General features: G+C 40.0%; 2 protein-coding genes and 1 pseudogene across 7 annotated transcripts; 1 reads left to right on the forward strand and 2 right to left on the reverse strand.

Moving 5' to 3' along the window:
• Positions 1-30,620: 30,620 nt before the first annotated feature.
• On the forward strand, positions 30,621-164,707 carry ANKRD28 (ankyrin repeat domain 28; the record flags this gene model as incomplete). 5 transcript variants are annotated; one of them, XM_084247920.1, is made up of 28 exons in its annotated part: positions 30,621-30,647; positions 85,475-85,558; positions 99,296-99,374; positions 111,202-111,272; positions 116,037-116,237; positions 117,571-117,658; positions 118,836-118,978; positions 121,875-122,087; positions 126,465-126,543; positions 127,409-127,523; positions 130,959-131,041; positions 132,959-133,022; positions 134,524-134,592; positions 136,384-136,524; positions 142,618-142,729; positions 143,701-143,727; positions 144,126-144,200; positions 146,957-147,158; positions 149,744-149,831; positions 150,310-150,427; positions 152,787-153,006; positions 157,101-157,188; positions 157,279-157,362; positions 157,901-158,046; positions 158,551-158,633; positions 158,973-159,055; positions 159,967-160,058; positions 164,421-164,707. In XM_084247920.1, the coding sequence occupies 28 exons, from the start codon at positions 30,621-30,623 to the stop codon at positions 164,705-164,707; spliced, it is 3,162 nt and encodes a 1,053-aa protein (XP_084104046.1). The 5 variants fall into 5 exon arrangements, with proteins under 5 accessions (XP_084104046.1, XP_084104047.1, XP_084104044.1 ...); XM_084247921.1 differs by lacking the exon at positions 30,621-30,647 and adding an exon at positions 69,840-69,908; XM_084247918.1 differs by lacking the exon at positions 30,621-30,647 and adding an exon at positions 84,237-84,374.
• Positions 62,276-62,878, reverse strand: LOC311179904 (U6 snRNA-associated Sm-like protein LSm2; annotated as a pseudogene). The gene has a single exon. The product of its transcript is annotated as a U6 snRNA-associated Sm-like protein LSm2 (transcript).
• A 21,869-nt stretch (positions 164,708-186,576) lies between the features above and the next one.
• Positions 186,577-193,713, reverse strand: BTD (biotinidase; the record flags this gene model as incomplete). Its single annotated transcript, XM_084247609.1, has 3 exons — positions 193,462-193,713; positions 188,990-189,139; positions 186,577-187,746 (listed from the first exon to the last, which is right to left on the reverse strand). The coding sequence occupies exons 1-3, from the start codon at positions 193,708-193,710 to the stop codon at positions 186,577-186,579; spliced, it is 1,569 nt and encodes a 522-aa protein (XP_084103735.1). The 5' UTR covers positions 193,711-193,713.
• Between the last annotated feature and the right edge of the window lie 16,248 nt (positions 193,714-209,961).

Consider the following 209,961-nt stretch of genomic DNA (forward strand, 5'->3'; position numbering starts at 1 on the left):
CCTTAGAGACCAATCTAGTTTTCCCTGAGCAGTCCTAAATGATTTGCAGAGTTTGAAGCCCCGTTCAGTCCATCTCAAAGTCTGCTGGAAACTGAACCAGTGACTTCTTGGAGAATGGATGCCAGAAGCATGAGCAGTATGTGCTCAGGAGGTATTTGAACAATCACCTACACTGTGAAAGGGCCCACACAAGAGCCAACACAGAAACAACAAGGTTTTGGTGGCAGGGGAGGATCCGGGATCAAGTCCAGTGATTCTCACACTTTAATGTGCTATGAACCACCCCCAGAACCTGTTACATGCAGATTGTAAATAGCAGTTCTGGAGCTGTGAGCTGAGAGTCTGCATTTCCAGCAAGATCTCAGGTGATACCGAGGTTGCTGGTCCACATGTCACACTCCAAGTAGCAAGAGTTTGGAGTCAAGTCATTGTAAGGGAATCAGTTCTCAGATCCTCGGTGTCCATGTTTGTCTTTCCTAAAAACTACCTGAGAAAGAGGGAGGTTAAAATTGTAGGTTCCCTTTTGACAATGGACTACTTCCCAGTTGACAGAACAAAGGTCCATCTCCTTTCCATTCAACTCTTACAACGGTGTCTTGCCTTAGGGTGCAAACTACCAGGTTCTCAAGCAAAGCAACAATTTGAAATATTGGTGTTATTGTTGAGAAAGTGACTTAGCTCTATTAACTGGTTACAAATATTTTCACAAGTCAAATGGTATTGAGTCACTGCTCTCAACAAATTGAAGATGTAAATCATCCACTGAGAGCTATTTAAAAATAATTTTGAGAAAAAAATCAGCAAGTGATTTTTAGCATTTAGCTTAAAAAGAATTCAAAGAATTAAATGACATGTCTATGAGAAAACTTCTAGTACCACAGCTCAAATAGGAACAAAATCTCTCAGCACTTATATGTATGAAAAAAAAAAAAAGAAAAATAGGCTGAATGTTGAATACAATTCTATTTTAGCAATAATAGTCAACATGGATATATATTTCTTTTTTTTAAGATTTATTTATTTATGCATGCAAGAACTGGGGTACAGGCCAGAGGTGTGGGGGGATGAGAGGATTCACCAGAGAGAGAGCAGGGAACAGAACAGGCAGACTGATGAAATACACTGCTGAGGAAAGCAGTGGCGAGTCTAGAGAGGTCTCCTGCACCATGCAGGTAGCTCCCCAGGCAGGGATCGAACTCGTGCTGCAGTGGCTGCGGATAGCTTCATAGGTTGTGCCTCAACCCTTTGTGCCACCAGGGAGGCCGATATATATTTCTTAAATGTTTAAAAAAGGAGAGAGCGAAAGAGACAATCCATCTCATAAAAAAAAAAAAAGCCACTCCCAGTAATAAATTTTTGTTTAATAATTATCAAAACATATATTTATGTTGTTTTCATTGATTTATACCAGTAATTATTGTATGACTCAATCCCAGAAGAAATGCTTTAAAAACTAGAGACTTAGAGACTCTGGGTTTAATACATTTTTTTGTTATAAAAAAAATGACACAGTATATTTTATAAGGCTACAGTGCTAAGAGATAAAGGGATGGAAACATGAATCAGAGAGAAGAGTGATATAACATTTAAAAAGAACTTATTCTATTTCTAAAAGGATGATGATATCAAATCGCTATGATCTAGAAATTCCATTGGGAACATTTTTTGAAGTTACATAAAAGTCTTGTTTAAATGACAATATTTTAGAAGAGCTTGTTCTTGTATATTTTTAATGGATGATTACATATCAAATTGCTATGGTATATAGATTCCATTAGAAACATTTTAAAATTATGTAAGAAGCTTGTTTTTAAATGTCAGTGTTTATAAGAGGAAATTGCATTCTTTATAACAACTTATGATAAAAATTGTTAGTTGTAAACATAAAAATGTTAGTTGTACAGAACTTCTCAGACTTTTAGAAATTCAGAGCAAAAAAAAAAAGTTCAGAGCCTACATGTCTAAAAGATTTTTCTCTGTCCTTCAATGCACGTCAAGACAGAGTCATCTCACCTGTGATGAAATACTCTCTGACCTCGCAGGCAGGCAGAGAAAGCCACTTGTGACCTTGTTCTCCAACCCTACAACATCAACCTTCAGTGTGATTAGCTCTACCTACTCCTATCTCTATATTCCTTAGCCTGGTGTAAAGGAGCAACTCAATAAATGCTGAAGGATGGGTGGGTGGTTGGATGGATGGATGGATGGATGGATGGATGGATGGATGGATGGGTGGATGGGTGGATGGAAGGATGGGTGATGAATAGATGATGGATGGATGACTGAAGGATGGATGCATGGATGAATGCATGGAAGGATAGGTGACGGGTGGGTGATGAATGGATAATGGATGGATGATGGCTGAATGAATGATGGATGGATGGATAGATGGATGGTTGGAAGGATGGTTGATGGATGGGTCATAGATGGATGATGGATGGATGGAAAGACAATGCTTCAATTCCATACCTATGAGACAGTCATCTGGATTATTCTGAGCAAAATCATTTGCTCTTAGGGTTAGAAAGAAGCAGCTCTCCAAAACCTGATTCCAAGATAACTCTCTGTACCAGATCATCACTACCTCACACTCCTATCAGACAGCACAGGGTATACCTGGCTGTGAAGAGTCGTTGTTACAGCAGAATATTTCCCTCAGTCTTTAGGAAGGTATCTTTGGTATTTATATATTTTTTAAATATATTTTATTTATTTATGCATACAAGAGCTGGGGTACAAGCCAGAGATGCGGGGGGTGAGAGGACTTGCCAGAGAGAGAGTGGGGAACAGAACAGACAGATTGACCGAAGTACACTGCTGAGGGGAGCAGCGGGGGAGAAGGAGAGGTCTGCTGCGCCATGTGGGTTGCTCCCTGGCTGTCTGGGGATCGAACTCGCACTGCAGTGGCTGCGGATTGCTTCATAGTGTGGTGCTTAGCCCCTTGCACCACCAGGGAGGCCTTGGTGTTTAGATTTTATTAATCAGTTTTTAATTTGGTTTGTTTTTAAAATAGCTGATTCTACTCTAGGGGTTCATTTATTTATCTATTTGGCCTTTGTTTTCTTTTTTGGCAGAGGAAGACGAGAGGGATAGGGAAGGTTGACAAAGAAGATATAAGAGAATATTGGGTTGGTATATCGAAAAGATATTGCTTCCTTGGGTTATTAAATATCTAGCCATCCATTCCAGTTATCTTCTCATCTCTTATCTCCATTTCTACTTTATTTCATACTTACAGAAAGACATAAGGTTTTAAAATAGTAATAAGTACCCTCACGGAGCTACCATTCTGCTCGAGAGAGAACAAGATCAGCTCTGTTGAAGGCCCCTCTGTGCCCCAATTTCACGTTCTTCTCTTGACTTCTCTCCCCCCAAAATAAGCTCTACTCTAAATTCTGTGCATGTCATCGTCACTTCTTATGAAATAGACTTCCTCACATGTCTTCACAATATAAAGCTCAGATTTTTATATAAACGTTATAGTGCATATACTCTTTGGCAAGGTGATGTTTTTCTTTTTTTTTTTTTTTAAATAGAGGCATGTTTTATTTATTTATTTGTTTGTTTGTTTTGTTTATACATGCACTGGGTACAGTCAGAAGCACGGGAGGGTGAGAGAATTCACCAGAGCCAGAGCTGGGAGCAGAGCAGGCAGAAGGACTGAGGTACACTGCTGAGGGGAGCAGCGGGCGGCAGGAGAGGTCTGCGCGCCATGTGGGACCCTCCTCCGGTGGCCGGGGAGCAGCCGGGAATCGAACCGGCGCTGCAGAGGCTGCGGGCAGCTTCGCAACCCAGCGCTCAACCGCTGCGCCACCTGGGAGGCCCGGCAAGGTGATGTTTTTCATTCAACATTTTATTTGAAAAATGCATCCATATTGATAACACAGCTGGAATTTATGCATTTTCACTGCAGCAAGGTATTCATTATGGAAGTATGGGAAAAATTATCCATTCTTTTATTGACAGTCATTTAAATCATTTATTGTTTTTCATACTACAAAAATGCTACTATGAACAGTTTTTTGCACATGCCTCATGTGTTAAAGTGTAAAAGTTGGCTTAAGGTTCACACATTCCTACAAGATTCTGGGTCACAGAACAACTTTACTAGACAATGCCAAATTATTTTCAAAAGTGGTGGCAATAATTTATACTCCCACCACAAGTATACAAGAGTTTACACTATCTTAAGGCTTCACCAACAGGTACCTTAAATATTGTTTTCTCAGTTTTGGGCCTTCCTTATAGCACTTATCACAATTTCACACAGGAATACATCTTATCATTTGTTTTCTGTCTTCCCCTGAAATCTAAACTCCTTGAAGAAAAAAACTCTGTTTATCTGGATCACACTATTTTATGTCTTACCTAACTCTGGGCTTGGATAGAGTGCATTCTGAATAAATTTTTTTTTAAGATTTATTTATTTGTGCATACAAGAGCTGGGGTATAGGCCAGAGATGTGGGGGGTGGTGGGGGGTGGTAGGGGGTGGCGGTAAGAGGACTCACCAGAGTCAGAGCGGGGAACAGAACAGGCAAATTGACAGAAATACACTGCTCAGGGGAGCAGCGGGCAAGACAGGAGAGGTCTGCTGCACCATGTGGGTAGCTCCCTGGCTGGGGATCAAACTCGTGCTGCAGAGGTTGCAGACGGCTTCAAAGATTGCGTTTTAACCCCTTGCGCCACCAGGGAGGCCCCCAACAGTATTTTAGACACTGTAAAGTATCTTATGAAAGGAAGTTCTTTTTAAAAATATAATTATCACAATTAAAGAGCTAGCAGGGACCTCCAAGGTATGTTTCAATAAACCTTTGCACCAATATCTGTAATGAGACCGAAGAGGAAATATAATAAAAGGTCTGTTGAGAAGGTCTTAGATAAGGAACAAACCAATTATGTTTAACAAGGTCAAGAAAACTTCTGAGAAGTGGATTTGGTTTCATTATTAAACGAATAACTTGAAAGTTGCTGCTGAAAAGTAATTTCTGTTATAATAGTGTATTTCCAAATTAACCAATCATTGAGTGTGAACAATGAAAAAAATACACAGGATCAGAAGCATTAGATTAAGCTGCTCCTGGAAAACTCCCAGAGGCCACCCCTCCTTCCCAGAGGGGCCACTCCCCTCTTCAAGGGAGCACACGTCTGCCCACAGCCAGGAGGGCAGGCAGCCATGGTCCAGGGTTCATGGCCATGGTCATGTTTGAGAAACGAGGCTCTCGAGCCAGACTACTTTTATCTTCCGGGCCTGCATTCACTTCCTTCTCTTTCCTGGGAATAAAAGCATTGACTCTGCTCAGGGTTTCATTTCTTAATTCTCAAAATCTGGCTATGGCCCAGCAGTGTCAGTATCCCCTGGAGCTTGTTAGAAATGTAGCCTTTGCCACTCCCTCCCCCAGCCTTTTTGCAGCAGAATCTGCCTTTTAACACCATCCCCAGGTGATTCGCTGGCTCACTGAGGTTCCAGAAGCACTGTTGTAATCTTCTGAAACTCCTGTTTATCTTGCTAGCTTATTGTAAGGAGTAGATGTATTCCCAGTGCCTGATAAGAAATGGGTGCTAAATACATTATCATCATCTTCTTTCGCTGGGCCCCTGCACGGCCCTGCCTCTGTGCCTCATCTCATGTGCCTGAGCCCTCTCTGGCCTGAATGCTGACCTTAACTTGTTGCTCAGACCCTGTCACTCTTCCAGTGCCCCAGACTGACCTCAGCTCTTCTCTCAGTGTCCCTGGCAGGCTGACTGGGGCCTGTTGCTATACTTCTCAGCACTCCCCGCCGACCTAGCCTCTCCCCAAACCCCACCCTTCTTGGCCTGTTTCTTTTTTTTTTTTTTTTAAAGATTTATTTATTGATTGATACAAGCACTGGGTACAGTCAGAAGCGCGGGAGGGTGAGAGAATTCACCAGAGCCAGAGCGGGGAGCAGAGCAGGCAGAAGGACTGAAGCACACTGCTGAGGGGAGCAGCGGGCAGCAGGGGAGGTCTGCGCGCCATGTGGGACCTTCACCCGGAAGCCGGGGATCGAACCGGCTCTGCAAGAGGCTGCGTGCAGCTTTGCAACCCAGCGCTCAACCGCTGCGCCTCCTGGGAGGCCCCCTGTTCCTTCTTGTGGGCACCAAAAGCCCCACAGCAGCACTTAGGGAAGTCATGTTGCTATTGCCCAAAATGGCCTTGGAACATCTCCTTGGAGTTTGTTTCACAGCCTCACACAGTGCCTGGCTGAGGGTAGTCGCTCAACCCAATGATCCACAGGGGAACGAATGGAGATTAAAATTTGTTTCAGACTGGGCCTTGGTGTTCGGATTTAGTAGTTACTGGGGATTCAGTTTCTTTTTTTGTTTTTTCCTCATTCTCATTTATCCTTGCCTCTGAAAAGGGTGATAGAGAAAGCTGAGATTTAATGTGGCCCCAGGAAGCAAGGGCCAAGGCAAATGGCTGACCTGTCAGGATTCTGGACCTCAAGCCTCTCTGCAAAGGAGCCCTGTGTACCGTGATGGCACACTGAGGCTTGAAGCCAAACTGCCAGAAGGTCATACAGTTCCCTGGTGTCCTGCTCAGGTCCTCTCTCCATGGGTCTCTGCAGGAACTGGTGTCCTATCCAAAGCTCCTCCCTGGCCGATAGACGCATTTCCAGCTGCTGCAGAGCTATGGCTGACAGCGTCCATCTGTCACCTTCTTTGAGCAATTGCTGTATGAGTTGTCTTACCAGAAAATCTGAGGATGCACCAACCCACTCTAGCCTCCAAGCAGCTAATGACTAATGAATACAGAGGCACAAACGCCTGATCCTCTTTCCTCAAGGAGAGACAAGTCTGTAGTGCAATTAGCATTCCAGAGTCCCCATGGCCCCCTAGAATTTACCTGAGGTCGCATCCCCATGGGGCTCTTGGGCTGCCTGTCCTCCTCTCACTCCACGCAGTTCCTTTCCAGGGCCTCCAGCATGAACTTGTGCACACCTGAAGCTCTTCCTTGGGGGACATGCCCTGCTCCCGGGGGCATGATCTGAGGCAGCACTTGGGATTTAGCAGATACCCCATAGCACAAGGTTCCTGTGTTCAGTCCCAAGTGCTCCCCAAAGCCCCTCTCAAAAGCAGCTCAACGTGACTCACGCCGGGGCTTCCTTGCCGCCTCTAGCATCCCAGTGTCAAGTCAAAGGGACAGGAATGCTTGAAAACCATGGTGATAGATACATATATTTAAAAATTTAAATTATATATATATAATATGTATTTACTGAACTGCCATTATTTGACATCCTTGTTAATTTTTTCACAATATAGGATTTCTCCCCTCAGGTGTTGTCCCCATAGTAGGTTAGAAGTGCAGGCACAGCCCCTTTATGTCCTTTATTATCTCATAAGGCTTCCCTCCCTGTGTTGGCAGATGCTATGGTCTTATCAGAGGCTCTACTGGGCAAAGGTCTTGTAGTGGCAGGAAGGGCATAGAGCAGGAGCTCTAGGATCGAGCAGACAGGTGAAGGAGGAGTCCTGGAGCTCTCGGTGGCTTTTTCAGGCTTTTATTGGGATTTACCAGTACACGGCAGGCAAGGGTACCAGGGGGCCGGGAGGCTGGCAGGCCTCCCTGTCCCTGGGGAGCCTTCACTCTTCCTGGGCTCTCTGGCCTTCTCTCTTGGCCTCTCCTCCTCTGCTCCGCTGTACTGGTGTCCCATGACACCACCCTTGTAAGCCCAGTCTCTCAGCCCAGGTGTATCCCCCTATGTATGCCCACACCCTACTCCAAGGGCCCGCCATCAGGCATCATTCAGGACCACAGGGATCCAGCATCAATCCTAATGGCAGGAGGGCAGAAAAGCCTGACACTTTACTTACCCCACAGGTCTGCTTCCAAGCTCCTTCAGGTTGTTGGCAGAATTCATCTCCCTGTAGTTGATGGGCTGAGGTTTTCTTGCTGACTGTCAGTGGGGACTCTCAACAAACACGGGCTACCTGCAGTTCTTTGCCACGTGGCCCCCTCCACAGACCCTGTCATGACTTGGCAGCTATTTCTTCAAGGCATTAATGTACAGTCTCTCTAGTTCGTGTCAGCAAGACAGAACTATATAGGTATACAATGGCGTTATAAAGGGAGTGATATCCCTTCACCCTTGTCATATTGGTTAGGAACAAGTCCCTGTTCCCATCCACACTCAAAGATACAGGGCACAAAAATGTGCTCACGCTGCAGACCAAGCCCACCCCATCTTGCACGCTCCCCGGCTGGCTGCCTAACCTTGCCCTATCCCTGCATTCTTAGGACTATTGTCTCTCGTCCTACACTAACCTTTTTTTAGCTAACTTCCTGTGTCAGATTTTACGTATTTGATTTTGACTTTGACATGGGAAAAGGCTAAAGTTCGCTGGGTTAAACATAATACATTTTAATGATCAAAGAAGCAAATCTTGGTTACATTTTTTTTAGATAAACACAAGCTATTTTAAATGAGTTGTGCTTGACTGACTTTATAAACTTGACATCATTTAGTTTTTTTTTTAGCCTTGTGATAATTTTTTTTTAAACCTAGAGGATACCAGCTTTAGGGAATTTGGCTGCATTACTAAAACTCACATTTTGCTGAAAATTGGTTGGATTTAGAACTCAGATTTTATGTAAAATTTGGAGACTTTGATGCTTAATGATTCTAATTTATTTTCTCTAAGGTCTTAAATTATCACTATATATTATTTCACCAACAGAAACAGTAAACAGTAAACACTAGGGAGTGAAACAATAACATATTATTTATCCAGTATTATCAGCAAAGACCTAAAATTTCACCGGAGAAACTAAACGACTCAGGGAGCTGAAGATCACTTGAGGTGACTGATCAGGGATTGCAAATATCTAGCATAGATACCTGAACTCCCTCAATCTGTACCCATGACAGATATAATCAATGAACCACTATGCTCTTCAGTTGAGTCTGAACAGAGCGTCAGAGGTCCTCTCAATTCCCAGAAACTACTACTGATTTATACAGAGTCCTTCATTTACGGGTAATATGAACCAAGTGGAGCCACTATGAGCAAATGAGGAATTTCATACAAATATGCAAGGGTGTCCCAAAAATGTCATGCACAAGAATGCAACGAGGCTTTAGGAACCAGCGAAACCAGAAAACCATTAGGCTCTGTCTCTTATCTCTGCATGTTTCTGCTTGCTCGTTTCTCTCTTCTCCCGGCACTCAGCCTTTCTCAGCATCTCCAATGTTCTTGAGGTCATGAGGCCACACGTAGCACCCATGTTTACTTGCTCGAGTTAGAGCCTCCTATACAGACCGTATCTGAATGTCAGCATCAAATTCCTGAGGGAGAGACTCAGACTCTGCTGGGCCACTCCTGGCCCAATCGGTCGTAATCCAGAAGGACGTGGCAAGGAACGTGCTCAATGTCCATTCCTATGAATAGGAGCAATTCTCAGAGAGGCCAGGGAGGGCTCACAGCTTAAGCATGTGCCCCAGAGACGTTTTCCAGTCCTCTAATCAATCAGTAGGCAGTGGCACAAAAGATGAGACACATTTCCTCTTTAAGATCTAGATTACGGGCCTCCCTGGTGGTGCAGGGTGTTAAGACGCAACCTATGGAGCTCTCCGCAGCCTCAGCAGACCTCTCTAGACTCGCCCGCTGCTCCCCTCAGCAGTGTACTTCAGTCAGTCTGCCTGTTCTGTTCCCTACTCTGTCTCTGGTGAATCCTCTCACCCCCCTCATATCTGGCCTGTACCCCAGCTCTTGTATGCATAAATAAATTAAAAAAAAAAAGATCTGGATTAGTGCCGAGCAACAGAGCTTTGGGTAATGATGGGACTATGCTGTGTCTCTGCTCTCCCCATACAATAGCCACTGACCATATGTGAACTGTTGAGCTTTGGAAACGTCTCTGAGGAACTGAGCTTTTAATCTTAATTATTTTTAATTAATTTAAATGCAAATAGTCACGTGTAGCAAGCGGCTACCAAGTTAGACAGTGTAAATCTAGGCCTTTGCAGTTTAAAAAGATAAGGAAACTGAGCTCCCAGACCACATAGTTAACAACACCCCTGAAACTAAATGCTTGGTTTCCTTTCTCTTTTAAATTTTCCATCCTATTAATTGGAATCAGGGAAGTCTGTGTAAGTGATTTTCCCAGATAGCTCTAATTTGCCTTTTTAAATGTTCTTAGCTAGCCATTCTTTGACAGAAAGCTTTCTAAAATGTATTGCACACTTTGGAAAAAGCCCCGGGGCCAGAATGGCAGACTTGCCTTAATACCACAAAGTTGGAATTACGAAACTCATGTGGCACTCGGGTAGAGTGATAAGGCCCTAAGAAAGGGGCCAAGGGAGCTCCTGGGGGTGCTCCCCCCTCCCACACACACACAGTGATTCAGCTGCTTCTCCCCAACTCGTCACAGTCCTGACGCAGTAGCTTCTGACAAGCAGCCCACCTCTTTCACTCGCTCAGCAAGGAACCAAGTGCAGGAACTTCATCCATCAGTGGGCTTAATTTCACCCACAACTCCAAACCATTAGGGCCGGGGGAGTTTCACCACTAAATCAAGCACACAGCCTTTTATAAGGAATTTTCCACAGTACGCAGGTGGCCTTCCCCCTACCCCTTCCTTTTTTTTCCCTTAAAGGCCTGTCATAATACAAGTCTCCAAAGCTGACTGCAGGGTAAGTGGTATGTGCTCTATTTTACTTTACTGGTGTCATGCTGGCTGTCAGTATTGCGAGGTCGAGGATACCAAGGTGGGATAGGACTGTGCACAAAAACATTTTGAGAAATGAGACTAAAACTAGGTGCGGATGATGCTCCGTGACTTTCCCGAGCTGTTTCTCTGGAGTATATCCTTTAGTCAGGGAACAGGACGAGTTGTATGGGTCCTCTGCAAATATTCAAAAAACCAAAGTGAATTTTCAAAACACTAAAATAAATAAGCAAATTCATTGCAGTGCTCACTCAGTGTTTAGGGGTCAGGCTTGCAGCCATCGTAGCTGCTTTAGGTGAATCTGAGTGCCCGGGCGCGAGAAAGAACTCAGAGCAAGGGGACTCGCTGTCAGGAAGCCGTGTGTGGGAGCTCGTGGTCCGTGGCCAGAGAAACAGGACACTCGTGGCCTTAAGCCCAAGTCTCAGGCTCCCCATCTGAAGTCCAGTTTGAGGAAGAGTGAGAAGTGGGGTTCCGAAGGAAATCTGGGTTCTGCTACCTGGACCTCCAGAAGCCAATGAATGACTCTGTCCTTTCTTCACCACCTCTGGGAAGAATAGAACCCAGTTTAGAAAGATTTCCCTTACACCCTTAAAATGTTGGGCCTTTGGGCATCCAGGAGGGCTGCCTTCAGTCATTTGGAAAAATGGTTTATGTGAAGGCAGGTATTCTGTATTTTCACTTGGCCTTCTGGAACAGCTTGAGAATTGGCCAAAGGAAGCACTCATTTTGCCCATACGCTCCTTAAGAAAATAACTTCATGAACACAAGCATGGTTCCATTAGTTATTTATAGTCAAGTTTTGATTATCCACCAGGCAGGTTCCTGGCACAGTTTTCAGCCCTCTGTTTGCCTTTCTCACTTCCCACTGACACACGCTTGCTGCAGCTTGTAGCAACTTAGACTTTCCCTTGAGTCACAGCTCCCCTGCCCCCAGTGCCACTCACCACCCCCACCCCCCCCCCCCGCCCTCGGCCCCCACAAGATGTCTACAAACCAAAACAAGTTACCTACTTCTTCCCCGACCTTCCCCAAGAATGGCATGAAAACGGCAGAGTGAACTCTGGGGGCAGCACATGGGTGCCCCAGAGCTTGTGTGTGGCCAGGCCAGAAGGCTTGAGGGGCCTCCACTAACCTGGGCGGGATGGGGATATTCAATAGCTCCCCACCTCTTGTGACAGCGTGGCATCGTTGTGTTGTTTGAAATGTTCTGTGTTCCCAAGACATGTGACACACCCTCCCCTCCTCAAATTCCAGATGAGTACAAAAACAAATTCCTAAGCCCCATCAGAAAGATTTCTTTCCTATCTGCACCCTGGGCCTCAGTGAAAGAGGCACTGGCTATTTTGTGCACAGAGGAATACCTTTCAGGTCTCCCAGCTCCCCAGCCAGACCAGTTTCCCACAGTTCTCAACTTGAAGTTCTGATCCTGGACATCAGCTCCATATTCTGACTTTAACTGGTCTAAACAAAGGCCTGACATCAAACTCCTGAACATCCCCCAGGTGATTTCAATGTGCAGCCAAGATTGTGAGCCACTGGCTTAGCTCCTCCCTTGGCTAATAGTGACTCGTGCTAACTCTTCCATTGGTCCACTGTGATTCCACTGATTCAGAATATACGCTTGGCTAGGAAGGGAAAAAGATGCACACACATATAGAACAATCCAGGAACCATTGCAGGTTGCCAGATCAACATTTGATCACTCATTCACTGGACAAACATTTATTGAAGGCTACTACCAGGCTGGGTGGATGCAAAAATGCATGATAAAGTCACTGACCTCTAGGATGTAACAGCCCTCTGGAAGCATTCAGACTTGTTCTCTGGACCCTCAGAGTCCTCACAGGGACAGACAACTCTAGCTCTTCTTTCTTCCTTGTTTATGCCCAGTTAGTGACTCATGACTCCCCTGCACTGGCCCAGGGTTGGACTGAACATATGTAATCCTGATGTCTGTCGTCTCTGGTTGTTCCAGGATGCAGTTGCTTGAATGATGGCAGTTATCTCTGCTAATAAAGTTCACATTTTTTACTGCTGAGTTATAAATACATATGCAGCTTGCAAATTCGAAGAGGCATGTGGGAGGAAATACTGAGCTGTGGGCCCCTTCTAGAACAGAAGCCACTCTCTGGCACTTGCATCTACCTAATTTTCTGATACCCAGCTTCTCCCTCTACTCCCCTCCCCTAAAAGGATCATCTTCAGGACTTTCTTTTAAAAAAGGATTTACTTTAAACATCCCTGGTGAGAAAATCAGAAGTTAGCATCCTTGATATTTGCCTCCTTTCCTGGGGGGCCACCAAAAGATTCACAGCCTTTGGCTTTCCCTTTACCAGAGGGGAACTGGTTCTACAATCTCTGAGGAAACTGGAATGACATTCACTGGGATGGGAAGCAACAGCCAAATGGTGATCAGGAAGATCAGCAGCAGGAAGAGGGGTGGGGGGCATCTTGTATATTTGAGCCATGCAAATAGGTTCATTATATCAGCAATGTGCTCGGGGTGCTGGTAAGGCAGAACAAGAAGCAGCAGACAAATAAATCTAGCTAGTTATCTGGAGCAAAAGAGCTAATGGAAGAATTTTCTAAAAAGAGCTTTAACTTTTACTGAATGCAATAACAATATAAATTACCTATCAGCTGACTATAATTTTACAATTTAGCCTGGAATTTGTAGGAGATTGTACTGTGTGGGTATTAACAGGTATGTACGCTGAATGTTATATTTATATTTCTTTAAAAGCAGATAGTTAGCTATTTTGGCAACAAATATGTTTATTGGCCAAGGAATGAGGGCTTCCTGTGGGATACAGCATGTGGCAGGCGCTGATGGTTGTCCAAACAATAGCTCTTTCCTTAAGGCCTTGCTAGTCAAACACTGATTTTTGAGGGGTTGAGGGGTGGGGAGTGGGTGGGAACTGGGTTTTAATTCTTTTCCACGTGACAGTTGAAAATGACTTGACACTCTCTCTAGAATCAGAGAGAAATCCTAATAGGCCTATGCCAACTCCAGTTGGATTATCTGCTGCAGCCGTGGCATCACCATCATTCCCTTCTAAGTCTAAAAATCATGCTTCCAGAGTCAACATCTCTGTCTTCTTCCAGGTTATTGCTCACAAGAGGAACTTGGGCAAGACTTGGAAAGAGGAAAGTGTTATTTCTCTAGAGATGGTTATAGCTGCAGAGGTGACAGATGACGGATTCTTCCAACTCTCTGGCACAAACTTGAGGAATTACACACTTAGGTGATTCAGGCTAAGATCCTTCAAGGTCAACTCTTCTGACCTTCAAGGATAGAGCTGCTAAATTCTACTCCCTGGCTATTGTAGAAGTTGTGCATACTCCAAATTGCATATTAGGTTCTTTATGTCCATAATATGGAGAGTGGCTTCGGTTGCCCATCCTAGACCCTGCTGGTCACAGTGCCCCTGCTATCCAGTTCTGGTGAAAAACATGAGGGGACATCAGCTGAAGAGCTTCCTTTACTCCCAAGGAGATCCTGGAAGAGACAGCTCCTCTCTGCCTCTGGATGATGTGACATTTGGATGTGATGCCTGGTACAGCTGTCATGATATGCTGCCAGCTTGAAATAGAGCCATTAGGCAAGTCAAAGGCAGAGCCAAGAGATGTGCCCAGCAAGAGGAGCTGAGGTCCTCAGGGACCTGCAGCCAGTGGCCTTCTAAATGGTGCAAAACCATCCATAAGGAAGCAAATATTAAGATAAACTGATATTGGCTGTCATGTGTGCTGAGGATGAGACAGTAGATAGTGACTCACACCCATTCTCCATCATTTTCTCCTGATACTCCCACCCTCCAGGTAAATGAATACCCAAATCATCTGTCTCAAACATGTCCCCATAGAAAGAGCTGTGTGAGTTATTGGTTTGTATTTGTAGGCAGATATGCCTACAATATTATTGCACCTTTTATTACTTTTCAAATTTCAATTATTCCTTAAAATATACTTACATTGCCAAGGCATTAGAAAATTGCATCATTTTCAATTTCTTGTTTCACCCCACACAGCAGGCCTCCCTTTGCAAGGTAAAAATTGCCAAAATATTAAAAACTGTTTTCTTTCATAATTGGGTAGGGGTACTTTAAAAATAGTACAACTCATAGTCATTTAATAGATAGAGATTTAAAACAACACTGATAAAATGTGAAATTTCTGTGGAAAATTTAACCAGTTGTTTGCCTAGGTAAACCATTACAGTCTTTCTAAGTTTAGATCAGTTTCCAACAGTTTATCCTTTGCACTTTCAGTGGCATGAAATAACCTTTAGAGTTCCTTTAATGTGAAACTTTGGTCAGTGTCACTTCCTCTGAGACATCATCCTGCTTGTTTATGTTGGTAAATTTGCCTCTGGTTGCACACCTAAAGTCTCTTTAATGAAACATTTTCTCTATGGGCACACTGATATTAAATTGCAGCCTAATTAACCCTAATGTAGAAACTGTTGTCACTATTATTGCTGTCAATTTAATACGAAACTTCCTGGTGAGTTCTAAGTCAGCTGGAGCAGTGGATTTTGAAGAGAGCTGTATTCAAACTTCTAGAACTTGCCCCGGGGAAAGTAGAGCAATGTCTCATATGAATTCTCCCATCCTGTTGGGTATTGACTTCTTAAAAGATCATCGTTCTTCCCCAGGTTCCCTTTGTGCATCACAAACCTTCTGGATTGTATTAGAACCTATCCACCCTTCTGGAAAAAGGCAAGAGGAAGTGAGGTCCATGCCAGCAGGTCAGGGAGGAAAAGCAATTCCGCTAGGTCACTATCATCCCAGAAAAGCAACAAAATCTCATAGGCTAAGTAGCAGTAGCTTCCTGGAATACCTTGTGAAAAAGGACTTTGAGGCCATGGCTAAACAGAAAACTACAAAAAAAACCCACATGGCAATTGATCAGCAAGGTCTGTCTTAATGAAGGGAGAGGGGAGTAGCACAGGCCATTTCTGGGCTGGAGTCTGGCTCTTATTTGTCGATGTCAGCTATCTGAGTTTCCCAGCACATCAAAATGTTTTTCCCTCTCAGGGATGGACTTATGCCAAACAGATTCATAAGGCACTGACTTATTAATCAGCAGAACAGTTTGTTGATGGAATTAGAAATAAAACTGTAGACATACTCCTGTTATTAAGCGGTAACCTGCATGATGGAGTAAAGAAGCCAGACTGGAGCCAGGCAGGCCCAGTTTTGTGCTTTGGCTGCAGAGCTTTTCAGAGAACACTCCTGAGAATGAGCACATTGGTGCCCTTGTCTGGGATCAGTAGGAGAAAATGCCCTGACTAATGAACAGCGCCTGACACCGTCAGGATGGGATGGTGGGAGTGGCTATTATGGGTATGTACTGGTTCAGTTCCTACCAATCAGTGCATTCTTTCTCCCTAGCAAAGTCTATTTTCTGGAATTAAAAAAAACTTTTTTTTTGGTGAACATGCATATAAAAGATGTTTGCTGCTTGGTTTTAATAGCTAGTACCACTGAGCTATCTTCACAACATGAAAGTGAATGACACATGAATAAAAAATGACAGTTTGTGGTTCTGTACACCCACTTTCCTGCTCAGAGCTGGTGAAAAAAAAAAATGGTCACATTTTGTCTCCTACCCACCTTCCATTTTATATACACCTTATGGGCTGGTGCTGCTTAACAGAAATGTAATGCAAGCCATGAATGTGAGCGTTGTGGGTTATTTTAAATTTTCTAGCAGCCAAATGCAAAACAGAAAAAAAAATAGACATTTTTTACAAAAATTTTATCCTACAGTTTTACTACCCATTGTACTTTGTCCTACATCCTCTCAATCTCAGAGGATAATCTTTACATTTACCTTTTCAGTATCTCTTGCCAAGAACTGGTATCTCAGGAGACTGAGGTCCTGGCTCCCCAAAGCCTCAGATCTCTCTAGTGTGCTCCAGCTACTGGTGGCAGATGGCAGCTTCCAAGCCTGGTGTTTGTGGTTCTCTTTGTGAGACCCTGGGTCTCTACGCCAATCGCTTCGTCAGACCCTAGTTAACCTGAACTATATCTCTACCTTGGATTGTCTCAAAATTTCTCCTGGAGAGAGTGGGTTTGGGTGTGGGTGGGCCATTTCCACTGCTGAAAGTCCCCAGGGGGTGACGATGCAGCTGGTCCAGGCGCCGCACTTGGAGAACCATTGGTGTGTCATTCATTTTGGTGGAGGAAGGAGATGAGAAGATTCAAATATTGTAAAATGAAAAGCATCAGTTTCTATCTTTCCTCAGAATAAGCCAAGCCCCACTCTGCTGTTATTCTTTATCCAGAACCAGCCCCTCAGTATGCCCCCAGCACCTCTTCTTCTAAGATTTCCCCCAATCTCTTGCAAAGGGTAGAACAACCAGACCCCTCCTGTCTTCTGAGAGGCTGCTGTTGCTCCACAGTGTTGTTCCACAGTGTTGTTAGCATCTGGGCATGCAAGCTGACAGTCATGTGGAAACCCCTTTTGGTCAGGGACACCCCCCCACACAAGGACCTTCCATAGCAGTCACTAGACAATGCTGAACGAGCAAGGGAATGAATGATAACACGTTTGGAAGAGAAGGTAGGGACTATTCATTTTGGTTAAAAATTTCCCCAAGTGTGAGAGACAACAATGACACAGGAAATTACTCAAAACAACAGAGATATTTGGACTTCCTGAGAACTCACTGTAATTTTAGTATCACTTACAAGGTGCCAATCATATAGAGTTCTAAGCGTCCACTGTGGTTTTATTTATTTGTATAGAAGATCTGGGGTGTAGGCCAGAGGTGTGGGGGCATAAGAAGATTCACCAGAGACAAAGTGGGGAGCAGAGCAGGCGATTTATGGAAAACGATTTACTGCTAAGGGGAGCAGCGGGCGAGATAGGAAAAGTCGGCTCTTGCCATATGAGGGTTAGCTCCCTTGCCGGAATTGAACTCAGGCCACAACAACGATAGCTTTGAGGCTTAACCCCTTGGCCACCAGGGAGGCCCCCATCATGATTTTAAACTTCCATTTGACATAGTTGCTCTTCCTGGGAGTGATGGACCCACGGTGTGCTTTTGTGAAGAAAATGGATTCAGTACCTTAAAACACTGGGTGTTTACAGGTCCTTTTACATTTTGGAAAATTTCAATATCTTTCAAACAAAATTTCAAACATTCATGAACTAATCACCCAAATTCAATAATTATTCATTAATGGCCCATCTTGTTTAATCTATAACACCACCTATTAATCCATGTAATTCTTTTGAAGCATCTTCCCAGCATCATATAATTTCATCTTAAAAATTTTCAGTGTGTATCTCCACTATATGAAGATTCTTTCAAATCAGTTTTAAAATTTTCCCATTGACTTGTAAACTTTTTCAATTCATCTATTCAAGTCAGAATACAAGTAGGTTATAAACTGTCATTTGTTGATGAGCTTTTTTTTTTTTTAAAGATTTATTTACACAAGCACTGGGTACAGTCAGAAGCACGGGAGGGTGAGAGAATTCACCAGAGCCAGAGCGGGGAGCAGAGCAGGCAGAAGGACCGAAGTACACTGCTGAGGGGAGCAGCGGGCGGCAGGAGAGGTCTGCGCGCCATGTGGGACCCTCACTGGTGGCCCGGGATAGAACCGGTGCTGCAGAGGCTGCAGGCAGCTTCGCAGCCCAGCGCAGCGCTCAACCTCCGCGCCACCAGGGGAGGCCCTGTTGATAAACTTTAAGTCCCTCTTTTCATCCATTATGTTCCCATTCCGTCCCTTTTGTTTTCTTTAAATGTTATTTGCACAAGAAACTGTGTTGGTTGTTCTATAAAGTTTTCCACACTCTGGAGTTTGCATATTATTTCCCTGTGATATCATTTCTCTTATTCCCTCCATACCCCTATAGGTAATAATTTCTTTTGAAATTTGTGTATTTCATCCTTTCATCAAAAATTATGTAAGCTAAACAGTAGCAAAGCATACCATGCATACTTTTCATTGCCTTGCTGCCTTTCAACTTTATATCCTGGTGACTATGGGTGTCTACAGTGGGATTCTTCATGTCTTTTTTTATAGCTGCATATTACTCCATCACATGCATGTTACTTAGCTTATTCAGCCAGCCCCTGACTGATAGACAGTTTAGTTGTTTGAATTTTGTTGCTATTACAAGTAGTGCTGCAATGAAGAGCCAATACATTTCTTTGTGTTTTTGCCAGATTCAGGCAGATTCCTAGAAGGGAAATTGCTGAGACAAGGGATAATTACAACTGTAATTTTGCTAGATATTGCAAAAACTGCTTTTAAATGCAATTGTTTCTAGAAGTTTTGACATAAAAGAATGGATCCTAAAACAGATCCTATTTTAGTTATCTGTTGTTATATAACAAGTCACCCCAAAAGTAATGACTTAAAACAATAGCCAGTTATTATTTCTCACTGTTGTGCAATTTAGGTGACACTGCTCAGAGATGGCTTGCCTCTGCTCCTGTGTTGGCTGGGACAGTGTAAACGGGACTGTCTTTACACATTTCATACCTCGGCTGCAGGGGCTGGAATGAAAGGTGCTGGCTGTGCTCTCTCTGTGTGGTCTCATAGCATGCGGTAATCCAAGCTTCTTAAACATGGTGCCTATATCCCAAGGCAGTAAACCCAGAGTTTGCAAGCTTTCTTAAGTCCCAGATTCCTCCTAAGTCCCAGACTCAAAAGTTGTATGACATCACTTCTACTGCATTTTATTAGCCCAGGCAAATTTCGAGGCCATTCAGGTTCAAGGAGAAGGGAAACTAACTGCATCTCTTGTTGGGAGGAACAACATGCATATACAGAGATTTAAAAAAATTGCAGATGGCCATCTTTTCAGATAATCTACCCCTGATCCCAACTGCATTATACAGATGATAAATGCATGCTCTATCCATATCTTTTTCCTCATCCAAAAATCCGTGGAAAGATTCCATAAAGGTGGTGAGAAGGGAAACACCTCTTTATAATGGCAGTGTTAAGTGTGCATAGTGGTAAAGTTCATCTTTATCAAGGAAAAGGGAGAAAGTCTTGCTTTGAGGTAGAGCACTTGATCACTTATCTGGAGAATAGACGTCTATTAAGAGTTGTGTTCATTCATTCTGTTTGGCTTTATTTACGAACATTGCTCCAGCTCAGAGAATAGTGGTGAACAGAGCAGACAAGGTCCAGCTCTTGTGGTGCTTACATTCTACATAAGTAAATGCAAACCATGATCGGGGATACATGTGTAAGAGAATATCTTGCCCTGAAAGTAGTTAGAACAGAGTTAAAGTAGGGGTGATAATCAATCATGACCTGGCTAGAACCAAACAGAGAAAATGGAAAGACAAACATTACATTGCCTAAGTGGATGGAAACCAGCACCGTTTAGAACCCCTGCTCTTCATAAATGTCTGTACAGGTATCAACGATAATGAGAAACAGAGGCATCCAGAGGCCAAGGGCCCGGGAGAGTGATGGAAGTCTGCCTGATGGGAGAGAAAAGGCATGGGGGTATCAAAGCCTTTCCCTTTGTATCTGATGACATATTGGCAAATCCCAGGGGCTGCTCTGTGTGATGAAAGGTTCTCATCCGAGATGGCTTCCATCCACAAAGCTGAGGGAGAAGAAAGACTAACTGGGGTTTCCAACTGACAGATTGACCTGGTAGGTAACGCAGTTCTATATAAAATAGGATGTCATTCAAAGGTCAGAACTGGAAACTTTGGACAGACATGCAAGGCTCAGTCCTTGGCGCTCTTATCTGCATGGCTTCCTCTTGGTGATCTCACTGCTGTGTGACTTTACGCAGCATCTCAATGCCAGTGACTCACACAAGGATATCTTCCTCCCTGACATATTGCCACACTCATATTTCAACCATTTAATCTACATATCGACTTGGAAGTCTACTAGGCAGCAGAAGCTTCAAGTGGCCAAAACGGAATCTGATTTTATCCGGAAAAATTCTATTCCTCCTCCAGTTTCCTATCAGTCAGTGGTACCACCAGCGCCAAGCTGCTCAAGCCAAAACACTGGAATCTCCCTTGATTCTCTCTTTTTTCTCACACCCCACCTCCAATCAATCAGCTTGTCCTGCTCTTCTACCTTCAGAATAGGTCTCAAATTCAACTGCTTCTCAACACTTCCTCCCAGTGCCAAGCCACTGCCACGCTCACCTCCTACCTGATGTCTGCTTCCTCTCCTCAGTCTATTCCATACAAAACTGCTGAACTTTTAAAGTAAAAATCAGGTCATAAAACAGCCCTGACGATAACCATCCAATGGCTTACCACAGCAATAAATTAAAATTCAAACTTCTAACCTTGGTTTATAAATCCTACACTATTCTGGCCAGGGCTCACTTCAACATAACTTTATGCTATATTTTCCCACCTTGTCTCCAGCCACAATGGTTTCTTTGTGTTTCTTAAACATGCTTGTTGAATCTTGGGAACTTTACAATGCTCTTTCCCCTAGATGTTTGTATGGCTAAAAAATCCTCATTTTTATAACTCAGTTCAGATGGCACCTACTTAGAGATACCTTTTCTAGAAATATCTATCTAAAGAAGCCCACAGTTAAAATTTACTAACCACGACACAGAGGGTACAGGGATGAATATAACAAAGTCCTAGATCTAAATAGAGGTTGCAAGCCATAGTAAAGGATATATTGCTTCCCTTTTATATGGTTCATAGCATTGACCACACTCTGGAAAATATCTTGTTCATTTTTCTTGGTTTTTTTTTTTTTTAAAGATTCATTTATTTATACATGCAAGAGCTGGGGTGCAGGCCAGAGATGCGGGGGTGGGTGGGTGAGAAGATTCACCACAGACAGAGTGGGGAGCAGAACAGGCAGACTGACTGAATACACTGCTGAGGGGAGCAGCAGGTGAGACAGGAGAGGTCTGCTGCACTATGTGGGTAACTCCATGGCTGGCTGGGGATCGAACTCGTGCTGTAGTGGCTGCGGATAGCTCCATAGTGCTGTGTCTTAACCCCTTGCACCACCAGGGAGGCCCTATTTTTCTTGTTCAGGGAGGCGCAACTCCCTCCTTCTGTATCCATAGCGCAGGGAGACAGGACAGAATAGGAACTGTTTTGCTTTCCACAATACTTCAGCTTACAGGTACCCAACATATCTTCACAGTCATTAAATGACTATACATGCTTACATGTAATCCCAGCATTTACATGTGCCTGGAATGTACTTGGATCTTCACAAATATTTGTTAGATGTATGACTGAATGTACTTACGTGTAATAAAAATATAGTTGTAACATTTCAGTTATAAGGAATTAGTTATAGGGGGAAAACTGTCTATAATGCCTTTGCCTGAATTATATCCTTTATCCTTTTAAACCTTGACCTCCCATCCTACCCCAACATTATGCTGATGTCAAGGACTATTGGACCCATTCATTACATTTGTCACCAGGGAAATGCATGTCAGCCTAATTACTCTAGAGTGACATACATTTCCTAGAGGGCAACATACTTCTTTGCCTTCTGTAAAAATGGTTGCTTTGGGGCTTGTTAAACACCGGTGTCCAGTTATGGGTTCTGAGGGGTTTTCTTTTGTTCCATCCACATAGGCAGTCAGCACGCAAACAGAACCAAATAGAGATAATGTAAGGAAAGGACACACAGACTGCACCCTATTGGAGTGAACACAAACAACGAAGCTGACTTAGTCTGCTGCTAGATAAATTATGTAGTCCTTCCTGGTTCAAGTTTCTCTTTCTGTTACATCTGTATAATTGTGCTTATTCTCCCTAACTTCCTTGTGAAATATGTATTATTTTATATTGTAGAATTCTGGAATGGGAGGCTTGGAGGAATCTTGGAATCATCTGATCCACATACAGATATGGAAAGAAAGACGGGGGAAGCGAAGGGATTTACCCAAGCTCATGGATAATCATTGACAGGGGTGGAACTAGAAGTCAGATCTTGTGACCCTAAGCTGGTGTTCTTTCTGCCTCGTCATACTGCAATGCTTGCCCTATTCTTTAGCTCTTCCTGGGTGAATGCATTATTATCTTGCATTTATTGCATGCAATTCTTCAAAATGTGATTGTTGCACAGAGTTTAGCTGGTCATACAGAAATATTTATCAAGTAAAGGAACTGTTATCGCCACACTTCCCTGATGCAATCATCTGTGATTTTTCAGTTCCTTCCCCTTATTTAAAATCCTAGCACATAGCTCTTTGTCTCTCTCTCCACCATGACTCCACTTATTCTTGGTGACATTGACAAGTTCATAAATGACCCACCTGACACTTTGGCCACTGAGAAACCTAATAGATGTTTATGTCTTTTAAGATGGGAGGTATTAGGACCTCCCTGGTGGTGCAAGGGGTTAAGATGCAACCTATGAAGCTATCTGCAGCCATTGCAGCACGAGTTCAATCCCCGGCCAGGGAGTTACCCACATGGTGCGGCAGACCTCTCCTGACTCGCCCGCTGCTCCCCTCAGCAGTGTATTTCAGTCCATCTGCCTGTTCTGTTCCGTTCCCCTGTCTCTGGTGAATTCTCTCACCCCCCACACCTCTGGCCTGTACCCCAGTATGCATAAATAAATCTTTAAAAAAAATAAAAATAAATGATACAAATCATTAAAAAAAAAAAAAGATGGGAGATATTGCTTCAAATGCAGAGGTTGAGGAGTTTCCTGAACAACTCATCTCCAGTGATCTTTTTTCCTCCACCTACCTTAGCTATCCAGTCCCATGCTCACGAAGCTTGATTTTAAAGTTTCTATTATTTGACTATTTCCTCCTGTTTTCTAGTTCACTCCAAGCTATCTTCAACACCCTCAGAAACTACGATCATTTGGCCCCATTATTATTTTACTGTCTTTCTTTCATTGCTCCCTGCACCCAGCCTAGATGCACCGGCCCATCACTGTTATTACTCCTTCCAGTCCACCCATAACTTTCTTGCACTTTATTTCTCCATCATACTTGCCTAGAAAAACTCCAGTCCTGGGTAATGCCAGCTTTCAGCCTACCCTGTTCTGACACCTGAGTAGTGGAGCGAACCTGGTTAGGTCACTCACAACTGTGCTGTTTAAACTTACAGCCATCCATTAGAGGAGGGTCCCTGGCCGTGCCCAATTGTTTTTCATTTGCTTAGTCAACCCTCTCCCACTCTTTTTGGATTTATTCTCTCCAAACCCTACACTTTCAATACCCACTCCTCGCTCAGTATAAGTGATATTGTCTCCTATTCAGTGGGGAAAAAATTAAACAAATGAGAGCGACAGTATCTTTCCCAAAGTGTCCAGGCTCTTAATTGCTACCAGATTGTCTGTTGAGTGACTATTCTCCATGTCTTTCACATTTCTTTGGTTCCAGACTATTTTATCAAGGATATTTGTAAAGTGACCAGACTTTGAGGACAGAGATAGTGTCTCCCTTTGGAACAAAGAGCAGGGACGCTCACTGTTCACTGTAAGAGATATAATGTCTGACTCTGGAACAAAGGACAGGAAATTACTGCCCAATATAAAAGATTCAGGTTCCCTAAGCTCAGATTTTCTCACTTGTAAGGCAACTCACTATATGTGTAGGAGTTACCTGGTCTCTTCACATTGCTGTATGGGAAGTGAGTTTCAGAAAACTGATTTTAAATATTCTGACATTCTGGCTACTGCTATTGCTGGGAGAAATAATATCCTTTATCTCCCACCCAAGAGTCTCCTGTTTTCTGCTGGCATCCATGGAATTAACTTTTAGGTTAACTTTTAGCATGCAGGTAGGATAAAATCAGATACTTCAGTGTTCTCCACACTTTCTCCTTCTGAACTGCAACTTATTTCCTCTTGCCATCTCAAGGATTTTGCCCCCACAGTAAAGTTTCTCTCTTTTGCATCATTGATTTTCCCCTTTCAACTGTGCCACTTTTTGGCCTCTGCATTTGAAGCAATTATCTCCCATCTTAAAAGACAAAAACAAGGTCTGTTAGGTTTCTCAGCCCTTTCCATGTACCACTCCATGTCTCTGCTGCCCAAAACAAGACTCCTTGAAAATGCTATCTATATCCTGTTTCTCCATTTCCTTACTTCTCATTATCCTTTAATTCATTCCAAACATATTTTTAAAAAGATTTATTTTATTTATTTATGCATACAAGAACTGGGGTGTAGGCCAGAGGTGCGGGAGAGGGGGGTGAGAGGATTCACCAGAGACAGAGTGGGGAGCAGAACAGGCGGATCTACTGAAATACACTGCTGAGGGGAGCAGTGGATGAGACAGGAGAGGTCTGCTGCACCATGTGGGTAGCTCCCTGGCTTGGGATTGAACTGGTGCTGCAGTGGCTGCCAATAGCTTCCCAGTGCTGAGATTTAATCCCTTGAACCACCAGGGAGGCCCCCAATCATATTTTAAATTATAGTATTTACCTGAAACCCAGTCTAAGGTTCTCTGCAGCATCCATAGGTTTGTTTTCATTTTTTCCTTTTTTATTGGACATAGTAGCACTGAACTAATTAACCACTCTCTCTTGAAATACATTCTTTTGGTTTTTCTTATCGCACTCAATCTCTTTTGCTGACTCCTCATACCCTACTGAGATTATGTGGTTTTGTGATTTGATCCATTAGTATGGTATATTACATTAACTGATTTTCAAATGTCAAGTTAACCTTGTATTTCTGGAATAAATCCAACTTGGTCATGGTGTAGAATTCTTTTTATGTTGCTGAATTCAATTTGATAATATTTTGTTCTGGATTTTTACGTCTTCATACATGAGGAATATTAGATTAGTTTTCTGTTCTTACGATGTCTTTGCCTGGCTTTGGTACCATGATAATACTAGTATCATAAGTTGGGAATTGTTCTCTTATTTTCTGAAAGAGATGGAAAGAATTGTTATTATATCTCCAAAATACCTGATGGAATTTACCAGTGAAGTCATAGGGGATGAAGCTTTCTTTGTGAGATTTTAAATTATATGCCTTTTCTATACATGGTATAAAGTAGAAAAACAAACAAAAAGTGCAAAATAATCCCATCCCCAAACTCTTTGGCAATGTGTTCTAATCATACAACTAACATACAGCTGGGTATCTTTTTTAAATCCAGCCTGAATGTCTTTGTGGTGTGTGTTTGATAGGCCTAAGCCATTTTTATTTATTATAATTATAGAAATAACTGAACTTGCAAAATCTTATTTGAGGTTTTTTTTTTTTTAATTAGCCATTTATTTCCCCCTCTCATCCACTTTTTTTCTTGCCTGCTAATCAAGTTTTCTCTAGGCCAGTTTGTTTGTTTGTTTTTCCTCTGTAGGTTTCAAAGTCACATATTTCTCTTATTTTGGTGAATATGTTTCAATGTTTAATGGATAGCAGTAGCATACTCTGTCATATTCAGTGCTATCATTATCTTTTAAGCTGTCTTTCTATATTTGGTATAACCTCCCCAAAACAGAATTTAGAACTCAAACTTTCTCACTCCTTGCAGCAAGGATACAAGGCTTTGTTAACCAGAAGGACCGGTGGAAATATGAGTGTGAGGATACAAGTTTCCACTTGTTTCCACTTTCAGTATACAGTTTCCTTTTTCCTGGTGTAGCCCGAGGGAGGCATCCAGTTTGGGGGAGTAGCAATGGTTACAAGGTGAAGTTTCAGACAGAATTACACTCATGCCTATAGAAGGAGCTGATGAAGAAAAGCTGAGCATCTTGCATTTGGTGCTTGAGGAAGCATCAGCAGTTTCTTTATCATGTCAATTCTGTTACATGGTTTTAGGGCACTTTTTAAAGAAAGCTTAGCTCAAAGTTGGTTTTTTTGTTGTTTGTTTGATTTTTGGCTCTCATTTGAGACCCTGGAAGCTGTTGAACACAAAGTTAAATTCTTGCTTGGATTCTGTAGTCTGCAACAAAGAACTTAACCATAAAACGTGTCAAGGTCTAAAGTTAAGGAGTATTTTATTCCTTCTGAATAAAAGGAGTCTAGTCTTTAACTCAGAACTGCCTTCTGCCATTATCCATTACATTTTTAAAGACTGATATTTTAGTTTCATCTGGTCTTTAAATTCCAAAATATTGACACTAAGAAATACTATTTAGATTAACCAAGATATTTGTTAATTTGGTTTTTTTTTATCCTTCTTTTTCCCATCTCACATATTCCTTTTGGGGTCAACTTTTTCTTGTTGGAGTATATTCTTTCAATGAGTTTCTACGAACACTAAATTTTGGAAATGTCATTTTGTGTTCTTGATTTAGCTAGGTATAGAATTCTAGTCTGTCAGTTATATTTTCTAAAGACTGAAGATATTTTCCATTGTCTTTGGTGCCTTATTGTTGCTGATAAATCTCCTGAAAAGATGAGAGTCACTATTTTTGAGAAAATTCGACTTTTCTCAGTGGAAACTTTCAACACTTTCTTATTATGTTTGGTATTTTGAAATCTCACTACTTTATACAGGTCTCAATTTTTAAAATTTATTCTGCTTGAGCCTTAGCATGTGATGATCCCTGTTTTTCTTCAAGTCTGAAAAATTCTTAGACATTATTCTGTGGATCTCCTTTATATTCATTCTTTCCTCCAAAAACTCTTTCAGATGAACATTGGGTCTTCCATCTTCTAGGTCTCTGAACTTATCTCTCTCTCTTGGCAGTTTGTTGTATGCATTTTACATGTATTTCAAGCTCTTGCTAAAAATCAGTTTTATGAGGCAGGAATTATGTAGCTCAAAAGTCATCAACATTGTCTATTTCTTACCACAGAAACTACATTGCTGGCTTTCAAAGTCTTCAAACATCTATGCCCTGGCACTAACTGGCTGGGTCAGTCTGTGCACATAAATTCTGTGGTTCTCAGGTTCCCAACACAAAGAGGTATTGAAAAGCTTAAATGAGATAAAGCATATAAGGCACGGACAAGTGCTGAACACAGTAGGAAATAAAATTTGGTGTGGCTGCCTAGCTCATAGTAATGTCCCCAGTGGTCGCATCTGTGTGGTATCTCTCCTCCCACCACTTTAGACAAGAATTCTGAATAGAAGCTGTTTCTAATTTTAAATTTGCTTCTTTTGTTGTAGTTCTTGGTCTCATTGGTTTTGATGACACCAGGCTTTTCAGTACTATAGACTCCTTTAATATTTGAATATTTTCTAATAGAAAAAAGCTGTTTTCCAAAATGATTGCTATCCTCTCTAGCTGTGGAGATGTAGTTGTAATAACACTAAATTTAGGTGACCAAAAACATTTTCGAATTGTCGGTCACTGTTCCCGCAGCTTTTCGTATCATAAATATCTTATTTGATTGTGTGAGACAATTAAGCCAGGTAACGTTTCATCTTTACAAATGGCGAAATTAAGATGCAAGTTAAATGATATTCACGGTGGAGAAGGGTGAAACAGAACTAGGTATTACGCAACTTGTATTGGAAGAACTCAGAGCCTGCTATTTGTAAGGTTGTCAGAAATGGCTCCCCGTAAAATATTTTCATTAATTATTGTTCATTATAAAATGCGGAAGAGCCCTGAAGTTTCATTAGCTCAATCATGAAACCTATTAAAATGCATATTCAATCCATAATTTAAATTCATACTCTCAGATGCACTTGTGTTTTCCCAAAAGTTAATCTTCATCCTGTTCCTAATCAACCTCCTGTTGTACTTTTGAATTCTAGAACTTTAACCTAGAAGAGAGATTACTGGGGGGTGGGGCGGGGAGAAGATGTTTTAATTCCTGGCAAGATTTCCAGAGTGCTTTAAGGGTTCTTGCATGAATGAGGGTAAACGCTTGCAGCCTTCGACTAAGAGAACTCTAGTGAGTCTACACAGGGCTAATTATTTACAAGGATGGATTGTAATCCCGAAGTACTCTAGTAATATGAACACAACACCTTTGTTTTGGAGAACTCAAACGCTTTCACAGCATTAACTCATTCACCCTCACTGAGTTGATAAGGAGAGGCTGGGTAACAAACAGGCTCCGTCTTCTCTCTGCTGGAGTTGATGAAGGGGGGGGTGAGGGACTGAAGATAATGCAAAGCTACGGCAGCTGGAGGTCCTTTTCAGCTTCATTTTGACTCCCAGTTCTGAAAGCCCGTCCATTTTAAGTAGCAAATACAATTTATGACGAGGAATTTAATTTTAGACAATAAACTGAATCAAGGCAGGGCTCCGTCAAAGAATACTTTAAAGACCCCCCTATTAGTATCAGCAGCGTTTCCCGTTTTGCACGCTGCTATTTTCATTTTTTTTTTCCATGGGGCTAAAAGCAGCTTTTTGTTATAAGGCGCAGCCTTAGAATAAACCGGCAGTCCTGGCATTGGTCCCCTGCTCTCCGGCCATTAGACTCAGATCGATCCTCTAAATAAAGCCTGCCCCAAGGGACACAATCGATGCAGGGAAGGGGGCACTTTTCAAAACCACGCCTGACGTCAGGCGCTTTTGCTCTCACCATCTGCACCTTTGATTACCCAGCGGCGGGAGCCGCCCGGGCGCGCAGACACAGGCGCACAACAGACTTCTCCGGCACCAGCCGGGTGTAGCCGTGCGCGCTGCCACGAGAGAAAAGCCATTTCCGAGAAGCGGGGTGGTGTGGGGGTGTATGTGGCTGGGTAAGGGAGTCAGTCCTCGTCTCTACCCAAGGATGCTATTTATTGGAAACCCTGCACAATTTAAGAAATTGATTTCTCTCGAGTGGGAGGCACAACCCTTCAGATCAGAAAGAAGAAAGGAATTTGCAATTTGCAATATGCAGGATGCAGGATGCAAGCCCGGCAGGGGGGGATTTCCAGCGCAGCACAGCCGGGCTTCGCACCGGGACTGCGGGCAGAGAAAGGCACCGGCGTCCACAACCTGTTTGGCTGCAAAGGTGCCGCCTTTCCGCCTGGGGCGCAGGCAGCGCCCCTCCCCCACGCTGGCTGCCCGGGGCGCGGGGGGGGGCGGTGTGCAGCAACCCCCAAGCGCTGCCTTTCACACCTCTGGGCGCTTCCTTCCACCTCCCCAAATCCGGAGGGGCGTGTGCCGGGGGCGGGGGCGCTCCTCCTCCGAGGCGCAGGACCTGACCGCTCCGTGCGCCGCAGCTGCACCCCGCCGTGCCCAGGGGGGCAGCAGCTGCCGGGCGACCCCTTCTCGCCCCAACTCCCTCGAGCCTCACCCTCTCCAAGGTCCGAGTCTCAGCCTCACTCCCCCTCCACGTGCGCGTCCGCTCGGCCCCTCTGCCTTCGCCACTCCCGGGAAGGCAGCGGCGCCCCAGCGCCCCCCTCTGAGCCCCTTCCGGGCCCGCTCCCCGAGCCTCTCCCCCCACCCCCGGCTTTGGGGAGCTCCGCACGCCGCCTCCACGTGCGCACCCCGGGCAGCTGCCCCGCTGCGGGCTCGCCCCCTCCACCTCCCTCCCCGGCTCCCCCGGCTCCCCCGGCTCCCGGTCCCGGCTCCGCCCCCCGCGCCCGGGGCGCGTGCACCTGGCCGCCCCTCCCCCGGGCCCGGCCCGCGCGCCGCCCCCGCCCCTCCCGGCCCCCCCCCCGCCCCGCGCGCGCCGCCGCCCCGCGCCCACCCTCGCCGCCTCCCCGCCCCTCCCGGGGCCGCGAGCGCGCGCGGCGGCCTGGCCAATGGGCGCGCGGCTTACTCTGGCCTCTCCCCCGCGCGGCCGCCAATCGCGGCGGGCGGTGGTGGGACTAGCGTGGAGTGGAGTTTGATGCCGCGGCGGCCGCGGGCTGGAGCGGCGCGGCCGTGGGGGCTGCCGGGCGGCGCGGGCGGGGGGCGCGAGGCGGCGGCGGCGCGGCGGGGGCGCGCGGGAGCCGGGCCGGCGGGGGGCGGGGAGGCCCCCGAAGAGGAGGCGGGACCGGCCGGGCGGGCGCCTCGCCTCTCGCTCGCGGCGGCCGGCGGCCCGGGAGGCGGTGCCGCCCCCTGCCCGCGGCTCCTCGGCGCGGCCGGCCGCCCACCCGCGGGCCCGGGCGGCGGCCGAGGCGGCGGGGCCGGAGCGCCGGGCCGCCATGGCGTTCCTCAAACTCCGCGACCAGGTAGGCGCGGGCGGCGGGCGCGGGGCGCGGGGCGGGCGGGCGCGGCGGGGGGCGCGGGGCGCGGGGCCGGCCTGTCAGCGCGGGCCCGGGCGGGCGGCGCCCACGTGTCGCGGGGGCTCGTCACCGGCGGCGCCGGCCGCGGCCGCTGGAGGGGCGGGGCCCGCGCGCGCCGCCCGCCCGCGCGCCCGCCAGGTGAGGCTCGGGCCTAACAGGTGGCCTCGCGCGGCGGGCGGGAGCCGGGCCGGCGGCCGTGACCTCGGGTCGCGACCTTGCGCGCCCGCCGGCGGGGCGGGGCGGCCCCGGGCGCGCCCCGCGGGGCGCTGGCGGTTGGGGCCGGTGGCTCAGCGTGCAGACTCCCGGCCTCGGGCGCGTTGGACAAGCTGTGCACCATCTTGGTTACTTTCCTGGGTGGAGGCGGAGCTGGTCAAAACATACCTGCCGTGGGGACGAGAGTCGTGAGGCTCGGGGCTTGACAGTGTACTTTGTGTCTTGGAGTGAAGGCGCCGCTGCAGCAGAGGGATTTGTACACCTAGGGACTTGGGAAGATGGGTGGCGAGGCTGCCGGGCCATGCAGAGGCTTCCAAACGTTTGCATTTCACCCGCAAGGAAAAGGGGAATTAACGTGTGAAGTGACCCCAGTTGCAGACGTACTCGTGCTGAGAACTTAACTTGTAGCATGTGTTTTTCTGAACACAAGATACGGAGCAGCTTGGAAGGGGAAATAACTTTTATGGGTTGGGAAACTAATCTGAAAGTGAGTACCTCTTTTGCAAAAACATGGGGGAAAACTTGAGGTGTAGTTTTTAATGTCTGTTGGTGATTTGGGTACTTTAATTTCTGAATCTAAGTAGTGTCGTGACTTCTTATTCCGTAAGTGAATTTTATGTTTAGGCTGATGACTAAACTTGTGTGTCTCATTTGGTATCGGATAGGTTTTAGCTGCTGTTAACCTCTGCAGGATGTGATACTTTGAAAAACGTTGTGCGGGCAAGTTTATACATTGTATTCAAAATTATAGGACTGTATTGTCCAATATGGTAACCACCAGCCACATGTGGTAACTTAATTAAGATTAAAATAAGAAATGAAGTTCATCAGGCTTTGCTAGTCACATTTCAGGGGCTCCGTGGCCACTTGTGGCTCGTGACTGTAGTGTTGAACAAGAAGAGGTAAAGTTTGAACATTTATGTCATCAAAGTTCTTGGGGAGAGGATTGTTAAAGAATAACAGGTAAAGTGCAGTTAAAAACAAAATGGACAATTCCTGCTACTTCCTATACAGTAAAACTTAGGTTATATCCTTACCGTGTAAAAATTCAAGATCTAGCTTCTGCCCTCATCTCTACCAACCAAATGGCCCTTTGTGCTTCCATTATTTGTAGTGGTAGATTTATTTTTGGTTTGCTTCTAGTCCTGTACTTTTGAACTCTTCTTTTTTTTTGGTTTGTGATTCAGATAATTTTGTGCATTAGGAATTTGGTGAACTTTTGGGAGAACATTCCATTTTATTCACCATAAGATTTAAACGGAAACAGGGTTTTCAGTTGGACATAAAATCCAATTGCGTCTTTGCATTTGTGTGTTGGGAATTAGTTATGAAGCAATTGTGATGCTACTCCCACTTTATATGATATGTAACACTGCTCAGTGGTAGTGATGGTATGTGAAATATCAGCTGTAAACTTGAGGACACTCAAACAAACGAATGAAATGTCATGGTCCAGGGGGGGTGTGGGGAAGAACACTGAGACTTATCTCTGAACTGCTAAGTATAATAACTGGTCTAGCTGGTCTCACTCTTGAAAATTTTGAGCAAGGAGTTTGTTTTTTGTCTAGTTTAAAGGCAAAAACTGCTTTCAGAAGTTTTATGTGTTGACGTTATATAAGTTATTGGAGGTGAGGATGAAAAAGAAACCATTCCCATCTACAGGGAAAGCATTTTGGCTACATGATTTATTTTGTTTGGAGGAAAGAAGAGCTGCATAAGTGTACAGAATTTTAAAGGTGGAAGGTACTTTCTACAAGATTTAACACCTCATTTGCACTTGAGATAGGATGTAGTAGAATCTACTTTTTAACGCTATTTCCATATTCATTTGTGTTTTGTTTTAGTTTTGCAAGTACAGCCTAACATGCAGAAGCTATAAATGGACAGGGTTGTTTTTCTTTGTGTACATAAACATGAGGAGGGTTCTAGGTGGCTTAACCATAAAGTCAGTGAGTAAATCAGTTTGTTTTCACACTCAATAATAGGAATAAGACAATATTCCCTCCTTTTGTGCCAACATTTAATTTTGGGATAAGATGTTATTGCTTTTTTACTTTCTTAGTAGATGAAAATAATTTGTTATCTCTTTGCAGGTATAGAAACAAAGACTTCCTGTGATTATTTTACATTAAAATGTTGATACGAGATGAATCTATAACAATCGCAGGGTTTTATTCAACAGGTGTCACCATCAGGATTTTTCTTTGCTGTTTGTAAAAGATGTAATCATACATGATTGCATTAAACTATAAAAAAAATTCCAGCTTTTAAAAAAGCTATTGACCTATAACATGTCAGTTTAAGGTCTATGATGTAATGATTTGATAAACATATATATTGTAAAAAATGATTACCATGATGTGTCTATTCCCTCACATAATTGCTTGTTTTCTCTAGTGGAGATAACATTTAATATCTTTCTTAACTTCCAAATATGTAAAAACAGTATTGTGTTAATTAAATTCCAAACATTGCACATTACACTCTCAGAACTTACTCTTCTCACAGGTGGAAATTTGTACCCTTTGACCAATTACCATTCAATGTATCAGCAGTAAGTCATAATATACTCTAGAAGAAAGGTAGACAGTCATTGTTTAGATCAGGGTTAACAAACAAAACTGGCAAACTAAATGGCAGAAGACACTTGGCTTCAGTATCTAGAAAGCAATAGGGAGTGATGGCAAATAGCAGGTATGTTAGTTGCTGTGCAGGTGTGCATAGAACCTAGTTTTGTTTTGTTTTAGGAAACTAGAAATTTAAATTCTTATGAAAAAACTCATAAATGTTAGTAAGTTGATAGTTATCACTGATAACTTTTTGTTTAAGATTTATTTATGCATGCAAGAGCTGGGGTACCAGAGGTGTGGGGGGTGAGAGGATTCACCAGAGATAGTGTGGGGAACAGAACAGGTAGATTGACCAAAGTACACTGCTGAGGGGAGCAGCGGGCAAACCAGGAGAGGTCTGCTGCACCATGTGGGTTGCTCCCTGGCTGACCTGGGATCAAACTCATGCCTCAGAGGCTGTGGACAGCTTCATAGGTTGCGTCTTAACCCCTTGCGCCACCAGGGAGCTCTGATGACTGTTTGGCAAAAGGCACTAGTAGGAAACCAATTTGTAATTGACTATTGTAGATTATCTTGAGAAACAAATTGGAAAATAAAATATCTGTTGAACAGTTTTCAGATAAAATAGCCAAATGGTCATAAATTTTAAGAAATTGAGATGTAGACAAACTACCATGCCATTTAATTCATTCTTTAAAAATGTATTCAGTACAATTCAGTAGACTTTAAAATAGTCACAAAGTTGTGCAACTGTTTCCACTCTAATTCCAGAACATTTTTTATTACATTAGCGGTCACTCCCGTATTTTTATCCTCCTGACCCCTGGCAGTCATTAATATTTTCTATCTCTGTAAATTTGCCCTTTCTGGGTATTTTATATAAATGAAATCAACCTGTGTGTGGCCTTGTATGTCTGACTTCTTTCTCTTAACCATACTATTTTTAAGTTTCATCCATGCCATGTTGTAGCAGAAATTAATTGGCCATAAACTTTTATATTATATTTGAGTTCCTTAAAAAAAAAAAAAGGTTCCTGTACTCTTACACCGTTTTACTGCCTCCTGTTAATTGTGTATAAGCTTAAACTGGGATTTATTTCTGTCTTCTAAGTTTGTTTTACTTAAACGTTTTTTGCAGTAGTACTGAAGAATAGTATCTTTTACATTTGGATTATTTTGGTGTAGGAGCCATGTTTATGTTCTTTCTGGGTTATCGGTTGGTAATGTTATGTTAAAACTTTTTGTAGGGGGGAAAAACAGGGTTTAAATTTATCAGTGAAGAGTTACTAGATGGATGAAAATAATCACCCACTATTATGAATAGCTAATAAGTTGACCCTTGATCAGCTATCCACTAAAGGTAGAACACCATTTGATATTTCAGTAGAAAATTAATAAATAAATCACCATTGGAAAATCTTGTAATTGGGGATTCAGGATGTATGGAAAACACTGATGCTGGAAAAACAGTGATGCTTAGATATCCAGGTATTCTTTATCAAGTGTCCCCTTGGTTTGTGGTGTTGACTGTGGGAATCACAAGAGTACAGTAGCGACCAAGTCCTTAACCCTTAAGAATCTTAATGGCTCGAAAAGGAGAAAAGATACAAATAAATGCATGGTGTCTGAGATACTTCACATGAAAAGATTTATAGAGGTGGAACAAACACATGGAGCGTGTTATTCGAAAGTTGACTTTTTGGATACCCTGTATAATAGAGCTTAGAACATGGAGAATTTCATAAGAGATGCAGATGATCTGATTGTAAGCAGAGGAAAACCTTCATGGTGAGAGAAGTGTTTCAGGTTCACAGGAAGGATTTGTCAGAGCAAATAGTTGTGCATGAAAGAGGGAATTATAAAAACAAGCCAGAAAAAAGAGGCTAGTGAGGAGCAAGAAAGATCTGATTGATCTGTGTAGTTGGAAAGGAAGGGAGAAAGATTAGCTCAGTTAATAGTGACTACATTATAATGTATTTTGAATGCATAGCTAAGCAGTTTATACTTGATTGGTAGGTGATGGGAATTCATAGCTGGACTTTTTAAACTTGGGTCTATGAAGGATTTTGGGAGGAATGTGCACATACATACACTTATCTTGAGGGTCCATGACTTTTATTAGATCCGCTGAAGGGCCCTTGGCACCCAAAAGTTAAAGTAACCTTTACATTATAGCTCTCAGAGAGTAGATTGCGAAAGATAAATAGCGACATCCAAGACCAGTTAGGTGGTTTGCTGCTGTAATTCCAGACATAGGTAAAACATTTTAGTACAAAGTGAATATATTAAGAACGAAGCAGGAGTTTGAATGGGAATGGACCCTCATAATTACATTAATGGCTCATTTGTGTGTATAATTGTCTTATGTTAGTATGACAATTGAAAATTTTTTGTTGTGTAGACCCACTAGCATACACTAAATATGAAAATGTAATTAAACATTTCTTATGGTAAGGGAAAAAAGAGCAGATAACCCAAGTAGTAATGTTTGAATTGTATGAGGTTTTTCACAGCATTTTATCTTTTTTTCCTTTCTTTTTCTAGTCTAATGTAAAACTTATGATCAGTGAATGCACTCTGCTTGGACTGGAGTGAGATACCCTTGGAAAATGTCCTATGCCTGGTGAAAATAGTTTCAGACGAAGTCTTTTTGTTAAGGATAGTGTATATATGGAAAGTCATGTCAAACTAGTCACAGTTATACTTCTATTTAAAGCAAAATTTAACAAAATCTCCAGTTATTTTAGTCAGTAATGCTTTAAATTGTTACAGTTCGTTGAAACGAATAACATTCTTAAGTACTTTAGGTTTAACTTCCATTCTGAACCCCAGTAGTTACACTCTAAGGAGATTCATCTACCTCCCTTATGTGATACTGATTGCCATACCCGGCAAGTCTGGAAAGAATTACTACCTCCACAGCTTTAATGAATAATGTTCACTTTTGCCTGTACATTTCAGTTAAAATTTTTTTTTTTTAAGATTTATTTTTATTTATACAAGAACCGGGGCACAGGCCAGATCCGTGGGAGGGTGAGAGAATTCGCCAGAGCGGGGAGCAGAGCAGGCAGAAGGACCGAGGTACACTGCTGAGGGAAGCAGCGGGTGAGACAGGAGAGGTCTGTCGCGCCATGTGGGACCCTCCCCTGCCGGCCTGGGTGGAACTGGTGCTGTAGAGGCTGCGGACAGCTTCACAGCGCTGCGCTCAGCTGCCTGCGCCACCAGGAGGCCCCTAAGTTCAAGTTCTTAATTTTTGATGCTTTACTTATTCACATTTTATTTGTTATGAACTCAAAATTATATTTTATCTATTTGTAAGAGGTTAAGGCCACAGATAATACTGAAACAGGCAACACAGGATAGTTAAAATGTTTGAAAAGGAAAATTAAGTTGCAACAGAAAGCAACTTTTGTTACTTTTGAAACAACTGCTTGTTCTGAAAGTCTAGAAAGAGAGTTGCTACAGTTAACTTTATTTAACTTTATTTAACTTTATTTCCTGTTACCTAAGTACCAAAAAAAAGTCTCACAAACCATATGTCTAATAATAGGAAATATACCTTTGTCTGGAGCACAACCTTTCCTCTTGGATCAATTTCTGTATTAAAACATTTAATAACTTTTTTAAACAGCTTTATTCAAAGATAATTTACCAATTGAAATTGTACCAGTCAGTAATTTTTAGTATATTCACAGAACTGTAAAAATATCAGCAAAATCAATTTTAGAATATTTTATCACTCTGAAAAGAAACCTCATTAACCTCTTGCTAACATCTCTCACTCAAACCCCCATTCTCTCCAGCCCCAGACAGCTGCTATTATGTCTCTATATTTGCCTTTTCCCCTTAAGGTGTTTTCAGGGCAAACCTATCAACATTTTATTGTTGAAATAATGTATTCCATTGTATCATATGCCACATTTTTAAAAATCCACTCACCCATTTATGGACATTTGGTTGTTTCTGTTTTTTGTTACTAGTATGAATAATGCTCATGTGAGCATCTGTTTGCAAGTTTTTGTATGGGCTCAAGTTTTCATTTTTCTTGGATATATCCTTTGACGTGCAAAGTTGGGTCATATGGTAATTCTGTATTTAGCTTTTTAAGGGAACTCACAGTCCATGTTCCAGAGTGACGGTACTATTTTTTTTTTTAAGATTTTATTTATTTCTTTATTTATGCATACAAGAGCTGGGGTGTAGGCCAGCCGTGTGTGTGTGCGGGTATGTGTGAGAGGATTCACCAGAGACAGAGTGGGGAGCAGAACAGGTGGATCTACTGAAATACACTTCTGAGGGGGGCAGCGGGTGACAGGAGAGTTCTGCTGCGCCATGCATGTGGGTAGCTCCCTGGCTAGTGCCAGTGCCTGCTGATAGCTTGATAGTGCTGAGACTTAACACCTCTGCCACCAGGGAGGCCCAGCGACTACCGTTTTACATCCCTGCCAGCAGTGTTTGTACAAAGGTTCTAGTTTTTTCACATCCTCAATAATACTCATTATTGTCTTTTTGTTACCACACAGGTGTGTATGCAGTGGTTCTGATTTTCATGATTGGCCCTGATGGCTGATGATCTTGAGCTTCTTTTTACCAGATCCCTTACCCATTTTTGAAGTAGGCTGTTTTATCTTTTTATTATTGGGTTGTAGGAGTTCTTTATATTATTTTGGATACAAGTCCCTTATCTGATAAATTATCTGCAAAATTATTATGTGGATTGTCTTTCTGCTTTCTTGGTATTCTTTGATGCCCAGAATCTTTTAATTATGAAGTCCAATTTATTTACTCTAGGGTTTTTGACTAGGGGCCTAGGTGTCTAGGACATGCAAAAAGAGAATCTGGCTTGAGGGTGAGATGAATTCAATTATGATTATATTGCGGTCCCAGTGAGACCACAGCATGGAAAAGTGTTATAGTTTGCAGACCCAGAGAAAAGTGTTGTCTGTGGTATGGAATAGACTGTAGTCACTCAAGGAATGAGAAGAACTGGTGGCCAAGGAGAATGTAATGGGGAATATGGAATGAATGGAGAGAAGGACCACTGAGAAGAAACTATCAGTAGGAAGAGAGCTGCTGTCACAGGCCAAAGGAAGGAAGGCTATCCTAAGTTGCATGTGTATTCTTTTAGGAATAGAGGCTTAGTTTTTGTCGTAGCCTTTTGTTGTTTGTTTTTTATCCAGAACATTGTTTAAAACTTTTCAGTGGAAATGTTTGTCTTTTTCTTCCAAACCTTTAATTCCTAAGCCAGCATTACTCCCCACTGCTGAGGGGAGCAGCAGGTGAGGCAGGAGAGGTCTGCTGCGCCATGTGGGTTGCTTCCTGACTGGCCAGGAATTGAACTCTTGCTGCAGTGGCTGGGGCTAGCTTGATAGCGCTGTCTTTAACCCCTGTGCCACTAGGGAGGCCCCTAAAGTTTTCTTATTTTTAAAAGAAATATCTTATTGATTTCATTCCCCCCCCCCTTTTTTTGAAGGCATATTTATTTATGCATACAAGAACTGGTGTACAGGCCAGAGGTGCAGGGGAGGCGAGCTGGGGGGTGAGAGGATTCACCAGAGACAGAGTAGGGAACAGAACAGGCAGACCTACTGAAATACACTGCTGAGGGGAGCAGTGGGTGAGGCAGGAGAGGTCTGCTGCGCCATGTGGGTAGCTCCCTGGCAGGGTGGGGATCAAACTCATGCTGCAGAGGCTGCAGATAGCTTCACAGTGCTGTGCTTAACCCCTTGCACCACAGTCTACTTTTGAAACATTTTTATCATCTCACAAACGGAGTCCTGTACCCATTAGCAGTCACCCCCATTGCTCCTAACCCCACTTCCTTTCTCTTAGCTTTAGGCAGCTGCTAATCTATTTTCTGTGTAAGTGCATTTGCCTGTTCTGTAAGCGTCCTATAGATGTGGTTATATATTATGTGGCCTTTTGTGACTGCCATCTTTCATTTAAAGGTTTTCAAAGTTCATATTGTTGTGTGTATCAGAGCTTTGTTTCTTTTTATTGGAAAATATCCCATTGTATGAATAATACCACCTTTTGTTTGTCCATTCACAACATGATATCAGGGTGTTTGCACTTTCTGAATGTTTTTAATCTGTTAAGTGGGCAGGGCAGTGTCATCTTCGTTGGAGTATGAGAATGTTAAGTGTCAGGTATATAAGTGCTTAGTATTTTTATGTCTGCTTAATACATGCTTGGTATATTTAGGTATATTTACACAAACATTTTATTTTTTTTTTTTTAAGATTCGTTTATTTATGCATACAAGAGCTGGGGTACAGGTCAGAGGTGCAGGAGGGTGAGAGGACTCACCAGAGACAGAGTGGGGAGCAGAACAGGCAGATTGACTGAAGTACACTGCAGAGGAGAGCACTGGGCAAGTCAGGAGAGGTCTGCCGCGCCATGTGGGTTGCTCCCTGGCCAGCCAGTGCGCCACCAGGGAGGCCCTACCCAAACATTTTAAATTCTGACATAACTTTGACTTTCCCAGTCAGCCCATGTGTTACTTTAACTATGTGTATTCCCTTTCAGTTCTGGGACCACTGAAAGTTGGTAAAGAAGGTAATGAAACCAAACTGAATATTTTTAAGTTTTCTGATGTCTGACGTTAGTCACTTCCTCATGGCTATTTAAAAAACCTTTTATATTTTCTGCAGCCCTTAATTTAATTTCTCCCTTTCTCCACTTTTTTTTCCCCCAGTCATCTTTATTTCTTCATATGGAGTCTTGTTACTACCTGGTGTCACTTCCTTTCATCCTGGATCCTTTAGTATTTGACTTTGATCTGTATCTCCTGAAGAATGCATTTTAGAATTAGTGGGTCTCCTTCCATTTTCTCAGTTGAGAATCTCATGCCTTAAAATCTTATATATGGTTTTAATTGAGTGAGGATTGAGAAGGGATGGCAGGAGATGAAACTGGGTGGGGAAACGCGTAGGGACCAGCTCGTTAAAGTGGTTTCTGTTCTAAGTTGTGGGACTTCAGCCATACAGCTGTGTGGTGCAGCCATTGGAAAGTTCTACACAGATTCTGTCATAAGATTTGAGCCTTGAGGAAAGGACTTTCCGAAGATTGGATTCTGAATGTTGAAAGATGACAGGGACAAACTGCAGACTCTAAGAATAGGGGATTCTGCTCTTTTCTCTGAAATTCTTTCTTCATTCTTTTGGGCAGCTGGAAGTTGTTTATATCCCAATAGTAACTTCTTTGTGGGTATAAAATATTGCAGATTTGTGACAGAGTGGCATATAGTTTGTAGAGTGAGATCCATGGAGCTGTCTCAAGTTTGTGACACTACAGTGTTTGCTTGTGTATTGGTAGAGTTGTGCATAGAAACATTGGATGTTTTCTGGTATCTGACCTTATTTTAACTTTTTTCAAAGATTTATTTTATTTATACAAGAACCAGGGTACAGGCCAGATGCGCGGGAGGGTGAGAGGATTCACTAGAGACAGAGTGGGGAACAGAACACGCAAACTGACGAAAGACACTGCTGAGGGGAGCAGCGGGCAAGACAGGAGAGGTCTGCTCGCCATGGGGGTTGCTCCGAGGCGGGGATCGAACCGGCACTGCAGAGGCTGCGGACAGCTTCACAGCCCTGCGCTCAACCGCCTGCGCCACGAGGGAGACCCCTTTATTTTAATTTTTTTAATTGTTAAAAGCTGAGTTTATGTAGTGGTTTATTTTATTCCGTTGTTGATATGACAGACTTTTTTTTTTTTTTTTTAATTTGGTACTCTGGATTTTTTTTTATGGAAAAAGGATGCATATAGATTTTGTTTTTGTTTCTTAGGAAAAACCAAAGAGTAGGAACTTCAGTTTTTCCAGGTTATTGCTACCATTCTTCACAGTAGTATGAAATGAAAGGGGAAAAAAGTAATCTTCCCAGATGATATTTTAAACAATCCTGTGATTCAGCTTGTCAATGGATGTTTTTTCCTTTTTGTAACTTGTGCAGGAAGAAACCTTGTTTCTGGACTATTTTCACTTGTAGCCTACAGATGCCTTTAAGATTGCAGGATCTTTTTATTATTTTTCCTTATAAAATCCTTAAACTAAACCATTCTCAAGAATTAAGCATTGTTTTTATTGAACTAATGGAATTTAGAATTGAAAGTGAGGAAATTTACCTATTTCATTTTGAACTTAATATTTCCTAATGGGTAAAGGCTAGAGTTTAGCTTAGCACCAGACACATAACAAGGAATTTAGGCAAATAATTATGGTGCAAGTTTTCTAAATACCAGAATGCAAAATAACATTTTCACATACAATATTCAGTATTTTGGTAATATCTCTACTAATATTGGTGAGAATGGAGGAAATTAGTTCGATTATACTGTTTGCTTTCCCTTGAGAACGCTGAAGTAATTCTATTTGTCTACATGTTTATGGCTTACCTCCCTTTACTGGAATTAGCTCTGAAAGGGCAGGGTCCATGTCTGTTATTGACTGCTATAGCCCCATTACCTTTAACAGTGTGCATGTAGTGGACTTTCATATAACTGTTGGATGAATAATGACTAATTAGGTGATCCATTCTGGTACCTATATATTTTTATAAAGCATCTCAGATATCTTGATGTGCACTGTCAAGGTTGAGTAACTTCACCTGTTTTTCTTCTCTGACGTGCAGTAATGTGTATAAGTTACAGAAGATATAGAGGTATCCTTACTGAAAGATCAATTTTAGAGGCTTCCTCCACTCTTTTTTTTTTTTTATATTCAAGTTCAGTTATTTATTTATTTATTTTTCTTCTGAATGATTTTTTTTAAATAAATTTTGTTGTTATATTCCCCATACAATTGCAGCCCCCCCATTCTGACCCCAATCCCAACCCTCCCGCCCCTGCCCCCCTAAAAGTGTCTCTGGTTCATAGCTTTTTGTTGATTTTGATTTTCACTTTCTTATAGTTATTCATTTTCCTGGTCCCTTATTTAAGTTTTCTAGATTCCTGCTATGAGTGAGACCATCCGGTATTTTTCTTTTTCTTTTTGGCTTATTTCGCTGAGCATGATCCCTTCCAGCGCCATCCATGTTGCTGCAAATTGCATGTGTTTATCTTTTTTTTTTTTTTAAAGATTTATTTATTTGTTTGTTTGTTTATACAAGCACTGGGTACAGTCAGAAGTGCGGGAGGGCGAGAGAATTCACCAGAGCCAGAGCGGGGAGCAGAGCAGGCAGAAGGACCGAAGTACACTGCTGAGGGGAGCAGCGGGCGGCAGGAGAGGTCTGCGCGCCATGCGGGACCCTCCTCCAGTGACCGGGGAGCAGCCGGGGATCGAACTGGCGCTGCAGAGGCCGCGGGCAGCTTCGCAACCCAGCGCTCAACCGCTGCGCCACCGGGGAGGCCCTGTTTATCTTTTTTGAATGCTGAGTAATATTTCATGGTATATATGGACCACATCTTCTTGATCCAGTCATCTATTTTTGGGCATTTGGGTTGTTTCCAAAGCTTAGCTATTGTAAACAGTGCTGCTATAAACATAGGGGTGCAGGTGTTGTTTGGAATTGATGTTTCTGTGTCCTTTGGGTAAATACCTAGGAGTGGAATTGCTGGATCCTATGGAAGCTCTATGTTTAGTAGGTCCAGAAATCTCCACACAGCTTTCCACAGTGGTTGGACCAGTTTGCACTCCCACCAACAGTGCAGAAGAGTTCCTTTTTCTCCACACCCTCGCCAACATTTGTTGTTGCTAGTTTTTTTAATATGTGCCATTCTCACTGGTGTAAGATGGTATCTCATGGTAGTTTTGATTTGCATTTCCCTGATGACAAGTGATGTTGAACATTTTTTCATATGCCTGTTGGCCATTTGCATTTCCTCTTCAGAGAAGTTTCTTTTTAGCTCTTCTGCCCATTTTTTGACTGGATAATTTTCTTTGTTGTTGTTGAGTCTCATCAACTCTTTGCAGATTTTTGTGATCAGTCCTTTATCATTAGTGTTGGGTGCAAAAATGTTCTCCCAGTTGGTGGGGTTTCTCTTTGATTTGGTTATTGTCTCTTTTGCTGTGCAAAAGCTCTTTAATTTGATGTAGTCCCAGCTGTTTATCTTTGCCTTCACTATCACTGCTTTGGGTGATGTGTCTGTAAAGATGTCTTTGATGTGCAAATCACGTATGGTTTCAGGTCTTATGTCTAGTTCTTTAATCCATTTTGAGTTGATTTTTGTGTATGGTGTGAGGTAGTGGTCAAGCTTCATTCTTTTGCATGTAGCTACCCAGTTTTCCCAGCACCATTTATTGAACAAACTTTCTTTGCTCCAATGCATATTCTTTGCTCCTTTGTCAAAGATTAGTTGACCATAAATCTGTGGGTTTATTTCTGGATTTTCTATTCGATTCCATTGGTCTGTATGTCTGTTCTTGTTCCAATACCATGCAGTTTTGATGATTATGGCTTTGTAGTATAGTTTGAAGTCTGGGAGTCTGATGCCTCCATTCCCTTCTTTTTTTTTCAGGAGAGCTTTGGCTATTCGGGGTTTTTTGTGATTCCATATGAATTTCATCAATAATTGTTCTATTTCTTTGAAGAATGACATTGAAATTTTGATTGGAATAGCATTGAATCTGTATATTGCTTTTGGAAGGATGGCCATTTTAATAATGTTTATTCTTCCAATCCATGAGCAGGGGATGTCTCTCCATTTCTTTGTGTCTTCTTCTATTTCTTTTAACAGTGTTTTATAGTTTTCTTTGTATAGGTCCTTTACCTCTTTTGTTAGATTTATTCCCAAATATTTGATTTTTTTTGTTTCAATAACAAAAGGGATGGTTTTTTTGATTTCTTCTTCTTCAGATTTATTGTTTGTGTATAGGAAGGCTACTGACTTTTGCGTGTTGATTTTGTATCCTGCCACTTTACTGAACTGATTGATGAGTTGAATTAGCTTTTCTGTGGAGTTTTTGGGGTTCTCTATGTATAATATCATATCGTCTGCAAATAGTGATAGTTTGACTTCTTCTTTTCCTATTTGGATTCCTTGGATGTCTTTCTCTTGTCTTATTGCCCTGGCTAGGACTTCCAGTATTATTGAAAAGCAATGGTGAGAGTGGACATCCTTGTCTTGTTCCAGATCTTAATGGAATTGCTTTCAGCTTTTCACCATTGAGAATGATACTGGCTGTTGGCTTGTCATAGATGGCCTTTATGATGTTGAGGTATGTTCCTTGTATCCCAAGAATTTCAAGGGCTTTTATCATGAATGGGTGTTGCACTTTGTCGAAAGCTTTCTCAGCATCTATTGATATTATCATATGGTTTTTATATTTCTTTTTGTTGATGTGTTGGATAACGTTGATTGATTTTCGGATGTTAAACCATCCTTGTGTCCCTGGAATGAATCCTACTTGGTCGTGGTGAATTATCTTATGGATACATTGTTGGATTCTGATAGCTAAAATTTTATTGAGGATTTTTACATCAGTGTTCATTAGGGAGATTGGCCTGTAGTTTTCCTTTTTTTTGTTGTCCTTGTTCGGTTTTGGTATTAGTGTAATGTTGGCTTCATAAAACGTGTTTGGTATTGTCCCTTCCTTCTCAATTTTTTGGAAGAGTTTGTGAAGGATAGGCACTAATTCGTCTCTGAATGTTTGGTAGAATTCATTTGTAAATCCATCAGGACCTGGGCTTTTGTTTTTGGGGAGGTTTTTGATTACCATTTCAATTTCGCTAATTGTAATTCGTCTGTTTAGGTGTTCTATTTCTTCTTTATCTAGCTTTGGGTGATTTTAGAGTTGTAGGAATTTGTCCATCTCCTCTAGATTGTTAAACTTGTTTCCATATAACTGTTCATAGTAGTTACTGATTATTCTTTTGATTTCTGCTGTGTCCGTTGTGATTTCTCCTCTTTCATTGATGATCCTGTTTATTTGTGCTTTCTCCCTTTTTTCCTTTGTGAGCCTGGCTAGGGGTTTGTCTATTTTATTGATTTTTTTCAAAGAACCAGCTCTTGGTTTCATTGATATTTTGGGTTGTTTTTTTAGTTTCAATTTCATTTATTTCTGCTTTGGTTTTTATTATTTCTTTTCTTCTACTGGTTTTGGGGTTTTTTTGTTGTTCTTTTTCTAGATCTTTGAGCTTCGAGATTAGGTTGTTTCTTTGCGTTCTTTCTTGTTTCTTGATGTGAGCTTCTATTGCTATATATTTGCCTCTTATTACTGCTTTTGCTGCATCCCATACATTTAGGATATTGGTGTCCTCCTTGTTCAATTCAAAAAATTTTTTAATTTCTTCTTTGATCTCCTCATTAGTCCAATGGTCTTCCAGTAGTGTGGTTTTTAATCTCCATGAGGTAGGAAAGTTCCTTGCCTTCTTTTTATGGTTTATTTCTAGTTTGATGCCTTCATGGTCAGAAAAGATGGTTGATATGATTTCAATCTTGGTGTATCTGTTGATGTTTGTCTTGTGCCCCAGAATGTGATCGATCCTGGAGAATGATCCGTGTGCACTTGAGAAAAATGTGTACTACGTTTTTTTGGGGTTTAGTGTTCTATAGATGTGTGTTAAGCCCAATTGCTCTAGGTCCTTATTTAGAGCTTTGGTTTCTTTACTTATTTTTTGTCTTGTTGATCTATCCATTGTTGATAGTGGTGTGTTGAAGTCTCCCACTACGTATGTGTTTTCTCTGATGTCTGTTTTCAGAGAGGACAACAGTTGTCTGATATATTTTGGCGCTCCTTCGTTTGGTGAGTATATGTTAATGAGTGTTATTTCTTCTTGAAGTATTGTCCCCTTGATCATAATGTAGTGACCATTGGAGTCTCTTTTTATCTTTTTGAGTTTGAAATCTGTTTTATCTGATATAAGTATAGCTGTTCCTGCTTTCTTTTTTGGTCCATTTGCTTGTAGGATTGTTTTCCATCCTTTAACTTTGAGCCTATTTTTATCTTTTGTAGCTAAATGTGTTTCCTGGAGACAGCAAAAGGTTGGGTTTTGTTTCTTAATCCAGGCTGCAACTCTGTGTCTTTTTATTGAAGAGTTTAGTCCATTTACATTTAGAGTTAATATTGATATGTTAACATCTGTATTTGCCATTGTGTTTGTCTTTCCTTTGATTTTATTTATTTATTCTTTTAATAACTTTTTTTTTTTTGGCCTTCTTTCATTGTTATTCGTCCCTCTGAGGTTCTGGCTTTAGGACTCCTTGTAGTATTTTTTGGAGTGGGGGTTTAGTTGCAATGAAATTCCGGAGTTTCTGTTTGTCTGGGAAGGTCCATATTCTTTCTTCACAGAGGAAGGAGAGCTTTGCGGGATAGAGTATTCTTGGTTGGCATCTGTTTTCTTGGAGTCTGTTGACTATGTCCCTCCACTCTCTCCTTGCCCGTAGTGTTTCTTCGGAGAAGTCTGATGTCAGCCTGATTGGTTTTCCTTTGAATGTTATCTGTTTCTTCCCTCTTGCCAGCTTCATTATTTTTTCCTTGTCCTGGATTCTTGGGAGCTTTACTATTATGTGTCTTGCTGTATTTTTCCTTTCGTCGTGGAAGTTTGGTGTTCTTCTTGCTTCTTGTATATCAATTTTCAGCTCCGTCTTCACATTTGGGAAGTTCTCTTCAATTATCTCTTTGAATATTTTCTCTGTTCCTACATCTCTCTCCTCTCCTTCTGGTATTCCTATAACTCTTATATTTCCTTTCCTCATGGAGTCAGATAGTTCCCGAAGTCTTTCTTCGTTCTTTTTCCTTCGTACTTCTCTTTCCTTTTCTGTTTTGGTTCTTTTTATTTCTGTGTCTTCAAGATTACTTATTCGTTCTTCCATTTCATCTATTCTGCTTTCATTGCTTTTTCCAGAATTCTTTAGTTCTTCCATTAATTCTTTGATCTGCATTTCTTTTACTTCCCTCTTTAGGGACTCAATTTCTTTCTTCTGACCATTGTTTTCCCTCTCTAGGGACTCAATTGCATTCTTCTGATCATTGATTATTTTTCCCTTATCATTGTTTTCCTTTATGACTTCTGTCAGTTTTTTAATCACGGCAATTTTAAATTCTCTTTCTGGAAGGCTCAGAAATTCTTCCAAGTTATTGTCGTTGCAATCTGGGGGCTGGTTTTCTTTTTGTGGTGTGCTTTTTCTCTGGAGAGTTGCTAGGTTGCGTGTGGTTCTTCTCCCTACTGTCTGTTTTCTAATTTGCCGTATGCGTTGGGACACTGTGTTGTTGGGACTGGCCGGCATCTTGGGTGGGCTTCTCTGTTCCCCTCTGGTTCCTCCAGGAGTCATCTGTCAGTTTCAAGCAGTCTTTACTGGAGAAAGGTCCCTGTTCTAAAATGCCGATGTGGGGACACACTCCCCTGTGCGCCTGGTCTGCCCCGGCGGTGGGTTCCTGCTCCCCTCTGGGCTTGGACTGCAGGCCAGAGGGGGTCTGTCGTGGGTGAACTTCCCCCGCTCACCTCTGGCTCCTGAGGAAGCCTTCTGCAGGTAGTCTTTACTGAAGAAATGTCCCTGTTCTAAAATGGTGATGTGGGACACACTCCCTGCGCGTCTGGTCTCAGGCACACTCTTCTGCGCACCTGGTCTGCCCCGGCTGTGGGTGCTCGCTCCCCCTGTGGGCTCAGACTACTGGTCGGAAGGGGCCCGGTGTGGGCTAACTCCCCAGCTGGCCACTAGCTCCTTCAGGAGCCTCTGCTGGTTTCAAGTCGCTAGGTGGCGCCAGAGATCTCTCCTAGAGCCCTTGGGGAGCTGATTTTCCACCCCGTGGGACAGGGAGCAGAGCGGGGATGGTAGGGTACATCTCAACGGCTTTGGGGTGCTCTGTCTGCCTTGTGCCCTACCGTCGTGGGGAACCCACGCCCCTAATTTCGTGCCCCGGGTCTCAGTTCCAAAGCCCTCAGTTCCAGGACGCGGGCTATAGCCCAGATCAGTGGCGCGGGAATGGCGCCTTTTGAATCCCGCTCCCGTGCCTGGGCGCCTGGTTCCTGCTCACTCAGGGAGGGCCTCCGCGCGTCTCCCCGCAAGCCTAGGTCGCAGGCGCGGGGACCTGGGCAGCTGCGATCCGATCCGGATCCGCGTCTGCTTTTCCAGCGCGCTGCTTTCCGCGCAAGCTTACCAGGCGGCCGGGGCTGTGTGCTGGTGCTGGCCTCCTCCTGGGGGGCGGGGTCTCTCTTTAATGGCGCCTGGAGCTCACCTCTGCGGCGGATCCTGCAGGGTTCTCCACAGCTCCCGTTCACGGGGTGTGGTGGCTGCAATAGTTCCTTTCCACTCACAGTCCCACTTGCTGCGTCCTTTGTTCTTGTTGGCCGTTTTGGTTTGTTGTTTCCCTCCTCTCTGCCGGTCGGAGAGTGCCGCCTCTGTGGGCGGGGGAGGGGAGCAGGGTTCTGCGCTTCCCTCCCTTCTGGTCCTCTTTTATGGCCACTTTCTTCTTTGGGCAGTTTGCTGGAGTCACCCGTTTATCTTCCGTGTCCCAGTTCTCACTGGGACCTGCCGCTTTTCCTCCCTATTAACTTTTTTTAATGGGAGATCTTACTCGCAGCGTCTCCTCGCCGCCATGTTGCTCCGCCCCTGCTTCCTCCACTCTTGAAATGGGTAACCTGAGTTCCCTAGGAAGAAGAGTTTAGTTCAGTACTGTTTAAATATTGTTTGTAGAGAAGATTCAGAATGGACAGTTGCTTTCCATCATCAAATAATTAACATTAGGGAAAGATGAGAAGATAGAGCTAAAATACTTTCCTCCTCTTTTTTTTTTTTTTTCCTTTAACAAGAAAGATGTAAGGCTTGACTTTGTAGATGACTTTCCTCCAGAGCAGCAATGCTCAGTGCAGGAATGGGGGGTATTTTTCAGTGACTGGAGACATTTTTTATTGTTGTAGCTGGGGAAGGGGAAAGGTACTACTGTCATCTGTTGGATAGAGGCCAGGGATTCCGTTAAGCATTCACAACAAAAATGACATCTATAATGTCATTATTTCAGAGGTTGAGAAACCCCTCTCTGAAACAAGTAACTTTAAGAAAGTGTTGGTAGTTAGTGTAGCGTTTGTCAATCAGGGCTGCAAAGACCCACGGCTCGTGTGCACATGTGCAGGCATGTTCCTACACCTTGGACAAAAATGAATGTCTTGTGTAGAGAGAAACCTTTGGGTGGGAAATTGTCTTTTATATACTCAGGAGTAATCTGAACTCACTGAAGCTGTTATATTTACGTTCATGGTTCATTACCATTCATCTGTAGCCACTGGAAGGATACAGAACAAAGCCAGCAGGGGGGAAGGCTCTAGAGCTGGCACCAGGATTGTTCCCGGTCTAAGCTTGCAGTTGTCCTCTCCCAGTGGTGCTGCGGAGACAGCCCTTGCTTCTCCCACCCGTGATAGCCTGCATAGCACGCTGTCGGGCAGGGAAGCCCTGCCTGAGCTTTGGTTCCCAGGGATTTTATTGGAGGTCAATTACATGGGTATGGCTTATGAGCCCTGTGCTGATCCTCTTCTCCTGCTTCTCCAGCGGTCAAGCTGATACCGCATGTCCCAAAGCCCTCACCATAAATCACATCATTACACTATCTGGTGTGGCTCGCGGACCCCAGTACACAGTGTCACTTTTGTCTTACAGGACATTCTGAGGAATTAAGAGGGTATTTCCCAGTAGCTGTGGGAGTGTTAATAGGGCAGCCCCGATATTGACCGAGTTGCCTGGCTGTGGGTCCTCACCCGCGCGCTTAAAAGGGACTTATGAATACTCCACTACAGGCACACACAAAAGGTTCATAAAAGGTTTATTTACAAGGGAAAAGGAAATAAGGAAAATGTACAACTCAGGGAGAAAATAGGGAAATAAAGTCTTTAATGCGTCCTACCCGATCCGCCGACCTGGAAACCCAAAGGCACTCTCTGAGCTGGCCAGACGCTGCAAGCTGGCGGGGGAGCCAAATGGGGGACCCCTCCAAAGCCCACGTGTCTGGCTTTATACCAACCCGGCTGCTTAACCCCACCCTCAGGTCCCAGCCACCTTCCCTTTGGTGGTGATGGGATTTGGAGTTCCCAGTGTCTTTGGCTTTGGCCTGGGGTGGGGGTGGAGTCTACAAAGCCTATATGGAATTAGCCTTAGGACATCATTTTCCCCCTAACAGGAGGACCATATTTTCTTTGCCCAGGTTAATCCTTTACTACTTTGGGCCTGTGTTTTTTTTTTTTTTTTTTTTTTGTAAACGAAAGTTGAGTGATTCTTAGAGGCTAGTTTTAGGGTTTTCTCTTACTGAAGATAGGACCAGTAGTTTATGCCAAATCTTGGAGACATTTTGGTCCCTGAGTTCTCAACGTGTGCTCCATGAATCCCTGGGCGTGTCTGAGTTTAAAATTCATAATAGGCCTCCCCTGGTGGCTCAGCGGTTGAGCGCTGGGTTGCGAAGCTGCCCACAGCCTCTGCAGCACTGGTTCGATCCCCAGCCACCGGGGAGGGTCCCACATGGCGCGTCGACCTCTCCTGCCGCCTGCTGCTCCCCTCAGCAGTGTATTTCATCTCTCTGCCTGTTCTGTTCCCAGCTCTGGCTCTGATGAATTCTCTCATCCTCCCACGCTTCTGACTGTACCCAGTGCTTGTATAACTAAATAAATCTTTAAAATAAATAAATAAAATTCATAATAGTAACGAAGTTTATGCCCTTTTACTTTATTTACATTTGGGCAGTGATTCAAAAGCAATGGTGAGTAAAATTGCTGATACCTAATTAGAAAGCATGGCATAGGTACCAACTGTCTGGTAGTCTGTATTCTTTACTGCCATGTGCTCACAATTAAAAAAAAAAGTTAACTTCCCTTAAGACTTTTTAAGTATAGATGAATTTTATTACATTGGACCCTTGAACATCTATAAGATAAAATGCTTCTGTGCTGCATAGGAAAACAATTTGTGTGATGGAGTTGCCTTTTTTAAAAAAATTTTTTTTTGGAATACCATATCACTTGAGAATACAGATTGAGAAAATATGGTTATCTAGGCTTGGATACTTTGCAAACATTTTTTTTGAAAAGGAACAAAGTACATTTGTCACTTTGAGAAAAATAACTTTGAACTTGTTAATAAAACTTAGAAATGTGTTGCCCACCTTCAGTCTGGGAGCTCCACGATGCTTAAAACTCTTTTATGATCGTATTGGTAGTGATATTAATAATTGCAGCTGTTTTGATATTGTATATAATGAAATTGCCAGTAGTTTGAAAGATCTGAATAATTTGACGAACCAGCACTTACAAATGACTGATTTGTGATGTTATAAAATCACATATGATTAAAGATACACTCAAAGTACATAGATTTCAATGTGGAAAAGTATGAAGACTCCATTGATTATAATTTCATATTGCTGCTAACCTTTCTAATGTCAAATTTTGGTACAGTATCAGAGGAGACTATCCAGTTATGTGAACGTCTTGTAAAATATGCTACCATTTTCTTCCTAGTTATGAGTACGAATTTCTTCATGTACTTGACCAGAATAACATCACAGCAGATTGAATGTAGAAGGGGCCATGAAATTCTGACCAGCTACTGTTAAGTCATATAGTAAAGAAATTTATAAATATGTAAGACAATGTACTCCTCTCTAATTAAAAAATTTTCATAAAGTTTATATTGATATTTAACATTAAGTGAATTAAAAATATTTAAACTTTCTCCAGTTTTAATTTTGAGTGTCATAGACCTCAACATAAATGATGCCCATAAAACAAAACTCTTTGGTCCTCAGTAATTTAAATGCATGAAAAGTGTCCTGAAACCAAAAGTTTTTTTGAAGAGATGGATTCTTAAGTTTTGTCCTTCAGGTACTGTTAAGCCTAAGCTGTCTCTTGCTGAATTAATCTACTGTAGGCTACAAGATTTAAATTCCCTAGGCTTTCATGGGAAGTTCTTATTTAGACCTGAGTATTGTTTTTTTTTTTTTAAGATTTATTTTTTTTTATAGAGGCATGTTTTTATTTATTTGTTTTATTTGTTTGTTTTGTTTATACATGGCACTGGGTACAGTCAGAAGCGCTGGAGGGTGAGAGAATTCACCAGAGCCAGAGCGGGGAGCAGAGCAGGCAGAAGGACCAAAGTACACTGCTGAGGGGAGCAGCGGGTGGCAGGAGAGGTCTGTGCGCCATGTGGGACCCTCCTCCCGTGGCTGGGAGCAGCAGGGGATCGAACCAGCACTGCAGAGTCTGCGGGCAGCTTCGCAACCCAGCGCTCAACCGCTGTGCCACCGGGGAGGCCCGACCTGAGTATTGTTTTTAAAGATTTATTTGTGCATACAAGAGCTGGGGTACAGGCCAGAGGTGTGGGGGAGGGGTGAGGATTCACCAGAGACAGAGTGGGGAATAGAACAGGCAGACTGACGAAATACACTGCTGAGGGGGGCAGTGGGTAAGACAGGAGAGATCTGCTGTGCCATGTGGGTAGCTCCCTGGCTAGGGATTGAACTCCTTCTGTAGTGGCTACCGATTGCTTCATAGGTTGTGTCTTAACCCCTTCTGCCACCAGGGAGGCCCCTAGACCTGAGTATTTTTTAATGTTTTAAAATATATAGCAAAATTTATGATGGCTCATTGTTGACTTCATATGGATCAAAAAGCGTTACTTGTAGATCAGCGAAGTGGAGAATTATGTTTGGAAGAATTAGTAAATGAATGATTTTCTAGTGTTTACAATAACAAATGGTTGTGGAAAAACCACTGTCTTAGGAAATTGGTAGAGAAACAAGATGAGGTGTAACAAACACCTCAAGTGTAAGAGATTGCTTACCCATAGAAAAGGGGGTATGATACAAGCATTTTAATTAATGACACTACAATTTAATCTCACCATAAAGAAATAGAAATAATAGATTTTTTGTTTCTGTAAACACTGTGAGCTCTGTGAATTTGAGTGAATTGTTGGTAAGTTACTATGGAAGTAATTTCTAGCAACGTTTAGGAGAATTTTACTGAAAGTGATTTAGAGAAAAAAAGACTTTCTGTAGATATTTTCTTATCTATGTAAAATTAATCAGAATTGCAATTAGAGTTCTTGTCTTGAGTAGTCCTTTGTAAAGGTTAACTTTGACTTTTCCTTTAGGTAAGGCTTTGAGAAATACCTGTGAAGTCAGTGAACAAGGCAGTGCAGTGTGGAAGCTGTGAAGGGTCCAGAAGAAATGAAGGTGTTAAAAATTTGTTGGGGTCGGGTTAAAAATTTAAAGGCAGTGGCTTCCCCAGACCTGCATACTAATATTTTTGTTGTGTTTATTTCATAAATATGACTTTCTATGTGTAATACTTTCATCTGTGGGTCAATTAATAGTGGTATTTAACTGCAAGAACATTTGGAAAAGACCATAATTTTTTCCTCAAGTGCTAGCACAAATAGTAGTACTTTGAGAAATCACAAGTAAATATATTTATCTTTTAAAATTGTTAACTTTTTTCTTGTTACACTCTGCTTTCTTTATTTATATGATTTATACTTATATTCCTATTCTGTCTACACAATGACTTGAGATGTAGGGGCATAGGTCTTCATAAATGTGTGTGTGATAGAACCATCATCATCAGGATAGTGTTTTACCTGAGGTATAAAACAAATTCTCATTCTAAAGTCAAATAGAAATACTATCCCAAACTAAATTGTTTATTGATGTAAAAGTAAAAAAAAATATATTTTCCAGTTAATTTTATTGTAAAATACATGTTCATAGCAGCAGCATACACAACAGCCGAAAGAACTCTTGGGAAGCAGCAACCCAAGTATTCATCAGTGGCTGAATGGATAGACAAAATGTGGTACACACGTACAGGAGAATATTATTCAGCCTTAAAAAGGAAGGATATTTAATTATTAGTTTGCCCATTCATCCATCACTGGATACCTGGGTGGTTTCCCAAGTGTTCTTTTGGCCACTGTGTATGCTGATGCTATGAAAATGGGTGTAGAAATAACTACTTGAGTCCCTGTTTTCATTTTTTACGGGCATATCCCAAGAAGTGGAATTGCTGGATCGGATGGTAATTCTGTTGAGTTTTTTAGGAAGCACCATACTGTAATCTCTGTATTAATGGCTGTAATATTTTACATTATCACCAGCAGTGCACATGACTTTCACTTTCACTGCATCTTTCCTCACCGACATTGATTTTGTTTTCTTGTGTTTTCTAAAATAATACCCATTCTTAAGTTTATGAAACGGTATTTTGTGGTTTTGACTTGTGTTTCCTAGTTAGTGCTATTGAGCATCTTTCTTGTGCCCATTGCCATTTATATTTATTTAGAGAAATATCTATTCAAATCCTTAGCCCATTTTTAAATCAAGTTTTCTTTTGTTACTGTTTTTGGATTGGATATTAGTCCTTATCGTGTATATGATTTGCAAAAATATTTTCTCCCATTCCGTAGATTGCCTTTTCATTTGATTGATAGGATCCTTGCATTCACACAGATTTTAATGGCTAAATCCAGTTTATTTTTCTCTTGTTGGCTGTGCTTTTGGTATCATATCTAAGAAATCATGGCCAGATCTAGTATCACAAAGCTTTACCTGGGCTAAGTAGTTCTAGTGTTAGCCCTTGTGTTTTGTCTTTGATCCGTTTTGAGTTTACTTTTGTATGTGATAGGGTCTAGCTTCATTTTTGCATATGGCTTTCCAATTTCCCAGCACCATTCTAAAGTATATGAAATGGTATTTTGTGGTTTTGGAATTCCTTGTTGGAATTATTTGTTAAATTCCTGACCTCTGTTGCAGCCCATTGGTCTCTATGTCTGTCTTTGAGTTCCACACTGTTTCATTTTACTATAGCTTTATGTTAAGTTTTGAAATCCAGAAGTGTGAACTCTCCAAGTGTTGTTCTTTTTCAAGATTATTTTACCCTTTAAAATTCCATATGAGGGCCTCCCCGGTGGCGCAGCGGTTTAGCGCTGGGCTGTGAAGCTGCCCACAGCCTCTGCAGCGCCGGTTTGATCCCCAGCCCACTAGGTGAGGGTCCCACATGGCGCGCAGACCTCTCCTGCCGCCCGCTTCTCCCCTCAGCAGTGTATTTCGTCAGTCTGTCTGTTCTGCTCCCTTCTGTGGCTCTGGTGAATTCTCTCACCCTGCCGCACTTCTGACTGTACCCAGTGCTTGTATAAATAAATATTTTTTTTTTTAGAAAAGAGAGCGATCCTTAGGAAAGCATTTAAAAAAATAAAATAAAATAAAATTCCATATGACTTTTAGGATGGATTTTTCGGTTCCTGTAAAAACGTTTTTGAGATTAGATTGAATCTTTGATAATAACTCTAAGTAGGGCCTCCCTGGTGGCGCAAGGGGTTAAGACTCAGCACTATGAAGCTGTGGGCAGCCACTGCAGCACGTTTGATCCCTGGCCAGGGACCTGACCCACAGGGCGCAGCAGACCTCTCCTGACTTGCCCGCTGCTCACCTCAGCTGTGTACTTCAGTCAATCCGCCTGTTCTGCTTCCCGCTCTGTCTCTAGTGAATCCTGTTCCCCCTCTTGCCTACCCCCACCCCTCACCTCTGGCCTGCATCCCAGCTCTTTTATGCATAAATAAAATAAATCTTTTAAAAAGTAACTAATATAGACATTTTAACAATATTACTCTTCCAGCCTGTGGACACAGGATATCTTTACATGCATTCTGTCTTTAGTTTCTTTCAGCAGTGTTTTGTAGTTTTCAGTGTACAAGCCTTTGGAGCCTCAATTAACTATATTACCAAGTTTTCTTGTTTTTTGTTTCTTTTTTTGGTGCTGTTAGATTCTTTGTTGTTGGTGTAATTTTTAAAAAACCCAGAGTTAGAGAGTAAAATGTGTTGATTTTCTTGTGTTTGTGTGTGTGTGTGTGTGGGGGGGGTGTCTTTATGGTTTTCTGCTGAAGTCATGTCTATGAACAGAAATAATTTGGGCCTCCCTGGTGGCGCAGCGGGTTGAGCACCACGCTGTGAAGCTGTCTGCAGCCTCTGCAGCCACGGGTTCGATTCCTGGCCGGCCAGGGAGAAACATACATAGCGCGGCAGACCTCTCCTGCCTCACCCGCTGCTCCCCTCACCAGTGTCTTCGGTCCATCTGCCTGTTCTGCTCCCTGCTCTGTCTCTGGTGAATTCTCTCACCCTCCCTCACCTCTGACTGTACCCCAGTTCTTACATGGATGGGCATATCTTTTTTAAAAAAAAATAATTTTACTTCTTCCGAGTTTAGATACTTTTTATTTCTTGTTTATTAGAGGTAACTGATGGAAATGGTGTCAGATGATTTAAAAATTTGTTTATCTGAATATTTACCATCTTCAGATCTTAAATTCTTTGTTATTCTCTGGAAAGCTTTGGGGTTTTTATTTATAAACTGATAGTTTACATTGCAAAAAAACCTTAACTCACAGTTTCTTAGATTTGTAACATTTATAACATTTTCTTTTGCCATCTCAGAAGATGCCCGATTACAGATGCAGTTTTCTTCTTGTTCTTGACACTGTGCACACCTTTTGTGTTTGTTCTTGAAAGTAGTTTTTAGCATTTAATTCTTCTTTAGTTTTTTTTTGTTAAGGATGTCTGTATATGATTTGCCTGTAACTGACATTATAGATAGATGAAATGTGAAGTCATTAAAACAGACAGGTGGTACATAAGTACACTTTAATCGTGTAGGCCACATTGTAGATGAGAGCACTGAGACCTGAGGAGAATAAAATTTGTACAAGATTACAGTTATTAGAGCCAGGACTGAACCTTTGTTGTTTTTTCTCTCTCTCTCTTTTTTTTAAGATTTATTTATTTATTTATACAAGCACTGGGTACAGTCAGAAGTGCTGGAGGGTGAGAGAATTCACCAGAGCCAGGAACAGAACAGGCAGACTGACAAAGTACACTGCTGAGGGGAGCAGCGGGCGTGGCAGGAGAGGTCTGTGCTCCATGTGGGACTCTCGCCCAGCGGCTGGGGATTGAACCGGGGCTGCAGAGCTGCGGGCAGCTTAACTCAGCGCTCAACTGCTGCGCCACCGGGGAGGCCCTTTCCTCTCATTCTTTATCTGCCTGCAGTTGCTTTTTAACTATCTTACTGTGCTTTGCACTCAACTTTTATCTATTTTTTGCTACTGGATGCAAAGCATGCTATTTCTAAAATGCAAATATGACTAATCATCTTTGCATAATTTTTTTCTGGTTAATTAATATCTTCAAGATAATATCTATTAAATCGGTTACGTGTGTCATCTGATTTATTCTTTGAACAGTCCTTTGTGGCTAATTATCCTGGTTTTATAGAGGAGGAAGTTGAGACCAGAAACTAATCCCAGGATTGTCTGGTTTCAAAGTTTATGTGCCTAGCCACTGTATTATACTACTTAAAGTATTCAGGATCCCTGTGCTACAGCTCTTACTTGACATTTCAAACTGTGCATTCCTTGAGAGCAGAGATAATGTCCCAGAGCAAGCAGTTTCCTAATACTCAATGTTGTACTTACTAAAGGTTGAATACATCTTAGCAGTAAGTGAACAGTACAGGATAGTTGGAATAGCCTATTATGGAATAACATGAATATTATGTCTGAAGGGAAGGATCTTCTGATTCACTTTGCTCATAAAAGGTCAGTCTTGGGTTAAAGTAAAACAGTAAATGGAAATAGAGAAATAAAATCAAGAGAAAGGAATAAAGATAGTGATTATTCTTGAACGAATTATATTTGGGGTTGCAAATGCCCAAAAGTAGATGACTGGATCAAGAAGATGTGGCATATATACATGATAGAGTATTATTCAGCAATCCAAAAAGATAAACTCATGCCATTCACAGCAACACGCATGAAACTAGAAGGAATTATGCTCAGTGAAATTAGCTAGAAGGAAAAAGAAAAATATCAGATGGTTTCACTTATAGCAGGAATATAGGGAAACCAAATAAGACTGTAAAAAAAATAATAACAGTACAAAACACAACAAAGCAAAAAAGACAATTATAAATCAGACATATTGCAGGGGAGAAGGAGGGAGAGGGATCAAAGGGAGGGAGGAGCACAGGGGACTGAGGTGATGGTACACGAGTGCATTGGTGATGGAAACTATAGGGACTACGCCTGAGGGGGTGGGAGAAGCAAATATTGTTTAAAAATGAACAGTGATGAAAGGGCCTCCCCGGTGGCGCAGCAGTTGAGCGCTGGGTTGTGAGGCTGTCCGCGGCCTCTGCAGCGCCGGTTCGATCCCCGGCTGCTCCCCGGCCACCGGAGGAGGGACCTCTCCTGCCGCCCGCTGCTCCCCTCAGCAGTATACTTGGGTCCTCCTGCCTGCTCTGCTCCCCGCTCTGGCTCTGGTGAATTCTCTCACCCTCCCGCACTTCTGACTGTACCCAGTGCTTGTATAAATAAAATTTAAAAAATAAAATAAATCAAAAAAAATGTTTAAAAAAAATGAACAGTGATGTAAAAAATAAAATTCATATAAAAAAATAAAGCTACCACCAGGAAAAAAGAATAAATAAAAAGAAAAAATTATATTTGGGGTTGTAAGAACAAATAAATTCTCTAATTTTTGTGTTCAGGCCTTGCGGAGTTTCAAAGAGATGTTGGAAGGTTAGAGACAGGGCAGGTTTACTGCATTTTTTCAGAAGAGAAGAAGTACGATTATAGCTCTTGATGTGGCTTTCAGTGATAGTCTAGAATAAATTATTTAAAGAGTCACTTGTTTGCAGGAGAAGTAAAGCCACTGATCATTAAGAAGTAGCCTGAATTCATTGAGAACACACTAGAATAGCCTAACTTTAATTTTTTTGAATGAAGTCTGCTGTATTCCATGGATTGCATGAGCCATAAGGCTTACTCATCACATTTACAGATGGTACGGAGATGGGAGGGATGGTTTATTAACCAGCGTGGCATAGATTTTGCTGTAGTAATAAATCCCAAATCTCAGTGGCTTAAAAATAGATTTAATTATTGCTTCCGTTACATGTCCATTCTCATGATATGTTTGGCGGTCTCGTCACACCACCAGAGTGGGTGTTAGGTCATTCACATAGTCCACATTATACTTTCTTTCCTAAAAATGAAGGCTTCCCGAAAAACATAATTTTTCCTTTACTTTATTCTTTATTTTTTTAAAGAGTTATTTATTTGCTTATTTGTTTATTTATACAAGCACTGGGTACAGTCAGAAGCGCGGGAGGGTGAGAGAATTCACCAGAGTCAGAGCAGGGAGCAGAGCAGCCAGAAGGACCAAAGTACACACTGCTGAGGGGAGCAGCGGGCGGCAGGAGAGGTCTGCGCACCATGTGGGACCCTCCTCTGGTGGCTGGGGAACAGCTGGGGATTGAACCAGCGCTGCAGAGGCCGTGGGCAGCTTTGCAACCCAGTGCTCAACTGCTGTGCCACCGGGGAGACCCCAATTTTTCTCTACTTCAGAATTAACAGAAAGAAACTTCTTTTCCTTTTTTTTTTTTTTCCCAAGCCTGCGCTTTTTTTTTTTTTTTTTTAAAGATTTGTTTATTTATACAAGCACTGGGTACAGTCAGAAGCGCGGGAGGGTGAGAGAATTCACCAGAGCCAGAGCGGGGAGCAGAGCAGGCAGAAGGACCGAGGTACACTGCTGAGGGGAGCAGTGGGCGGCAGGAGAGGTCTGCGCGCCATGCGGGACCCTCCTCCAGTGGCCAGGGAGCAGCCGGGGATCGAACCGGCGCCGCAGAGGCTGCGGGCAGCTTCTCAACCCAGCGCTCAACCGCTGCGCCACCAGGGAGGCCCTTCTTTTCCTTTTTTTTTACCAAATGTAATTAAAAGTTGAGTGTGGGGGCTCCCTGGTGGTACAAGGGGTTAAGCACCACACTGTGAAGCAATCCACAGCCTCTGCAGCACAAGTTCGATCCCCAGCCTGCTAGGGAGCTACCCACATGGCTCAGCAGACCTCTCTCCTGCCTCCCCCGCTGCTCCCCTCAGCAGTGTATTTCAGTCAGTCTGCCTGTTCTGTTCCCCACTCTGTCTCTGTGAATCCTCTCACTTCTCCACACCTCTGGCCTGTACCCCTGCTCTTGTATAAATAAATAAGTCTTTAAAAAAAAAAATGTTGAGTGTGGAGTAGCTGAAGGGTGATGATGACTTTGGCATTACAAACTGAAAAAAGAAGTTCTGGTAAGTACACCAGAGGGTAAAGCTTGGGTTCCCTCTCTATCTACCCCCCCCTTTTTTTTTTTTTTTTTTTTTGAGTAAAGTATCAGTGTGGTTGATAAGGAGTGACCCATGAAAGAAATTAGTGTTCATTTAAAAAATGGGCATTACCACAATGTTAAACAAAAACTATACATACAAATGGCAGCAGGGGCTTAGCATATTTTTGGGTTTGGTAGAGCAGTACTTTTTGTATGGTTTCTTCGGATTTTAGGTTCTTACTGCAGTGCTTTATGATAAGAAGAGTAGTGATCTGGTAACCTCCTGGGTCTGCATTCCCGCCTTAATCAGCTCTGGGTCTGTTTGTGTTGTCATCTTTCTATGCGTTCTCATAAATATGCACACACACATATAAAAGGATACTCTCAGATTCACAGTAACATGTATCAAGACTTTGTGGTTCAGTAGACTTGATTCATCATCAAAATGTTCTTACGTATTTCATAGGTTGTGTCTTAACCCCTTGCTCCACCAGGGAGACCCATTATGTGTCTCTTTGGAATCCGCATGATTTTGCCTATAATTTCTGTTTGGATTCAATGTTAATGATGATATGAGGCCCACTTTTTTTTTTTTTAAGATTTATTTATTTATACAAGCACTGGGTACAGTCAGAAGCGCAGGAGGGTGAGAGAATTCACCAGAGCAGGGAACAGAACAGGCAGACTGATGAAACACACTGCTGAGGGGAGCAGCAGGTAGCAGGAGAGATCCGCGCGCCATGTGGGACCCTCGCCCAGTAGCTGGGGATCGAACCGGCACTGCAGAGGCTGTGGGCAGCCTCGCAACCCAGCGCTCAACCACTGCACCATTAGGGGAGGCCCAGAGGCCCACTTTTAAAAAATACTAATTTTTTAATTTTTTTACATCGTTCATTTTTGTACAATATTTGATTTTGCCCCCGGAGGTGTAGTTCCCATAATTTTTCCACCACCACGACACCCCTGAACCACCACCACAGCCCTTTGTGCTCTTCCCTTCCCTCTCCTCCCCCCTCCCCTGCTTTAATAACCTCAGATCTGTGGTTTGTGAGGCCCAATTTTGAGCTGCTGTTATGTCTGTAGAATTATTTTCTTGTGACTATTAGAGATAATGAGTTTTACATGTTGTTTATAAGCTGCCAGTTTCCTTGTGATGCACAAATAGTGAAAGTGACAAGTTTTGGTGCTGGTTGACAGGATGTGTCTCTGGTACATTGTGTTAGTCATACCGACATGATAATAGTGCTGTGATTCAGATTTAATAATAGTGCAGAGTTTCTGGATAGAGACTTCTTCTACTTTGATTTATACTAAATAATTTTGTAGAGAGGCAGTCTCAGTTCACTAAAGGATGATGTAACTGAACTTGAATTTCCTAAGGGAACTCCAAAATCAGGCTGATGTTGGGGAACTTTTTCAACAGTATAGGAAACTTACAGATAATGACTAACTTGCATAACTATATGAAGAAATTTTTATCCTAATTCATGTGTATGTAATATAGATCTCTCTCCTTCCTGCTTTATGGTCTTATTGATTAGTTCATGCTGCTGTGGTTACTTGGGTCAATGCAGTAGTTCTCTGACCAGTCTGCCCTTTTCTGTTCTTGCTGCATTTCAGTTCCTCTTCTGCATGGAAGCCGTGTACTAGATGCTTTTTTTTTTTGGGGGGGGGGGGTTATTTATTTATTTATTTTTTTGCATCATAAATTTTATTCCCAGTGCAGGATAGATTCCTTCCATCCCCAAAATGAATCACCAGCTACCCTGGAGAGATCTAGGAGATTCTCTGTCTCCAGGGAAGGAGTGAGAAAGGCAGGTACCAAAGACAGGGAAGTCTTTGCAGTTCCCAAGCCTACTGATCCCCCCTCCTTCTCAACAAAGGATTAGTTGCTCCCTATTATTAACCCTCTAAACCACTCACCCCTTAAAAAAACAAAAAAAACCCTCACTCTTAAAAAAAAAGTAACAAAACACACCACCTCAAGTATGCAGGGGAGGGATTCTGGGCTGGGGCATAGGTTAAAGGTCATCAATGGAAGGGGCTGGCGAAGAGGAATCATCACTGTTTCTGCTGTAGGGCCTCCTTCTTGGCTGCATCCTGGAGCAGCTGTGTGTCACCCTCATCTGCGGGCAGCTGCACACAGCGGACCACTGAGCCCCCCGGATGAAGCATTTCTTCACTGATAACCCGTGAGGGTATTTCTTAGGGTTTGTGACACTGATGTCAGTTTGATATTGAGATACTGATCCACAGAATGGAGTGTTCCACAGATGCTCTGGTCATTCTTGAGTTCCGCCACCACATCCTTGCCCACAAGGGACTTGAAAAAGGAATAGAAGAGCATGGAGTTCGCGCCGTGGGCTGCTGGCCTGATGGGGAAGGCGAGAACCGGGTGCCGGAGGCCGGGTGCCCCGAAGTGCTGCCCCGCGAGTGGAGGGAGGTTGGGGGGGTGTAGGCGCTTGAAAATATTTTTAATTATGTTGAAATTTTCAGACACACAGGATAAGATAAAATACAGCTCAATGGGAACCTTACTACTTACCACCAGGAATAAACCTGTTAATACTTTGCTGTATTCACTTTGTGTCCCCTAAAGAGTAAAATTCTTGTCCTTCCCTAGGGAACCACCTTGAAGTTGGCTTATATTATTCAGGTTTTTACACATATGCAAAGCTTTACATATCATATCCATAACCAGTATGTGCTATGTTTTTTATGATTTCTAAACTTTCAAATGGTATACTAAATTTGTCTTTTGTAGCATTGGTTTTAAAATTTTATCCATGTCAGCACATTTCACTATATCTCATACAAATTAACCAGAGTCTATTCACATGACATACTGAATGCGGTTAGGTAGTTACCAACTTTGAACTATAATAATTAATAATGTATACATCAGCTTTTCTTGTGTATCTCCTTACATATATATCAAAGTTTCTCTGAGGTTGATGTGCCAGAAACAGACTTGCTGAATCAGCATACTCACTTTTACAGTGTCGTTTTTATTTTCTCCAGAGTAGTTGTGCCTCTTTACTCTCAAACTTGTTGATAATTGTTTTAGTATGACTTTAATTTTTACAATCTGATGGCTGTATGGTAGTTTCCTGTTTTATTTATTTTGAAAGATTTATGTATTCATGCATACAAGAACTGGGGTGCAAGTGGCAGGGTGAGGGGGAGGTGAGAGTATTCACCAGTGAGAATGGGGAGTAGAACAGGCAGATATACTGAAAAGCACTGCTGAGGGGAGTAGTGGGCAGAGGCAGGAGAGGTGCTGCACCGTGTGGGTCAGCTCCCTGGCCAGCTGGGGATTGAAGTCAACTTGTGCTGCAGTGGCTGGCGATTGTGCTGCCTTTAACCCCTGCACCACCAGGGAGGCCCCCAGTAGTTTCTTGTTTTAACTTAAATTTCCGAAATTCCTTGTGAGGTTGAATATATGTTCATGTTTTGAACAGTTGGACTTTTTAAATATGAATTTCCCATTTTTGTGTGTTTCCTTTTCTGTGAGTTGTTTCTGGTTTTTGCCTATTTCTGTAGTGGGTTGTTTTTGTTCTCAATGTTTGTCTTTTTTTTTTTAACTTTATTTTTTTTTTTGTTTTGTGGGGTATTTTTTAAGATTTAAAAAAAAAATTATGCACACAAGTACTGGGGGTGTAGGCCAGAGGTGCGGGAGTGGGGGGGGTGAGAGAATTCATCAGATAGTGGGGAGCAGAACAGACAGATTACTCTGCTGAGGGAAGAAGCCAGTGAGACAGGAGAGGTCTGTACCATGCGGGTCACCTCCCTGGTGGTTGGGGAATCGAACTCGTGTTGCAGTGTCTGGCCATAACTTGATAGCGCTGTCTTTAACTCCTTGTACCACCAGGGAGGCCCCTGTTTGTTTGTTTTTTTAGTATAGAATTTTTTCAATACTTAAATGTGAATTTTTGTCTTAGGAAATTATGGATTTGAAAGGGTGGTGATGTAGCTCTTTCTAACACTTTTATAGTTTGTTTATTCTTATTAAGGTATATTTTAGAGATAAAGTTTACCCTTTTCAGTATACTGTTACTAGTATTCACTAGTGCTTAAACCATTTAATGACCAAAACAATCAAGATATAGAATACTTCCATTACTCCCCAAAGTTTCCTTGTGGCCTCTTTGTGTTCATTACATAGCTCCTAACTTTTACCTATCTCTTTTATCTCTTTACGATTTTGGCTTTTGCAGTGTCGTGAAAAACAGTCATTCACTATGGTTCCTTTTTTATTACTGAGTTGTATTCTATTATATGGATTTATTGTAGTTAATATACCCATTCTCTAGTTGAGAGATGTTTGGGTTATTTCCAGGTTTTGGAGATTATGGATAAAGTCAGAATAAATATTAATGCACATATTTTTGTGAACAGTTTTTATTTTATTGAGTTAATACCGAGGAGTCGGTGCATACACTAATTGTATGTTTAACTTTATAAACAACTACAAAATGATTAATATTTTGATTTCCCAGCAGCAATATATAAGGATTATAATAGCTCAACGTTTCCTCCCAGACTTTGATATTGTCAGTTTTTTTTTTTAAAAAGTCATTCTACCAAAAGTCATTCTACCAATAGTAAATGTGCAATAGTATCTTTTTTTATTTATTTTTTTATTTTATAGAGGCATGTTTTATTTATTTTATTTGTTTGTTTGTTTTGTTTATACATGCACTGGGTACAGTCAGAAGCGTGGGAGGGTGAGGGAATTCACCAGAGCCAGAGCGGGGAGCAGAGCAGGCAGAAGGACCGAAGTACACTGCTGAGGGGAGCAGAGGGCGGCAGGAGAGGTCTGCGCGCCATGTGGGACCCTCCTCAGGTGGCCGGGGAGCAGCCGGGGATCGAACTGGCGCCGCAGAGGCCGCAGGCAGCTTCGCAACCCAGCGCTCAACCGCTGCGCCACAGGGGAGGCCCTGCAATAGTATCTTACTGTTTTTTATTTGCATTTTCCTGATGTTGATGATGATGATGATTTTTTTTTTTTTGGGGGGGGGTGAAGCATCAAACTGTTTACATCTTTTTGCCCATTCTGAAAGTCGGTCTGTCTACTACTGGGTTATAGGAGTTCTTTATTCTGTGTATGAATATTGTCAGATATGCTGATGTACAAATATATTCTCTCAATCTCTTGTCTATATTTGTCTCCTCTTAATCATGGCTTTCAAAGAGCAGTATTCTTTATTTTGATGACAATATTTTAATCTATGGATTTTACTTTTGATACTATCTAAAAATACTTTGCCTACTCGAAGATCACAAAGATTTATTGCTGTATTTTTGACTAGAAGTTTTACACTTTCAGATTGTATGCTTAGGTCTGTGATCCATTTTGAATTAGTTTTTGTGTGTGATGTTAGGTAGAGGTCTGAGCTACTTTTTTTTTTTTTTTTGATTTAAAAAAAAAACAACAAATGAATTATCCAGTTACTCTGGATCATTTTTGGGAAAGATTATTTTCTTCTCTGTTGCTTTTGTCAAAAATTATTTGACTGTATGTTTTGTTCTATTTCTGGACTCATCAGGTCTTTTTTTCCTTGCATCTGTATGTTTATCCTTCTAGTATCATACTGCCTTGATTCCTATAGCTTCCTAGTACTGGGAATCCTCCAGCTTTATTCTTTTTTGTAAAATTATATTGACCCTTAATTACTTTGCCTTTTCATGTGAATTTTTGAATTTGCTTATTCATTTCTGCAAATATTGTGGAACTTGATTGGAATTGCATTAAATGTATAGATGAGGGACAACTGACATATCTCAACAATATTGAGTCTTGGGAGCCTACCTTGTGGCCTAGGAGTTATGTCTCAGTGCTATCACTGATACCTCCTAAGTTAGATAGATCCCTGGCCAGTGAGCAAACCTGCATATGACGCAGCAGACCTCTCCTGTCTCTCCCACTGCTCCCCTTAGCACTGTATTTCAGTAAATCCACCTGTACTGTTCCCCGCTCTGTCTCTGGTGATTCTTCTCATCCTCATATCTGCCCCCCCCCCCCGCCGCCACCGCCCCCTACACCTCTGGCTGACCCCCTAGTTCTTCTATGCAATGAATAAATAATTTAAAAAAAAAAAAAACAATATTGAGTCTTCCAGTCCATGAACATGGCTCTTTCTTTATGTCTTCACTTTCCTTCCTCAATATTTTGTAGTTTTTAACATACAGATTCTGCACATATTTTGTTAAGTTTATATCTTAGTATTTCATTTTCTTGGGTGTCACTGTAAATAATTCTGCTTTTAAATGTTTGATTTCCAGTTCATTTTTAGTACATAATATTTCTTTACTAAATTTACTTACTAGTTCTGGCTGCTTTTTTTTTGAGAATCCATGGGATTTCTTATATAGGCTTTTGTGTTCTCTACTAATACGCGGCTTTATTCCTTTTCTAAATTGTTTATTTCTTTTCATAGCCCCATGGCCAGGACTTACAGTATGAGATTGAATGGGAATGTGACAGGCCTCCTTCCTTTGTTCCCTATAAAAATCAGACAGTTGTTTCCTAGTTTCTTTAAACACACATTTAAGTGTAGTGATCACAGAGTAAATAATTCTATTTAGTTTTGTTTTCCAGGTAACTCTCCAGTTCTTTTGATATCATTCAATATCTCACAGCATTTCTTGTGATTTCTATGCATCATATGCATGTTTTTTTCCCTCTTGGAAACACATACCCATGAACTCCTATCAAATCATTGATTGCACTGTTTTGCATTTTTCTTTTTAATTTCTCCCTCATTGGAAGGATGCCTATTTTGAGGAGTATAAGAAATTGTAACTACCTCAAGGATCTTATGTCATGAATAATTGGTATAAGGTTGAACTGTATGAAATTGCTCATGTTAATTAACCTTCAAAAATCCGTCTAGTTTGGACAAAAACAGAAAAATAAGAAAATTAAAAACTTTTTGCTTATAAGATACAGTTAACAGTATGAGAAATGTTCATGCATGAGAAATTGTTAATCATTGTTGTATGCAAGGGTAAACGACATAGAACCCTTGCCTCTGAAGGAGATTCTTGCCTTGTATATGGTCGCAATTCTTTCAGACTAAAATTATGTTAAAGAACAAAGAAGATCCCTGGGGAAAAAAGTAGTTAACAGTAGTCACATGTGCTTTATGTTTAATCTCTCAATACATGCACAAATTTAGTCTCTTTGAATCTACTTGTGATCCTAGCTTAATGCTTTTCAGCATTTTAAACTGAATCACTATGGTAGTGATTTCTGTAAATAAGTTACTGAGAAGTTTGAAATAACTTGATCATGTGATAATTTTTTGTAAAAGTTACCACTTAATTATTTCACTTACTTAGTATCTTGTAAGTTGAATAAGCAGTAGTAATTTAGGGCACCAAACTTTTACTTTTGGAATATCTTCATATTTAAAAAAAAAGTGACTTAAGGCAACCACAGTACCAAAAAATAATTTGCATTTCCTTATACTCATTATTTGTGTAGCTTTTTTTCAATTGTAAATTTTATGTGGAGGGTGTACAGTATTTTTGTATTACATGTATTTGTGTAACATTCAGGCTGTTGAGCTGGTATTTACTATCTCCTAAGTCTGGAAAATTTTATGTGAACTTCATGAAGCCAGAAGCTTTCTCATTTTTACTGCTGTTTTTTTTTCTACACTGAAAACATAGTAACAAATGATTATTGAATAAGTGTTGTGGTGTTAGGCTAGCTTTATTCAGCTAAAGAAAATGTGTTATTTACTTGATTATATAATTTGTAATACAAATAGAAGTTGTTGACTTGCATATTGCTTGATAAGCATCAAGAGTGTCACATTTCTGTTTTATTACCAATGAACTCTTGGTAAATGCTATAGTTAAGAATAGTGTAAAGTAATAGAACTCCCTTACATTCAGTTAATTCAGGAATTTTCTTATGTTTTGAGCTTGATTATTAACATAATACTAAAATAAAAATTAAAGAACACATGACTTTGGAAAAACTGTCTTTGTATTAATAATAGAATAAGTAAATATTCATAGGGAATTTATTTTCTTTTGTATTTGCTGCCACCAAATGGCAAATTAATAATACTACTGTTCCTTTAATATGATAAAAGTCATACTAAAAATAATGCGCTTTTAATATTTTTGACAAGGTTAACAAATTAATAAGTTTGACAAGAGGCAAAATAACAAATTTTGATAATATGTTTAGACCTGTAGCTAGCTTATTTCCCTGGAACAGGTAGAATGAATTCTAACTTCTAATATACTGGAAAGTCATATTAGCACATACGCAGTAACCACTATGACAGAGGTGGTTAAAAACTGATCTTTCAGACTGAAAGAAAATATGGTTGAAAGCATTCTCTTACACAGTGAATTTAATTCTGATATTTGTTCTTTCAAGGTTGTTGTACGTGAGAACTATGGCTTCAGAATATTTTAGGCCTAATCTTGTTTTTTTGGTTTTTTTTGTTTTTTTGAAGACCAATCATTTCACTAAAAATAAATGTTGGGATATGATCCCAGAAATATTATTATATAAAAGTAAAGATATAGAAGCAACTCAAATATTAGATCTTAGGAAATGGCTAACTACAATAATATAATATTTTTCAATGTAATGTTACATAGTCATTGAATGTGCTATAGAGGAATGTTTAATGTTAGTAAAGGACCACCTATTTTGGTTGGATATCATTAGCACATTGTGGAGATTGAGATGGGGAGAAACTAGTTACTATAAATAGTATGTCTGTGTGTGTCTATACAGCCCAAATTTTCAGAATATATTTTTATAGGTAATAAAAATAATTACTATTGTGTATTTTGGGAGATATTATGGTGACATCTTAAGTTAGAATTTCTGAAATGAACATTTTTAATATACAAAAATTATACAAATTGAATTTATACTTTTATAGTTTATTAAATTAACATATCCCCATACAAAAATGTATAGTTGTTTCATTCTGTTACAGTGAATGCATTTGAATAGTTCTTTTTAAAGAAATTTATGAGAATGTTTCTTTACTAGGATTTCTAAGACTTAAACCCTACTTTTTGAGTATCTTCCAAGAATTCAGTAACAATTATTGGCTCATATATTAAGAAAATCTTCTGAAAAATCTATCTTGTTACAGATTAGTAATAGTCTTCATAAAAGGGTAAAGCTTAGATTCTGAATTTCCATGACTTTTAATATTATCTAATAGCTTAATGTTTTGTTGAGGTACTAGTTATATATTACATAGCCCTTCATTTCTATGGTCAGCATATTCTTGCTTTTGATATCTGTTTTCTGCCACAGGCCTGAGATTGGAATTGAAACAATACAACTACTGCTTCCACCAGAGGAAAATAGTATGGGAATTCCTATTATGGTAGGTTTTTTTCCCGTAGTCTCTGCAGTAATGTAGGCAGCTCTTGTCATTGGTTACTTTATTGCTATTATGCCTTCTTATAGCTTAAATTTAGATGTTATACATAATCTAATGTGAATAAATACGTATCAGCCAAAATACCTTTTTAGGCATTTTTGTTAAGTGTAGTAGATCTCACATTTGTGGATAAACATCCTTAAATTTTCAGTGGTGAGAGCTTAAAATTTTAAGTTGTGTTGAAGCTTAGAAAAATGAATAATAGCTGAATATAATGGTACTACTGTTGGTTTTGTTTTATCCTGAAAAACTAATCATTTTGTGTCATTTTTTTATCCTATTTGTCAAGGTGAATGCATCCTTGGTCATGCTTACTCTTACATGTTAAAAACGTTTGTAATAGACTATCTCAATTATGTGAGTAATTCCTATGTGTTTGGTGAAAGTAGTTAAAAAAAAAAAAACTTACCCCGAAGGCACTAGTGAAGACAATTTGAACTAGTTGCGATATCCTTGCCATTGTTTGGTAGGCCTCCTTGTATTTGTCAGTTTTCAGTATGTTTGAAATTCAAACATATTGAAGGATTCTGTAAAACAGAAGAAACGATAGCCTAGTAGCTAGCCTAGCCTCGTTTCTGTTTCCAAACTGCAACCTGCTGCACTTTCTGATACTTTGATCACAAAGATTCCGTTTGATTTTAAATACAGTGCAAAGTTGTTTCAAAACAAAAGTTGATTATTACTGGGTTTTGTTATGATTTGTTCTTGGTTAAACTCTTTTTAGAGAAAATGATTAGAAAGCTGTTATGTTGGAAGTTGAAAATTTTTATCTGTGTTCTTGTTATATTGGAATCAATTATTAGGAAAACATTAGGTTGTGTTCTTGAATTGGAATAAATATAACCACAGTAAAGATTGATACTCTCTTTAGATTTTCTGAATTTTATATGAATTAGCCAAGTGTACATCTTTCCCTGGCCTTTTAGGTAATCAAGTTATCACTTTTAAAAAATACATAGGATGTCTCCATCTATCTTTTGGTTGTTAACCTGGAAGGTACTTTGCTGACTGGAATTCCATTGAAAATTCACGCGCTTCCCAAACGTACCTTATTTCTGTTCTTTATAAACTGCTGATTTCCAGCTCAGTAAAAGATTTTAGTGAATCTTGAAATACTCCTAATTCTGTACTCTGTCAAGGATTTAGGTAACGGGCTGTTAAGATAGAAAAAGAAAAAAAAATGTCAAACGAGAGAGTAAGAGTGATATTTGGCTAGGAAATTGTGACAAATAGTAGATACTATCACTGTCACATGGTCTGTTTATTTTTTCTTTCCTGGTATTGTGTGTTTGAGATCATGTAGAGCCACAAATTTAACTAATTCTGCTGTATTGCTATGTAACTTGTAATTGTCATCTTTTACCACTGGGTGGTGCTTTTGCATTAGTTACTTAGGTATTTACATAGGAATAATTTAAAAAATTAGTCATAAGGAAAAATGAAATTATGGTAGTGATAAAGTTGGTTATACAGATAGGTTAAGTTAAAACTAGTGAAACATAACCATTTGTGACATATAATAGCAATTTAATTATTAAAAAAAGATAAATCCTTGTTTGTGAAATAGATAGTAGCTTTACCTTAATGTATTTTTTAATATTTTTTATCCGCCACTTTAGAGCCAGTTTAGATGGTTTTATTTTGATGTTTTATTTAGGGTATACTGTGATTTAAATGACACTAACAAAAAGTTTCTTAATTTCTAAAGTTAAAAAATACAGATAACTCAGGCTTTAATATTGTCCTTGATAATCATTTTACCTTTTTCTCCTGTCCAGTATCTGTCAAAGTCCTTTCATTGGAGCTTTTTATTTCACAATATTGTATTCATATTATCTTTATTAGTTACCAAATAACTCTGGTGGTTATCCAAGTGAATTGAATGAATACTTGGGTCTGTAGAGTTTATTTGGGATTGAAACAAGGTTGTGGAGATTTCAATTCAAGGAAACAGTTATCTCATAATAAAACACTTATTATTTTTATTTTAAGAGCAAAATAAGTGCAGACCCTGGAGCATCAGTGTCTCTAAATTCTTTTCAGTAAGATCTTTTTTCTCCAATCTAGTCTATCCTTTCAAGAGCAGAAAAGGAAATGGCAGTTTTTATAAAAAACAAAATTATGTTTCTATATAAACAAAATTACATAAGCCTTATAGTTACTTGTTATTCTTATTTACAGTAACATGTATTTAAAATTACCCTTTCTTACATTTTTCTCTTTACTATTTGATAGCTTTTGAGGTAGCCCAGTAAAGTCTCAACACCTTGGTCTACATTTGATGCCCAACTACTCTAGGTTATCTGGCTGTGGTTTCTATGGCTTTGGCTTTGCAGGTTAACTTCCTAAAAGCAAGTCTTCACGTGGGCAGTATTCAGGTTTTGGCCCTAACTCCTAACCATCCACTGGAATGTGAACTTGTCATTTAACCCCCGTAAGTTTTATTTTTCTTACCTCTAAAGTAGTGACTGAATTTAGCAAGTAAGAGTCATGACTAAGAAAAAAATAAAATGTGAGCATATGAAGAAGAGAACAAAATTCCCCATAATCCTATAACTGAGCTAACTAATTTGTTGTTGATTTGGGGGAAAAAAATCATTATTTAACATAATTAGAATCACACTATATATAGTGTTGTGTGTCTCATGTAACATTTCTGTGACTATTGTCCCAATTTTTTAGAAATTTGTAAAGGTTGATTTCTGATATTTCATTGTATGATACAGACTATGCCTTAAATTTATTGTTTAACATTTGGGTTGTTTTTAATGTAACAAATAATAAAATCTTGATATGTAAAATTTTGTGGGCTCACATTTTTTCCTTATGTCTACCTTCTGCAAGAACCTAACTGGCTTTGATCTTTGATCCTCATTCTTATCTCTAGAACTACATGCAATTTTGTATCTCTTCAAAATGACAGCACTTCAGATATTTTAAAGCTGTCATTCTCTCTGACTCTGTTCTAGACAAAACATCTTTAGCTTTATTTACAGTTATGACATGGATTTTAGATCCCCCATCATCGTGGCTGTCCTCCTTGAATGTGTTTTAATCTCATTATTCTAGATGTGTTTTGACCCCTGTCTAGTAATTAGCCTTGCTTCTCCTAGGGAGGATTAATAAGAAACGTTTTTGAGATAAAACTGTCATTTTAATTGGTCAAATTTTAGGTATAATTTTTTATATTCATTCTCAAGTATACTTCTTATTTATCCAATGGTGTTTATAAAACATTGACTGCCAATAGCCTGTTTTTTTTTTTAAGGTACTTTTTTTTTTAAGATTTATTTTTATTTATTTACTTATTTATACAAGCACTGAGTACAGTCAGAAGCGCGGGAGGGTGAGAGAATTCACCAGAGCCAGAGAGGGGAGCAGAGCAGCCAGAAGGACCGAAGTACACTCCTGAGGGGAGCAGCGGGCGGCAGGAGAGGTCTGCGCGCCTTGTGGGACCCTCCTCCGGTGGCCCGGGAACAGCCGGGGATCAAACTGGTGCTGCAGAGGCTGCGGGCAGCTTTGCAACCCAGCGCTCAACCGCTGTGCCACCGGGGAGGCCCCCATTAGCCTGTTTTAAGATAAATTACTGATTACTGTCCCCCCCCCTTTCAAAAATCTCTGGATTCTTTAAAGTATCATCCAGTCCTACTGTGTTGTGATTAATTCATAATGGTGGGAAAATTAAACTACTGAAATAAAGTGCAAGTTTCCAGTTTTGCTTGGATGCTAAATGATTCTACATGATTTGGGAAATTCCCCGCTTGTGTAAACTGACCATGGGACTCCTACTCTGACTGGTAGTGGTTTGTTTAGGAAGGGAAAGTCAGCTTAGATAGCTTCTAGGAAAGACTTCCTTGTACTTAAAAAGGAATGCACAAAAGGCATCCTCTTTTCTGTTGCACAACAGTATCTGTCTGATATGAGTGTAGGTAGGTAACTTGTGACTGTGAAGGTCCATGGTGAATCCTAGATGTCCTATTGTTATAGAGCAACCCCGATATTAAAACGGGTTCCTGGCTGTGGGTCCTCACCCGCACGCTTTAAAGGGACTTATGAAAACTCTACTACACACACACACAAAAGGTTAATAAAAGGTTTATTTACAAGAGAAAAGGAAATAAGGAAAATGTACAACTCAGGGAAAAAATAGGGAAATAAAGTCTTTAATGCGTCCTACCCGATCGACGACCTGGAAACCCAAAGTCACTCTCAGAGCTGGCCAGACGCTGCGAGCTGGCGGAGAGCCAAAATGGGGGAGCCCCCAAAGCCCACGTGTCTGCCTTTTCTATCCACCTGACTGCTTAACCCCACCCTCAGGTCCCAGCCACCTTCCTTTGGTGATGATGGGATTTGGAGTTCCCAGTGTCTTTGACTTTGACCTGGGGTGGGGGTGGAGTCCACAAAGCCTATATGGAATTAGCTTTGGGACATCCTTTTCCTCCTAACACTATGTGATAGCATTGAATAGCTGAATCACCCACCTTGGAGTCAGCTTATTTCACTTCTTGTTCATAAGTCTTATTTCTTAAAGTTAGTAGAGTATAACAGTTTAGGATAGCCCTAATATTAAAGAACAAACGTTTCATATTCTGTTGTGCAAAATAGCAGATACTGTGGAAGGTCTATCCCATTAATAGGGAATAAGCCGCATCATTTTAAGATCACTTCAGGATTTGATGGGTCACAGTTTCACAGGTATTGTTACAAAATTGAATGTTCTGATTATAAATAGACAAAAGAGTTTTCTGTGATACAATAACTGATTGTAAGTTTAACTACTCAGTCAAGAATAAACTAAATATCCATTCTGGCAAAATGTCCTTTCCATTCAAAAACTTAAAGATTGGTTGTCTAAAGGAATTGAAATTTTACTCTGAAGTAACTTTGTTATAAGCGTGATTTGTTACAAGTTTGTCAAGGACTTGAAAATATATTTATCAAAATAATTTCATATATATGAAACACATTACAAATGCCTTTTCAACTATTGAAGCTGCTATATAAAGTGTTAGATACCACTCTTTAAATATAAAGGAAACTAAAGAATCTGAAAAATGTTCTAAGATATCTGACTCATCACTTGGATTTTAAAATAGTTACATTCAGTATTTCTGTCTCCACCCTTTTATGGTTTAGAAAGATGTGAATCATTTTCTTTAGTATTTTCCAAACCATAGCTACTTTGAAATAACTAGTGTACACTTTAGCTACTGATCTTACTGCACTTGTGGGAATTCCGTGGATGTCTCATGTAATCATTGCTTATAAAGGTAAACATTGGGTAACCATAGCAACTTATTTTTAAATTGAAAACTTTTCTCCCTTCAGCTCTTTAAGTGCAGTAACTTGATACTACTTCTACCAGTTACCACAGTGTAGAAACCAGAACGAATTGCAAATAACCTTTTCTCAGTCTTTTTACAAGAAAAGCAGAAATTTACAGTGAAATTTTACATAGTACTGATTTGTAACATTGGGTCTGATTTGTCTTTGAGACATGCTGAAAGGTTATTAATTATGTAAATAATAATGTGATTATATTTCAAAAAAGTGTTGACTCTGGTCCTTTTAGGATAGAAGTCATATGCCAGAGATACTGCTAATTAACATGAATTGTAGCCAAAAACTGCACTAACAAGAGAAAGATCAAATAGAATATTTAAAAGCCACGCAACTTAAAAAACAAAACAGAAAACCTTTAATTCAATCTGGCCTTTAATTCAGTGTGAATTATGAATGATTTTGTTTAATTTCAAACAACTTAAGGAAAAATTACTAAGAAAATATAACTTTTAGGGACCTCCCTGGTGGCGCAGAGGTCAAAGTCTTAACTATCAAGCTGTCTGCAGCCAGTGCAGCAAGAGTTAGATTCCCAGCCACGGAGTTAACCCCTCTGGCACAGCAGACCTCTCCTGTCTCACCTGCTGCTCCCTTCAGCAGTGTATTTGTGGATCTACCTATTCTGCTCCCCATTCTGTCTCTGGTGAATCCTCTCAGACTCCCTTACCCCACCCCCCTCCCACCCCCACATCTCTGGCCTACACTACCCACTTCTTGCATGTATAAATAAATATTTAAAAAAAGAAAACATAACTTGAGAACATTACTGTATTACATACTTGACAACAAAGTAGTTTTCTTCCCTCTTTCCCTTACTTTTGGTATATAGGGTTTAACTAGAAAAATGCCTGTACTGTTTGATTTGTTGGAAGTTTTTGCTTGCAAAACTTTTCAAAGGTTATGTTTACTTTCCTCAAGATTCAAATCTGAAAAAGTCATTTAAATATTAATGAATAAGGGCCTCCCTAGTGGCTCAAGGGATTAAGCACAGCACTAAGAAGCTATCCTGCAGCTTCTGCAACACAGTTCGATCCCCTACAACATGGCACAGCAGACCTCTGCTGTTTCACCCCCTGCTCCCCTCAGCACTGTATTTCAGTCAGTCTGCCTGTTCTGTTCCCCACTCTGTCTCTGGTGAGTCTTCTCACCCCCTGCATCTCTTGCCTGTACCCCGGCTCTTTTGTGCAAAAATAAATAAATCTTTAAAAAAATTATGTATACAAGAACTGGGGTACAGGCCAGAGGTGCGGAGGGTGAGAGGATTCACCAGAGACAGAATGGGGAACAGAATAGGCAGACTAACTGAAATACACTGCTGAGGGGAGCAGTGGGAGAGACAGGAGAGGTCTGCTCCGCCATGTGGGTTGCTCCCTGGTGGGCCGGGGATTGAACTCGTGCTGCAGAGGCTGTGGATTGCTTCATAGTGTGGTGCTTAATCCCTTGTGCCACCAGGGAAGCCCACATAAATAAATCTTAAAAAAATAAATATTAATAAGACCTTGAATTCTCTTACAACTCTTGCATCTTATACTCTGTACTCTTTCAGAAAACCCATTCCTGTCTTAACTAAAACTCAGTGAATTTCAGAATGCCTTCTCAAGTGGTGACTTTTCCTTTGTTTATATATCTTGGGAATGTGCGCGTTCGTGTGTGTGTGTGTGTGTGTGTGTGTGTGTATGGGTCATAGTTGCCTCAGTTATCTAGGTTCACTTCTTTGTAGATAACATTTAAACAACATACTTCACAACTTTAACAACCTCCACACCATTAATCATCTTCATTGACTTCTAACCGCATACTTAAATGAACACATCCCTCAAGTTGTCTCGTACTGAAACTACCTTTACTTCTGTATTTTCGTTACCATCCACACCCCATAACCCATTAATTACTTCCAATTGCTAAATACTACTCCTTTCAACTCTTCCTCTCATTACTTACCACACCAACCTTTCCCTCCTTTTTCAAAGGACAAAAGATCCTCTCTTCGTAACAAGATAATTTTTCTTCCTCCATTTCATATGTACCTTCTTTTCCTGTATCCTTTGTAATCTTCCTTTATTGGTAATCTTATTTTCAGTTCCTGTATCTTTCTTTCTTTGACAGTATTAAGTCTAAGCTGTGAACCCTGGGTATCTATTGATGTCATCTTTAGTTTCATCTGTTTGGTAATTTTTTGTTTTACTTCCTTAGTTAGTATATTCCTAAATATAGTGTATGATGCTATAGAAAATGAGATTGTTTCCTTAATTTCCTTTTCAAATAGTTCATTATCAGTGAGTAGAAATGCAATTGAGTTTGTTGATCATGTGCCCTATACCTTAGTGATCTCTAACAAGTTTTTTTGTTTGGTTTTGTAATTGTAAGGGTGATCTGCAAATAGATTTGCTTCTTCCTGATTTCTGTATTACATATTTCTATTTTTTGTCTTATTGTTCTGGGTGGAATGCAGATACTGCTATGTTAAACAGAAGTAGAAGTGGACATCCTTGCCATGTTTCTGATCTTAGGAGAAAGGTTTCTAGTCTTTCATCATTGAATTTGCGGCCTTTCCGTATATGACACATATTGAAGTATTTTCATTCTATTCCTAGTTTGTTGAGTATTTTTTTTAAAGATTTATTTATTTTTATATAAGAACTAGGGTACAGGTCAGAGGCACAGGAGGGTGAGATGATTCACCAGAGACAGCGGGGACCAGCGGGCAAGACAGGAGAGATCTGCCACGCCATGTGGAAATCTCCCTGGCCGGCCGGGAATTGAACCCGCGCTGCAGAGGCTGCAGACAGTTTCACAGTGCAGCGCTCAACCCACTGCGCCATCCGGGAGGCCCTTGTTGAGTATTTTTATCATGAAAGGATAAGGGGTTTTATCAGATGTTCCTTGTCTCCATTGAAATGATCATGTGATTTTTATCCTTTTATACTGTTAATATATATGTCATATGAATTTATTTTTATGTGCTCAACCATCCAGGCATGCCACCATTAAGACCCATTTACCCATGGTGTTTGATCCTTTTATTGTGCTATTGAATTTGGTTTGCTAGTATTTTGTTAATTTTGGCAACTATGTTCATCAGGAATATTGACCTGTGGTTTTCTTGTGCTGATTTTATCTGGCTTCACTATTAAAGTAATGTTGGCTTTGTAAAATTATTTTCGAAGTACTTTTTCCTCTTCAGTTTTTTGTAAGAGTTTGAGAATGATTGGTTTTAATTCTGTAAATGTTTGGTAGAATTCACCAGTAAAGTCTTGAATTTTTCTTTCTGGGAGGTTTTTTGATTTCTCCTTATTCTATGTATACTTAGAATTTTTATTCATGTCTCAGTCTTGATGGTTTATATGTTTTTAAGAGTTTAACCATCCTCTTGGTTGTCCAGTTTGTTAACATGAAATTGTTCATAGTGGTCTTTTATGATCCTTCTAACTAGTCCTTTGACTTCCATTCTTTTTTTTATTTTAAAGATTTAGTTATACAAGTACGGGAGTATAGGCCAGAGGTGCGGGAGGGTGAGATAATTCACCAGAGACAGAGTGGGGAGCAGAACAGGCAGACGGACCAAAGACACTGCTGAGGGGAGCAGCGGGCGAGACAAGAGAGGTCTGCCGTGCCATGTGGGTATCTCCCTGGCTGGCTGGGAATCAAGCCTGCACTGCAGAGGCTTTGGATAGCTTCACAGTGCTGCGCTCAACCCACTGCGCCACTGGGGAGGCCCTTGGCTTCCATTCTTACCCTCTTTTCTATTCTCTGCATAGACGACATAATCATTTTAAAGTAAAGAGTGATGACCGCTTAAAAATCTTTAATGATTTTTCAATTACTGAATAAAAAATTGAAATGTTTTCATTTTGTTTACAAAGCCATTTGTAATCTGAGTTAACCAATTTCTCCAACAATATCTGCCATTGTTCCTCATGTTTGCTTGCCCTAATCAATGCACCTTCCTTTAGTTCCTTCCAAAAAACTTTCCCCTTCTACATTTTATCAGTCATGTACTATTTGTTTATGTAAGATCTGTTGAACATGGATTAACTGTTTACTCATAATTGTGTTTACTCATTTTATCAAAAAGCCTGATTATAGTTAGATGTTTGGATGAGATGGATAACTCATTAATGTGACTTGATGTTACTCATCTTCCATTCCCATATATGTTAGATGATAGTGCCCACCAATGGTGACTGAGCATTCAGTGATAAATGTTTGTTCCTTTCTCCCTCCTCTGATTTCCTTTACTTACCTAAGATGAATATGGAATGGTCTCTAAGCTGTTTTCTGACCAGTTATTTCTATTACAATTTGTTGCAGTGTTTGTAATTCTTATTTATTGAAAATTTAAACTATATTGGAATATAGATGGTTGAATAGGACTGGAAGACGTATCTGCATTGATTGATGATTATAGAAAGAGTAAGATATCACTTAGCATTAGGTTTAGGTCTAAGTAACAGAGATTCAAAATCACAATGGTTTAAACAAGGTAGAACTTCTATAACTCTCCAATATAAAAGTCAGGAAGTTGGCAGTCCAGAGCTTTTATGTCAGTTCTGTCTCATAAAGTGCCTAGGGATGTGTGTTCCTTGATGTTAGGGTCTTATCTTGGTCAGTAGAGGATCTAAAAACCATATGTGGATAGATGTTATATTGCTTTTAATTTAAATTTAAATTTTTTTAAAGATTTATTTATGCATATAAGAACTGGGGTACAGGCCAAAGGTGCAGAGGAAGGGCGAGGGAAGCGCAGTGAGGATTCGCCAGAGACCCAGTTGGGGAGCAGAACAGACAGATGTACTGAAATACACTGCTGAGGGGAGCAGTGGGCAAGACAGGAGAGGTCTGCTGCGCCATGTGGGTCAGCTCCCTGGCCAGGGAGGGATCAAATCCATGCTGGAGTGGGCTGCGGATAGCGTCACAGTACTGTGCTTAACCCCTTGCGCCACCAGGGAGGCTCCTTAAGTTTAAATTTTTTTGAAATATTTGTTGTTACTGTTTTTCATCTCTTTGATAACATACCATGGGCTAGGACTTTCTGCTCTTTCATATTCCTAAAACTAAAAAATTCAAAGAATGAGGAAGAATGGAAAAAGCAGTAGTTTTACTTTATTAAGTTTACTGCTCCCTCCTCCCAATAACATTTAGTAAACGTTTGTCTTTTATTGGAGTCTTAAGACAAGCTTCTTCCAGTCTGGGAACTTACTAACAGAATGGGGGGAGCTCAAGACACCAGTCTCTGTCATTTCACCAGCGAGTGGATGGGCGGAGATGTTGAATAGCCCCTTTTCTACCCACTGGCTTCACAAGGAATATCATTCAACTACCCAAAATATCCATAATGATTATTTTATACTTCACTGTGAATAGTACTATAAAGTAGATTCTCTTCATGCCATTTAATAGTTGCTGAAATGAGATAACCAAGATGTTAAGTAATTTGCTCAAGGTCACATGGTTAGGTTAGTGGGAGGCCGGATAAGAATAGGGGCAGTTTGCCTCCAAAACCTACATTCTCAGTCACTGTCATTACAGTCTTTCCCTTGAATAAAAATCTTTGGAGGTTTTTATAAGTGTGAGGAAAATTAGAGTTAGGGGCGGGGAATTTACCTTGTCCAAATACACAGCCAACAAATAATAGAATCTATTTCATTGTTTTATAGCCTGTCAACTTGTATATTTAAGTTGCTCACTGATGAGAGGTATCAAACTCATTTTCTTGTACCTTAATGCTTTGTTTTCTGATTAAAATGTGTGTATAAACACACACACACACCACATTATAATTCTTCCACTCTATTTCAGTCTTTGACATCATCAATTCACTCAGTGATATTACGTAAAGGTGGAAGAAACAGTATGTGTATAATACAGTGTCTGCCTTTTAAGGAGCTTGCTTTCTGATTGGGAAAGCCCTAAGTATGGAAGATGACCTAGAACAAGAAACAAGTTGAACGGACTTAAATCTAAGTAGGTGAATTTACACAATGGATAATACTTTGGAACAAGTTACATATATTTATGTTTCATATATGTAAATTGTTAGCATATTTTAGTGCCTTGGTATAGTTACGTTAGGGTTGCAGTTTTTTTTCAGAGATACTGGTTTTGTTCTTAGTCGCTGCCATTCTTATCTGTGTCATGCTGTTTTTTTATCTTTGTATATTTTGTTATGTAAACTGGTTTAAATGTGTGATGACTCTAAGCTTTAAATACCCATTTTAAAAAACTTGTTTGGGAATACTATCAAAGTCAGTAGTATATTTTTATTACCTAAACTTTTCACAACCGTTACAAGCTATTCATCTTTTAAGGTTACTTTTACAGTCAGGTTTTATAGATTGCCAAGATCTTGCATGTATATATGTGTGTGTGTGTGTACCGTCACTGGAAGAAGAAAAGATTGGGAAGAACATGTGTTTGAAATTAGAAAGGAACAACTTTACTAATTTACGTAATTTTGGATAAGATACATAATTTCAGAGTGCTTTTTGCCTATGTTATATGGGAACATGGCAAACTTATCCGAGTATTAAATGGGAATGTATAATACTCAATACATACATATTCAAAAGTAACTACCATGTTCAGTAATGAATATTCTAGTTGAGCAAAGTAAGAACAAAGATTAAAGAGAAACCATAGTATTTTCTTTGTAATATTTCTGTGGGGAATAATCCCTGGCTTTAAACAAAGAAGGAAGTGGGGGGAGGGGGAGCTATTAATATTTGTTTTTGTCACTTATTTGTAACTTTGGAAAAAAATTATATGGGAGGGAGTTGCCAGGGTGTGTATGTGTGATACTTCTTGACATACAGATATTTCAGAAATAAGGACTTGAAACAATTGTTTTTATGTGGCTTTTTGGCAAATTTTAGGTCTTTGTTCTATCCCTAGATGTTAGGGTTAAAATATTTCGTTGGTGAAAATTCAAGTGAACCATAGCATTTTAGACATAGGGTTTCTACATTATGAAATTTTAGATTTTTCCTTTTGAATATATAATTTCATCAGTAATATACAATAACTTAGAAATTGTTGGTAAATCATAAATTTCTTTGTTTCCTTGAAAATAACATACATCTGGCAGATTAAAAATGGTCTTGATAATAATAAAATTTTAGGTTCATGGTTTTTGAATTCTCATAAAACATCTTTCATCTCTAATTCTGTGGGTTCACTGCAGACACATTCCTATTGCAGCTGTCTTTGTAGGGTTAAACATTTGCTATATTGTAACATACGAAAGCAGTTAAGCTGTTTGGAATTGTTTACTTGCTAAAACCAGTGTTAGTCAGCAGAGGCAGTACACCAGATTTCCTTGTGGCTTTTAGTGGAAAATGTTAAAAGCGCACTCATTTTTCAGTTATAGAATTTTTCAGTTTGATCTGGATTAGTCACAGAACTGGCATGAACCTTCTAATTGTGAAGGCTGTCCAAATGCACTATTTTTTTCTCCTGCTAGAGGAAGTTACATCCTGAGCAGTAGCTCAGATCTCTGGTAAGTGTAACATGTGAGCATTACTAGGCATTTCATCCTGCGGTTCTGCAGTCTTTGCTATTCAGACTGTTGCTCAGTTGGAATGCTTCTATGCAGCGGATCCTGAGGTTCTGTAGATATTTTTAAGGACCTACTAGTACATTTGGAGGTGTAAGTGGCATTTTGCAAGATCATCGAAGGAACAGGAAGGCATCTGAAACCTACCGAAAAGGATAACTGTAGCGGTTTTCAGAGTGGAAGGAAACTGTATTGGCACAGAGGCCGATGATTGAATAAAGTAGTTGGCTCAAAGAAGATGCACAGTCTGCTGTTTTTTCCTCTGAATGAAGACTATTTAATGGAAGCTGTATTCACGTGGAGTTCAAAGGAAACGCTGGAATGATAAACTGCTGGGTTTTTTTCCTCCTCCAGTCTCTTTTAAAATGAAAAGCCTGAAGCAGTAACTTGAGCTCAAATGCCTTCTAATTCCTTCGCAACCTGCCTGTTTTATTAGGATTCTCTGCTAACACCATTTCTGCCTGGTGCCTGTGCCCTTGTGCTGGAGCAGCTATAGACAACTGCCTGATGGAGAAAGAATGACCGCTCTGCCTTGCTTATACTGTCGATGGGAATAAAGCTATCTGTGTTACTTCAATTTTTTGGGATATCTGGATTAATCAAGCTGTGTTCTAGTACCAAGAGTCCTATTGTCTCTCGTGGTCTGACTCATCGCATGTAAATGTACTGCAGCTTTGCTGTTAATGCAGAGTGTTGTTTTTTTCTCTCCCCAAACACAGAAAGAATTGTCAACCTCTGAGCTTCATTGTAAGAATTTGTGCTGAATCCTAGATGTATTTTTTTTTTTCCTGGATAGTATCTGCATTTAACTAGGGAAGCTGAAGAAATGAAGATAAATTAGAAGTGGAACAGAATAGTGAGATTTTATTTTTTATTTTCAGAGTTACAAGCAAGCCAGTACTGGTAACTCTATGACCTTGCAGGCAGGAGTGGGCAGAACTGTGATCATCTCTATCACAGCAGTTGTTTCTCATTTCATCCTGCTTTGTGTGGTGTTGACACCTAAAATAATAATCTATGCAAGTATATTTCTAAGATATAGTACAGCAATAGACTATTTTGATAGGGAAAAATATTTTTAAATGAGCTTGTACTAAACTTGGTTTTATTTACTAATATCTTAATGGGAAATTTCTTTTAAGTGCTTCAGCAGCCCAACAGAAAAGAATAGGATTTTGTTATTTTAGGAAGTTATAAGTTATACAGTCGTAGTTTTAAACGTTGATTTTTTATTATAGTACTTATTAACTTAAAAAAAACAGCTGTGCTGTTCAGAGAATGATTCTAAGTATTGTACAGAAGAGGAGAAAAAACTATTTTTGCTTTTTCAACTGTGACTTTCATCACATAGCTTGGAATTTAGTATTTTAAGAGAGCGAATGAGTCGTGTGTGTATTGTTGTTTTGGAGGAGGTAGAAGATGAATCTCCTGAATTCATTTCTAAATTGCCACAGGAGAACAAACCCCTATATTCTCCACCTTCTGGAAATGTATTGGTAAGATATGAGAGTTTATATGTTTACTGTATTCTACTGCTCTAGTAGGGTAAATTTTACTTTTTAAGAATAAACAGTTTCCCCTGATTTCATTAAAAACCCTAATTAAAACAACATAGGTCTATAAATAAGGTATAATAGTACTTCTATATAAAACGCACAATTCTGGTTTTTACTTTATCAGATGTTTAGATAACCATTTCAGTCTTATCTCAATCTTTTAAAACGACTTCAGAAATACTTTTGAAAATAGTAGCTATAGCAACCACACTTCTGTTTTCATTTTTTGGTTTCAAAAACGAACCTAAGAAGAATGAAGAACTCTGTATTTTAGGAAAGATTGACTACTGCCAGAAATACCGAGACACAGTCTTTACTGTAATGAGACACAGTCTTTTCTGTAATGATTTTTTGAGTAGTTACATGTAAGACTTTTGTATTAAAATGAATCAGACTTTATCTTTGACCTTAATTTTAGTACTGTTGTGAATGGACTTTTTGACTAGTATAATATGATACCTTATCAGAGCAGCTATGTCTTAAGAAATTTGTTATATTTAGAAATGCACGTGTTTCCCTCTTCATGTTATTCAGGTATCAGTATTTTCATCTTTGAATAGCAGTGATTTTCATCAATTGTCAGATTTTCTTTCTTTGAATTTATGTCTTTATACACATAATGCTGACCTTAACAGCTTTTCAAGTAGGCATTCCTTATGGGCCTCAGTATGTGCTGGGAACTGCTTGTTTGACAAATTTTGTCCCACAAATAGATGCTGAGATGTCACACTTCTAGGTGGAAGAGATTTTCTTTTTACCATATATAAATCAAAAATTTTCTACTAATAGAAAAAATAAAATCTGTTTGTGTTTACTATACTACCTTATTTTTGGCTGTATTGAATTTTTTTTTATAATTAGGACTGCTTTCTTTCCTAAAGAGGAAGGAATCATGTAAATTTCACATGGCTTGACTTTGTGAAACTTTTGGTTAATGTCAGAAAACCAAATGCTTGTTGCTATAGAGAAGAAACGTTTTGGATTTTAAAGTTACATAGAAACATCTTTACAAGTCATCCCTGTGGTGTGATTAATGCTTTTATTACTCTCTTGTATTTTAGCCATCACTGGTGCAGGCTATATTTAACGGAGATCCTGATGAAGTTCGAGCACTAATATTTAAGAAAGAAGATGTTAACTTTCAGGTAAAACAATAAATTCACTGATACCAGTCTTTAACCCTACTTTTGGAAATTCTTTCTTAGAGCTATGACTTTTGTTTAAAAGACAACACAGTTCTATAATAGTTGTATTAAATTAGGCAGAAAGGTCTTAAGGCAAAAAGGAAGGCACTGGACATTTATTCAGGGTAATAACTAAAACACAAAAAAAACTAGGAGGCAATGAGTGTTGTTTGTTCCCCCAATTTTTTATTTTGAAATTTAAAATTAATTTCACAGAAAAATTAAACTGGTTTCTCTTATTGTCACTTAGATCTAGCAGTGGTAATATTTTGCCACATTTGATTTCAGCCTCATCTATACTCAGCTTTTTATATACAACACACATTTATGTTTTTTTCTTTTGCTGAAAAGAAAGTAAGTTGCAGAAATCATGACACTTGCTGGTAAATATGTTGGTGTGCATTTCAAATGAGGGTTCTTTTTGTGAAGTCAGGGGCATTTCTATTAAATTTATAAATGTATTTGACTTATAAGATCGGATATGCTTTCCACAATTAATCATGGTAAGAATTATACATAAAGATTTGGCTATTTGAGTCTATCGTTAAGGAAAGACATATTACTTGAAGTCTCCAAACTTAAGGATATTGTTGATTTAGCATTTAGGGCTGATATTAGGGACAATTTTAGAAAGAGTTGGTATATGGGCAATTTCTTCTCTGTGCATGTTTTTCCAATGGCTAAGAGTTTCTTTAATTTACTAAATTGAGGCTTAAATATATAATTTAAAAATTCAGTATATTTTTCAAATACAATTCAGTGCTCTGAATTTTTGGGTGTGGGAGGGTCATGATTAATAAAATTGCTTTTAGCAACACTAAAAAAGATGACCTAGAAATGATTGTAGTTCTTATAAAACCATACTTTATAAACTCATCCAACTCTCATCTTTCGTTTTTCTTAAAATACTACTGTGACCACTTAATGTTAAGTAGATATCGAAAGTGTTTCTTTGCCATTTTTAAAAATTGGATTACTCAAAGATTTGATTCTTTAATGGCTCATTCTAACATTGGGTAGTGATCCAAATGCTATTACTACATTTTTTCCCTCAAATTTTACAATGTTAACTGCTTTTAAGTTTGTATTTATTGGCAACATGTGCATCTAGTAAAGGGTTTATTTTAAATAGACACTATATGTAATTGGGGTGTCCTGAACACTTTACTTTTCACAGGGCAGAAAATAGTTACAGAGGTGTAAAGATTTATGAAAAGGAAGGAAATGGCTTTCTGTTCTGTTCAGCTTTAGTTTGAGAGGCTTAATTTTTTTTTTTTTTTTTTACTGTGGTACTAACAGATCTTACCATGGTGAGAAAGTTTAGACTATAATCATACTTACATGGGTAATTTCTCCAACATCACTTATTTTCATTATAGCTTGTTCCCTTGCTCTAAAGCTTGAGCTAGAACGAAAAGCAAGGTTAGCATTTCAAATATGTAGACCCTTGACAAGTTTTTATGGTTATTTTTAGGCCTTTTCTCTCGTAACTTAGAATTTGAGAGGATTTTTTTTAAAGATTCATTTATTTATGTATATGAGATTGGGGGTGTAGTCCTGAGGTGCAGGGAGTGAAAGGATTCACCAGAGACAGAGTGGGAAGCAGAACAGGCAAATCTACTGAAATACACTGCTGAGGGGAGCATTGGGCAAGACAGGAGAGGTCCGCTGTGCCATGTGGGTCAGCTCCCTGGCTGGGGATCAAACTCATGTCAAATTGAACGCATGTTGCAGCTGCTGCTGATAGCTTGATAGTGCTGATGCTTAACCCCTTGTGCAACCAGGGAGGCCCCCTGAATTTGAGAGGATTTTTTTAATTTTAAAATTTATTGAAAGCCCTGGGGTTCCATTGGTTACAGGCCCACTCTAAGTCAGTCTTGCTAGCAAAGGTAGGATAGAATTAGGTTTTGCTTCAAGCAGTGATCATTTTTTACCCCTGATTCATCTTTTGGGGCAAGAATAGAAACTGATTTTTATTGGTTATATTGCTGTTCCATGTCAGCATTTTCATAGGAAGGAATAAAGGGGAATCATTTGTGTGGTCTAATAGGACTTCTTTTTTAGAAGATTTTTGATTGCCAAAAATGGTTAGAGTAGAAAACTTTTAGATAAAATAAAAAAGTTAGGTGTAGAAGGAACTCTGTAAACCATAAAGGTAAAACACAGTCAAAAGATTTTAAAAGCAGAGTGGTATATGTAGTATAAAGGACAACTGGAGTGTGAGTTTGAAAGACTTAACTATTCATTTTATTGACCTTATAAACTTACTACTGGAATAAATCTACTTGACTTCCTCAGGACTTGCCTCTTTTCTTGTTAAATGTATGGCGTTACCTTGATGGCCCTCAGGATGTGGCCCTCAGAATATTTTCCCACCCCAATCTTTGAATGTTGTAGAAATTCTAAATTCCTTTAAATAAATTGCTTTTGCCTAAAAGCTTTCATTTATGTATCTGGCTTTATGTAGCCAAGATAATAATAGTAATTAATGCTTTTCCCTAGGGTTTACTTGCACTTAATGCCATGTGTGTAGCCCTAAGAGTTATTCTGAACTATTAACATTTTAGAGGAAAGGTCTGGGTCCTCTTTATAAAGAAATAATTTCTATTAAGTAGAGATTGTTTTTTCTGTCTAGATAGCTAGGAATTTGTCTAATAATTGAAATTTGCTTTTAGTGATAACAATATCCCTAAATCTTTTTATGTTTAATTCACACAACACTCTTGTGACGTTGTTCTACCAATAGATGGTAAAACTCTACAACTCAGATTTAACATCTCCAGGATCAGTAAGTATAGAAGAACTAGGATTTGAATCCATGTCAGATTTGACAGTAACTGGGGAATTAAAAAAGCAAATTGCAAAGATGCAAATACATGCATTTTCTTTTTTGTCACATAGTACTATAAAGCAATAGTGATTCAATATGGATTTTTGTACTTAAAAGTTATGTCTCTGTTATGTGGACTATACTTTTTAAACTGCAATACAAATATGATCCTAATTTTCATAATGCTAAGTGCTATTAAACTTTAACACTGCATCTGAGTGAATATTCAGACCTCTCAATATCGTATTTGTTGACAGGATAAAAATGTCACTCAAAGTAATCTCAAACAAAGGATAATTATAATCCAGCTATTGCTATATTTAGGTTTAAAACAGGAATAGTTGGATTATGAGTGAGCATTTTTAAATTAAAGAGTTAAGAGCTAGATAGAGTTTACCTGTAGTATGTCATTAATATTTTTGCAAATGTCACCTTGTGTTTTTTACTTAATGGGTTTCTCAGTGTGGATGTACTTTGCCATTCAAAATGTTTTGGGATTAGTTTGCCAAATTATTCTTCCAAATTATTAGCATCTTTTAAATTTTCAAAAATACTTGAAATGATACTTTGTCAGATGAAGTGATCAACAAATGTATACATATACATGTACACACGTACACGTCACAAAGCAGTTAGTTTTCATTATTGTAATACCACGGTTGGCACATAACACAGTGTAATAAATCCAGTGTTTCCACAGGGTACATGAATTCTGCCTACCCCCATTCTTCACAGTGTTCTCTAGTCTTTTCTGGAAATTAGCAAGAAGTGCTTTACTCTTCCACAGATCATTCTTCTGGCCACATGTCACTTCTGCTATTTGTCAGTACACCAAGCTGTTACTGTTCCTTAGCTCTTTAAACCTCTTCAATCATTTCCTTGAGGTTATATGTACTTTCTCTCTTAAGACTATGTATGTACATGATCTTCTGTAGCTATGTACAGAAATTAGTATTGGAGCTTAAAACTCTCCAGTCTCGTCTTATAGTCCCACCCAGCTTTCAGCTTGCTTCCATGAAACATGGACTGAAATGGGGGAAAAGATGAGAAATGAACCAACTCTGCTTCCACCAGGAGAAAATTCCTCTATAGTTTCCCCATGCCTAGAAATAACACCATTCTTTCATTCTTGCTTGGAAAAAACATTTCTTCATTTTTTTCTCTTCTCCATTCTAGTGCATCTAGATTCCAATCTCAGATTTTCAGGTTTCCTTCACAAGTATTCCGGTTTCTTCCACAATCCATAAATGAGTGTATGTTACATGCATTGTGATTAATTGGCTAGTATGATAATTCTTCCACAGCTAAGGGTCCAATGGAAACCAGCTGTTTCTGCAGCTAGATACTGATGGTCACTTATTTTTGTATTCTATTCATTTATTGTTTTTTATTTAGCATGTGCTCTGCATCTTATTTTCAGCCCCTATGCTTTTTGGTGATCGGGTTATTATAGAGCTTCTTTATTTTTCTTTATATCCACATAGTTTTTACATTTTGTATTTATGATATAATTTATTTAACCAGCCTCTTAGAAGGCATTTGGGTCATTTTAATAAATGGTACCTTTTTACCAAGTAAACAAAAACTGCTTCAGTGGACAAGCAAAAATTATAGAAGATTTGTATTATAAATTATTAAATAAGTTATCAACCTCCCAAATAGACTAGTAGCAATGTCAGTGGACATGTATATATAAATAGGTGATAGAAGTTAAATAATGGTGTTTTTTTATTAATTGAATACTTAGAAATAGTGCTGGTTATTTTTATGCTTATAAATATAAGTAAATAATGGTGGTTACATAGTTTAGCAGAACTATCATAATTTATGTTTTAAATCAGGCAGAGCTGGAAGTTACTAATTACTCTGATAGGTTTCAGCACCTTAAGCCTACTTTTAAAAAGTTTATTGAAGTACAGTTGATACACAACAAATTGCATAGATCTGAAGTATACAGTTTCATAAGTTTTGGCATCTGAAATCATCACATCAGTCAAGAACATTAATATTCCCATCATTCTCATGATTCCATTTGCCTATAATCTCTGATCTACTTTGTCATTTTAGATTAATTTGAATTTTCTAGCACAGGTAGTAATGTAATTATACAATATTACCCTTATTTTGTCTAGCTTTTTTCATGGATACATAAAAAATGTATCTTACATGGATACTAAGATATATCACGTTGTAGCATGTATTAATAAATCATAACTTTTTGTTCGGTATTCCATTGTATTGATAGACAGAATTTGTCCTCTCACCTCTTGGTAGGCATTTGAGTTATTTCTCTTTTTCAGCTGTTGCGCATAACATTTGTGTGCAAGTCTTTGTATGAGCATATGCCTTCCTTTCTCTTGGATAAATATGTAGTAGTGGAATAATTGGACCTATGGTAGGTGTACTTTTTAAGAAGCTGCCAACTGTAGCTGCCAAGCTGCCATCCTAGAAGTTATATAGTTTTAAACTCATTTAAATCTGTAATCTGTTTTGAGTTAATATTTGTGTATGGTACGATATATATCAAAAATCACTTTTTTTTGTATATGGATATATCCAGTTGAGAAAATACTTGTTAAAAAGGCTTCATGATTTGTGTTTGTATCTTTATCAAAAAATCAGCTTTCCATATGTGTGTTAATCTGTTTCTGGGTTCTAATGTTCCAGAGATGTATTTGTCTTGCTTAATGCCAGTACCACGCGTCTATGTTATTGTTGTATTATATAAGTCTTGAACTCACTAACTTTCTTCTTTTTCTAAATTGTTGTGCTAGTCTAAGTCCTTTGCATTTCCATATGAATTTTAGAATCAGCATGTCAATTTCTAGGGGATAAAAAGAGAAGAATTGTGTTGATCTACACATCAATTTGGCTAAAATTAATATCTTAATAACATTGAACCTTCTGATCCATCAACAAGTTTTATCTGTCTACTTGTCTAGGTCACTTAAAATCTCTTAATTTCAAAAGAGACTAATTCTCTACTACTGAAATAAGGTTTTTCTACTCAATGATGCAGGAGGTGTAAGTTTTCCCATCCTAGCTGTTGAGAACAGGACATTGTTCCCTGTGTAGGCATTCCCTCTAGAGTACACTTTCCTCTAATCCTTTGGGGGTGCTATCCCTCCAACTAGGCAAAAATTGGTTCTTTGGAGTGGGTATGTGAAAAAACCCCACTCCAGTGTATAATCTACAATGAACAAATCATTGTAGATATTACATTGTACATATTACAGTGATATATGGCCCTTCAGAGGGCCAAAGTATTTAAATTAGATATACAGTGGTGTCAGAATTTCATGGGAGAAAATATTTAAAAAGGCTCCTGGGCAAAGTGTTGAGGGAAAAAAAAAAGATTGAGAAACACTATTTTTGGATGGTTCTTTTGGCCAGTCTCAGGTAGTATTTTTATATAGCTTTCTGCTCATCATTCAACTGAGAACACAGAGGAGTATTCTGCAGATCTCTGAGATTCTCTCTTCTCACTCTTACTCTGTCTTGAGAATTCTAAGCTGTGTTTGTCCCATACTGTCAGCTCTCTCTCTCCTCTTAAAAGTATACATATAAGCATTGAGAAGCAGTTTATGGACTGAATTTTGCTTGATCGAGCTTAGAAGCAAGTTCTTCCATACAACTTGTGATGAGAACAGTTTTATGAGAGATCCTAAGCAGGGAATCTAGCCATGCCATACCTAGACTTCTCTGTGAGCAGAACTGTGAACTAACAATGCTTCCTGTTTTAAACTGCTTAACTTGTGATGAGTTGTTATACAGCAATAACTAATACAGGCTTAGTATCTCTTTCTGAGCACCTTTCTTGGTCCTCCAGATAGTATAATATTAGCCTAGTAGATATCCACAGCTTTCTCAACTCCTTTTTGACACTCATGTTTGTACAACAAATTGTTTTTGTACAAGCTCAGAATTTTAACTCTGGAGATTAGCACTTGTTTGAACTATACTCTGTATCTTTACCTAGTTTATAAGTAGTAGCCATTTAAATATAAAACATGTTAGAAATAAATGGAAGCAAGACATAGATCCTGACTTCAGCAAGTTTATATTCTAAATGTGTTTGACTATGTTGTATGTGAGTATTTTTGCATCTGGGGGATGGTATTGGTGGGGGATGGCGTTGGTGGGGGCATTAAGTAGGGGTGGGGGAGTTGTTTTGATTTTGATTGGGTGGGAGCAGTCAACTGTTACTTACCCAAGTGTGATTAAACAAGACTGGCTTCTTCGAGTCATTTTGCCTTGAATCTCCATCAGTATTTATAAACAGCTCAAACCATTTGATCATAGGAGGGGTGAATTCTTTAAAAAAAAAAAAAAAAGCATATGCATTTGCCAAGCATGTGGACAACGGCAGTATTCTCTTATGAAATAATACTTTATCTTTGCAGCATCTTGTTGACTGTCTCAGAGCATTGACTTCAAGGGGACAGCTAGAGATGGGCCTGTTCTACTCTGTTCTCTGTCAAAGGGACTGAATCCCATCTTGCTTATGAACAGAATTTGCTTCCAGGGAAGGCATCTAATAAAGTTCTAAGCATTAGTGTTTCAGTGAAAAACTAGAGAACAACTGCTCTTGTATCACAGTCTAAATCATCAGTAAAAAGTAAAGTTTGCAGAAGTGCTGACCACATAGCACAACAGCAAGAGAAACCTCAGGAGTGAAGGAGAGCAAGGCTACCGTTCATTGTTGAGAACTGCCCCATAAGCCCACTGTTCAGTTTTTGATAAGGGCCTTACTTTTCAGATCATGCTGCCAGAGCAGTGGCACATGTGAAAAAGTCTAAGTAGCTGACACATTGGTAATTGTGTGTAAACCAAAGTACCTATAATAGATTTGGGAATGGAAATTCTTGCAACAGTTTACCCCAAATCATGTATACACAAAGAAAATATTTTGTATTTTATGAACTACGTAATTTTAGGTTATCTAATATGAAGGTGAATGATTTAATAATAGATTACTGAGTGTACATTTTTCATAAAACTACAGCAAGACCGTAAGTTTTTTCATACCTTACTGTATTGTTGAGTAAAATACATAAATTGCATATATATATTTAAAACTAATAAGGTACCATTTTTTCCTTTGGAAGTTTTTACAGAGAATCAATGATTTGAGTACTTACCAAATGAATGGAAGCTTGTTTTTGTACAAGCTCAAAATATCATTTTAGAATACATTTCTCTTTGTATATGAGAAGTATCAATTACAAAATGTTAATGTCAAGTTATTATAATTTAGAAAATAAATATCTACATTTTGTAGTTTGGGTTTTGTTTACATATAGAAACTAGATTACATTATTTTTTAAATGTGTTTTCATTTGAGTTTAAAGACTATCGTCTGTAAATCCCTCATAATAAAATTTCTTTTTTTATTCAGTTTTAGACATAAATGTGTAGTTGGATGAAGGGAGTGGGTGCAAGGATGAGAACTTTCATTTTCACTTTTCAGGTGATTTTTTCATTGCATTTGAACAAAACCTGCCAACTAACAAAGGAAGCTACTATTCCTAAGCTGAGATACAATGTCAAAACCTGTGTCTCCTGTCAATTTTTTATGTATTTTTTGTTTTAGTTAACATCAGTTTTGATTGTTATTTTAGAAAAATTAAGCCCACGGGTCCTATTTTTTTCTCCTTTCAGTTTTTTTTTTTAATTGTGTAATCTGACACACTTAAAATATGTAAAACAAATACAGGCTATAATGAGTTACTTAATTGTCTCCACTACCTGGATAAGAGTGGAAACATTGCTAGCACCTCAGAAGTACCCTTTATGCTCACTTTATGATGAGAACTGTTTTCTTCAATCCCACAATGTAGTCAATATATCTTACTTTTTGGATTTATAATTTTGCCATCTGACCCATTGTACAATATAATTTTGCATGTTTTTAAATTAATCATATAACATGAATTCTTTTGGGCCTGGAGTCTTTTGTGTGTCACTTGTGTTAAAAAATATTTAGACCTAGGGAGCCCCCCTGGTGTTCTAGGGGTTAAGTCTCAGGGCTACCACCTGAAGACCCATCTCCATGGCCTCAGTTTGATTCCAGGCCAGGGAACTAACCCACATGACGCAGCAAACCTCTCCAGTGTATTTCAGTAGATTTGCCTATTCTGCTTCCCACTCTGTCTCTGTGAATCTTCTCACACCCCCTGCACCCCTCACCTGAACCCCAGTTCTTCTACACAAAAATAAAATCTTTTAAAAAAAAATATAGACCTATATTATGTGTAGCTGAAGGTTCATCGTAGACCACTCACTACATGTACCATGGTTTATCCATATTTTGTTGGTAGTGGGTAGTGGAATTATTTCTAATTTATGCAGTAGCTGGGGTATAGGCCAGAGGCACAGGAGGGTAAGAGGATTCACTGGCGACAGAGTGGGGAGCAGAATAGGCAGACGGACTGAAAGCACTGCTGAGGGGAGCAGCGGGTGCGACAGGAGAGGTCTGCTGCGCCATGTGGGATTCTCCGTGGCTGGCCGGGAATCGAACCCTTGCTGCAGAGGCTCCAGAGAGCTTCACAGCACTGTGCTCAACCTGCTGCACCACCAGGGAGGCCCCCATTCAGATATTCTTTCATGAAGTGCCTATTAAATCTCTACCCATTTTTCTTTTTGAGTTCCATACAGCTAATTTGCAGAATTTTTTAGTTTATTCTGGATATGTATCCTTTGTGACTATAAACTTATTATAATCTATATTGCAAGTATTTTCTCCATTTTCATCTTGCCTTCTATGCTGGTTATTGAACATGAGATCTTAATTTTTTTTTTTTAATAGAGGCATGTTTTTATTTATTTATTTATTATATTTGTTTGTTTTGTTTATACATGCACTGGGTACAGTCAGAAGCGCGGGAGGGTGAGAGAATTCACCAGAGCCAGAGTGGGGAGCAGAGCAGGCAGAAGGACCGAAGTACACTGCTGAGGGGAGCAGCGGGTGGCAGGAGAGGTCTGCGCACCATGTGGGATCCTCCTCCGGTGGCCGGGGAGCAGCCGGGGATCGAACCGGCGCCGCAGAGGCCGCAGGCAGCTTCGCAACCCAGCGCTCAACCACTGCGCCACCGGGGAGGCCCGAGATCTTAATTTTAATGTGAAAATTACCAGCATTTTTTGCAGCTAATGCTTTTAAGATTTTGATGTCTTTAGTAAGAAGTCTTTTTCCTAACTTGAGCCATAAATATAACATCCTGTATTCATTCCTGTTTTATCATTTTGCTCTTTACATTTAGCTTTATAACAACCTATGCAGTTAAATAGAAAAAGAAGAATAGGCTTCTTTTTTCCAAATGGATGCCAAATTGCCCCGATATGGTTTAATTGTCCTTATTTTATTGACTTCTTGTTTGTGAGTTTTGAGAGTTTTTTTATATTCTGAATTCTTTGTCGAACGTGATTTGCAAACATTTTTCTCCCATAGTAATCCTCTTAATTGGGTCTTCTTCACAGCAAAGGTTTTAATTTTGATGAAATTTACAACCTAATGTATTGTGCTTTGGTGTTGTATCTAAGAACTCTTTATCCAACCTTCATATTTTCTTTTAATATTTTAGGTTTGGCAGGTAGGTCTGTCATCCTTTTTGAGTTGTTTTTAATTCAATGTCTGGTAAAGATAGATACTCTTTTCTTGGTGTATGGCTGTCCAAGACCATTCATGGAAAAGATTATATGCCTCTTTGTACTTCCATGAAATAGCAATCATTTGTGTGGGTTTATTTCCAGACTCTATTTTGAATATGCCTTTCCTTTTTCTGCTACCGCACTGCCTTGATTAGTATAGTTTAATAGTTATTCTTGAAATTACACACTAAGAAATCTTAACTTTGTTCTGTTTGTTCAAAATTGCTTTGACTAGTGTGATTTAGTTGCCTTTCACATAAATTTTCGGCTGAGATCCATGAGGAATCTTGCTAGAATTTTGATTAGGATTGTATTGAATCTATAGATCAAATTGACAGCAGTAGTGAATCTCTAATTCATGAACATGGTATTCATTTTTTCTTTGTGAGTGTTTTGTAGTTTTCAGACCCTGAAATTTTTGTTGCACTTATTTATAGGCAGTTCTCTTTTCTTTTTCTTTTATTGTTTTATATTGGAAATGTATAGTTTTTATTTTTTTCATTTCTAGTTGGCAATTGCTTGTATATAATAATGCGATTGCTTTTAGTATATTGACTACTCAGCAACCTTTCTAAACTTATTGTAGCATTTCTTAAGACTCCTTATGATTTTCTCCATAAAAATGTGCCATCTATGAATAGGATTTTATCTCTTCTCAGTCTGTGTACCTTTTCTATTTTTTTTTAAAGATTATTTATTTATTTATTTATTTATACAAGAATGGGGTACAGGCCAGATGCGCGGGAGGGTGAGAGAATTCACCAGAGACAGAGCGGGGAATGGAACAGGCAGACTGCGTGAAATACACTGCTGAAGGGAGCAGTGGGCGAGACAGGAGAGGTCTTTCGCGCCATGTGGGAATATTAAATATTTTATTGCCTAATATTTGGTACTTAACTGTAGTAAAGTAAAATATGATGAATCCATTTCCCCCCCTCTTTTTAAAAGTAACCAATTTGTTCCTTGTTTTCTCTTTAGTTTGATTTGTGGAGAGGAAAAACTATGTTTATGAGTCATAAAATACATGAATGAATAAGCTTTAAGGCATTGAGTCATAGAATTCCAGACATCTCACACACTTAAATGACTCACTTTGTGTTGTGCTGTATGTGTGGTTTATCCTGTGCAATAGATATGCTTCTGAATTTGAAGAGGTCTGATCATACTTAAATACTCTAGGGAAATTTGTTGTGTGGATGAGTAACACTGAAGAAGCTTAAGCAAAGGATCCTTTATTAAAATGACTAAAACTCAGCTTTGACTAAAACATGATATTTGAGTGGTTCTGAGTTAGCTTTTTCAATAACTGTTGAGTAATTTCTGTGCAAAGTGTTTTGTTTGCTGGGGTATATAATCGAGTAAAAAACATGCTGTTGGAAAATTATGGTTCAAAAGACAAGAACTCTTTACTAAGCCAATCAATTAACTACTATACCAGCCTCCCTTTACTGGATCATCCATTACTATTATACAGTCAAAAAAAAATACATCACAGGGGCCTCCCCAGTGGTGCAGTGGTTGAGCGCTGGGTTGCGAAGCTGCCCGCAGCCTTTGCAGCACCGGTTCGATCCCCGGCTGCTCCCCAGCCACAGGAGGAGGGTCCCACATGGCGCGCAGACCTCTCCTGCCGCCTGCTGCTCCCCTCAGCAGTGTACTTCATCAGTCTGCCTTTTCTGCTCCCTGCTCTGGCTCTGGTGAATTCTCTCACCCTCCTGTGCTTCTGACTATACCCAGTGCTTGTATGTATGTATGTATAAATAAATAAATAGATAGATAGATAAATCTTTAAAAAATACATCACAAATATATTAAAATTATATAAAGAAATATGTGAAGAGACTAGTGATAATGTTTTAGACTCATCTTTATAATATATCTGTACTGTAGTTAGCCTCATTTGGCTTCCCCATGGATGGTTTTAGCCCCTCTCTTCGCTGGCATTTTTCTTCCTATTCTCAGTGGTCTGCTTATCCTTTTTAGAGTACTTGCGGGCATTGCCAAAGTAGAAAATTATTACAAAGTGAAAATCATTTTTTTTTTAGATCTTAAAAAATTTACTGTTATACTAATATGTTAAAGACGCCAAGATACAGTAAGTTAATTTCTCTTAATAATAAGTCTCATGGTTGGTGGGGCATCTCTGTTCTCCAAGATACTGACAGTCTTCTAAGATATTCACCTACCTCTAGATGGCCAAAGCTGGCTCAGTTTAGCACTCCTTTCCCTTCTGTGGGAAGTGGGAAAGTACTAGTCAAGCTCTAAGGTATTTGTCTTTAAGTTGAAGATGACCAGAAACATGTGCCTATTTCCACTCACCTATCATTGGGCCACACTCAGTAACGGAAGTTCAAGACTGCCTTGGAGTGTATTCTCTTGTCAAGTGGATAACCAACTAAAACTTTATTCCTTGTAGACAAGGGGGAAACGATTAACAATCTGTGGCAAAAATATGTATAAAAAATTGGATGTAAATTTCTAAATAAACAGCTTGTTTTCCTGAGTAGCTTTCTTAGATGCAGCTGAATCAGCAATACTCTTATAACTTTAGATGAGGTATAAATATGAATTAAACATCCTGAGTGTGATATTTCTCAAATTGGAGAAAATTCTTTGAGTGGAGGACATACATAAAGCCATACATTAGATGTAGTTCCTCCTCCTGGAGGAAGATTTGAAAGGCTGAGTTTTTTGTTTGTTTTTTTGCTATTTAAAAAGATAAAGAATATATTTTAGAGCCAAAAACAATGTTGGCAGGAACTTTAAGCAATACTTTAAAATATTTTAAGGGATAATTTCAAATTCTCAGAGATAAATTTATTGTCACTATGCTCAATCCTATGGAATTTTGATAAGCAAACCTCTTGGTAGATTAAGGTTTGTTTTATTTATTAGGTAGTTCTAAACTGTAAAATTGTGGAAATATATTGGAAAGTTAGTTATGAAATTTGCCTATATATGTCAGCAGCATGTGTGCATTTTTGTTTTAAACGGTCTAAGAAGCTATTTCTTTGTCATCTTAGATTTTTTTATTCTTTGTCACACCTTGTGTCATTCTTATAAACTTCTTTAGCAAAACTTTCTCTTACCCTGTCAGTGGGAATTGAAGTCTAGATTAGTGTTGTGGAAGTAATCCGTTGGTAGTTATTAATTATTTCAGTTAGAGTACATTAAAATTGACTTTATATTAAAGCTTATTTTCCACCTTTTCCTCCTTATGATAGGACAATGAAAAGAGAACTCCACTGCATGCTGCTGCCTATCTTGGAGATGCAGAAATCATTGAACTGCTTATTTTATCTGGTATGGTAAGCTCTGTATATTATACATCATGCATATGTTTCTCATAATTACTTTTAATCAAACATAATTAGCTATTTCTTTATATTTGCTTAATAACTAAAACTCATTCATTCTATGGATGTTAATTATGTGTCAGGTACTGTTCAGGGAACTTAGAGATTATTAGAGAACAAAACAAAGATTGGTGCCCTTATGGAACAGATACTCCAATGTGGAAAAACTGACTATAGATTACTTATGTTAGGAAGTTATATATGCTATGAAAAATAAAAACATCAGAATAACGGAGTGGGATGAGCATTATATTGGGTAGGTGTTGAATAGTATATTCACAGTATGCTCATGGACCGTAGAGTTAGTCAGAGACAATTACAGTTTTCAAAGTGGAGATGATGGTGACTCAGGTAATGCCAACAATTTCTATCTTTAAATAGCATTTATCTAATTCTCTTTGGGCTCCTTTAAAAATATTTTTTAGGGAATTATACTTAATGTTTAATTTCTTCTTAACTATCTAAGACTTCACAGTATAAAGTACAAAGTGGGTCTTATAGAATAGACCTATTGTAGTCACACTGCCCAGTCCTAACATAGGCAAACAGACTTAGAAATATTTTTGTTGTAGTCAGATTATTGTAAGCCATATTTATTGAGAGAGATTGCATTCATTTGAATTGTGAGTGTATTGCCAGAATTTATAGATACTATGCATAGTGAAGTTGAAGAAATTTTATCTGTTGATATTTGGGAGAAGGGCTGAGGGAATTTTTGAATGAAGAGCCCATTAAATGGTAGCCTAAATAGAATTTTTTGCTTCTATTTACAAACTTGTTAAAATTTTAAAATCTGTTTTTTATGACAAGCTACATAATCATACAGCATTGAATATTGTTAAATGTGGACTCAGGCAATATTCTTACATTAGTTTCTTCTTGAATAACTTCATCACTGATGCACTGCCTGTAAGATGTCTATTCCTCTATGGATTCTAGCTTACTAGTTCTCAGCTGAAATTTACTAGAGATAAGAACTGAAGCACTTCAAGAGAAAACTATTTGAATAATAGGACTTGATAGAATACAGGTTTGTATGTGGATTTTTTTAATGAACATTATCTAAGAAAGTTTCTTTTTTAATGTTAAAAGTAGCTTTGCTAGAAAGAGTACAGCTCTGGGTAGTTTAATATTTAGGATTTGGGGTAAGAATTCTGTGTTTTTTTATTATATGGTATTCTATTGATTCACTTTCATTTTTGACATAAAGATTGTATGAGTCAACATAAAGAGTCTTTTTTTTTTTCCATTTCATTTTTATACCTAGGAGAAATTTTACAAATGTTCAATTTGACTTAAATTCTTCCTTTAAAGTGAATGTTTGTATCAAGGAGTTTTAGTTGCTTTTAGAAGATTGACTTCCTGGTCTTTGTGACTGTGATAGATGAGCCTTATCAGTGTGATGGTAATCAGTTGTCAGCTTTGAAGTAAGAGTTTGAGAGTACCTATTGCAACTGAAAATCATGTATAAAATTAAGCATCACATATATTTATAAAAGCTATTTCAACTTGTCTTTGAAAGATAGTTATATTTCAACAGCTTTATTAGGTAATAGTTTTTTTTTTTTCCCAAGGAAAAGTAAAGTTCTAAATGAATTTAATTGTTCACAGTTCTCAGAATAAAAAATCAGGTTTCGCCTCAAACTGTACATGACTTTTCTGCTCCAAATTTCTTTTGACTTTTAGCTTCTGCTATTTTCCTTTTTGCTCATTCTGCTCTAACGCCCTGGCCTTCTTAAGTCTCTGGGCCTTTGGCCTGGGTATTCCTCAGCTTTAAACCCCCATTTCTTCAGATAGCTTACTCTCTTACCTTCTTCAAGTCCTTGCTCAAATGCCACCTCATCAGAGAGGCTGCCCCTGATTATGGCAGCCACCACCTCCATCCTTTCCTGCTCCTGTGTGTTACCCTTTTCCTTATGCTTTGCTAAAAAATTTTAGTCATTTTCCCCCTCTCATTCTCTTCCACTGTAGTATAAACTCTAGAAGGCAAGGATTTAGTCAGGTTTGCTTCCTAGCTTATTTCTTCTGCCTGGAACATGTTGAATACAGAATTGGCTCTGCGTGAATACTTGCTGGATTAACCTATGATGATGTAAGTTTAGACGCTCTCCTTTTCAGAAATCTGTTCATGTTTTGGTCCCAGTTTCCCTAGTCTTTAGTGAAATGAGAATGGGAAGGAGAGGCAAGGATTTTCAGGGGGTATAATAAACAGCCTGGTAACTAAAATTAATAATACGTACTGTATGTTTGAAAGTTGCTAAGAAAGTAGATCTTAAAGGTTCTTTTCATAAGAAAATAGTGTTTACTATTGAAGTTAATTATTGTTACTGTAGTGATCATATATATATGTTGCACACCTTAAACCAATACATTACATGTCAACTGTATCTTAATAAACTAAAAAAACAGTAGCTTCACACAGTCTTCAAAAATATGTGCAGGGTCTTAAGTTTCTAAAAGACCATCTTTTAGGGGTTCTATTTAAATTTGATTAGATCACCATGGTTCTGAGGGCCATGCTAGACTCACTGATATCCATACCCTTAAGCTCAAATTCTGGATCCATCAAAACAACCTTTTAACATATTGGGTGAGTGTTCAGTAAGTCATAAGTTAGAATTGAACTAGATGTTACACCTGATCAGTTGCCTAGATAAAGATAAATAAATGGAAAGAAATGTCAGCAACAAAAGTTGTCTAATTTCTTCAAAGTAATGAGAACTGTTAGTGTAACAAAGTTTAGTAGTTTTTCTTGCCTTTCATATTAATTGCTAGAGACATGTTATAATATTAATTAGGTTAACCTTAACTAGTATAATCATAAAAAAATTAAACAATGTGAAATAATCCCTATTTAACTCTTGCATTATATGAAAATCATGATATGGTTCAGTATGAACATTCAATAAATGAATGTAATTTAGAATTTTTGAAACAACTTTAGTATCCATGGCAAGATTACTTGCAGCAAGATCATTTGTTCTGAAAATATTTCTCTAAAATGGGCCTCCCTGTGATGGGGTGGGGCAAGGGGTTAAGTCTCAGCACTATGAAGCTATCCACAGCCATTGCAGCATGAGTTTGATCCCTGGCCAGGTAGTAACCCACATGGTGCAGCAGACCTCTCCTGCCTTGCCTGCTGCTCCCCTCAGCAGTGTATTTCAGTAGATCCGCCTGTTCTGCTCCCCACTCTGTCTCTGGTGAATCCTCTCACTCTCCCACTCCCCTCGTACCTCTGACCTACCCCCCCAGCTCTTGTATGCATAATAAAATAAATCTGTTTTTTTAAAAAAAAGGAAATGTTTTAAAAATTTTCTCTAAAATAAAAAATGAAGAATATAAAAGGTTGATCATTTGATAGAGACTCGTCCTTACATGTTTAATTATTCAAGTTTTATGTCCTGATTTCTTATAAGAAGTTTGCACTATTTGCACTATTTGATGTGACTGGATCCTTAGATCATAGGTTCTTAGATAGTGATTGTTGCGTTGGCTCTTACCCTCCACCTCCAGCTGGGTGATAGATTCCTTTGGTCCCTTCTTTATCACTGCTCCACCTTGTTCTGTATTATGAGTTGTATGGAGAGCTTCTCTTGTGGATTATACACACAGCTCTAAATAATCTAAAAGAATATTAATAGGGATTCTCAGATTCAAGTAGAGATAAAGAGACAGGTGGATGCAGACACCAAAATTCTCCTTTAGAAGACTCAGTCACCTTGCCCGGATCTGAAGAAAATGCATGGCTTAGATCCTTCCTTATTTTTGTACAGAATTTGCTGTAGTTGGTAGAAATTCTCATAGTTTGGTTTGCGGTTTTAACGGTTTCCTCTTTTGCATTAAAAATAGTGTTTTCTTCACATTCTCTTATATTTTGGTGTTTTTTTTTCTTTAAAGTAGAACTATTCATTCTCTTTAACCTGCAGTCCAGATATTGGAAAGCAAATATTTATACATGATGCAACTTGAAAATTTGTGAAATAGAAGTATAATTTTTGACATCTTATATGTAATGAAGTGATTATTATAGATGGCATTATCTATAATAACACTAGAGTCTAGTGGAATTAATTTCACAGTTGTCTGTCGACCAGGGTAAAATAATAAAAAGTCTGCTTACTATGTCACATACCATGCTAAATTTAACTTTTTCATTTATCTCATTTTACCTTCTTAATATTATGATGGCATTATAGATAAGGAAACTTGGATATTTAGAGATTTAATAATTGAAAATTGTACTAATAAAAACTTGAGCCAGAATTTAGACCCAGGTAGTCATAATCTGAGCTGAGGTAGAATGTGGGCCTCTCTTCTGTTAATTCTGTTTCTCTCCCTCTCTAACCCATCACCCTCTCCCTCCACACCTATGTAGAATATGTGATCCTTAGGATTTGTATAGGTAGTGTCTTTCGTTGAAGAATTTCTGTTATAAGGATTAAATTTTCTAAATATACTTTTATGGGAGCTATTCCTTTTCCTTCCTTCCTCCCTCTCCCTCTCTTTTTCCCTCCCCTTGCCCCTCCCTCTCTATGTTTTTATTGCTTGTTTCAGTGCCTGGCACATAATAATAGTAAATATTTGCTGAATGCTTTTTTTTTTTTTTTTTTTTTTTAAATGAAGTACCATTGGTTTAATCCTTTTTAGTTTGGAAGTCTAGGACCTCCCCCTTCAGGTAAATTCACCATAGCACACCCACTACCAAAGCACCTGTAGTCTTCCACATAGTCCATTGTGTGCTCTCCCCACCCTGTGCTCACCCCACCCCTTTTGGATACTTTAGTTCTGTGATCAGCTTTCAAGGGTTGGTTTTTAGTGTCTTTGTCTTACCCTTTGATTTTTTTTTCTATATTCCATGTATAAATGACACCATCCAGTATTTATCTTTCTCCTTATAGTTTATTTCACTTAGCATAATCCTTTCTGCTCCATCCATGTTGCTGCAAATGGATTGAGATTATCTTTTTTGATCACTGACTAGCATTCCATTGTGTATATAAACCACACATTTTTTGATCCATTAACCTGTTTTGGGGACATTAGTTACATATCTTGGCTATTGTAAATAATGCTGCAGTAAATATGAAAGCCCAAATTTCCTTTCAAAATAGTGTTGTTGTAGTCTTTGGATGGATAGCTAACAGCAGAATTTCTGGGTCATATGGCAGGTCTCTTTCTAATCTTTTGAGGACCCTCCACATTGCTTTCCGTAGTGCCTGAATCAGTCTACATTCCCACCAACAGTGTAAGAGAGTTCCATTTTCTCCACGCCCTTGTCAGCATGTGTTGTTTCTAGATTTTTGGTGCGGGCTGTTCTCACAGGTGTGAAGTGGTATCTCACTGTGGTTTTGATTTGCATTTCCCTGATAAGTGATGATGAACATTTTTTTTTTTTTTTTTTTTTTATAAATTTTATTGTTATATTCCCCATACAATTGCAGCCCCCCATTCTGACCCCAATCCCTCCCCTCCCGCCCCCGCCCCCCTAAAAGTGTCTCTGGTTCATAGTTTTTTGTTGATTTTGATTTTCACTTTCTTATAGTTATTCATTTTCCTGGTCCCTTATTTAAGTTTTCTAGATTCCTGCTATGAGTGAGACCATCCGGTATTTTTCTTTTTCTTTTTGGCTTATTTCGCTGAGCATGATCCCTTCCAGCGCCATCCATGTTGCAGCAAATTGCATGTGTTTATCTTTTTTGAATGCTGAGTAATATTCCATGGTATATATGTACCACATCTTCTTGATCCAGTCAGATGATGAACATTTTTTCATGTGTTCGTTGGCCATCTGTGTCTTTGGAGAAGTGCCTGTGTAACTCTTCTGCCCCTTCTTTGATTGTTTTTCTTTTGTTGAGTTGTATGAGCTATTTGTAGATCTTTGACATTAGTCCCTTGTCATTGTATGGTGTGCAGATATTTTCTCCCATTCAGTAGGATGTTTCTTTTAGTTTCTTTCACTGTGCAAATTAGTTTAATGTACTCCCAGTTGTTTGTATTCTCTTTTGTTTTCCTTGCTCTTGGGGACAAATTCTCAAAGACATTACTGAAACTTATGTTGTGAAGTGTTTTACCGATGTTTTCCTCTGTGTATTTTATGTTTTCAGGATTTCTATCCAAGTCTTCTATCCATTTAAAGTTGATTTGTTGCTTGTATTTAAAACCTTAGGTTTAGCAGTACAGTAGACTGTTCCCAGCTTATATTATTTTTTATCCCTCCCCTGCCTCCTGCATATATTAGATGGTTAAATTTAATACATAGTGAACTTACATTGTGGAGGGCATTAGTCAGAATTTCATTTGATTGGCTTTCTGTAGAAAATGTGATCCCTAAAAAGGAAATATGAATCTTATTTTTCTTGTATTAAGAATTACACTTAAGGATTACACTTAAGGGATAGGACCCTTGAAAGTCTACAGTGATATATTGGTTTGCAAGGGCTGCCAAAACAAAGCACTACAACTTGAGTGACTTAAGCACCAGAAATTGATTTTCTTAAAGTTCTGGAAGCTTGAAATCCATGCGCAAAGTAATGGCAGGAAAGGCTCCTTCTAGGGACTATGAGAAGATTTGTTCTAGAGCTCTTCTCCTTGGCATGTGGATCACCACCACCTTCTTGTGTCTTCCTTCTACACATGTCTGTGTCCAGCTTTCTTCTTTTTACAAGGATACCAGTCATACTGGATTAGAGCCTGTCAAGAACCCTTCTAATAATGCCACAATTCAGAGGGGACTGAGGTTAGCACTTTTCAATATGGGATGTGGGGGAGACAATTCAGTGCACAGTATCTGTTGTTCTAACACCCTCTTTAAAGAGACAATGCAGCAGCTGTTTTATCCCCCCCAGCATTACAAGTGGAAACTGAAATTGTAATTGCTTTTTGCTTATTCTACTTCTAACCTGAAAGCACAATCAGAAGTTTTTGCCATTGCCTTTGGTAAGCAGCCAAAAGCATAATTTTCAATTTGGGAAGAGTGATGGAGGTATTCGACCCCTGGCCCAGCTCATTCTAACTTAGGAACAGAGAAGAAAACTATCCTCTGTTCATAGATTGATTAGTGGGATTATTTGTAACTATTACAAACACACATGAAAATAGAAATTAATATTCTGTCCTCAAGTACTTAGACTTATTCAGAGGTTGACAGACTTCCTAAGGACCATAAAAGCACTTTGACAACAACTCAGCTCTACTTTTTAATGTGAAAGCCACATATTTAATACTTAAGTGAATTTGGTGTAGCTATGTTGTGATAAAATTTTATTTACAAAATATATGACTGGCAACCTTTGGGCTGTAATTTGGAGACCCCTGTCATAGATTATGAAGATAGTATCTGTTTGATGTTAAAATAGGACAAGGTATTTAGTAAATATGAAATAATTTATTCCAAGTATTTCAAAATAGGATAAGATTTTATAACTGGAAATGGATCATAGAGATCATTTAGCACAGTCCTTACTAACTGGTAACTAAGGTTCAAAAATCAAAGATTTGACACATCTTGGCGACTGATTAGAGTAGGGAGAAAACTGATGAATTGATCATACTGCAGAATGAGATCTAGAGTCAAATGGGTTACGCTTGAGTTGAATGCCTGACTGTGGGGCTCACTTTATGGAAACTTTGTGGTACTTCCAAAGTGGTTTTACCTTAGGGCCCATTCTCTCTTGCTTCCTATCCCCTCTCCAGTATATTCACACAGCATAGGAGGCAGAAATTATGATTAACTAAATGAAGATCTGGGCTCTGGGGAACAGCCTTAGATCACTCAGCCTAATTGGTAGAGCCATTGTTAGATCATCGGTCCTCTTCTGGGTTTCTTCCATTGACCCCTGACTATCTGCACAAATCCGTGCTATTTGGATCCCAGAATAGACTGATGTAAGTAAATCGGATTATTTCTTTCAGTTGCTTTCTGGTTTAGCTTCAAATGAGCTAGACATTTATCTCTTTCCAGAAATCTTGCCTTATATAACATTTTTAAAAAGCCTATCATTTCATAATATATTTTTTCATGAATGAATTATTAAATTGTAAAAAATGGGTGAGAGAGGACTAGTTATCTGGATTTTTCTATAGAGTCTAACTGTGGAATCAAATGGATACAACCTATTTAGGTGACCCTAAGGTGGTTTTTGCTTGTCTTCTTTACATTGTTTTTAATATATCAGAAATCAAATTACACTGTGCTCTGAAAAGTCTAATCCATATTCAGATATTGGCAATATAAATTCTGACTGCTTATTTAAGGGAAAGTAGCTGATAGTTATAGATTGGGGGGGGGATGGAAAGTCAAGTAAAGAAACTTTCTATAAGTGTCACTTTGCAACTGTAACTGATGACATCATCCTTAAATTGCTATCTCCATTGTCTTCAGTTTTTTAAGCAGTTCTTTCTCCTACCATAAGGTCTCCTGGTAACCTAACTTCAAGAATTGAGATGGGACTGCCATTTTGTATTCTTTTGTTTTAAAAAAGAAACTAGGAAATCGTAAAGAAATTAATCTTTTTTGGTGGCTTAGATCATCATTAAACAAAAACATCGTACTCTGCCATGTATGGAGCATGTGACAATGTCATTTGGTTTTCTCTATACAAAGACATTTATGTTTAAGTGAAATTAATGTTTAAGTAAATTTATGTTTAAGTGAATTTATGTTTAAGTAAAATTTATGACATAATTGTCCTTTTTTTTCATCTTCATTGTTAGCCTTTATGGCTAGTTTTCAGTTGTTGTAGTTAATTTTATTTTGGAAATGTCTTGCCATTATTTGCATGACTTTGTAATTTGTGTATATGTGTATATATAGCTGTTTGGAGCGCTCTATGTAGAAGTCTGGTTACCTTCGGGGGGGGGGGTTCATATGAGTTGAGCTTTAGGGAGTTTGGACATCAGAAGTGTGCTGCCATGTTTGTTCTTAACAACACTTATTTTACAACCATCTACTACTCTTGTAACATATATGGCTAGGCCATAAATGCTTGCTAGTATGTAAAGTGTATAATAATTAACCAATGTGGGCAAAGAAGATAACTTGTTTTGTTGGTACCCTTTGATATGGCCCTACCATTTCACATATACTTCGTGTTTAATTTCCAAGGAATTAGTACTATTAGGAAAGACACATAATTTAACAAAAGGTCAGTATCTTCTGAGAAATACTGTGATTAAATGGCTAAAATCCCATTGCTTGATCTTCCTGCAGGTAAGTACCTTTAGAAAATGAAAAGAATAAGCCATTTTTTTTAAAATCAAACTGTTTATTGGCAACAAGTAGCAATATGATATATTCTCAGTCAGTCATCAATGTATTTTTTGTTGTCATCCTCAGGCTTTGTGAGAAATTAACTTAATTTTGTTATTAAAAGCAAAGGAAAAAAAACTTATCATAACTTTAAGTGGAAAAATGAAGGCCAACAGGCTTTTTTTCACTTGGGTTTCCAGATGCACCATGAAAACTAGAATTTCTTCCTTCAGTTATATATCTCATTACCCACATCCAAAAGAAAGACAAAACATATTTACCATCTTCTAGTTGTTACAATTTTTTCTTTGTACTAGAAGACAAATTCTTTGAACACTTCTGATAACCACTGCTTTTATTTCCTCTTAAATACATTTCATTTTTTGATAAGGCAATATTTCAGTTATTTAAAACAGTTAAAAATATATTTTTAAAGATACATTGCATATCATAAAAGTTGCCTTTTTTTAACGATTCATGAGGAATCTTTATTTTTTATATATTTTTTACATCATTGTTCATTTTTAAACAGTTTGTTTCCCCCACCCTCAGGTGTCCCCATAGAATCTCCTTCACCAATTCACCTGTGCTCCTCCCACTCTCCCTTTATTTTTTTTATAATAAATTTTATTTTTATATTCCCCATACAATTGTAACCCCCTTATTTTGACCCCAATCCCTCCCCTAAAAGTTGCCTTTTTACTCAGCCCCTCACTACCCAATTCTCAGTTTAGCCTCTGCCGACAAATGCATAGGCAACCACTGTTATTAGTGTTCCTCCATGATTTCCTTGTGTTTATAAAACACTATGAATATAGATGTATACCTCTTCCTTTTTCTACATAAAATTAGAGTATTACATATTTCTTAATAATATTGCTCTTTTTACTTTTTATTTCTCAGATTTTTATCAGCACATAGAAATACTCTTTTTTTTTTTTTTTTTTGTGACAGCCATATTCTACTTCCTTGAAGTCTGATTCAAGTTATTAACTAATAACTCTTCCTGTTTGCTTGAAGGCCCATTATCAGGCCTCATTATTCTCTGCATTTTTCAATTCAGGGTTCTTGTCTCTTCTAAGCACCTGTATCACTACTCTTTAGGCATTAATACCAGACCTTGCTCTTTTATGGTGCACATAAATTCAAAACTATACAAAGAAATACAGGGGTGATAAAGAGCCATTGGCGTTCCAAGCAGAAAAATGGGAAAATGAAGGAATCTAGTATTTCTCTGTTGTTCCTTCACTCTCTCTGGAGATCCAGCCTTCTAATCTGTTAACATTTCAGATGCAGGGAATGTAGACATTCTGCTTCATTTTCTCACATGTTCAAGACTTAAAAGTCTATCTAGCATATCTGTGCTCATATACTGGGTAGGTTAATTATGTGTTAATCTTTGTGACAAGGTAGAAAAGAGATCTATAGATGAAGAAACTTAGCTTCAGAGGGATCATGTAACTATTTAGGGACCTATAGCTAATAATTATTAGAGCCATTACTTGGAATCACTGTACATGATTATTCCCTGGAACCTCACACTCAGAATATAGAATGTCAACCAGAATTCTTGCTTTGGTTTTGCTGTTGTTGATGCTGATGTTAGGCTTGCTATACTACTTCTCTGCATCTAGAAAATGAGGAGGTTGGACTAGATATCTAAAGGCCCTTCTCACTAGCTTCACTTTGCATGAGTCTGGGACTTGTCACCTGTTTCTCAACACTTCTAAGAACTAGGACTATTTCTGTTTAGAGGGAACCTTCAGTGTGCTGCTTCTGTTTGCTTAGGACTTGAGTATCAAATCAGTGGATTTTATGTAAATGTTATGTCCCCCCATAACATAATGCTCCTGCCTTTTTTTACTAAATGTATTTCCATTTTGTTAAGGATAATTTTTCTCCATTGACTTAATGATTTTTAAACAACTGTATGTAGTTGATTTGTTGTGTTTTTCTCATCTTTAAATCATTAGGTATAACCCACAAAGACATATAGATTGGTTCATTTCTTTTCAGTTTTTTCCCCTAAGTTTATAACATTCTATACATTTTATGCAATAACTTAATGGTGCTAATGTGTTTTTAATCAACACTGGATAACTGTTTTGATAATCTTGTATAGCTTTTTAGCATGATACATTTATTATAAAGAAATGTAATGAAGGCTTTGCAGTGGTCAAAAATTTATGTCTAAATAGTCTTATATTCATTTACTTTAAGTACTTGAGTTTTTTAATACACATTTTAAAGTGGGGTCTGAATTTTACTTTGGATGTGCTCTGTATAAAGGTGGCTTTTCTAGCCATGTAAAATGCTTATTTTAATAAAGAGCTAAAACGTATTGGATAATTACATCAATTAAAAAGAATAGTTATATGAATTAAGGGTCATTTATTAGCAGGCAGTATAAATATTAGGTATTATTTTTTAAATTGTTGTTTATCCAATCTGGACTAAATATAACTTCAAATTTATTTAAAATATTTTATGCAAAATATTTCAATTTATTTTTTTCTTCTTGTTGCAGGAGCTAGAGTTAATGCCAAAGACAGCAAATGGTTGACACCTTTACACAGAGCAGTTGCATCTTGTAGTGAGGTATGACATTTCTCTGAGTATAAATATATAAATACTGTATAGTAAAAGATTACACCTGCTTATGAGTGCATATTCAAATTCTGTGCTGCCACAAGAAGGGAATAGCAACTGAAATACCTACTCTGATCATTTTACTCTAGAATTTTACAAACCAAGCTAATTTTTCCCACTTCTCCATTTGTAAGGCTTCTTAGCGAATCTAAAATACCTTCCTTCTCTATGTCCTACCAGAGAGAATTTTTTTCTGTCTTATGAAATCGCCCTTGAGGTTCTTTTCTACTGATTCACTTTAGTCTAATAGAGATGTATATCTGATAATGATTCAGCTGATAATGATCAAGAAATAATCTCAGCAGTGGTATAATGATTAATTGAAATGTTGTTAAACAATGAAATTAGTTTTGAAATTATTACCTTTTTTTGGTCCTTATTTTGAGAAAACTTTGGCAAGAAACCACTTAGCTGTTGAATACCAGTGATGGGACAAAACCATTCTTTTTTTAAATTCATTTTATTGCCTTTCTAAAATGTATTGGGTATTTTTTGAAAATGCTTTGTGCTTAAGGAACGTATTTTCTCTCTCTTATGAAAGTTGATGCTTATTAAAAATAAATATTTTAATATAAAATTGAAAAGTATGACTATATAAGTTAATGCTAATTCAGTGTTTCTTCACTTACTCAAATTGTGAGAGACCAGAAAGTATAAGCTGCTGCTACTTTTCATCATGAACTGGAGGGGTAGCTCTTCTTTAACTAGTGTTTCAGAATATTTCCTCAGGAGAAACTTGGGGATCTCTTGTTTCTTAATTCTTTGCATTCCTCATTGTGAACTACATTTTGGACTGTCCAGTTCAATAAAAAGAGTAACAACAGTACAAAACACAGCAAAGCAAAAAGAGACAATTATAAATCAGAGACATCTTGCAGGGGAGGAGGAGGGAGAGGGATCAAAGGGAGGGAGGGAGGAACACAGGGGACTGTGGTGATGGTGCACGGGTGCCTTGGGGAAGGAAATTCTATGGGGACTCAATCTGAGCGGGTGGAGGGGAAGCAACTATTGTTCAAAAAAAAAATTAAAAAATAGGGCCTCCCCGGTGGCGCAGCAGTTGAGCGTGGGGTTGCGAAGCTGCCCGCAGATTCTGCAGCGCCGGTTCTATCCCCGGCCACCTGGCGAGGGTCCCACATGGCGTGCAGACCTCTCCTGCTGCCTGCTGCTCCCCTCAGCAGTGTATATCATCGGTCTCCCTGTTCTGTTCCCCGCTCTAGCTCTTGTGAATTCTCTCACCCTCCCGTGCTTCTGACTGTACCCAGTGCTTGTATAAATAAATAAAATCTTTTTTAAAAAAAATTTAAAAATATAGGAAAAAGTAAAAAAAAAAAAAAAAAGTATACAGGTGAAGAGAAATAAAGGCAAAAAATGACTGGGTACCCTGCCTTGTGACAGAGACAATCTGTTAACTAGAGCCTCAGACTTGAAAGGAGGAGAGGGGCCTCCCTGGTGGCGCAGCAGGTTGGGTGCAGCTCTGTGAAGCTGTCCGCAGCCTCTGCAGTGTGGGTTCGATTCCCGGCCAGCCAGCCAGCAAGAATCCCACATGGCGCAGCAGACCTCTCCTGTCTCGCCTGTTCTGCTCCCTGCTCTGTCTCTGATGAATCCTCTCACCCTCCTGCGCCTCTGGCCTGTACCCCAGTTCTTGTGTAAATAAATAAATCTTAAAAAGAAAAGGAGGAGCGAGGGAATAATAGGTATTGCAAGCACGCTTCTAAACTCAGATGTAGTTTCTTGATATACTATAGACAATAAACTGTAGAATCTGGATTTGGGGAAACTGGGTCACTTGCAACATTCTAGCTCTTCAGTCTTATACATATCTGGGGGTTAAGAAAAATGGTATAAATATGAATATTTTGAACACCGAAATTCTTTTTAAAAATTGAGGTAACATCAGTTTATATATATAATTTAGGGGTATAGATTCACAGTTATTCAGATATATGTCACCACACCATCCCTACTACCAAAGCATTAGTAATCCTCCACCATAGTTAATTGGACTCCCCCCCCTCTTTGCTTCCCATTCTTCATGCTCCCACTCTGGTCTGTGACTTCATGATTAACGAAGCCCATGCTACTTTGTTCAGTGGAGGAATTGAGCTTGCCTCGTTGTCCCAATAGCAGAGAGGTACTTGCTCTCCAGTGTCCTGCAGAACGTAGAGGCTGTTCTCCTCTACATCCCTCACCCTACATGCAGCCAGTGGATGAACTCAAATTCTCTGGTAATGTTACTAAATTTGTGCTTAGCTCTCTGTAAAGAAGTTTTGGTTTTTTAAAGTAAAAGCAGTTAAGGAAGGTAAACATTATCATCTTTGAAACTTTATTAATAAGTTAGTATAACTATACACTTACTGTTATGACTCTTGGGAATATATTTTTTAAAAGTAGTGGAGTTTTGCCAAATTAAATAAAAAGAATACTTTCTTTGCACTCACATTATATATTTGCAGAGATTGTAAAGCAGACCAAATATTCTTTTAAAAAGTAATACTTATAAGGAAGATTGCAGGTTCCATGCAAAGACTTGATGACTGCTCATTAAAAAAAGAAAACAAAAACTACATCCTTAGCCTGAATTTAAGAATATATAAGTTAAAAAGCAATGATCCAGGCAAGTTTCTGAAGCCTATCCTTCAGCCTAAAAATTTCTGGACTGTGATATTATAACTCATAATTAATATAACTGTTAGAAAATTTAGGTAAGACTATCTTACCTACCATAATTTGGATTTATACTTACTTTGGTTTGAATTTTTTAGCATTGCTAATGTCATAAATATTCCTGAGACTTTTCAGAAGTTTTAATGTGTATACATTGTGAATTCCAGACTGGGAATGAATAAGGCAAGCCTGTCATCTATAACTGCATATGCCCAGTTTATCCTATTATAAATTCTTCATTTTGTTTTTAATTATTTTCTAGTGCAGCCATTAACATACCTACTGACATATCCTGGTGTGGCATTATATTTTTTTTTATTCCACAAGTTACAATACACCCTTCTTGAGGATAAGGATGGAAAATCCTGATAGTGTGTACCTTGTTTTCCATAATTTGGGTCCATATTCCTCTATATGTTTCTCCCCATATTCCTTTTTGTAAATCATTTAAAACAAAATTCACAGATTTGAAATTTGGCAAAGGTATAATACTCCTTTGTGTATTGAGTTTTGACAAACGTATACACTATGCGACTTTTCCCAATCATGTTCTCTCAGGTAACCTTTTCTGTCCCCAGAAACAACCACTATTCTGATCTCTCACCATCAAGTAATTTTACCTTTTTTGGAACTTTATAAAAATGGAATCAACTCTTGTGTCTTGGCTTTGTTTATTCAGTGTAACATTTTTGAGAATTGTCCATGTCATTCTGTGCGTTACTGGAGCACTCCTTTTTATTGCTGAGTAGTAGTCCATCTTATGGATATTCAATAATTTATCAATTTTTCTGTTGATGGACACTTGGATTTCAGGTTTTGGGGTCGTATACATAAAGTTAATATGAGCATTCTTGGCTGGGCTTTTTAAAAGTATCTTTTGGGTAAATAACTGGAGTGGAATTGCAGGATATTAGAGTAGATATTTGTATATCTATGATTAGCTGGCCAACTTTCTTAGCAGGTTAATAGATTTCTGGGCATCTCTCCAGTCTTTTGTCAGATCCGTTAAATACTTGTGTTGTTTCCCCTATTTCAAAGGGTTCTGATTACTTTTTATTTCAGAAGCTTAAAAACCTATTTTCACTAATAGTGAATCACTGTTAGTATTTTATTTCATGTTCCAGGCTGCTTTGCACACCTATGGTTATTTTATACTTACACATTTAATTTTCAGCTTTCTTGCAGATTTAAGAAGAGTGGTAAACAGGAAGTATTCTCCCTCTTTTTAGAGTAAAAAAACTGAGGGTCATTTTTACTGGAGTTGAATTATCAGACCTTGAAAATAGCAGAACTAATATGATTCTTAGTTTTTTCATTGTTATGTATAGTTTGTTGTTTATCTACCAAAGATAAGATTATCACTGTAATGAGAACATTATAGCTACATTTAGTTTTGATTCAGTGCTTAATATTTGTTGATGGCATACTGCATTCTTTAGAATATTGCCATGAGTCCAATTTATAGATGTATTGTGAAGTTTTCTTGGTGCTTCTGGGAGACAGATCCTTCGAACAGTAAATTGTGCTACATTGCCTTCCTGCCAGGTAGCATCACAGCAAAGCTTTGTGTATGTGTATATGTCTCTGTATCCCTCTCTTTCTCGCTCTATTAATAAAATAAACTGTATCATAGGGGGGTTTTCATTGTGCAGAAAAATAGCATGTGTGATACGTAAGGAAATACTATATTTTATAATTATCTAATGGCACAGTCATAAATCCATTCCTTCAGACTTCTCAGAGTATATATTAATTGTATCTTGCCATCCAGAAAAACAAGAGAAGTAGTGAATGTTTTTGAAGAATATTTGTCAGCATTTTTTCCTGCACATTTGAGATGGTTAGACCTTTAATTGAAAGCTAGAAAAAGGGAATGTTCTATCTTGATAGATCTTATATGACTGAGTACTGCCTTTAGTTCAGAATATTTGCTTTTCTTGGGTAAAATCCTATTTGTTTAGAGTATGTTCTACTAGAACTGATTTTATTTCCTTCATATATATAAAATTTCTAAAACTGTCTTTTATAATTTTTATATCCATGTTATAGGAGGCAGTACAGGTACTTTTGAAGCATTCTGCTGATGTTAATGCTCGAGACAAAAATTGGCAAACCCCTTTACACATAGCTGCTGCCAATAAAGCTGTAAAGTGTGCTGAAGCTTTGGTACCTGTTCTGAGTAATGTAAACGTGTCTGATCGAGCAGGGAGAACTGCCTTACATCATGCAGCTTTCAGTGGACACGGTGAGGTAGGTGATATTAATTAGACAATGATTCTGTTTCCCTGAATCTTTCCACCTGTCACTTATTAGTGAACTTGCTTTTTTAGCCATTCATCAGTTCATGATAAAGCACATATAAATGGTGATATTGCTAATTTTTGCTTACTTTTGCCTTTAGCAAACTTGCATTTCTTTCCATGATAATTTTGTGAAATTTAGAAATTTATTAAGTAGATAACAGCCCTTGTGCTTGAATTTCGTAGTCCGTTTAGAAGACACTGCCAACTCTTAACACAGTGTAAAAAACCAACTCTAACACTGTAAAAAGCGTGTTCTGTCATTGTGGAAAAATAAATCTAGGAAGATAGAGCAATTTCATTACCCTCCTAGTAAGATAGTAACACAGGAAGGTGGAGTTTAGAAAAAACATTTTCTTATAATTTATTATCAGCATTTAGTTAAGAATTCTTAGGTGACAGACCATCAAAAGAAAGCAGTTTCAAAAAGTTAATAATATTTAGTTATTATATACAAGTATTGCCTATGTTAGCTGTTGTCATAGCAGAGAGTGAGGTTTATTAAGTACATAGAAGACTTAGTAAAGAATGAAACACAGAATTAGAAGAGCTTTTGAGACCAGTTTGTCCAGTCCTTTATTTTTGTTGCAGACACAGAAACTCAGATAAATTGACTTTCCCAAGAGTCTGGCTGAGAGCTTATGGCTGCAGTGCTGTTTTCACTGTTCTTCTCTGCTTTTGCAGCATAAAGAATCCTTGCCTGCACTACAGTTAAGGTCACAAGATATGTCCCTTTTTGAAATCTGGAATGTCCTTTCCAGTGGGGGAACTACTGTAAACATTATGGTTAGGCATAATAGAAATATTATTCTTGGCACATTACAAGGTAAGCAGACCATGAAGTGACCTTCAGGTCTAATCACATTGTGGATACTATATTTGTGTTTGAATTAAATTTAAAACACTTTCGCAATGAGATTACACTTTACATTTTAAATAACACTTTTGTTTCTTAATAAAAGTCCAGTTTTAATAATCTGTTGTTAAATATTCCACATTTAGACCATCCAAATTTGTGCATAGTTGCTTGTAAAATACCATGACATAAAAGGGCATCCTTGAGAGAGAGTAGTGCCTGACTTCAATAACAGTGACCTCTTTTTTATATTTTGTCATATTACTCATTAAATTATGTTAGAGAGTCTTCAGAATTTCTTCTAGGTCTTTTCTACAAATAAAGAAATTCAGTACCAGAGAGATTAAGATAAGTAGTCATCAAGAAGCATGTTCATGAGCAGTTCTGCTTCTGAATTTTGATGGAAATGTATTTGTTTTTATTCCAGATGGTCAAACTACTCTTGTCTAGAGGTGCCAATATTAATGCTTTTGACAAGAAGGATAGACGTGCAATCCATTGGGCTGCATATATGGGTAGGTACTTTTTAGTTTTTGACATCCTATTTTCAAGAAAAGCCATACATTTTAGTTCTTCCATTTTGCATAATAGTTCTCTTTTGGCATACTGAGAAGTTAGACCATATCTCAGTTTGTTTCCCAAATGGAATCAGCTTAGTATTGGAGGTTTGCCAGGACAGGAGTGCTTGGGTCCTGGTCTAAGAACTATAATTAATTATTTATTTTCAAAGGGAGAGATATGTTTAGACACAAATCTGAGGTACATTATTTAGGATTTGTGTTTATTAAAAGTCTGTCCTCAGAGCCATTTTTTTTTTTTTTTTTTTTTTTTGGAAATACTAAGTAGAAGTTATGACGATGTATTAAGAAGTCTGTTACTTGGAACAAGCGTCAAGTTAAATAGGTATAGCCATGTTTAATTTTTGTAACAGGCTTAGGTTGTATGACAAGATGTATGTTTTCTTGAAAAGTCCTAAGGATCTGCAGAATTGCTCTATAAACCTAATATAGCTCATGGGAAAATTGACCACCCCAAACCTATATAGCTTTGTGACTAGAGCATTGTAGAGCTCTACAAGAGACTTCTGGATATTTTACGTTCAATTAACTGAAGCAAATTGCCCATGACAAAATTAGAGGCACAAACATTTGGTGTGAGAGAAACCCCAAAGCCAAATATTTTCAGCTTTTGGTTTTCAAAAAAGGACATCTGGCAAGGAAACTGTTAACTTTCAGTAACCTTCATTTTCAATCTTCCTTTATATCTAAAGATGGGACTTAAAATTGAAGGTGAATTTTACTATTTTTAACTATTTCAATTATGCAAAGGATTTTCCTGGACCTTGGTATTGCTAATAACTGATATGAGTTCATTTGTTTTCTTATGTTTTGTATTTTATCATTAGAAAAATAGCTTCAAAAATTAATACTTGCCCACCAAGTAATTATCCCCTACTACTTAAGTCTGTTAGGTTAGGAAGGGTTGCTGATGTATCTTAATGTATTTGATTTCTGAATTAGGTATCTAATTCCATCTTCTGTCTTCTTTCCAGTTATAATGTGATTTAATGATGACTTACTATACATTATCTAGTTAATTTACATTTTTACCTTTCTTTGAAGAATTTAAAGATAGTTATATTTCATACTTAAAATATGCTCATCTCTTCATTGTTCATGAACATGTTTTCAGGTCACACTGAAGTAGTGAAATTACTTGTGACGCACGGAGCTGAAGTGACATGCAAGGATAAGAAGTCTTACACGCCTCTTCATGCAGCAGCTTCTAGTGGAATGATCAGTGTAGTCAAGTACCTTCTAGATCTTGGAGTTGATGTACGTATATAGATCAGATAGTATAAAAGGATGGAGTATTTTATGTATTTGCAGTTTCATTGCTGACAGAAGTTATTTCAAATTTAAAAGATTTCAATATAATGTTTTTGTCTTTTAACTAGCTATTTTGTAGTCCTTCATATAATATATAGTGCACCAACATCTGGTCAAAACATATACTTAGTCTAAGTATATTAAGCATTAAAATACACTCAAAAATGAATGACCAACAGAAGTTTGTCTTCTCCATCACATTCCATGTCCTGTAGCTCCACTTCAGCTGTGGAGACTAGCAAATGAGACACGTGCATTATTTTATCTAAGTGGCTCCATTCTTGAGAATCTTATTTGCACAGTTCTTTTTAAAACTGTAGCAGTTTGCATTATAGGATATTGACAAGCGCTAGGCAGAAAAACTAGAATCTTCTTTCTCATCAAGTAATTGTCCCCTACTACCTGAGTCTTTTTGCTTAGGAAGAGTTGCTGATGTATCTTAGTGTGTTTGATTTCTAAATTAGATAGCTAAGATTCAAAAAAGATAAACACATGCAATGTGCAGCAACATGGATGGCACTGGAAGGGATCATGCTCAGTGAAATAAGCCAACAAGAAAAAGAAAAATACCGGATGGTCTCACTCATAGCAGGAATCTAGAAAACTTAAATAAGGGACCAGGAAAATGAATAACTATAAGAAAGTGAAAATCAAAATCAACAAAAAACTATGAACCAGAGACACTTTTGGGGGGGTGGGGGCGGGAGGGGAGTTATTGGGGTCAGAATGGGGGGGTTGCAATTGTATGGGGAATATAAAAATAAAATTTATTATAAAAAAAAATAAATTAGATAGCTAAGAATGTCTGTATCCTTCACAGGCTATACTTTTAAAGCACATGTACTTTATTCCCATGCTTAATATATTTGCTCATATTTTAGGTCCAATTCTGACATAGTCAGCTGATGCATCAAAACACAGGTTAAAAGCAGAAAATTAGAAGGGGAAAGGGTAAGGCTCTACTAAAGGGAGGCAGTTTAGATCAGCAGCCAAAATCAAACAAAAAAGTAGGTGATAGTCTGGTGGATGAGGAATGCCTACCAGAACTGTAGAACTCGGCAGTCTCATAATGTAAGACCATATGAAGCACTTTGCCAAAAGCAAGCAAGTAGTTATTTGAAAGTGTGGGGAACATGAGAAGTGGCAAAAATCCAAACACACGTTAGGTAGGATTCTTGCAGAATGCAATGTTACTGCAACTCAGTCGTTCTTTATAGCTCTGTTTCAACGATATAACAATAATATTTTAAAAGACCACTGATATAAATAAGACAACTTTGTTTTTGATCATGGTTTCAAGTCCATTCTGGTGCAATTTTAAAAACTTCTTTGACAATAATTTAACATTTGTAAACTTGCGTCAAAGTGTTCTTCAAAAGTAATGGTCAGACTTAGAGCCATATCTGGAAGTGTGGCATCCTGCTGTATAATTTATTAGTTACCTAGAGCTGCCATAACAAATTACCACAAAATAAGTGGCTTAAAACAAACTTAATTTCAAAGTTCTGGAAGGTCTGAGAGGGTATCCATCCTGTATCTCCTAGTTTTGGGTGATGAGATCTAGATACTTTAAATAAAGTTAAATAATTACTTTTTCACTTCCTTAAATTTCTGTTACCAGGAACTCAGAACAGAGCATGTTCAATAAAATTGTGGGTAAGTTGGGTTCATCCTACAAGGTCCACACAAGACTTCCCCAAAACCACCTTTAGATTTGATAACTCATTATGAGGACTTCAAAAACTCACTGAAAGCTCTTGTATTCATAGTAATGACTTATTATATATACAAGATACAAATTAAGATCAGCCGAAGGAAGGGACATACATAGGACAGAGTATAGGAGTACTCTAAAAACAAAGCTTCCATTGTCCTCAGCCCATGGATTTAAGACTCCTCCAACAACTGTGTATGACAAAATGCACATAGTATTGCCAATCAGAAAAGTTCACTTGAGCTTCATTTTCAGGGTTTTTTTTTTGAGTTCTGTTATATAGGCGTGAATGATTGACTGCCCACATAGTTGATTTCAGTCTCCAAGTCCACTGAGTGATCCAAAGCGCCTACCCTAAAACTCTTTGTGGGGGCCAGTCCTCAAGTGCATTGCACCCAGTTCCCACCCTTAACAAGGACATTACTATGAGATATGCCATAGATTACCTCCCCAAATCCTTGGGCCAATGTCAAATTCCTTACTACATAAAAGTCATGTGAATGTTAAAACACACTCATTTATTAGAAGCAAAAGGAAAAAGAAACATGAGTTGCATAAGAATTGTCTCCCATTTTGAACGCATTCTTTTGAGCATATTCATTTTGGTAAAATGTCAACATGTAAGGCTAAAAATACCTAAAATACCAATAAATAAATATGAAATGGTGGCACTCAACTTTTTTAAATTCCTAATCTCTTGTTTCATCACTAACTTTAATCTTTTGGCACTACAAAGTAAAAAGGCTTGAAAATATGTATGTTGTTGAATATACCTCAGAGTTTTCCCTTTATGTTCATGTTTCACGATTTTTAGAGTGAATTCTAGAATTGTCCTTACCTAATAGGCTTTTTAAATTACATTATTTTAGCTTTCCTTTTCCTGCAATGACTCTTAGAATAATTCAGTTTTGCTATGAAGTAGACATTGTATGTGTGAATTATATACCCTGAATGTACAAAGTTTAACACCAAAATGTTTATTGCTAATTATTATTATTTTGAACGATGAACTTAAGCCTTAGTGTATTTTTCCCTTTTCCCCCCTCATTTTAATTTGATTGCAGCCACGACATTGCTAAAACAACTCACAAGGAAACTACTTTAATGTTTATATTTTTCTCCCAATAGATGAATGAACCAAATGCCTATGGAAATACGCCTCTTCATGTAGCCTGCTACAATGGACAGGATGTTGTAGTGAATGAACTTATAGACTGTGGTGCTAATGTAAATCAGAAGAATGAAAAAGGATTTACTCCTTTACACTTTGCTGCTGCATCAACACATGGAGCTTTGTGTTTAGAGCTTCTAGTTGGCAATGGGGCCGATGTCAATATGAAGGTACGAAATAATCAGAATCTATACTTGTTGTATTTAGCAGTTCACTGTTTAAAATATTGTCAGTAACAAATACTAGTCAGCAATATAAAGGAATAAATTACTGATACAACACACATGAACCTTACACGGGTGCTCAGTGAAAGCCTTATACAAGTATGTACACACTATCTACATTTATATAAGATTCTATATGGGCCTCCCCGGTGGCGCAGTGGTTGAGCACTGGGTTGCGAGGCTGCCCGCAGCCTCTGCAGCGCTGGTTCGATCCCCAGCCGCCGGGCGAGGGTCCCACTTGGCACGCAGACCTCCCCTGCCGCCCGCTGCTCCCCTCAGCAGTGTACTTCGTCACTCTGCCTGTTCTACTCTCCCCTCTGGCTCTGGTGAATTCTCTCACCCTCCTGCGCCTCTGACTGTGCCCAGTGCTTGTATAAATAAATAGATAAATCTTTAAAAAAAAAAAAAAAAGAAGAAGATTCTATAGAATAGTTGCCTCTGAGAGTAAGGACTGAGGAGAATAGGATTCCGGGGATCTTTCTTGAATGATGGTGTTCTGCATTTTGATAAACTCTGTGTTATGTAAATAAATATTTGTCAAAATTCGGGAAGTGATATATATTTTGAGATTTAGTCACTTCAGTGCTTGTAAGTTTTCCCTTAGAAGGTAAAAAGTCAAGTAGATGATGAGCCCTAGTTCATGATATGCTTACCAAAGTATTTGGAGGTAATACGCAGTATTTGGAGGTAATAGCTTTGAGACGCATAAAATAATTAGAAAGTGTGATGAAGAGATTGATATGTTAAAAAGCATAGAAAGTAAAATATTAACTGTAGGTCCCTGGTGGTATGTGTGGGTGGAGTTCACTGTGAAATTTCTTTCAGCTGTTCTTGTTGGAAATTTTTAACAGTATTGGAAGAATTAAAACACTAACCAAAGACCGAATGTGTTTTGACCGAATCAGTGTGTTGTACATAAGAATAGTTGCTTTTTAGCTTTTGGTCACAATGGCTTTCAAGAGAGACCATTTGAATTTTAGAAATAATGTGAAAATTCTAGGGCCAAAATAAATGTACTTTCTATTGTATAATTCTGTGGGGAAAAAAAAGAAACACATGCAACCAAGATTTTCATCACCACTACTTTGTAATGTGTAATCATCATTTTACATTTTCCAAGATGTGTTCACTGATTGCTTTTGTGTTTGTCAATTCATTCTTTGAATGTTTGTTTTAGGCCATATTTTTATGATAGGAAGAAATAAAAACTAAACAAAATTGAACCATTTAGGATTAGTAAAAACATTTAAGCTTAAAATGTGGTTTTCAGAGCTTTAATCACTTAAGATCCAGCACCTTTTGTAGATATGATAAAGTCAGTGTCTTACAGACTTAGAGAAAGGAGTCCATTTTCTTACCTCTTTAACTTTAGAGAAGCCTGAAAAACCTTTAGTGATGCCAGTCACCCATCCTGAAAGCTATAGCAGCAGTAGGGTCATCTGTAATTCGGTCATTCTAAATTGCCCTCTCAGCTAAGAAGCAAAATTTATACACATCACACCCAAGGGAAGGCGTGAATATCATGAAGAACCCCTACTTTATACTTACGATTCAAGTGCCTTTTTAATGTACATTTAAAGCTTTCAGTCCTCAACAAATCACCTAAACCTCTTTAGATTACTAAAAATGTATTGATAATGGGTTTAAACTACTTACATTGATTTGATGAATTCCTCCTTGGATTTTGGAAGGGGAACAGATTTGACACTTGTTTCCTTAAAGGCCTAATAATATTTTTAAAGGAATACTAGGCTATTTCAAAAATAAATTTTAAGGCCTCCCTAGTGACACAGGGGTTAAAGTCTCAGTACTCTCAAACTATGGCCAGCCACTGTGACAAGAGTTCAATCCTGACCAGGGAGGTGACCCACATGGCGCAGCAGATCTCTCCTGTCTCACCTGCTGCTCCCCTCAGCAGTGTATTTCAGTAGATCCACCTGTTCTCCCCACTCTGTGGTGAATCCTCTCACCCCCTGCACCTCTGGCCTACATTCCAGTTCTTGTATGCACAAATAAATAAAAATAAATCTTTGGGCCTCCCCTGGTGGTGCAGCAGTTGAGCACTGGGCTGTGAATCTACCCGCAACCTCTGCAGCACCAGTTCAATCTCTGGCCACCAGCGAGGGTCCCGAATGGTGCGCAGACCTCTCCTGCCGCCCGCTGCTCCCCTCAGCAGTGTACTTTGGTCCTTCTGCCTGCTCTGCTCCCCGCTCTGGCTCTGGTGAATTCTTTCACCCTCCCGCGCTTCTGACTGTACCCAGTGCTTGTATAAATAAATAAATAAAAATAAATCTTAAAAAAAATAAAATAAAATAAAAATAATAAATTTTTAAATTCTAATACTCCTCCAAAGAATAGTACCCAGTCAAAATTTTTGTGTCTATAACACTTATTTATGATAAAGTGATTATAGCAAAAATCATCTTTGTATGTTAAATATTAAGTTTCATGGAATAAGGAGGGCATGTCTGCATATTAGTTTATATGGTTGTATCTTTCTGTTGTTCCTGACGTTAGGGGAAAATGGTCTTTCTCTGCTGAGTATGATGTTAGTTATGTCCTTTAACATGTTTAGTGTGTTTCCTTCTGTTATGTTTCTAGTTTTTTTTTTTTTCCTTCCTCTCCCCCATCTCCTGTGTTCTCTTGTTCTTTTCCCTAATCTCTTAAAATCTTTTGTTTCTGTGCTATCTATAGTGATTTCTCCTCTTTCATTTGTGATAACTTGTATTCAATGTCTTCTCTTCTTTTTTGCTAGCCTAGGCTTATCTATTTTATCTTTTCAAAGAACTTGCTATTGGTTCCAATGTTGTAGGTATTTTGGGGGGAGGGGGAAGTGGTCTTATTTTAATCTCTGTTGCATTTATTTTCACTCTTATTTTTATTATTACAATCTTTCTGCTAACTTAATGTCTTATTTATTCTTTTCCAAGTTGTTTTAGATGTGATGTTTAAGATTTTTCTTGCTTTTTAATATGGCCTGTTGTACAATTCTTTTCCCCTTAAGACAGCTTTTGTTGCATCCCATAGATTCTGGTAACTTGTATCATCATTTTTGTTAGTCTAGATATTTTTCAAATTTCTGTTTTGATTTCCTCTTATGTAATTGCTACTAAGAAACATGTTGTTTAATTTCCATGTTTTTATGGGTTTTTTTCCCCCCCTGTAGTTCTAGTTTTATGACATTGTGGTCAGAGAAGGTACTAGGAATAATTTTAGTCCTCGTAGTTTTGATTATTGACTTGAGTCCCAAGGTATGGTATATCTTAAAGATGTTCCCTATCCTCGAGGGGGAAAAAAAAACGAGTATGTATTAGTTTTGGGGTGAAGTGTTCTATAGCTGTCTGGTCTAGTTCCTCATTTAGAACTGATATTTCCTTATTTATACTTTATCTTGTTGATCTGTCCATTTTTTAAGTAGGATATTAAGGTTTCCTAGAATTATTGGGTTATCAGTATCTCTGAAGTTCTGTTATTGTCTTACCTGTCTTGGTGCTCCATCCATCATTCATTGCGTACGTGTTTATGTGTTACTGCTTCTTGTTGTCTTTAACCCTTAATCATCATAATTATTCTTTACCTCTTTTTACTTTTTTTTTTAATTGAAAGTCTGTCTTATCAGATGTAACTATAGCTTTCCTGGTTATTTTTCGTTGCATTGGTTTGTATAACTGTCCTCTAACCAGTAATTCTAAGTACACATTTACTGTGTTGTTAATGACTTCTAAGTAATTATCTAGCTTTGAAATTACTGATGGCAATGAGTTAACCAAAGAATATGTCTTCATTACTGCAACTGCATTTCTTATTTTTGTCAAATTGATAATTATCAAATGATTATAAAATTATTGCTTGATTAAGGAGCTAAGTTTACCTTGACATTTGCCTGTGTTTTTTTAATTGGTTGTTTTACAAAGTACTACATAGAGGTAAAATGACTGAAGTTTAAAAGATAATTTGTGTCTGGTTTTTAGAACCTTAAGTAATATCAGTTCAACTGCATTGATTGTACTGCTTAACATATATTCCTTTTCCATACCACCCTGTTCTTCTGTAAATTTTGGTCAGATAAAATACACCAAATACTTGATTTATACTATAAACATTGAGTTTTTTTATATGTTTGCGCTTTAAGATACACATGCTAAAAAAATTAGTTTGTAATTCTGAACAGCTGTTTTACCTCGTTAGGCATTCAGTTTAACTTAATGCTTGAGTAATAATTGTACAAAATAAAGATGCAAGAGAATATTCAAAATAAAATTAAGGATTAAATATTATGGATATTACACTAATTTCAAATTTCTTTCCCCCCACCCCCCCCAGAGCAAAGATGGGAAAACCCCACTGCACATGACTGCCCTCCACGGTAGATTCTCCAGATCACAAACCATTATCCAGAGTGGTAAAAAGTATTTCTGTTTGTTTATTTTCTTAAATGTAGAAAAAAAAATCTTCAAAATGAATGGTATTGTGGAATTGTCATAACAGTCTGGATATTTTCAGTTCTATCAGAGTTTATGAAAATCAAATAATAAGGACTATATCCCATGAATACGTACCTTTCATAGTTGTTTTTCATTTACTTTTGTTTTATTTCTCAATTTTTGACTTCTCTTAAAATTAACTTACAACTGCTGTCTGTATTATATATTAACAAAACTCTTGCATATACCTTTTCTCCTTTTGAATATTTTGAATTCTTTGTAGGATTTTTATGTATTTTTTAACTTGTATGCTTTTGCATTTGAAGTATTAGATCAGCTAACCTTTTAAATAAAAAGAATTTAAATTGCAGTTCTTTAAAGCAATGTTTCCCAAACCATGTTCCAAGGAACTGTTTAGTATTTGTCATCAACATAATAGGTGTGATGGTTTTGCAGGGGAAAGTAGGTGTAGGTTCATGGTCAAATAATTAGTTAAGCACTAATTATACCCTAATGCATACAGTGTGTACATTAAAGCTCTGAATAGTCTTGCTCTGAAGAATTGTTTTCAATTTAGTTTTAATATGGTGATTTCCAAACTTACGGGCTCCAGAACCTTTTTGTCATTTTCAAACTTGTTAAAAATCTGTGCTCAATTTACAGACCTTCTTAAGTAACCTATAACCTGAGCACCTGGCCCTATAAATGTTCTCTGAATGAAATCTAGTTAAATTGCTGTACCCATTAGTTTGTGCTTGAATGCAGTTTTATGTTACTTACACATAATAGGTTTGACTTGATCTTTATGTAGTCCAGTGTCAGATCCTATGTTCTTTGTTGCAGGAGCTGTAATCGACTGTGAAGATAAGAATGGAAACACCCCTTTGCACATAGCAGCACGGTATGGCCATGAGCTGCTAATCAACACTCTTATTACAAGTGGTGCTGACACTGCAAAGTAAGTACTTACAAAGATGTTGATAACTGTGACAGGGAAGCACAGAAGGAAGAGAATTGCAGTTTTCTTGATATTTTGAGAAAAATGTGAATTTTGAGCTCAGTATTATACTAATTGCTTGAACTCTCCTTTTTGTGCTGACAGTGATAAAATATTTAATACAATTTCATTTGGTAAGCCAGCTTAGAGTTTGTTTACATGTTTCTACCCCGGTTCTTTCTAGATTATGAGTAATAATGCTGTTTTGATCAGAGCCTTTAATTTTTATGGTGTTAATCTAAGATTAAAAAAAAAAACCCACCAAAAAACATTTCACACTGAGTACTTTTTTCATCTAAATACTATCTATAAAAATAGTGGTTTTCAACAAATGATAATATCAACAGATGCTGACAAAGCTTTTGCCAAAGTGCAACACCCATTCATGATAAAAGCCCTTGAAATTCTTGGGATACAAGGAACATACCTCAACATCATAAAGGCCATATATGACAAGCCAACAGCCAGTATCATTCTCAGTGGCGAAAAACTGAAAGCATTTCCATTAAGATCTGGAACAAGACAAGGATATCCACTCTCACCACTGCTTTTCAATATAATACTGGGAGTCCTAGCCAGAGCAATAAGCCAAGAGAAAGACATACAAGGAATCCAAATAGGAAAAGAAGAAGTCAAACTATCACTATTTTCAGATGATATGATAATATACATAGAGAACCCCAAAAACTCCACAGAAAATCTAATTCAACTAATCAGTTCAGTAAAGTGGCAGGATACAAAATCAACACGCAAAAGTCAGTAGCCTTCCTATACACAAACAATAAATCTGAAGAAGAAATCAAAAAAACCATCCCTTTTATTATTGAAACAAAAAAAATCAAATACTTGGGAATAAATTTAACAAGAGGTAAAGGACCTATACAAAGAAAATTATAAAACACTGTTAAAGAAATAGAAGAAGACACAAAGAAATGGAAAGACATCCCCTGCTCATGGATTGGAAGAATAAACATAATTAAAATGGCCATCCTACCAAAAGCAATATACAGATTCAGTGCTATTCCTATAAAAATTTCAATGTCATTCTTCAAAGAAATAGAACAAGTATTGATGAAATTCATATGGAATCACCAAAAACCCCGAATAGCCAAAGCTCTCCTGAAAAAAAAAAAAGAAGGGAATGGAGGCATCACACTCCCAGACTTCAAACTATACTACAAAGCCATAATCATCGAAACTGCATGGTACTGGAACAAGAACAGACACACAGACCAATGGAATTGAATAGAAAATCCAGAAATAAACCCACGGATTTACAGTCAACTAATCTTTGACAAAGGAGCAAAGAATATGCATTGGAGCAAAGAAAGTTTGTTCAATAAATGCTGCTGGAAAAACTGGGTCGCTACATGCAAAAGAATGAAGCTTGACTACTACTTCACACCATGCACAAAAACCAACTCAAAATGGATTAAAGAGCTAGACATAAGACCTGAAACCATAAAATACATAGAAGGAAATATAGGCGAAACACTACGTGATATGCACATCAAAGACAACATTACAGACACATCACCCAAAGCAGTGATAGTGAAGGCAAAGATAAACAGCTGGGACTACATCAAATTAAAGAGCTTCTGCACAGCAAAAGAGACAATAACCAAATCAAAGAGAAACCCCACCGACTGGGAGAACATTTTTGCACCCAACACTAATGATAAAGGACTGACACAAAAATCTACAAAGAGCTGATGAGACTCGACAAAAACAAAGAAAATAATCCAGTCAAAAAATGGACAGAAGAGCTAAAAAGAAACTTCTCTGAAGAGGAAATGCAAATGGCCAACAGGCATATGAAAAAATGTTCAACATCACTTATCATCAGGGAAATGCAAATCAAAACTACTATGAGATACCATCTTACACCAGTGAGAATGGCACATATTAAACAATCTAGCAACAACAAATGTTGGCGAGGTTGTGGAGAAAAAGGAAATTTCCTGCACTGCTGGTGAGAGTGCAAACTGGTCCAACCACTATGGAGAGCTGTGTGGAGATTCCTCAGCCTGCTAAAGATGGAGCTTCCATATGATCCAGCAGTTCCACTCCTAGGTAGTTACCCAAAGGACACAGAAACATCCATTCCAAAGAGCACCTGCACCCCTATGTTTATAGCAGCACTGTTTACAATAGCTAAGCTTTGGAAACAACCCAAATGCCCAAAAATAGATGACTGGATCAAGAAGATGTGGTACATATACTCCATGGAATATTACTCAGCATTCAAAAAAAGATAAACACATGCAATTTGCAGCAACATGGATGGAGCTGGAAGGGATCATGCTCAGCGAAATAAGCCAGAAAGAAAAAGAAAAATACCGGATGGTTTCACTCATAGCAAGAATCTAGAAAACTTAAATAAGGGACCAGGAAAAAGAATAACTATAAGAAAGAAAATATCAAAATCAACAAACAACTATGAACCAGAGACACTCCAGACACTCTATGGGGGCTGGGGGTCGGGGAAATAAGGGGGTTGTAATTGTAAGGGGGATATAAAAATAAAATTTAAATTAAAAAAAATTGGTTTTCAGACTCTGCTGCTGAGCTCAGGATTTCTTGGTAGTGACTACAATGGATCCCTTGCCTCATACTTTCATAAAAAAGCTCACTTTTATTTATTTTCTGTATTGAAGTTGTTATGTGAGATTTTATTTAAATGATGGATTCTCTTGCATGCTCTATAGTAATAAACATCCTACTTAAATCAGTGTTTATCATTCCTATGTTAATTTTTATCACACTTTTATAAACTCATTTTAAATCTAATTTTCTCTAAATAGCATTATATGCCTTTTTTGCAACTGTTACTTTTACATGAAGTTGTTTATTTAGCCATGTTCATATAAGTTGCATTTTCTTTTTCCACGTCTCTGTAAATAACTCTAGTTCATTTATAAAATTTATTATAGAAATAATTTAGTCATTCTTCTTACAAACATAAGTTGTCTTCTATTTTTTACTATTACAAAAATTATTGCAGCAACATATGCACATTTTGCCCTGTGGTAATGATTCTTAATGGCATTCGGTGGAGAGAATGGATGTTTTCTAGGTAAATGGCTAGAGACATTTTGGTTGTCACCACTTGAGAGGGAGAGTGTTTAACTGGCATCTAGTATGGATAGCGCCAGGGATATTGCTGAATGTCCTGTATTCTCAGGATAGCTGCATATGCATACCTTCAACCAAGTCCTTGAAATAAAGCTGAGGTTGAAAGACCCTGCTCTTGGAACTTTTTGTCAGATTGCTCTCTAGAGTGTTATGGATTGTGATTCACCTAATTATCTTTTGACTTTTAAGTAGTTTCTTTATAACTTACTGAATTGATGGACTATTTCTTGTGTTACAATGATACTATCCTATTTACTTCAGGCGTGGCATACATGGAATGTTCCCCCTCCATTTGGCAGCCTTGAGTGGTTTTTCTGATTGCTGCAGGAAACTTCTTTCTTCTGGTAAGTGAACTCTTCAGAGGCTAATTTTTTAATTTTTCAGTTAAGGTGTAAGTTGACTTACAAATTTTAGTGTAAGATATCTTAGTTTGATTTTTATACACTGAAACGATAGCCACAGTAAGTCTAGTTAACATATATCCACATGATTCTCCAATTTTTTGTAACCCCAACTCCTCAAATTTTAATACAATCCTTCTATTGTGATTTTTCAGAATTACATATAGATATTTCCAAATGTGGGTAATTTTTTTAACCCCCTCTTAGAAGATAATCGGTCCTTTAAGATTCACTTTTCTCTTCTGCTCTGTGAAAGGTTTATATTTAGTAATTTCCTCCTCTTTCTTTTAGGTAATAGAATGTGGAATTCTTCTAGAGAAGCTTCAGTTCATTGAATGTTGGTCTTGAATTTTCTGTCCCTTTATGTCTAGGAGCAAAATATCTCCATTTGTATGCTTGCTTTTTAAAAGACAGTAGCCATTCTGTATATATCTTTTGAGTTTGTGAAATTTTGCCGTATCTAATTACTCTTAACTAATTTGAAACAAAATAGGATCAATAGCTTTCTATAAATATTTTTACAAAACTATGGTACTTATAGAATGCATGGATTACTAAATAATAAGATATGATTTTAAGTGATATTCTGTGTTCAGAAAGCTGAATAGATTTTGTATATTCATGATTGCTGAAAGGATTATGGGAATGTATCAGTAAAAATTAACATACTGTAATACTGACAATTCTGAGTTTTTCTTAATGAAATTTTTTAAGTGAGTTAATTCTATTTCGAGGTTCTTTTTAAAAATATGTACATGCCTATAAGAGAACACTAAAATCTCTTCTCGGTGGTAGTAATAATGTATAGGTAGCAATTCCTTGTGTCTTTTTTCTAAAAAAAAAAAACAGCCTTAATAAATTGTAATTCATATACCATACAACTCACCCATTTCAAGTTAGAGTCCAGTGCTTGTTAGTATATTCACAAAGGTGTTTGACTGATCACTGCAATCGCTTTTAGAACATTTCATCTTTCCTAAAAGAAACACCATTGACAGTCTCCATTTTGAATATGGCTATTCTGGGCAGTTTATAGAAAAGTAATCCCCCAAGATGTGGTCTTTTGTGGCTGGTTTTTATCCCTTAGCATAATGTTCTCGTGGGTCATCCATGTTATATAACATGTATCAGTATATTGACAGACACCTCATTTTATTGCACTTCACAGATACTGCTTTTTGAAAGCTCATGATAGTTGGCATTTTTTAGCAATAAAATATTTTTAAGTATAGGTGTCAACATTGTTCTTTTTCTTTAGACAGATCCTTTCGCGCTTTAACAGGCTACACTATAGTGTAAAACTAATTTTTATATGTGGTGGGAAACATTCATGTGATTTGTTGCACATGAATTTTTTTTTTTTAAGATTTACTTTTCATTTATACAATAGCTGGGGTACAGGCCAGAGGCGCGGGAGGGTGAGCGGATTCACCTGAGACAAAGCGGGGAGCAGAACAGGCAGACAGACTGAAAGCTCTGCTGAGGGGAGTAACAGGCGCAACAAGAGAGGTCTGCCACGCCGAATTTTATTTTTATTCTACATTTGCTTTACTGCAGTGGTCTAGAACTGACCCCCCTCTTTTGGGTTTGAGAAATAAATGCCTTTATTTCTTTTTAATGCTGAAAAATATTCCATTGTCTCCAGTGGCATTTAAATGAGTACTCCAGCACTTGCCCTAAAAAAGTCCCAGTTCTTTAGTGGTAATTATTTTGGTAATATTGGATGCTATTAATCTATTTTCATTAATTTTTACCTATTTGGAATTTATGTTTTTGTTTGTAGTTGAGAGGTGATTCTTGATATGATACAAAGTAACATCTGTAATATTAAATATACATAAGGTGTATTCATTCTTGTAGGATTTGATATAGATACCCCAGATGATTTTGGCAGGACCTGTCTACATGCAGCTGCAGCTGGAGGGTATGTTAATAGTATCATTCTTTTTCTAAGAGAAGGGTAGCTTACCATAGTGGTTTTTCTCTTGTCTTTGTTTATTTTTATTAGTTCTGGGCTGCCACAAAACAGAAATAAAATGTAACAGGAGTGGTTTGGGAGAAGAAAGTCCAGAATAGAGGAAATTGCTTTTTTCATCTTCTACTTAAGTCATAAGTTGTAAATGGGAAAGATGGAATAAATATACAGAAGTAATGCTTTCTAGAAGAGAAAATTATTTCTGAATAAGTAACATCAGAACATCATCAAGTAACTAGTATTCTCCAAATAGGTGTTTGCATTTTTTATCATAATTACAAAGGGGAAATGTTGGTTGTCCTTTCATGTCTTGGCTGTGCCCATGCCTACATAGGAAAAGGAAAATTAGAGCTAAAAAGATTTTGAACTAACTTTTAAATATTACTACTGTGGAAAGCTAAGCAATGACAAATTTCACCTAAAATTCTTGGTCTGTGAAGTAAAACGTCCTTTTAATAAGTTACCTGAATTAAATGTCTTATATAAATGTAGGGTCAAGATTAACAGAGACAGTAGATTAATAGCATGCTTCTACATCTCTGCAACTGATGTGTGAATCTTTGACTGGGTCCTCTTGTTCTTCCAAGGTCACCAAAGAACCTTAAAACCCTAGTTTCCATGTTGCTTGCCCTACAGAGAGTGACAAAAGACAAACATGAATGTCTGATCACTTGGCAGTTAGTTTTCTTTGTAACTTATGTTGTAAGTTGATGTTCAGGTTTATAAATTTAAGTTTACCGAAGTAAAATGCATGTAATGTGCACCCCTACAATTTTAACTAAAGATATATCTGTGTTTGTAGTTTGGTTTTTTAGACTCATTTTAGTATTAAAAACAACTAAATAGAAACCATTCAGTTATAACCATGTTGTTTGAAGTTTGTTTAAAGATTTCCGAAAACTCTTCAGGAACTTGTAAATGTGAACTCCTTTTTTAAATTTATTTTTTAAAAAAAAAGATTTATTTATTTATGCATACAAGAACTGGGATACAGGCCAGAAGTGCGGGGGGTGAGAGGATTCATCAGAGACAGAGTGGGGAACAGAACAGGCAGATCTACTGAAATACCCTGCTGAGGGAAGCAGCAGGCAAGACAGGAGAGGTCTGCTGCATCATGTGGGTAGCTCCTTGGGCAGGGATCAAACTGGTATTGCAGTGGCTGTGGATTGTCATAGATTGCGCCACCAGGGAAGCCTGTGAACTCCTTTTAAACAGTGACAATGTGATTCATTTTTAATTCCCTATCAGTTTGCCAATATGTATGTACCTAACTTTTTAACTTTTAGATAAGATGAATTTTAAATGTGTTTATATATCATAAAACATAAATCATGCTGTTTATTAATTTTCACTCTCATTTGAAATCATGCTTTTGTATTCATTAAAACCTACCAATTTCATTATAAAATTACTGACCATTAAGTCTTCTAACTGTATTTTCCCTGTGTAGGAATTTGGAGTGCCTAAACCTTCTTCTGAATACTGGTGCAGACTTCAACAAAAAGGACAAATTTGGGAGGTAGGGTGTGATACAGTTTCTCTATAGAAGCATATTAATGTTATTTACTTGATGACTCATTTGACCTTCATACTAGCTTCTAGTGCTGAACAATTTAACATCTTTTGTGAGCCTGATTTGTTGAGAGAGTCAAATAAGTTGCTAATTTGTAAATACTCATTTTCACCCACTATCTTCTTCCACTGGGCCCCTGCCACTCCTTCAGTCTACAGTCAAAGCCACAGCTCTCCTGTATGAGCACCTCTGTAGCTATTAATATCATTCCTCCTGCCATAATTATAGCCATGGAAACGTAAAACTGTTCTAGGTTCCTTCAAGAAACAGCACCTAGACCTTTGCCCATATGTGGTTTCACAGCACTGGAAAAAGGAAGGAAATAGTTTACAAGTATATATGTAATTTTTCTTCCCCTTGTTTTGTACCTCCCCACGTATACATGTACACATGCCAACATGTCCATATACCCCATCATGCTGATCTGCAGCAGACATGGGAAATGGCAGAGTCCCTCTGTAGTCATTCTTATTTTCATTTTTCAGCCCCAGCCTCACTACTATCTTTTGTGTTAGCAATACTTAGAGCCACCATTATTTACTAAATTACTTTGAATAGGAGTTGACCCAGAGTGTGTTTGTACCATACAGGAAAGAATTAAAGATAGTTTGAATTGGTTTGAAAACTAAGATTGGCAGTATTAGCAGATTTCTGTGTGTCAAGAGTTTGAGAATCATATATATCAAAGTGTATTACAGGAAAGAGTGTGTGTGTGTGTCACAAGGATTTGTGTAAATATCTCAGTGCATGTGATTGGGCCACTGCATAAGTAAATAGAATTATGTATCGTAGGATATTACAAATGCATATAAAAAAGAAAGGGAAAATACTACTATTTGAGCCCATAATTACTTTGAGGAGTTGTCTGCTCTCATAAGCCTGCTAATGGAAGGAACTGATGCCAGGCAAAATCAAAAGTCACTGTGTTTAGCTTTCTAATACAGTATTTTTGTAGTTGATTTGCTTTTGTAATTAAACTTTGATTTCTTACATTAGTAATAACACTTGAAGCACTTTTTGCTTCTGAAGCATACTCTGTAGAAGCTTAAAAATATTTCAGGGCTAATTGCATTTTTAGAAATATCTTGATAAGATTTTTTTGATAAAATTAAGTTTTAGTGTCATTTCACTAGGTAAATGTATTAGTAAAAATTATGCCTTGTTTCATATCAGTAACTGGAAAGAAATAGACTGCAAATATTCAGTCTTAGAAATTATAGCTGTGCTCTTATTCTTAGGATGAATCATCTTCCAGAACTATGCCTTTTTTGTGAGAAATCTGATAATAACTCTACCATTTGTTGATATAACTGAACATTCTTTCTAATGCTTCTATTTTTTTTTCTTACCCTTTATTTCTCTACTGAGACATGAACAGAAGCAGTTCCCTCTGTACTGTGGAACATTTTTATTAGTAAGAAGGGAACCTTTGTTAAAATGAAAGTCCTCAAGTTTTTGGGCAGCAGATGAAGGCTGTAATTTGTTGAAAAGACTGGAATTGTTACTATCCAGGGAATGTGAAATAATTTAGCTGTGCTGCTGCTTATTTCTGGTTCTTAAAGGGTCTCTGGCACGTGATCCTCTCCTCCTGGCTTTCAGTACAGTGCTCCAAAAGACTTAGTGTGGGGTAAAAATCAATCTCAGCCTCACGATATAAACAGTATTTGTGGATGGACACTCTTGTTTACAGGTGTATGTCTCTGGCTTTTGTTTTTTATATTAACATGGGCACAAAAGATCTCCACTGCACTATGCTGCTGCCAACTGCAATTACCAGTGCCTGTTTGCTCTTGTGGGATCAGGAGCAAGTGTGAATGACCTTGATGAAAGAGGCTGCACACCCCTGCACTATGCAGCTACTTCAGACACAGATGGCAAGTAAGTATCATGCAGTGAGAATGAAGGATTATTACTTCTATAAACCAGCATCTTCCATATGGACAACTGTTCTTAGTGCAAATTTGTATTTCCTTTTTGTACTTCTTGTTGTTAATTATCTTTCCGAGTCTCTACTATGGAAAATAAATTGCTTCGTAATTATCCCTAAATCATAGCTATTACTATTTCTGCTCTATATTCTACCTTTATTGACTGATCTGGTAGAAGAAAGATAAAGACCCCTTCTCATACTATCTGCCAAAAGCACATCTTAATATGCTTTAAAAAACCTCAGTGTATTTTCATGGAGCTGTGGTTTTTTTGCTTCTGACTTCTCGGAAGTAGCAGCCTTAAGTATATCATAAGGAAAGGGAGAAAGGAGATATGGACAATATCAGAAGAATTGGTTGTCGGAATGCCTGACTCTTTCACAGGAAGAGAGTTAAGATTTGCAAGGAATCCTAATGAATTGGTACCGAAAAAGGGAGTGATTGGACTCGGCAGAAATTGGCATGTAGCTGCCACTGAATGTTGCTTACATAAAGTAAATTAAATAATGGATTAAGTCAATGTTGGACAAGAATGAATAAAAACAAATGAATTAGTGACATCTAAATTCTTTCATAAGTAATAGTCAGCAAAGTTGCTCAGACCCATTTATTGTGCTTCATATATGTTGTCTTATTGAAAGAAAATAAACTCAATGGAGACAATGGAAAGATATTCATTGTCTATGGTATTCTCCATATGTCTGGGATAACGATTTCTGGGAAAAGTTTATAAAATATACTCCAGGAAGTTGCATTTATAATAGAGCTATTACAGGGGCCTCCCTGGTGGCGCAAGGGGTTAAGCACCACACTTTTAAGCAATATGCAGCCTCTGCAGCACAAGTTCGATCCCCGGCCGGCCAGGGAGCAACCCACATGGCGGGGCAGACCTCTCCTGTCTCCCCCACTGCTCCCCTCAGCAGTGTATTTCAGTCAGTCTGCCTGTTCTGTTCCCTACTCTGTCTCTGGTGAATCCTCTCACCCCCCCCCCCCCCGCATCTCTGGCCTGTATGTACCCCAGCTCTTGTATGCATAAATAAATAAATCTTTTTTTAAAAAATAAAGCTATATGAAAAAGAAAGAAAAGAAATAAAATAGAACTTACTTTGGTTATTTTTATCCCCAGAAAGTATAATTTGACAGTATTATTCACGATTGTTAATTTATTATAAATTCTGTAATTTCAAAGCAATTTCTATAAGCAATATTTTGTAATTTTGCAATTGTGGCTAAAATTCTTGTTTTGTTGAAGGCGATAGTAAAGTGTATTTTTTATTTGCAGGAATATGCCACTTTATGCAACTTCATATATGTCAGTATAGCTTAGATATGTAGAGATTTGGGAATAAATTAAATTATTTGAAGTATTTTTGATAGTAGCCATATAATGAAAATGTGTGATAAAGACTGTAAATCAGAAAATGTTTTTATAAAGTTGGGTAGTCGATTATCCTGTGATTCGTAAATTTTGTAGTTTCAGGGTTTGATTGATAAATTTTCCTGAAATAGGTTATACCTAAATAACTATTACCACCTTCTATAGTCCTTTGTCACTGCTCCCACGCAAGAGAATAACTATTTTTGGGATTTGTGGATTTATTTTAAGCCATTCTACTTTTTCTGGAGAAAAGTACTGTTACTAAAGTGAAAAAAATCATTAGTTTTCACATCTAAGATAAGCTGTTTTGAGCAGTAGGCTAGTGATGTTTTATATTAAGATAATTTTCAGTATCCACAGTAGGCAGCTTGATGACTGGAAAGCATGAACTGAGAGGCGTACTTTAAATTTTGGGCAATTTATATTACTCCCCCTTAAGTGGTCAGCAAAAGTTTCATCTGTAAAATTAAAAAGAAACATACTTCTTAGAATTATGGAAAAAAACTAATGAAATCATGGTGTAAAAGAACCTAGCTCAGTTTCGTGGAGCCTCTGTTTCTTATCTGTAAGATACCAGAATTGCTGAGATCCTATTGAAGCCACCATTTATCAACTCAGTGATTCAATTCCTTGGAAACCATTTTAGGATATCAGAGGCATCTTTCCAGTGTGTTTTGGAAGCTTTATTAGTAGCATTAAAGGATAATGTTTCATTTTTCTAAATTTCAAAGGAATAGGTTGGATAAGAGAATCTGTCCTAATTAATTTATATTTCTGCTAAAGCAAGAATGGAATATATCCTCAAAGAAGAAACAAGTTTCCCATAACTTCAAATTCTGTTTTCAATAATGTGTATTTTTTGTTGTTTTGTGTTTGTTCATTAATCTGCTGTCGGCATCAGTTGCTACCTATAAATCTTCCAAGGGAAAATTGATAGTTTGGAATTTTTAACACTCTGACACTGGCTTTGTGCTGTTCAGAAGTGACATAAATAATTACTTATTCTCCCTCCCTTGTGTCCCTCCATCCTCACTCTCAGTGATACTGGAAGAATCCATGAAATCTTTATTGACTCATTCTGTTAGTCACCTTGTCATCCTGATGCTGCATTCTGTGTAGAATTATGACTAGGCAAACAAATATACAGTTGCTATTAAAAGAAACATATTACATGTATCAAACTTTAATAAAATTCTCTTTGCCAGTTGAAGAAAATAGGACTGACTTTGAGCAAGTCATGCTCATGTGGTGTTTATGAGGGGAACGGGTGGGGTTGATTTTCTGATTCTATGTAAAGAAGAAGTCCTCATGCCTGCTGTTCAGAGATGGCCACATAGGTTTCATCTTTAATGATAATTGGCATTTTTCACAATATCATGTATTGATTTCTGATGGTATGGTTTATTGCTTGTTTTTGAACTTTATGTAAATAGAATCATGCCATTTTTTGTTTAAAAGTTTTATAATCCTTAGATTAATCCCTAAGTATTTGATATTTTTGTATATAAATCTAAATAAAACAAATCTATAAATTCCCTTTTGTTTGTGGTGGTGCAGAAAAATGTATTTGACTTATTAACCTCTGTTCCCATTTCATCTGGAAATTGAGGTAGTGTGACCTAACTCATGACAGCCATATAAAGTATAGCATATGGGGACTGCTTAGAAATAGTACCTGGCATATTATAATCTTCCTATAAATATTAGCTGCATTTTTAAAACCATGCTTAATCTTTTTTTTTTTTTTTTTTTTTAAGAATAGACACAGTGTATCTGTACAGTGTAGGAAATGAGGGCCTCAGGTGACAGTGCTACATCCTCTGCCCATGGGCTGAGTGATCTTGACCTTCCAAGCGTCTCAAGAAATTAAATCACTTTGAACTTTTGCCAGAACTTCGAGGTGGGAATTCATGAATGATAGGGGCAATGTAAGAGAAATTTAAATAATTTGAAATGCACTCTGCTATAAATCATATGCTTACTTGTGTTGAAGTTAATTTGTCTAACATTAAGTGAAAAAACAAAATATACATTGTATTACTGCCATAAATAATCCTTCAGACAGTGCATGCACAGTTTATTTCAGGGGAAGGAGAATAATTATAGAGAACCTTCACTTCTTAATTTTCTGAGTTTTACAAAATGAGTATGTGTTAATTTATAATGATGAAAAATCAGAATAGACTCCTCCCTTTCACCTTTTTTGCAAATTAAAAATGAGGTCCAGATTTTGAAGATAAAGTAATTTTGTGATTCATTATTTTATAAACACCTGGGTTAAAGAGTCACTCTTAGGTCATTATCCTCTATGTTGAAGCATTTGGTGTTATGGAAAGGACAATGAATTTGGCCTGCCCTTGACATATTTTAGCCAAAGGATTTAGAACAAATCATTTAATTTTCCTGGGCATCAGTAATTTTTTTTCATTTATTAAGGGTAATGCTTATCTCATGTAATAGTTAAGAAAAGTCTCTATGAATTAACTCTTAGTTTTTATTTATATTGTTCCAGGAGACCAATCATCTGAGTAATGTAACTGTAGAAAATTAGAACAATAATAAAATTTATAAAAACTTCTGTATAACAGTTAAATTACCTCAAACCATTTGAATCTGTATGGTTGGAAGTAGACATTGTAAACAATGCTTTTGAGATGTGTTCTCCTACTTTAGAAGGTAAACGTGAATGTACTTCCTTGCTTTGCTTTCCTTAAATTGTTTTTCAGTACTCTTGTATCAGTGAGTTACCTTAAAACAGTTTGTTCGAATGATAGAATCTACCTTGTATTCAGGTCTCAGTAAGGAGAACTATTTCTGTCTTACTTATAACTAGAAAATTCAAAGATAACATGGTACCCTTGGTGAAATGCTTGTACCTGTAAAGCACTTAAACTGTCCTCTAACCCTCCAGGTCTTTTCTTCTCTCCTGAGCATTGACCACTGAACTGGACATCTAGGAAGGTTGTATATAGACATTTTACATACTGACAGTGTCTGTTCATAAAGTGCCTTTAAAACTAGTTTATGAACACCAGAAAACACTAGTCTTGTTGCTTCAGAGTCAGACTTTGGTTTTTTGGTCCTAGTGATAAACCAGTTGACTATGTTTCATTAATAATTTTAGCTGTACTTAAAATATTAAAATCTTACTTGTCAGAAGAAGGTGAGAAAGATCTAAAGGGTTTTAAGCAATTCAACTTGAAAGAAAACAGGGTTGGCATTGAAAAGAAAACATATACATATGCATATATATGTGAATGAAGGGCAGAATTAATGATCAGTTTCATTGTTTCAGAGTTGCTTTTTCTTTTTATATAATTTCAGTGCTTTTAGAAACTTGAATTTTTAACAAGGAATGTTTAATTATAGATTTTTTCCTCCTAGTAATGGAATTGTTTATTGAAATATTAGAAAAATTACCAATGAATAATCAGACTTGAATTTGAACATGTATGGACTTCAGATTATATTTAGTTGTATTCCTATAGGAATGGTCTCTACAGAGATCATTTCAACATAAAGGTGAAATGATTTCCTCAAGATCTTTTGTTGTGTTTTTTTGTTTGTTTTTAAGATTTATTTATTTTATGCATGCAAGAACTGGAGTACTATATGGCACAGCAGACCTCTCCTGACTTGCCCACTGTTCCCCGCAGCAGTGTATTTCAGTCATTCTGCTTGTTCTGATACCCACTCTGTCTCTGGTGAATCCTCTCTCCATCTCTGGTGAATCCTCTCTCCCTCCACACCTCTGGCTTGTACCCCAGTTCTTTGTATGCATAAATAAATAAATCTTTAAAAAAACAACTGGAGTACAGGCCAGAGGTGGTGGGAGGTAGGGGTGGGGAGGGGATGGTGAGAGGATTCACCAGAGACAGAGTGGGGAACAGAACAGGCAGACTGACTGAAATACACTGCTGAGGGGAGTAGCAGGCGAGTCAGGAGAGGTCTGCTGCCCCGTGGGTGTTAGCTCCCTGGCTGGGGATTGAATTCATGCTGCAATGACTGAGGTTTTATCTTTAGTGCTGAGACTTAACCCCTTGTACCACCAGGGAGGCCCATCTCAGGATCTTATGTATCAAACTAGATCTAGGGACAAATCTTTTAATTTCTAACTAAGTACATTTTTTTCATTATAGTATCAATCAAATTTATTAAAATTGTAGTAAATTCTGAATATTTAAAAATTATTTTTCTCACATTTTAATAGCACTAGAATGAAGTATATCTCCCATGGGAAGATCTTTTCTTACTACCTACAGTCCACTTTTACTGTTTCTGCACTTCTCAGTCCTCTAATTCAAGGTCAGCAAATTCTGACCTTGATTTCCTTGATATTTTTACATTTTCTTGACCTTCCTAGTGAGATAACTGTTCTCATGTGTTTTAAATAGATAAGCAGTAATACTGCCAACATTGCATGCTCACCACCGCTAAGAGGTTAATTTTCAATCACACATTTTCTAAATGGAGTGGGTGATACCATAATAGTGGTACTAAACTTGCTAACAGACATTGGAGGTGTTCTCTTTGAATGAAGATTCTCTTATGAACATTGCTTTAATATTTTATGACACAATGTTGAAATAGCAAATTTATGTAGCAAATAGATATATGTATGATTTTAAAATGCTGAAAATATTTTGGAAATGTTGCTCTGTATAGGTGCCTGGAATACTTACTAAGAAATGATGCAAATCCAGGGATTCGGGACAAGCAAGGATACAATGCAGTTCATTATTCAGCTGCTTATGGTCACCGTCTGTGTCTCCAGCTGGTAAGAGTCCTGAATTTCTGTGTAAGAACTAATGTGAGTTTATATTCTAGTAATATAATGCTAATAAAAGAATCAAGAAACTGATTATGTGTTGCTTTTTAATACTTTTAGAACCCATATACCTCTTAAATTCATACTTGCCTCAGTAAGAAATCTCATTCACTTCTCCCTTTCAGAAAGAAAGGAGGAAAAGAAAATTGGTTCTCTGATCAGGGCTACTTATTTCCTTCTCTTATATTTAACTCACGTATATGTAGCATTTACTTCCCCTGTGTTTTAAAATAAGTGTTTTTGAGAAGTTTCTGAAGAACTGTAGCTGCATCTTATGTGAAAAATAAATTTTCCTGTAAATGGAAGATTCCTAGGGCATTCTGAAAAGTCCATTCTTTCTATTAAAAGTCTCTAATGATCAGGAAGACTCTGCTTCTGCAATGGGGTTTTTATTTCAACTGTGATCTTATTCTTGAATATTTATACCATTCACCCCACTTTGTCAAACCATAGGGAAAGTAAGGGATAAAAGATACTCAGTGCATAACAAATGCTTCAGGTTAAAGAATTCTCTATGATTTGAGGCTTACTTTAGAAACTATATTCATTAATTTACCTTAAAAACTGTATTAAATGTTACTTGTCTTTAGGGGGAAGTAAAATGCAAGGAGAGTTGACATAAAAGATAGAAAAAGGAGGCTGATGTATTTAATACAACAGTTAGATTCCTGCTACAAATAAATATTTCCTTAGGTTATCATGGTATCTTTAGACTAAAATCTTATAACCGTATATATAGTTTTGTGGTCTATTATATTGTACAATTGTTTATTTAAAAGACTTAAATTTTTGAGGGAAAGAAAACACATGTTCCAAATGAAATACAACAAAATCCTATTTAAGTAGAAAAATGTAGTTGACATTTATCTCTTTAATGCATATGAATACCTCTGACCTAAACATTTTTATTTTTATTTCAGATTGCAAGTGAAACTCCTTTAGATGTTGTAAGTATTAGGCTATGCCCTCTGCCCCCCTGCCATTCAAAATTTTATAATTATTCATTTTGTTCGCACTAGAACTGAGACCAATTTTACATATTCCTGGGAACTAAGATAAATGACATAAATCATGTAAGCAGGGAGACAGTAATTAAATAGCATTTCCCTGAAGCTCACCGTTTATAGCTCTCCCTCAGTGCTCTGGTTCTTTCCACAATTTCACAGTGATCTGTAGAGCTTGCTGAGTTTAGTTTCACAATGTAATGGTCTTGTATCTTAAAATTCATATTCAAATGTTAATTTATACTCATGGATTTAACTTCAAGTAGGGAAACAGGAATAACTGCTGTAGTATATCTGAAAATGCCATTTCTGACATTTAAAATGCTGCTTTTCTATTTCAGTTAATGGAAACCTCAGGAACAGACATGCTGAGTGATTCAGATAATAGAGCCACAATAAGCCCTTTACACTTGGCTGTGAGTACTGCCTTCATAACCAGTTTCATAGCTAGTTTACTGAGAATATCTCCTCTCTGTTTTGACTCAAACTGGTACCCAGAACTTCTGTTCCATGTAATGATGATCATGAAATTAAAATGTTAACTTTTTCCAAAGAATTGTTCAGTGTACTTTTGTTAGGTTTTGTTTAAATGAAAACAAGCCCCTCAAAATGGTATTGGGCTTCACCAAGGGCCTGCTCTTAAGGTTAGAATATACCTATGATGTAAATTTGAAAATGCTCAGTCCTCCTGGAATGGTTTCTAACTTGTTAAGCAGGTAACTTAACAGTGAAACACCGTAATTTCTATGGTATTTCTACAACTTTTTGCTTTGTGATTTTGGGGTAGTAACTTATGTCCACTGTCCACTGATACTTCAGTTGCTTATGCTTCTAGCTTACGGGTAACTTGTATTTCTCCACTAAATGTCAGTCACTGAGAGGAGAAGGTTAAAGAGAACAAGAGTTCTTGAAGACAAGAAAATGAATGAATTTAAGAAATGTCAAGCAAAGCCTAGTGTAGCTCAACAAAGCATGTTACAGTTGGAGCAGGAGGGGAGATGGCGGAGGGAGGGACTTTGAGAATCAAGAGACTTGGGTACTGTCACTAGCTATTTGTGTGACCTCTGATTTGAAGTAAAAATGCTTTTTAGCATAAAATACTTAAGTTAATGTGGATTACTATAAATTTGGTGATTCTTTAGTTTCTTCTCACATGTAGTATTTTTTTATCTTAGTATTCATCTTCCATGTTTCTAATACTGACACATGTACATTGAATTTTCTGCTTTGTGTTTCTGCCTCTCTCACCCCACTAGTATTTCTTACCGTCTTGTAAATAACTGAGGAGACATAGTGAAGCTTCCTTCCTCTTTGCCCTTTGGGGCTTTGGAAACAGTATCTACTTTTCCCAGATTGCATAGAAAATAAGTAATCTGAAAGAGTAATGCCAGCTTGGAGAAAATAACCATTTTACTCTTGGTGGCAAGAAGTAAAGTCTGCGCAGATGACTAGACAATTCTTACATGCTCCTCATCATCATCATCCTTCTAGTATTTGTGCTATCATTTCCTGAGCACATGCTAGGTGCCAGACTAAGCACTTTGACAAGCTTTTTGATTCTCCCCAAAACCTGTTTTTTTTTTTGCTCCATGGTTTTTGTCAATAGTGCTGTTATTAACTTGGGTGTGCTGCTGAGTAGTATTTTTAAACTGAAATGGAAACAAATTATGATTAATGAGGCTCAATGAATTGTGATTTTATCGTCACTTATATATTTTATATCCCTAAGAGGTTTTCAGGAATTACTAGGAGTGATTTATTTTCCCTTCCAAACTCTCCCAGCAGAAACAACTTGATGCAGTGAAAACACACTGGCTTGGTGTTTAAGGAAGTTGGTCTTGGTTTCTCTTTGTGCATATTAAATGTATAGATTTCTTGTCTCAGCCCTGTTCGTCACGAGGGGAAGAACTCTGTGGCAAATCATGGCTCCTGTTATCCTTATTTTCTCTTTTCTTTCTATAAATATCTCCTACATATATACTGTTTTACACAAAGTTTTTTTATTTTAGAAACATACTTTCATTGACCTGGTAATGCAGATTATATATGATCCTAGGACGGTAGAAATCCGTGCTCTCCAGTCACTTTCATCTTTGAGGCAGTCAAGTTTGTCAGTAGTCAAGTGGCCTACACAGAACTATCAAAGAGATCAGTAAAGCTAGAGAAACTTACCTCTTGCTGCTACTCTGACATTTTTTTGCCAGAAACAGCATTACAGCCCTTTGATGGAATGTGGGGTCCTGCCCTAGCTAAACTCCCTTCTTGAGATCAAGAGCACGCGGGATTTAACTCAATGGTGGCAGAATTTTATATTTTTCAGTTTGCACTTGATCATTTAGCAACCTGCTGAGCTGTAGGTCTGAATGGTACCGGAAAATGACTTGTGATAGTCCCTTAGCTACAAAGTAGTGGTGTAAGTGAACTGGAGAGAACATTCCTTTCATGTTGGTTCTGTGAGAATAATAGGTGTTCATTTGACATGTTGGTTTTTGAAATGAATTATCTGGAAGCCCCTTCATCAGACTGTGTTTAAATCTTCTTGCTGTTTTATACAGTTGAGACAATGCTTGTCTATGGCAGTTACTCAAGCAGAGCTCAGTCCATATATTTCTGTGCTAGAAGAAATGTTTTATGTTATGGGTGAGGTAGTTTTAATTTGAGAAAATAGAAGTCTCAAGTACTAGCTTAACTTCAGTTGCTCGCTGACTCTTTAGGAAAAGTTGTAAAATTGTATCAGGGAGTTTGTAGAGCACTGAACTATGATTAAGAATACAGGCTGGGTTTCTCTCTCTTTGCTCAAAAATGAAAAATGATGTAAGAATTATATAAAATAAAATATTTTTTAAAAAATTAAAAAAAGAAAAAGAATACAGGCTTTGGAATCAGACTTAGAATAAAAGCTTTAACTGAAAGCATGTCAGACATCCATTGAATGTCTGTCATGAGCCATACACTGTATACTCATGGAAAGATCACCAGTCATTTGAATTTTTTATTAGTCCCTAGCACTATAGCCGACTATTTGATTATTAGAAAAATTCGTAGTTAATTTTCTGAATTTTCAATACAGAAGCTTTGGATTGTCTTGTATATAATGTGAAAACAGGTTTTATAAGGTATTTGAGAAGTCAGTCTAAATATTTTTCTAATTAATATTTCTATTTACTCCTAGGCCTATCATGGTCACCATCAAGCACTGGAAGTGTTGGTACAGTCTTTGTTAGATCTTGATGTGAGAAATAGTAGTGGAAGAACACCCTTAGATCTTGCAGCATTTAAGGGCCATGTTGAATGTGTGGATGTACTCATTAATCAGGGAGCCTCGATCTTAGTGAAAGATTACATTTTGAAGAGAACCCCTATACACGCTGCAGGTATGTTAAATATTATGCATGCTTTTATTTACCACTTTTCATCTAATACTCATTTTCTTTTTCAATTTTTTGTTTATTGTACTTCTGGTAGTTGTAGCAGTTGTAGCTTTTTGAAAGGTCGAATGATTCTACTCAGGGAAAAGCCAACAAGAAGATTGTAGCTGCTTTATAAATCATTAGTTATCTTAGAGATTGGACTTCCATAAAAGTCTTAATTCTGAAGTAAGTCTTAGTTCTGAACAAAATAAGGCAGTTATTTTTACTCATTTCTGATGGACATGATTTTGGATTGGTATGTGCTTTCATTAGCAATTGATAAACATTTTGACATCCTTTACCAGCATTAGCATTTAGTCAAATTATACCTACATTACACAGCACTACTCCATGTGTGATTTTTTTGTGGTGGTGTGGGTTTATCGCCATGTCATTTTTGACTTGGTACCAGCTATGTTTCATGGCAGGTACTAATATAGCACTCTCTCTAGAAATTTTCTTTTTTAGAGATTTATTTCAAATAAATCCGCATGCAGGAGCTGGGGTGTAGGCCAGAGGTGTGGGGGTAACAGGGGTAGTGAGAGGATTCACCAGAGTCAGAGTGGGGAGCAGAACAGGCGGACTGACTGAAATACACTGCTGAAGGGAGCAGCGGGTAGGACAGGAGAGTCTGCTGTGCCGCATGGGTTAGCTCCCTGGCCAGGGATTGAACTTGTGCTGCAGTGGCTACGAATAGCTTTAGTGCTAACCCCTTGTGCCACCAGGGAGGCTCACTTTATTACAAGACAATTTTAATTTTAAGTAACCAAGACTGATACACTTGAAGAAATCCTAGCCAAGTATTTTTCTCATTCTCGTTGGCCATCTTTATGTATATGATTAGATTATTTTCACTTGATCTGTTTTATGGACTGATACTTAGGGCAAATTTAAATATAGGTCTTAGACTTTGCTTCTGGTGCTTTTGGAAACTTGCATTTTACATAACAGCCACTGTCTCTCCAGCACAGCCTTTCAAAAACCAGCAGATAATCAGGGCTCAGAGACAAAAATTTTAGTAATGTGTTAAAACTTGTGGTAAATGTGTGGGTATAAATTGCTATATGGTAATCAAAATACCATCATTTTCTATTATCTTATTCTGAAAAGAGTAAAGTTACCATTCTACAGTTTTAAAAATTGTAAATAGAGCATTTGCAGAGCTTTCCCCCCACCCCACCCCCCGGAGCCAATTTAAAGCTTTCATAGAGTCTTTGAACTCTTAATGGATAAATATTGAACAGAGGTTGCCATTGCCCCAGAAGCTGCTAACCAATGCTATACAGTCTAACATAAATTCTGTCTACTGAAAGAGCTGCAGGGTTCTGTTAGCACCTAACTATTTAAATGCAAACCTTGTTTCTGTAGAAGCTTTTCACACTTGGAGGTCTGCTGGAGAGCATGTATTCACTAATCTTGTTAAGAGACATGAAATTTTCCCCTGGAAGTTAACCAGCCCTTTCCCACAGTGATGTTATGATTGGTTTTTGGGCTCTGAACTTAGGTACCATCAAAACTCAGAATGCTCTGCCCTGAGTTTTAAATGATGGGTTCAACTAAATGTCCTTGCAGCAGCCCCAAGTGGGATGTTTCAGTGACTCTGTAAGTGATTACTAAGACAGCTGTTGGCTGATGTCCCATCCAGGTGGAAGGATTTTGAGCCACAAGTCTTAATAACTAGTATAATTTAGTATAGCTGTTAAAAATACAGTAGCATATTAGGCATCTAGCTTTTGCCTTAACTAATTTTGTCATCTTTTAATTAGGAAGACTAGTGATAGGTACTACTTATTGCATCCTTATATGGCTTATTATTTCTTGAAACTTCAAACTGTATTATGAGTAGGACCTAGATTTGCTGAGCATTTATTTTAAGAGCTTATTATTTTCCTTAGGCAACTTCTTACACCATTGCCCATTTTGTGTACTACATAAAGAGGTCAGTGGACTTCCAGGGTTGGTTTAGTTTTCTTTCGTATTATAGCTCAGAACGACTCTCTTATTCTCTTGCCTTTGTGCTGATGTCACAGAATGATGCTGCTTTACAGGATCACATCCAAGATCAGGAAAGAAAAGGGATTTTTCATTATTTAATGAAATTTAAAATTTTAATTTCTATAAAAATACTTCCCAGAAGCCCTCCATACTTCTTAACATCTCAGTGGTCCAAACTAGACCAGCACTAACCTGAAACCAGTCACTGGTGAAGGGAAGTGGAGTTACTGTTACTGCTTGGTCTAATGATTCCATCTCTTGGCTTGGGGCAGACTACCTCCCTGACCACACCACCACCAGCAGAGCGTTATTATTGGGGCAGATGAGGAGGGATGGCTGCCAGCTATGATTTGCTATGAAGAATTTATTCAGTTTTATCAACAAAGTCCCTATAGCTTTGTAGCTATAGATAGTTACCTTGCCTATTAAATTCATTGAAACTATTTCAAAATTATATCTAGAAAATATGTTTATAGATTAGACATTTTAGAGAGGGACATGTTCTGTTTTATCACTACATATAATTATTGAAATTTTTAAAAATCGCTTTACAGCAACAAATGGCCATTCAGAGTGCTTACGGCTACTAGTAGGAAATGCAGAACCTCAGAATGCAGTTGATATTCAAGATGGAAATGGACAGTAAGTTTTAATAATTTTCAATTATTTTTAGGATGTTTAATTTTTTTTTTAAGATTGATTGATTTATGCATACAAGAGCTGGGATACAGGCCAAAATTGTGGGGGGTGAAAGGATTCACCAGAGACAGAGTGGGGAGTAGAACAGGCAGATTGACCGAAATACACTGCTGAGGGGAGCAGTGGGCGAGACAGGAGAGGCCTGCCGTGCCATGTGGGTAGCTCCCTGGCCAGCCAGGGGCGGATTGCTTCATAGTGTGGTGCTTAACCCCTTGCGCCCCCAGGGAGGCCCAGGATGTTTAATTTTTAATACTTTGGTCCCTGATTTAGTGATCTTATAATAATGTAATTAAATGATACCAAATACAGTTTCTTAATTTGCGCATACTTGAAAGATACCACAAAAGGGCATATTTAGAAAAACAAGCTAGCATGCCGATGAATTGTGCTTCATGAAGTGCCTCTTCCCATTGCTGCTCAGGACGCCTCTGATGCTCTCTGTGCTCAACGGGCACACAGACTGTGTCTACTCACTGCTGAACAAAGGCGCAAATGTAGATGCCAAAGACAAATGGGGAAGGACAGCACTGCATAGAGGGGTAAGCAACAAACCCATTTCCTTTCAGAGAGGTTTATATGACCTCATTTTACCTAAATTGAATATGTTTTGTATATTTCTCTTCATTAAATTTTTACCAAATGATCTTCACTGTTTAGTATCTTAGTTCTTGAATGCTAATTTTATTTTTTTTTTAATTTGTTTGTAAACATGTTCCATTGTTTTATTTATTTTTAAAGATTTATTTATTTATTTATTTACACATGCACTGGGTACAGTCAGAGGTGTGGGAGGGTGAGAGAATTCACCAGAGCCAGAGTGGGGAGCAGAACAGGCGGCAGGAGAGGTCTGCGTGCCATGTGGGACCCTCACCTGGCGGCCGGGGGTCGAACCTGTGCTGCAGAGGCTGCTGGCAGCTTCGCAACCCAGCGCTCAACCGCTGCACCACCGGGGAGGCCCTTGAATGCTAATTTTAGAGAACTACTAAGCACAACTTAATCCAGAGAAGAATGTTATGCTATTGTTTTCTTTCTCTTTAAACTGTGAGAACTTTTTTTTTTTTTTTTTTTGCTTAGACTTGCATGATTTTTGTTTTCTCTGCTCATTTTTACATAACATGAACTTTATCATAGCACTTCATATAATAGTTTTAGGACAAATTCATTTAATGCTATAAAGAAATTCTTTTTTATGAATTTTAACTGTATTTTGTAGCCATTGTATTAATACCATTGTATAATCAGCGAATTCAGTGCCGTTATGCCCAACTTTATAGAACCTGGAAGCTAAAATTTGCCAATGTATATTATTTTAGGGTATATTCTATGTTTTTTGTTGTTTTCATGCCTCCATTTTCTTATTTTTTACCTCTTTGAACTTAGTTTTCTTTTTCTCCCCCACCACCATCCCCTATGCTCTTTTGACCCTTTTTCCCTTACCCCCATTACTACCTTAGAGACCTCACTACATTTATTAGCATCTGCTAATTTTTACTTTTTGCTTTGTCATATCTTTTGCTATGTAAACATCCAATATGAGACATTCTGAATTGCTTTCTATGTATAATCCCCTCAAAAGCCTTCCATTTTGCTATAAATGGCAATATTTTGTCTTTCCTTGTGGCTGACTAGTTATTCCATTGTGTTGATTTATACTACATCTTCTCCATCCCATCCTGTGGGCACTTTAACATTGTTTCCATGTCCTACTACTATAACTAATGCAGTAAACTGTAGAGCATATAATTTTTTTGTTGATGATTTCATGTTCTTCAGTAGTTCTTCAGGGATTGCTGGGTCATACAGTATTTCCATTTTTAGTTTTTTAAGGTAAATCCCCATCACTTCCAGAATGGCTACACAGTTTACATTCCTACCAACATTCCCAAAGAGAAAGGGTTTCTGTTTCTCCACCTCCTCTCCAACACTGAGGTCTTGTTAATATGTGCAACATACGATAACCTCATTGTGATTTTGACCATCCTTATTAAAAGCAATGATGAACATTTTTTCATATGTCTGTTGGTCTTCTGGATAGCCTCTTGGTGAGTTGTCTGTCCAGATTTGCTGCCCCTATATGAATTGGGTTGTTTGGTTTTTCATCATTAAATTGAAGGGTTTTTTTTTTTTAACATCTTGGATGGTAATCCCTTGTTGATTGTGTAATGTGTGAATATTTTCCATTCAATATAATTTTTTTGATCTACTTACATTTTCTTTGACTGTGTAAAAGCTCTTTAACTTGCAGTCATCCCAGTTGTCTGTTTTACTTATACTCTCCCTTGCTGTAGGAGTTGAGTGTCCAAAAATATCTTTATCATTGATGTCATGTAACATACTACTTATGTTTTCTCTGTGTATTTTATTGTTGCAGTTGCAGGTCTTATATCTGTACCTTTAATCTAAATTAGAATTTATTTTTGTGCATAGAATTAGAGAGCAATCCAGTTTCATTCCCAACACTGTTTGTTAGAGAGTTCTTTTCCTATTGTATAGTTGTGGCTCCTTTATCATGAGTTAAGTTCCAAGAAGTTTCAGTTCTTGGAACAAAATCTTAAAACCCTAAGCTTTCATAGAATTAAAGTCAATTTGATTTTTTTCCATTATCACAACTATATTCTTACATATTTTTGTCTTACTGTTTTGAACCTTTGAAATGTTAATTATCTTCATGGAATTATAAATTCGGCTATTCTCGTTTTTCATACTAATATTTTGAAAAAATTCACTACTTTAAATTGTTAAGCCACTTCCAATAGCAATATTGAATCATTCAAAAATGATACCTTGGTTGGTGGAAGGATATGGGGAATATATACTTAAAAGTTTTTTAATTAGCTCTAATTGTATATAGTACTCTACATAATATATTAAACTACGTGCAAATGATTCTTATTTCAGGCAGTTACAGGCCATGAAGAATGTGTAGACGCATTACTTCAACATGGTGCTAAGTGCTTATTTCGGGATAGCCGGGGCCGGACACCTATACACTTGTCAGCTGCCTGTGGACACATTGGTGTTCTTGGAGCCCTTTTGCAGTCAGCAGCTTCTATGGATGCAAATCCAGCTATAGTCGACAATCACGGATATACAGCACTCCACTGGGCTTGCTACAACGGTTAAGTATACGGGCACAAACTTAGGTTAAGTAGCCTGTTGTCTACTAAGCAGAGCCAACTTACTTAGTATACTCTGATATGGTTTATAAGGCAAAATTAAAGTTTAAAATTTGTAGGAAGACTTGAAATAATCTTAGCCATTGTCATACCAAAGCCAAGATACTAAGGTGTTTTGAGATAAACTATCACTAAATTTGCAGTTTTACTTAGACTTTGCTTCAACAGGTATTTATGCATTTAAAGGGTATTTTTATAATATTTCCCATGTCTTTTATATGGTATGCTTACCTTTTGATTAGGTCTTCTTCGTAAGTGTACTTGTTTTATGGGGGAAAAATGACAAAGATTGGAGAAATAGTGAAAATGAGTCACATGCTAAGCTGAAATCTGTGTGTGTGTTCTGAACATCTTGCAAGGTACCCATAACACTAACATGTATGCTGAACATTTATAAGAATCTAGTCCTAGAAGGTCATAGGAACAGAAATTTAGAAACTTTTATGGCGGTGTTAGCTTTGCTGCATATATAGAACACTTAGTTTCCTAGAGGCTCACAGTTTCAGTATTCCTTCTATATAGGTAGACTTTTTAAAAGTCAGAGAAGTATAAACCTGTGTTTAAGTTATAAATGTTAAAAATGGAGTTTGGCTTATGAAATCATACTAATTAAAATAAGTAATGGAGTATATGAGATACAGTAATTTTTACCTTGTGTAATAGTGCCATAGGTGTTGATCACCTTAGAAAACACTCAGTTATATTACGTGTATTATGGACAGTAATCCTGTCAAAGTTTGGGGTTAAGGTATTAGTGGAGATAGAAAGGTTTTTTGTTTCGAATCTCAGTGTGGCATTCAGATTGTTAGTTGTGAGAGAATATCTATAAAAGTATTTCACAATGCTAACAACTTTCCCTCAAAGTATAGAGGAAAATATAAATTGCCTCTTTCTATAAATGCCCATGTGCTTTAAAAAATTAGTATCTGTTCTGAAAGTCAGTGATAGTCTTACTGGGGAATTGAAGTTTGCTGTCTCCCTATAATATGCTGCTGCCTGGTTTTTCCACAGGAAGTCGTTTGACAGATAGTGTTGTTGAGTTGTGATGAAAGAAATATGAATCTTGCAAAATTATATTCTCATTGAATGTTTTTATAAGTGCTATCTAGATGAAATGTTTTAGTTTTCAAATTCTTGTGCCGTACTCATATGGAATAGAAAGTTCCGATCTCCAAGGATTGTTTTGGGATTACCATGGTCATCCTTCAACTCTCGACCTTGAGGGACCATAGAAATTCTGAATTGTTAAATTAGAACTGCTAATTCAGAAGTTTAGTTGAGTCTCTTTCATTTTTACTACCTCAGATTCCCAACCACCACAGCTTTTGAAACTATACGATCTTTGGACTTTGACTTCCCTTTTTCCCTTTCAACTCATTGAAGTAGGTATTTAAAGGGTATAGTGAAGAGACCGAAAATTAGCCCTAAATCAAGAGATACCATATTTGGATTTGTTTCTATAAAGTGACTTGACATTTTACAAATACAAGGAAAATGGAAAACATCTAAAAATAATGGGAATAAATCCACAGTTCTGGATTTTATTTGTTAAGAATCCAGTGAGATAAAACTGTTTGGAAGCAGACTTATTGGTAAATATTTTTGTCGGGGCTGATGATGTATCAATGAGAATTAACTGATGGAAAAAAAATCACACCGTTGGGTTTTTTTGGTCAGTTAGAGTGTGTATTTGTAAAAATACTGCAGTAACTGTCCTTTGCAGAGTTACTATTCTAATATTCCTTATCCGGTCGTTATAGAGAACACTATTTCTCTAAAGTAAAGTACTTACTACTCTAGCAGGTTTAGTATAAAATTTTGCATAAATTACATAAGTGGTTGCCACTTAAAGATCATTAACAGATGTGCCTTAATTTCTAGTGTGACAAAATTGTGATATTTTGAATTGAGCTGGAAGGAACTAGATGTGTATTGGCTATATACAATAAGACAATCCAGGCAGTCAGTCTAAAATTAATACCACATTTATCATCAAAAGCCTATTTTACAATTCGGCATTCTTAGAGTAGACAATATGTAAAACGGTTTTACTTTGACTAGTAATTATTGAACAGCTGGAAAGAAGAAGGGAAGCACTCCAGAACAGAAAACCACCTTTCTCAAAATTACATTATCTCCTAAGTTCCTTTTAAAAATATACCAAATTTTATGAAGCTCTGAGCAGCCTTAGATATCCTCCAGAACATGAAGAGACTTGTTTTATCATTCTTTCACAAATTGGTATACAAAGTGATAAGATGTGTCAGTTTGCTATGACCTAACAATGATTGCTACGTGTAATCAAATACCCAAATCTCTTTTTTCAATCTACCATCTACTCAGATAGTGATACTCAAATCATTTGGTCTTAGCACCTGTAGATTATGACTATTGATCATTACTGGATAAGAGAACTGAGAAATGTAAGGATATTTACTAATTTATCTTAAAATAACAAATCTAATACATGTCAATATGATAGTTTTATGAAGATTTTACAAGCAAAAGTGAGAAAAATGGCAAATTTCTTTAATGGCTAACTTAGGAGAAGACGAGTTTGTTAGAATATTCCAGAGTTCCCCATACCACACCTTGAGAATTCTACCTGCAGAGAAATCTGAACAGCTTCCATGGTTGCTTCTTGGTCATGAGTTAAACCTCTCAAGAAAAAATTTTTGAAGCAGGGTTTCTCAGTCATAGCACCGTTGACATTTTGGGTCAGGTAGTTCTTTGTTGTGAGGGATTGTCATGGGCAGTGAGTGATGTTTAGAAAGAGGCCTGTGGCGCTGCTTCTCCCATCCCCTGATGATGATGACTCCTGAGGGGCAAAATTTAGGATAAATGTATTAGAAAACAGCTGAGCTGACCAAAGATGGAACACATCTTACAAATTTCTTAAAACTTTGTTTTCCTGGTAAAAATGATTATAGGATGAAGATTAACTCAAGCTATCATTTGAGAATATTAATTTAGAAAGAAAAGAAATATAACATTGCTTTGTTTGCCAAATAGTAAGCCATGGAAATAAATAGGTTCTATATAAATCAAATTTAATCTGAAAGCAGATTCAAAATGAGTACTGAAATAAAAGCAGCAGCATTTCATTTGCAGCAATTCATATGGTAATTGGGATATTTTTACTAAGATTTTTGCTACCTAATTTTCAAAGTCAAAATTTGAATTTCAATTTTTGTCTGTATTTTCAAAGTTGCTATTAAAAACTGTGGGCTTGTTAACAGTTCAATATACTGTCTGTTCTATATAATTACTTGCGTTAATTTTTAAGTACCAGAATGTTTCTTTACAAATTGTCAATAATATCGCAAAGAAAAACTATTATCTCAAAAATCCATAATTAGAGATTAATTCATTTATGATACACTTTTGTAATATGAAGTTCTTCCAGACATTTAATGAGATTTCAGTATGTTTCGATATATATTTGAGATACATCACTCATGAAGTAAAAAACAAGTTGCAGAAATAGTCATCTATTTGCATAAAATAATAAAATGTGTTTGAAACTTTCTGCAACGGTCATGGGTAATGGTTACAATCTAGTATTTGGGATCTAGAGAATGGAACTGAGATGGGTGGAGAAAAGGCCATGGACTTTTTTCCCTCAGCACATACACAGTTTTGAGATTCCTATCATTAGCTCAATTTTATAATCAGAAAATATTTAAATTTTGAAGTTAATTATGCTAATATAAATACAGTTACTTTGAAACTTAAGATATGCTGTGTGACTGAGAGTTGAAGAGTCAATGACCAAATAGTTCTAACTGGTCGCTGTAATAAAGAATGGGACTAATTTTTTCCCCCACACAATGTGTCATGTCAAAAAAAAAAAAAACCTAACATGATAAGAATCTGTTGTACTTCAGGTCTGTGATCATAAACAGTGGGCTCAGTGAACTGGTTATCGTTGATCCATGTAAAGCTGCTTTCTTATTTGTGTAGGGATGTGTGGGTGTACACAGGCACTTGGTATCTTTTTGGATTTTAATACCTTGATTCTCATTTACTTACTTAGGTCACGAGACATGTGTAGAACTTCTTTTAGAACAGGAAGTTTTCCAGAAAATGGAAGGAAATGCATTTAGTCCTTTGCATTGTGCTGTGTAAGTGAAGCCGGCATGAATTAGTTTGGGGTTGACTGTTTAAGAAATACACCATTGCTGTGAGAATGATCACCCTGTTACCTTACACAGGATAAATGACAACGAAGGTGCTGCTGAGATGTTAATTGATACATTAGGTGCCAGCATCGTGAACACCACAGATTCAAAAGGAAGGTAGGAATTCACCTATTTAGGAAAGTTTTACTCTCTGTAGGAAAAATATTTTTAGCTACTAAACAAGTATAAAAGAATTTATAGAGAGCCCACTACTAATTGAAAGTTGAAATTTTTATATTTGCAAGCATATATTGTCATAAAACACTTTCTTTTAAAAGGGTTTTTTTCTATTATGAATTGTAATCTTCTTCTTTAAGATAGGTCTGTAACCTAAAGGTCATTATTAGTGGGGTAGCATTTTTTTAAACAGGAATAAAGGCTGGAAGAGTGTCCAGCAGTTGTAATAGATGACAGTATTTATAGTGGGTCAGAATTTCTTTCAAAATTTCCTTCAATAAATTTTTTTTAGCAGTGCTATAATTTATATAATCAGAAATATGAATTTCTGTGTCAGAAATTAAACATTTTTATCCAGGCAATGTTTTTATTGCCTAATTTGTAAATCCTTGAAAATTATTTGTTGAAAATTAAGGACTAATTTTTTCCAGAGCACATGACACGGATTTAGCCTGGTCTCCTACTTTTCCTATTGCAGAACTCCTCTCCACGCAGCCGCCTTCACAGATCACGTCGAGTGTTTACAGCTCCTGCTCAGTCACAACGCTCAAGTCAATTCTGTGGACTCTTCTGGGAAAACCCCTCTCATGATGGCTGCAGAAAATGGACAAACAAATACAGTTGGTAAAGAAACTGGTCATGGGTTCTTGCTTACATATAACTTAGCTCCCAGGCTTGCTGACTCCAGTTCACTGAAATTTCCACTATTTACCTCACCATTCCAGAGAGTTAAAAACTTTCACCTGCTTATAGTTCACATTTTCATTTAGGGCCACAGTGTCTTCTTTTGCCCTTACTGACTGAACAGTCTGCTTTAGCAGGCAGGGTAGTGATTGGTTCAGAGAGCAGGCTCTGGAGTCACACCGGCCAAATATGAGTCCTGGATTCGCCAGTTGAATGACCTCAGGCCTCCATTTTTTTATTTATTTGGTGAGAAAGATAATAGTGCTTATTTGATAGGGTTGTTATGAGTGTTAAAGAAGTTACTATAAATTTAGAGCACTTCAAACAATATGACAATGCATAGCAAATACATTATATCTTATACTGAGATTTTTGCTTTATACCTTAATTTCTTTATATTGGGTCATTAGTGATTAAGAAATTTGATTCAATTTTTCCTCCCAGAGATGCTGGTCAGCAGTGCTAGTGCAGATCTGACTTTACAGGACAACAGTAAAAACACTGCCCTCCATTTGGCTTGTGGCAAGGTATGTATACATTTTAAGGATATGTTTTCATTGTTAATATCAACAGTGTATTTCCCCTGCTCTAAAATGAACCAGAGCTAGGGACCAAATAACTAATGATCACCAAATTCAGGTTTCTTAAAAACAAATCACATAATTCCCACCTGTCTTTACTATCTCAAATTATTGTCCCCGCCACCGACAACACGTTTGGACAAATATTTAAGCATTAGCCCAGAGCAGTCATGACATGAACAGTGATGTGGAGCTGTTGTATGGACTAGGGTTGGGGTGTCTTGAGTGTATTCACTTAACTATAATGGTGTGCATTTTTTAAAGAGTTATTTGCCATGATTTTAGGGTCATGAAACTAGTGCCTTGTTAATACTGGAAAAGATAACAGATAGAAACCTCATCAATGCAACCAATGCAGCCTTGCAAACGTGAGTACTTTCAGTGTCTACTGTAAACCTTGTGACCCATAATTATAAAACTGATTAATGGGGCTTTTTCTTAATAAGGGGTCATTGGAACCGATCTTAGTCACAAAAGCAGTTAAAAAGTGAACAATTTTTATAATTGACTAAACCCATTTCTAAAGTCATAATTAATAGATATATTAAGAGTTTTTGAACCAAAACTTTAGTACTGGAAGTAATATATCATTTCTTGATCCAGTTATCTATAATTTTATCAAAAGTAATACTGTTTTGTGGAAACCAGCTGGAACAATACATTCTTTGATACTGGTAATAAATGAGATAATGAGCTTTCGATGTGTGTCTGTAAGCTAAAGAGACTGTGGAAAGAATCGAGTTCTTACTGTGAGCTGTGAGCCTCCCAGTGACTGCTGAGTAGCTCTTAGACCATATCCCGGTGTCTTCTCCCAATTTCTATTTGCTATTCTGCTTTGAGACTTAGTGAAGAGAAAAATCTTCTAAAACTTGTTCCCTTCCTGTATCACTCGATTCCCTTGAGGATTAAAAAACTAACCATGGGACCTGTAAACTGTCTTCAAAGCCTAGTGGAATTTTTACCATTGCAATTTACTGTCTTCAGTTCATTCTGTTTGTTGGCCAGCTTCACTACTTAGAAAATGTAAGAGTGCAAACTAACAAAGGGTTTGGTGAAAGCAGGAATTGGCTGACAGGACCTAATAATGCTAAGTTGATGCACGCTTACACCGCTTGAGAGTGTGTAAGTACCACACACTGCTCTCCTGTCCCCCACTCCCCACCTTTTTGTATCCCTGGGTCTTCACAACTTAGCAGAAATGTTCTTTAACAATCAGAATTGAAAGGAGAGGGGGAGAGAGAGCACACGCACATGTACATAGATCATTTTTCTTCCCCAGACCTCTGCATGTTGCTGCCCGAAATGGGCTAACAATGGTGGTTCAGGAGCTTCTGGGGAAAGGAGCAAGTGTGCTTGCGGTGGATGAAAACGGTAAGTAGCTTCCCTGTTCCCCTTCCTTAGCTAGCAGTGTCTCTCTTTCGGTCGGCCCAGATTTGACGTAAGCTGGGCTCTTTGTATTGATCAGAGCAAAGCTAACGTTTAATATTGAATGGCATTTACTTTGTTGGAAAAGGGACAGAGGACAAGAGAAATTGGAAAAGTTCATCCAAAAGGAACCTAAGAATGTCTTTGTGCTAAAAATAGTATGTCAGAAAACACTTGTCAAGGCCCTTCAGTGCTAGGTTTTTGTCTAAAGCTAATCTCCCCACTTATACAATAGAAACCTGTCCCCTTTGCTTCCTTGAGGCCATCATTTTAGCACTTCTTGCCTTTTAGTTCCCATAATACAGTTTTTATAGGAAATGCAGATCATTCCCATTAGGATGTAAACATTGTTCACTTTCTTTTGCAAAGTTTTGTTCTCTTCTCCCCAAACTTTTAATAATAGTGTTTGAGGACTATTCTTGGTTCTTTATTTCCCCTTTTTTCACATACTTCTAGGTGCTCTCATCCCTTCCCTTGCTCCGTAAATATTACTTACATTGCAAATTCCTAAGTGTATGCCAGGCCTCTTACAATCTCCATATTTATAGATTATTAAATAAACATTGATGTGGTATTGTCAAAAACTACATGTCCAGAACTAAACTGCTGATCCTCTCTCCCCTCTGCACCCCCCCACCCCGCTCTCCTAGTCTTCATGATCTTGGCTGATGACATGACAGTCCCATCCTTACACGTGCTCAGGACAAGAGTCGTCCTTGACGCTCGCATACCCAACATCTCTACACTCCATCAGCATGTATTTTTGCTCTTTCTCCAAAAGTGCCCACTTTTTCTCCTCTGCTCCTAGCACCCTGGCCTGGACCCTTTTAAAATACAAAACTAAGCTTCTAAATCTCCACTGTGGTACTACTTAGGATGGCCTACAGGACCTTCCATGGTGGTACTGCTGCTTATTCCCACCACAGTCCTTGAAAACCTAATCTATTCCCCCCCTCCCCATAAGACTTATTTTTAGCATATTGTATGTAATTTACTTTTTTCTAAATCAGGTTGGTGTAGCTCACTCACTAGAATGAATATAGTCTCCACAAGACAGGGAATCTTTGTTCACTACACTTGAACCCAGATTCATTCAAAGTGCTTAGAAGACTGCTGGGCATAGCGGGCTCAGGAAGTACTTGTCCGGTGAGTGTGCTAAGCACTGTGCCAGGTTCAGAAGTGGTTCTGTAGTAAGACAGGCTACTCCCTTGAGTGGAAACAAGTGCACTTGAAATAGCTCAACTGGCGTAAACGTAGAATGTGATGAGTGTTCAGACTCTTTTGAAGGAACAGAGAAGTCCTTCCTGGTCCCCAAAAAGTAAGCTCTAACCCAAAGGACAAGTAGAAAGTGGGGAGCAAATATTCTAAGTAAAGGGGCATGTTTAGAGAGAACACAAAGGAGTGTAAATGTTCAGTTAGGCCACAGTTTTAGATCTAGTGGTGAGGAGTCTAGGCAGTAGGATAGCAGCTAGTCTGTCCAAATGGACAAACAAGAGTGAAATAGGAAAAGTTAACAGGTAAAAGAAAATGCTACCCAGAATTAAGTTAGATATGGTAGGGATGGAAGACAGATTTTTCTGGACAGCTCACAATGGGACTTACTGAGACTCGGTGAGCCGTGTGGAAATGCCAGCAGAAGAGCAGAGTTAAAATCATGAGGAAGATTCAGTGGAAACTCCCAGTCAGTATTTGTATTTAGGGATCTGGAGCCCAAAACCAACATCGAAGTTGGACATAGAGATTTGGAACTCACAGTGATGTAGTCAGGAAATCCAAAGAAGTAGTAATAATTGAACATCACCCAGTAGAACGAGTTTAGACTGAACTAGCTGTGAAAGAAACTTATTGGTAAATTACATTTCAAGAAATGCAGCTACTATATAGATTAAAATGAGGAGTCCAAAATGGCCATATTTTGAGACCTTAGTTTAACAGCTAATATTCAGGTTTATGTATCTGGATCCTTAAGTGGAAGTGTAGAAGTTTAGAATGTTTAGTAACTGCGGCTGATGATTAGGCTCTGTAGTCGAAGGAGAGACAATAGTATATAAAGGGTCTAGTATATTCTGTGCCTATGTATTCACTCCAGGAATGTGGTTAAGTAATATTTCTGTGGGCTTTCTAGAGGAAACAAAATACATTACACTTGCCTGGGAAGGATTACATAGATCCTTGTCTTCAAGCGCTTCGCTTCTCTTGCATTTGCTTTTCAACATACCAACTCCACGCAAGGGAGAGAAGCCTATTTTCAGTCCCAGGTGAACTAGAAAATACTTGAGATATTCTTCTCTGGTCTCAGCCAATGCACCATGACCTGTCACCTCTGCTGGGTTGCCCTGCCCGCCATCAGCATCACAACAGGCACCTTGGCAAGGAAGAGCCTCTTAGGAGGAGTCAGTGGTGAAGCACTCTTCTAATCACTTTAAGCAAATAGGGGTTAATTAGAACTATGCATACTCTTTAGCCGCTCCTGACATTAGTCTCTGATCTTGGGGGGGGGGGAGAGAAAAAATTTTTTTAAAGATTTATTTATATATATAAGAACCAGGGCATAGGCCAGATGCGGGAGGGTGAGAGGATTCACCAGAGACAAGCCTGGAGCAGAACAGGCAGACAACTGAAATACACCGCTGAGGGGAGCTGCGGGCGAGACAGGAGAGGTCTGCCCCACCATGTGGGCATCTCCCTGCCTAGCGGGCATCGAACCAGCACTGCAGAGGCTTCTCACATCTTCACAGTGCTGCGCTCAATTGCCTGCGCCACCAAGGAGGTCCAGGGAAAAGAAATTTATGAAGGAAACTTTTTTTCTTTCTCAAGGCAAATACAGCATGGATAAAAATATATAGAAATGGAAACAAATACTAGACCATGGTACAACACATAGTAAAAATAACTGCGGTTGCATAAAACAGCATGGTGAGTCTCAGATAAAAGAAGCCAAATGTAAATAACATTCTCTAGGCCTGTAGTGTTGATGAATACAAGTTAGAGAGGAGAGCACAGAAGTAATTACCACATGGGTCAAAACAGTTCCCTTTGGGGCCTCCCTGGTGGCACATGGGGTTAAGCACTGCACTGTGAAGCAATCCACAGCCTCTGCAGCACGAGTTCAATTCCTGGCTGGCCAGGGAGCAACCTACATGGCGAAACAGACCTCTCCTGTCTCGCCTGCTGCTCCCCTCAGCCATGTGTTTCAGTCATTCTGCCTGTTCTGTTCCCCACTCTGTCTCTGGTGAATCCTCTCACCCCACCCCCCCGCCGTCTCTGGCCTGTACCCCAGCTCTTGTATGCATAAATAAATCTGGAAGAGAAAGGGGTATAACTAGTACTTGATCCGTATAATGTTCTCTTCATGCTTGTTTTGAGATAAATCAGTCAGCTGCTTTAAGAAAACCTGACTTTTTTAAAATGTACATGTACGTGTGTGTGTATAGACCAAACCATGAGTAAATACAGCACTGGAGGAAAGCCATACTTAGATGCGTAACAACAAATGAAACTGGGGGCTAAAACTTTAAGACATTTGCTGCTAAATACCTTTTGGCTCCACATGGATTAAAACAGAATGCGTCACCTATTTTTTTTAACGTTTGTGCGGTATAGCCTGAACTTGACAGCACATGGTGCATCTGCACATCTTTCCCATTCTGTCCTCAAGACTGGTCCTTACCAGAGGCACCAAGGTGTTTCTTTCCTCAGTTTGCTGTGCTGGTACTTTATGATGCCTTCGTCTTCAGCTTAAAGGAACAGCTGCAAAGGAAACATTTATTTTGACTTGGGTATTTTAGAGTTCACCCACCTACTCTGTTTTTTCTTCAGTGGACTGTGATCCTAAAAGAAAAGTTAATGGATACCCAAGTATCAGGCAGCCTACGTCTTCTGAGCACCTTCTCAGTGACTCATTCATGAATCTACATGTTTAGATTCCTCAGCATGTATTATAACCACAGAAAAGTGCTAAGTCTCTCTTCTCCATTTGAAGGGAGACTGGCCAGCTTTTATCCCCTTCGTCTCGTCCTGTGTCCGCTCTGAGTTCAGATGGTGTTCATGTTGGCCTGGCTTACCCGTCAGTCGCGAGCTCTTGGGGAAATCATCCAGTTCCGGGCCTCTGTTTCCTCTTCTGTAATATAGTCTGTGAGGTCTCCTTTCCCCCCACATCCTGTGACTTTTTTCCTACTTACTGGAAACATTCAAATTAAATCAATTTATTAGGAGCCAAGTAATTTAAAGTATGTCTCACGTTGAAAGCCTTTTATTTGTGAAATGAGTTTGGGACGTTCATTTTTTTAATTTTGTCTTTGATTCCAGGCTACACCCCAGCTCTGGCCTGTGCACCCAATAAGGACGTAGCTGATTGCCTCGCTCTCATCCTGGCCACCATGATGCCTGTCTCCTCGAGCAGCCCTTTATCATCCCTGACATTCAATGCCATTAACCGCTACACGAACACCTCAAAAACAGTCAGCTTTGAAGCCCTGCCCATCATGAGGAGTGAACCCAGCTCCTACTGCAGCTTCAACAACATCGGCGGGGAGCAGGACTACCTGTACACCGATGTGGACGAGTTGAATGACTCCGACTCCGAGACCTACTGAGGCGGGGCCCGGCCTGCGCGGGGCGAGCTGACGTGAGGCCTCACACGGGGCTGTTTCAGGAGGAAGGCGCTTTCTTAGTGACGCACAGATTCAGCCTAAGAAGAAAGATCACAAGAGTGAGGAATATAAAAGTGATGACATTAAGAAGAAGCATTTTAAAGGCAAGTTTTGCAAAAGGAACTTCTAGAATCTTGAAATAGACTTGACCAGAGGAAAACACTTTGATGTCAAATTGCTTTGTAGAATTGTTTGATTTTGCAGTGCCAGGAATAATTTGGGACACTGTGCACCCTAATCTGCTTACACAAGCAACACTATTATTGTAAAGAGATAAGGACACTAGATTTGAATTTTATCAATAAAACTCCAACTAAATTTAAGGGCAATAAAAGTTTGGTACAGTAGGCATTATGTGTGCAGCAAATTGCCAAAGGACCAAATGACTTAAGAGGTTTTTATAGAATGCCATTTTGTGGAAACTGGAGTAGATGAAATAAGACATTATTGAAACCAAACTGAAATATTTGACAATGAAGTGGAGATTTGGTTTTAAATGATTTTTTTAAAGAAAACATCTGAAAGCCTTCTAATACTGTATTAAACCATGAGAGAAAGCAGACGTATTTTTACATTTTTTTCTTTTACATAAAAATTTAAAAATTCCAATTTTTATAATATTAGAATCAAAACCAGTTGACTGGGTGCAGTCAGGGTGAAAATACTGGTGGTGTAGACATGAGCTAGGTTGGGGTTGGGCTATTGTTGCCCAGTTTTGAATGGTTTAGGTTTAAAATTAAACTATTTTTGTTGGGAATTGTAAAGGAATTTCCTAGAAGAAAATTTAATGAGATAAAAAAAGTAGGCTGTTTTCACCCTGTCGCAGCTAACTGGTCCTGGGGAATGGCATTTCCAGCCTCACCGCTTTGGGGCAAACCTTTGTCACTTAGGTTACTTTTGCGCCTCCACAATGGATTGGAGGTTGTCGTTTTTTCAGTGAAAAATCACAAAGAAAAAATCCCTTGTTAGTCCTAAGTTAACATCATCAGAGCTCTTGGAAGGCATTTCTGTATTCCGGGCAGGATTTACTAGACTAAGCCTTTAGGCCCTATTCACATTTAAGTAGCATATATGGAACGTGTTACTTTTGGGAAGAAAAACAATTGCCTGCGGGATGGGAAGGTTGCCTTTCACATAGCAGAAGAGGCTGCTGGCTAGGGGTTTCTAAATAACGGTATGGGTCTGCTTTTACTGTAACTGTCACTCTCCCAGTGAGAATGATTGCACCTGTGTCGGGGGTCGGGTCTTACAGGTCTGAGTAAAGTTCCATTAATTTTCACAAAACACCCAATTTCATTTTATCCTTTTTTGTATTGTGAAACTGGAAACTTTATGACATTGTAAATTATCAGCTGGTTTTTCTGAATATAAAGTGTGAAAACACAGAACAGTATTTTGATCAATTTGATAATTTTGTGGGGTTTTTTTTGAAGAATTAATGAGCATGTACATAGAAATAGTGACTGCTTGAAAACTGTATTTACTTGCACTCTTTCAGTACATCAAGATTCCTGTATATTTTAGAGTATAATAAAACACAGATGTGAGTTGTATTTAATGAATAATGTATTTGTATCTGTGCTTATCACCTAAAAAAAAAATCTATAAAGTTTCTAGGGCATTGACTACTAGATTTTGAGCATTTTTTCTAAAATATTTACAGAAATTATAAATGTTAACACTCCATCTCTTTATGATATAAAGAAGTCATAGTGCCCCTTCCTAATTAGTAGGAGGCGGAAGGGAGTATGCATTTTACAGACCGCGGACTACATTTTCTATTGTACCTTTTGAAAAAAAAAAAAACAAAAACTCAAAAGAGGATTCTAAAAGTATACATATGTGTGCTTTCTCTTTCCTTTTAGGAATTCTCTTCTGAATTCCCTGAGGGAATTTTCTAGAATCTCAGAATTGAAAGAGACCTGAGGTTCATCCAGTCTAACCTTAACAAATGCAGGAGTCCCTTCTACAAGGGTGACCTTTCCACCTTGAACACTTCCAGTGACTCTACCTCACCAAGCAGTCCATTCAGTTGAGCAGCTCTGTTAGAAAGGTCTTCCTTAGCTGGCGTGGAAGCTTCCTTCTCGATAACTTCTGTCCTTGGGCCGGTTCTGTCCTCCAAGACAACAGAGAACGTTGGAAGGATGACCCTCGCACCCCCTGCCATGCCTTCTCTTTACAGGCTGTTTGCCGCGTCTGCTGAAGTGATTTCCAGAAGGACTCATTCAGACACGGTTAGATCTGCCACATCTGGTGAAATCCGAGGTGTAACTATAAAGTGATAGGCTGTTTTCGATTTGTCCCGATACATGCCAGAAATTACATAGCCAGCACTTTATGCAAATGATGCTATTTCTGAAAATATTTGTAAGGCGGTGTTTTTTCCCCCCGATTGCCCGTCCAGCAGGAAAACTGTTTCATTGCTTTGTGATGGCCCCCACTTTGAGCCAGCACTTCAGGTTTGTACCTAATGAGGCAAAATCCCAAAGGACTGTCCCAAATAGGATGGGAACAGCGCTAGTAGTGCTGGAGGAGGTACGTGGAGTTAAGTCCTTTATAGTTACACCTTGTATGTCCAAAGCATCAGGCCCTGCTCTGTAGTGGTTTTTATTCTCACACAGAATAGAAAGTCTGTTTGCTTTTTTAACCTCTGCATGAAAGATGACACCTGCAGTATCTGGCGTGTATTATACCAGCTTCTGCGCGAGAACTATGTTGGGAGAAACGGTGGTGATAGCAAATGACCTCCTTTAGCAAACAAGACATTCAACTCAAACCGTGCCATTTAGTTCAGGAGATCTCTAAGTAGAGCTGTTAATTTGGGGTTTAATTTGGCTTATATTGGACTTTTAAATGAAATAAAGTTTTTTAATGCAATAAATCACGTGTCATGTTTTCATTACATACAAATCTCGTCTTAAAATGCATAGTGTTCATTTCTGACTAGTTTTCACCTTCTAAAACATCAATGACTAATGTATTTATTCAAAAAGTATTTTATTGCTTGCTACTATATACTGGGGTGAGGATGGGCAGAAAGCGGGCCAAGAAATTGGGGTCTTGTCCTTTAGCTTAAAATTTCATCATGGGGCGGGGGCCCTCCCTGGTGGTGCAAGGGGGTAAGATGCAACCTACGAAGCTATCTGCAGCCTCTGCGGCGTGAGTTCAGTCCCTGGCCAGCCAGGGAGCTACCCATATGGCGAGGCAGACCCCTCCTGACTCGCCCGCTGCTCCCCTCAGCAGTGTCTTCGGTCCGTCTGCCTGTTCTGCTCCCCACTCTGTCTCTGGTGAATCCTCTCACCCCCCACACCTCTGGCCTGTACCCCAGCTCTTGTATGCATAAATAAATCTTTAAAAAAAATTTCATCATGGGAAGGTGTGTAAGGAAGAGTGTAAACATGCCCTTGAGGTAGAGAGGAAGCTCAGAAGAGTCAGAGCAACTCGATCACTTCAGAAGCGAAGACCAGACAGGCTTCGTGACAGGGAGCATTGAGGCTGCAGCTTAAGGCACAAATATAATTGGAACAAGTAGAAAAGTGACTAATAACATCCTAGGCGAACAGAAGAAAATCAGTTCTTCAAAGTGGGAGGGGAGAGGGATGACGTGTCAACGCTTAGCATTTCTTTTTTTTTAAAGATTTATTTTTATTTATTTATTTATACATGCACTGGGTACAGTCAGAAGCGCGGGAGGGTGAGAGAATTCACCAGAGCCAGAGCGGGGAGCAGAGCAGGCAGAAGGACCGAAGTACACTGCTGAGGGGAGCAGCGGGCGGCAGGAGAGGTCTGCACGCCATGTGGGACCCTCCACCGGTGGCCGGGGAGCAGCCGGGGATCGAACCAGCGCCGCGGAGGCTGCGGGCAGCTTCACAGCCCAGCGCTCAACCACTGCGCCACCTGGGAGGCCCCACCTCTTGGCGTTTCTAAACCTCAACCAAGAGAGAGCCACAGATGCTCATTGTTAGAGATGAGGTAACAAAGGTAAGAACAGCTAAGCGGGCTCAGCTGGCCAGGGTGGTCTGATGCTGGTACCGGCCAAAGTCCGGGGCGTCTCCAAGCACCAGGCGAGGTTGCGCGTACTGGAAACCCAGCGCCGCAGCAAGCTGGCCGGGGACGCGGCCGGGGCCCAAGAGAGCTGTCCAGCGCCCCTGGGCGGGCCTTGGTGGCCATCAGATGGCGTCATTTCACGGCCATTGCTCTTCCCCACCTACCAAGAGAGCCGGGATCTTTGCCCTCCCAATTTGCCAAGCCCGGTCTGTCTTCCAGGACCCGCCGTGAGAAGAGACATCAACACGACGGCGGTGGTTACGAGGTGACGACCTCCTAGGCGCCAGGAGCTGTGCTGCCTCCGAGCACCGAGCACTAGAAAGTAACAAAACTCCCCCTGCTCGTGGACCCAATGAGAATCACTTCACTTACGCTTCAGCCGCTGGTGTTACCCCAAATCTCAGCCTCAAGTGTCTATCCAAGCCTCCGGGTGGGCCCCCAGGCTTCGAGCTGGCGTTCTGGCCGGTGGCTGCTTGCCACGGGCTTCCTCCCGCGCTCGGCCAGCACGAGCCCACAGGCCCGTGGGGGTGACGGCGGCACACGCGAGGCAAGCCTGACCGCCCCCACGGTGTCGGCCTCTGTGCCCATCTGCTCAGGCTATGGAGCGAAGCAAACCCGATGGCCGAGCCTCACCCCTCGGCGAGCCGGCCGGGTGGATCGGGCCTACCGAGGAGGCATCGCTGGACCCAGTGACCACGACACCCTCGGCCCGAGTCATCGGCCATGTGTCCCCGGGCGGAGCGAGTGCTCTGCTCTGCCCGCACCTCCTGCTCTGTGCTGCTCCTGCTGTAGGTGGCAAAGACGTTTTGACCTGGAAAGTTCTCCCCTGTTTGTGCAGAGTCCCCTGGAAGAGCAAGTGCCACACCCAGCCAAGGACAGAAGGACGCCAGTGCCACCTCAAGCCCCGCCACCGTGCGGCTCGGGGCCCTCCTGTGTCTCCTGGGACCCGCCCTTCAGACAGCGCCTGAGCGGAAGACAGAGTCACACGCGGCTCGGAGCCCCCCGAAGACAGAGATGCCCGAGGGTGAAACCCTCTGAGTCACCCCGGGCCCAGTACCCGGCCCCCACCTCGAGCCTCCTCTCCGCACGGCCGGCTCCCTCCTGCCTCTGCCAGGCCGTGGGTCTTCGCCCTTAGAACTGAAACACACTGAAGGGTCATTTCTTCCGCTTGAAAAGCCAGTAATTTAATCTTCAACTATTTCTCCGTCCCCTTCTCTACACTTGGAAAGAAAAGAAAAAAAAACCACCTGCATTTTCACCTTCAAGGACCCTGGAGCCACTCAGCAAACATTTCTTGAGGACGTTCTGTTTCACAGACTGGAGCCACCCCAGGGGCGAAGCCGTGAGCCGGAGAAACTGTCCTCGAGGCGCATCCAGAATAACCTGAAGCTGGGCCTCCCCGGTGGCGCAGCAGTTGAGCGCTGGGTTGCGAAGCTGCCCACAGCCTCTGCAGCGCTTGTTCGATCCCTGGCTGCTCCCCGGCCACTGAAGGAGGGTCCCACGTGGCGCGCAGACCTCTCCTGCCGCCCGCTGCTCCCCTCAGCAGTGTGCTTTGGTCCTTGCGCCTGCTCTGCTCCCCGCCCTGGCTCTAGTGAATTCTCTAGTGAACCCTCCCGCGCTTCTGACTGTACCCAGTGCTTGTATAAACAAAAACAAACAAACAAACAAACAAATAAATAAATAACATGCCTAAAAAAAAATAAATAACCTGCAGCTATGGGAGACGTGGTGCGTCTCTGTGTGGTGCGGTGGGGGGGTCTTCAGGGATGAGAAGGTGCCCATTTATGCACCAGGGGATCACACGGTTCTGGGGTGAGAGGCCCTAAGACCTGCTGAGTATGGGAGAAACGTTCCACTAGTAAACTCAGGAACGGAAGGACGGACATGGTGAGCTAATCCACAGCAGCAAGCCCGAGGCTCTGCTGAGGCTGGCCCAGGACCATGTGTCGTGGGAATGTAGCGGGGATCTGAGCCGACTCGGTACTTTAGGGTGCCCGCTGGCCCCAGCCCAGCCCCTGGCATGTAACTCGCCTCACCTGGGGCTGGAAGTGAAGCCACCGCAGAAGTCAAGTTGGGCAGACGCCAGCGCCGAGCCTAAGTAGCGACGCAGTCGGTCACCCTCAAAACACCGGGGGAAGCTGGCTCTGATACGTCACGGGGGGCTGTGACTGATGCTACCGCAGATCTAGTAGAACAATCAAGATGCTTTTTTTATGTTGACAGTAAGTTTTTCACGTCACCTGTTTTTTTTGTGTAACGTGGGTTGCGTCCTCACAGGTAACCACTAACCTATCAGGGCCCAGCATGAGTGAGAGAAAAATGACTTGTGATTCTCATTTAATCATTTAAAAAATGCAAGAAACGCCCAGATGCAAGAAAATGCGAAGCACATTCAAGGACAGGGTAATTCTGAAGAAGGGTTTTGCACGCCTCCCACCTGGTTCCAGGAAGTGTAGGGGGACGCGGACGGCCCCTGCCTGCGGCCCCGGGGCTCAGGGGACCAGACCTAAGACAACGCAAGTGGCCAGATGGGTTTTGCCAGATGCGGTCTGTGAACGTGGTGGAGCAAGGACCTCTGAAAATTCCTCCACCGATGCCATCAAAGAATGGGCAGTATTTGTCAAGATCCGTTCTCACAAACGTCTAGAAACGAAAGGCTGTCAGCAGCCTAGGAAGCATTTAGTCAAGAAAAACTTGTTGCATTTCGGTAAGAACTGTGACCTTTGGGGCATTTCAAGTTGCCCTGGTTGTATCCCTTGCTCTCCAGCTCTGCAGGGGCCCTGACGGCTGGTTCCGCGCCGCCCGGCAGCGACCAGAGGGAAGGGAAGCAGCAGGGCTCCCTCCCAGCCTCCGGGCCAGCGCGCGGCTCCTGCCACTTCGGGGCTCCAGCCGCCCGAACTCAGAGTTGACTGACAGTGAAAACTAGTCTTCCTGGAAGAGCGTTTGCTGGAAACAATTCTAGGCAAGAGTTTTCAAGTTGTGCTTGTCTCAGGGAATGTATAAGTTCTGAGGCAAACCAAAGACTACACAAACAGCTTCAAAAGGAAAAGTGGGGAACAGCTGGACATAGGAGCTTGGAGAAATTCTCAATTCTGGGAACGTAGGATGCTCTGTGCACACCTGAGCTGGCGACACACTCACGGAAGGCAGGCGACTAGCCTCAGCTCTCACCTGGAGCTGATTTTGATGCTCTGTGCCGGGAGGCTAAGGTAGAGGTGTTTGCTGCCAGGCTGCGTTTTTAAGGTATGTCTATAAATACACACACTTGGCAAAGATGGATGTTTTTCTATTCCGGGCATTTAAGGAAATCTGTGTAATCATCAGCTGACTGCTAAGCGAACTGAGTGGAAATTTCACTGGCCACACATGACACCGAACACAGCGCAGAAATCAGTCAGGAAAGTCACTGAACGAATATAACAGTCAACAACAACAAACCCTGCGGAGGGAGAGGAACATGATTCCAGAGCTGCCGTGTTATATTATTTTAAATGTCCAATTTTCAACACCAAATTGTGAAATAGGCAAATAATCAATATGTGTCTTGTACACTTGGGGCTAAAGAAAATCAACGAAAACTGTTCTTGAGGAAGCTGAGACACTGAGCTCACCAGGCAGAGACTTTGAAGCTGCTATTTTAAATATATTCAACATGCTAAAGAAAACCATGCCTTGAAATTAGAAGTGTAAAATATGCTCACCAAATAGAATATCAGATATATAGAAATCAGGTTTTAGAAAGCAGCAAATGCCTCTAAAAGTTTAATTTCTATTTTTATTTTCTCTACATTCCAATCTTTCATAAATTTCCAATCTTTTACTATTATATTATATTTTACCTACTAGATTCTCAGTAGGTAATTTACTATTACTATTTTACATACTGGATTATCAGTTTATTATAAAAGAATAAAACTGAGGCAAGCCAGATGGAAGGGCCAGAGAAAAGTATTTGGGAAGAGACCCAGAACTCCCACGCCCTCTCCAGATACAACATCCAAGCGTAAATCGGAAGACTTAACATAGTTAAGAGGCAATGTCCGATCATGCTCAGCGAAATAAGCCAAAAAGAAAAAGAAAAATACCAGATGGTCTCACTCATAGCAGGAATCTAGAAAACTTAAATAAGGGACCAGGAAAATGAATAACTATAAGAAAGTGAAAATCAAAATCAACAAACAACTATGAACCAGAGACACTTTTGAGGGGCTGGGGGGTGGGAGGGGAGGGATTGGGATCAGAAGGGGGGGGTTGCAATTGTATGGGGAATATAAAAATAAAATTTATTATAAAAAAAAAAAAGAGGCAATGTCCCCCAAGTTAAGCTATGATTTAACGCAATGCCAGTCAGAATTCCACTGCCTTTTGGGGCAGAAATTGACAAGCTGATCCTAAATTGATACGGAACTGCAAAGGACACAATAACCACAACTCTTTTGATAAAGAAGGACAAAGGTAGAAGACTCCCCCCAATGTCAAAACTTAGCACAACGTTATTTCAAAGTTATAGTAATCAGAAAAGTGTGGCACCGGCACGGAGTGTACTTATAGACCAGTAGAATAGAACTCAGACTTCAGAAGTAAAGCCACGCATTTATGGTCCCTGATTTCAACAAGTGCACCAAGATACTGGGGAAATAATCTCTTTCAGCCAATGGTGCTGGAACAGCAAGATGTCCACGTGCAGAAAAATGAATTTGGGCCCCTATTTTACAAAATATGCAAAAATTAACTTTAAATGGATCAAAGTCATAAATGTAAAAGGTAAAGTCACACAACTCTTAGAAGAAAACAGCTGTTTATCTGTGGTGGTGAGTTAGGTAGGTAGAGTTTCTTAGATTTGACATTGCGAGCACAAGCAACCAAAGTGGCGGGGGGGGGGAGGGCAGGTCAATAGAATTTCATCAGAATTAAGACTTTTGTGTCCCAAAAGACAATTATAGAGAACATGAAAAAGACAACGACTGACAGAATGGAGAAACTATTTTCACATCATACATCAGATAATGACCTAGTATCCAAAAGATATAAAGAACAACTACTCAATAATAAAAAGAAAAATAATCCAACTTCTTAGTGGGCATAGGAATCTAGGAGACAGTCCTTCAGAGAAAACACAGATGGCCAGTAAGCACTGGAGATGTCCAGCATCATTGAGCATTAGGAAAAAGCAGTCCAAGACCAGGATGAGAAACCACAGCCACGCGGAGGGGTGTACCTTTTAAAAATGGACAATAGAGCCTCCCTGGTGGCACAAGGGGTCAAGTCTCAGCACTCTTGGCAGCCACTGGAGCACGAGTTCAATCCCCGGCCAGGAAACTGACCCACATGGACTGCAGACCTCTCCTGTCTCGCCCGCTGCTCCCCTCAGCAGTGTATTTCAGTGGATCTGCCTGTTCTGCTCCCCACTCTGTCTCTGGTGAATCCTCTCACCCCTTGCACCTCTGGCCTGCACCCCAGCTCTTGTATGCATAAATAAATACATCTTAAAAAACTGGACAATAAACACTGTCAAGGATATGCAGAAAGTTGAACCCCATACATTGCTGAAAAGGATGGAAAGTAACGCAACCCCTTTCAAAAACCGTTGAACAGTTCCTCAAATAACCAGAGACTCACCACATGACCCAGCAGTTACACTTCGGGGTCTACCCAAGGAATTAAAAACATGTGGCGCAAAAACCCCTGCGTGAGCACGGACAGCAGCACTATCCCTAACAGACAGACAGCAGGCAGACCCTCCACGTGACGGGACGTCATTCGGCTGGCAAAGGAAATGAGGTATTTCTATGCGCCACGCTGGACGGATGAACATCGCACCACATGCAAGAAAGGGCCACACATTGTGTGATTCTTTTTATACGAAATGTCCCAAACAGGCAAGTCCATGGCTGCCAGAGCATGAGGGAAGGACTGTAAGTCACTGCTTAAGGGTGTGGGGCTTCTTTTTGGGGTGAGGCTTTCATCTAAAGGTAGACAGTGGTAGTGATGCAGGACGACAGACTAAAAACGTTGGTTTGTAAACTTTAAAACGGCAAATTTTGATAGTAAATAAAATTTCAATTTTTTAAAAATGGAAAAGCAATTATGACATTTGAGACAACTGGAAACCCGTGGACTGGGTAACTGACCACATTAAGGAAGTAGCTCATTTCTTCTAGCTGTGGTAATGCTCGTGTGGTTATGCTTTTGAAAGTCGTCCTTATTTTTCTCGGCATAGAAGAACTGGGGTACAGGCCAGAGGTGCAGCGGGTGAGAGGCTTCACCAGAGACAGAGTGGGGAGCAGAACAGGCAGACTGACGAAATACCCTGCTGAGGGGAGCAGCGGGTGAGACAGGAGAGGTCTGCCGCGCCATGTGGGTTGCTCCCTGGCCAGGCATGGAACTCTGGCTGTAAGGGTGATGGTACTGAGACTTAACCCCCAGGCCACTAGGGAGGCCTAGTCCTTTTCTTTTAGAGATATTGACGTATTTCGAAATGAAACAATGATAATGCCTGGAAATTGCTCCAAAAGTATAGGAGCCTCCAGGTACAAGAGTGACTTGCTTAGCCTCGAACGTGTGCTAGAGGAGAGTAGCCAAGCTGCCCAAGAAAACGAACAATTTTCTTATCATAGAGCCGCATATTATAGTAGAAAATGCAGAAAGAAAAGCAACCAGGAGAAAACAAAAATCACCTGTAATCTTACTAGAAACTGTCAGAAACACTAAACGTGGCTTTATAGTTTTCCAAATCTGTATCTTTCCAAATTTTTTAAATGGAGCCACATTATAGGTCGTGCTTGTGACTTACTTTTTTACTTGCTATATTACGAATTTCCATGTCAACATGTTTTATAGAAAGATAAAGTAATAGGGGGTGGGGGGCGGGGAGGGGAGGGATTGGGGTCAAAATAAGGGGGTTGCAATTGTATGGGGAATATAAAAATAAAATATATTTTTAAAAAAGAAAAAGTAATAAATATAATAAACACAGGGTACTTCATGGTTTCCCAGTGTTCCACTGCACGGCTTGGGATACAGTGTCAGTCAGGGCTTCCTGGGAAACTGAGTCAGCTGGATTACAGATACATTCATATTCTCTCTCCCTCCTCACGCGCTCTCTACCCACGAATAAGCTTTTCTCGAAGAGCGAAGGGGAGGGAAGGAGGAGCAGAGAGAGGCTGATTTACTGTAGGAATTGGCAGTTGGTTACGAAGTCCCACCTGAGCCAGCTGCAAGCTTGCAGACTGAGCACAGGAAAAGTGGGGTGCAATCACCACGGTACCCAAACACACCAGTGTTTCTCCCTGTGGGGCAGCCTGGCATCCTTCAGGGTGCTGGAGGGGGACACCCCCTTTCAGTGACCAGCTAGGAGTTGTCCAGGGGTTGAAATGCACGTTCTGGACAGACCAGGGCCATGTCAGTTTTGCTGCCTGTCATGTGTCCACTGGTGGGGGGGGTGTGTTCCCTTAAACGTCTCCTCTCTGTCTTGTCACATCAGTTATATGCTGGGTTCCTAATCCTCATCTCTTTAAGATGCTGCTTGGAGACTCATGTTGTCAGCCAGATTCACGCCCAAACAGACCAAGATTCCTGTGGAAGGTGCCCCTCACCCACTGGCACCAGCACCTGGGCACAGACCCACAGCAGAAGACCCACCCCTGTAATCTGGCTCCCCTCTTGCACTGAGCTCACATATGCTTTACTATCGCTGCTAGTGCCACAGGAAGCTGCATAACAACTTACTCATTAACCTACATGGACAGACTGCCCGGGTTCAAACCTTGGCTCACACGCAGCTGAGTGACCTCGGACCAGCTGCCTACTCAGTGCCTCAGGTTCCTCCCCTGTAAAAAGGGAATAATCACGATCTCTCCGTCACAGTCACTGGAGCAATGACATGAGTCACTACTGCCCAGCAGTAAAACATCCATTAGTAAAAACTGGTGTGGACACATCTACCCTGAGGTGGGTGCACAACAGCCTCGGGCCTCCCGCCAGCGGGGTTCTGCCTTTCCTCCCGCGGGCGTGTGCGGCTCAGAGCACCCCAACCAGCAGGCCAGGCGGAGGGGCTGCTGTGACCTTGGCTGTCTCCAGCCTCCTGAAAAGAGTATCACCCCCTCTGGTGCCCTTGTAAGACTCTGGGAGCCCAAGGGTGTGTCCTGTGAAGTTGGGACTGTGCGGAGGCCGAGGAGGCCTGGAGAGGCCGGGCGGGCAGGGCTCCCCGCGGCCCAGCAGCCCCGCAGGCCATGGGAGTGCAGAGCCTCAGAAGCTGGTTCTCCTGACCCCACCGTTCCAGCTGGGGAGAGCCAGGCTGCCCCACCAGCCTCTCCCAAATGCTGACGCTCAAATTCCTGAGCAAACTAAAGCGATTACTGCCAGGCTCCGGAGCAGGCCCGCTGGTTAGCAAGAGAGAACCACAACAGCGAGGGTGGCAATACACAGGCTGACCTGTGAGCGGGCTGGGAAGGGGCGGGCAGCCTCTGGCCCGGGCTAGATGATTCACTTTGCAAACTCTTTGCTTTTGTTTGTTTTCCCAAGTATTCTAGAAGAAGAGCTGCCCCGCCCTCGGGGGCCCGCTGTTTACTTCCAAATTAGAGAGAACACGGGAAGGAATGGGCAGCTCCAAGGGTGCTACTAAGAGGAAATCCTCAAGCTTGACCCCCTGCTTTGCAGGGGTGGCCCCTCGGGCCTGGCTGACGGGGCACTGGGAGGAGGCAGCTGGGCCTGGTCTCTGTCTGTTCAAGCCAGAGTTTTAAAAATATTACTTAGCATCTGGCTTTAATTTGGGCTGCTCTACTTTGCAAGAACAAATTTGTTTTGTGACGTGCGTCCACGTTACATAATGGACATAAACTTCCTGTCTCTAGGAAAGGTCTGAAGCAGAATGCTACGGGGGGTTCACAGAATATGGGGGCCAGATTGTGGCGTATTAATTGAAAACAGTGAAATTCTTCATCCTTTTCAGATTCTTTCCTAATGCCCAACTCATGGCTCCCGCGTCTTTGTCTCCATAATCCAGCTACCCAGTGACTGTTCACAACACGTCACTCTCCGGTATGAGTCACACTGCGCCCCCCACCCCCCCCATTACTCAATGGTTTAAATAAAATGCACATTACGATTCCGAGGACACATCCTTCTTTGTGTTTTGATGGCTGCTGAAAGATTGGACTGCAACCATTCTTTGAAGACGGGTGTTCTTACTGAAAACAAACGCCTTTTATCTGTGAATGTCGGGGCTCCCCCACCTTTGTTCTGATGTGTCTAACGGGCTTTTAAAAACTGATACAGCACTGTACTTGAGAAACGTTAATCTTTTTTTAATTATTTTATTTTATATAATTCTTACATCATATTTCATTTTTGCACAATGTATGCATTTTCATTTTGGTTATATTCTCCATACAAGTCCCATCCCCTTTATTCTGACCCTAATCCCTCTTCTCCTCTGCCCCCCCCCCCAACCCCGTAGTGTGTCTCTGGTCTATAGTTGCTTGTTGATTTTGATTTTTATTTTATTATAATTAGTCTTTTTCCTGGTCCCCTATTTAGATTTTCTAAATCCCTGCTATGAGACCATCCGGTATTTTTCTTTTTCTTTCTGGCTTATTTCACTGAGCATGATCCCTTCCAGCTCCATCCATGTTGCTGCAAATTGCATGAGTTTATCTTTTTGAAAGCCATAATAATCAAAACTGCATGGTATTGGAACAAGAGCAGACACACGGACCAATGGAATCGAATAGAAAATCCAGAAATAAACCCACGGATTTACAGTCAACTAATCTTTGACAAAGGAGCAAAGACTATGCACTGGAGCAAAGAAAGTTTGTTCAATAAATGGTGCTGGGAAAACTGGGTCGCTACATGCAAAAGAATGAAGCTTGACCACCACCTCACACCATACACAAAAATCAACTCAAAATGGATTAAAGAACTAGACATAAGACCTGAAACCATAAAATATATAGAAGGAAATATAGGCGAAACACTACGTGATCTGCACATCAAAGACATCTTTACAGACACATCACCCAACGCAGTGATAGTGAAGGCAAAGATAAACAGCTGGGACTACATCAAATTAAAGAGCTTCTGCACAGCAAAAGAGACAATAACAAAAACAAAGAGAAACCCCACCGACTGGGAGAACATTTTTGCACCCAACACTAATGATAAAGGACTGATCACAAAAATCTGCAAAGAGCTGATGAGACTCAACAACAACAAAGAAAATAATCCAGTCAAAAAATGGGCAGAAGAGCTAAAAAGAAACTTCTCTGAAGAGGAAATGCAAATGGCCAACAGGCATATGAAAAAATATTCAACATCACTTGCCATCAGGGAAATGCAAATCAAAACTACCATGAGATACCATCTCACACCAGTGAGAATGGCACATATTAAAAAAACTAGCAACAGCAAGTGTTGGCGAGGGTGTGGAGAAAAAGGAACTCTCCTGCACTGTTGGTGGGAGTGCAAACTGGTCCAACCACTATGGAGAGCTGTGTGGAGATTTCTGGACCTACTAAACATAGAGTTTCCATAGGATCCAGCAATTCCACTCCTAGGTATTTACCCAAAGGACACAGAAACATCCATTCCAAAGGGCACCTGCACCCCTATGTTTATAGCAGCACTGTTTACAATAGCTAAGCTTTGGAAACAGCCCAAATGCCCAAAAATAGATGACTGGATCAAGAAGATGTGGTCCATATACACCATGGAATATTACTCAGCAATCAGGAAACGTTAATCTTAAATAGACATTCCTGAAGAATTACTGTCTTTTCCTTCTTAAATTGCAATTTAGCTGATGGTGAATTTTAAAAAAATCAATTTTCCCTAAAAGTGCTATTATTCATCACAGTCTCTTGGTAAGCCCTCGCGGCTGACTTGGGAGGGGCTTGGGCTTTGGAAACCTTCCATCAGTAGCCAGAGGACTCGTTCTAAGTGTCCACGCCGTTCCCCTGCTTGGCACCCTCCCACAGCTTCCCAATGAAGCCAAACCCCTGACAGGCCACAGCCCCAGACTCCCCAGCTCCAAGGCTTCCTCTCTCTCCACAGTGAGGTCGCACTGGCCTTGTCTTCATTTTTTTAGTTTTTTTTTTAGTATGGCCAACTTCTATGGTTGATTTAAATCAGTTTTGGCTGCCAATTTCTGCATGGCAGGCCACCTCAAAATGGCATGACTTGAAACAATCAGCGATTCTGGCAGCGGGGACTCCTGTGTCTACTCAGCGCACTCAGCCCAGGCAGTTCCTGAGGCCTCGGGTTTGCTTCCCAGAGGCTCCTTGCAGCTGAGAGTGGGCACAACTAGGGCTCCACCCATGTCCCCCCATGTGGTCTGATTCCCCAGAGCAAGGGTTTTGGGTTTCTGGGGAGAAAGTCCCCAGAAAGAGTCAGACAGGAGCATGTCACCTGTCTGCTTTGCAAATCCCATAAGGTTACATCTGGGGCATCTGGTCACTGAAACAGTGACCTAAGGCTTTGTTCACACCCCACTTCTTGATGGGGCTGGCAAAGTTCTGGAGAGCAAGTGGGACCAGAAATACTGTCTCAACCATTTTTGGAAAATACTTTCTGCCACAGTGTCCTTCCTGATTTGTCCTGGTGTGAGTATAAATATGTGTGGACGCAGCACTAGATGATAAACTCTCTCCCAAGGTAACAGAACAGCTTTTTCTTACGTGACTTCACACACTCCTTGAGTTCTCTCTAGCATGGTATTTTCCACACAGCTAACGCTTAATTTTCACACCTGATTTTATGCCAAGTAAACCATAACCATAGTTGAATCAACAATGTTTAAAAATTAGAACTCCCAGATTTACTCTGTATATAATTATCTTTTCTTTGATTATTCAGCAATCATTTTAGAGCTGGCAGCTCTTCCAAGTCAGTGGTGCACATTTCAACCATCACGTCCCAATACTCAAGAAATGTACAATGCTGGTCATTTACACTTTCTATAGCTGTATTCAGAGCATGCAAATGAGAAAGTCCGTGTCTTTGCTTTACCGTAGACTGTCTCCACACATCAGTACTCTATCATAACTGACTTATAAAAAACTCATAAATTACCAATCAAGTCTTGAGGTTAAAGGGCACAGCATCTAGAATTTCAGTCAGCGAAATCAGGTGATATCAGAAATTTCAAACTCTTAAAAGTATTGATACAAGGAATCAATTGACTGGGACACAAGTTCAACCCAGAGGAAGGGGTCAGTATAGACATCCAGCAAGCACAAAAACAAGCCACCATCATCCCACATATTGCCTTCAAAATGTTGGCGCACCAGATTAAAAGATTCCAAAAGTGTTGCACTGGCAGGCTCCCCACACTGGAGCTGAATGAGGGCATTATTCTCAAAGAGCTGCAAACAAATTGATCGGTTCAACAAGATTTCTGCCTTCCTATAAAGCCGCCCATGAACTTTCCAAATTACAGAGAATCTAATGAAGGGCAATTTCCCCACCAATTTGCCTTTGGTTGAACAAAATGAAAGCAGAGTAATACATGTGGATGCCAACGATTCAGCCACAAAAGGTAATAATGGGTTGAAGACTAGCATGAGGGGAGGAGGCGAGGAGAGTGTTCTGGTTGGTGGTATGAGAGCTCCAGCTGGGGTGCACGCCCCACTTCTTGATGGGGCTGGCAAAGTTCTGGGGAGCAAGTGGGACCAGAAATACTGTCTCAACCATTTTTGGAGATCTAGTACACACAGCTAATGCTTAATTTTCACACCTGATTTTATGCCAAGTACACCAAAACCATAGTTGAATCAACAATGTTTAAAAAATTAGAACCCCCAGATTTACTGTTTATAATTAACTGGTCCTGGCGTGGGAGAGTCAGGCTCGTTGCTGGGGTGGTTTGGCTCAGACAAAGCAGTCCCCAGCCTCAGTTCCCTCTTCTGTAAAATGGGCACACCTGCCTGTTTCAGGGACAGGGGAGGAGCTGATGAGTAAGCCCCACACCAGCCTTGGGTCTCCTACTTGCTCGGAACCAGGACCACCTGGAGGGCTCATCCAACACAGCTCGATGGGCCCTGACCCAGCGTTTCGGATTCAGCAGGTCTGGGTGGAGCCCAAGGCTTTGTAGTTCTAACAAGGCGCAGGTGCTACTGGTTTCCAGGACCACTGGCCACACTCCAGGCTGACGGATGACTGACTGGGGTGGGCTAGTTAAATGAGGTAAAAATCTGGAGATGGGAGACGTTCCTGACCACTCTAAGCCTCTTCGAGAACTTCCAACTTCAGAGCGACCATGATCTGCTCAGTGTGATCTGCTTTGTGCTCTCCCCTCCCCTGCCCAACCCACCTGAGAGCACCTGCCTGGCGCATTTCACTCTTCAAAACCAGGAGCAAAGACAGCAGATTCTGAGTTTGAGTAAAAAGCAAGAAATAAACCCAAATCGCCAGCAACACATGAATGAGTTTATCCAGAGGATCTGAAATTCTGACAAATAGATTCCACAACAACGGATAAAAAGGCAGCACCCAGAGGTGGGGGGGTGGGGACAGACATGCTCCCCGCTGCGGAGCGCAATGGACAAGCGGTTTTGCACCCCACCCCTTCAATCCAGCACAGCACCAGTCCCTGGCGCCCTGCATCTGGGACCTGAGGAAAATAAGCACCGGAAAGCTGAAGGAAGTAGGAATCAGCAGCAGCCCTGACAGAGCCGGCGTGCAGACTCACTCCTCCTGGGACCCAACAGTGTCTGACTAGCGTCGGGCCTGCAGGTGAAGGAATCCTCGGCGCACCATCCTTGCAGCGAGACACAACAATCTTTAGGGACGAGCTGGGCAGGAACCTGCAGTTGTCACCTTGGTCACCTCTGAACCTGTGCTCACGTCCCTGCTGCTGGCGCCCACTGAACACCCACACGCCGCACGGGTAGGCCTGAGGGGGAGTCTCTGATAAAAGCTCCAGCCATGCCGGCAAAGCTGCCAATCTAGCTGAGAGCCAGGTGCCAGGGATCCAGCGGGCCCACCCGGCCCTCCAGCCGACGCCCCCAAGGGCTCCAGCAGCCAGGCCAGAGGGCGGGCCGCCTCCCCGCCGGCGACATGTCGCACCCACTGGACGCCAGCTGCCCGCACCGGCCCGTGTCAGCGGCTCCCCCACCGCCTCGCAGCCCACACTCACCTGGAGGCGGCCACACGCCAAGGCTGGACCCGCTGGGCACACGCCAGGCGCTTCCACCGCTGCGGCCTAACCACGCTGCGGCCCCGGGCTGGTGGCTGGGCCCCCTGGGGGAGGGGGACACGCCGGGGTGACCAACTTGGGGGCCGGGGCACTCACTGCTCGTGGACGCCACCGGCCGTCACGGCCCTCGACCAAGCCCTCAAGACGAGGCGGGTCGTGGCGTAGCCGCAGAGAGCCAGGCCAAAGGGGGAACAGAGGCGTGAGCCCCACCACTTAAAACCAGTTTTGTCACAGAGACATTTGGCCGCGAGGGCACGTGCTCACCTGGAGGGAGCTTGGAGCGGGGGCACTGGCGCGGCTCGCTGGCGTCCGAGCCCCTAACGCTCTGCGCTGGTCCCGTATCTGGCCACCTCGAGGCCACCCCCCAGCCCTCGGAATGGCCGGGTCGGGTCAGGTGTCTGCTCCTGGCCCAATGAGCTGCTCAGGGGTGGGGCACAGGTGCTGAGTGGAACACCTGGCGTCAGGGAGGCCCAGGTGGGCTCCCTGGGCAGGCCCAGGCCTGGGCCGCTGCGGGCGAGGGGTGGGGCTCCTGCTGGGAGGGCATGGCGCGGCCGTCTCTAGGACACCGTCTTTTTCAGGCCAGTGTGGACTTGGCTCCCTGAGCTTCTCGCTTCCTTCGGAAGCAAACCCCAGACAGGCACAGCTGTACCTGCGGAGGAAGCGTGGCCCGAGTGACTTCCCCGAGCCTGAGTCAGCAAAAACACATATGACTTCCCACCTGTGTGTCATGGGAAGCTTGCATCCTGATCTCAGCATCACAGTGCACAAAACGCAAGTCCCAAGTGCTCCCCACCCCATAAGTATTTATTTTACTAATTTCCCCATCTTCCACTCTGTTCTGCCATCTCGCAACTTCTGTTCTGCCTCCATTGTTTCTCCATTTTCTCCATGAGCAGTTAGTTCTCAATTATCAGCAGAAAGTAACGGGGAATGTTCTAGGAGGAACCTGCATCGAGCAGGTGCTTCAGGAATGTCTGTTGGGCAAAGTAGTTTCATCGGCTCTGCAGTTGGGGCCGGCCTCTCTATTTTGGGAGCTGCTTGGAATCCTTCTGGCACGAAGCAGCAACATGCATTTTAAAGATAATTTCTGTTTCCCTGGGGTTTGGGGTGGGGAAGCCGAGTGGGCGGCAGACAGCCACATCCGGAGTCACACGCTGCCTGCCTGCGGGCTCCGCCAGCAGGGCCTGCACAGGGAGGGCCGGCGAGGCCTGTCATCTGGTGGGAGAGGTCCAGCTCGTTCCAGGGGGACTCCCCAGGGCTTCCTCAGGAATTGGGTTGTTCCTGCTTATTCCCTGAAGACCTGACTCATTCCGGGCCCTGGAGAGTGAGCGTGAGTCAGCTGGGCTTTGCCGCTTTCCCACATGGATTATTCTGTACACATCACACATTGGACGGATGAGAAAAGTGGGGCCCAGCAAGGACCAAATAAACTGTCCCAGGTCCGTGCAGCCATGAGAGGAAACGTGATCAGTCTGCCCCAAGGGGCCTGTGCTGGATACAGACCCTAAAAACCAGAAAAGGCTCTGGAGGGGCACCCTGCAAGGGGAGGGAGAGGAATCTTGGTTTTTTACTTTAGATAAGTAGGCACTGCAGGGTAAGGAAAAATGTCAGGTTTTTCTGCCCTCCCGCCATCAGGATAGAGGATGGATCCTTGAAGTCCTGAATGCACGCCTGATGGCGGCACCTGGAGTAGGATGTGGGCCTAGGTAGATGGGATTCACCTGGGCTAAGACGTGCTTTTTAAGGGCCGTGTCACAGGGATGTCAATAGAAGCTGAGCAGAAGCCAAAGGAGAAGCCGAGAGAGAAGCAAAGAAGCAGAAGCCGAGATCACCGGAGAGCCCAGATAGAGTGAAGACTTGCTGGGGGCTGGGAGGCCTGCCAGCCTCCCGGCCCCCCAGCACCCCTGCCTGCTGTGTACCAGGTAACATCCCAATAAAAGACCTGCAAAAACCACTGAGGACTCTGACTCCTCCTTTACCGGTCTGCTGGATCAGAAAACCTGCACTGTGTCCATTCCTGGCCTTACAGGCACATACTGTCTTTGAAACCCTAATTTTAAAAGAGAATGCAACTAAATAGCCACAACGTTGAAAAGGCAATCGCAAAGGGCAAACTATCCATTCTCTTTTTAAAATCATCCATTTGCCACTTTAAAAATGATCTGAGGACCTCCCTGGTGGTGCAGCAGTTGAGCGCTGGGCTGTGAAGCTGCCCACAGCCTCTGCAGCGCCGGTTCGATCCCCGGCCACCAGTGAGGGTCCCACATGGCACGCAGACCTCTCCTGCCGCCCGCTGCTCCCCTCAGCAGTGTCTTCGGTCCGTCTGCCTGTTCTGCTTCCCGCTCTGGCTCTGGTGAATTCTCTCACCCTCCCGCACTTCTGACTGTACCCAGTGCTTGTATAAATAAATAAATCAATCTTAAAAAAATAAAAAATAAAATAAAATAAAAAAAGTTCAATAAAAATCACCTGAAACAGTTACTAGGCACTGAGTCAAACTGACTCTGAAATGTTGGAAACAAACAATACTGAAACCAGTGGACTAAAGATGTCCTCGCACACTGAATAGGATCTGGGACTAATAGTGGCGGTGTTTGTGCTCTACCGGGTGCCGCTCCAGAAGCACCTGTGGAGTGACTTATGAGGGGGTGCCTAAAGTGGGCCACCCGCCAAGGCAGTTCTGGCAACTTCTCTTCATGAGGCACGGTGCCCCCTGGCAAAGGGAAGGACCCCTGTGGGCCTGCGAATTGGGTTGAACCGGAATCATTCCGTCCTGCACCCATGGGCCACTGCAAAGCTCTTCGCGAAGCCAGTGTGACCTACCGAGGCCTCTGGAAGGCCTGCAGGAGACACAGTGTACAGGGAGAGTCCAGTGACTCATACCTCCCCGCTGCCCTTCTCTGCAGCGCTTTTTTCCAGTCTCTCCCTCCCTCTCCCTCCCCCTGCACGGCAGCTTTCTTTCCAGTTACTACCCGTCTTGCTTGACACATTCTGTTCACTGAGGAAAGGCAGATATGGAAAAAAAAAAAAGTCCCTTCCAATTTTAGAAGCTACTTCGAGAGCCACACTTCTGGCGCTGCCGGTGGCTCTGGCGTCACCATTTCATCCGGAGAGCATGCTGGGGGGCGGAATGGGAGAGACCCCGGGGCTGCCCCGTCACACAACCTCTGCTCTAAAAGTCTGTCTCTTACCTTAGAAAATGTTGGCGTTGCTTGAGATGCTTGTCTGTCCCAGGAATCACCTGACCGACAGGAACAAGGAAAACACACACTAAAACCCACTGCCTTATGTTTGTGTAAAACAGGAACTGACGTTTATTTTTGTTTTGCTCTTAAGACCAATTGTGTAAAGAGAGGTTTGCTGGGGGAAGGTGTGACTTGAAAAAGATAAATGTGAGTAGAAAATATCAGGAAATGTCTCCATAATTTTTAAGTCAGAGGAAGCGACCCTGGGGGAATCTCTGTCCCCTGCTTTTTCCTACAGCTCCCACGACGGGCTCCGGGGTAGAGAGGTCAGCCCGGCCAGGCGGGACGGGGCCTGTGCAAGTGCAGGGGGCTGCACCTCCCATCCCCTAGTCCCTCTCATACCACCGCCCATAGAGAGCCGCCGTCACCAGGCCAGAAGTCAGTCCTCTTTTCCTGAGGAAATAGTGTTCATTCTCCCAGCCGAGCTGGTCAGGCCTTTCCAGGGTCATCCCTGAGGTCAGAAACAGAGGAAAGATATAGGAAGTGCTGAAGTTCCCCCACAGGTGGAAGTCAAAGAGCCCTGTGGCCTCTGTGATCTCCTGCCCACAGGTGTCAAAGCCAAGACCCCCGCACTTGACCAGAGCGCACACCTGAATGTAGTAAGTGCCGTGCACAGTGTGGAGGCCGTGGAAGACCCCCAGGGCATACAGTTCTGTGGACAACATGGGCCTCTGGTAAAGTAAGTAGCAGCAGAGGCCGTTGGCACACACCTGGAGATAGCCTTCCTTCCCCCACACAGGGACCAGCGTGAAGTTGTCATACATCATCTCCGAGTGAAAGGTCAGGGGGGCATTCACGTCCCACGTGGCGGCTCCGTCGCAATGTACTTCCTGAGCGTCCTTCTCACAGTAGGGATCTCCTGCCAGGAGTTTTAAAAACTTCCTATGGGATGGATCCATGTCACCTGTGGCATTATCCATACCAAGGCCCAATGGATTTCTGGCTATCTGGGCGGTTATAAGGCGACCTTTGGGGTTTTCCATGTCATGGTACCAAAAGGACTTCAGAGGGGTGTGTATGCCACTTCCGGTCATCCCCAGAGATGGATGGTGGATGTTAGCAGCCAGGACGTTGACCCCAAAGGCCATGGCAAAAGCGCTTTGAATCTGAATAGCTGCCAGGAGCGGGAGCTGGTTCATCCAGGCGGTCGGATACACGATGTGCTTCACCTCAAAGTCCCTGAGCAGTCTGATGGTGGGTTCGAAAAACAGGATATCAAAGCAAGTGAAGATGCCAAACTTGCCAGCAAAAGGGGTATCAAAGACGATGTGATCCACTTTGAGGGGGGTATCAAAGGCTGCCTCAAAGTAGAGGTTGTGCTTGCGGTAGCGGTCAACAAGGGTTCCGTTGTTGCTGAACACAACGTTCGTGTTAAACTGGTATCTGCCATCACTTGGGCACCCTGGGTCGCTGCTGTGACAAGGCTGCTTTGTCCCAAGATTGGCCACCAGGAACATATCTCCCTTGATGGCCATACAACTCAGACGCTGGAGGACCTAAAGAAAAAAAGCATAAATAAATGGATTTTAAATTTCCTTCCTGTTGCCTTATCATTTTGAAATAGAAGAGTGCCTGTACTGCCTATAATATATAAACAGCAAGCATAAATCAATAAAAGGCAACCACTACTGAAAAGGCGCAAAGAACATGAACAGGTGATTCATAGAACAAAAATAAATAGGGACCAAACATCTAAGATGTTCAACAATTAATAATATGAATGTGAAAGTTAAAATGAGATATTTTCATCCTTTTTTTAAGATTTATTTTATTTATTTATGCATATAAGATCTAGGGTGTAGGCCAGAGGTATGGGGGTGGTGAGAGGATTCACCAGAGATAGAATGGAGAGCAGAACAGCCGGATCTACTGAATTACATACACTGCTGAGGGGAGCAGCAGGTGAGACAGGAGAGGTCTGCTGTGTCATGTGGGTCACCTCCCTGGCCAGGGATCAAACACATGCTGCAGTGGCTGCCAATAGCTTCATTGTGCTGAGATTTAAACCCTGTGCCACTAGGGAGGCCCTATTTTCACCTTCTCAAGATTGGCAAAATTTAAAAAAATGACTCTCTTTTGCATTGACCAAAGGGTGGGAAAACAGGCACTTGGACACTGTTGCTGGTATGAAATCAGAATCTTTTAAGGTGAGCTTTCGGAATCATTAAAATAATAAAATGTGCCTATCCCTCAGCTGAGAAATTCCATTTCTAGGAAGTTTACCTTACAGAAAAACTTGGATATGTTTAAAATATGTATACGGAGGGCATTCATTGCAACACTGTTGGTAATAGCAAGAGTTTTAACAACAACAAGCTTACAGTATGCTCATAAAGAGGACGTCCATAACTATGAAATGCAGAGGAAAGAATATAGTTGATAGACAAAAGACGGTCGATGAAGTTTCTCTAGAAAGGGAAGCAGCCCAGGGGTGGGCTGTGGGAAGGTGGGCTTCAGTAGTTTTTTTTTTTTCTTTCTGTTTGTTTTATAAGCCTATATTCATGTATTTCTTGTATAATTAATCAACAGAATGAGTCACGGATGAGTAAATGCTTAGTGATACCAGGCATTATTTAATGGAGTGAATGTGGCACGTGGCCTTTAGGAAATTTGGCTTTGAGTTTTAGAGGAGCCTACGATCTCTCTGACATTTAATATGTCTCAGCTTTTGGCTCCTGGCTTGGCTCAGCTCTGCATGCCTTCAGCAGACAGAGAAGGAGGGCTGGCACCCTCACCCACCTCTGTGTCATTGAAACGGTGGGGCTCCAGGCACGGGTTCCAGCTGACCAACTGAGGAGATGGCATGAAGTCCAAAAATGGGTAGATGGACGTTCTTGTAAAGTTGAATCCATGAATCCCGTCTTCTGGAAACACTATAATCTGTACACCCTGTAAACCCAGACATCAAAGCGTAGTATGTTATCAGATCGTGGGAATCCCTGCCCCCCATTCATTCTTCATTCTTCCATTCCCTCATCTGGTGACCAGCCTGCCCTTGTTCTGGCCCAGGAATCAGAGGGGAGACGAGTGTGGCTGGGCTCCCCTTTGGGGTCTTATTCTTGGACTAATGAGTCACTGGACTAATGCTGCGGGAACAAGACAAAGTCCTCTAGGAACAATAATGAACTGAACCTGGGGTCAGGTCAGGGGAGGGCGGGATAAGTAAGAGTGGCTGGAGGAGCTGAAGCTTGCCAAGCAAAGACTTAGGAGCCGGGTGGAGCCCTCGGTGGTGCAGGGGGGAGATGGGGCTGATTATACAAGGCCCAAAATATCAGGCCATTAACTACTATGCCTCTAAATCAGACGCGCAACTTCTGCAATTTTTAGGGTGATACAGAAATCCACGTCTAAAAAATGCGTTTCAAAGGACCATATTGGTGGGGCGGGGTCCTGGCAACTGTGTTTGTTTGAAGGTCCCCAGGTGATTCTAATGCGCAGTCAAGGTTGGGACCCACTGGGCTGGTGGGTGAGAGTCGAGTGTGTTGATTTCAGCATAGAAATAAGGACTTGTTCTAACTCAAAACTCCCTGACTGGGAATCAGGAGGATCCCTTCAGAATTCAGACCTCCCTCTAGGCCTTTTCCCACACCTGGAGACGCCGTGGGCTCCCAGCGACCTGGGGACTCCAAACAAACAGGGCACCCTGAGCTCCCTTCGCCAGGCCCTCATCTGCCGCTGCTCTCCGCTTACGCAGCTTCAAATGTCACGCCTGGAACATTGGCCCCAGTGTGGAAGCTGGGGGAGGCAGCAGTGCAAGCATGAATAATCTCAAATAACAGGCAATCTGAGTCACTTATTTCTGGAATGCTCTGCAAACTCATATTTTTCCCCTCTGGCTATAAAAGCTTCAAAAGTTCAGCGGTAGAACGTGTGGAAAACAGAAAATGTAGATTCCATAATCCTACAAGACAAAGATACTTTTTGTGATATCTTCGCTATTTTCATTATTTTTCTGTGTGTGTGGGCCCGTGTGTTTATGATTGAGGTAATACCAAATATGTGATGTTCTATCATCACTTTCTCACTATATATGTGTACAGCCACACTGTATTTAAGAGGACACTAGGGTTTGTTACCTCTTAGTAGACACGTGAATACTTTCCAAATTTTTGTAATAACATTGAGGCAACTATGTGCATACAAGGTGCTCAGAGCACTTATTTGAATGAGGGTTGTACACAAATTTTTGACTGAATCGCTGATTATTTCGTTAAAGTCTTAAAAATGAAACTATTGGGTCAGAGTATAAAAAATTTTAAGTTCTTAGCCTGTTGCCAAATAGCTTTCCAGAAAGATTACACCAGAGTATCCTCCCTACATCATAATGTGTGATTAGTTGCCGTATTACACACGATAAAGAGAAATTAGCACAAACTGGAAATGATACAAAGTTACTTCAATAAAAGCAAAACAAACAAAGCAAGAGGAACAATACAGGCCTTTCCAACGTATCCCGGGTACCGTAATAGGCTTAATAGGCTTAACTGACTTTGTAGATGTACCACTGGTTGTTATTCAGTAAGAGATCCCCCAAAGATTACAATTTTATTGCCCTGCCGGACACTGGTCAGTTTTGTATCTATTAGTAAATTCATTTCAACATTCATTCCACGGACTGATACACGATTTGAGTTTCCCCGATTGTCTTTGAAACACCTTTCCCTGATTCACTGCTCTCCCCATCAGTTAATGAATCAAAGAAAAGCTTAGACATAGGTCCATTCTGTATTTGCCATATGTTTAACTTCTTGAAAATTATAATCAGACAAATATTTTCCTTACAAATAAGGCATAGAGCGCAATGAATGTTTTCTTATAGACACTATCACTTATGTGTCTATAGCAGATCAATATTATATTGCATTTCCTGTAGACAAATCATTCAGGAATAAGGGGAGAAAGCAAATCTGAGAGGGGGTAGCACTTGGGGTCAGCTGTGATTCGCAACCCATTCTAGGAATACTGAGCATTCCTGATAAACAATTTGAGCAATTTTCTGATAGACCTTAATGAAATCCAGAACTCCCGAGGAATCAGGTGCCAGCCCAGGTGGCTCTCTTCATGCTGGACTCTGCTTCCCTATACACGCCTCTCCCCACACAGTCATGTCAACTGACTTGTTTGGGAGCCTCTACTCTTAGTGTGAATTTGACATAAAACTGTGACACATGCTTGGCATCAATTTGTCTTACAAGCTGCTTTAATACTGAAATCACACAGGGGAGCTGAAACATCTGATGCACAGTCACCAAGTCCTTTTGGGGTACATTACTAAAATAAGGGGAGTGTGTACTATAGTGTGGCATTTGCCAAATATCTTAGAATGGCCCCATGCACAGAAAGAAGCAAGAGGTGGTGACCTTCCGGCGCCACGCAAGCAAACATCGCTGCACAGAGCATGCGCCAATGGACCTGGGTCTCGAGGTCTGCCATGCGGCCTGGCAGTTTTTAACACTGACTTCAGCATCGACATAAATGAGGTGCGGATCACAGGTGTGAGTGACGTGAAGGTAACTGATATGCAGAGACAGTAAAGTCTCCAAATAGCCCCACAGGCTGGGTGATGAAATGTAACAGCACCCGTGTGAAGTCTTGCTCTCGGGTTAAATAAATGGACTCTGTAAGAGAGAGAGAGAGAGAGAGAGAGAGAGAGAGTGTGTGTGTGTGTGTGTGTGTGTGTGAAGTTTCATCTGACAGCGGGTGCCTAGAACACCAGTGAGATGTGGCTGTCAAAAGTCCTCTGGGGACTACGCCAAGCAGGAGAACGGTGACAGCGCTCCTTCACCTTGTCCTCGTCGGGCAGAACGGGAGGAACTTCATGAAGCGTGGGGTGGAGTCTCTGGTAGAAGGACTAGAAACTTCATCTCTCAGGGGACTGTGGGAGGCACTGGGGAGACAGAGGCCGAGGGAGGATGTCAGGGAGCCGAGACAGCCACCCACTAGCTTGAGACAATGGCACCCCACGGTAAGGAGCTTGGTCTGCTCTGTTTAGCGCAAGGGACAGAGCAGGGGGTGACAATGACAAAGAGGCCGACTGTTGCTCACTGAAGATCCATCCAGAAGTTCCTATTGTCCTCAATTAGAACAAACCAGGGCACCTGTGAGACAGTGAGTTCCTGGCCACTGAAGGTGTTCAAGGAGAAACTGACCTCAGGATCTTCTAGCTCCCTTCCCAACTTGAGTGTGTGAGTGTGTGTTTATGTGTGCGTGCACAACTGCTTACAATACAGGCCAGAATTTTTAAATGTAGCAAGACAGAGGCAGAGACAGGGTCTGTGGCAGGCAGGATGCACTGGCATGAGTGGTTCTGCCCTCTTACCTCACAGACACCAGGGAAGGGTGGTGGGCACAGAGCTTACTTCCGGTCAGGGCCCAACGAGTCTTCCTCTAACAGCTGGCTTTGGTCTTCCCACCACCAGGGCTAAGTGGCCGCCAAACTTCCCTTTGGTTATGGGTTTCCCAACAGGGTATTTTCTTACAGTAACATCTGGCACTGATATTTCCTCTCTGCCCCACCCTTCCTGGAGGGAGTGGGAAATTAGGGCCAGGCAGGAAGCCTTCACAAAGGCTGGCACCCACCTCCCTTTGTTTGGGCTCGGTTCTGTCTGGACTGACGTCTCAGATTGTTCATAGTCTGGCACGGAGACCAGAAATGAGTCCCAGTAAGCCGAAGGCGGCAAATGGCAGAGCTATGGATGTTTAAAGTGCTTCAGTTAACCCTGAAAGCCCCAGGGAGGCCACTGTGTTGGAGTTTTCAAATTTTTCTGCACATCAGAATCCACTGGGGAGTCTTAGAAAACCCCAATGCCCAGCCCTCACCCCATGAGACTCGTCAGGCAGGGGACTGAGGCACCCACACCTGTGTACAACTGGCTAGGTGATTCCCTCGCTGGCGTGTCTTGAGAACCAGGGATCTAGCCCTGGGCTTCTCTGGCTGGGGGTGAAAAGCATCACCCAGTGTCTTGCTCTCTAAAGCACAGATGCTTATTCAGCAGCCGTGGAGCAGGGAGACTTCTGCATTTCCCATAAGTTCCCAGTAGGTGCCGATGCTGCTGGTCCCTGGACCACTCTCCAGTAGTGAGACTCTGCACAGCTGACTTATTCAAGTCTGCTGTAGCTGTGCAGCTGATTTTCCAGAAGGCCCACAGAAACCACTGACAGGGGCCTGGTTACACGGAGGGCTGAGGCGCTAACCCAGGAGCGTGCCTTGCCTTTTGCGCTGCGGTCAGCACTTGCTGTTCGTAGATGTCGAGGTTCTGCGTCATGAGCTCCAAGGCCTGCTGGCGGCTGGTGAGGGCTAGTGGGTCGGGACTGAGCACGGATGGGTGCTCGTACACGGCGGCCACGTAGGATTCGGCCTGGAGATGCTCAGCTCCGGTGTGGACTCCCAGGGCGATCACCCAACAGCCGCAGAGGAAGAGGACGAGCTGACTGCCGGCTCCGGACATAATGCAGACCATCAATCTGGAATGTAATGGGGCCAGGGCAAGGCAGCTGAATAAAGTATCCTGCCAAGAATTTAACTTCTGCAGCTGTGATTTATTAATCCCAGCAATTAAACTCACCCTCCGTGATACTGCAGCTCAAAGAGCTTGCTTCATGTTCCTAATAAAAGGCTATGTGTTTCTCAACCAACACGTAGCAAGCTACGCTTAAAAAGGCACACTGTGTTAACTGGCTCTAGAACATTTCCAAAACAGACCCTGGGTTGGCCGGGATTTTCTTACCCAGGGTTCAGTGCCACTGTAGTGCGTCACTGCTGGTTTAGGAGGCCACGAGTTTAGGCGTTAAAGACTAACAATTATTTTGATTATTTTACATAATTCTGTGACATATTCCACCCCCCGCCGATTATCCACGAACACACTCCAAGGCCAACTGTCTATACCCGCTATGACGGTTGGACCCTAATAACACAACTGGCCTTTCCTAGTCCTAAACACCTGATGGATTAAAATTCTCCCTGCATTTCTTTGGTTAGTCATCAACATAAAAGCTAAGTCTCCCTTCACTCTGCACTACATTCTTTATTTGGAGCAGAGAAACTGCTGACTTCGATTTCAATGCCAACATCTACTCTGTTAGGGGCCAGTAAAAAGGAGTCTCCCAAACAAAGCACGACCTTGTTTTTCCTCCTTGAAGTTGAGAATTGCCACTGCACTTTTCTCAGCCTCTGTGACTCTCAAGCGCCTGCCTAAAAGCATAATCGTTTGCAAAGAAAATCCTTTTCGCACTGATAAAATGCAAGTTTCTACAAAATAAACTAGCATTCTCTAGCACGCACACTCAACTATGTATCTCCTACCACCGGAGCTCAGAAATAAATGATGTCACTTAAAGTGACACTTATGTCTGCCTTTCCCCCCCCAAAAAAGGATTTTTTACTTCTAACAGTTATGAGTGACTAAGGCTTCAGAGTGACAGTTGGATTCTCTGGGTGAAGTCAGCTCGGCCTCCAGGTAGCAGGACAAGCTGTGCTGGGTGCAGAAGGGTTGGGTTGACCAAGCGCCCAGAATCTGGATTCAACATCAAGATCACAAAGACGGCTGGAGGCATCATATTGCTGCTCTTCAAAAAGAAAATGGTGCCCGGCCAAGTCTGACTCAGAACACCATGAATATGCTCTCATTTCAAAGCGAGACACTCTGGGCCCCAAATTCCTTTTCATTATCCTCTCAAAAGTTGTGGAAACAAAAGAACCTTGACTATTTTCAGCACTGGAACAAGGACTGGGGATGCTCAGTGAGAATCCTTGCAAAGTCAGACACTTCTCAGAGCTCAGTCTTCTCCCTCCCAGCCCTGTCTCAAACTGTTACTTCTTTCCCCAGGGTATGAAAATACCACTGGAGTGCCAAACCCTGGGATCTGGTGCCATCCAGCTGGGACAGTGTAAACAATGTTTTAAGATTAAAAACAATGGGCCTTTGAGTGAGCAGTCATGAGTTTTTGAGTAGAAACAAAAGGTATAATTGATACGCTTATCTGAATTTTGCCTCTGAAGACCAGCAAGGAATATGAAAAGGCCTCAATATCTATTTTTCATTCCATCCAGTTTCCTTACAAAGATCACAGGAAGTTGTCTGGGGTGGGGGGGAACTTTCACCTTCAAAATCATATTTGTATTATTTCTGAAATATACGGCTATGGCCTCATTAAGACCTGGGGAAACAGAGGCCAGGAGAAGCCTGGGCAGCGGTGCTGTGTGGAGGCAGGTCAGGGCTCCTGAGGCCCATCATAACACCCCCCTTTCTCAACTTAGACCTGAGTACCCCTGATGTGGGGACACAGAACATCTGTTTAAGTCTCAGGGACTTGTAATCCAGCAAAACATAGAAACTTTGTTAACCAGCAAGATACTGTATTTCTTTCCATTTTGAGAAAATAAAAATTTAGATTATTTACAAGAGAGCCCGGCAGAAGAGCTGTAAATGGCAATCATTTGTGCATGAACAAAGGTAGGTCGATAATAAGAGGTTATGCAGATTCAAACAGGTATTCATGCTTGAAAGAAGCAAGCTTAATGAGGTAGGAGAGAATGAGTAATTATAACAAAAATAGGTACAACAGTTTGCCCTTCCTGAAGTGGTTGAAATAGCAGCCATTTTAACCAAATTTGCAAATGCCAGTTTTCTTCCTTTATCCGGCACCACTCAAAGGTCTCTGGAAAAACCGAACAAGGCCTGAGGCAGGGACGCAGCAAGGTTCAGCAGGCAGGAGAGGTTTTAACGCTGCCAGGTTACCAGGCACACAAAGATGCGTGGGGCTCTGGATGTCAAGGGCCTTCATCTTTAGAGCTGGTCAGAACCAGGCCACGAGCAATACAAAATGGTGACATGAGGTGCGGGCTGAGCCTGCAGAGGCAGCTCTGCACCCGTCTCGGATGGAGGGCATTTGACATGTAAGACGACCCCTGACCGGGAGCCAGATCTGAGGGAGGTGTCAGGACACAGTGGAGAGCCAGCCCCAGGCAGCCATGAGGAGCCCACGTTCTGGAGGGATGGGCAGACATACAGCGATAAATATCTCAGGATGTCAGAGGGTGGTTAAGTGCAAAGGAGAAACAGGCAGGGAAGGCAAGAGAAAATGAAGAGAGAAAGGCCAGGGCTTGGCTCCCTGGTCTCCCCTCACCTCCCTGCAGGGCGGGTTCCCTTCAGGCCATCTCATTTGAGCTGCTGTGACACCCAGAGGATGCGGAGTGGTCAAGACACTTCCCTGCTTGAGATTGCCCAGTGACCTGCACTTCATGCAGAGTGAAAGCCAAGGCTTACAGCCTGCCCCAGAGAAGGATCCAGAAGGAAATCAGCACTGGGTGGGGGGAGAACTGGTGGAGTTTCACCAAGCATCCTGGTCTTTTAACTGACCCACAGAAGCCTCCGCTCCTTGTTTCCTACTGGGAACTGCCCCCCTGACAGGAATCCTGATCAGGAAGGTTCTTGGGCTCTGTGAGGAAAAGAAATCAAAGTCTACATGACAAGGAAATCTATTTTGTGAAAATTTGGTAACATGTCACTCACTAGATATTTTTACACCAGGGAACTTCTCCTTCCACCGTGCTAAATGATTCATCTTGATAATTAGCTGTCTCCTCCCTAGCTGTGCTATTATAATAGTGTCTTCTGCAATAAAATGAAAGGCTTATTATTAAGGGATTCTTAATAAGATAATCTCAGAGGCAGGTATATACATTAAAACATTTATATATAGACCTACTGATCTTTTTAATAAAAGATCTTGCCACTCGTTGCTGGTCAGAGACAATAACAGTTCCGTGGTTGGGAGGGGAGGCAGAGCAAGGTGGCAGATGGCACATCCTGTGGAACAAAGCTGGAGGGACCTGCTAGGTCATCAGGAGTCAGCAAGGAGCCTTTGGAGGGACAGCTGACCCAAGACCAAGGAAAACAGGTCGAGTTCCAAATAGTTTTAATCCGGCTCTCAGGACATCTGTGACTCCCTTGTCTAAATTCTTTAACACAAGGAGAAGAAATAATGCCCAGCCCCAGGTATAGCACCTGAATTTACAGAAATCCCCAGAGACCCTTTATTTCCCAGAAGGCCTTCTGTCTCTGGTTCTCCCACCCACTGTAAACTTGTAGGCCTGGCCCCAGATTAACTCCCATGGTGGTTTGAGCTGGCAGGACTTGGGCACACCCTCCACCCACCAAGGTTGCCTAGGAAACACCAAATGTAGACCCTTGTGTCACTGATGAAGACGACATTCAAAGCTGTGCTCAGAAGCAACAGCAAATAAATGACCACGTCCTCTGACTTGAAGTGGGAAGTTATGACGTCACCTTTTAAACAACATTCCAACTATTACTGAGTGACATACAGAAATGGAACTTTGTACCCCACCTTGGACTGGGGGCTTATTTCTTTTCCATTGACTGGAGTGATTTATTCTGGAACACTTAAGGAACAAAAGCTCATGACAATTGAAATATACAGAAGTAATTTTCCCTTCCTCGGGTAGGAAATTGTCTTCATAATTTCAGTCAAATAAAAGGGCTCCCTGAAACGCCTAGAAGGGGTTCTGCAGCTCACTTTGTTGTGCCAGCGGCACCCCCGCCGAGACGGATGCTACAGGTTTGCTGCCACCCTGTGGACAGACTGAATATCACTACTCCACGCGGGCATGTGCTCTTCCATACAATAGTCCCGCAGTTCTTAAGCAGTAAGTGGATGGTATTTCCCTTCCAGTTCTTATAGTTTCGTTTCTAGCACTTCACCTATCTCTTCTGTGGTGAAAAAATCCCCAGAAAACATCTGACTTTCCAAGATTTGGGTTTCATGAAAGCTGTTTTTTATTTGTCATACTCCCAGAACCTATTGCATCTTCTACTTTCACAAGTTCTACATTTGAGAAGATTTCACATTTGGTGGCCACACTCTCCATGGGCTGGCTGTGGATGGCGATGCGGCCCAGCCACACCGACAGGCAGCATCACTTACACGTGCGCCCAAACTGCGGACTGACAGAGGAGTGGATGGAGAAGATGAGGCATATCTAGAGTGAAATGTGGCACAGCTACTAAAAAAAGATGAAATCTTGACATCTGTAACAACCAGGGTGGAACTTGAGGGGATTATGCTATGTGAAATAAGTTAAGAAGAAGAAAGACAAATAGGGCATCATGTCACTCACGTGGAATAAAAAGAAAGCAAAAAAAAAAAAAAAAAAAAAGGACAAACCAAATACTTGGATTCTGAGAGCAGAGCAGAGGTTACCAGAGGTGAGAAGAGGTGGGAGCAAAGGGTGGAGGGGGCCCAATGGAGTTTGGGAGAGTTATTGGTATTATTGGTGGTGTGGTATGCAAACGTACCACATTTGAGTAAGTGTGAACCTCTACTCCTAAATATATACAGTGTGTGTGGGGCCTCCTCTGGTGGCACAACGGTTGAGTGCTGGGCCGCGAAGCTGCCCGCAGCCTCTGCAGTGCCAGTTCGATCCCCGGCCACCAGGCGAGGGTCCCACATGGCGCGACAGACCTCTCCTGCCGCTCCTGCTGCTCCCCTCAGCAGTGTACTTCATCTGTCTGCCTGTTCTGCTCCCTGCTCTCTCACCCTCCTGCGCTTCTGACTGTACCCAGTGCTTGTATAAGTAAATAAATAAATCTTTAAAAAAAACAAAAAACATATACAGTGTGTGTAAACCAATGTTACCTCAGCCGAAAGAAAAAAAAAAAAAAACAAACAACAATCCTAAATAGGATAGTATGTAAACACTGAGGATGAATGATAGTAGGAAGTGTGAGAGAAACAACCAGAAAAAGCTTAAGTAAAGCAGCACTAGAGAAAATGCGCCAATAGCCACCTCCTCCTGTGGAGAGATGAGGAAGGAAGTATGTACCGGGAGACACACAATCCAGATCACCAGAGAGAAACCGCAAAAGCGGGCAAATGCGCAGATGCTGTCAGTTCTTAGTACCTGTGGGGGATGCTCTTGACACAAGCATGGTGGAGAGGTATACCTGACCCACAAGGTGGGCAGGGGGTGGAGGGTGCTAAGTGAGAGGTCAGCATGGAGTCAACAGTGACAGTAACCTTTCCAGAACTATTCACACTTGGCAGAGGTTGCAGTGCAGTCAGAGCTACCAACACAAGTCCTACCATCCGGTGCCACCTAGACCCTCTGGGAAGCAGACATCTGACTGGTTATCCCATGCCCTGTAGCTTTACCTGACATGAAGGCGCAAGTCCTCCAAGTCTGGAGCTCACTGGAGAGGTGGGTAGTGGGGCTGAGTAGCGAAGGTTTCAGATTCTTCCATGATAGTTAGTGCTCATTCCTCAGCACTGGGGGCAAAGCAGAGGAAGCTGTTCTAGCTCATTTTCGGAGAGAGGTTACTCTTGAAAATGAAGCATTTTGAGTATCAGAAACAGAATTTTCCAAATCTGTTTTGTGCAAAAGCCTACATTTTTTTATGGCACCACACTCAAATCAATGGAAGGAAAAGTACAGCTGGATAAATTATATTGGAATGACTGAACAACAAATGGGAAATAAATTTTCAACATCTTAAGCCATACACAAAAATAAACTCAAAATACTGAATTAGTTAGGAAGATAGAATAAATTGAATTGGGTATCAGATGTTTGATGAAACAACTTTCTAAATTTTGAAGCAAATAAAATAATAGGGGAAACAGACTGACAAAGTAAAATTTGCATGCAAAACATAAACATCAAGACAACACTTATAAATGGGCAATGAATGAGAACAGATTTCAACAAAAAGAAAGCAAATATAAACACACACTTTAAAAGACTTTGAGCTTATGTACAAAATAAACATTAAACTGGTACTGGTCAAAAATATTAAATTTGGATGAAAATTAAGGTAAACTAATAAAGTGATGTTGAGGAACAATTCTTACTGGTAAAAGCGCCACAATTCATATCACGAATCAAAGGCTACTTCTGGGACTTAATGTTAGAAAATCATCAAAAGAAGAAAAGTTATTAGTTGAAGTGGCAGCAAACCATGGGAGTAAAGAATATGGGCTTTCAAGTTTCAACGTATTTGAGTTGAAATCTTGGTTCTGACACTCACTATACAGCCTGGGGTGAAATTATAAAACTAATAAAAGGTGGGTGGGACAGGAGAAAGTGTAGTATAGTGCATAGGAAAACAGAAGGGAAGAAAGAAAAGTAGAAATTAATAAATTAAAACACAAAGATGATCAAATTAATGGATAAGGCCGAGATTTCCTTTGGAAAGAAATTTTATATAGCTAAGTCATCAGCTAACCTAATTAAGAAAAAAAATTACAAAATGTGGTATACAAATACTTCTTAATTTAAATTAAGAAACAACATGTACAAAATGAGGCAATATCTATAAATGTAGAAGATACTAAAAACATGACCTCCTGATTCAATTCTATGTTGGTAAGCTAGACATTTTAGATATAATAGGTAATTTCCTAGGACAATATTTTACCAAAATGCAATTTACTTCAGATAAAAGAGTAAATTGAACCAAATTAATAATCACAGAAGAAATAAACAAAATTGTCAAAACCACTATGTCCTCAGCTCTCTAAACTCAGGACAGGCCCAGACAGATTCCAGAGGATTCTTTCTAACTACAAAGGAAAAGATAATCCCTATGCTATTTAGTGTTCCAGAACACAGTAAAAGAAGGCAACTTGTTCTTAGAACGTGATAAAGTTCTGGTAATAGATCTGACAACAGGCACTCCAAGATGTTATCTAGCCCAGATCCTTCTTTGAGCTTCTCTGTCCTCAGCATGTGGCTTCCATCCTCAGGGTCACCTGTGGCTGCCGGAGGCCTGTCCAGCTTCCATGCCAGGCTGCTTGGAACAAGAGTAAGAGAGTGTCTGCTAGTGCACTCAGCTTTTTCTAAAGCCCTGTCCACTGACTTCATTTGAATTTCTTGGCCCAGGGGACTTACAATCACTCCTGGCTATGAGCAAGATTAGGAAGAAAGCTCACTACCATCTTGAATAAAGTCAAGAATTTGCCAGATGAAATACAGGAGGCCCAGGAAAATTTGAATTTTAGATAAACAAGTATGTTGGGGCAGATTCATGCTAAAAATTATTCATTGTATATGAGAAATTCAGATGTAACTGGGAGACCTGTGTTTCTTCTTTCGTTTTCTAAATCTGGCAACTCTTACCCATTAGTGACCAAGTAGTCATTATTTTATAGTTACCCTTTCTTGGTATATTGTTGTTTTTATTTTTTTTTAATATTTTTTTTCTTTTCTAAATCTTTTTTTTTTTTAAGATTTATTTATTTATACAAGAACTGGGGTACAGGTCAGAGGTGCAGGAGGGTGAGAGACTTCACCAGAGAGAGCGGGGAGCAGTACAGGCAGATGGACTGAAGACACTGCTGAGGGGAGCAGCGGGCGAGACAGGAGAGGTCTGCCACGCCATGTGGGTTTCTCCCTGGCCGGCCGGGAATCGAACTGGTGCTGCGGACAGCTTCACAGTGCAGCGCTCAACCTGCTGCACCACTGGGGAGGCCCTGTTATTGTTTTTAAACAGTTTTATCATCCAGTGTGCATCCCCACTTGTGATGGTTTAATCTTCCCCATTAAAAGGAAATTGAAAAAAATTAAATTGACATATCTTTTAAAAGTCTCTTTAATCCGTAACTTCCTTTTCCAGCCCTTTTATTTCCTTAAAATCAGCTATTGAAGAAACCCTGACATTTGGCCCACAGATTTTCCCACAGGATGAGAAAGTTTAACGGAGGTGTTAGATTTAAGATCAATGTATAAAAAAGTAAACTGATTCTAATATACTGGTCCCCCAGAACTAGAAAATGCAACTAAATAAAAAGGTACTTAGAAACAGGTATAATAAAGGACTTTCGTTGATAGACATTAAGGAGGAATAAGAACTATATCATACTTATGACAAGATAGACTAAATAATTTAAAGATATTGTTCTATTTGAATTAATATATAAATTAAATTCCAGTCAAAATCCCAGTATTTCATGGAACTCAGTAAGATGTTAAAAAAAGGCCAAGACTAGATATAGTAGGCAGAACAATGGCCCGCCAAAAATGTTCATGTTCTAATCCCCAGAACCAGTGAATATGTTAAATTACATGGCCGAAGGGAATTAGGGTTTCTAATCAGCTGACAGTGATATGGGCAGATCATCCTGGATTATTCTTTTTTTTTTTTAAGATTTATTTATTTATTTATACAAGCACTGGGTACAGTCAGAAGTGCGGGAGGGTAACAGAATTCACCAGACCCAGAGCGGGGAGCAGAGCAGGCAGACTGACGAAGTACACTGCTGAGGGGATCCAACCGGCGCTGCAGATGCTGTAGGCAGCTTCGCAGCCCAGAGCTCAACCGCTGCGCCACCAGGGGAGGCCCCATTCTGGATTATTCAGGGGGTCTCAATGTAATCAGTTATCCTCATGAGTGGAAGAGTGAAGCGGAAAAAGGAGAAGCACAGAGATTGCAGCATGAGAATGACTTGGCTTAATACTATTCACTTTGAAGATGGAACCAACGATGTGGGAAGCTTCTAGAAGCTTCAAGGAGCACAACATGGATTTGCTCCTAGGGCCTCCAGAAAAGAATGAGTCCTGCCAACACCTTGATCTTATCCTGGCGAGACTCATTTCAGACTTCTGAACTACAGAAATGTAAGATAATAAATTTATGTTGTTTTAAGCTGTTGAGTTGGTGGTCATTTGTTTCAGAAGGAATAGGAGACTAATTGCAATTGACAAGATGGTTTCAAAAGAGAAAAGTAGAAGGATTTGTCCTACCAACATCAAGACTTACTTAAAAATAAGTAAGTATTGGAAATTGGGGTAAAAATTAGTATTGGAATTGGGGTAGGAAAAGAACAGAGAATCCAGAGAGATACCACGCATATATGGAAACTTGCTTTATAGTAGAGAGGACATTACTGATCACTGGAATAAGAGTGAACTATGCTTGGACAATGGATATTTTGGTGAACTGATTACAAAATGAGCAGTTATTCTTCTCTCCACAGTCATGTTCCTTTACCATGCAACTTTCATGCTATCCCATTCAGTGTGTGAGCTCAATCACTTGCAAAGGATTCCATGATGGGATCTGTCCCCTTTTGCAATTTGATGCTCTCATATGAAGAATTTGGGGAGGGCTGCTGAATGATGAGCTGGGCCACCACCCTAGGGGACAGCCAGTCAGCTTCCAGTGGCTGTGTGACTCAGCTGACTAGCAACTGACCACAGACACATGGGGAGCTCCTGAGTCCAATGTCACTTAAATAATGGTGACAGCTTTAAGTCAATGGAGAGGTTAATTACACAGCAAATCTAATTGATATAGATATAGAGGGGGGGAAAGCCCCCAGCATATATAAAAATCAATCCCAGATAGGCTAGAGACTTAAACATGAAAAACTGAACTTTTTTTTTTTAAAGATTTATTTATTTATTGATTAATACAAGCACTGGGTACAATCAGAAGCGCGGGAGGGTGAGAGAATTCACCAGAGCAAGAGCGGGGAGCAGAGCAGGCAGAAGGACCGAAGTACACCGCTGAGGGGAGCAGCGGGCGGCAGGAGAGGTCTGCGCACCATGTGGGATCCTCCTCCGGTGGCCGGGGAGCACCGGGGATCGAACCGGCACTGCAGAGGCTGCGGGCAGCTTCGCAACCCAGCGCTCAACCGCTGCGCCACCGGGGAGGCCCGAAAAACTGAACTTTTTGATGAAACTATAGAAAAAATTTCTATAACCTCAGGTTATGAAAGTTTTCTTAAGCAAGTTACAAAGAACATAAACCATTAATTGCAAATAAATATTCAGAATATATAAAGAACATCTACAGGTAAGAAAAAGATAAACAATCTAATAAAGAAATAGGCAAAAGATAAAAACAAGTAATTCACAGAAGAAATGCAGATGGTATATTTATAGAGCTACAGTTATACAGATACAGGAAAATGCCTACATATCTATACTCACACACACGTACATATCGTCACATATACATACATATACATATATACATAACTTCATCAGTAGCCAGGGAAATGGAAATGAGAAGTCATTTCACATTCATCACATTGGCAAACTATTTTAAATACCACAATTGAGGCTGTGAAGCAAGGGGAGTTCTCATATCCAGATGGTGGGAGCACAAACTAGTACAGTAACTTGGGAGACCAATTTGGCACTATCTAGTAAAAGGGATGATGACACAAGTTCATAGAGGTGGATGTAATACTAACACACCTACACAAGGAAATACAGGGTGTCAATGACAACACTTTTAACACAGAAAAGCTAAAACAACTTAAATGTCCATTAGGTTGTGGAACATGAAGAATGGATAATGTGGAACACCAAATTCAAGAAAGTGCTTACCTCTGTGGACAAGGAAGGAGGTATAACCGAGGCTAACACAGGTGGCTTCCTTGCACTGTGTAAAATTCTTAAGCTAAGGGTTGGGTGCATGGATGTGTATTAATTTCTGTTCCTATTCATGTGTCTAGAAGATGTCATAAATGTTAAATGTGTTTTTTAAAAATGAATCAAACAGTAAATCACAGCCATGCTCTAAAAAGAAACTCAAAGGTTATGATGCAGAAAGAAGGTTAAGGGCTTGAGCTCTTTATCCTAGAGATGCCCTTCACCTGGGGTTATACCCCAATTTAACTCTGTACCCTGGGAATCACTCAGAGATGCTGTCCTAGAGAGGATTATTTTTTTTGCTGACACAGAGAATATATCAAAAGCAAAACAAAGCAATACGGTATAATTTAAAAAGCAGGGCCTCCCCTGGTGGCACAGGCGGTTGAGCGCCACACTGTGAAGCTGTCCACAGCCTCTGCAGTACCGGTTCGATCCGGGCTGTCCGGCGAGGATCCCACATGGCAAGGCAGACCTCTCCTGTCGCGCCCGCTACTCCCCTCAGCAGTGTATTTCGTCACTTTGCCTGTTCTGTTCCCTGCTCTGTCTCTGGTGAATCCTCTCACCCTCCCGCACATCTGGCCTGTACCCCGGTCTTGTATAATAAATAAATCTTTCAAAAAATAAAAAATATAAATAAATAAACAACAAAGGAATGGGGAGAAATAGAGGCTAATGGCAAAAAAGAAGAAACAAATGGAGACAAACCAGCAAAAGAACGTTTCACAGGCAACAGCTAGCTGCCTGTCCACCCCCCCACCTCAAGGGTCACCCTAAGTGTGAGGTTCTGTCCTACTGAAAAATCCTGTAATATGATTTCTAAGCCATTTGAGATAAACCTCATGTTTTCATAGCACAACACAGACGGGTCACCATTTCCAAAGCATTCTATACACAGCACACAGCCTTTGTGGAGATTTGACTATTACTAGAGTCAAACCCAAATTTTGCTTTAAAAAACACAATGAATGAAGACAGCAACGCTAAAACAGGAAAATGTTCCTTCAGTGTCTAATCCAGAGGGCTCCCAGCTCCAGCCCTGAGTCTCTCTAGCATTAGAATGCAGAGCAAAGCTACAGGACTTGCTGGCCAAGTCATGGGCAGAGACCCAAGTCTTCTCTAGGTCACAGGTAGCTGGAAGAATCACGTCAGATCTGGCCCTGAAGGTACACTAGCCAGACTGCTTTTCACCAATTTTGCTTCAAGCCTCTCTCTGAGCTTTGATCCACTACAGCCCACAAACTTTATGAGAAACACACAAAATCTCTTTAACCTGCTTTATTTCCTGCTGTTTCCTTTGGCACATTTCTTGCTGTACAGTTTTCCATGTTGGTTTTAAAAAGTTTTCCTTCTTTTCTTATTATTGCTTGTTTTTGGTTTGCATTTAAGATACTCAATTTTTGTCTTTGTCTTTTATTTCAGCCAATGTTATTTTATTTTCAGACATTCTATGATGTATCACAAATAATCTTAATTCATTTCTTCATTCCATAACTAAACACTTCATATTTTGATAAAAACGTTTGTGGGACTATTTCTTACAAGTTCAGTATTAGGCTTTTAAATAATCATGAAGATTTTTAGTGTCCTTGTGAGTTTGCTAAAATTAAAAGGTACTACCACAAATTTGGGGACTAAGGAATTGCTACTGTGGAAGTTGCCTGCGTTAAATTTTAAAGAATATATTTTCTCCAGGCACTATATTTGCAACTGTTATAAAATTACCTACATGACTGGATATTCTCTTCACCCAACAGAAGAAAGTCAATAATTAACTCATAATCTCAGGTCTAGATCCCACAAATAGAGTAAACTTCGTGAAGACTCTTTGGGGGCTGGCTTTGCTTAGTTGAGAGCATATTATTGGTACTGTAGCCTTTTTTAAAAAAATTAGGTTTAGTCCTCTTTGACCTCCTTTCACAAATAAAAACAAATAAAACTCCAATATAATATCCACCAATAAAATTCCACATGTAAGGCAATGAAAGTAATAAGGACTGTGGGTTCATGCTTACAGAGTCTTAAAAGGGCCTTGTATAAAATACAAAAGAATCATAGATTCCTGTGATCACCACTAGATTGAGAGAAGTTGCCCTGGCGCCTGCTGAACCTGGAGTGGGGGTTTGTATCACTTCTGCTGAACCATCAGACCCAACTGAACAGTGGAACACTGCACCCTGAACTGGAGGCATAAAGGTGAGAGCAAATTGAAACAATCTCACTGACTTTTGCCTTTGCTAAAGGGCAGAATCCAGTCAGTTGGGAATTTATCTTCTTTGTAAAACTAACTTGAAATCAGGGGACTTGTTTCAATTTCATCACACTTTATACTGAATGATTTTGCAATTGATTCTTTTGACACATAAGTGGACAGAAAGCACAGCGAACTACTACTATCTATATAGCCTACACTGCCCATGTCAAACCAGTCTTAAGTCTGTAAGAGCAAGTTAATCAACAGTACTATTTTGGCAATCATACATTAAATTATTAACTCATGGCTCCAGAATGGGTACAGAGCTAGCAGTCTCAACTAGGTCAGTAAATCAAAACTAGGTAACAGTTTTTAAAAATTTCAGGTATCGGCAATTCCACTCCTAGGGATCTACAAGAAGAGGAGGGTGGGATCCATGCACAGTGCTAAAGCCACATCAAGAACATTTTAAATCTTTACAAACTGTCAATTTTACTTGATGGCTCAATAGCTTAAAATGTCATTTTTGGGCCTCGCCAGTGGAGCAGAGGGTTGAGCGCAGGGCTGTGAAGCTGTCCACAGCCTCTGCAGTGCTGGTTTGATCCCGGCCAGCCAGAGAGATTCCCGCATGGCACAGCAGACCTCTCCTGTCTCACCCGCTGCTCCCCTCAGCAGTGTATTTAGGTCCTTCTGCCTGTTCTGCTCCCCGCTCTGTCTCTGGTGAATCCTATCACCTAGCCACGCCTCTGGCCTGTACCCCAGTGCTTGTATAAATAAATTAATATAAAAAAGTCATTTTAATTTTGGATGACGGTTATATATAATTGTTTCAATTATAAGTATATATAATTGTCAAAACTCACCTAACATTTAAATTTTTGCATAATTTTGTACGCTATGTTACCTCAATAAAAAGACTGTCTTTATACTAAAATATGGATACCTTCAGGAGAAGAATGCAAGATCTCCATTTATTTTTAGTTGAACTCTAAGACGTCAAAGAAATCCCCTTCTTAAATTCGCTAGGTCCCCATATCCAGGGAGGCAACAATTTCACTCTCTTTTGCTTGGGGTCAGATTAGAAGATGAAATGCAGAAGGGGAGATCTTTTGGAAGGGCCCAAGACAATGGTTTGAACATCTCTGACATATAAATCCTTTCACTTCCAGTATTTATCATTCCACCACCCAGGATCTGCTCCCCCTTCCTTCTTGTCGCTTTACCTTCCACATATTACTTCTCTTTTTGCTTTAAAGCACTCCAAATTTTTGAAAATTTAAGGTTACTCTGCTATGACTGGAGATTCTGTTTATTGCCACTGAGTAACAAACTAATGACCTTGAGGAGGCTGCTCCGCAACAGCCTCAGAAATTGCACAAGTTAAAGGTTTGACGGGAAACCAGAGTTACTAGGGCAAAAAGGCATCTGGTAGGAAGCCCACCTAAGGGCGAGAAAAGAGGAAGCCCACTTAGCGGCGAGAATGAGGACCCGCTGATACCATCAGAAAACAACAGTTCCTGTTACTTGCAAACCCGGTTTTCCTCTTCCCATCCTATAAAAACCTGCCCTCCCCTAACAATAGGCGCGGCTTCACCGACCCCCACCTTGGGTCCGTGAAGCTCGCCCAGGAACGCAATAAAGCCCCCTTTGAAACTTATTCTGTCGTCCTCGACTCTTCCCTCCACGACTTCCCCTGCTGAACCTTTCAACAAGCACTTCAAAAAACAAACAAACAAACAAACTTAAAAGACACTTAAAAACATGTTTGAAAAGGCTGTTGGGTGCAGGAGCTGGTTGTAGACAAAGAACCTAAGAATTAGGAAAACGCACATTTCCTGCCTTTGGAAAGACAATGGAGAGTAACGCGACTTAGCAGCGAGGGTTAGAGAACACAAAGCACGACAGTAACATGTTCACGGGACCCTCATCTCTTGCAACCTCTGCGCTGCCGGCAGAGTCTGAAGCGTGCTCTGGGTCGAGTCACTGTGCAATCTACTTTCCCTCTTGCTTGGAAACTCTGGGTTCTCCTCTAATGTTGCAGAAGTAAAGTCCAGCCATTTACCCAAGCAGGGGAAGAACCAGCGGTACTTCAGGAATGGTGAGGAAAGCTTATTACCCATGCATGGGGTCTCAGAGCTGGGAAGTCCCATAAGGTCTGGTCTAGAGACAAAGAGTTTCTTTTATACACAACTATTTTACCTTGATAAAGTTGGTTAGTTAGCATACAAACTCTTGACACAGGAAAAGGGGAAGGATACAGATTTTCCAGCAAGGCCTGGGAGATCAACCAGCCTAGCAGGCTGCCAGACCTTGTTTAGATATGCTGATTAAGGAAGCAAACTTATTATTTACCTTTACATTTCCAGGTCTATGACTCTTTAACAGGGAAAGATTTCTTTTCTTAGCAGTTCCCTTTCACTATAACATGGGGGTCGAGTACACCTTCACTTAAGGAGCTCAACAACGGGTATTGTTACAGGGCAGCTAGGACATCCTTTCTCCCCCTAACAGTATGAGGGTATGACTACACTTTATGGGCTGCGCAGCCACAAAGTTAAGAAAGCATGACTCCATGCTCAGCGAAATAAACCAGAAAGAAAAAGAAAAATACCGGATGGTCTCACTCATAGCAGGAATCTAGAAAACTTAAATAAGGGACCAGGAAAATGAATAACTATAAGAAAGTGAAAACCAAAATCAACAAACAACTATGAACCAGAGACACTCTATGGGGGGTGGAGGGGCGGGGAGGGGAGGGGAGGGCTTGGGGTCAAAATAAGGGGGTTGCAATTGTATGGGGAATATAAAAATTAAAAAAAATATTAAAAAAAATATGACTCCAAAAGCGTGCAAGCAGAACCCTGGAAAACGAAGACACACCGAAGCAAGACAACACAACACAAAGACGAGTTCAAGGCCCAGCCCCCAGCCCCCGCAGCCCCCCCCCGCGAACCCCGGGGCGGGGCCTGGAGCGCGAGGCCACGCCCCCCGCCCCGCGCACCTGCCGCCCCTCCGCGCGCATGCGCCGCTCGCCCGCGGTGGTTGCCCAAAGGCTGGAGAAGGTCGCACGGGCGCGGCCGGCGGCCTCCGAGGTCCGGCTTCTCACCCGCGGCCGGG

This window comes from Talpa europaea, assembly GCF_964194135.1.
Source record: "Talpa europaea genome assembly, chromosome: 11".
In the NCBI taxonomy this organism is placed as follows: Eukaryota; Metazoa; Chordata; class Mammalia; order Eulipotyphla; family Talpidae; genus Talpa; species Talpa europaea.